Source organism: Zootoca vivipara, chromosome 2 (assembly GCF_963506605.1).
Source record: "Zootoca vivipara chromosome 2, rZooViv1.1, whole genome shotgun sequence".
Classification (NCBI taxonomy): Eukaryota; Metazoa; Chordata; class Lepidosauria; order Squamata; family Lacertidae; genus Zootoca; species Zootoca vivipara.
The window spans coordinates 111476025-111760865 of record NC_083277.1 but is presented as its reverse complement, the minus strand read 5'-3'; the positions used below and the strand labels follow the sequence as shown (position 1 = coordinate 111760865).

Here is a 284841-nt window from a genome sequence, read left to right as displayed (position 1 = left end):
TCCTTCCTACCTCCCTTACAAATGATTCCCATTTCCCCCCCTAGGATGTTTCTGTGAAAAGACCCACCATTCCTGAGCTTTTATGCTCGAGTAATTATATGAGCAGACGCGGGTGGCGCTGTGGGTTAAACCACAGAGCCTAGGGCTTGCTGATCAGAAGGTCGGTGGTTCGAATCCCCGTGACAGGGTGAGCTCCCGTTGCTCGGTCCCAGCTCCTGCCAACCTAGCAGTTCAGAAGCACGTCAAAGCGCAAGTAGATAAATAGGTACCGGCAGGAATAGGTACCTTCCTCCGGCAGGAAGGTGAACGGCGTTTCCGTGCGCTGCTCTGGTTCGCCAGAAGCGGCTTTGTCATGCTGGCCACATGACCCGGAAGCTGTACGCCAGCTCCCTCGGCCAATAAAACGAGATGAACGCCACAACCCCAGAGTCGGTCACGACTGGACCTAATGGTCAGGGGTCCCTTTACCTTTTAATTATATGGGTAATATTGGTGGGGGTTGATGGTGGCTTATAATTGTGGTTGGGGGTCTTCGGGTTGTTCCCACCTGCTGCTGCCTTTAATGGAAACTCTGTTGAGTGAGCTTGCACAGCTGCTGCTCCCCATTTCTGAAAATGTTTTTCTTCTTCTTTTCAATAGTATGGACATTAGATTACTCATAGCCTAGAAAAAAAATATGCATGCTGTCAGGTTTTGATTTTGACAGCTTGAGATATTATTTTACCTTCCCTCCTGCAGCCCTGGCTTCCCCATTCTTATGGAAGTACAGTGGTGCCTTGCTTAACGAATGCCCTGCTTAACGAAATTTCCGCTTAATAAAAGGATTTTTCGAGTGGAGGTTGCCTCGCTAGACGAATTCGTTTTACGAAAAATTCGTCTAGCGAATCCCGGTTTCCCATAGGAATGCATTGGCAAAAAAAAATCAATGCATTCCTATGGGATTCGCTAGATGAATTTTTCATATAAGAAAAGACCCGTGGAACGAATTAAATTCATCTAGCGAGGCACCACTGTATATGCTTCAAAGGATATTGTCAAAGTTCGGGTTTGTTGCTGTCTGGCATTAATCTAGGGCCAGGCATAAATTATTACTACCAATTGGCATGTGGTTACCATCCCTCACTGCCTGTGTAGAGGTGAATGCATGTAGGGAGAGGGAGAATATAATAATAATAATAATAATAATAATAATAATAATAATAATAATAATAATAATAATGTATTTATACCAGCCCATCTGGCTGGGTTCCCCCAGCCACTTTGGACAGACATTTGTCAAAATGGACTGACAGCTGCATTTTATCTACTGCCTCTCCTGTTCTAGGTTTTGTATGGTTTACTCAGAAGTGCCAAATTTCAGTGAGCCAAACCCTGAATATGTCGCCCAGCAGTCGCAAAACAAAAATGTGAGTATCAGGATTATTAACTAATGCTGGGATGAAATGAGTTTTGAAGGAGGGGCTTCTTCCTGACCCAACCACAAGGGGTGTTTATGCCTCCCTTTACCGCAGGAAAATGCATCAAAGCATCACTCCAAATTCTCGTGACCGCCTACACTCAGTGCAGCTCTCCTCTATACCCCAATGCTTATTTTTATACTGTATTTTGCTATGGGCAGCTGTTGCATTTCCTTGCTTCGAGAAAATGAAAGCTACGGTGGGTGTTAAGGGTTATACACCTTAATCTTTCAGGAAGCAAGCCCGTAAGGCAGGGTCCCCAGACTACGGCCCGGGGGCCGGATGCGGCCCAATTGGCCTGCCAATCCGGCCCGCGACGACCCCCGCCGCCCGCCACCCGCTCTTATGGCGCGCAGCGCGGCAGCGCTCTTCCGGGTCGGGAAAAAACGCTGAAAATCCTTTGTGCGCATGCGTATGGGCCTCTCCCGACCGGGAAGAGGTCATTTCTGGTGCACTTCTGGGTCGGGGGAGGCCCATACACATGCGCACAACGGATTTTTGGCGCTTTTTCCACCCTGGAAGCGCGCCGCTGCACAGGCGCGCGCTCCCCCGTCCTCCGGCCCGCCGCGCGATCGGCGCGGTGGGAACCGGCCCAAACGCCGGTAAGTCTGGGGACCCCTGCCGTAAGGTCTCAGGTCCAGAACCTGGGAGCATTTCTGTATCTTAAGAGCAGCATGGAAAGCACAAATTTTACCCATCACAGTGAGGGGGTGAAGCTGCAAAGAGAAGGGTTTTCCCATTTTGGTGTACACGGAGGTCTTCTCATTACAGGTAGGTAGCCGTGATGGTCTGAGTCGAAGCAAAATAAAAAAATCCTTCAGTAGCACCTTAAAGACCAACTAAGTTTTTATTTTGGTATGAGCTTTCGTGTGCGTGAGCTTTCTTCAGATACATTTGAAACAGAAGTGTCAGACCCATATATATATATATATATATATATATATATATATATATATATATATATATATGGATGGGTGATGGGCTGATGGGAGTGGTAAACCTGTAGATGGCTGTTAACAACTGCTGATGACTGCAATTAGTCCTGGGGGGGGGAGCAAGGGCTGAGGCGCTAAAGAAAGCTTGATCATGCATAATGAGATAAGAATCCGATGTCTTTATTCATCCCAGGTGGCTCCATGGTTTTAAGCTTGGTAATGAGTTCCAATTCAGCAACTTCTCTTTCCAGTCTGTTCCTGAAATTTTTCTGTAATAAAACAGCTGCTTTGAGATCTTGTATAGAATGTCCTGGGAGATTGAAGTGTTCTCCTACTGGTTTCTCTGTCTTATGGATCCTGATGTCAGGTCTTCTCAGTTATGGATTTGGCAATTCTTCTGGATTGCCTTACTGGATCTGACTCGAGAGTGAATTAGGATGACCGAGATGGAGTTGACTTCCTTAGCATGTAGATGTGCTCCCTCTCTCTCTCTCTAGGGTGCAAGATAACATCTTCCAAGATCCACTTTGCCTAGATGAGTGTGGATACATTACAAGTCCTTTGGGAAGACAGTAACCACTCTAGCCCTGCTCCCTCGTCCGAGAACCTCTGTTTTTCTGCACAACTGACCTATAAAACATTTTCCTTTTCCTTCTATATATATTCATCTCAGGCTGTGTACACATCATATGTTTAAAGCACATACACCAACCCTCAAGAATATTGTAGCTTAAGGGTGCTGTGAGAGGTAAACTACAATTCCCAGGATTCTTTGGGGAAAGTCATGTGCTTTAAATATATGGTGTGTACACAGCTGTAGTTAGGTTTGATTTCAGCATACTTCTGTAAACTTTCCCCCCCTCTCCTCTGCCCATGGCTGTTGTATCTGTGGAACTTCTGTATAAAAATTTTTTTTAGTAGACTTTTGCTTTCTTCGACAGACACAGAATGACAGCGCTGCACCCACAGCCTCCCAAACCACACCAGGGCCTTCCACGTCATCAGCAGGTAAGCAGAAAATGATCTTGCACTTCCTAGTACCATTGAGCAAAACTGATCCCTACAGGTGAGAGAAGCACAAGTCGTGCATGTCAGGATTTTGTGCCCCGAGCCTCATGGTGTTATTTAGCCTGGAAATGGCCAACATTTGACTCATGGCCTATCTAAGGGTCAAATTGGACATGGCAATGGATTGTACCCAATGTGATATTACATGGATGTTCTGTCAGCACAAAGATGTATGCTTCTGCAATGGAATGTTATCCCCTTCTCTCCCCTTCCCCCCCATTGTGCCTCCTAAATCTGCCCTAGGGGTTCCTCAAACCCTCTGGGGCAGATTTGACGAGGGTGCAGGGCGCACACAATGGAACGTGGCCGGGGTGAAGAGCCACATTGCATAGACAAAACCCTTGTGCTGACAGGTTTCAGCAGTTGAATACTGCCCATTAAATATATCTTCGTGTTTAATGTACAGTTTGGGGTTTTTTTAAATTCAAATAGTATCAATGGAGTGGGGGAAGTTGCTAATAATTGCTGGAATTACAGCAAGCTGTGGGGGGGGGAATTTAACCCTTTCCTATCGCATCCCTAAGGAAAACCTTTCCTTTGAAGCTAGCACTCTTTTCTTTTTAAATTGGCAACTGGTAATTTTAAATTAAAACCAAAACTAGGTACAGTGGTACCTCGGTTTACAAACAGTCCCATTTACGAACGCCTCCGTTTATGAACATCGCAGACCCGGAAGTGTTTACATCTGGGTTCCGCGGCGTCGGATGCGCAGACACAATCTGCGCAGCTCGCGCATGTGCAGAAGCATGCCTTTGGGGAGCGAATGCCTCCGTTTACAAACGCCTTCGTGGAATGGATCGCGTTCATAAACCGAGGTTCCACTGTATTTATTTATTGAATCAGTTACTTATTTATTGGATCAGTCCTATAGCTTCTAAAAGCAGCATCTATCAGCAGAAATGTTCTGACCGTATATTATACCACAGCGTTGCACAAAGGCTTCCCTTCTCTAAAATGAAATACTGTAAATACTTTGCTCTTTCTCTCCCTCCTGCAAACCTAGCAGTGAGAGCTGATCTATATAGCATTGTGTATTCCACACACTTGAATGCATCTAGCATTCAACTGAAAATGCCACATTTCCCATCTACCAGCTACTTTATTCCGAAAACTACAAGTATAAGACTCTTTTCACTTAATTCCCAGCAGGAATACTAATGGATTTGCTGGCTCCATCTCTGTGGGTCCCAGTAAGATTTTTCTGTTCTCCTTTCCCCTCCCCTCCCCTCCTTTTAGTCACTGACAACCAGAATGGCAACGGGTTGATCACCACTGGATCTGGCAGCTCCACCCACACACCTAGTGCCCCCTCTCACCCCACCAGCGGCCGCATCACCCGGAGCCAGCCCAACCACCAGAGTGGAAGCTCATCAGGGTCATCCTCTAACCCAGTCAGCAATGGCAAAGAGACACGGCGAAGCAGCAAGAGATAACAAGCACAGGATTTGGGGTTGCTTTTCTGTCCCTTCTCTCCACGGCCTGCTGTGTTAACCTTTGCCTCCTTCTGATCAGCTCTGAGGCAGAGCAGCTGACACTGAGAAGAGACGGGTGGCCGGGCTATGGATGCAGAGACTCTGAATTCTACGAAACCCAATTTGTATTTTAGCCACTTAAATGTTCTTTTTAACATGCGATGCCAAGTACCGGGTGAGGGTCTCCGGTGCGTTTATGCTGATAATCCCAGGTCAAACTTGTTTTTTTTTCAGGATTGCTGGATAATCTCACTCTTCGCAGGAAATTAACATGTCTGCCTGACCATCTTTTAACCTGATTGCGTTTCATTGCTCCATTTTAACTTCACAGATGACATGTTCCTGTGCTACAGGTGCATGTGTCCTTGAGTTTAACTCCCTTCTAAGAAAACGAAGTCTAGAACCCTTAAAGGAGGGGGTTGAAAGCTGTGACCCTTCAAGGGCTGTTGGACTCCAATTCCCATCAGTCCCAGCCAATATGGCCAATGGTTGGGATGGTGGGAGTTGTCCATCAACCTCTGAAAGTCCACAGGTTCCCAATCTCTGGTTTCAAACTATTTATTGTGGACTTGTGACAAAATCTATGAAACTACTCTTGACCGAGTGGCTTGTTAAATTATTATTATTGTGGGCTAAATGACAGGTTGTGTTTCAATTTCCATAAGGCTCTTGGGTTTTATGGGATGTTTTGTAAGGACCCAGACAAACAAACAGAATTTATGCCACTTTTTCTGAGCCAAACCGAGTGACTATCCAGACAGGCCAATGAAATGGCACTGTTGCTGTATCCCCCCAACATATTCTTGATTGATATTATAACTTACAGCATCCTGTAGCTAGGTTTCTGTAGATGTAATGATGTTGTTAGATTTAGACGTGTGGCTAAATTGAGAAGAAGCTTTTAAACAACAAAAAATAAACCTCAAAAATAATAATAAACCATGCCCAAATCTAAATTATGAAAAATGAGGATTCTGTTATATTTTAATTTCTGTTATTGTGCAGAAAACTTTAAATAGATATATGGTTTTTATTCCAGCATATCTCAGCATGGTTGGCATCAAAGGCTGGCAGTGCTGGGCATATTTTCTGGGGCCTGTCAGGCTGGTTCTCATTTGGTGGAAGGCCCAGCCAGGGTCAGAGATGTACGGTGTGGTTGCCTCTAAACTGGCCCAGACCCTGTGTGAAGTAAGAAAGCTACTCAGACTACCCCCTGTCACCTCTTTTGGGGTTAATCATTGCTGTGCTCCATGTCCTAGTTCCTCTCTCCTAACATTTAAGGGGCCTATTAGGTTCAAGGGCTCCCGGGAAGCTGTTGATTGCCCTGGTTTCAGTTAGCTAAAGGAATCTGCAGAATAGTCTGCATTGTAAATGGAATACTAAAAGTTTTGAAAGGAAGATAAGATGGCATTTAAACACTAAGAAAATCATTTTGCCAAACTTAAAACAATTTCTCGAAAGCCAATAAAATGTTCAGAAGAAACAGTTTCTCTCTCTTTTTTGAAGTGCTATTTTATCTAGCCGTTTGGGTCATTGTCTCCTTTTCTGTTCTGTACTCTAGACTAGAGTACTTGCTTGAATTTCTCAACTTTTTTTTTTTTAAAGCTACGTCACTGTTGTCTAAAATCTGATGTGACAGTTTGAATGTACTATTCATGAATGTTTGGGGAATAAATATTTTAATCCTCTTTACAATGTGAACGTCTCTGGTCGGAGAAAATGGGCCATTCCATGGGACAATGGATGTGAGTGCAAAACTGGAAGTAACTTTTTTCTTGTTTGCTTACAAACGTAGGACAAAATGACATAACTGTAGAAAACAATACCTCAGTAATTCTAGTCAACTGACCTTTGCCAGCTTTGTTGAGATTGTGATTACACAAAGTAAGGTAATATGAATTACCCTTTTCTATACAGTACTCCCTGCCTACTACCCAGTTTGTGAATAAGGCTGCAGTCCTAATCAGTTTCCTGAGAATAAGTACCATTGAACACAATGAAACCTATTTCTTTTATATCTGATCTCTGGTTATATTTGAAGCATGGTCACACTTACAACATGGAAATCCTGGACTTTGTCATCGCAGTGACAGATGTGGACCTGAGAGACCATCTAAGAATATAGGAAACACCTTTTACACCAAGTCAGACCATTGGTGTATCAATCTTTGTATTGCCTAAGTACTCAAACTAGCCAGCAGCAATCCAGGGTTTCATTTTTTAAAAAATAAACTTTATTGATTTACACATTAAAAAATACACTCACAATCACACCAAGAAATAAACAAAAATATCCAAAACATATCATACAACAACAAAACTTCAAACAGAACAAAAATAGAAAAACAAACATGTCATAAACATAATCATAATCATAAATTAAATCATAAATTGTAATTATAAATTAAATCATAAAGAACATAAACATAACCATAAATTAAATCATAAAAAAATATTTAACTAATTCTCTCATTCATTCTCTCTTTCATACCCAAAAAATTCCCATCTTGTCCTTTTCTTAAGATTAAAGTCCTCTATCCCCTCCCCCCCACCCTCCCCTACTTCCAGCCATTCCTATATATTGAGTTATTCCGTTCTTGATTGATGCATAGTTATGTTCAATTTCTCTTTTTCTTTAATTTCCTCACCCTTCATAAATCTGCCACAAGATTCGCTTTTTCTACCTTATTTTTCAGATATATCTCAAAGGACTTCCAGTCTTTCCCTGCTTTCTCCTTCCCTATTCCTTTTGAAATACCATATTTTATAGCCAAATTTTTATATCCCATTAATTTCAATCGCCAATCTTCTATCTTTGGAATCTTTTCGCTTTTCCAATTTTGCGCAATTAGGATTCTAGCGGCTACTGTTGTGTACAATAACACACATCTATTTTTTCCCTTAATTTCTTCATTTAGCAATCCAGGGTTTCAGATAGGGAGACATTCCCAGTCTTAGCTGCAGATGCTATGGGAATGTTAGGGATGTGGATTAGGATATATTATTAGATAGATCCTATCCAAGCTTGTGTTAGCAAGCTTCCAATATTAGCAGAGTGACATTCCCCTTTTGTGCGCAGCAAAGCATGTGCGTTAGATTCGCTAGAATCTCTATAACAATATTACACTTTATAGTTCAATATTACACTTCCTGGCAAAGGTCCCCTTTGTCCCTCTTAAAAGAAATACACAACACAGTGTTTATAAAATAAGATAGAGTTTACTTACAGTTTCATCCTGAGTTACAGCATAATCTCAGAAAGGCAGGCTTGCTTAGAAAAGTTACAAGTATATATACATCTAGAGACTACTTAGTAAAGTAAGACTCCATTTGGTCTCACTCTTGGCTGCAGGCCTAGAGTGAGAACCATGCTAACTAGAGATTCTCTTGAGATGTGTTCCCATCGAAGGAGGAAGTAGCTAAGAGAGAGAGAGTGATTGCAGGCTAGGGCTTTTGTCTAATCCAACTCATTTGCATGTCTGAGGGAACAGGAACTGACCTGTAGTCAGGTGTCCCTCCAGGTGAGTTCCTGTTAGTGGACACTCTAGGAACTGTTGTGACTTGTCTGCCCCAGTGTTCCATCCCACAAACCCCTTCTCAGGCAATTCACAACATTCATTACATACAAAACAAAACATAAGCAACTTTATTCAACCACCCAAGAGTCCCAGCTTGACACGCAGGTTCTGGAAACTCTGTCTTGGCAGGGGTTTTGTTAGGATGTCTGCTGTCATCTCTGAAGTGCAGCAGTATGACAGTTCGACAAGTCCATCTTGTATCATCTGGCGAACGTAGTGGTACCTGACCCCAATGTGTTTTGAGCGTGCTAGGAACTTCTCATTCTGCGCCAGCTTTAGACAGCTTTGGTTGTCCTCCAGCAGGCTTATAGGTTCCTTTCTCTCCACGCCAAAGTCTGTTAGGAGTTGGTCCAGCCAGGAAATCTCTCTGCACGCTTCTGTAGCCGCAACATATTCCGATTCTGTAGACGATAAAGCTATACATTTCTGTTTATAACTGCCCCATGTGATAGCTCCGCCCCCATACATAAAGACATGCCCGCTTGTGGATTTATAATCAGAATTATCACCCGCCCAGTCAGCATCAGTGTACCCAATGAGCTTAGGGTCACTGACAGCTGGTAACTTTAATTTACAATCCATTGTACCCTTAAGATATCGAACCACCCTCTTCACACCAACCCAATCATGCTCAGTGGGACTACTCACTTTCCTGCTGAGAATCCCTACTGCATTGGCTAAATCAGGTCTGCACGTGGTAACTAAATACAAAAGTTTACCAATCGCTGAACGATACTCGGTGTTGTTTGGCAGCAGCTTCGAATCCTCTTGGTTCTTTAAGAAGTCTGTAGCCATCGGGGTGTCGACGGGTTTTGCATCCTGCAATTGCATACTCTCCAACAGTTCAATTATCTTTTGCTTCTGATTAAGTAGAAATGAACCATCCTGTTCTCTTTCCACTTGAATCCCGAGGTAATACTCAACTGGTCCTAATTCCTTCACTTGCACTTCCTTGTTGAGGTGCTGGACTACATTTCTATAATCCCTGTCATTTGACGTTGCGATTAAAAGGTCGTCAACGAAGGCAAGAATATAAGAAAATTGTCCATTACTCTGCTTAGTGTACAAACACTTGTCAGCTTCACCTTGCTTGTACCCAAGTTTCACCAACATTCCATGCAATTTCAAGTTCCAGGCTCTGGCTGCTTGTTTTAAACCATACAGTCCCTTTTGAAGCTTGCAAACCAAATGTGCCTCATTTGGCTTTATAAAACCTTTAGGCTGCTTCATGTAAATTTCTTCAGAAATTTCCCCATGCAAAAACGCAGTAGCTATATCGATGTGTTTCACCTCCATCCCTTTAGATGCTGCGATGCTTAAAAGTAATCTTACGCTACTGTATCTTACTGTCGGTGCAAAGACTTGGTCATAGTCGTGGCCATATTGCTGTGAAAAACCTTGTGCCACTAGTCTTGCTTTGTAACGTTGCACCTCCCCTTCTGAACCCCTTTTAACCTTGAACACCCATTTGCTCCCAATTGCTTTCTTACCAGCAGGTAATTCTGTGAGTGTCCAGGTCTTGTTCTTGTGCAGTGCGTCAATCTCCTCCTGCGCGGCTTTCCTCCAGAGACTGGCTTCGGTGGCTGGCATCTGCTCTACCTCTTCCCAAGTGGAAGGTTCTGGTGGAGACGCCGACCCTGCAAAGTAGGACAGTCGTAGTGGCGGAACGCCCTTGTTGGTTCTGGATGAGCATCTGACCTCTGGTTGTGCAACCGCATCAGCATCCTCATCCTCCTCCAACGCTGGCATGTCCACGTACAGCTCCTCCTCTTCGTCTCTGGTGCCGCCAGGGGTCTGGACCTCTGCGTCTTCTGGGGTGTCGCCTGTAGGGGGTGTTGTGACACTAGGAGGTATATTAGTTCCTTGTGCTAAAGGAAAACTTATAAACTCTTCATCTGGTGACTCTCTAGAACAGTCAATAACAGTGTTCTTTGTATCAAACTTTCCTAGTTCATCAAAATGAACCACATGGTATGGGTCTACTCTGCCACTCTTTGGATCTAGAACTCTATATCCCTTTCCTCCAGGAGCATATCCAACCAGGATACCTGCTTTTGCTCTGGAGTCAAGCTTGTGTCTGCGCTCTTTGGGCACGTGGTAATAACAGACACTTCCAAACACACGTATGTGCTGCAGACTTGGGACTCTCCCGTGCCAAAGTTCAAATGGTGTGCGTTCTGCACCCTTTGTAGGCAATCTGTTTTGCAAATAAATCGCCGTATTCGCCGCTTCACCCCATAGCTTCTGTGACAAGTTGGCCTCTTTTAACATGCACCTTGTCATCTCCATAATAGACCTAAACTTTCTCTCAGCAATGGAGTTCTGTTGAGGCGTGTAAGCAACTGTAGTTACATGTGCTATGCCTTCTTGTGCCATGATGGCCTTCATCTGCCGTGAGCAAAACTCTCCACCATTATCCGAAATTAAGGTGGAAGGAGCTCTCTGGAATTTGTTCTTCACCATGTTTAAGTACAGTTTGAACAATTCCGGTGTCTGACTCTTTTCTTCTAGAAAATATCCAACACAATATCTTGAGAAGTCATCTATAAATATCAGAATGTACTTATTGTTTCCTAGGGAAGGTACATTCAGCGGACCACATAGGTCAGTATGAACAGTGTCCATGACTTTTGTGCTTCTCTTCTCTGTACAACGTGGGAAGGAAGGCTTGACTGCCTTTTCAGTTATGCAAGTTGTACAGTTTGGCATTGGTGTACTGCAATTCTTTACCTGTAGACCTTTTACCAGATTTTCCTTCTGCATTTTCAGGATAAGGTTGGTATCCCTGTGTCCAAGCCTTTTGTGCCAGAGTTCCAGATCTGGTTGATCCTTTCTGCTGGGTTGTGCAACCCTTGCAGACTCATTCTCTGAAATATCAATCTCATACACATCATTGATTAGTTTGGCTTGAATAAACACTTCACCATCTTTTATCACATTGCATTGTCCATTTTTAAATATAATTTCAAAACCTTTCTTGTCCAAGCTAGACACACTTATTAGGTTACAGTTCAGCTTTGGTGCATACTTAACATTACTCACTGTAGTATCAAAAGACTCATTGTTCACTTTGAAATTCAAGTTCAAAGATCCTGCACCTATTGACTTTATAACATTTCCATCAGCAATTTCAATCTCAGACTGTTTATTATTGTCTATTTCATTGAAATATTCCCTTTTATAACAGAAATGGCTGCTTGCTGCACTGTCCAGAAGCCACTTATTGCGCTTTCCTTCACAGCTCTGGAAAGCTACATTTCTTTCTTGCAATATCATTGCACGCCCATGACCCCCCTTCTTTTCGCCTTTTGGTGGAAAGGGGCGGGATTCATTCTTTGTAGATGCTCCATACTTGCGCTCAATATCCTTTAAGATTTGCGCTGCATCATCTCTGCTATTAATTGACGTTAGATGCTTATTGCGAAGTCCACTCAAAATTATGTGTCTGGCCTCGCTGTTCATGCGTTTCCAAGTTGCTATCTTTGCTAAATCCTCTTCTGTTTCACCAGTAGGCATAGGATTTTCAATGGCATCCAAAACATTCCTTGCATCTAAAAATGCTATCAGGCGTTGTTTCCAAAATACGTAATTGTGGTCATCTAAAGCCATTAATCCTAGGTTAACTCCACTATCAAAATCTGCAAAAGCCATCTTGGAATCTCAAAATTCTAAAAAATTTCTCAAAATTCAAAAATTTGCCAAAAATTCCAAAATCAAAATCTCTAAAAATATCTCAAAATGCAAAATAATCTTCACTGCCTCTGAGTTCTCAGTGCTGTAAACTCTGAGGGAGGGGAGGGGTAGCTAATCCCCTAGGCACACTGGAGAACAATAGACCATGTGCTTACCAGGAAGTTCTAACTGAAAAAATCCTACTCAGTTCAAAATCACAATCCAAAGCAATCCTTCAAAAATACACAAAAATACGCAGTCCTGGGCCGTAATAACCCTTTATGGGAATGTTAGGGATGTGGATTAGGATATATTATTAGATAGATCCTATCCAAGCTTGTGTTAGCAAGCTTCCAATATTAGCAGAGTGACATTCCCCTTTTGTGCGCAGCAAAGCATGTGCGTTAGATTCGCTAGAATCTCTATAACAATATTACACTTTATAGTTCAATATTACACTTCCTGGCAAAGGTCCCCTTTGTCCCTCTTAAAAGAAATACACAACACAGTGTTTATAAAATAAGATAGAGTTTACTTACAGTTTCATCCTGAGTTACAGCATAATCTCAGAAAGGCAGGCTTGCTTAGAAAAGTTACAAGTATATATACATCTAGAGACTACTTAGTAAAGTAAGACTCCATTTGGTCTCACTCTTGGCTGCAGGCCTAGAGTGAGAACCATGCTAACTAGAGATTCTCTTGAGATGTGTTCCCATCGAAGGAGGAAGTAGCTAAGAGAGAGAGAGTGATTGCAGGCTAGGGCTTTTGTCTAATCCAACTCATTTGCATGTCTGAGGGAACAGGAACTGACCTGTAGTCAGGTGTCCCTCCAGGTGAGTTCCTGTTAGTGGACACTCTAGGAACTGTTGTGACTTGTCTGCCCCAGTGTTCCATCCCACAGATGCCAGGGACTGAACCTGGTACTTTCTACATGCAAAGAAGATGATGCTCTACTATTGAGCTATGGCACTTTCCAGGGGCAGACTTTGGCGCCCAGAGCAAGGACAAAATTTACCGCCATAAATATTTATTTGGCACTCTCCCCCCTCGCTTTCCGTTCTGCGCATGCTCTCAAGTGCGCTATGCCATCTGACCGTGGACTAACTATGAGTAGGTACCTTTATAAATAAAGGCTTTAGTAAAACAACAACTATTTTTATTATTATTATACACCCTCTCTGCTTGGTGCCTTGTGTGGGGGAACTGTCCGCACCACCCTAAATCTGATGCTGGCACTCCCCTATTCTTCTGTTTTAAAAATAATAATATTTATTTGTTTTTAAAAGTATATTATTGTCCTTTGAGGTGAAGATCCTTTTATTGCCTCATTCCCATCCTCTGGAGTAAAAAAAAAAAAAAGGAATATGACCTTAGGAAATAAATGAGAAATCCAAGCCTTTGCATAGCTGTGACTGGACAAGAGTAAAATCATGAGTTAATCAGTTTGCCTTGTGTTGGGGGGGGGGGAGTAATCTGTATGTTTATTAGTTTCTTTAAAATTGCTCTTGAATGCATATAAACTCTTATTGTTTATCAGCATGTTACTGATGGGTGTGGGTAAACCCTCCAAGTGTCCGTTTTCCAGGGACAGTCTCCCAGATTAACAAAGGCTGTCCCCTTTTCTGATTTGATCCTGAGATGTCCTGCTTATCCCTAGGATACCCCTATTTTCATCTGAGAAATGTTGGAGGGTATGGTAAAGGGACCCCTGACCATTAGGTCCAGTTGGAGGGTATGGTAGGGTGTCTCTATGTGCATCAGAGAAATGTTGGAGGGTGTGGAATTGTGTGACCCCTGAGCCAAGGAGATTAGTAACTACACAACCATTGGGAACTTTAAAAAAATGTTTTATTGTTTAATTCTGTTTTTCTATTTGTTGGAAGTCTCCCAGAGTGGCTGGGGCAAACCCAGTCTGATGGGTGGGGTACAACAGCAGCAGGAGCAGCAACAACAACAACAACAACAACAACATTCGGAATAGGACACCTCTATTTCCATCGGGAAAATGTTGGAAGGTACGGGTTTGTGAGGCTGAGCCCTGCGCAGTGAGTTCACGACAATCTTGCTCTAGCCAGTTGAAGGCAGACACGTTGGACTTTTAAACTTACCCACGCTGGGTAGGCTCCCAGGCGTCGTATATCACTCTACACTTTTTCGCAACTCTATGGGACGGGGCTTCAGAAGGCGTTCCTAGCTCCACGCTTCCCGGGGAGCGAAATAGCCACGCCCACTCTCGCCCCTCGGACTGCTGGGGGACGTGACGTTTACAAGACAGTCCCGCCCACCTCGCCCGGCAGCCTGCCGCGCTGTTCGCCACGCGAGCCCAAAGCAGGCAGGCGGGCGGCCCTCGCCGAAGGGTCCTTACGGGAGCCTGAGGTGTCCGTGACAAGCGCCTCCTCCGAAAAGCAGGGCCAGGGTTTCCAGGGAGCCCTTCATGAAAGGCTGCTGATACGGGAGAGAGGTATCAGCCGAGCCGGCATTTTTTAGCGTCGTCTTTCTTTTTTTTGTGGCGCGGCCGATGGAGTGGGATTCAGGGCAGGCGGACGATGGCCACCCCCAGAGGAAGATTCGGAGGCGCTTGCGGCTGCAGCCGGCGTCGAGTGGTGGGGTTCGGGCGGACTCGGGTGGCGGGGTAGGAGGAGGCGGCGAGAGCGAAGCCGGGCAAGGCGAGGCGGGGAAGTACCTATGGCGGGTACCAATTCCACGCTGGTGTAGTTGGCAGGAGTCGGGAAGGCGACGGGTCAGAGCTCATCCCTGCCACGCACCACACACTGGGAGGCTTCAGGGAAGCCGGCCACCGTCCCCTCGTCTCCGGTCCCCCGCCTACAGAACGCGGGAAGGAGCGACCTACCTTGCAAGGTCGTCGTTCGCGTGTCCAAGGTGACGTACCAGTAGGCGAAGTTCCCACGAAACCCGACGCCTTGTATAGATAGATATCATCTTCTGCCCCTGCAGCTGAGTTATTTGCAGGAGCAGCGTGGAGAACTCGCGCGGTGGCAATCTATACTTTGTGCTTGAGCTTTTGGAGCCCGAGATAAAGGAGTGTGGAAGGCCGGCGGGGCGGGGGGGGGGGTAGAGTCCCGGCTTCCAAGCAAACCATGGCGGGCGGGTGGTTGGAGTAAATGGTTTGTCGCTTCAGGTAGGTCCTTGTCTTTCAGCAGGAGAGCATCTCCTTGCAGATTGGACTTGGAGATCTGCCACTTGCATTGACTCTGCAGGATTGGAAGCACTTCTAGAAGGCCTTGGCAAGGACCTGAACTTGTCACCATTGTTGCTTATACAGGTCCTTAGTGACAAAGTTCCCTGGAGGGGCTGGCCACTCTCCAGTTTTTAGAGACACCAAGGTCAGAACCATTGGATTCTCAGGAAACTGAGAAACTGGAACTAAGGGTCTGGCGATGATCATATTGGTGACCTTTGCCATGAGGGTGACCAGGGTCTCATGGGTAAGAGGTGCAGCTCTTGTCAACACTGAATCCAAAATTCTACGTGCCATACCAATCATGTGTTCCCAAGCACCTCACATTTGAGAGGTGTGGAGAGGGTTAAAGATCCTTGCACAATTCCGAGGCACTGAGGTAGTCATGGAGAGTGGGGTCAGTGTCATTTTTTTCTCTTTAGTCCCAGCTCCCACAGTGATCTCAATGTGGAATGCACGGATATTCAAACACTAGCCAGAGCTTACTGTTAGCTTGACCTCCCGTTGTCTTGCACATAGCCACACTCCAAGGTCCAAAGACACTCAGACCCACATCAGTGAAAGGTGGTTCGACTGCATGCAAAGCATCCCAATATGTTCATTGGCTTTGCTCCTCTAGTAGTGTGTTTAGGGCTGCAACTGTAGGCTGCAACGCTAAACGCTCTTAAGAGGGTTTAGAAACGACTCAGTGGGACTTCATTCTGCACCTTGTGGCTGTGAGGCGTCAATGCCTTGCTTTTTGAATCTGCCCATACGAATGTTTTGATCCATGATTAAAAAGAACTTGGAAAGAACTTCAGTCCAGGTGGCTTGATTAGATAGAAGACCTCTGTACCAGTAATGGGGGGGAAATCAATAAATACAATTTAAGAAAAGAAGATCTCTATGAAGACTTTGACACAGTAGAGTTGCCACTCCTGTCCTATGGAGTATGAGGGACTGACAGTCGGCACCTTTTTCCAATTTGATGTAAGATTAATTCAGTCTCCACAACCAAACCAATACTTGAAATTGGAGAATTAGTGCACTTCCTCCAAGATGCTTGCAGTACGCACAAACTATATGCATTTCCAACATCATTTTTTGTACTAAAGGCCATATATTTTTGTAGGTGTGGTATTGCTTACCATAAGGTTTGTGGGTGCAGGTGGAGCAAAGGGCTTACCTGCAGTTATTTTGAGTAACACATGTCCATGAAAAGCACCTGGCAGGGCTTTTGGCTTGAGTGATACATCATGTTGAGCTGTGACCAGAAATCAGTGCAATTTTTGGACATGTATATGTGCAGTGGGGGACAATCGTGCATATGAAACAGTCTTCAGTGCTTAAAAGGCATATGTGATCCCATCCAGAGACCACTGTATGCAACATTTCTTGAAATAGGTGCTTCATTCTTTCCCTGTTATCGTTTCCATACATCTTGTGTTATGGTGTGGTTCTGTTTTTAAAGGTTGAGATGCTTATATGTAAGTGGATATGAACATTGGTATCCTTACATGTGTTATTGGATAAAAATACCCTAGTACTGACAGGTTTTTTTTCTGCTTGAGCTTGGAGCGCAACTCTCATTTCAATTGGATGTGTAATTGGGGAACTCTGGATTCCACAGATTGCAAGCTACTGAATATGTATTTTTCACGAGGCTCTTGAAAACCCAAGTTCCACGTACAGCAAAATAGCAGAGTCCTCCTTGGACTATACCACTTTTAATTGCAGATGAGTGAGTGTGCTTTTTAAGTTCTCCCCACCAATGGGGGGGGAACGTATAAGAACCTCCCTACATTAAAAAAAACCCTAAACAGTGGGTGGTCTTCAACGAAGTTTAACTTAGAGTAGACTTTGGGACAGCAAGATTTTGGCTTGCCAGACAAAAGGGGGGCCCCTTCCTTCCACTTGTGTGTTGTGTGAGTGTTCTCCTGATGCACCCCCCCCCCCGGAGCCAATTTTGGGGAGTGCAGGGCTGGGAGAGGGGGAAAACATTTGTTGCAAAAGCAGAATTGCTGGTTAATTCCTGCCCATTGAAATTAATGAACATGGCTAAGTTGTTGTTGTTGTTGTTGTTGTTTAGTCGTTTAGTCGTGTCCGACTCTTCGTGACCCCATGGACCGGAGCACGCCAGACACTCCTGTCTTCCACTGCCTCCCGCAGTTTGGTCAGACTCATGTTCGTAGCTTCGAGAACACTGTCCAACCATCTCGTCCTCTGTCGTCCCCTTCTCCTAGTGCCCTCAATCTTTCCCAACATCAGGGTCTTTTCCAAGGATTCTTCTCTTCTCATGAGGTGGCCAAAGTATTGGAGCCTCAGCTTCACGATCTGTCCTTCCAGTGAGCACTCAGGGCTAAGTTAGGTCCCTTAATTTCAGTGAGTCTATTCTGAGTAAAACTTAGTTGAATACCACCAAATGTCCTCTCCCTCATATGCCTGCTACTTCTGGGGTGCAATAAAAACACCTCTCCCTCATAGGCCTGCTTCTAATTCAATGGAATAAAACCCCTATCTCTAAGTCAGAAGCGGTGTGGCCCTAGAAAGTTTCTGCTGCATAACTCTGCCGGGTATACCGGTATTAGGGTCTCATAACTTTGTTGGGTATATTAGGTTCTCATGGGATTTAGCTTAGAAGTGCAGGAAGTGGGATCTGCAAAGGTACAAGGATATGGAGGTAAAACGAGAGTCCATTTAGGAGTGAGGAGTGTTTTGAAATCCAGGAATGTAGCACTACAGTATTTACAAATATTAGCTGGCAGTGAGATCTCTGCCTAGCCTTTGTTAGCTCTTGATTGATCGGCTACATTGCCTCTTCTTTTTTTCCATATCTTTTTCGGTTCACCCATTCCCCCTCCCCCTTTTGTGTGTTGAATTTGGTTTCACAGAGGGAATATTTTTCTTCCTCTATTGAAAGCATAGCAAGCTAGCAAACATTTAAAACAGCCTCAGAATAACTGCTGCCGTTGGCCTGTCACACAGAAGGTACTTTGTATTCTAAACCTGAGCTTGGGATGGGGGGGGGGATAAATGCTAGCTTTGAGAGTGTTGCTTAACATAGTAAGTTGTACTACGGGGCCCTGACTGAGCACAGCCATTGGATTGCTTGCTTGCATGTGGCTCATGAACACATCTCCATGGCTGTGGGAGGTTAGGGTGAGATTCCTGGTAACGGAAGCAGTTTGCTTTTTTTTGGGTTTGCGAGCTAGCTAGGTAATTGGTTCCATGCAGCCCTGGGATAACTTCTGACTTTCTGTGCAGCTTGCGACGCTTGCCCGCACCCTTGAAGATGAATGGCTGGATTTCAAGCACGGTTTGCCTGTCCGCTGCTCTCTTGCTGCTGTTGAGTGGTGCTTTTGCCCGGAGGAGCCAAGATCTCCGCTGTGGAGGTAAAGCAGACTCTCTCATAGCAATCTCATTAGGAAAATGGGTGGTGGAGCTTGAGAAATACAGAGCAGGAAAATAACATTGCTTACACCCAGTGCTTTTTTTTTTCCTTTCCAAAAAAATTGTTTAGGAGTACAATGCTCTCATTTTCCTACTCATTTTGAAATACTGCCCCTCAATGAGGCCAAACTTAGCTTCACAAAATGTTTAGGGGTATGCGTACCCCTGCGTACCCCTGCAAACTTTTTCAGGGTAGCCTACCGTATCTCAGATCAGATCAGTTCTCATTGAGTGACCCCCCACAATAGTAGTCTGAGGGCACTTAGATACATAGTTTGAAATACACATAATGATGCCATACCTGTGTATGTAGGGATAAGCCACATCAATTTGTTCTCTAATTGTTTTAGTCATTACAGTCATACTTTGGGTTACAGACACTTCAGGTTGTGCGGCACCGCGCCGAACCCGGAAGTACCGGAACGGGTTACTTCCGGGTTTTGGCGCATGCGCAGAAGCGCCAAATTGTGACCCGCGCGTGCGCAGACATGGCGCTGCGGGTTGCGAACGTGCCTCCCGCACGGATCATGTTCACAACCCGAGCATCCACTGTACTTGGAGATGAAAGTTTGGCCACAGCAAGGTCTTACCCTAGGGATGGGCAGCTGGTGCCATGGGCTCAAACAGGCTCCAGTGGGTTTTTCATCTGGCCCCTCTGATCTGGTCAGATAACTGGTTAGCCTGGACAGCTCAGTTGGTTAAAGTGTGGTGTTGATAACACCAAGGTTTCAGTTCAATCCCTGTGTATGGGACAGCTGCAGATTCCTGAATTGCAGGGGGTTGGACTAGATGATCATCATGGTCCCACCCAACTCTACAATTCTATGGTCTCAAGGGCCTTCCCTTTATTAGGCACCTCAGCAGCTTTTTGCAGCAAAAGTGACCTCTACACGCTTCAGCTTTGTGCACAGGACTCAGAAACTGAGATGCATAAGGAGGGTGTTTGACTCTTTAATAAATCATTTGCCTGAGTCTTAGGAGCAAGTAGCTGCCATGCATATTAAGGGGACGACTTTGCCACAGTTTGCTATTTGCTGAGGAGGAGGAGGCTATTATATTCCTTGCCTATGTCTCCCCTTACGTAGAGTGACTCAGTTGGGTAGAGCCCAGCGTTCCTGGGCCTTCAGTCCTCAGTTCAAAACAGGGTTTCCCAAACTTGGGTCTCCAGCTGTTTTTGAACTACAGTTCCCATCATCCCTGACCACTGATTCCGCTAGCTTAGGATGATGGGAGTTGTAGTCCAACAGCAGCTGGAGACCCATGTTTGGGAAACCCTGGTTCAAAACTCCTGTTAAATTAGTTATTGACTGAGGTGAGGAGCCTGTGGCCCTCCAGATGTTGTTGCGGGACAATTTCCATAATCCCTGACGAACGGCCACACAGGCTGGGGCAGATAGAAGCCAAACAGCACTTGGAAGGCTACAGGCGACCTGTTGCTGCCTTCCCTGCACGCCAGAAGCAACATCCTTATGCTCCCAATAACAGAGTTGTCTGGCCTACGTAGAGGCTGCTGAAAAGTGACATTGAAATGGCATAACCCTTGGTGAGACGTTACGTGTCCCTGCAAGTCAGCCCAAATGTATGAGATTCGCCGGTTCCAACACCACACATCTCTGATACAAACATTACGCCTCACCATGTGGAACACTGTCGCACAGAAGCATTGGTTGGCAGTGTCCACATGGGAGAGGAGATCACTGGACCTGTGTCTTCATGAAAGCCTTACGGGAATGTTAGCATAACTACCCATCCCCTGCTATTGTATTTTCCCTTTTTTCTTGGGTTGCAAGCTCAAGTCCCAGAAGCAGCAACTGTTGTTTTAGTAGCCTTGCTTGCTGATGCTACGCCACAGGAGAAAGAAGAATAGGGGAACAAAGAGTGCAGTCGTTTTGTTGCCCTCAAGGCCGCTGAACCAACTGATGTGTCGAGGTCAGGAGCTGTCAATTTTACCTCTTTCCTGGTACTTGTTTTCACTCCCCTGCATGGACGACTTGCCTAACATAAATTTTAAATTCTCCTATCAAGTGCTGCAAATAAATTGTTGCTACGAGACACAGGCAAGGCATATTTTCGTTTGCGGTATGCTGGGTTCTGAAGAATGCATTTGTTCAGTTGCCAAATCTTGAGAACGTTCCTGGCATCGAGCAGCCGATCATGAAGTTAATGTATCTGTCTTCCTGAGTGCTATGACCAGTCCTGCTTCTAAGAGCTGGTTTCTCTTTGGTTTTAGCATGCCGGGCACTGGTGGATGAGCTGGAGTGGGAAATATCTCAGGTAGATCCCAAGAAAATGATCCAGATAGGTTCCTTCCGCATCAACCCAGATGGAAGCCAGTCCATCGTGGAGGTAACATGTTTCATCCTTGCCCTTGATTGGCTGAAACTCTGGAGACTTTTGTGGTGATCTGAGAAATAGGAAGTCAGGGGGGTGGTTAGCACCCTGAAGAAATGTGTGAGGGAAACCCTTGTGCTGAGATTTTAAACTTCTGGTGAAAGGGAAATTATTTATTATGGGTGGCATCCAATTCTGCAGCTTTACTGGCACATTTCTGTGTGCAAAATGCAGGCTTCCTCTCCCTCTCGTGTCCCCTCCAGCGCACTGTGCACCCTCAAAAACTGCTCTGGAGGGTTGACGGATCCTCTGGAGCAAATTTTGGGGATGTGCAAGGGAAGAAGGAGAAACATGAATCTGGTTGTGCCAACAGAATTCAGCTCATGAAGCACTGGCTACATCCCTGCATTTTTATCCTTTCACACCTCTCAAAGCAGCCCCCAACAATAAATTGAAATTAGTAATTATTATTTATATTAGGTGTGGGGAACTTCTAGACCAGGCATCCCCAAACTGCGGCCCTCCAGATGTTTTGGCCTACAACTCCCATGATCCCTAGCTCAGAGGACCAGTGGTGAGGGATGATGGGAATTGTAGTCCAAAACATCTGGAGGGCCGAAGTTTGGGGATGCCTGGTCTAGACCTTCAGATGTTGCTGAACTACAGCTCCCATCATCCCTTGCCATTGGCCATGCTTTCTGGGGCTCATGGGAGTTGTAGTTCACGGAGGGCCAAAGGTTCTCCACACCTAATACAGAAATTTCAAATTCTAGAGGTGCAGCTAAGGAGGGACTGGTGAGGAACATGGAGCCCGTGAGTGGGGGAATATAGAGTTTTCAACAATAGCTCCACGTAATTTCTTTATCCCTAGTTCCAGTAATGGAGCCAAATCTTAGTGGCTGCCGTTGGTCCTAAGGCAAGGCAATCATTACAGTGTCCTCCTTTTGGCAAAATGGCAAAATGATTGACCACTCCTCAGTAATAGGTTGTAAGACATGAATGGTGCCCGAGGAAAATTATGTTACAACAGGATCTGATAAAGGTAAAGGTTGGGGAGGCTTTCCCCACCTTCATAGCAAGCTGCCATTCCTCCACAGGTGCCCTATGCCAGGTCTGAAGCTCACCTGACGGAATTGTTGGAGCGCATCTGTGACAACATGAAAGAATACGGCGAAAGGGAAGACCCTTCCACCCACCGGAAAAGCTATGTGAGAGTGATGTCCCGCGATGGGACCAAGATGGACCTTTCTCAAACCAAATTTGATACCGATATGACATCGAGCCTGAAGTTTGCGGTGAGTGATGCAGAGAGTGAAGCTGGGTGTGGGACTACTTGGCTGCTGGAGAAAAGGAGACTCCAGTGGAACAACATGGCTGCAACCTGTAGCCTCTTTTCCTTCTGAATTCTATCTTAATACTTGCAGCTGGTTATGGTGACAGACAGCCGATGCTGCAGTTGCAATGGTATAATTACAGCCACAACTCTGGACCAGCTCCACGCTTTGCAATACGCATTAGGGAAGTGGAACAGGTAGCTGGTGCCTACATCAAAGAACATATGTTGCAGGCACGATGTATAGCACGGCTGACTTCCTTGGTTCCCCTTTGCAGTGTGAGAGTATAGCTGAAGAATATGAAGATGAGTTCATAGAGTTCTTCTCCCATGAGGCAGAAAATGTCAAGGACCGACTATGCAGCAAACGAACAGGTAAGCAAAGGACTAGGACTGTTTGCAGATCAAGTAATTCACTCAGTCGAAAGCTGGAGTCAACTCTTTATTAGCGAAACATGATCTTTGCAGATTTGGCTGAGTTTCAGGCCTTAGGAGCACAGCAGCTCTTGCGCCGTAGGCCCTACTCCATAAAATCTGTTGCTGAGATTAAAAGTCCCCACCTCCCTTCTATGTCTCCTCCTCTCCAGAGGTTCTTGCAAGCAATCAGAGACTGCACCTGCGGGCAGCCTGCCTTTGCTTCTCCTGTTTCATACCTCTCCTGATTCTGGGAGTCATGGGGGGAGCTTGTCACAGTGGGGGGGGATGGGACACCAGTGACTCTTTACTAACCTGACTCTGCCTTTTGACCTCCCTCCTCCAACTTGCCAGCTTCAACTTCAGCCTCCGATACCCGACTTCTCTCTGCCACAGACTCTTCTCAACTCACTGAGCCCTGTTACTCCTTCAGCTTCTGATGCCTCCTCTTCCCAGTCTTCTCCCTCTGAGCACTCATTGTTGTCCCACCACCGCTACTTCCTGGGGCTCTGAGCCTTCTCCCCTTGGTGGTTCCCCAGCTTCTTCCTTCCCCTATTCCTCAGTGTCCAACCAGCCCGCGGCATAGGCCATTCTTCTGACAAGGAGGCACAACTCTGCATTCCAGACAAGAAGCACCCTCCTTTTAGCTTGCAGTGCAGCCAGTTTTCCAACATGGAGAAAATGCCAGTGTAGCCACTAGCTTCCATTTTGGGGCAGTAGACAATCGGTCACAAGCACAAAATGGCAGATATTGTTAAGCAGGAGTCATCCCGGCTTTCTTTCAGGCATTTTTTTAAAGCTGCATTGTTCAGACAGTTTTGGGACATGTTTTTTTTAATAAAAAAAACCCTATTATTTATTGAAAACTTGAAATAGCGACAGGTGTTTTTACTGCTGCGCCTGTGTTTTTATGTTTTACACTGTTATATTTTCTGTAACAGTGCCATATATAAGTATTTCAGTGTAGAAAATAATCAGGACCATCTTGCCTTCCTACGAACCTGCCTTTGATTTCTGCTCTTGTTGACTGGTGTTAAGTTATTTCATCCAAATTTCTTTCAGCTGGATAAAATTGGTGCTCAGCAGGGGTTTGGAGAACTGAATAAATTTTCCAGTTGGCGAATACCATTCAAATTGGTTGAAGGACCCTGATATCACTAAAATTAAAAGGGACTTCTCTCCCTCAAACTTCAGAGAACAGGCATCTCATTCCATCAAGTTTCAGTTTGTCCCAGAAGGGGAGAAGGCTTAGTTCAGTTCCCTGCTAAACGCTGCCTGATTAACAAACCTCTGACTTTGCCCTCTTCTGAACAGTTGCTGTACTAAGTTTCTAGGAAGAGAGGTAGCACTTCAGGTAGGATTGTGGCCGCGCTTTGACCTTGGAGAAAGTTCCTAAGAGATAGATGACCTTCTTCTCTTGGCACAGCCTCCTGTGCTTGGCTTCCTCTCTCCACGCTTAGAAACAGTAAAGGCAGCTGAACAGAAACAGGCTGGTGCTGTTGAACAGAACATCCTGGCAACGAGGCAAAGTAGCTGCTCTCCCACCATGTCCTGTCCTTGGCATTGCTTGCCAACACCCCATAGCGTTCTGCAGTGCCTCACAACACCCATATAATGGCGTCCTGCAGTAACTGGAGCTCACAGATGCCGAGAGAACAGTGCGGGTGCTATAAATAGTAAACCTAAAGGGTTCTTTGTGGCCTCGCCTCGTATTCCTGCCTTTTTTTTTTTGCTTCAGGGAGAATATAGGAGAAGGGAGGCTGCTCTGCCTTTAGTCACCTGGATGTAACCGGTAACACGTAATGATGTAACACGTAACCGGCTGTACTCTTGCATAAATAAAGTATATCAGGCACGTCCAACAGGTAGATCATGATCTACTGGTAGGTCAATGGACGTCTGTGGTAGATCACTGGCTTTCCTCTTTCCTAAAAAAGCTACACAATTTAGACCTGAACCCCTAAAATATGGGCCTTCCTCTTCCCTAAAAAAAGCTCAACAAATTTGACCTGAAGCCCCCCCAAAGGGGGTAGATCACTGCCAGTTTTTAACACTGAGAGTAGATCGCAGTCTCTTGGGAGTTGGCCACCCCTGAAGTATATTATTCACTGTATCATATTATAGATTTCAACAGTAATGTCATAAAATTCAACAGAAAAAGCAGAAGAGCCTGTAGGTCAGTTCACACTCTAATCAGTTCATGGATCAGGTCCAAACTTATGTGCTAGTGTCTATTCCACCTGCGTCTGTTCATCGGGTCCACGCAATCCACATGAAGAGTTGTTATAGTTCCAGAGAATCCTTTCACAAAGTCTAAGACAAGGATTTCCGGAATATTAACCTTGTTTCGCTGTCCTGGCACTGAGCTATTTTTGGACTACGAACCTGACTGTGCTGTTTTCATCTGACCTTTACCCTCCAGTGTTTGAGGGTTGGAGGCATGCCACGGTGGCACAGCCAAAAATGCAGCACCTATTTCTGACCACCAGGTCGTAACAAGCTATTTGTAGTACCCAGCCAAAGAATTAACACACAAATCCACCTGATTTTAGGCTCAAAGCTGAGTTAAACAAGGAAGTCTAGCCAAAGTTGATTCTTTATGATCACCTATTACTTTTACAGATCAGCAAGGTTAGGATCACAGTTGCTGTAGGCCTGTAGAAGTGGCTTACTAATTGGCTGTCACCCAAATCAATTGCATATTCACCTGATCTGTTCATACTATCACTTTGCCAGAGTCCTTGGGATTGCGTGGCTAGTATCATGATGCTCATGATGATTAGGAAGATAAGCTAACCCTGTTTGATCCTGTGGCCCGAAAGCAATTGCTGAGTCATTATTGATTTAATCTTCCCTACGGAAGAGAAAAGGATGAATCGAACTGTGAATTTTGTTTGTGGTGAAAAGTTTCTTGGGCAAGACCTGGCTGTGAGAAAAAGAGCAGAGACTGAGATATTTCAGTAAATGACACAACCCTTTTTATCAAAAGCTCAGAACTGCTGGGAACTTCAGAAATGTATTTGTGTATGTGGAACAACTCACAGGTGGATAATATGGCTGGCAGGCAGCATTTGAATTGATGACCCATGTGCTGTGCAGGTGTGGGGTTGGGGAACAAATTTTTAACTCTTGGATGAGGAGTCCATACTTTTTTGTCCATTCACTAGCAATTCTGTTAGAACAAACTCTGCAGTAACATCTGCATAGTGGAATAACTTCTTACAAGGGGAGTGTTTTAAAATGGACTTTTTTATTAGGAGGTGCAGTATGCATGCCAGAAATGAAAGCGGGCAGGGTTGGAGCAGTGAAAAAGAGCAGGCTAGAGTGCAGAAGACCTCACCCAATAAAATGTTGCCCCGTGATCACCACATCTCATTAAAACGAGTTCCACTTTGTCCACACATCCTCAGTCAAATATCAGCAACAAATCTCGAGTTCAGCTTCAGAAAATAAAACTGAAAACAATTGCTGAGAGGTGTTATGAAAATTCTATTTTTTTTTTACATTACAACATTTAGATTTACTATACTTTTGGATAAACCCTCATTTTGTAGGGGAGTAATTCAGACTGGTTTGTGTGTAGAGTGAAGAAGTACAGCCATTACACCTTCTTGTGGGGACTGCTGCTATGATATATTATTGGGCAAGTTTGAATCAGCTGTGTTGTCTGTCTGGAAGTTCCAGTTCTTGTAATGAACTGAATTGTTTGTGCTTCTGTTGTAGATCTGTGTGACCACGCCTTGCATCTCCCACATGATGAACTATGAAGCACAAAGGCCTGCCTGGTTTGGTGAATGAGTTGGCAAAGTCCTTGTAGACCACCTCCCTCTTCCTAGCTCTAATAATTATTGTCCCAGCAGCCTTTTGGGAGGAGGGTTTGGGGGGAACACCTTACAATCTGTAAACAACATTGTATCTCTAAAAGAAAACACCAAGAAAGCTTCTTTATCAATTTTTTAAGTGAATAGGTGATGCAGTGTCTTGCACTTACCTGACTTTTTACAAACCTGCTGTTATCAGGCCTTTTGTTTGCTGTTTTTAAAGGGAACAAGAGACACTCCCATATGTGGATCCAAGTCTTGTTTTTTTCTACTGCGTAGCCCATTCCTCTCTCTGTGTGTGTTTTAATACTTAGTGGCTATGTGCAGGTGCATTGATCTGTAGGTCGGAGTCAAGAGACCAAAAACACAGCTTCTAGGTTCATTTCCAGCTCTCAGAGGCAGAGTTCATCAGAACTTGAATAGAAGAACTTGTTGTGTTCCGTTGTGCTCTGCTACCACCTTATCATGACACCGGGCAAGTCACTTAATTTGTCTATGCAATCTGTGCTTTGAGTGCAACGAGTGAGGGAGGATGAACATACAGTACATCCTTCTAACCAAAGAGGGAGGAGCAAGCCAATTTATATATTATGCCTCTGGAGCCATTGTCTTTGCCTCACAGCTGTTTTACCAGCCTTCATGTGTATAGACTGGCTCTTGGTGAAGGCCAGTATCTGGCTTGTAAAATCCACAAGGGTGCTGATATTGAGCACTTGGAATTGGGGGAAGGGTTGTACTCTTCAAAGGGCTTTTAATACCTGTTTAAAAACAAATGGGCCAGTGATGGCAAGTAAATAAATCATGCTGCGACGCGGATGATCAACAAAGAACTCCTTACAATTTGTTTCCTTTAGTTGTGCGTGGCGGCATGTATGTATTGATAATTTAAAATGCTGGTTGAAATATCCTTTTTATTTAGCAGATAATTAACCTAGACTAGTTGGCTCTTTCCACTGGGCATAGGGGTTAGAGCAGGCATAAGCAACCTTGGCTCTCCAGATGTTCTGGAACTACAACTCCCATGATCCCTAGCTAACAGGGCCAGTAGTCAGGGATCATGGGAGTTGTAGTTCCAAAACATCTGGAGAGCCAAGGTTGTCTATGTCTGGGTTAGAGGATCAAAACTAAAGGGAAAAATACAGTCATACCTCGGTTTAAGTACACTTCGGTTTGAGTACTTTCAGTTTAAGTATTCCGCGGACGCGTCTGGAACGGATTAATCCACTTTGCATTACTTTCAATGGGAAAGTTCGCTTCAGGTTAAGTACAGACTTCCGGAACCAGTTGTGTACTGTAATGGATTTTAGGCACCCAGAGTGATTTAAAGATAATGAGGAAGGATGGAAGCAATTATCCTACTGTATTGTCAATCAGCACAAGAAGGAGAGGCAAGTTTGCCATTCTACATTGTTGAAAGGGCAACAGTGGAACTGTGCTCAGTCAAGACATAAAGAAAAATCGGGCTGTGGGAAAAATTGAGGGAGAAGTTTCTGTTTCTTCTGACAGCTGCTAGCAACTATTTGGAAATCATAGAACTTGAGCCAGTATTGCCTCCAAGCTTGGGAGTGAACTTATTCTCTGGTCTAAATCTTAACCTCTGACACAAATTCGCTCAGATGCAATTATTACTACCATGTAATGCCAGTGATCCCTGAGAGGTTATGGACTGGTTTGGACCCTGGGCACCGAGAAGAGTGATTATGTTTGTAGAAACTAGTCAAGAGTCCTAGGACTTCCAGTGTTAAGAAATGGGCAGATGAATGTGATGGAAATTTTGGTCTGCCATGCCAGAGGCTCTGGGTGAATATGATTGGATTAGTTAAGTGCATTCTGCCCTATAATTTTACCCATGGGATAGTGAAATGCAAACAGATGCTACTTAGTCAAGGAAGTGAAGCTGTAGTAGTAAGAAAGTTAAGCCTCGATCTTTATACATTAAGCTCAATATTATTCTATTAGTGTTATGCTATTTTTTTTGCTGCAAAGTCTGTATTACTATAAAATGCTTGTTTCACTTCCGTACAATTCCAATTCACGCAGGGAAGTTGCTCAGAGGTACAGCAGGTCACAGCTGAAAAGGAACCAATTCATTAACAGGTTTATGCCCAACCTTCCCAACAATGTAGAAAGGTGCACAAAGAAGCCCAAAATTACAAGTGGTGAAACTGTACAAAAAGAAAAGCAGTATACAACAGTGTAAGGTGTAAGAGTCAAAGCAGCCAATACCCAAAGCTTTATTTAAATGCCAGGTTTTCACCTAAAAATCCCCCTTTTTCCTTCAAATTTTTATTCTTGACCCTGTTTTCCAATTTTCTCTTGAAAGCCAATTCTCAATTAACTTAAATCTCTTTCCTTCCAAATCTGCTCCCGTTTATTCCTCAGACTAGGGTTTTACTCCAAAAACAATTGAGTAGTACTTCAAACAAAATTATCAGTATAAATTTCATTACCTATTATTTTATGGCAACAAGAGAACTAAATAGGTTGTTTGTTTGTTTGTTATGCTTCTGTTTGTGTGTTGCATCCATGCATAACATGGTGAAGTAGAAAAACAAACTTGTAGAAGCAAAATGTTTTTTATTTAAGATTAAAACTGAAATAGGGTGTCTTCTTCTACCCCTTCCCTTCCTAAGGGAATTTTAAAAAAATGAAATGTAGGGATTATTCATCTACATAGACAAATGGACGTAACTCATATCATGAATGACTGGAAGTCCTTGCAGGACTAATCGAAATAAATAGCCTCTGCTGCAGTCTGGAAAGAGAATACTACTGTGACCTTTTTGCCCTGGTTCAGCATGAGGACTCTGCACTCTGATCACACCTGTTGCATGAGGGGGCAGCCTGGCCATGATAATAGCAGGATGTGTGCTTTGGGCTTTGCAGGTTCTGGGAGTGTGGTGTTTGAGGCAAACAGAGCAAGTGGCCTAGACAGAGTTCACTGGTCTGATGTCGCTTGCCTTGCCCAATGCAGTGTCACTCTTTCCCACCTGCTCTGGTTCTGCTATGTGATAGAATCCAAAGTTGTGTCAGAACTAAGATGATGATGATTGAGCGATGTCCCTATGCTATTAGTCTATGGGCCAGGGGTCAAAAATGGGGTGATCATTACTACCTGGGGTGAATAAATGAAGTAACTTAGCCTAGGACCCTAGTAAAATTATCAACCATATTAACCATTTGCAGCAAGTCACCATAAAAATCCCTTAATTATGTGGGAAATCAGCCAAAAGAACATAATGCAAATTTGGGCTGTAAGTTTCACAACTTTTGACCAGTTTACGTTAAGAGGGCTCAGCCTGACTAAGAAACATCTCTCTCTCTCTCTCTCTCTCTCTCTCTCTCTCTCTCTCTCTCTCTGTGTGTGTGTGTGTGTGTGTGTGTTTGCAAGGGGAGCATCACTGAATACTCAAATAAATAAATAATCTTCAAGTAGGGTTAGATACGTGAGCAGCAGCAACAACTATTAGGTTATTGTATAGATTTAAAATGGTTGATGTAAAAGGTTATGCAACATAAAAAGGAACAAATTGGAAGCCATGGAGGCATAGGCAGGGAAGTCTCGAGATAGGAGATAACCAAGAAGTTGTATACAGTGGTACCTCTGGTTAAGAACTTAATTCGTTCCGGAGGTCCGTTCTTAACCTGAAACTGTTCTTAACCTGAGGTACCACTTTAGCTAATGGGGCCTCCTGCTGCTGCTGCGCCGCCGGCATGCAATTTCTGTTCTCATCCTGAGGTAAAGTTCTTAACCCAAGTTATTACTTCCAGGTTAGCGGAGTCTGTAACCCAAAGTGTTTGTAACCCGAGGTATCACTGTATATTAAATTCTGGAAAAGGCATTAAAAAAGACATCAACCCAATTCCTTTCCCTGCATTCCCAACTATGACTTCTATGTCATCCAAATGAATCCTGCCATCAGTAATGACTTTCCTATCCTGTAGACCCCATGGGGTCACAAACGACTAAACAACAACAACAATCCTGTAGAATACTACAGGGACAAGAATATGCAACAGATGACTGGAAACCCAAAATTAACTAATTTGTTTACAGCTATTCACGGGTGTGTTGTGCCAAACGCTTTTGGCAGAAATCGTGTGTATTTTTACCTGGGAGCATAATCCCAAAGGGACTCGATGCAACAGGAAATCTTCCCCTGTTTAATGTCTGCTGCCAAGATGATTCTGGAGGAGCAGGGCTTTAAAAAACAAAACAGTAAAACATTCTCATTCTAATCCTACTTGCCCCTCATTTTGTCTCGATTTTATGGGCCCACAAGGAACCAGATAAAAGCTTGGGTCGGAGAAATAAAACCACCATGCTTTCCTCTGGCACGGTGACGTGGGGCTGCTGCTCAGGGTTTTCCTATGAATCCCTATACCGCCTTGGGATCTTCTGATGAAAGGCGGTATACAAAATTGCCTGGCGCAGGGCGAGCCTTACAGCTCATTTCTACTCTGAATCAAGTCCCAATGAGTTATACGGGATTTTGCTCTCAGGTTTTACATGGAGGTCGTCTTCTTCTTCAGCGATCACTCATAGACGAGTAAGATTGTCTTCCATAAACACTGTTTTAACAGTGGGTCCGTAAGTGACTGTGGAGGCCAATTCTGGATCCACATGTCATTCCACAGTGGGGATATTGGTTTCCAGGCGGGAGTTGATCACGGTGTGGATTTGCCAAGAGTGCCTTCCTCTTAGCACCTTTCTCCCTTGCGTCCTGAGTTCGAGTTTCTTCAAAGCCCATGACACCTTTGGTAAAGGCTGTTCTCCAACTGGAGCACTCGCAGGCCAGTGTTTCCCAGTTGTCAGTGTTTATACTACATTTTTAAAAGATTTGCCTTGAGACAGTCTTTAAACCTCTTGTTGACCACCAGCATTATGCTTTCCATTTTTAAGTTCGGAATAGAGTAGTTGCTTTGGAAGACGATCATCAGGCATCTGTACAACATGACCAGACCAACAAAGTTGATGTTGAAGAATAATTGCTTCAACACTGGTGATCTTTGCTTCTTCCAGTACACTGATATTAGTTCACCTGTCTTCCCAAGTGATGTGTATAATTTTTCGGAAACACTCTTGATGGAATCTTTCAAGGAGTTGGAGATGGTGTTTATAAGTGGTCCATGTTTCACAAGCATATAGTAAGGTTGGTAGTACAATAGCTTTGTAAACAAGTATTTTGGTTTCCCTACGAATGTCCCGGTCCTCAAACATTCTGCACTTCAATCAGGAGAAAGCCTCACTCGCAGAGCTCAGGCAATGCTGGATTTCGGCATCAGTGTTGGCCCTTGTGGAAAGGTAACTGCCTAGGTAGGAAAAGTGATCAACATTTTCCAACATTACACCACTGAGTTGGATTTGTGGCGCTGCAGAGGGGTTATTTTGTACTTGTTGGTGCAGCACTTTGGTTTTTTGGATGTTGAGTGATAGGTCAAGCTTTTCGTAAGCTACTGCAAAGATATTTAGGATGGTTTGGAGGTCATCCTCTGAGTGTGCGCACACTACGTTGTCATCAGCAGCAGCGTAGGAAGATGGGGTGGTGGGGGCGCCATCGTGGCTGCCTGCCCCGCCACCAGAACGCGTGCCACGTCCCTGAGGGCAGCGTGCCTGCTCCATGTGGCTGAGCATGAAGCTCTGCCACTGGTCATCAGCATACTGAAGCTCTATGACAGAAGTTACCGTAACCTTACTTTTTGCTTTCAGCCTGCTCATATTGAAGAGCTTTCCATCTGTTCGATATATGATTTCTACTCCGGTGGGGAGTTTCCCGTCGACAAAGTGTAGGATCATGGCAATGAAAATAATGAATAGAGTTGGGGCAATAACACAACCCTGTTTAACACCTGATGCCACTGTGAATGGTTCATTTTGAGACATTGTTAAGCGATGCGCGGCGGGTGGGGGGAGAGCTAGGAATAAAGTTAGCCTAAAGGAAGAGCCTTCCAGGATCAAAGGCGTATCTAGCCCAGCCAAGACGCCTACGGAAAGCCCACAAGACTGGCAACACTAAGTACTCCCAGCCCCTCAGCTGCGCCCGCATTAATTTATATACTGTACAGTATGTGTCTGCAGAAGAGGCTACTTCAGACGCTGTCGCCATGCAGATCCATCAGGCGCCTGACTCGGACGCCTCACTCCCAGGCAGGACCACGCCCTTGCCCGCCCGCTCGCGCGCGGGCAAGCCCCGCCCCTCCCTCCGCGCCGCCCAATGGCGCCTCGGCGAACCTTGACGGCGTTTATGTTAATAGCCTCGAGGTCCTCCGCCGGGGCAAGGCCCCGCCTCTTCGCTGCTGACGCTACCGCGTTGTGAGGACCTTGCCGGGCGCAGCCGCTGCCGCTTCTTTCCTCAGACGTCTGCTGCCGCTCTTCAACCTTGGTCTTGTCTGCTTCCCTTCTCTCCCCCCCCGCCCACCCCCGGACTTCCCTCTTCTCCTCGAGGCGGCCGCTGGTTTTCGCTCCTTCGCCGCCGCCGCCGCCGCGTCAGGTTCTCGCCGCTCCTCGCCATGACCTTGTTGACTGCCAGCAGCAGGGCGGCCGCGCGCCTCTTGGGTGCCAAGGTGAGGTGAAAATCTCTTTCCCTCTCTCGCCTCGTCCGCCTCCCCCCCCCGCCGGCCATTTCGCCCTTCCCGGGGCCTGTGACAGGCCGCCCTTAAAGGGGCCGCGCCCTCCACGCGGCTTGCCCTGAGGCCTCGCGAGGGGTGGGAGGCTGTGTAGCGCGCGGGGGCGTGTTTGGGTGGTGGGGGTTGCGTCCCAACTATTGCTAAGGATCTTCTCGGGATCTTCCGGATCCCTTGGGATCTGCCGTTGCAAGGGGGGTTCGCCTTGCCCTGGTTCTGTGCAGCTTGGGTGATCCCGCGTCGGATCCTTCGGGGGAGCGGGAGGGCTCTTAAATCTCAGGGTCGTGGGCAAAAAGATTCCTGCATTGGGCTAGGGGGTTGGGCTAGATGACCCTGGGGACCCCCTTCCAGCTCTAAGATTATGGGAACTCGTAGGGCGCTGGGTTTCGTAACGCGATTGTAGCCAAGCCAGTGGGGAGTGGGGCCTGTGTTGGGTACATCTGTGTCCTTGAGGTGGGACTGCCTTATATACCCTCCCCCATCGCCCCACTTCCACGTTTCTCTTTCAGAGCCTTTGCGTTAGGTCTAGGCTTGTTGAAAGATGTTCTCTACTTTATTACCCCGTTAGATTGATTCTCGTTCCCCTCCCGTATGAAATCTTAAAGGGAGAGGGATCCTTATTATTATTTTTGCCCCCCCACCCCGGGGGGGGGTGTCGGGTGGAGAAAGAGAGAAAGACAACGAAATGGTGCACGTTGGTGGGTAAGATGTAAAAGAAGAAACTGTTGTTGTGTAATATATCCCTTTCTCTTCCCGTTAAGAGGGTTGACTTCGTTTTGAGATCTCCATGATTGTATGTTGTGGGAATATCAGGGATTGGCAATTGCAGACTTGACTTTTTCCTGTTCACCTGACCTCTGGATGGGAAACAGCTCATTCCCTCTGACAGGGCGGTTGTATGCCCCCCCTCCCCCAGCCTTAAGTTTGGTATCTAGGGGAAAGGTGCAGCAGGCATATTCTGGTTCCTTTTTATAGCAGGTGGATCGAAGCAGCTAAACTGGTGCTTGTTGGTGAAAATATATCTAGGAAACTGTCCCTCCTTTCCCACCTCTTTCGTGATCCCCAGCCCTTATTAAACAACTTGATCACCTTTAAGTTTCTCCTAGGATGCTTAGAGGGCAAAAGGGTCAGCTGTCAAAAGGTTCGAAGTTGGGATGGAGTATCCCTTAACATGAGTAATCAGCATCATGTTGCTGGTTGCTAGTATTTCTTAAAGTGGAAGAAATACCAGCAATTGTTTCATAGAAGGGAAACAATGCATGAATCTATAAATTAATGTTTGCTGACTGGCTCACACCCCAGCATGGTGGTACGTTGGAAGGGCAAAGTAGGCCTCTAGTCTAATGTATTTGGAAAGTAGTACAGCTTCCTAGTAAGCATTTTCTTTTCTTTTGCTGCAAGATTGCAGTGATAGTTGTGGGATGTATTAGAGGCATCAAATGCACCATGCACACACATCCTGTAACAAGTGACATTTCCTGAAAGCAGTCTCTTTCTATTGGGCTGTTTCCCAAGTGCCCATTTTTTCTTCGTGATTTGTGTTCTCCTTTGCTACAGTCTAATTTTCTGCCTTCTACTGAAAGGTCAATATGCTGTTTGCTGGGTTTTTTGCTGAAAAGTCTGGCTGTGGCAATTTTTCCTAGGATAAAGGGCCACTTGACAATTTTATTTGAACTCCAGACTCACTAAATTCCCTAACCAATCGATTGCAAATGGCTAATCCCAGAGCATTTATTTTGGGCTTATTTACCTTTTTCCTATTCCTGCCTTCTCTGTTACTGTACTTTGACTAAATTTTGATGACTGAGGAAATCTGTTCTGTTTCTGCCTAGTACAGATATGCAGCAGGCCAAGTAGATAGTGAAGTTAAAATTAGGACATGCTTAACTTGGGTCTGAAACAAAAGCCAGATGAGCCAGACTTGCAGTGACCTGAGTAAGCTCTTCATCTCTCTGCTTCTAATCTTCTCCCAAATACCTTCCCCTTTTTCCTTATTTGATTGCTGGTTTTTTATTTCTCTCTTAAATTTTGCTTGTTGGTGTGTTGCCTGTTCTTTCTCTTCAGGGAGTAATTGCATTTCTAGCACTCTTAATTGTATTATGTGGGTGTCTGGAGATTTCAGCTTTCACTGTGATACTTACAATGCTGGGCTAAAATTGTAGGTGCTTGAGCAGGGGTGAGGGGGAGGCAAATTGTGGGTCCTACATGTGGAGCATTTGTCTTGCTTACAGTGTAATTATTGGGATGTAGTATTTGGATCTGCTCAAATCTGGTGTGGTTGAGAACTACCCTGGATATGCAAGGTATCCAGGGATGTGTCTGGTTGCAGTTTCAACCATATACAGTATGTGAATGTTTTTCATAAGTGTTGATAACTACAAAGGAGCAATTAATGATTTGTTTATTTATTATTTGTTACATTCATTTCCTCCCAAAGGAGCCCAGAGCAAGCATACAAATAACCTAATAAAATGCTCATATAAAAAAACTTCAGTAAAACAAAACTTGTGCCTTCTGCTGGTAAAGGTAACAAAAGCTTGGCCCCAATCACTGTTCTCTGAAAGTTCAAACAGGTGCTTTTTAATGGTGGGGAAACATGTGTTGGGGGCAACTGCACAGTACATTGTAGAAAAGTGTGTTGCCCTTCCCTTGGTAACTTTCCTTTATATATCTCTGGTCCTTTTCATACCTTTGGGAAATCAGGTATGCACAAAATGTGTGGTGGGATTGAGGTGGGCACTTGCCTGCATTGGCAATATAAGCTCTTCATCTTTATGCTCCCAAGCCATCATTTCTTCTCCCAGCCATGTTCCCCTCTTCCTTTTTAATTGCTGTTCTCTTTTTCTGCCTCTGCTTCAAACAATAATTGCCAGTAGCAGGAGAAGGGCTGCCTCATCTTAGTTTTCCATCTGCAATCCCTGTTGCAGCTACTTGACATCAGTTGCTAGCTGCAAAGAGGGGAGGCTGGTCTTTTGTACAGTATTTTCTGCTCTTTGTATTGCTTTATCTGAGTTGTGTAAAGGAAGTGCCAAATTCTTGAGTGTGCTCTTTGGCCGGATATACTTAATATAATGTCAAGTCACAGCATATATGCTGATAGTGTTAGTCCCAGTGATACGTATTCCATGGCCTCAAAAACATTGGGTGGGATACAACTACCATAACTTGTTGGGGGAACCCCATAAGAGGTTTAGAAGTGCATGGGGGGGGGAGTCCCATTGCATGAACAGACCTAATTCCTCAAACACATATCCCACTTGGTGGTACATTGAACGAATTCCACCCACTGTGTGGTTTTTAAAGAGCATGTGTTTCTTGCTTACGCATGTTAGACTGTACTTGCCAATAAGATGTTACATTCAGGTTTGAATAGGTACTCTGACCTGGGATTCTGTAATAGGGATGGCGGAACCTGTTTTCCCCCAAGGATTCTTCTGGTTTACAGGTGAAGAAAGCAAGAGCTTTAGCGGGGTGTAAGCGTGTATTCCCTGAAGCATTAATGGAGGAAGTAAGCTCTTGTTTGCATAAGGTTTACCTAAGAGTGGTTTCCTTATCTTGTCCTGATTTGTATTTTAAGAGTGTGGGAGAAACTTTGGGTGTGCTTGGGTACAGCCAAGAGCTGTTCTTGTGCAATTAGAAGTACTGTATACTGTGTAAGATTCAGAGATCCACCCAGCCTCAATCAGCGCCATATAGAAGTGCACCTTTCTGGTTTTGGAAAGAGATGGTGTGTTGGTTACAATCTCAGCTCTGCTACTGTTTCTGTAAGCTGTTCACCAAATACTCTGCCCATCAGCAACTCAGTCCGCTGCTCTTCTCTTAAAGAATGGGATTTTGAGTTGACAGTATGTAGTCTGTTCAGGTATTTGTAAATGACTAACCAAAATACGCAAGGATGCGAAAGTGTACAAACACAATAGCTCTGCATTCCCAATTCTCCCTTGTGTGTTCTAGGGCAGCAGCCTGCACTTGGGAAACCACTAGCACCTGTTGAGTTCCCATGCATTTTGGAAAACTGGAAAAGCAGGGTTCCAGAACAAAGGGAAGCTTCAATGAGTACAGGAGCCTTCCCTGCAGGCAGATGCATTGGAACACATGGAGAATGATAGACCTAGAGGATGCAGAGCTAGGGTGTTTGTGCATGCACTTTCATTTTAGTTAGACCATATTACAAATGCCTGAATAAGCATAATGTGGATCTGCAACTCTTGGCAGCCTTGACTGTTTGATAGAACCGCCATTCTTTGTTCCTAACTTTGTTCCTAAGTGTTGTGCAGCATTTTCTCTTTTTGGGTGTTCCTTGGAACTCTATATGTGGATATTCAGAAGGACAAATAGGTTAAGGTGCAGCATAAAGTTCTTCAGGCAGGGCAATGGACAGTGAGTGATCAAATAAATTTGGGAGTCACTACAAGGAGCAATGTTTGAGTGGTCTCTTTGATTGCTCAAACTCTGCAGTAGGGACAGTAAGCCTAAAAACAAAACCAGTTCCAATGCTGCAACTTAGCTTTTGCAGTCTAGCTGCAGTGGCATCAGGACTGATAACCAGGACAGATATAACCTTGGTTGGAGACTAAGAATATATCCGCACTGGGTCTAAGAAGGAGCCCTCAAAGATGAAGAAGCCTGCATTGTTGTCACTGGAACTAATTGAGCCCTGATTTCCAGAGCCTTCCACATTAGTTTTAGTGGTGGTTTTTGTCTTATGTTTAATTCTGTAAGCTACTTTGTGTGTCCAAACACAGAAAAACAGGGTAAAAATAATAAAAGCAAACAACCCCATATCAGTAATTGATACAATCTCTTTCAGAAAGTATGTGCATGAAAATCCATTGAGTGGGCAGAAAGACAGTATATAAATATAATTAGTTAGTAAATGAATTCACAACCATGTTGTGTTAACTTTAAACAAGTTAAGGTGTGTAAAAAGCACAAGACAATGCCAAAACAAACAGGTGCTTGTTGGGGTTTTATATCTTGTAGGAAACTCTCTCTACTGATTGGCAGTGGGTCTGCTACATGCAACAGGTCCCTCTCATATCTCCTATTCCATAGTCACAGTTTCGTCCCATGTCCCTTATGTTATAATTTGGGTCCCCTGAAGGGGCCATTATTCCTGCTTTTGTCAAATGGACTTGAGTGATGGCAGAAGGAGAATGTGTATCTCAATTTAATTTAGCACACCTGTAAGAGCAAATAACGTTTTCTAGTGCTGTAGGCAAGTGCTGCTTTGATAAACATTTGCACGGTTTGGACCTCCCAAGTCAGATGGCATGATTCACGTTTCTTCCATGGTGAGTTATCATCCTGCTGAGTTTTGCTGGCAAGCTGGCCGTTGCCTGGATTGCATCACCCAGATCCTGATAACCAGGTTAAAATGACATGGAGGTGCTTGGCTGGCCTTGCCACCTTAATTGCCCTTATTGTTGGGTGCATGCAGTCAAGCTAAACATCAAGATCTGTTTAAAGTAGGTTGCATTCGCTGAGCCATCTGACAGTGCCTCCAAATAGTGCAAGTCTGAAATCGGGAACATTATTAGGATATTCTTTATATGTAGCTTAAGTATCCACACAAGAGAACAAGCTAAATCCAGGCCAGCAGTATAGCTGTCCTCCCTAGCTTAGAGAAGAAAGCACAGAAAACGTGATTGCAGAGGTTGGATGCGGCTCTCTCTGGGTCACAGCTTGTTCACTAGTCTGTGCCTGAACAGATTTACGGTATATAGGAATCCCTTAATTGGCTCGGACTCCTGCTGGCAGATATAAACTGCCCTCTGCAGAAAGACAGCATTATCCTAGGTGAGGTCTTCTGACCTGCTGTCTGTATTCCTGTTGCAAGGGTGGGGTGTGCTAGCTTAGCTTCTGAACTTTTCCATTACCTTCCTAGTAGGGATGCATCTAAGCTGTGAGAACTCCTCCCCTTCCAGAACAAAGAACAGACCTTCCAAAGACCCTTCTGCCTTAGCGGCTGTCTTCTGTCTGTGCATGCAGATGTATGTGCATGTCCACTCCACTCAACATACCACTGCTAAAATGCTTTTGAGGAGCCAAACCAGTGCCTGGGGAACCTTTCCTTCTCAGTTATAGGAGGGAAATTGCTTTTATATAACAGCAAAAGCACATAACACACTTTAGGCCATGCAGCTGTGGTATGTCCATAGGTTGTGGAATCTATATGTAATTTGGTTTCTTGGTTTTAAATAACATGTATGCCAAAGCTCCCTCATTCTCCTTGCTTCATGGGGACTGTTTTCAAAACTTTAGAAAGCTCAGCCTAAAACAAGACACAGGAAAAGGACAGTTTCCAGGATCTATTTGGGGGGGGGGGGGGACCGTGTTTTTTTTTTTTTTTGTCTAGGATGAGTTCTAGTTCTATCTTGCCGTTTCTACTGCATTCCCATTCTGTTCTTTTAAGCGTTCTTCCTTTTATTGCTTTAGCATACCAGTCAATGGCAACTGATGGTCTCTCTAAAGGTATAACAAACATTTAAATCAAATTACACCAGCCTTCCTCAACAAGTACCCTATAGATGTTTTGGAGTACAAATTCTGATCAACTCCAGCCAACGTGGCAGATGGCCAAGAGATTATGGGAGTTGTAGTCCAAAGCATCTGGAGGGAACTAGGTAGGGGAAAGCTGAACTAGACCATTATAATAAAACAGGTTATTTCATTTATAATATTTATGTCTTCCTTGTCCATTAATAATCCTGAAATGGTTAGGTTCAGTATTGTCATTATTATGTAATAACACAGTTGAGTGCAAGGTTTCTGTTTCCTTGGTGTAAAAATATGTCCCAAGAAAAAAGGCTGCTCTCCTGGCAGTAGTAAAGCATAACCACTTGCCAGTAGTAACCTTATTAAACCCTAGTGTCTTCCACCTAACTGGGGTAGCTCAGTCGGTAGAGCATGAGAATCTTAATCTCTGGGTTGTGGATTTAAGCCCCATGTTGGGCAAATGATTCCTGCATTGCATAGGGTTGGACTAGATGACCCTCTTGGTCCCTTCCAACTCCATAATTCTATGATTCTACGTGAGTAGTTCATTAGTAAATCCTCTGACCAGCAACTCCATATGCTTCCAGTGACCTGTTTCCTGAAGCTCTAGAAGACAGCCTGTGAAAGCACATAGGGCTCATTATATTTGCTTCTCTACCCTCTTGCTCATTCTTTTCTTAGGATGCTTTAAAAAGTAAAATAAACCCCTGTTTCATATATTACATCTGGTAAGCGACTGCAGTTGAGCAGGTTTTGTCCATGACTTTGCAAAATTCTCTCACAACTGCAGTAAATATTCCACAGTACTTGTAAAGAGGTAGTGAAGGCATTCAAAATTGGAATAAGAAAGATTTCAATTTTCTGAAAACATATCGTTCTCTTATGAAGGCAGAGATTATTTAGGACCTAAGGCTCTTCCTTTGCTTTCTGTTTACGTACTTCCCTTCTTCTGAGTCAGAGCTTTCATGATTCTTATTTCTAAAGCTTTAGATATTTAGGAAAGAATAGGTCTATTTATTTATTTTTAATACAATGCAATCTTGCTTGAGGCTTTCTTGTTTTCTTTCATTTGTAGAACAAAAAATAAATAAAAATGGCTGCAGTCTTGCTTTTAAGAATACTCTAGATTTCCCTAGGCATAATTTCCTGCTCTGGAAGCTGTAATGGCCATTTGTTCTTAAATTGACTTACCAAGACACTGTGAATAACACTGGTTTCTTAGTTCTCTTTTATATTGTTTATGGTCATCCTTAAGAAGGCACATGAGTTTGACCAAACTGCGGGAGGCAGTGCAAGACAGGAGTGCCTGGCGTGCTCTGGTCCATGGGGTCACGAAGAGTCGGACACGACTAAACGACTAAACAACAACAAAAAAGAAGGCACAGGTGGCTGCCGAGAAGAAGGCAGATCATTTATCTTCTGCTACCACTTAAGCAGAGATTCACTGGTGTCAAACTTCAGAAGCTCAACACACTTCCACAGTAATCAATCCATAAATTAAATAGTAATATCCAGCACTATAAATAAATCATATCCTGCACTATAAACACATTGAGCATTTAACCACTTGGAAGACTCCCAGAAATTGGAGTCTCTTATCTGCCACCTTCCCTACCAATTCTTGAGTCTGTGGTGGTTTTCATTATGCATAGTATTTGTTTTCATTTTTGAGAGCTATATCACATTGAGAAAGGAACTTGCCTGTGGAGGAGTTTCATGACTGTGTAGGGGGTGGGGAATGGGATCTTGGACTTCTGCATCAATCAAAATGCAACATTCTGAGTACTGTATATTCCTGGGTACGGTACTTTGTTCTACTGAAAGTCTGATATACTGGCTGTTGGGGGCAATGAAGCTTTCCCATGCTTTGAAGGAAGAATGCTCTTCCCCAGCAGACCTGAGTCAGCTTTATGCCTTCTCTTTCAACTTAAATTTAGGGTTCTTCAGTCAAGGAAAAGGGGGATAAATGGGGGAGAGCAAAATAAGATAGGGTTTTTGAGGGTTGCTGTTGTTTTTTGCATACTTTATCCGTGAATTCAGCAATGTCAGCTCCTGCTGGTATACTAAAAGAGAGAGTGAACATGCACTGGAAGAGCTGGAAACCACACAACGGGGGAAAACAAAAACAAAGACCAGTCTTATTAAAATAATAATAATCAGATGGCAACTGTAGTACCTTACTCACATAATACAGTTGGCTTGCACAATGGCTTTCAGATGATTCACGAAAATTAATCCCTAGCCCAAAGACTGCAGCCCCAAGTTGGACAAAGGAAAATAGAGCCACAGAAGAGGCGGAGAGCTAGCAAAGAAATATCATAATGCAGTTAAGATGACATCTTGTGGTACAAACAGTTCTCCTTTTGGTGGACTTCTTGTAATATACGCAGTCCTTCCACGTAGTGATATCAGACTTGACTGTGTAATGCTGTCAGGTGGATACTAACATGGGCACATCACTATATTGCGTGGTTTTCCTGAACCCCAGAAATGTCTTACTCTGCTGATAGCGGGAGTGTCTGCTCTTTCACCATCACCCCTTTCAAATCTGTAAATACCAGAGTTCTCATGGATTTATAAGTTTTCCAGAGACTTGAGTACTTTTCCAGCTCTCCATTAGCATTTTGACTAGATGTTTCTTTCCTAGTCAAACAATACCTTGTGAAAGAAACTCATTCCTTATTCTCGGATTGCTTATCCTCAGAATTCAGCAGTGTTTACTAGAGCATTTCTGACTGAGTGTGTACAGCAATGTCTAGCATCCCCTGCGGCAACTCAACACAGACTATAACTCTAAGTTAGTGGCTGGGACAATCCAATCAGATGGGTGTGGTACAAATGATAAATTATTATTAATTTTGGGAGAGAGGTTACAAATATGGCAGGCTTCTTGACTCACTATAAAGTCTGGCAGGATCATGTCACATTTATTAGTAATAGTTTTGTATTCTGTATTTTGTTAACTGGTGACTGACAGGCAAGTGCACTCATGATTTCGATAGAACCATGATCTAGCTGTGGTCCTGCAAACAGTGTTAGAAGCTGGGATAGAAAAGCTAGGAGCCGAATGGCTTTGGGGACCTGGGTTGTGGGTGGCAAAACAGAATGTATAGTCGCCACCTGGGAAAAGTCACCAACACTTTTAATTTCTTACTTTTATAAGCATGAATTAATATGTAATTCACATAAGTGACACATTGTTAATATCACATTTTTAGCAGAAATTATTAATACATGTTTAATTCGGTGTTGACAATACAATAAACATACTGGTACAGTGGTACTATGAATTTAATGCATTCCGAACGCACATTTGTAAGTCGAAAAAAATTGTAAGTCGAAAAAAATTGTAAGTCGAATCCCTTAGGAATGCATTGGGAGAAAAAATTCGTAAGTCAAAGCAACCCTATCTAAAAATTCGTAAGTAGAAAAAATCCTATCTAAACCGCATCCAAGATGGCGGGCGGAGCTCCATTCGTAAGTAGAAACATTCGTAAGTAGAGTTATTCGTAAGTAGGGGTACCAGTGTACCATACTTGTTTTCAAAACGCTCTACTCTTTATTTTTAAACCCCTTAACATATACTTCAAGTATTCAAAGCACATACATTTCAGTAATCCTTGAGTGTCAGCCAGGTGCAAAAAATGGCACCCAGACTTTTTGAGGTGCTCGCAAACGGAGAATCTTTAGGCACAAAATGTGCCCGGCGCCCTGCTAATTTCAAACCCTGCCTGCAGATGTTGGATTCCAGCTCTTATCAGCCCCATCTAGCATGGCCAGTGGTCAAAGCAACATCTGGAGGGACAGTGATCCCTGATCTACTGCAGGCATGTACTATAAAATATTTACACCTATCAAATTTTGTAATGGGCAGTTCTGCCGTTCTCTGAAGAGCTTATTGTGCAATGGATCTGTATAGTTCTCTTAGAAACAACTTGTTGCAAAATCCGAATCTTAGTCATTGGAGACACTGTATATGTTGTGGCAGAAAAGCAGTGGCAATTATTATGTGCCATGTTGTCAGCTATTGGTATTTAAATACCTGGTGGGTTTGGTTTTTTAAATCCCAAATGCCTATAGTTTTAGACTCATACAGATGTGCATTACACTACGTTAACCACACTGGTTTCAAAATATGAGACACAGCTTTTACAAATAACCAAGTTAGTGGTTATTTGCAAGCCTGCTCCTGTTAAGGGGAGCGGGTGTAGCTCAAGTTAAAAACTTCACAAAGCAATTTGAAACATTATAGACAACAATCTAGAGAATCCAAGTACAGTGGTACCTCTACTTACGAATTTAATGCGTTCCGAACACACATTTGTAAGTCGAATCCCATAGGAATGCATTGGGAGAAAAAAATTGTAAGTAGAAGCAACCCTATCTAAAAATTCGTAAGTAGAAAAAATCCTATCTAAACCGCATCCAAGATGGCGGGCGGAGCTCCATTCGTAAGTAGAGTTATTCGTAAGTAGAGGTACCACTGTATATGAGTTGTATAGCAAAATACAGTGGACCCTCTAGTTACATACTGCTCTGGATACGTAACTTTCGGGTTATGAACGCAGCAAAACCAGAAGTATATACTTCCGGGTTTCGCCGTGCACACATGCGCAGAAGCAGCACCTCTGCCTATGAACTTTTCAGGTTGCGGACGACCCCCAGAACGAATTATTTTATTTTTGTAACTTTTATTGATAAATACAATACTTACAAGCACAAAACAAAACACAAAGCAAACTTATTATACATACATACATACACCTCTCAACTTTAAAACAAACAAACGAAACATGCAAACATAAATCTTGACTTCCCTCCACCTATGTGTGGCTTCCTTTATTTCTTTCCTTCTTTTCACTGTGTATATCAATATTATTTTTTACTATATTATCTTATACACATTTATTCTTAATTTTTTGCTCTATAAATTTCATTCATTGCATATTGATATATTAATGCCCCCAGAACAAATTTAATTCATATCCAGAGGGTCCACTGTACAGGTTTATAAGATTCCCATTGCGAACTCCCATTACTCTTGCATTCTTCACAGGACATGAATTTCTCTCTTGTTGAGGAACAACTGTGACTGTATGCAGTCCTCTTAATCCCTGAAATATCAGGGTTCAGCCTCCTCCCTGTAAATGTTGCAGGAAATTACCATCTTCAGTTTGTCTTCAGTGAATGTTTTCCCCCCTCCTTCTCAGCCGCCTCCTAATCAAGAGTTGTCCCAAGATAGTTCTCTAGGTCCAGAGTGGAGAAGGGATGTTTGTTGCTTAGATACGGCTCTGGGAACCACACCATTCGCCCCAAAGCATCCTGCTGTTTACTTTCAATAGTGACCAAGCTTTTGCTGATTTGCTGTGGAGGGTTGAGCTGTTGCAAGTTAAAGCTTTCAGTGTACTGATTTTTGGCAGTAGCCTGGATCCTGAATGTCGCTCCAAAGGAACATAGTGTTGCCGGAAGCTGCTGCCTTTGTTTATCCTGGATTATGTGTAGAGTGACTTTGGAAGAACTGTGGTGACACTGCTTGGTGGAGCTGTGATAGCACTCCTTCTGTTCCACGAGGCTTTATGTGCCAGGACTGTGTTCAATGGGCCTGGCCAGCAGCAGCCTCTGCGGTGGAGTACCTGTCATCAGTCGCAGAGGAGCACATGTTGAGCCAGGGAACTCGGTTGCTCCATGGCCTGTCCTGGAAGAGAGGCAGGCAGGTATGCGCTGCTCAGAAGGTATTAAAAGCATAGAAGAGGTAAGCCGGGAGCCAAAAAAGGAGTTCAAAGGATGCTCAGAGGACACTTTCACAAGTGAAGAGCAAGTCAGCTGGGGGTTGGGAAAGTCTTGTCAGTAGTGCCCAGGGGACCATTCATTGGAAACTGGCAGCTTGCAACTTGTCTAAACTCCTAGACTATATTGCTTTATTTTTCCTACTCAGTAGCGGGCTCTGAACATATGAAGCTTCCTTATATGGAGTCACACCATTGATATGTCTAGTTCAGTATTGTCCACACTGACTGTCAATGGCTCTCCAGGGTTTTGGGAAATAGCAGGGATTGAAACTGAGACCTTCTGTTTGCAGAACATGTGCTCTGCCGTTGAGCTATAGTCCTTTCCCATAGAGTCCTATGCCATAGTGCCATAGAGTCCTGACCTCTCTCAGAAGTCAGGAGGTGCCATCAGTTTTATAGATGTAGGATGTGTGTGTGGACTTTTGGTTTTCTGTGTTGCCCCAAAAGCAAATCCAGAAATACACATACACACAAAAAGCACTTAATGCAATATTCTCTAGGCCAAAGGCTTTCTATCAAATTGGCAGTGCTGCCAGTTATTAAATGTACTTTCAGTATTGCTGCGGCTCTGGTTCCATGCGTATGTGCATTGAACTGATGCCACCGGACCTGATTGATAAGATAATTGGTTTTAAGAAACCTCCATCTTGATGTAGTCTCAGAGTCTTGCTGATGTCTCTCTGAAAGCACTTTCGCTGTCAGCAGAATGTGCTCAGCTGAGGCATAGGTTGCCCAAGTATAGAAAGCGCGCTCAGAAATCCCTTTGGCTTGTGTCCTGTCAGTGTCTCTCATAGGACCTATCCCTTGGCTTTTGGCTGCCTCTCAAATTTGCTTATTCCAAATACTTTATGACAGAGGGACAAAAGAACCATCAGTGGTCTGGACTGTTTGTTTTACTATACAGTAGAAAGCTTCCTGTCTGGCTGTAATCGTATGAGGATGGCGGGATTAGGTTTGTTTTTAGCATAAGGCTTCTGTGAGAAGTGGGGGGAGGAAGCCCAAGGTCTCCTCCTTTGCCCAGCTCTCTTGCTTCTGCTTCCTGTCTGCCATATTCCATGAACCCCACCCCTCCTTCCTCTCTGCTACGGGGACTGGTTTGCAATGAAGACAAGAGACCCCAACCTAGAGCGTCAGATCTGATCCATTGAGCAGGTTCACTCCAGATGTTGTTGGGAGTACAACTTTCATCATCCTTGACCATTGGTCATGCTGTCTGGGGCTGATGGGAGTTGTAGTCCAGCATCATAGCTTTCCCTGCATTAGGTCGAATGGGTGTTTGCATAATTTACCTAATTCTACTCCCCACCCTCTAAAGAGGGTTTTGTGGTTTTTTTGTGCCAAATTCAAGCTTTTGGCTTGCAGTAAACCTAGCCCCAGCCCTTTAAAGTGGGCCTGTCAATGCACATGTGGAAATTTGCTTCCCAGGCTTTGTCCATAGTAGCATGCACCTTGCCCTTAGGTGCCCCATCAGGTAGGTTGGTGTTCTGTGTATTGGAACACTTTATCCCAAGTTTTACAGGCCACCTGGGGGGAAGCTGAGCGCATTTGAGTGCAAGAAAGCAAAGCATGCCTTCTTGCAAAGGCAAACTGTACTGAGACAGCTCCTGTGTGTGTTCTGTCACTTGAGATGTGTTAAGCCAGCTGTTAGCTATATCATATGCTTACCTTGCAATTAGTTTCTCTGGCTGCTCCGCTGCTGAGTGCTACTTGCAGCCATTGCTTCCTATACCATTGTCTGTTTCTCTGCATCTTCTGTTATTGCTTGTGACTGGCTTTGCTCATCTAAAGCTTTTCTCCTAAGATTAGATGTACACGGCAAGCAAAAGTTTTGATATTTGGGACTTCTTTTCAAGTTACATACAAAATATGTAACTTTTCAAGTTACATACAAAATATTACATACAAAATATTCTAAAGCACTTTAAAAGAGAGAGACCTAAAGTTACTGTGAACATGACAAAAGCAATGCAACAGCAATACAACAGAAAAGCAAACATGTTCCTCAAGCACCTTGGAGAATGTTTTCAAAAGCAGGCATTGCATGCTGGCGTAAAGAACATCAACTCAAGGGAGGGAGTTCCACGGGGTGGTTGCCACAACAGAAACAGACCTGCTTTGAGAAAAGATCTTACTCTGCATGCTCTTCATGCTTTCCAAAGGAAAAGGTTTGCAGAGCAATGCTTTCTCAGATGATCTCAACCCGTGGGAAGGCGCAGTATGGTACTCATTGTGCAGGGAACTGGTTCTTGAATTCCTACCCCCCACCCCCATCCCCCCAGCATGCAGTTTCCTTGTCTTCAATTATCAACCCTTCTTTTTGTTTGGTAGCTTTTGAGAAGCTGAGATTGGAAGGTGCTCCCCTTGGGTGATGCATACCTGGGATGTATCCAAGTGCCTATGAAGTTTAAGTGTGTTGGGCCAAAAAACGTGGGCTATATGGTTTGGGGGGGTGTCCTTGTTTATGTTGCTCATATATGCAACCTTCTGCAGTACTGCTTGTAACTGGGGCTGTTTGCAAGGGAAGCTTAATCTTAAAATTTGAAAGATTATGATTGGGGCTGTGCCAAAAAATCTGAATACGGTACTATAATGACCAAAATTATGCAAGCGATGGGAAGCTGAATTTGGTTGCCTGTATAACAGATACAGACTCAACCAACTTGCACCCATCTCTTTTGTATGCGTAATTTTGTTTCTGTGCCTGCATAGTTCCACAGAACACAACTTTGGATATGGCATGTGACCTGTGAGCAATTTTGGGGTAAGGGTGTTGGTGAACATTTCCAAGGGTTAATATTTAACTTTTTTAGTCGAAGTTCTGCTGTTGAATGATGAAATTAGTGAAGAATCTATCAGTGTTACCGGTAGTCCTTTTGGGCAATATTATTATAACCCACGTGGTGGTCTGTTAAATGCAGACAATGCTTGTGTCTAACACTGTCTGTCTCAACCCTTTGGCTCTGTAATTCTAATGTTAGCGCATATTAACAGGTTGGAAACTCAGCAAGATGCAGGTATCCAATGCTGCTAAACCAGCAAGATTGCCGGACTGTGAAACTGTAGCACACTTTTGCTTACCCTCCCTGGTGTACATGACTCATGATGAGCACATGCTGAGTGGAGTCCTGACCAAAACTCTTAGGCTGCTGATGCCAGGCGTCCTATGGTTGCAGGATACAAAAAAACAGTAGAAATTGCACAAAGTGGAAGCTGTAGGAATGGGGACATATTGTGTGTGGGAGGGAAGGGGGCGGGGAGAATACAATTAAAACAACAAAGAAAGTAGCGCCTAGTGTTGAAATTTCAATATTGCTTCACCATAAGACCCCTGCCTTGGTTTGAGCATAATCATTCAGCAGAAGTATAAAAAACTTGGTTCCTGAACCTAACAAAAACAAAATCTAAAACACATTTGTTTGATTCTCTGCAAAGAATGCACTTCTGTATTGGCGGTAGGAGCTATAAGGAAACTCCCGAGTATTTCAAAATGTTCTTCCCTAGTGCTGTAGTGAAAATACTGATCTATGACGGCAGACTTCACTTGTGTGACATTGTCAAGCAGAGGCGCCAAGTTGAGCAGAAGATTGGAGGGGAGCCGATGACATACACATGACATGGGTGATGCAGGGACTCCAGGAGGAACCAGGGGGTGGAGCCGAACGTGGTGGCAGCATGGCTTCAATGACTGACGGCTCCTCCTCTCTGGCACTCAGCATCCTCCTCCTCCTGCTGCTGCCATCCTTCCCGTCCATGGCAGCAGCAGGAGGAGGAGCTACCGTATCAGCCACTGAAGCCACTCCACTCTCAGCCTCCTTCACCTCCTGATTGTTCTCATATATTTTATTGGGGGACCTGAAGGGACCTGGGCCCCTTAGAGTTAGCGCCTATGTTGTCAAGAGAGTCTCTATAATCCAGGGACTGAGGTGTATTTGCAAGTCAGGTGTTAAATGAGAGTGAAAGGCCATGGGATGCATGTGAGGTTATTGGTGGTCTGCCCACTTGTAAAGAAAGTGTTTTCAGTTGCCATCTCTTTCTCCCTTGCAGAACTCATCGTGTATCATTTTTGCTGCTAGACATGCCAGTGCTTCTACGGTAAGCAGTTCTTTTTCATTGCTTGTGGGTTGATCGGGGGATATGGGTTTGGGTGCTCTGGCCCCCGGCTACACCCTGGACTGCTGGGAACCTCAGGTGAGGAGTGTGCTGCTGTGCCCAGGTCCCGCTTACAAATTTCCCATTGGTATCTTGGCCATTCCATTGTGAGAACAGGATTCTGGTCTACTTGGACCTTTGACCTGATCCAGCAGGACTTTCCCTATGTTCTAGTGTTTGCCCCAGGAAAATGTCCATAAAGCATACTGCCTGGCTAGTGACTCACTTTGTCATTTGTACTTGAGAGAATGCAATCCGTGCTGGATTTGTTAATTCTCACCCACTCTTTATTCTACCCCATGTCTCTTGCATTACTAGGTTACTGGCATTTTCTTAACTTTGTGTGTAAGATCTGGCTGCACTTTTTTTTGTTTCCAGAACCTGAAAGATGTTCTTGCAAACATGATACCTAAGGAGCAATCGAGACTTAAAAGCTTCAGGCAACAATATGGCAGCACAGTCATTGGTCAGATCACTGTGGATATGGTAAGTTCTTCTGGTGTCATCATTGTAGTAGAATACCCGAGTCATTGTATCCTGCGGGAAATTCTATCTCTACCAGCAGGCTGCTACCAGTCTAAAGGAGTGAGTTGCAAAGAAGCCCCTGTGCTACTTTTAGGCATTTTGTCCCCTGGTAAAATGACTGGAGTAGGGGCTGGGCAATATCTGGTTTTCAGCATCACAATATATCACCAACTAAACATTGTGATATAAGGATGGAGCTATGTAGAGGCATTGGCTGGCTTCACGGTTTTCCCCGCATCATGATTTTTGCATAGTGTGTGTACACACACCATGATTCACGATATATTGCCAGGTCAGAAATTATGAAACTGATCACGATATGGACTTCAAACCAGTGTTGGATGATATATCAATATATTGCCCAGTCCTAACGTGGAGAGTGGTGGTGAAGCATGGCCTGAAAAGTTTCACAGATTATGTCATGTGACTTCTTTAGTTAAGTCAATAACATGGGGTAGGATTCAACTACGTTGCTGTGTGCACAGAGCAGAGGTCCGCTTGTGCAACAGGATTTCAACCCCATCTTCTTTCTCTGCCCTCTAAATCTGCTCTGGATGGTTAGGGGAACCCCTCAGTACAGCTTTAGGGGGTGCACAGGGAAGGGGGAGAGTCAAGTTGCATGAGTGGGCCCCACTGTGTGCACGCATACCTCACTTAGCACTACGTTGAATTCCACTCATGAGACTTAGGGCATGGCAAAGCATCAGCAGGGTTTGAGGATATTAGTGACACTAGAGCACTTTTTAACGGAGGAGGAGGAGAGAAGGAAGAAGAACAGTTGGTGAATAAAGGGATATGGGTCAAAGACAAGGTGCATGTTCTGGTGACAACTCCAGAATAAGCTCTTGGCATCTCAAGCTAAAGGCTGTCAAGAAGCAGAACTAGAAATGACCTCTACCTGGGACCTTGAAGAACTGCTGTCAGTTTGAGTAGATAGTACGTGGTTTAAATAAACGAATGGCCTACTTCATTTCTCAAGTAGCCATGTTTTTTATTATGGAAGCAACTGAATATTTGTTGTTGAGCTCCTGTGTTAGCCTTCTGAGTTTGAAGTGAGGCATAGTGAGCATGGAGCCTCCTAGTGCAGTGGTCCAAATTGTGAATATACGTACTGTACTCACTGCAAAAAAGGGTGGTACTTACTGTAACAACTTAATGGTGAGTAGCAGCACCTATTCTAGAAAACAATCACTGGACACAAGGGTTGACAGCTCTGCCTCAAAGCTGTGGTATCTCCTGGATCAGAGCTTTTCAAACTTTGCATGTTGGTGACACACTTTTTAGACGTGCATCATTTCGTGACAGTTATTCAGTTTTACTAGCAAACTGGAGGTTAAACAAACGTCTTATAAGAGATAACGGACACCTATTGTGCGACACACCTACACACTGCAGTTAACACATTAACGTGTTGCGACACACAGTTTGGAAAGCTGTGGCCTAGATGATGCAGCCCTTGTGAGCAAGTCTAGAGGGCTTCATTTCTAGCCCCTTGCATGGTAGCTGACAGAAAAGTAACATTTCATTAAGAGAAGTGCTAATGCCAAAGGGAGCCCAACTGCTGTTAAAGCAATGAGGTCAAATTACTAGTTTATTGTATTCGGTACCAAGGCTTTCTCTAGTGTTTAGGTGCCAAATCGGCTTCCTGATTATACTAGTCTCTAAGCAGTGGTGATGAGTATCTCCTGCTTTGTTTATGAATCTGAAGTTCATTTAGTTAATTGTTTGCGAAGTGGTGCCGCCTCCAGCTTTGGTGGACAGTAGCAAGGTTTTCTGGGTGCCAGCTGGAAAGCTGAGCCTTGACGGTTGTTGAAAAGGACTCTGTTCTTCAGTCTGGTTTTTGAGGCCATTGACAAAAGGGGAAGAAGTATTTAAGCCAGAGCCAAGGTTATAGGAGAGTTGCCACTGGGCTTCCTGGTCTCTCGAGAGCTTACAGAGGTGACAAGGAGTGGGGAATAAAGCTATCGTTTTGGCAAAACAGGGCATTGTAAACAATTCTGCACCAGAATCCTCACGTGGTACACCTGAGACTATTATGCAGACTTTGTGCAATGTATCAATTTATTCTGGCTGCAAACTTTGGGCTGTGCTGAAATTTTGGGTTATCTTAAACCAGGGGTGGTGAACCACTAGCCCATAAGCCTTCCCTGGTGGCCTATCAGCGCCCTCCAACTCAATTACCACCACCAAAGGGAGAAAGTGTGAAAAGCACCAGTGGGGACAGAGGGATAGTATTTAGCATTTATAATAATAATAATAATAATAATAATAATTTATTATTTATACCCCGCCCATCTGGCCGGGTTCCCCCAGCCACTCTGGGCGGCTTCCAAAAAACAGAAATTCTAAAATACAGAAATCCATCAAACATTAAAAGCTTCCCTAAACAGGGCTGCCTTGAGATGCCTTCTAAAGGTCTGGTAATTGTTCTCTTTGACCTCTAGTGGGAGGGCATTCCACAGGGTGGGTGCCACTACCGAGAAGGCCCTCTGCCTGGTTCCCTGTAACTTGACTTCTCGTAATGAGGGAACCGCCAGAAGGCCCTCGGAGCTGGACCTCAGTGTCCGGGCAGAACGATGGGGGTGGAGACGCTCCTTCAGGTATACCGGACCGAGGCCGTTTAGGGCTTTAAAGGTCAACACCAACACTTTGAATTGTGCTCGGAAACGTACTGGGAGCCAATGTAGGTCTTTTAGGACCGGTGTTATGTGATCTCGGCGGCCGCTCCCAGTCACCAGTCTAGCTGCCGCATTCTGGATTAGTTGTAGTTTCCGGGTCACCTTCAAAGGTAGCCCCACGTAGAGCGCATTGCAGTAGTCCAAGCGAGAGATAACTAGAGCATGCACCACTCTGGAGAGACAGTCACTGGGCAGGTAGGGACTCAGCCTGCGTACTAGATGGAGCTGATAAACAGCTGCCCTGGACACGGAGTTGACCTGTGCCTCCATGGACAGCTGTGAGTCTAAAATGACTCCCAGGCTGCGCACCTGGTCTTTCAGGGGCACAGTTACCCCATTCAGGACCAGGGAGTCCTCCACACCCGCCCGCCTCCTGTCCCCCACAAACAGTACTTCTGTCTTGTCAGGATTCAATCTCAATCTGTTAGCCGCCATCCATCCTCCAACCGCCTCCAAGCACTCACACAGGACCTTCACCGCCTTCACTGGTTCTGATTTAAAAGAGAGGTAGAGCTGGGTATCATCAGCATACTGATGGACACCCAGCCCAAACCCCCTGATGATCTCTCCCAGCGGCTGCATATAGATGTTAAAAAGCATGGGGGAGAGGACAGAACCCTGAGGCACCCCACAAGTGAGCGCCCAGGGGTCTGAACACTCATCCCCCACCACCACTTTCTGAACACGGCCCAGGAGGAAGGAGCGGAACCACTGCATGACAGTGCCCCCAGCTCCCAAGCCCTCTAGACGGTCCAGAAGGATGTTATGGTCGATGGTGTCAAAAGCCGCTGAGAGATCCAGCAGAACAAGGAAACAGCTCTTACCTTTGTCCCTAGCCCGCCGGAGATCATCGACCAGTGCGACCAAGGCAGTTTCAGTCCCATGATGAGGCCTGAATCCTGACTGGAAGGGATCCAAATGGTCCGCTTCTTCCAGGCGTGCCTGGAGTTGTTCCGCAACCACTCGCTCAATCACCTTGCCCAAGAATGGAAGATTTGAGACTGGGCGATAGTTGGCCATATTGGCCGGATCTAAAGATGGTTTTTTAAGAAGCGGTTTAATAACCGCCTCTTTCAGCGGGTCTGGGAAGGCTCCCTCATGGAGAGACGCATTTACCAACCCGCGAAGCCCATCGCCCAGCCCTTCCTGGCTAGCTTTTATAAGCCAGGATGGACAAGGATCAAGGAGACAGGTGGTTGGTTTCATTCGTCTAAGCAGCCTGTCCACATCCTCGGAGGTAACAGATTGAAATTGATCCCACAAAACTTGACTAGACAGGACTCTAGCACTCCCCCGCCCCGGCCCTGCTCCCACGGTGGAGTCTACCTCTTCCCGAATCTGAGCGACTTTATCTGCAAAAAACTTTGCAAAATCATTGCAGGAGATCATGTGGCCCGTACTGGGCCCGGATGGAGCAGGTGGTTCCGCTAAATTGCGAACCACCTGGAAGAGTCTCCTGCTGCTGTTTTCTGCGGATGCGATGGAGACGGTGAAGAAGGTCCTCTTCGCCGTCGCCATTGCCACTTGGTAGGCTCGAAGTTGAGCTCTAGCCCGTGTCCGGTCTGATTCAAAATGAGTTTTCCGCCACCGGCGCTCTAGCCGTCTCAACGACTGTTTCATTGCCCTCAGCGCCGGGGAAAACCACGGGGCTGTCCGGGCTCCATGCAATCTGAGAGGGCGCTTCGGAGCCAGACAGTCAATAGCGCTGGTTAACTCCGCATTCCAGCGGGCCACCAGGGAATCAGCTGAAAGGCCATCGACATGGGATAAAACATCCCCTACCACTCTTTGGAAGCCAATTGGATCCATTAAGTAGCGGGGGCGGACCATCCGAATCGGTCCCACCTCCCTGCAGAGGGGAAGGGTTGCGGAGAAGTCCAGTTGCACCAGAAAGTGATCTGACCATGGCACTTCTTTTGTTTCGCTTTTACTTAATGTCAGATCACCAACATCCATAGAGGTAAACACCAAGTCCAAGGCATGTCCGCGGCTATGAGTTGGGCCAGACTTATTCAGGGACAGCCCCATGGTGGCCATGCTTTCCACGAAGTCCCGAGCGGCTCCTTGTAAGGTCGTGTCGGCATGGATGTTAAAATCCCCTAAGACAACCAAGCTAGGTGTCTCCAGGAGCACATCCGACACGACCTGAAGCAGCTCGGGCAGGGAATCCTTGGTGCAGCGGGGAGGTCGGTACACCAAAAGGAATCCTGTACTGCCTCTATTGCCCAACTTCCAGAACATGCACTCAGAGAACTGGGTCTTCCCAATAGGACGCCTGGTGCAAACTAATGACTTCCTAAAAATCACTGCAACCCCCCCTCCCCGCCCAGATGGCCTGGGTTGCTGTGCATAAGAGAAACCTGGTGGGCAAGCAGCGCCAAGAACGGGCCCATCGGCTTCCTCCAACCAGGTCTCTGTCACACATGCCAGGTCAAATCCTCCATCCACAATCAGGTCGTGAATGGCGGTGGTCTTATTCATCATCGACCTGGCATTGCACAGCAGCACCTTCAGGTCATGTGGGTATCCCTTGCTGATTCCAATATCCGTCCGGTCAGGACCAGACCTGGAGGCAGGGATAGTCCTCAGACAACGACTAAGTCTGCCTCCTCGGTAATGACATGGTCTGGTCTTAGCGTAACTCCTCCTCCTACCCGTGACCACTGAGATCGGTTGTTCCAGTGCACACCCCCCTGTGGAATCTGCCCCAGCCATTTTGCTTGCTGGGACCCCCTCCCGGGCAGCCCTGACCCCTCCCCTTAAAAACAACCTTGATACCTCCTGTATGAAATGTGAAATTACTTAAGGGAAAGAAAAAGTTACCCAAGTTATCACACCTTGCAGCAGCAAATTCCATAGTTCATGCACTTAGCAAAGAAGTATTTCCTTTTGTCTGTCCTAACTTTTTACCGCTTGCATCTTTTGTCCCTAGATCTACGGGGGCATGAGAGGCATGAAAGGGCTAATATACGAGACCTCAGTCCTGGACCCAGATGAGGTAAGTGAGGCCTGAGGTTGTAGTCGCTACTGTCCATGGAGATGTAGGAATACCTCTTAATCTGCCTTTGCCACATCTGCAGGGCATCCGTTTCCGCGGCTACAGCATCCCCGATTGCCAGAAGCTGCTGCCCAAAGCCCCCGGAGGTGCAGAGCCCCTGCCCGAAGGGCTGTTCTGGTTGCTGGTGACAGGAGAGATCCCCTCGCAAGAACAGGTAACGAGGCAGGAGTGGCTGAAGTAGAGTCTCTGAATGGGAGGCTGCAGCTGATACCTTCAGCCCTTGCTTGAATGCCATTATGCAGCCTGGGGATATTTGTGAGTGTCTGTGAGCAGGCAGGGAAAGCACTGAGGTGTCTACATGGCAGAAGGAGATAGCAAAGGGCAGAGGGAGGCTGCCCTTCATTTTTACCGAGGCAGAGCCTTGTGTTTTCTCCGTTCAGGTGAGCTGGCTGTCCCGGGAGTGGGCCAAAAGAGCTGCCCTGCCTTCTCATGTGGTGACCATGCTGGACAACTTCCCCACCAACCTTCACCCCATGTCACAACTGAGTGCCGCTGTCACCGCCCTCAACAGCGAGAGCACTTTTGCCCGTGCCTACTCAGAGGGAATCAGCCGGACCAAGTACTGGGAAGTAAGCATGGGGACGGGCAACATTTTGCGTGTGCAGAAGAGGTGTGAGCCGTTTGCGGGCTTGGCAAGCAAATAATGGGGGAGGCGGGTGGGCAAGCTGTAAGTATTTTCTTCTGTAGCATCTGATCAATGGCATCTGGAGGTGAAGTCCTGAAGCTACATACCAGAAATGCAGGTGGTTTATTATAATCGCCTACAGAAAAATGGGCTTTGTTGTTTATATGCACAAAATATAGACACTTAACGTAGTCAGGGTTAGGACTGGGTAAAGAAATTTGCATTGTCTGAGCCTCTCCCTTCTTTGCGTGTGCTGAAAACTGAAAATTGTGCACTCAGTGTTGCAAGAATAAGGTCTTGAATGTCAGGATGATTCTTGCTAAATGTTAAAAAGGCTAGGGGAAATGTATCTGAAGCTTTCATTGTCAGAAGGTGGTGATGATTCATGCTCTGCAGCTTAATCCCCCAAAATGGTATGGCAAGCACCAAGAACTCCAGTGGTGGGGAACTTTGGGGCTTCCAGACGCCATTGAATTCCCATCAGCCCCAGCCAGCATGGCCAGTGATCAGGGATGATGGGAATTGCAGTCCAACGGCATCTGGAGGGCTGCAGCTTCCCCATCCCTGCATTGGTTTGTCTCGGGTCCTCGTATTGGAGAGTTGGGCTTACTGACTGGAAAGCTGCTGCCAGGATTGCTGAACACCCTTTGTCCTAGGATTGATTTGCTAATGCCAGGTGCTGATAAAATTGTGGAGGTTGGGGCTGTGGGCATGGTCCTTCCTGCTTCTGCACCTCGAGGTGGAAGTTGCTCCGGAAAGAAGAGACACCTAATGTGTCAAGCCTGACCAGGCCCTGCTGAATGCTACCATATTTTGGCCTTGTGACTTGGAAATGCGCCAGCCCAGTTCAGCTTTTGTTTCGTGCTGATCCTCAAGCGCATGGTAAAGGACAGAAGACAGGTGTTTGTGAGACACACACACACACACACACACACACACACAGAGAGAGAGAGAGAGAGAGAGAGAGAGAGAGAGAGAGAGAGAGAGAGAGAGAGAGAGAGAGAGAGAGACCTTGGTCCTCACCATGCAGAATCCCAGTTGCTGCCTTTTTAACAAGACCTTGAACAAGATGACATGTGCCTCTGGCCTGACCTAAAATGTGTGTGCACACCCTTGGCACTGAGGCAAAAGAGACTTTGGTCTCTGGCCCGTTCCAATTCTGCCGGCCTGTATCTGCCATGAGGCATTGCTGCCTGGAGTTAAGGGTAAAGTATTGGGATGCGGGGAGGCTATTAGTAGTTCTGCTGTTCATTAACCTTTACCTGCTCATCCCCTGCCCAGCCAATGCACTGCAGTAAGACAAGAGAACAGGCCCTTTCCCGTGGAATACTCACAGGGTGCCATTGGCATCATTTCGGTCCCAGACATTTGAGTGTTAATTCCTCCATCAGTTGATTATATATTTTATCTGGATGATTTTGGAGAGGAAACTCATCTCTATATTGGGGGACGGAGGGATTTATTTCTAGGGTGTTCTAGTATTAATACCACTTTTATATTTGTTTATTGTTCTACTGGTAATTGCCAACAAATTGCTTTGTACATTGCAGTTGCCAGCAGATTGCTTTGAGACTCATTGTGGAAAGTGACTCATAAGAAATAATAGTTGTTATTATAAAAGAGTAGAAGTGTGTGGCAGGAGTGTGATTCAGATGCCGGTCCCCTGCCTATGAGCTCATGAAGGAAGTCCTGCCCATGTGGCTCTTGGGAGAATAGGCAGCAGTGCTTTTCAGCATTCCTAGGTCTGTTTATACATTCAGGACAAACAGTAGCAGAGTCTTGTGGCACCTTTCTGATGAGTCTATTTTATGTTTCAGCCGCAGCTGCTTTTGTGCTCTAAGAGTTCATCTCATGAGATGCATGCATGAAGGCAGAATACAAAGACCCTTGTTGCAGTCTGTACACAAGCCTCTCTAGCCTTCGTGTTAACTGTTGTAGCTGTAGCCAGCGAACAGATCACATGCTCCTGCTCTGGCGGGATTGGAGGGGGGAGCCCCCTACGAGTGGTTCCTGACTTCTACCTCCCCCTCCCCTTCCGTACCTTGCAGTTTATCTATGAGGACTCCATGGACTTGATTGCCAAGCTGCCATGTATAGCTGCAAAGATTTACCGCAATCTGTACCGTGAAGGCAGCAGCATCGGCGCCATCGATCCCGCCTTAGACTGGTCGCACAACTTCACCAACATGCTGGGCTATAATGACCCCGAGTTCATTGAACTCATGCGCCTCTACCTCACCATTCACAGGTAAGTCTTGCCTGTCTGTGTACAAGAGAGGCTTGCAAGAGCTGTGAGCTGATGGAGCAACGGAAAGAACTGAGGCCTGAGCTTTTGTGCGTTTAGCACTTGTGTCCTTCCCCCGCACATCCATTACTGCCAGCACACTAAGCATTGGTGCAGTTTCCCCCATATGCTTTCTGTGCTTGAGCATAATGAAGGTGCTAGGCAAGCCTTCCTGGGGGGAGCATTCCACAAACTAGAAGCCACTGCAGAAAAGGCCCACTCTTGTGTTGCCACCCTCCGGACCTCTTGTGGAGGAGGCACACAATCACAGCATCCATTCATATGAGGAGAGGCAGTCCCTGGGGTCCTTTAAGGCTTTATAGGTCAAAGTCAGGAGGTTGTTACTTACAGCCGTGGTGTGCTGGAGCTGTAGAATCGTAGAGTTGGAAGGGACCCCGTGGGTCATCTAGTCCAACACCCGGCAATGCAGGAATCTTTTTGCCTGGTGTGGGGCTCAAACACACAACCCTGATGTTAAGAGTCTCATGCTCTATTGACAGAGCTATCTGTGAGTGGGCTGAGAATGCCGCTTTCATGAACATCTTTCATGCTTGCATATGTTGACCAAAGACAGTGAATATATTTAAATGTCGAAAGCCTGTTAATTTCTGTGAGAGGTTTTGGAAGCAGTATTGCTAATAATAACAATAATTTAAAAGCATCAAACAGAGCTGGCTTAGCATAGTGATTGAAGAGCAAAGAGCTATGAGCCCAGAGTCCATAGATTTGTATCTCACTTGGCCATGAGCTCACTGAAGCTCCTCTGCCTCAGTGCCTTGGTCTCCTCCCACCCTGCCCAATCTGTTCTATGGGAATATAGGCCTGTTTTAGAGTGGCTGCTAGCATTCTGTACGTGTGACAGTAAGCCTGAGTGTTCCCTGACAGTGACTTCCTCTCACATACTGAGCCTATGATAAGCCTGTATGGCCTGTTGCATTTCCAATCGTGTGTGTGTCTGGCTGTCTCTCTGTCATTTTTATGTTTCACGTTTTTAGACGTACACCTAAAAACAAATAGTGGTCCAGGATTATTCAGAAGTGGGGGGGGGGCGTTCAGGACCACTGTAGGAAAACACTAAATGCTGTTTAGTATTAATATTTCCAAGTAATCCGTATTGCATGGGGTGTTTAATGTTACCATAAAATGAATTCATTGTAACTGCTATTGTACTTCTGGAATATTATGTGTGTCATCTTTTCTGTTCAGGAAGAAAAGATCTTAATTTATTAACCATTGGCCAAAGGCATAAAAAACTTCCTTTCAGTCTGCTTGCCGTGCACTCTAAGCTTCCTTGTTCCCTGCTGATTTCCCCCCTCCCCTTTTGTTTCCTGCAGTGACCACGAGGGTGGTAATGTCAGTGCCCATACCAGTCACCTCGTGGGCAGTGCCCTCTCCGACCCTTACCTGGCTTTTGCTGCAGCCATGAATGGTCTGGCTGGCCCACTCCACGGTCTTGCAAATCAGGTAGGGGGCTGCATTGCCGAGCAGTGCTAGCAAATCTTGAATTTGGCGGAGAGCATTTAGGGAGCCCTCCCTGTTCTTGCATATTATCAGCAAATCTCACTTCTTGCAGGAAGTTCTGGTATGGTTGACGAACTTGCAGAAGGAGCTGGGTGAGGATGTGTCCGACACGAAACTGAGGGATTTCATCTGGAATACTTTGAACTCTGGCCGGGTGAGTGTTGGCGGCATCAAAACCTTAATGGGGTAACAGAGGGAGGGATTGCGGCTGGGAGGAAACTATAGAGATTTAGGTTGCAGTGAGGTCTGTTATAGAATGGGGTGGTGGGGTCACAGAGAGATCACACTGGCTTATGGGATTTCAATCTGTAAACTCCACAAAAGCATATATGCACAGCCATGTTTTGGTTTTGGTTTTGCTTTTTAAGCTGAGCTCAGGAAGAGGAATTCTGTCTAAAATATTCGTTCTTCTTTTTCCTGCACTTCCCGCTGATGCCTTTCCCCGTCCTATTTTATTCAGTCTGTAATAAATGCAATGTGGGGACTCTTAGAATAGCAACTCATGTCCTGTTCTGTGTTAGAAAGGAATATCTTCCCCCTCCACCACATTGATTACATGACCACAAGGAGTGGCCTAAATGTATTTTAAGGATGCATAATTATCCCCCAGTTCTTCTTCAGCAGCTGCTGGGAAGTGAAGCAGGTGAATTAGCTGCAGAAGAAAGGCATTGATGTACCAGCTAGTGGATTCCCTGTGCCGTCATAGTCTCACTTGGCATAGAAATGGGGAGCAAAAACGGAAAGTCAGGTGCTGGGAGTTATCAACAATGGGAGAAGACATTCAGCTTCTTCCGGGTCACACTAAGGCCTGCCTGGCTTGGGGGTTGTGCGGTTGCCGACCTTGCGGACTGAAGCGGAGCAAGCGAGCCAGTCACGGTCCATCCGCTGGGCAGACATGGTGTCCTACTGGAGGCAAGCCAGGCTCAGCTACATCCAGTATTCCCAGATCTGCGCCCAGGCTGTGAGAGCAGCGCTGAAACCACAGTTTAAAGCGGAGGCAGAGAAAACGGCAGAAGCAAACGTGAAAATAGTGAGAATCAAAAAGGAATGACGTGCAAGACTTGATTTATAAGAGGCAAAATGAAGACTCATGAGTGTGCTTGTACGCAACATAACTGCTTCCTGCTCTGTGAAGGCTCGCGGTATATGTGTAAAATCACTATGCCAATAAACAGAATATGTTGGGGGGGGGGGAACACAATGGAAGAAGACAAACAAGGACTTCAAGTCAGTCCATGCTATGGGCCAATAGGGCACTCCTTCTAGAAACCAGCCAGGAGACAGTTGCCAGGATGAAGCTATACAGAAAATGGATATGGTAGCCTAGATTTTATCTTGCTGTCTGTGTGCAAATATATATTTCACACACACACAATTTCCAATCATGATCTCATTCCACAAGCTTTAAACTGCTGTAGGGCTAGGGGAAGAGGAGGAAGCTCCCAGATGAGAGTTGGGAAGGGTTTCCTCTTCTGTACATGCAATAAAGTTAAGATATAGTGAAGGAGGACCTTTTATTTACTTTCTCTTTTCTTCTTTATTTTCTTCCTTTTCTCATTCTTCCTTTTTTTCTTATCTCTCCTCCCTAGATTAGTTTGGCTCTTTTTGTGTCTTATGTTGAAAACTTTTAATAAAAAATGATTAAAAACGTAGCCAGCTCTAGGGCTTGTTAAAACAGGTCAGTGTTAAAAACGATTGCGAGCTGGTGGGAGAGTCCCGCAGGCAGGATGGTGGGGGCAGGTGAGAAATCAAGGGTAGTGGTGGCACACTCTGAAAACCCATCGTGCAAGGTGTGGATGCTGGCAACGATGAAGGGGGCTGAGTACCTTGCCTGTTAACCCCTTTGCACACCCTATCGGGTACCACCCACAAGATTCTGTCAACGTCTCTTGTTGCAGGTGGTTCCTGGCTATGGCCACGCAGTGCTGAGGAAGACGGACCCTCGCTACACCTGCCAGAGAGAATTTGCGCTCAAGCACCTTCCCAAAGATCCCCTCTTCAAGCTGGTGGCGCAGCTATACAAGATTGTCCCCAATGTGCTGCTGGAACAGGGCAAGGCCAAGAATCCCTGGCCCAATGTGGATGCACATAGCGGGGTCCTCCTGCAGGTGAGCTAACTACCTTTGGCAATCCTCTTGAGGGCGGAGGCAGAAGCCCTGGACTTTCTCAGTTAAAGGTGGATGGTAGAATCTGGACCCTACAAGCACATTTCTTAGGACTGGGAACTTGCCTTGCAGGCTTGGATGGAGGGTGCTCTCAGCTCGGATTAAAATCACCCTTTGCCTTGGGTCTGAGACAGAGGATCCATCTCACCTTGCTTTCCAAAGCATGGGGGAAGATTTAGCACTGCCTAAAACTTACACTTTTGGACAGAAATGGATAAGTATCTTTAAAGGATGAGGATTTTCAAAAATGGTTTTGAAGCTGTCGTGGTTTTGAGAATTTGTTGCACTGGCTCCTGCTAGTGCAACTGTTTAGTTGCATCCAGCCCATAATATAAGGGAAGGATGAAAGCAGGGTTGGAAAAACACACTTGAGGCTTAGATGGTGTACCTAAATCACCAAATGCCAAGCTGATTAGGACAGAGGTGGGTGTGTCACTCCCAAAAGCACTGCAACGGAGAAGTAAAAGGAGAGTCCTGATAAAGGCGTTTCTGATAAAGGCCACCTTGCAATCTGAGGGTCAGGTGCCTCACCTCATCAAAATGACACCAGGTGACTTATTTTCACTTGTGGGGGTGGATTTTTGAGGACTCGCAAATCCCCTTCTACAGTCCTATATGATGGCAGGTGGGTGCAGCTGTGTTGTGGGCCAAATGGGGAAGGCCTGGTGGACCTGATGGTTCCCAACTGCTGCTTTAGAAATACAGGTTGTCTGGACGCTATTGGTGCACCTGTGTTCAGTTCAGTTATGGGATTCCCTGGCAGTGCTGAATCTGGTTTTTTGGGGGGAGTGGTACAGGCCCCAAGTTGACTAGTGTACCACACTCGCTCTGATGTCAGAGGGATCGGTCTGCATCTTATATGTTTAGGCCACTTTGCTGCTCTGGGTAGCGTTGAAGCAAGCTTGAGTCCCTTCCCTGGGGCAAAGCCTTTATTTCCAGGCACTACATTAAATGTTTCCGCTTGCACCCCACCAGTACACAGAGCTGCTCCCATCCTTGTCCGCAAGCCCAGTTTATTTCCCAACAGTAGGGCGCTGAACCAGCTCTGCAGGATTTACCGCAGTGTGATACCAATTTCTATCCTTCGGGGAGGATATTGGTAAATCTGCAGTGCAACCTGAAGCACCTTTGTTGCACTCAATTTGTGGGTGCTAAGTGAAGGAGGCCGACATTCCCATGTAGCTCTGCATTGTAGGGGAATGGCAATAATTGCCTGGGGCCACTTGTTTTGCCATAGCCAACATGCCGGTTGTGGAACCCTTGGTAATTGTATGCCAATCACCATTTGAACTCTTACACTTGCAGAAGCCAGGCAGAGTGGTGGTGTGCCTCCCTCTAGCGGTGGCTTAGGAGGCCTTGCAGATGCTATTACATCCAACCATAGTACAGTATAGGAATAGCATGAGGCAGAATTCCTAAACGGCTGGGATTTGGGGTGGGCAAACCTGAAATGTTTCGGCTGGTATGAGACAAAGAATCAGTGCTTTGCCCTATCCCCCACCCTTTTAATTTCTGCAACTTTTTAAAGGAAAAACCCTACAGGAAGTGACTGAAAACAAACTTTCCTCTTCTGCCCTCTTGGAACCAAAAAAAAAAAGTTGTTTTGCAAGGGTTTGTAGTATTCATGTCACTTCCAGGAATTATTTCTGGTATGTAAGAACTTTTGTTTTGCTGGATCAGATTTTTCAGCATTCAGTTTGTTTGTTTTCGTAATCTCTTCCTGTGAGGCCCCTCGGAGCAATTTACAGTATAGATTAGGAGAGTGACCAGTCAGGTTTGTATGTGTCCCCCAGTACCTCCCAGGAACCTCCCAGGTGGGTCTTGAAGGTGATGCCCTTCTGGTTTTCCTGAACACCTAGTGTATGAGGTATACTGTATCTGTAGGTGGAGGTTCTATTTTAGCTCTCTCAGCCATCGTGGCCAATACAGTGGAACCTTGGTTCTCGAACGCCTTGGTACTCGAACAGTTCGGCTCCCGAACGCCAAAAAACCAGAAGTAAGTGTTCCAGTTTTTAAATGTTTTTCGGAAGCTGAACATCCGATGCAGCTGCCGGCACCAATCGGAAGCTGCACCTTGGTTTTCAAATGTTTCAGAAGTCGAACGGATTTCTGGAACGGATTGCGTTCGAGAACCAAGGTACACCTAGAGGACTAAAGGGTTCCCTATATTTGTCATGGCCAGCAGCTAGTACAATAGTTATTTACTTACTTAAGGGTTCTCCATGCCTGGTAAGTGGTCTTTTGATTCCCCGGGGCCGTCCTCCTAACCACCACCTTTTTCTTTCTGCAGTACTATGGCATGAAGGAGATGAACTACTACACCGTGCTGTTTGGTGTGTCTAGAGCTCTTGGCGTTCTGTCGCAGCTCATCTGGAGCCGGGCGCTTGGCTTCCCTCTGGAGAGACCCAAATCCATGAGCACAGATGGGCTGATGGTCCTTGTGGGTGCAAAGTCAGGTTAAAGCAAGGGATAATGTGGCGGGGGTTAGCTGTCAAGGGAACGGTAGAGACAATATGACTTTTTTGTGTTTTGTTCAAAGGGCCTTGAAAAGATCCTTCCTTAGAGGCACTGACCATCGCATATTTTTTCAGGTTATTTATGGGATAAATTCAGATAAAACTTATAGATACTTATCCTCCTCCCCCTCCCCCTCTATCACACCTGCTACCTTAAAAAGACCACCTTAAAGTTAGTTTAGATTTCTAAGCGCAGGGCCCGGGGCAGCTCTTCCCAACTTGAGCTGATCCCCCCCGGCTAGAGAGAATGTTGCTTCTTTCCAGCTCAGACCCCCTCCTCTTTCATCCCCTCTTATCGCCCCAGGTTGCAGGCCAGGAGCAGAGAATACTTCCCCTTTAACAATCATGTCATATCACATGCTGCTTTTTACCACCTTTCACAGATGGGGTGTTCTGCATTTTAAACAATGCCCTCCCTTTTTGGCAGGAGGGGGGGTTTGGAAAGGAAAGCAGTTATTTCCCGTCAGCTGAGCCCCGCCCCCTTTTGTATACCCGTCTCCCGCCACTGTCAAAAACAGCAGAATTGTGCTCTTAAAAGACAGAGCAGGCAGGGCTGTGACTTGAGTCACTCTCCGGTGAGCAAGGAAGGAATACAGCTCACTTCCTTGCCTACCAAAGAGGGGCAACACAGACCTTTCCCTTGCCCCATCCCAAAGCTACCGCAGCACTTGGTTGTCCTCACCTGCATCAATGCAGGCAACCCCCCCCCCCCAAAAAAACCCTGATCTTCTGTGAGATGGTGCTTTGTTCCCAAAGAGAAGACTCTCAAGAAACTTAATTTGCCAGGAACAAATACCTCCTTGCCTCCCTCCCTCCTCTTTGGCCAGAGGAGATGAGAGCAGCGTGTTTGAAGCAAGTGACCTCCCCCTCCCATTTTTAATTTTGACTTGACTGTTGGTGCTGTGGTACCAAAAAGGTGGGTTGAGGGTGTCTCAATAGCAAAGAAGGTATTGGTAACATTTCCAAAACGGCAGCTGTAATATAGCACTGCCGTGTGGCACTAAATTGGCTGTCCACACCTTGAGAGCAGCGATAGGTGAAAAGAATGGAGCCTGTCTCCTGGCCTCCTTTCCTCTCTAGAAAGGACTTCATACACTCCTACCAATGTTTGTTTTTTCTCTGTGTGTTTGTGTGAAACCCATTTTGTCCTATAACCACACACAAAAAAGGAAAGAAAAACCCCAATCTTAAGTTGAAGGCACAGTGTCGACAGCTGTGTAAGCATCAGCGTTCCGTTGCAAACTTCGGGTGGTTCTGTACAAACTGCAAAATAAATGTTTTTATTAACAAGTTACAGTATTGTAGTCTGTCCCTGTGTATCAGTGAGGCCTGCAGCCCTTTGAACCATTGCTCCCAGTGACTGTTTGCGCCCACTCCCACAAACCATCATAGTTTGCTTAGGATACTGGAAGCCCATAATCCTAAAGGAACAGGACAACCAGAGCTTCTATACAGGTAGACCTTGCCAACTCCAAAAGTCCCAGTGACAGCAAACACAAGCCACGTGTGGCTGTTGGTTTGGGGTGGTCACCCCACTTAACTTTTTACTTGCACTGTTTCATATCCTAATTTGAAGTTGCTGCTTCCTCCGCAGCAGGGGTGAGATGTACAGCTACTTGTCACAAACCCAAAGGAATAACCCCAAGGTTCCTTCTATTCGTCTCTGTCCCTTTTGTATATGCTCATCCAATAAACTCTGTTGTACAATCACTACTTCAGGGCATCATCTGGAATAGGGCATTTTGAATTGTTGGTATTCCGGTTTTGTATGGCAGTGGCGAGGCAAACCACTCAGCAGGTATGTATTCTTCTTGTACCGGGCAATTGCAGAGGCAATAGCTCCAAGGTGGAAATGACTTCCTTGATGCCAAGCATGGACATGGAATATTGTGTGTGTGCGTGCACACAGTGGCAACCTGCAAACCATACTTTTACCCCCCCAAAATGTACGTTGTGATGCGCGTGCTTGATTTGTTTCTAGATTCCTCAGCATTGTGCAGTGATAGTGAGGAAAACCCTAGTGTTGGTCCTTAGCATTTTTTGATAGCAGCTGGCTGTGTTTTTAATTAGGTAACCAAAACCTTTCATTGGAAAGTAGGTGGCACACTGGGGAAACTGTAGCAGTTACTTCTCCTTTGACTTAACGGTTCAAGCAGCAGAAAGTAACTTTGGTTGCTTGCTTGTATGCCTGTGTATAGGGTAGGGACCTTAGCCCTCTTCACAAGCCCCTATGTGTTCAGTAGGATTGCTGTTATTTTTGTTGAGCTTTTTATTCTACCAAAACACTGAGCGGGCAGCCATTCAGTCCTTGCTTTCAAAAGACAAGGTAGAAGCCCTAGTAGACGGGGGGAATGCTGAAAGAAAGGTGTGTGTTGTGACAGTGTCTTGGGCAAAGAAGTTCCTTAGGCCTTGCTGGAGAGGCTAGAGATTGAACCTGTGACCTTTTACATGCAGAGCACATGCTCTGTTACGAAGCCATGACCCTTCCCCATATGGCTTGTGGTAATCCGCAAGCACAAATGTAGTCGGCACTGAACTGGGTATAACCACTTTATGAGTGGCCACAAATCCACACCTGCCAGTAATTTAACTTGGGAGTGCATGGAATAAAAGCGGCTTCCAGATTCTCCTGCTGCAGACCTGTATTTAGAGTGCAGAGGTTTAAAATCGAGGATCAAGTCCCAGCCATGCCCCCAGCTTACCTTGGGCAAGCCAAGCCTTTCCTTGCCCTTGAAGGACACAGTGCACACGTTGGTAAGAAGCCAACAGCTGTTGCCTGTAGAGAAGGGCGATGGTTCTGAGCCCATCTGGAATGACGTTCCCAGAAGGCATCTATAAATAGCTCAGTTCCCTCGTGGTTGTGCCAGGATATAGAGACTGTGGTATGAGAACACAGCCCTGTTTCAGCAAAGAAATGTGCTGTAGTCCTAACCTAGGATTAGCACATTTCATAAAGTCACACAATGCAGTCCTCCTTTGCGAAGAAGGGGGGGTCTTGTCGGTATGCCCTCGTGTCAACACCTATTCCCACTTTCACAGAGGGAAGTATTCAGCTGCAGTTTGAAGTGGTAGGTCTCAGAAAGATTATAGCACATGTATCACCTGAAGGTGAAGCTTTGCTCCAAGCCCTACTGGAAACTTAACTGTACATCCAAATTATGGTCCGGGTGTCAGAGGCTTTGTGGTCAGATGGATAATGGCCTTGTACAACTGCTGTAGGGACGCAGGTGGCACAGAGGTTTAAACTACTGAGCCTCTTGGGCTTGCTGATCGTAAGGTTGGCAGTTCGAATCCATGTGACAGGGTGAGCTCCTATTGCTTTGTCCCAGCTCCTGCCAAGCTAGCAGTTCGAAAGCATACCAGTGCAAGTAGATAAATAGGTACCAGTGTGGCGGGAAGGTAAATGATGTTTCTGTGTGCTCTGGCTTTCGTCACAGTGTCCCATTGCACCAGAAGCAGTTTAGTCATGCTGGCCACATGACCTGGAAAGCTGTCTGTGGACAAACGCCGGCTCCCTTGGCCTGAAAGTGGAGATGAGCGTCACACCCCATGGTCGAATTTGACTGCACTTAACTGTCCAGGGGTCCTTTACCTTTACAACTGCTGTAAAAGCAAACTGGTTGTCTGTAATGCAGAAACTACCATATATGTCCATGTATAACCCCCCCCCCATGTATAAGACAAACCCTAAAAAATTTTTTGAGGGGGAAATTGCCGAAAGCTGCTGAGCTTCTTTTAGGGAGAGATTGCCTAGAGTTATGGAGCTATTGGGGAGGGGCATCACCGCCACCAATAGCTCTACAGACTGCCCAGCACTGCAAATCGCATGCATCGTCGTGGCCACCAATCGTCTGCACACACTCTGCCAAAAGCCCACCTGCCCACTCGACACAACCACAGCTGATTGCACACACGCCTCGCCGCTGCCGTAAATCAACGTCCAATTGCCACAGCCAATCGTCAGCAGGCCTTGCTGCAGCAACCAATCACACGCCCAATCACCGCTGCCAATCTCCTGCTACCTGCTGACACCAATCGTCCGTCCCCCCCCTCTGCTATCCGTATATAAAACGACCCACATTTTTTGGCTATTAATTCTAAGGAAAAAATATCGTCTTATACATGGAAAAATACGGTAGTCAGCTGTTGTGATTTGCCATCTGCTGCAGCGGCAGAATAGTCACCAGATTTTTCAAATGTAAAACCCACGTTGTATCTTGCCATGCCTGACAGTTCTGGGTCCTGACGTAGTTGAGGACTCAGAGAGGGGTGGGGATGGGGATGCTGTACTCCATAGTTTTGCAATTGCACCATTGTCTGCCTTGCCATGTTCAGAGTTTGTTTTGCCCTTGTTCTATAGGTATTGCCAGTTGTCACCACCCCTGTTGTAAAGCACAGCCCTATGTATATAAGCCAAACTAGGTTTATACCAGGCATCCCCAAACTTCGGCCCTCCAGATGTTTTGGACTACAATTCCCATCTTCCCCGATCACTGGTCCTGTTAGCTAGGGATCATAACCCCTCTCCAGCCCTGGGAGGAGCATGGGGAGTGTTCGCACAACACACCTACACATTGCAGCCGACACACTTAACACGTTGTGAAGCAGAGTTTGGAAAGCTCTGGCTTCGGCACCAATGATGAAGCATAACATTTCCAATGCTTTCAAAGAATATTGATGCAATAGGTACCAAATATATACTTATCAGGCAAATCCAGCTGTGGAAAGTATATGCATTCTACCTGAAGAACTATGCAAAGTTAAAATCGACAATGTAGCTAAAATCTTAAATAGTCAAGTCCCACATGTGTCTTTTTGCAAACATTTTTTATTGGTCTATAAAAATGCTCTTGGGATTGGTTCAGTCTTTGAACATTCTCGGACAGGTTTTGCAGCTATCAAATAAGATTCACAGTTAAAGGGTAGAACACAATGATGATTTCCTCTTACTGTGCATAATCTCATTTTCTATTCCCTTTTCCTTCTGGAAACACCCCCCCCCCTTCTTACAAGCTGAGGTAGCATATACCAGGCTAAGTAGCATGAGGGAGCTGCGGCCCTGATGATGATACAGGTAGGAGCAGAAGGCACTGCAATGTTTAGGACACAATCGCTTTACCGACTGGAGGGGAGCAGGTACAAGGTTTAAACATGAGGTGCCCAGAGGCTTAAAGTCCAGGTTCATGGGGGGGAAGCAGGTGGGGGCAGCAAAAGAAAAGATAGAGAACCATCTGATCTCTCTAAAGGAAGATGCTAACACAATCAAACAACAAAATGCATTGCTGATTTTTCTGCAGTAGATATAGTTTTAAGGGCCAAAATGACTCCAATGAAGGCAAAGCTCTTGTTAAGAATGTAAAAACTGAGGAAGTAATGACAAGAAACCTGGAACATTAAACAAGCACCAACCCAGGACACATCATTTGCTTGTACATTTGGTGTCAATAAAGAGTTATGTGCTCCACTGCAAATGAAGTTAGCAGGGCCTTAACATTCCTGTCCTCTGCACGGGACTTGAACACTACAACCTTCAGCAGAATCTGCCCCATGAACTATCTTGGTTCTTGCATTTTAAAGGGAGTGTGGTTCATAGACTGGAGCAAACGCAATTCATTAAATCGCAGATCAAGGTCACAATGATTCAAAGTAACAGAACCACTAGTTCATTCTCCTTGGTGCCTTATAATGTCTTGGTGAACTGGGCTTCATCCCTGCTTGGCAAATGCCTAAATGCAAGGCTGCCCGTTTTCAATTTAAAGTGATTTTTTAAGAATCACTAGCCACGTTGAGCACCTTTCTTTCAGAGTTTCTATTTATAGCTGCAGAAGAGAACTGCAGTGAGCATGAGGCTCAGGAAGGGAGAGGAGCATTACTGTTTTGTTTGGCAATGGCAGAATTGCTTTGAAGCAGCAAAACTTTTGGGACAGAAGTCCATGCCAAAGGAACCCACTTTAAAGCCTCTGTCCTGGCAGCATTGTTCTGAAGGTTAAGAGTCCAAATTCAAGGGAGGTATGCAGGCAGCACTGTCTCTGCATTAGAAGCAAAGGAGGCAATACATTTTGGGCTCTGAAGCTGCTACCATGTCAAAATCCCCTCTCCCCCTTCCCAGCAGAAAAGAATTTTGTGGTTTGAATAAATTGTGCAAATGGAGACAATGGGATTCTCTCTCATTTCCCTTGTGAATGCACCTTCCACCCCCCACCCCCCTTGCAGTGGAAAGTAGGCTTACTTATGATAACTACAAGTTGCTTGCGCTACTCAAAGCCTCTTACATCCCCCCAGCCTCTGGCACAGTGGCCTAACCATATTTACACAGAAGTAAGTCCCACCAAGTTCAATACTAATTACTTCCAGGTAAGCATGAATAAGATTGCTCATCTTATTGGCAAAGGCTGTAAACAACAGCAACTGTAGCGAGACTGCCAGACAGTCTAGGTGCCAATATCACAGAAGTATTTCTGAAATACACTTTAGTTTGCTTTAAAAATCCTTCCCTGTATCCGCAAATCCATATTTTACAGTAGGTATATACAGCCAACTTGACCCCAGTTCACTTTCAAACAGAGCAAGCCTGAAACTGATGTGAAGCCAAGGCTCTCCCAGCTGAAATCACAGTCCCTCTTCTATGCAACTGATCCTCGTGTAAACGTGAGAGTTCAGGCTGGTTCTTCTTGAACGTGTGTGGACATGAGAGAAGTTTGTGTGCTAGCCCTTGTGCCCCGCTGGTCACTTTGCTAGACTTGAAGGGCAGGTTCCCAAACACATGGTTAGAAGCATAAAACATTCCTGCCAGCCCACTCCATTTAATTCAAGGGCAGCCAAGTAGGAAGGTGGAGTTCTAAAGTGACTGTTTTTCATGAATACAGCGCAGGACATGCTTAGCAGAGCAGGTCAGAAGCGTGCTATTGTTAATGACTTCCTCTCGGAGTGGCTTCCTCACTAGCACTTACTGCCTTTTATTATTACTAAAGGAGCTATTTGCTCAGAGAAGCATTCTGGAAATACAGGTCTTAGAAATGCAAGCCTTTCCTCCCTGAGGACTCTGAAGAGATCACTGCCCTGTGTGTGCGTTCCATAGAGCAAGCCTGTTTGTTCTTGCAGGATAACAGCAGAAACTGGGATAAAGAGCAAGTAAATAGTTTCAGCGGCTCAGAAAGGCAGAAGGAGGTTGTTCTTGGAAACAAGCCCCCTTCGGTCGGTAAAGCTGGCAATTTTGGGAGATGGGAAGGAAAGATTTGGGAAGAGTTGCCGGGGGAACATCTCGGCAAAGGACACCAACTGTACAGTCAAATCTATACAGTTCGCAGCATAACTGCATGGAGCCAATTGGTATGCAAAACCAATGGCGAACAAGAAGCCTTTGGAATGACTTGCGGGGTCTGCCTCCCAAACCCGAGTTGCAAGCTCAGCACAGGAAGTGGGCGGTTGTTTCCAGAGCCATTACAATGATAGCAACGCAGTAAATTTGGGATAGAAGCCCAAACTAGCACATATTCTTGCATTCTTTGGAGGAAAAGTGAAGCAATGAAACCTGTGGCCAGACAAAAGGAAGCCATCCATTGTACAATGGGCAACACCCAGCAGCCTCAACAGGAGATTGCTCAGGTATCTATGCCACAGCACTGCCCCCCCCACTTTATGAAGAAAGAGGGGGTCATGTTCCCAATGGTCCATATGCCTCCCGCTACCCAAACATGGCAGACTTCTAGCCATGACCCCATCACTGGTCCTGGGATCCTGGTTCTGAAGAGGAAAGCTCAGAGAGCAAGGACTTGTAACCCATGTAAGGCAAGCCTCTGTTAAGCCAACTTCAAGCCCCTCCCCTCCAAGGGCAGGTATAGCAGATCTACACCTCACATTGGAGCAAGTGGGGTGGCCTGGCTGCTCAATGGGCACAAACAAAACGAGGCCCACGGTTCATCCATCTACTTTATTTCGCTCAACCTGCCGTTTTAACCTATCTTCCTCCTTCCGCTGAGCAGAGAGCCATAGGAATCTGAAAAACATAGTGATCACTCTCACCCCATGTTATGCAATGGCAGGCACACAAACACCCTAGTACCTGAAGCTTGGAAGCACTAGGGCCTGGAATACCCCAGGCCCACATCGCAGGGCTTAACCCCAGCAGTCGTATGTGTGTGTCCACACCGCTTGTGCAAAATGTGCGTCTAAACATAGATAAACTCCTTTTCCAGCTCAAAACAGGGTACCGAGTTTACAGCAAAATAGGCAACACAAATGGATGCCTGCACTGGGGGAAAGTGCAGGGTGGGATTTGGGGAGACCCACAATGGTGGCCATGGGAACAGGAGGCAATTTCAGGAACAGCTGCCGGGCAGGCATGGTTGGTCTCAACCTGCAGCTTTCAATGGAGCCAAGACTCTGCAAGACTCAGAATACACACCCAAACTAAGCAGCTTCCCACAAGCCAGCTGGAGACGGTGGCATGCTAATCACTCCCCACGGGTGGCGCTTCATCTCAAGTGGGCTGCACAAGGCATAGTCACTCTCCCCGTGTGGAAATATTTGGTGGAAGGGGGACCATGCTTCCGCGCAGGTGGAAGTCCTGTCCTCAAAGCAGCAGCCCCCAGCCTGATAATGCTATATTCCATTCCCATAATGCAAAGCAGCTACTGTGAGCGCTGGCAGGCTCATGCAACCCACTGTCTCAATAATCCCAAAGATGCCATAGGCACGGCACTTCAAAAGGCTGCAACCAAGACACCCACCTCTGGGTTTTAGGTGGCGTTTCAAGAAGGTTGGACATAGGTTTTAATGAAACAGGAGGGCAGAGGAATCTGAACTTCTGCAGAAAGCTCTGGTTGCACTCCTAACAAGCAAGTAATTCTGCTTCCTTTCTCCCCCCCCCCCCCCCGCAAATGTGCACCCATTTGGAGTGTGTCTTCTAACATTTCTAAAACTATTCCGGCTCCAAGAGGGCCATATCTTCCCCTTGGCCCTTTATTTGGCACACATCTTTTGCTACTCTGCACTCTGCTATCAACCAAAAGGAAGACACGGGGCAGCTGGCTGGATGCTAATCTCCCTTAGATAACCAAGTGATGATACGGTACTGTTTGGGCAAGGAAGAATAATCCCAGCCTGATGTTTCAGCACAAGTACGACGTTAGCTTCGCACAGCCTCAAAGAAAGCAGCAGCTGCAGAGCACCCTCTATCTACCAGCACCCTCAGTAACAGACACCAGCCACCCTGCACTGCTTGCCTGCTCCCCTCCGCCACGCCTGCATTTCCGCTACTGCACTCCAAACCAACGTTCAACCAGCAGAGTCTTGCAAATCCAACTGCTAACAGCTACGGAGACTGCCAGACAAAAAAGTACAGCCTCTCCATGCTTATTCTCTATTGTCGAGAGGCAGTCCAGGTCAGGGCTTTCTTCCTTTTTTAAAAAAACAAGTGATTTACGAAGCACAATTTCCAATGGGCCCTTCACTAGGCACAGAAAGAGAGCACATGACCACATGCTGTGAGCTTCCGCAACCCCTTGTTCCCCAGAGAAACAGGGTTCGGCACTGTCCTCAGCCTAAGACAGGTCATGCTGGCACATACAAAATAGGTGGAGAATGGGATGGGAGACGATCTGCAGACTGGGGATTAAGGGGTGGGGAGAAGGGCTTCAAAGAAAGCCCTACAAAACAAAATGTGTATGTATGACCCAGCATAAGAGCATGACTAGGCAAAACAGACAGTTAAGAGGTTACTCCGGAGGTTAACATGGCCACCTGGCCCTTTCCTTAGGAAAAAGACTCTCTTCATCACACCAGGCCCAGTGGATAAATTAAGACAGGGTACCAGGAGAAGCCAAATAAATAGATAAAAACAGAGGGGCTGGGGAAGCCATGAGTGCACACCCCAGCGCAGTGTCCGCGTGGCCACCAAAGCAGCAGGGAGCCCTTCACGTCTGGTGGATCTCGTGGAACATGAGCTCTCGGGGAATGCGGGTCTCGGGACCGTAGTTCTTTGCCGCCCGGCGTTCAAAAGCAGCAACCATCTGCTTGACCACCTCGTCGAAGAAAACGGTAGCCAGCTGCGAGTGCAGCAGGGAGCGGAACTCGAAGGAAATCTGGGGAGAGAGGAAGAGTATTAGCCTGCCATCTCGCAGCTCTTTCAAAGCTGGGAGGGTGGGGGTGCAGGGATGGGCAGCCGAGGCTCTCTTCAACAAGCAGGAAATGCTGCGTTCTAGTACTGGGGGTGTATGAGGAATATATCCTGTGACAGGTACGAAAAACCCTGCTCTGTAAAGTGCTCTGCAGCTGATATTCCCAAAGGGTTTGCGACTCCCCAAGCGCAACGGGCATGGTTGGCACAGATCATTTTGTTCCTGGGCACATCAGCAGATAATGCCGAGAGCAAGGTACGAGAAACCTGCAGCTCCGCAGACCCAGCCGGCACGGCCAATGGTCAAGGATGACAAATGAGCTGCAATGCAGCAGCGGCATCTTGAAGGCCACAGGCTTCCCACCCCTCGTTTACATTAAGCCACCTGTTAAAAACAGTATTCCCAGGATGGTGAAAGTACCCTCCAACATGTGCAGCCATCATCTTATTGCTGGCAAGAGATGGGAGTTCACACCTGGACTTCTGCCCAGCCCACCTTTTCCACTCATAGATGAGGAAAAAATCAACTGCAATCCTAGTGGGACTTGTAAGGTGGTTCAAGGACAGCACTATCTTGTGCAACAAGGCATCACCCCAGAGAAACGTTGCCAGTCTCTCGTAAGATGCCAGTGCCATCTTGTAGACCCTGTCTCAGGCAGGAGGGGAGGGGAGGGGAGGAAGGCAGATTGGGGGGGGGATGACAGAGGAGTAGAATTCCTCATCTGCCCCCATTTCTCTCCTCTTCTGATAACCTAAGAAGCTTCTCTGAGATGAAGCTGTCCTCCAGAATCTATCCCAGCTATTCTAAGACAATAGCACCATTTTAGAGACGCAACGGAAAAAGAAACAAGCCAATGGTGGATTGCAAGGTTGGAGGAAGAGAATGAGATTTGTGCAATCCCACGTTTGACCCTTAAGGAAGGCACTTTGTCCTGCCTCATATCAGTATTCAAAAATAGGATGGTGTGAGCTTAAGTCACACCAGCTGGGATTATGTAGAGGCAGCAGCGATGGTGGTGGTGCTGAGGAACAGACCCATCTCTGTCTTGTGGAATGCACAAGAAGATTGAGAGGAGAAGAGGTGGTTAAGTATCCCATAGCAAGCGTTCACACCTCCACAGAAGGTCACACTTTAGGATCAAAAACTTCCCCAAAGTCACACTCATTAAGAAGTCAGGAGTTTTGGCTCTCACCTGCTCTCTAAGAGACAAAAAAGTGAACCCAAGAGACACAACACTCGAGGCCTGGCCCTTCTGTACACGCCGTTTCTGCTCATGAAAAAAACATTTGCTTCCTTGGCTGACTAATGCTTGGGCTTCATCACAGGCAAGCACCTTTCTTTCCTGTTTCAAAAGAATAAGCCTACCCCTTGCTGGGACAGACCGACGAATCCTTTGTGGAACAGGAGCAGAGCTGCCTGAGAACACTTATATAGCCACGTGTGCTTACCGAGAAGTCCACTGTACACGTGCGGGGGTAGCCAGGAATGCCAGGGCTGAAACGCCAGCTAGTCTCCAGGTGGTTGAAGAGCTTCCCGTCAGTGCAGACCGCCTGGGATATAGGACAGAGGTGAGATCAGAGAATGATTTTGCTAGCAACGTCCATGCCCACCCAGATAAGCTAGAACAAGCGTATCCATCCCTGGTTCCGAATGCAGCTCTGGGGCTGCAAGTCTCACCCACGACCCATCAGGGGTGCCATCAGTCAGTGTTAGGATAAGGCCTCTTTCCTAAGCACTAACCATTTGAAATTTCTACATGGCAAGTTGTTGAAATCAGTGCTCCTGATTATACAATGTACTGTATAATGGAAGATATTTCAGCCAATGGAAGAGATTTCAGTCTGGATAGCACAGAAATGTGCAGCTACATTGGCTCCCAGTACGTTTCCGAGCACAATTCAAAGTGTGGTTGTTGACCTTTAAAGCCCTAAACGGCCTCAGCCCAGTATACTTGAAGGAGCGTCTCCACCCCCATCTCTCAGCCCGGACACTGAGGTCCAGCTCCGAGAGCCTTCTGACAATTCCCTCTCTGCGAGAAGTGATGTTACAGGGAACCAGGCAGAGGGCCTTCTTGGTGGTGGCGCCCGCCCTGTGGAACACCCTCCCATCAGATGTCAAGGAAATAAACAACTATCTGACTTTTAGAAGACATCTGAAGGCAGCCCTGTTTAGGGAAGTTTTGAATGTTTGGTGTTTTATCATGTTTTTAATATTCTGTTGGGAGCCACCCAGAGTGGCTGGGGAAACCCAGCCAGATGGGTGGGGTATAAATAATGAATGATGACGATTGTGGTGGTGGTGATAACTCACCTTTACTAAGTGAGGCCGCACCAGTGTCACAATGGATGTGTAACGTTCCACGACAGGAGGAAACCCGACTTCCAGCTGGGCCTTCACATGGCCTGTCCGCTTAGAGACCACAACTGATTTCTTGCACCAGGGAACAAATTCCTTATATTCATCCACATTGGACACAACTTCATAGATCTCCTGCATGGAGTAACTGCAAGAGACGAGAGAGATAATTCAGGATCCCCTATTATAAATAACACTGACAACCTGGTGGTGACAGTACACAAGGTACATCACAAGGAACAGGTAAGGCATTATATAACTGAACTGTCCAATGAGTTTATTGTGAAGAGGCTAGGCAAGTGGGAGATGTCTGAAATCACAACTGGGTTTGCACATATGCAGAATATTGGAACCTGGCTCTGAGTTCAGAGCTTGACAGTCATGCTCAGAGCTTGTCAAAGGTAAGAGAACTTCCAAGGCAGCACTGCCTCCCTCTTCCTCAAGCCCAGGACTTTTGGGTGATGGGACATATAATGCATTTTATCTGCTGCAGTCACAAGGTGAGGGAGTTTGGTACATAATTTCTTCTTATTTATCCAAGGCACCTCTATGCCCTACACTTTATTATCAGAACAAATACTTCATTCTTGGGGTGTATTTGTCCAATACATAGCAAAGCAGAAAAGTCCTCAAACATAAGTTAAGGGTTAGACCAGGCATCCCCAAACGTCGGCCCTCCAGATGTTTTGGACCACAATTCCCACCATCCCTGACCACTGGTCCTGTTAGCTAGGGATCATGGGAGTTGTAGGCCAAAACATCTGGAGGGCCGCAGTTTGGGGATGCCTGGGTTAGACCCAGCACACAATTGACACCTTGATTCTAAACAGACTGACTGAGAGCTACTTCTAGGCAAGTGTGGCTATGGGCACAGTTTGAGTGGCTTCCTCGGATTCACACACAAAACTAGGAATGGACCCTTTGCCTTTGCAGTCCTATGCCACTGCCTACGCTTCTGGACAATCTTTAAGTCCAATATTTGGGGCTTCTTCGTTTTAGAAAAAGCAGCACGTGGGGCGTGAGATGTTTATAAAATTTTGAACGGTGTCGAGGAAGCAAGTTTCCTCCCTCTTTCATACTGTTAGAACGCGATACCATCCAATGAAGATGAATGGCAGGAGAATCGGGATGGACAAAAGGAAGGACTTCACAACGCTCACAAATTGTAGGGCGGGTCCCCAACTTGGACAGCTTCAAAAGGCATTTAGACAAATTCACAGACAATCAGGCTATTCAAGGCCACCAATCATGATGGCTGGCTATGCTACTGTCTAGATCAGAGGCATCATACCTATGAATACCAGTTGCTTGGAAACAACTAGAGGAGAGGCTATTGCCTCCCAATGCCCTGTGGGCTTCCCAGAAGCATCTGGTTGGCCAATGTGAGAAGCAGATGCTGGACTAGAAGGCAAGGTGCAGTTTTGTTCTAATCACAAATACAGCTCATTCACCCTCCTGTGAAGCAAGTCCACTCACCCAAGGATCCTCCTTTCCGAATATTCCTTCCGTTTGTTGGTGAAAGGCCCTGTAAAGTTGATAAACGTCCGGCTGTGCTGAGCACTAAGATCCCAATCGGCACTGCTGACAGCTGGGGGGGCACGGATCATCAGAATCCCACAGGATGGCATGTACCTGGAACTGAAAAATCCTCAGGATTAGCTGGACTCAACGGTCAGGAGATTCGCTGCACCTTCATGAAGATTAATTCCAAAGGGACACTCTTCAATGCCCAGCAGAAAGCAAAACAGGAGTATTAATCTGAGAGTTTCCTCATAGATAAGTTACATGAAGCATGACCAAGCACCACCTTTTGAAGTTGTGTTCTTAGGGAAGTTTTTAACGTTTGATGCTTTATTGCATTTTTAGTATTTTGTTGGAAGCCGTCCAGGGTGGCTGGGGAAACCCAGCCAGATGGGTGGGGTATAAATTATTTATTATTTTTATTATTATTAAATTTGAAAAATATCACCATGTCTGGAAATAATGAGCACAGTACACAAGCCTGATTCTAAAACCATTTAATTTTCAAAGATAAAGGCCCCTGCTAATCTATATTAATGCTATCCCCCCAAAAAATCCTTGAGCATTCTCTACATTTGTGAGACTGAGTCCTCAGAGCCGAGACCATGCACATCCAATCTGCCAAGCAGCATGTACGGGCTTAAGCTACCACCCACCATCATATTTGAAGCAGCAACTTGCAAACCTGCACCATGATGAATTTGAGAAATATGCAAGGAAATAAAGGAACGTAACTTACTATATGGCTTATCACCCACGCTGACAAACTGAGGTAAGGTCCAAGGGGAAGCCTGCTTCCTCCCCAACATCAAAGTAATAAACAGGGTCTTTTCTGTGTTCCCCAAGACCTTCTCCAATGTTGGACAGAAGGACAGCACATACGGTAGTTGTGTATGCCATAAAGAAAAAAAATACCTCCTTTTGCCTGTTTCTGCTTTCAAACGGGCTTCAAGCAGGCATTTTACATAGACAGCTGGGAGTATGACAGCAGTTGGCGTGCTCTTATGTTTGATCTACAGCAGAGATGTTCAACCTTTTGGGGTGCATGGCTCCCTTGACCAACTACATTCTTTGAGGTACCCCTGTGGGGCTCAGAAGACCTAACAGCCCCTCACCCCTTTTTCCAAACACCCTCCCTTGTGGAGTGTTCCTTCAGCCTCCTCTCTTCTCCCCACTCCTTGGGACTCCTCTGGGCAGCCGCAGCTGCCACCCCTGGTCTCTGAGCTGTCCTCCCTGCCCCAAAGAGAGATGCCTCCTCACACTGGCCCCCAGGGGCCTGGGAAGCACCCCCTGGCCAGCCCCCAGGGGCACCTCTCACCTGGAGAGCTTGTAGCCAGGGCTGCTGCAACAAACAGCTGTACAGGGTCTTTGGGAGGCAGAGATGTTAGAAGACATCAGAGGAGGGAGGGAAGGAAAGAGGGACAGAGGCCAGTGTTGCCCGTGGCATCCCTGGCCATTATTCAAGGCACCCCTGGGTGCTATGGCACCCTGGTTGAAAATCACTGATCTACAGTGTTAAGAGATGAGTGGGGGGTTCTCACCAGTTCATCCCACAGACGGCCCTACAATGGGGAAAGGTGAGGTTGCTGCCTCAGGTGAAATATTTTGGATACTATTAAGGGCAGCAGAGTTGAAAACGGACAGATCAGACTCATGTGGCAAGGCTCACAGACATGAACAGGAGCTGTCAGGAGCACTTCTGTAACCTTGCACAGCTCCTGTTCATTTCAATGGGGCTTCTGCAGCAACATCTCCCATTGGATTGTGCCTTACATTAGTTAGCAATCTTAGGCTGGCCCTGTCTGATCTCTCATCTTGCTTTTGGGTCACAAACCCTTTGTTCCAGAGAAAGTGAAATGCTTGAACCCTGACTGGGACTGCCAGACATGCCCACAGATACTGGTGGACGATTTCCTCCTTCACTTCCCACAAGTATTGCTCAAAATTACATGAAGGAAACACCAGACAGGGTTACACAAGCCCTCTGTGCTACCTTGTGCTCTGGCCAGCTTCCATCTCTCACACTGGCACTGGCTGGCTGGCTTATCTTATGCAATATTGACTCTAAGCCCTCCCACTGGATCAGCTGAACTGCCTTGTCAACCAATAAATGCTCAGAGTGCCAAGCGGAAAGTCTATTCAGGGAAGGAGGAATTTCCATACCAGAGGGGAAAGAAACTAGTACACTTTGCATGAACGGAATGGACAAAGCTACAGGCTGCTCGCAATCGTGACCTCAGGGGACTGAAGAAATGGACCTGTATGGTTTCTGGAGCACCCCATTACTGGCTAAGGGGATCGGTGTCATGACTAGGGCTAGGCACACACATCATGATTCGCAATACATTGCCAGGTCAAAAACTATGAAACCGTTATTATGATATGGACTTCAAACCAGGTTTTGGACGATATATTAGTATATCACCCAGCCCTATGCTTGACCCAATTTCATCATGCTCTGTGTCTTTTTGGCATGAGTCAGCAGGAGTTTAGCTTCCTTAAAGTCTTTTCCGGAAATGAGAAGAAAGTAAATACAGTAGGTAATTGGTGTGCTAGTCCTTTGCTGTACCAGCAATAACTCTTTACAAGGGCAAGTTCTTTCAGGGGACTTGCAGCATGCATTGTGAAGGTGGGAAAAGGTCTGAGAAGCAGGAAATGGATCCAGCAACATGTTGCAAGATCAAGAATCTATGCTCCATAGGCAACTCAGCCCCAAAGGATCGCACATTTGACATCGAACATTGCAGCATACTCAGGGACAAAGGGACTCTAGAAAAACAACAACGACCGGTTACAGTAATAGCTGCCCAGCAGGTTAGCTGGGACATTTATTTTGGAGTGCTGCCAGACAAGTGCTTATGAATAGGACTGTTACGTAAGAAAGTTAAAGCACAGGAAATCCAACATGCCACTGGTGAAACCAGGTGCTTTTAATCTGGGATGACAGAGCACACAGTAGGTTAACCCTCACAAAGCCCTTCAAAGCCCATCAACTTACTCCCCATAAAGAAACTGAGGAACGACAACTCACATACCACCACCACTTGTGGGTGCACAAACTTGTATGTTGTCTGGTCCCAAGCCATGCCTCCCCTCCTTATTCTCATTCACACAAAGTACAAACAAAATCTTGTACCAAAAGGCATTACCATTAGCAACCTGGTAGCAGCCAGTTCCATAGGCTCCAACATCCCCATGCTGGGCCAAAGGGCTCAATGGTAGAGCCATCCGCCTTGCGGGCAGAAGGTCCTATGTTCAATCTCCAGACAGAGCTGTTGCCAGTCAGTTTAGGTGATACTGAGCTAGACAGGCCATTGCAAGGCATCTTCCTATCTTTCTTGCTGTGTTCTATGAAGTCAAACACTGCACATTATGCCAAGACATTATTCTGGCACTCTCCACAGTCAGTGGTTGCTAACACAGCAATAGAAAAGCACGGTTGTGTACATCTACCTGCAATCTAGACATTGTATGCTTCTGAACAAAAATAGGGCTAATGCAGAAGCCAAGAAAAGCAGTCCTACTGAAGGATGTTCAAAAGCCAGGTGCATCTTGAAATGTGGTCCAAGGGAGCCCAAAGACTCTAGTGGCACCAGCTCTTAACTCTGGATCTTCACCTGTTTGCTAAAGAAACAAGCACCACCAACCTTTTCCAGCTTGAAGGGCAAAGATGTGCCATTGTCCTGCCAACTCTATGTTCTAGGATCTTATTTGTTTCACTGGTGCTCAAGCCAACACAGTCCTAACAAGCTTTAGCAAGCCAACAAGTAGCAAACCTCAGCCTAAAGACGATGGATAGCTTTACCAGAAGCCATGGGTCTGTAGAGAGTCAACTATTCACAAGGCAAGTTCTCTCTTTGTTCTCATCTCCAATAAGTGATGCTTACATAAGCTAAAGAGAAAGTATCCATTAAGCTGCCCTTTTCATGTACCTCTTTGGAGATTACACAGTTGTAAATGCCACCAGCTACCAATATGAAACACACTGTTCTCCACCAATACATGGACACAAGATGAGTGTCTTATTTCGGAGAAACGGATCCAGGAAACCACCAGTCCCTGTGCACTGAGTCACAACTCTGCAAACAAACATGGATTGAAAAGGGCGAGGGGGAGGACAGAGAAACTCATTTGCTCACCTTAATTGTGAGTACAAAAAGATACGTAGGGGGGTACCGTACTTTACACATAAGTGACCAAAAGCATAATTGCCACTGGTGGCAGTGTTTAATTCTGGTGACCCTCAGGTGTGTTCTGCTAAAGGAACAAGACATTTCTTTTGGGGGGGGGGATGCTACCAGAAACAGAGGGAGGCAAACTAGCACCAGGCTGTGTTATTTATTGGGAGACAGCATTAGGGTCATGAGCTGGAGGAATGGGGTTCCTACTAACAGCCCTCCCCCATAATCACCTGCTGCTTCATCCCTGAAATAAAACCTCTCAATGTACCACAGTGTGTATGCAACTTTTCCCATGCTCCCTACAGGGATGCAGCCATTAACCAAACCCCCTCTAACCATTTGGTGGATCAGTTCACACAGACCTGTTACCCTTCTTCATCTCCCTCTGAGCATGCCCTTGCTACTGACACAACCTCCTCCCTGACCTCTTTGTCCTCCACCCTCTCACTATCCTTGGCCTTCCTCCTAACTCACAATAACTTTATCATTTATTATTCATTGAATTTATATATTGCTGAGGTCTCAGGGCTTGCAACCCTGCAAGCTCCTGCTCACAATATAACCTCCTCCCTTAATATGCCAGCATAGGTACCTATTTAACCTCCATTTCCCCTTCCAACCCCTCTCCTTTTGGCATTAGCTCCTCTGATGACCTTCCAAGGGCTGTGCATCTTATTCTCCCCTAAATTCCTCAGTGCTACCCCACTGAATTGAGAGCCAAAGCACGGGGGGCATATACAGCATGGTGGATGCCCCCCCTTATTACTCCCCCCATAGGCACCAGCACCTGCCTAAGCCCCCCCCCCCAACGCTGGGCTCTTGTTTAAAAGGGGCCTGTCCATTTCCGACGCGTTGCCTTTGAACTCCGACGGGAATGTTTGGGTTTGCCAACTTTCCCTCTTCCTCCTGGCTCCTCTTCCAAGCTGCCCCGGGAAGGCAGGAAAGTCGAGAAGCGAGTATTTTTCCCAGCATGGAGAATGAGGCGCTAGAGGGGTTTTTTTTTTTTGGGGGGGTCCAGCTTCCCCTTTCGAGTTTGCCTGCCATGCAGCTGTGTGAGGCAGAGGAGCGCCTGCCGGGGGGAATGTGGCAACCCTAAAGCTGTACCCAGCCCAGGCTCCTCCTCCTCCCCCCACCCCGGTCCTCCTCTCCCTTTTCTTTGCCCCGCTCACCAGCCGGTCGGGATCAGCCCTCCCCGAGCTCCCAGTCGCCAGACTTCCCGGAGCCGGCGGGCCGCCATGAAGGGGGGAACCTGAAGTGGAAGCGCGTCCGATTCCCCGCCGCCTCAGTTCTGCCACCTACGAGAGACAGACGCCGGCTCCGGCCTCCGTGAACCCTCACCCCCCCCTCGCCGCTTACGTCAACGCGTCGTCAACGCGTTGCCATACCTCACACTGGCTGGGGGGGGGAGGAGAAGCGAAGCGGGCGCGATGCATGGCGGGAGGCGAAGGCATCATGGGAACCGTAGTTCGCTGCTGCTGCTCCCGGAAGGGCCGAGCCGAGAGCCTCGCAAGGGTGCTGGGGTGTAGTGACGAATTTACATATACTGTAATCTAAACAAGCTATAGCTTAGGGCCATACTCTCTTGGGCCCCCCCAAAAATATACTACTTCTTAATTGTATTTCACTATTAATATACTACTTCTTCATTGTATTTCAGTCCAACAATTACTTTGATAAAATACATATTTTGTTATGTGCAAATGGCTTTAGATACCTATTAGGTCCATAAATTACCATATAGCATATATTCAACACAAAAACAGCGACAATTTGTTTTTGACAAAGGACAGCTGCACATATAAAGGGCCCCATTACCTTCAGTAGGCCTCATCAAACCTAAATCCGGCCCTGTTCGCAAGGGTGCTGGGATGATACCTATTAGGGAGGGAATGGAGGCGCCGGGAAAGATCGTAGCTTTCAGAGCAGTCATAGTCTCACTTTGCAATGTCAAGTCGTCTTTTTTTTTAGGTAACAAGGCACCTTATTGTGGCACAAGCTCAACCTGCTTCACATAAAAAGCTGAGGAAACCCTGGTGACTCTCATGAAAAAGCACAAAAGCCTGCGACAACAGGAACAAGGATGCTATTAGCCCAGAGATGGAAAGAAAATAAAGTCCCTACCAGAGAAGAATGGCATATTAAACTGTTGGACTGTGCCGAAATTGCAAAATTGACCAGAAAGCTCAGGAACCAAGAAGACCAAAACTGCAATAGAGAATGGGGAAATTTTATAATTTATCTTGGAGACCACTGTAAGCAGATGAAAACACTAGCAGGATTGCAATAACACTTGTAATGTAGCAAGTACTATTGAGATAATGGAGTTATATAAAACATTGGCTACTGAAAAAGATGAGTAGAAAAGGTTTAACAATAGGACCCACCTCCCCCTCCAAGGTGGGAAGTCCAAAGATTTGAAGGAATCTTCTGTTGATGTGTGTGGCTGTATTGTTATAATTTAATATTTGTAAAACGAAATAAAATTATTTCCAAAAAAAAGCACGAAAGCCGCATCAAGGCATGTTAATAAGTAGGGTGCCAGCTTTTGAATTCTCCATAAAGTGTTCATCAGGCCAGGTGGTGAGCAGGTGGAAGGTGAATTAGGTGGAGGGGGAAAGTTTGCTGCTGCATCCAAGCCAGTCCATGACAGCATGGGATGCCGGAAACGAAAGGAGCGGCAGTCTAGTGTACTTCCTGGATACCTGCTCAGGTTCTCCTTTCCCTACAGGAGTGGCTGAGCTTATCTCTGCGCCCTTCTCATTATCTCTTTACCTATGCATGACAGCTGGGGTTGTAATCTGCTTGCCTGTGGCCCATGGTTGTTCATTACACAGGATGGGAAGGGCTAAAGCTCAGTGACAGGTCACATGAGTTGCATGCAGAAGATCATGAGTTCAGTCACCGGCAACTTTGGCTGGGGGAAAGGCACATTTACCTATGAGAATGTCATGGAGAGCAGCCGCCAGCTGCTGTCCAGGCAATGCTGAGCTAGGTGGGGCAATAAATAGCCTGACGTAGTTAGGCAACTTTCTATGTTCCTATGAAACTGCTTCATTTATTTGTACCAACTATCATTCAGATTTGATAAAATAATCAGTTTAACAGATGTTATGCATTGCCTTTAGAAGTTAAAGCCTTCCTTGTCCCGCACTCAGCTGCTTGCCCTAAGGTACCAAGCTCTTCTGTGATATCACAGCAAGTAAGTTTGCCAATGAGCCTTTTGTTTATCCAGCCTCAGTGTAACATTGATGTATTAGTTGCCTGTGGGCTGTGAACATGCTAGTTTACAAATAAACCAATATAGATAAGGATACTACAAGATACCGCCTTTCTCTTCTCCAGAAGGCATTGTTCCTGCTCTGATGCTTAGAGACGTTGAGCTGCTGTAGTGTTAGGATCCTTACATTTTCTTCCACTAACAACAGGCTGGACCAAGAGTAAAGATACAATCCTAACCCAATTTACCTGAATCCACTGAATTCAATAGGAATTGCTTCTGCTAAGTGTCCCTATTTTCCAGTAACAGCTCCCGATTTACAGAAGCTGTCCCAGTTTCTGATCTACTCCCAGAATGTCCCACTTTTCCTTAGGACGTCCCTATTTTCATTGGATAAATGTTGGAGGGTCTGGTAGAATGTCCCTATTTCCATCAAATAAATGCTGGAGGATATGGAGTTATGTGATCCCCGAACCAAGGAGATACATATACAACCATTAGAAGACACCTGCAGCCCTGTATAGGGAAGGTTTTTATGTTTAATTTTTTTAATGCTTTTAAATGTGCTGGAAGCCACCCAGTGTGGCTGGGGCAACCCAGTCAGTTAGAAGGGATATAATTATAAATATTAAATAAGACATCCCTATTTTCATCTGAGAAATATTGGAGGGTATGTAAGGTTCAACGACAACTATAAAGTGCTATCAGTTTTATGCCAGTTGCAACTGTTATGACCACAACGCCCCCTCCCGCCCCCGGCAAAGAATCCTGAGATGTATACAGTACATCAATGACTTATTGGGGAGAGAAAATTATTACTATAAAAGAGCATTTGGAAATTTTAACAGAATAGACTTTCCAGCAGTGCAGTCAGAAATAGTGTATAATTTTCATGGCTTATGAGCAGAAGAATGGGTTGGGTGATCTTTTCAAAAACATGTCCAGCTTTGCACTTTGGTGACTTTGTGAAAATAAACGTAAAGTGTATATGCACTTTCCCTGTTCTCCTTCCCTAGTAGATCCAGAGAAAGTGTTCAGTGGTGAATGAAAATGTCAGCAGCTGATCTTTAGGCCTATGTCATTTCACCTTGATTTCACTGTTAGGTAACACGGCTAATTACAGGTCCAATAACATAATTATAAATAGCCTTGGCAGCGCAATCTCCGATCCCTTCCCCATGAACTCATTTGAACCAATGTTTAAAGTTAACACCCAGGCGGGCTGTCTGAGGCCAAGTCACACAGAGAAGTAGCCAAAATCATAATTCCTTCCTGTGCCTCTGCCCTGTAGCATTCAACATAATGATGCTTCAGGATTTTATAGCATCATAGAAAAGAAACCATTTCCTTCCGTCCCTTTAATTCCATTTTTTTTTCTATCTAACAAAATCTATATACCACTTCATTGTAATAAAACCTTTAAGCAGTTTACAATATAGAAATTATCAATAAAAACAGTTAAAAGGAAGTAAATTTAAAAACATTTTAAGGAAATTAAAATTAACAGCAGACTAAAGAGATTAAAACATATCAACATCTATGTGTCTGGATAGACTTGCCTAAACAAAAATGTTTTAAGCAAATGCTGAAAAGAATACAGTAAAGACACCAGCCTGATGTCAATGGGCAGGGAGTTCCAAAGTGTAGACGCTGCCACACTAAAAGACTGATTGCTTTACATTAGTGCAGAATATCATGTGACACCTGTAACAACATCAGTTCTGCAGATCAAAAGTGATTGGGCAATCCTGCGAATAAGCAGCTATTCAACTCTCTTAGGACTGGAGAGGGCAGACTTCAGGCTTGTTAGATCTCCTTGTTTTTATACTCAATCCCCCAGAACTATGAATAGAACTGGGTGCTTCTAAGCACATTCTGAACCTAGGAATTTCTTTTCAGGGCCAGATCTGAACTGCACTCACAGTCCTGTCAGCCAAAAGTCTGCTCCTGGTTAGCTCTCTTCCTTTTGGCTGCCTAATTTAGATGTGGAAAGTTGTTTTGTCAGAAGAGTCAGAATTCCTTGCTGATCTACTGCAAACCACTAAGAGGTCTACTAGTAGATTCAGATCTACCTTCAATCTACCCATTTCAGGAAGTGTGCTAACAGACAGCATGGCTTTTCTGGGACCCAATTCAGGAAAGGACACTGAAGCAGAGCTCGCTTCTTTAGACATTTTTGCACTTGAAGTACAAAGTCAAAATAATCATCCCACTCCTTTGGACTGGAGCTCACATATATATATTAATTACACACAGATACAAGAGAATAGAGAGATGAAAGCAACACCCTTTCTGGAAATGAATGTTCGAAGAAACTGCTTCAAGTAAGGCTGATCCTGCATGCAGCGAATCTCTCATGGTATACTCCCAGTTGCACAGCCCAGTCTTAAGCAAGTTTATTTGAAATATGTTTCGACGGCAGACCAACACGGCTACCTACCTGTAACTAGAAGTTTGGAGCTATCTAGTTTGGAGCTATTGAGTAAGATTAGAAGAGATACTGTATTAGGTTCTCTATAATATATGCTGCTCTGACTACTAGGAAAATATCTGAAATGCAGATTGGATGAATCATGGTTCATTTCATTTTTTTAATCACACTGAGTGCTGTGCAGGACTCAGCTATCAGAGCACGCCCCAATACAATTAATGCAAAGCACATATATTACAAATTCTTTTGCAACCGTTAGAAAGATTAATTGATTACTTTAAGGTAGGAATCACACAGGGAGTGGCAACGGTCCCAGCAGCATTGCAAATTTCACTCGGTGCACTTTGGCAACCAAATAGGTTGGAGGCAATGGGAGAGAATTATCTGTTTACATGCCCTCTTTCTTCTAGCTTATGGGGGCCTACTGAGGATGCTTTGTCTGAAGTCCCTCCAAATCCTGCCACTGATTTGACATCTCATAATTTAAAAAATAAAAGCAAGGTTAGACACCTAGAGAAGTAAAATGCATTTGGAATTATAAATAGAGCTTTGTATTTCTTCTTTGGGGCCAAACCTGAATGCAGTATTTGATCTCCATCTCTTAACTGTCAGGAGTCCTTTAAGTCCAGTCGCGAACAACTCTGGGGTTGCTGAGCTCATCTCACTTTACTGGCCGAGGGAGCCGGCATTTGTCCGCAGACAGTTTTTCCAGGTCATGTGGCCAGCATGACTAAACTGCTTATAGTGAAACCAGAGCAGCGCATGGAAACACCGTTTACCTTCCCACCAGAGCAGTACCTACGGTATTTATCTACTTGCACTTTGACATGCTTTCGAACTGCTAGGTTGGCAGGAGCTGGGACCGAGCAACGAGAGCTCACTCCGTCGTGGGGATTCGAACCACCGACCTTCCAATCGGCAAGCCCTAGGCTCAGTGGTTTAGACCACAGCGCCACCAGCATCCCTAATTGATCTCCATCTCTAAAGGACCCCCTCTTATTATTGCCATATTCCATGCATATTTAGGATATTAGGTTGATGGAGTATAGGTTAAACTTTTTCCCTCTGAGGCTCTTACCCAGGCATCCCCAAACTGCGGCCCTCCAGATATTTTGGCCTACAACTCCCATGATCCCTAGCTAAGAGGACCAGTGTCAGGGGTGATGGGAATTGTAGTCCAAAACATCTGGAGGGCTGAAGTTTGGGGGTGCCTGCTCTTACCTCTCAGAAACTCTCCTCTAGCTTCCCAAAATTTTGGGAAACAACATGCAGGATGAGTAATATGGAAATAAAACAAAATGGTAATATGAGGGAAGTCCAGGGGGGGGAGGAGGGGAAATATGGAAAATTGTTAGCGAAATATTGTTAGAGGATGTATACACGGAAAAACCAATTAAAAATATATTTTTTAAAGAAACTCTCCTCTAGCTGAGGTCCCTTGAATCACTGCTTGATTTTAGCCACATGCATGCCCATCTGACAGTGATATCATGAAACGGCGCAGGCAACTGAGTAATATGTAATAACCAGTGCTGCAGTTTAGGCACTTCTCTGGTCTAATCCAGTGGCAGGTTAAAACTTGCCTTCCCCTTGTGCCTTTAACAGTGACTTGCAGAAATCAGGCAAAGCTTTCCACAGCATGGAGAGAAACATAACCTTCTGCTAATGTTCTGCATATTCAGCCACTGTTAGAAGCAGAATTACAGGGGCAGATTAAGAAGTTGGCAACTGTAAATTCATTGGTTGCTGCATAGTGCAATTTTTAACCATGGCACCAGAAAGTACAGTGGATACTGCCCTCTACTGGACCTGAGAAATTCTGTGCCATAGCCTCACCACAAATTCAGCCTTCCCCATGCAATCCTGTAAAAGCAACACATATATTTGACACAGTATCTTCAGATATACAGAAAGGAAACCACATTTAAGGCTTGAGATTGGGCTAGTGGTAGGAGCCGATCTCAATTCTGTTAATATGCAATGAGTATGAAGAAATAATGAAAAAGAAAGACAGCAATTCTTCTCCAATATGCTAAATAAATGGAACTGACAGGAAATCTAATTATCTGACATTCTGCTTTGATTTTAACAAATGTGACAAGGTGAAATAGTCTGATCCTAGCCATATGAAGAATGAGCATGGGTTGTAATGACAGGACAGGATCAAATGCACACTCTTGAGACATCTTGGTTGGAAATCTGTTCTTAGGAGACCTGTGAGAGGTCTGCCATTCTATATTTAGGGAAGAGTCATAAACATTTTCCTGCCAGTGGCTACTGTTCAACTCAGCTGTAATTGCATGCTTATGCCAGATTAAATTGGCGCTATTATAAGTCATTATTTCTCTACTCTCTGGATAGTTATGAAACTAACTTCCACAAGTTATGCACACAGCCTGAACCAACAGAGGATATCAATCTGGATGTTTATTTGACAGTGCAAATCCTATGGCTCTAATCTTACATGCCAATGTTTCCCAAATTCTCCCGCCCCCATAGACAAGTTCAAATTTGCTGAGGGTCTTGGACCACTTAATAATTATTCTGCCTTGTGTAGCAATTGTAACATACCATGCTAGATGCTATGATTTTAATTGCATTTTTACAGAAATGCTGCAGTCCCCCTGAATGAAGCTTAAAGACCACTGGTGGTCCACATCACAGACCACCTTTTGGGAACCCCTGTTACCATCATCTTCCTAGAAGCAATACATGCAACACCTTTTTAATTGAGGAATGAATATTGTGGGCACTGAGAAACATGGAAGCTGTTTATTTAAACGGCACATACCGTACACAGCTAATTCACAATTTACACACATTTAACTTGTGTGCATTCAGTTTATGCACTTGGTGAAATTTTAAAGAATAAAATAAAAGTGGGTGGGTATGCAGGGAAAAAAGACTTTGGCAATCCCACCTGCCAGACCCCAACATTTTTTGACTATGCGCAATTTTGGCTGTACGCGTTATCCCCTGGAACGTAACCCCCTGTGTAAGTTGAGAGTCGCCTGTACTTTTCATGAGTTTTGCACCTGTAGCTTTTATTAATCAGTTAACATACCCTCCAACATTTCTCTGATGAAAATAGGGATGTCCTATTCCATACTACTACTGCTACTACTAATATTATTTATGCCCCACCCATCTAACAGCATCGCCCCAGTCACTCTGGGTGGCTTCCAACATACTGTATATAAAAACATAATAGACATTAAAAAGCTTCCCTATACAGGGCTGCCTTCAGATGTCTTCTAAAGGTTGTATAATTATTTGTCTCTTTGGCTTGGGAGTCGCATAACCCGCTCCAACTAATGCCAGTGTACTGGAAGAAGCAAAATCACCAGTGTCGAAGCAATGATTCTTCAACATCAACTTTGTTGGAATGGTTATGTTGTTCAGATGCCTGATTACTGTCTTTCAAAGCAACTACTCTATTCCGAACTTAAAAATGGAAAGTGTAATGGTGGTGGTCAACAAAAAAGGCAAATATTTATAAGGCAAATATTTATAAATGTAGTATAAACATAAACAATTGGGAAACACTGGCCTGCAAGCGCTCCCATTGGAGAACAGTCTTTACCAAAGTGTCATGGGTTTTGAAGACACTTGAACTCAGGACAAAAGGGAGAAACATGCTAAGAGGAAGGCACATTTGGCAAACCCTCACTCTGATCAATTCCTGCCTGGAAACCTATGTGCCCACTGTGGAAGGACATGTGGCTCCAGACTTGGCCTTCACAGTCACTTACGTACTCACTGTTAAGACTGTGTTCATGGAAGGCTATTTTACTCAAGTGATCGCCAAAGAAGAAGACCCTCCAACATTTCTCCGATGAAAAAAGGAACGTCCCAAGGAAAAGCAGTACATTCTCGGATCAAATCAGAAATTGGTGCGGCTTCTGTAAATCCAGAAAATAGGGACACTTGCAGGGTCTGCGGTATTTTTAGGCCTGCCACCTTAAAGCACTCTCACCTGCTTCTAGGGGCAGAGGGGTCTTTGGCCTGTCCAATAAAATATTTGAGGGGGTCGCCCCCTCAAAAAAAGTTGATGGACATTGGCATTCAAATGGTGTGCATGTGCTGCATCATGTGATCAAATGCAGGGCTGGGTTTACCTGGCTCCTTCCAATATTTTGTTCAAGTTGGCTCACCTAGGAAAAAGCAAGCCCTCTTGAACTGAAGCTAGGGCTTCTTCTGAGTCAAACCCTCTGGCTGAGTCTGTTTACTAATAATAATAATTTTATTATTTATACCCCACCCATCTGGTTGGGTTTCCCCAGCCACTGAGCAGCTCATATATAAGAGCATAATAAAACATCAAGCATTAGAATCTTCCCGTACAGGGCTGCCTTCAGATGTATTCTAAAAGTTGCGTATTTATCTCCTTGACATCTGAAGAGAGCGTGTTCTACAGAGAGGGCTCCACTACCGAGCAGGCCCTAGTGCCGACTCTGAGCCTTGGGGGAATCACTCACTTTGATAGTGGCTTGCATATGCCCGCCTTCTCCACATTAATCAATATGGAGCAAACACCACCACAGTCCCAAATCAGAACGGCTAAATCGAATCAAAAACCCTCCCTCAATGTTGCTTTTTCCTGCTCACTCCTGCATCAAGCACCTACACACATATTTAAAAAATGCTGTGAAAATCCTTTTTTAATTAAAAAAAAGTTTTGAAAAAAATAATCTAATCTTACATAGCTCGCTTTCGCCACCTAGTGCCACATTTTGTATACTGCACTTCACAACACATTTTAAATGGTTCACACAGTATTTGCAGCCCAGTCCCTTGGGTCTCACAACATAATGGGTGATGAAATTTAGAAGGGAGGATCCCCTAAGAAACACCAAATCGCAGCAGGGAAAGAAAACAAAATGTGATGGGGCCTGGGATGTTTCAGTAGTAGACATCTGGGGACAGGAGTATTAGTATTAGTATTAGTAGTAGTAATACCTAATAATTTATTATCTGCCCAAATGGCTGAGTATGGATTTGACATGGCTAGTGCCACATGCTTGGGAATAATTCCGAGGCGCCAGAGGTGCACTGTATCCGGGAATTAAGTGAAGCAACAAAAATAATATTTGCAGGAAAGGGAAACCAGAATAAATTTAAAGGCGTTGGAACCGCCTGAGGTAAAAAGAAAGAAGCCTCCTCCCGCCTCCCAGGATGCTGCCTGAGCGCCTCAGGCCTGGGCCATTTCTCCCCTCATGAGGGAAGGCCTGGAACGAGGGTCCCCTCAGCCCTCGCTCGGGATGCGCTGGGCGGGCTGGCGGCCTCGCCGCCCCCTGGGACAGGGCGGGCCTCGGCGGCTGGGCCTCCCCGGCAGGGGTCGCTGCTTCGGCGAAGACCTGCCTCCTCCTCCTCCTCCTCCCGCTGCCTTCCTCCCTCCGGTGGGCGGGCTCAGTTTGCTCTCGCCGCCCGCCCCACCACCAGCAGCCGGAGGGCGCCGCGGCAGCCGAAGCGCGATCGATGCCGGGAGCTCGGAGGAGGCGGCGGCGCTGCTGAGCGAAGCGCGGGGGGCGGCCCCGCCCGGAGATGGGGATTCTCAGCATCACGGACCAGGTAACGGGGTGGGGGTGGGGGGTGCGTGTGTGTGTGTGAGAGAGAGAGAGAGAGAGAGAGAGAGAGAAAAGGAGCTTTCGCCGCCCTCCTTCCCTCCCTCACCATCCTGCACAACAAACATAGGCACCAGACCCGGCCTCGGCTCCTGCCTTCGCGCGCTCGGCCGCGCCAGCTACGCCAGCTCGGGGATGCGCGGCCTATTGTGGAGCCGCCCACCCTCGCGCGCCGGGAGCGGCCCTTGCGTCTCGTCTGAGGCGCTCCGGCGGCGGCGCCTCCGTGGAACCCCGGCCTCGAGAGACTGGAGAACGAGGGGAGGCAGGAGAAAAGGAGCCGGGCGGACCTGGGCCCGAGCCAGATGCTGCCGCCGCCGCCGCCATCCCGAGAAGGCCGTGGGCGCCCTGGTTCCGCGCAGAAGCCTCTTTTCTTTCCCGCCTAAGGCGAAGGAGCTTCTTGTTTCCCAGGCTCTCGGCTCTCTTCCTTGCTTCTACTAGAAAATCCCTTCGCTTTCCCCTCCATATCTAGCTGTTTATCTAATCATTGGAACCAGCTTTTTGACTCGCATTTGCACCTGCGAATTCACCCCCCCCCCCACACACATACACACGTTTCTCTTCTCCCCATTGCTAACACTTTGTGCTAGCTTCTCTCTCTTTCCTCCTTTCTGAGATTCAAACACACACACACCCAACATAAACGATACCCTCTGTTGCCAGAAAGGTGAATTTCTCTCTCTCTCACACACACATCATAGTATTGGGGCGAAAGAAGAACTTGCACCTGGCAGGACTTCTCTTCCTGTGCAAGTTCTAAAAGGTGCAGGAGCCTTCCCCAGGTATAGACAGATTTTTCTAGCAAGCCTGTTTCTTGTCCATAGTCTGCTTCCCCATCCATCACTGGCCAGGTCTTTGGATTGCCTCTGTTATTTCCTCTTCCTACATACCAGAGTATCTGCCTATGGTTCAAGCCTCCTGTTACTTCTTAAATATCTCTCCATTTCAGAGCTTTGGAAGTTGAACCACTGGTCCAAGGCAAATGACAATTCCTTCTGGGCCAAAGTCAGGCTTGCTGCTCAGCTGTGTTGTGATGGGCAAGAAATTTTTCATGGACTTTGTTTCTGTTCACATGCATATAAACACACTTGCAAAAGGTGACTTGCCCCTTTTCTACCAACCTCCCCTTTTGCAGCTTGTAAATCTCAAATCCTTCCAGTGCTATTGTGCTTTTGGCCTTTGTGTTGTTTTCTTGCATAGCCTGTGCATTTTCTCCATTCTTGTTACTTGCATGAGGTTAATCTTGCTTATCTGTTCCATAAAATGATAGCTTGCCATTACGGTTGCCCTATGTTTCCCAGTAGATTGGCATCTGATCCTCATTCTGTGAATATAGCAGGAAACATATGTTGAATTTCTCTTACACCCGTTGCTTCTTAGACAATGGTAAACTTATGACATTTGACCATTCGATATTCTGTTACAGGATCTAATGAAACCCCGAGGGTTCTGCATTAAGTATTCCTGTAACAGGGGCTTCACTTACTTAATGTAGAAAATAATTACTGAGTGCATGAGTAAACTTAGGAATAGTAACCAAAACTATCTTACTCATTTTTCTGCTTCTCCAGACATCCCAGAAACATTTATTCTTTTAATACCACCCACTTTGAGGAATTTTGCCATTTTACTTAAGTGTGCAGTGTTTACAGTACTTGGCCAATGCAGATTCACTGCAGTGCCTGAGATCACATCCACAACACATATTTAAAGCACTCTTATGGCTCCCCACAAATAATCCTGGGAACTGTACTTAAAGGGTACTTGGGAGGCTCTTCACAGAGCTGCACTTCCCAGCACCCTTTAAAAAACCCACAGTTTCCAGTGTTGTTTGGGGGGTGGGGTTGGCCATGACTGTTAAAAGTGGTGTAAGCGTGCTTTAAGTGTATGGTCTAGATGTTATTTGAGTTATAAGCTCCATTAACCGATCTACCTAGTGGTAGTAATTATCATCATCATCATTATTGGTGAAGTGCCTTTCAGGAGTTTGGGTAGTGTGAGTGGAGGGCCTTCCCTGCTAGCCATCTGTTGTCATTGGGCAAAGAAGGAACAGAGCTGGTTCTCCATGACTGTCTCTGGGTCTCACTTGCCTGAATGATAGACAATGGGTCATCCCCACCGCCTGTCTTGTATTGTACTTGTCAGGGACTTACTTGTATGTGCAAACAGATGCACTGCCTCCTCCATTTCTTGGAGGTGGAAGCCAGAATCTGGCATATATGATCATTGCTTCCAAAGCATATTCAATCACAAAGTGCTTGGCAATAATTCTCATTTATCTTCATGCCAATCCTATGAGGTAAATCATTTATATTTAGGCCAGCAAAATCCCAAGTTTCCGATAGCTTGAGCTAGAATTTTTTTATTAGTGGGTTTTACCTCTGGACCCTTTCTGGCTGGCACTAAAAATCTGAAACAGGTTCTTGAAAATTCTAAACAAATTCCAGCCCCATTAATATTCCCATTATGTTGATAGATAGGTGTCATTAGGTTTTCCAGGTCCAGCACTTCAACCACACAAATTTAACTTGGATTTTTGAAGCTAAAGCAGGCACCCCCAAACTGCGGCCCTCCAGATGTTTTGGCCTACAACTCCCATGATCCCTAGCTAACAGGACCAGTGGTCAGGGATGATGGGAATTGTAGTCCAAAACATCTGGAGGGCCGAAGTTTGGGGATGCCTGAGCTAAAGCATTCACCTTATTGGGTGTGTCATTCCAGCTGCTCAAGGAGGTGCCCAACTCTAAATTGTGGAGGCATGATGATCATTCTAGGAATTGGTCTTCTCCCTAAAGGAGGGATGCAGAGTCCCCTGCATTCCATGTGGATGACTCATCTCTCCCCCTTTATGCCTTCATCCTTTTGCTGCTATATCCAAGCACTTTGGTGGAGGGAAGTAAACCTGGGGTTAGCTAGACAAAAACGCTGCATCTGGAAAGATTTGCAGAGGCTGGAGTTTTTCTTTTGGAAGATGAGATGAGCAGATGGGACTGGCAACCACTCTGCCTTTCTACTAGGCTGCACTGTGTGTAGGAGGGCCATGGGGGCATTTGGTACAGCTCTACTGTATTTTCCCTCTTCTCATAGGATTGCTGTTTAAAGCTGTGCCAAGTAGATAAGGGGTCCATCTTGCTTGTGTACTTTGATTGCATGCCTATTCAGTGTATGCCTTGCAAGCCAGAGCTATAAATGATAAATAATTGAGTCTTACAAGCCTTGTGTGTTAAGCATTGTGTGTGCACAAGGAAAGGCTTGGTAGAGTTATGCAGTCATTATGAATTTACATTCTGATCAGTGTACATAGAAATATGCAGGATGTTTTGTGTGTGTGTGTGTGTGTGGATTGGGTGGTATTGAAAGGTATAGCTGCTGACAGTATAGCTGAATAGGCGTTGTGCCTTTAGATCTGTCTGCTTTATTTCCCCTTAATGGAATATCTTTAGGTCAAACTCCAGGACATCTCTGTAAGTTTTATAGGTATAGGTTGCAATCCTAACCATGTGTATTCAGAAGAAAGTCCTGTTGAATTCAGTGGGGTGACTCCTGGGTAAGTGTGGTTGGGACTGGAGCCTTAAATGTTCAGAAGGAAGTACAAATTGCAGAGAACTCAGAGGAGGTCTCCTGTGTTGTTGCACTGAGGCTTGGAACAGGCAGAAGTGCCAACATTCAGCATGACGTAAGACCTCTATTTCCTTTCTTTTGAGTCCTCTGGAATGAACAGAAATGTTGGAAGCGGGGGAGGTTCTTGCATTTTACACTGAGCTTTGGGGCATACAGAAGCACCAAGAGTTGTGTTGATTCTGCCTTTTGTAGAGGTGTGCATACCACAGGAATCTGGGATAGGGGGAAATGGCAACCCAAAATAGTCACTTGTCTACTGAGCTGAGCCAAAATTTGTGGATACTTGCCTTTGGAACTACAGATAGCCAGAAGATTCAACATACAGTAATTTTCTCTTTATTATCTATCATTGGTAAAAGACAAGCTCAGAAGTATTTGCGTGCGCCAACCCTGTGAATTTAGGTAAATGTTTTCCTTCATTGACTTGGTAAATTGCAGTTACATTGTCAGTAGTCTAGAGAATTCTGGTGCATCTGCCCTGACTTGTTAAATTAAGCATTTGCTTTATGGGTATTTAGATTAATTGGCTCATTATTTATATAGCTATTTCCGTCTCATATTTCTAGTGTCCGTGCACCACTTAGGGTGTTCTACAGCAATTTAAAACAATGCAACATACAACAAAAATTCAATGAAACATGTACGATGAAAATAAAGATGCAGAATAAAATGTGAAGGAAGATATGACAGGCATAGGTTTTAAACATAGGTTTAAATAAAACAGCAGCACTTTGAAGGCAAAGGCCTGTTGGAATATGAATGTCTTCCCCAGCTGGTGAAGAAAGCCAGAGGGGGGCATCCAGAGGTTAATGTGTTTCATAATATTGGTGTAGCCACTGAGGAGGCCCTATTGCTTGTCACCATCAATTATGCTTCCACCTTAGATGCTTCCACCCTGCTTGTGATCTTAGGAAGCAGGTAGGTTGCTATGGGAAGAGGTGATCTCTCAGGAATCCTGGACCCTAGCCATTTAAGGCTTTAAAGATAATCGCCAACACGTATTGTTTCTGTTCTATGGTAATTGACTTAACGCAATTGCTTTTTTAAAAAAAGCAAGAAGAAATACATTCACAGAAGTCAGATATAAAAGCCTGCTAGAGGCTTTCTACTGAATTTAGCCCTTTGCATCCTGTGCTTGGAAATCTCTTTATTTGTAGTAGCAGGTATAATTTAGTCTGTATCTCTAAGGAGGGGGCATACTTTAGTTGAAGTATGCATATTTCTGTATTAGACCCCAGATTTGATCAGTGGCTTTGTACATATGAAACTCCCAACTTGGGTCTCTCACTGGTGTTAGGAAAGATGTCTTGATACCTTTGAAAAATGAGTTTGATGTGTTGTGCTATTTAGGTGAATTGTCAATCCAGCCTATTTAAACTTAAAGAGAGATGGCTTTTTATACCTTGTTCTGATTTTTGTGGCATGCTTTATTTGTTTATCTAGAACAGGCATCCCCAAACTGCGGCCCTCCAGATGTTTTGGCCTACAACTCCCATGATCCCTAGCTAACAGGACCAGTTGTCAGGGATGATGGGAATTGTAGTCAAAAACATCTGGAGGGCCGAAGTTTGGGGATGCCTGATCTAGAATAAGAGAATCTCAGAATTGTAGAGTTGGAAGGGACCCCTGAGGGTCATCTAGTCCAACCCCCAGCAATGTAGGAATCTCGACTAAAGCTTGAAATCAACATACTGTACACTACATCCACAGAATTCCCCTGATCCAACAAGTTTGTAACTTTTATCAAAAAATGAAATGAGATTCCTCTGGCTGCAGAAATCGGTGGCGAGATGATTCCCTGATCCTCTCCTGACTGCACTGGCTGCCGATTAGTTTCTGGGCCCAATTCAAAAGTGCTGGCTTTGTCCTATGACTCAGGGCCGCAATACCTCAAGTAATGCCTTTCCTCACATGAACCTACTGTACCTGGACCCTGAGATATCATTGCATGAAAGAAGGCAGCAATACGAGGCCTTTTCTGCAGTGGCTCCCCATTTGTGGAATGCTCTCCCCAGGGTGGTTCGATTGGTGCCTTCAACCAGGTCTTTGGCTGGTATAACATCTTGTACCTCTTTTAAGTGCAAGACAGGAGTGCCTGGCGTGCTATGGTCCATGGGGTCACGAAGAGTCGGACACGACTAAACGACTAAACAAACAACAACAACCTCTTTTAAATGTGTTTGGGGGGAGGGAAGTTTATTGGTTTGTTGTTTTTGTTCTTATCAAGCATTTAATGTTTTTGTCTTGTATTTTACTCTGTGTACCACCCTGAGATCTACTGATGAAGGATGGTACACAAATTTGATATAAATAAATAAAAGATATGGGGACAACATTTACCTGTCTCCAGTCTGCAGGGACCTCACTTGTTTTCCAAGAATTCTCACAGATTATAGAAAGAGGCAAAGTACCTAAGTGTTCCCTTTCCACCTCTTTTTTGTACCTTGGTCTTCAGCCACCTTCTTGCATTGTTTATTCTGTTATCACCAGGTTGGGCACTGCTTTCCTTTTGGTTGAAGACAGAGGCAAAGCAGGCACCAGGCAATTCCGCCTTCTGTCTGTCAGAATAGCAATTCCCTGTCTTCTTCACACAAAGGACCTATTACTTGCTTCAAACACAGCTGAAGAAACCTTTAAAATTTGTTTTTCACCACTCTTGCAAGCCTCTAGCCCAAAATCTGTGTCTTGGGTGAGGGCATGGAATTGATTTTGAAGCTCTAGTGACCCAGCATGGCTCCTGGCAGTCCTGCTTCTGTGTGTCATGTTCCTCCAGGGGTTTGTCTCCTGCTATGGGCAGTCTTCCTCCTCCCTAGGGGCACCCCACCTTTGTCGCTGTTCCAGGATAGTCCGCTCTGCTCTAGCGAGAAGTTTTTCATCTTGCCCAATAGCTCAAAGTGTGAAAAGGCAGGCCTCGAGTTGCTGTACCTTCTCTTCCAGCAAGGCAGCCAGCTTGCACATGCTGCTTTTGTAGTTTTGCACATTCTCAGGTAGGAAGACAAACATGGTACAGGTGTTGCAAGTCACTGCAGCAGTTCCCTCACCATCCATGTGTCTTGGTCCTGTGTATACCATGAGACAGCACTCCAGGCCTCTGCTTCGAAATACCCTCAGAAGTCCTGGTCATGAGCTCCCAGAGGCTGCTTTTCAAGGCCTCGTTTTTCACAAAGGGGCTCACAATATAACAAGTACAGGGGGCAACCATTTTGCACATGTTTGATTGGCACAATACCACTGATGCATGTGCTGTTTTCAGCCCCGAAGGGGTGGGTTTGGGCTTATGCACACTCCGCCGATGCATGTAATGACCCAGGGTGCAACCTCTGCGCAAACGGGGAGTTGCCTGTATGTAAAAATAACAAAGATCCAGATGGAAAGAAATGAAATAATAAGCTAGCACATAACTATTCCCTTTCTCCTCCTGCTTATTTTACAGTCGCTCTTTTCTCCTCCTTTATAGCCTCCTCTGGTCCAAGCCATCTTTAATCGTGATATAGAGGAAGTACGGTCATTGCTGAGCCAGAAGGAGAATATCAATGTACTGGTAAGTTTTGGAGCACCAGTTTTTCCTTGTAATACTGAACCTGCTTCTTTCAACTTTGCACGAAGCTTACATTTTCCTTTTGGCTAAACTCCCCTCATCACCACCACCACACACACATTGTGGGTAGAGCAGGGGAGTACGAATTGATCCATGCACTATGTGTCCCTTTTAGAATTTGTGTTTAAGAACTAGGAAGTGCTAAAGCAGGGGTTGGAAGCATCTTTCATCCCATGGACACATTTGCAAACCACCAAAGCTGTTGTGGACACCATACACACACAAACTATGTATACGTGTGCACACTGCAGTCTCAAATATGCAATCACTCTCCCCTTCTGCTAGCAGTTAGGCTTTAAAAACCACTGCTGGTTTATTTCAAGCCTAATTGTAATTTTACGTTGTGAACTGCCCTGATTTAATAAATAATAATAAAATAATTTCAGCAGGTTGAGGGGCAGAGTAGTTGAAATTTGTGGCTCCGGGGAAGGCTTCTGCAGGTGCTGGTGTGCCCGCAGGTGCAACGTTGGCAACCCTTCTACTAAAGTTTCCCAGCTTAGCAAGCTTAAATGCTTGTTTTAACTATTTGATGTTTTGCCATTGTGGTGCAGTGACTGGATCAGGGGTCAGTAAACTTTTTCAGCAGGGGGCCGGTCCACTGTCCCTCAAACCTTGTGGGGGACAGACTATATTTTGGGGGGGGGGATGAACAAATTCCTATGCCCCACAAATAACCCAGAGATGCATTTTAAATAAAAGGACACATTCTACTCATGTAAAAACATGCTGATTCCCGGACTGTCCGTGGGCTGGATTTAGAAGGCGATTGGGCCGCATCCGGCCCCCAGGCCTTAGTTTGGGGACCCCTGGACTGGATATTGGTCTCTGACAGACCTGGGTTTGGAATCCAGTTTAGTCACACTCTTTGTGGGTTTATTGCCTAGTTTTCATCTCTGGACCTCAGTTTCCCATTTGTAAAATGGGAATGATGGTGAGCACAGGGTTGTTGCAGTGACAGATACAGACTGTGAAGTACTGTGCAGACACAGAATTGGTATACAGGGCTGAAAGGCCCACACGTCACCAGTAAATGTTGACTTTGTTGGGAATCGGCTGTACCAGATGTATTGGTCTAGCTGTACAGAGCGGTGGGTGGCACTGGGATCAGCTGTTCTCTTTGGCACCAAGTGTGTTCTGGATTAGTCTTGTGGCCTCTGAGTGAGAACAGCCTGTGTTACAGTGGTGTTCATCTTGTTCTTGTCTAGCCCACGAAACAGTAATTGGCTCTTCATTTCATCTTAGCTCATTCAGCTGAGGCGCATTTAATATAGGCCCATTATAGCCCGTTTTGTGTGAGAAGTAGAAACTCTTAGGGTTTGGAGCAAACCAGGGGGTGTGACAATTAAATACATCTTAGGCTGTCTCCAGAACATATCAGTAGTAGCCCAGACTCAGGAATGTGAGAAATCCAGAATCTTGGGTGTTTGAGCACATGAGCAACAAGTTTGATGAACTGGCAAAGAATACTCATCAAAGCAGATTATACATATTTGGGCCATATTTCCAGTAGAATAATAAGATGGTTTAAGCAATTAGTAGGATCTCTTTTGGATTGCATATGTTCTGTTCTGGACACCCAAGTTTCAGAGTGTTCTAACAATTGGATTTAAGGAGCATCCCTTAGGAAACCTGCTTAAAAATCTTGCTTGCTGCAAGGGGGCAAACCAAACTTTCTCCTAACTGTGAGCAATTCTACAACACAGTATTACAGAAGGACTTGATGCATTGACACATGTTGATAGCCAAGGGCTGCTGGTTTCTTGGGAATGCAGAGGGATTTCTCCCTCTTTATTCCACCTTTGGCACAAGTGGAAGAAACAAACCAGGAAGCTGCAATTAAGCATGACTTTTTGCAATATCTGAACTTGGGATCGTGGTTTGTATTTTCCTACCAAGCCAGGATTGTCAGCCAGCCATAAAATGAAGTTCCTCCCACCCCCGGTTGGCCTATGAAGCCTGGCTCTTTAGGTGAAAAACAAACCACAATACAAGATTCAAACGTCATGGAAAACCAAGCTTAATTATGGCTTCCTGGTTTGTTTCTGCCACTCATGCCGGAGAGGAATAAAGGAGGAGTATTTGGATAGCATGCTGCATTCCAGTAAATCAGGATAGCCAGCAGCTCTGGTTTATTGTAACATGCGAACATTCATGTTTCCCACTTAACTAAGAAAAGGCTGATGCGGCTGCAAGATTGCCTTTTATTTAGGGGCAAAGATGTCAGTAGATGACTTGGGTGTGTGTGGAGGGGGGAGATTGAAGTGAAAAGTGGTGCTTTATGGGGTTAAACTAGCAACATGCAATCTACAAAATGAAAATGAGAATATTGGCAACTGTTTACCATGTTAATGGGAACAACCTATTATTAGGCAGATCCCTGATGGGCAGGATATAGTCTGCTGCCTCTTGAAATAGGCGACAAACAAACTCTCCCAATACTTCACATGGACTCACCCCCCCCTTCAATCCAAGTCACAGTGTGCCACATAGATAGCAGATACACTGCCAGCAAAGCACATACAGTACAGTGGTACCTCGGTTTATGAACACAATTGGTTCCAGAAGTCTGTTCATAAACTGAAGCGTTCATAAACTGAAGCGAACTTTCCCATTGAAAGTAATGGAAAGTGGATTAATCCGTTCCAGACGGTCTGCGGAGTAACCGTTCATAACCTGAAGCGAACTTTCCCATTGAAAGTAATGGAAAGTGGATTAATCCGTTCCAGACGGGTCCGCGGAGTACTTAAACTGAAGCGTTCATAAACTGAAACATGGGTGTAATTAGTTCCGGAAGTCTGTTCATAAACTGAAGCGTTCATAAACTGAAGCGAACTTTCCCATTAAAAGTAATGGAAAGTGAATTAATCCGTTCCAGATGGGTCCGCGGCGTTCATAAACCGAAAATTCATAAACCGAGGTGTTCATAAACCGAGGTTCCACTGTAATTCCAGGTGACCAAATGAGTGCACTGAGCTAAATGAATCCTTGTTGCACTTTGAGTAAGATGATACTTTTTATTGGACTTGGCTCTCAGGCTGAAAATGAAACCACACTGTTGAGCTTTACAGTACTGTACTCATCTCCATTGTCTCTTGAGACGGACAGATGCCAACAACACATTCATTCTAGTTTGTAATAATAAAATATTAGATATTCGGGTGTATGTTTCTTTTCTTTCATTTTTTGTATGGTCACCCTGCTTTGGGTCCATTGATTAAAAACTTGGGAGGAAATTACTTGAAAAGCAAGTCATGTGATATTTTCCTATCCATGCACCTTGGATTAAAAAAGATTTACAACTTGGTCCCATTTGCTTGGAAGTTCCACTAAATTGTATAGAACTAGTGTTCTTGTGCTTAAGATTGCAGAATGAGGGTTAAATGCTTTCCTCTGATCTTGGTTGTGCACTTTGTGTATGTTAGAGGGGATCTAAGTAGCTAAGAATTAAAGAAAAAGAGAGTTGCTTGGAATGGTTCAGCTCATTTCTAAATCAGTTGTTCTGCAGCTGAGAAATGAAATTTAAGTTTGGCTTGATTGCCAGACTTTCTTGCTCTTTTTTATTTTTTCGCTTACTCTTTTTTCTTTCTTTTTACCAATGAGAGAGATGCCTATGGAACCATAGGGGTGAAGAGCAGGTTAATAATCATAATAATAATGTAATAATAATAGTTGTTCAGGACTCAAGAATCCATGTTTCAAATTGGCTTTGACTTTTAAGTATGGGGCTGTGTCCCATTTGATCATTTGGCCTTAGAGCACTGATATCCCTCTGAGCAGTTAATGCCAAGCACTTGGCACCAAACCCAAAGGCCAAATGCTGGTTGATTTGATACAGAATCTAAGTGGTGCTTCCTGCCTTTTGATAGCCTTGATTTTATGCCTTATCAGAGCTGTTTGCCTTGCTCTTAGGATTTGCTTGTTTGGAGCATGACGATTAGAAGCAAATGAAGTAGCAAGGTCTACATCCAGAACAACCTTGATTTGTCTTTGAGGGAGCCGTTCATCCAAGAGTTCTGAATAGATTGAAGATGTTTGTTGGAAATTTCAGCCTCACTTTTAGTGCTCAGCTCAGCTCAGCTGCTATACTCTAACCCGGGGCGGGGGACATTTTCTAAGAATAGATTAAACTTTTATTAAAAGAAGAAAGAAGAATGTTTTATTAATAAAATAATAAAAATATTAGATTGAAATTTTGAAATTCTCTGAGGGAGGGAGGACCTGATGGGTCAGAAATGCACTGGATTATAAACTTTTGAACATTAAATATTAAATGGTTTGTTCTACCCCTTTACTCTCCCCCCCGCCCCCCATTTGCCTGGGGTTTCCCTCTTTCTCTACTCTTACATTATACAAAGGCCTTGCCATGTTCCCATGTTACTGGGGAAAAGCAGTGGGGCAGAACAGGCATATGGATTTTCTTCTTACAGGGTGAACACTTGCTCCTGGCTGAAGGTGATCCACTCTTTAAGCAAACTTTCATGGCTTGTGGGAGACATGTTTTGAGGGTTGCAGTCAGTAACGCCATGGGTTAACAACCAGGTTTAAAATTTCAGCTACATTGTCTTTGCAAAACTTTTGCTATACTGTATAAAGTCTTAAGCTTCAATTTGTCACTGGGTAGATAAGCTCAGAGATATTGCTACATATCTCAGCACATCGAGGTAATTGGTCTATAGACTGGCAACAGCAGCATGGAACAGTATTCTAGTAGCTGGTCCCATTGCACAATGGGACTTCCCCATGTGCCCTTGAATCTGTTCTAGGGGTTCCCCCTGTTAAGATTCCTGCTCCGTGATTGCAGGCAAGGATTGCTGTCTATCACATGATGGTGTATGTTTTCATTCCACAGAGTGGGAAGTGACGGAGGCAGGATGTTTGTGTTACTGTGTTCCGTGAAGTGGGACCATTGTCCTTTGTTTTTTCTCTTTTTGCTGTCTGATGAGAAGGTGGCAGGAGCTAAGTCAGAATGCTCCGAGTGTATTATACGTAAATAAAAATAGATTAGCCAAAATGCTGTGCTATTGGTTCTGTTACGCAAACTGTGAATACTCTGCGGATCCCTGAGTGTGCTAATGCCTTTTGGCATCAGTCACTGTGATGTTTGGGCAGAAGAAAGCTTTTGAAGCTCCCAAACGATCGACCAGGCAGGAGAGAACATGCCAACACCCCCAACCCTCTAGATTAGGGGAAGGAGAGGAGGCAAACGTTCTGTTGCACAAGCACAAACCATTGCACTGATGAAACAATTGCCTTAGTGCTGTGTTGGATTCCTCCCATGGCTTTTTGATTCCACTTTAACATCTTCCATTTATCTCTATTGTGTTTCCCCAAATCAGGACCAAGAGAGACGAACCCCTCTGCATGCAGCTGCATATTTGGGAGACGCCGCTATTCTTGAACTCCTAATACTATCAGGTAAGAAGTGATGGTGCATGTTCTGGTTGATAAGAGATGAAAGTGTTGTGCAGCGGTTCACCCAGGTCAGGTCTAGCAGTTTCAGGGCATTTGCTGAATAGAAAAAGAAAGCCTTCCCTTCCTATCTTGAGGGAACTGGTGGCAGTTTGGTACAGGCTTGCCTATATCACTGCCCAAACCAGGCATTCCCAAACTTCGGCCCTCCAGATGTTTTGGACTACAATTCCCATCATCCTTGACCACTGATCCTGTTAGCTAGGGATCATGGGAGTTGTAGGCCAAAACATCTGGAGGGCTGCAGTTTGGGGATGCCTGGCCCAAACTGTCAGAAGTGGCAGAGTCACAGAGAGGATCAAGTACCGTAACACTGATAGATTCTGTGCAGTCCTGCAGTTGAGAGCACTGACTTTAAACTGGGGTGGTGAGGGGCAGCTTTATATTCCATGTTCAGCTCCGGCTTCAGGCAAATTGCTATTGCTCATCTTCTGTTAACAAGCCTTTAAGGCAGGAATTATAATGATCTACAATTTAAACAGTCACAAGAATGAATGAGAGGATCGTAAAGTGCTTTTATATTAAAAGTGCTAAAGTTAGCAGATTGCTGCTAGTAATATTATTGGAGTCATGATTCTGCAGCAGCAAAGATTTATGGAAACGTTCTAATTCAGTGAAGCTATTTTGAAACAGACAGCTCTATCCACTGTAACTCTTCCTGTATGGGTTGCAGGGCAGAGTTGGCTTTCTGGACAGTGAAGCCAACACAGATGGTTCTCAACGCATATGCTAAATGTCTCCAAGTTAATGGTAATGGAAGAAGTTGGCTATTGATGGTATATAATTTTAAAACAAGCGTAAGTTTTTGAAAGCTGCCGGTTTTCAGCTATTTCTCTTTTGATGAGGATCGGGACACTAAATAGTGTGATCCTACTTGTACAAACTAATTATTCTTCCTTTTCAAGCATGCTTAAGCATGGCTTCTGAACATGGTATCTTTCGTTAAGAAGAATTTTGCATCTCTGTCCTTGTGAGAAAGTTCTGTGAGTCAGAGGTTCTTTTCATTTAAACAACTGGACTGCCTTTATCAGTTGCATAGTTAAAGTTAGTGGAAGTGAGACTGGATTTTGTACATTTCAGGAGGCCAACATAACATTAACCTTGAGATGCGTGTGATATTGATACACCATGCTCTTGAGTCTAAGGAATAGCACAATCAATATGTGCACAACTTATTTGCAGCTTAGTTTTTTGAATGGTGGGCATTTTCTGCAAATACATAGTGAGATAATGGCTACAATCCTAGCTCCACTTACCAGGAAGCAAGCCCCATTGAATCCAGTTATACTTCTGAGTAAACATGGTTAGGATTTCATTTTAAGGGGATAAATGGATTCTGATACTGGGTGCAGGGACAAAGGATGCTTTTCATCAGTATAAGATCTTGCTTTATCTCTCCTATCTGCCTTGGGCAGGTGCTAACGTTAATGCAAAGGACACCCTTTGGCTAACCCCGTTACACCGTGCTGCAGCTGCTCGCAATGAGGTAGGTCCTAGTTCCTTTGACCTGTTTTCATTCATCCTGTTAAAGTGGCAAAGGAGATCCTCTTTCTCATAGGGCCCTCCTACAGCCACCCTTTGAGCAACTTCATTTCCCCCTTCATATGCCAGTGCTTACCCTGGGTCATGATGAAAACCAGTAGCTATCTTGAATGTTTGCAAACAAGAGTTATCTTAACCGTGAAAGGTGGAGCGAGACCTGTTGCCTTCCTTGAAGTTCATCTTTGTTGGCCTTATTGTGACTTAATGTAGCTGGGTAAGTTTCAAGTGAGGAGGGGTCCTGCTACATCTTGTGTACCTCAAATTTCTGATTGCTGTAGCCTGTATCTTCCCCCTCCCCTTTAATTAAAATGGATGGACAAATTAGTTGTGTACATGAAAAGAGTATGAAGTCAGAATTACCTGTCCTTGAAGTTTGCTGGAATGAGGGAAATTACAGAATAGTGTGTTATGTTCCATAACCCCCCATTCCACGGTCAGCATTTCTACTGAATGCCAATTTTGTCTGAATTAAGCTTCAATTTGTTGCCCTTACTCTTGTCTATTACCAATTCAAACATGGACCGGCTTCCCTGGAATTTGATGGAAAGGAGAGAGAGTTGGGTATCATTGGTACACTGGTGACACCAAACCCTAAAAATGAGTGGTTTAACATGGATGCTAAATAGAACTGGGTACAAGATGGAACTAGGACATTGGCCAAGGAGTCTAACAGGAATCCCCCAGCAGCACTTTCTAGAACCACCCCTGGAACTCCACAAAATGAAGCCTGCAAGTCCTGTCCCAGTCAGATGATTATGAGAGTTGATGGTATTGAAAGCTGCATAGATGGTCTTGCAGAACCAACAAAGAATTATCCCCCCCTGCCAATTCCTGGTGTATATAGCTCACTAAGGTGACTAAATCTGCCTCAGTCCCATAATCAGACATGAAGTAAGATTGAAATGGATCTAAATAATCCACCTCGCCTACCTGGAGTGTGATGTCACGCACAAACTCTGGCGTCTTGCCCAGAAATGGAGTATTGGGGACAGGCAAGAGAAATTATCCCATGTGACGAGGTTCAAGGAAGCTTCTTAAAATACATTAGTGCCCTTGCTCGGCCAGTTCCCTTGGCAGCTATTATAAGCCAAGAAGGGCAAGCGTGGAGCACACAAATAATAGGCCTCACCCTTCCATGGATCCTGTCCATATGCCTGAGCTGTACAAATTGAAACTGTCCCCTATAACTGGACAAGTTAGTCTAGGTTTGTCACCTGGTGCCGAGTAAGGATCAGGTGACCAGGCAGGAAAGCTCAATAAAAGCTCCCCCTCTCCCCACTCCTAACTTTTTGTCCAAAAACAGCTAATTTAGGACTGTGTAGAAAAGAAGGTTAGTAACTTTTGTACACTTGTTTGCAATAATAATAATAATAATAATAATAATAATAATAATAATAATATGACTGGGTTTCCAACCAAACATTAAAAACAGTACAGCATCAAACATTAAAAACTTCCCTAAACAGGGCCGCCTTTAGTTGTCTTCTGAAAGTAGAATAGTTACTTATTGCTCGGGGGTCACATAACCACTGGTTTGCTTTAAAGTCATAAATCAATATTCTGTATCCCAGGGTGCCAAGATCTGCAATTTCTGCACAAGCTGAATACATTATGAATCTAATCTGGCCCTGTGACACAAGGACAAGTGAGCATTTTTAGCAGGATTAGGAATGGAGGTTTGCACAGAATGCATGGATGTGGAAGCTCCCTTTTGCCCACAGACGCATGCACACTCAGTGATCTAAATAGTGCGCTAAACTAAAGTTGCCTTAATTTTCTCACAGACTGTTCTTTTTTAAAAAAAGTGTTGGTGTTAATATTTTATTGAAAAGGTTTTAATTATAAAGAAATAAAGTGATACAAAGAAAAATAAAAGGCACAAAAATGTGTAGCAAAATATATATATGCAAATATCCGAAAAATACCGTAACCCATCCATTCTTTTATAAATTTGATATTATCACAGTCTGTTCTTGACACAGAGTTGTAGAAAATGCCACCCCTTTCCTGATTGATGTATTCTCTTACACGCTGCTACATTAATTCAGAGATAGAGAAGTTTGCATTTCCGTGAGTAGGATAACATCCATAACTTGATAATAGAGCAGCTTTTCATCCTAAGGGTGCTGTTGTAATATGTTGGTATATTTCTCTGTAAAAGCAGAAAGTTGCTTTTTTTTTGTACAGATGATTGTGGAGTAAGTTTTATGCCCTTAATTGCACAAAGACTGGGCTCCCAAGAGACGGTCCTCCTCGAAAAGCTTCCGCTGTTCCTCAGCAGAGTCTGTTAACTTGTGTAATTGCCTTTTCCTGCTGACCTCACAGCTTCAGGCCATTTCCAGCAGCCGAGAAGCACCACTTAAGCTGGCTCAATTAATTCACCTCTTTGCTGCAGAAAAGCGTCAGCATTTTTATTGATGCTTGACTTCCAGGGGCAGGGTGGGTGGTTCCTACTCCTGAGTTTGTAAGGCAGCGAGGAGAGACTCTGGTATATTTCCTTACACAAATGAAGAAAAACGTATGCCCCTGGGCTGCTTTTGCCTCCTGCCAAGCTTCTTACACCTCATGGGCCACTAAAGAGCATTTGTTAGCTACAGGATCACAATTACTCAGTGGCAGCATCACTCTAGAAGTCCCCAGAGAGAGAACTAGGGACTCCTATGGTGGCTTCAGCAAACTGTATGGGTTGAATCCGACAAAGTCATTATGCAAGCAAAATGACATACTTGCGCAATAGTATTATTATTGCTGCTACTGTTATTACATTTATTGTTCAACATTGACTAGCAGGTCCCAGGATTTAAAATTCTGTACAGTGGTACCTTGGTTCTCGAACTTAATCCATTCTGGGAGTCCGTTCTACTCCTGAAACTGTTCGAAAACCAAGATGCGGCTTCCGATTGGCTGCAGGAGCTTCCCGCACTCAAGCAGAAGCTGCGTCAGACATTCGGCTTCCGAAAAATGTTCACAAACCGAAACAGTTCCGGGTTTGCAGCGTTCGGGAGCCAATTTGTTCGACAACTAAGCTGTTCAAGAACCAAGCCCTTCTGTATTAAAAGCAGTTAAAACAAATTACAGTCACGGAAATAGGGTGGGTCTTAAAATCACAGGTCTCAGGTGTTAAAGAGGTGATCTTCAACATTTGCTGAAAGCTATATAGTGAAGGTGCCAGATGCATCTCTGTGGAGAGGGAATTCCACAACTTTAAGGAGCTGAGGTTTCCAAGTTGTTTTTCAAGGGCAGCCCCACGTAGAGCACATTGCAGTAATCCGTTCTGAGAACTACCAGAGCATGGAGTGCCATGAACAAGTCCTCTCTGTCCAAAAGGGGTTGTAGCTGAAAACAGGCACCCCCCAAGTCCTCAAGCGACAATGTTGGATCCAGGAGTTACCCCCAAGCTACAAACCTGCTCCTTCCAGGGGAGTTCAACCTCAACCAAAGAACGCTGTCTTACTCTCCCTCTCTTCCTGACGCTCCCCAAATCTGCTCTGGAGAGTTAGAGGAAACCCCAGAGCTGATGTGGCAGAAGTCGCATTACATGAGCAGATGTCATTCTTCTTGCACAGTTACTTTGTTGGCTGCAATCCTATACCAGGCAGCGTGGGCATACTATTGAAACCAAGCCAGCTGCCATGTTTGGGAGGCCTTGGATCTAAAGCCCTTCTTGGCTGGGTTCTCATCTCCTGCCCCCACCTGAGGCTCACATGAACCCTTGCTGCTGCCTCCCCACCCTCTTCTCTGGTAGTCTCTAACACTCTCACCCTAGCTGTCTATATCTTGAAGCTTTGACCTGACAGTAAGCTGCTCTTAGACAGAAGACTTCCTTGGAATTCAGACTAATCTCATTTGAGCTCAGAGGCTTGACACACTGAAAGTATGAATCCAAACATTCTTGGCACCTTGGGAATTTGGGCAAAAGGAGACCGTTTCACATTATTGCCCTTTTAGTTGTTGTATCAATTCAGGTGCTTTATTTAATATTCTGCGTATAGCAGGTGCCTGTAATATTTAAAACTCTTTGCCACCAGCGGACCGGCCAATAATTGACACCAAGACCTGATTTCTTAACTTCCCAGGTGTTCTACCCTGGTTTGGGGCTTTTTGAGCCTCACAGGGTTAAGAAGCTGAAGGAATGCGTAATAGGATGAGGGATATATTGAGTTGTGCCTTACAGTGTTGGCTTCTCTTTTGGCCATCAGCTTCGGTGGGGTTCCTCATTGTGCCCCCCACTTAGCTCTGCTAGATCACTGCAACTTGTAGTGCCTTTTGCAAGGATGCTCTTGGTCCTTCTGATATTTCCCAGCAGCAGATTCTGCAGTGTTTTAGGTTAGCTTTGTTTTAAAATTCCAATTGTGCCACGCAGCATAGTACTATCAGCTTGTTCCACAGCTCCTTAATTATTCCTCTAGCGATCCTTTGCCTTGCTCAAGCACTTTTTAAAAAGACCCCTCTGTCTGTGTTCTGTCCCTGGCAGAAGGCACTTAACCTCCTCCTAAAGCACTCTGCGGACGTCAACGCTCGCGACAAGTATTGGCAAACACCACTGCACGTTGCCGCTGCCAACAGAGCCACCAAGTGTGCTGAGACCATCATCGCCCTGCTAAGTAGTGTTAATGTGGCAGACCGCACCGGCCGGACAGCACTGCACCATGCTGTACACAGTGGACACATTGAGGTAAGGGTTGAGTGGGGAAATGGTTCAGAATTCATATCTGTATTTATTCGTTAATGTGGCTTTATTTGTTATTTCTGTGACATTCGTTGTTGCTTTTGTTTTATTTTCCTGTACACCAGGGAAAAAAAACATATTTTCGTATGTTAAGCAGTACAGAGATTGCCTTAAAAAGCCCTAAATAATAAAGCCCAAGGAGACAGGTGGTGATTCCACAGCACTGCACCGGCAGGAAGTTCTAAGTAAATGGACGTGCTTTCGTTAAAAAAATTAATACATCTGTTTGTGTCTCTTTCTTCTCCACCTTTTCTTAGATGGTTAACCTGCTCTTAAATAAAGGGGCCAATCTGAGCACATGCGACAAGAAGGAGAGACAGCCAATACATTGGGCAGCCTTCCTTGGTATGTTTTTCTCTCTCTTCCTTTTGCAGGCCCTCTGATCTCTCTCTCTCTCTCTCTCGTTTGTATGACACACACACACACAAGCGAGAGTGTGTGTTGTAATCATATACAGTGGTGCCTCGCTAGACGAATTTAATTCGTTCCACGGGTCTTTTCTTATAACGAAAAAATTCGTCTAGCGAATCCCATAGGAATGCATTGGATTTTTTTGGGATTTTTTTTTTGCCCATAGGAACGCATTAATTGAATTTCAATGCATTCCTATGGGAAACCGCGATTCGCTAGACTAATTTTTCGTAAAACGCATTCGTCTAGCGAGGCAAGCTCCGCTCGAAAAATCCTTTCGTTAAGCGGAAATTTCGTTAATCAGGGCATTCGTTAAGCGAGGCACCACTGTACATGGATCTTTGAGGGGGAGTCTATATGTAAAGGGATAGAATATTCTTAATACATATCCAGCAAAGAATGTACGATATTGGAGTTCTGGTGATCTGTGAGCCAGGAAGTTGTTGGTTCAAAGCTCGCCTCTGCTCAGGCATCAAACATAGACTTTTGCATCTAATGCAAGAGGTGACTGGGCAGCAGTGGGTCATTCCACCTATTCTTTCTCTAGTCCACTCCCTCTGCTCATCTCATCTCGTCTGATGTGGTGAGCAGGGTTCTAGCTGGTGAGGGCTGAGTTACCTCCTAGTGTTTTGGTCATTAAAGGTATGCGCAATCTATTCAGGTTGCAAGGTGGCACCAGCATTTCTGCCATGAATTTACCTGGTGTTATTAGGTAAACCTCTTGGACTGCTCTTCCCCCCACCCCCACCTTGCAGTCAACAGTATTGGAATAACGGTGCCAACTTGTCTCATGTCACATATTAATGAGAGACGCGGGTGGCACTGTGAACTAAACCACTGAGGCTCTTGGCTTGCTGATTAGAAGGTCGGCGGTTCAAATCTGCGTGATGGATTCCTGTTTCTCTGTCCCAGCTTCTGCCAACCTAGCAGTTCGAAAACACACCAGTGCCAGTAGATAAATAGGTACTGCTGCGGCGGGAACGTAAACGGCGTTTCCGTACACTCTGGCTTCCGTCACGGTGTTCCGTTGCACCAGAAAGTTTAGTCATGCTGGCCACGTGACTCGGAAAGCTGTCTGTGGACAACCACCAGCTCCCTCGGCCTGAAAAGTGAGATGAGTGCCACACCCCATAGTCGCCGTTGACTGCTCTTAACTGTCCAGGAGTCCTTTACCTTTTAATGAGAGATACGAGATGTGCACTGAATGCTTAGAAAACGTTACATAAAATGCCTTGGGGGGTTGCACCACTCCCAGCTTCCCAGTCCCTCCACAATATGGTGGGCCTGAGTCAAACAAAGTAACAGGGTGGCCATTTGCACATAGAGGGAGCACTCATGTTTATGGCCAGAAGCAGGAATCCAGTGAAGAGCCAAGGTGGAGGGAAATGGCACATGGCATTTGTACTCATTGTGCTTGCTACATTCGCCACAAGAGTTAGGCCATCACAACATGCTGTGATGATGATGATGATTGATTGTTGAATCTGCTGCTTAAAGACTGCCTTCTTCTTTTTCTCCTAATGGAAGGAGTTCGCTTTAGGGGAAGGCTTCTTTTCCTTCAAAGATACCTCCATCCAGAGGGAACCCAATCACACAAACAGTCATTAAGATACACCAGCAGCTATTAACATACTATCTAGAGCTATTAACACTTCATTAGTCTTTTTTTGCACTTCAGCTGAGAAAAGGGGGGGGGGAGAGCTGCTTTTTTTCTACATTAAAGAAGAAAGCTGCATGTTTAATCATCCCTTTTGTACTCTTCCTAATTTCTCATGATCTTAACCAGGCATCCCCAAACTGTGGCCCTCCAGATGTTTTGGCCTACAACTCCCATGATCCCTAGCTAACTGGAACAGTGGTCAGGGAAGATGGGAATTTTAGTCCAAAACATCTGGAGGGCCAAAGTTTGGTCCTGATCTTAACGTAAATGACACATCTGAAGCAGTTTTGTACAAATTCAAAGGTAGGCCTAGAAGTAGGTAAAGAAGATTTCCTTAAATATGTGCAGGTGTCTCTTAACATACGCAGGGGTTTCATTCCAGGGTTAGGGTGTAGAGCCAAAATTAGGCATGATTGCCAAAATCTTTTTCCCCAGACTCCCCCCCTTTTCAATTTTTACACTCTTTTTTTGCCAAGCGTGTAAAGCTGAATGCTCACAAGTTAAATGCAACACAGGTTGCAATTTACCGTTTTAGGGCCATAGGTTTGGTTTATGAAATTATGTAAGGTACAATTGTACTCAAATTAAACTGCCATTATCTTTTTTTAAAAAAACAAACAAACCCAAAACAAAAGGTGTCAAATCAAAGAAATGGACCGCCAAAGCATAGAAACCTGAAGTATGTCTAGACGTTGAGCAGGTAAACATATATGGAAGTGGCAAGTAGGGAAAACATAGGGAAAGCCATAGCAGGATTTTTAAGCATTCAAGGAATATAAGCATTCAAGGAATATAAGCCATACCCTGAAAATAAGACATAGTGATAGGCACAGCAGCAATGCCGGCCGTAGCAGGAGGAGGAGGAGCAAAAAAATATGACATCCCCTGAAAATAAGCCACAGTGTGTTTTTTGAGGGAAAATAAATATAAGATGGTGTCTTATTTTCGGAGAAACACGGTATGTGTGCAGCCATGTCCCTGTGTCAGATGCCCTCTGTATCTGCCCATAAGCTGTTAAGCACGGAACAACGGAGAAGAAAAGTTTGAAATCTTTCATTGTATGGTAGGCGCTAAATCTAAAATTCGAATATCCTTGTTTGGGGTGCTTTTTCTATCACCCAGTCTATGGAAGGAGGAGGGAGGAAGATACCTGACCTAGTGAAATTCCTGGCAGGACAAAGAAATGAAATCTTGCAGAAATCACCACATATGGCTGTCTATAACGTAGTAAATTGGCTCAGACAACCTTTTAAGGTGACAAAATCCACAGCTCGGCAAGAACTATTAGCACCAGCCAAAATATCGCAAAAAGCATGGCAATTTTTGATTCTGTCGATTCAGGAGTGGTTTATCCCTCCTTATCCAATGCTACCTTTATTGGCTTCCAACATGAGGAGCAGATCTGTATGGGAGTGTGAAGCCTTGTTCAAATTGCTGTATCTCTCTGTGTTTGCCTGTGTTGCCTCTCTTGTGTTTGTTATACCTCTCTGTGTTTGTACATTGCCTCCTCCCAGGGCATCTGGAAGTCTTGAAGCTGCTTGTGGCCCGAGGAGCTGACGTTACGTGCAAGGACAAGAAGGGTTACACACTGCTGCACACGGCAGCAGCCAGCGGCCAGATCGAGGTTGTGAAACACCTGCTGAGGCTTGGAGTAGAGGCAAGTGCTGTGAATGTACCAAATCAGTGAGCGCTGCTCCTTGCCTAGTCTGACTGTACTCTTACAGTGTGTACCTGGACTTTGAAACGTGTGCAGGCATAATTCCAGACGGGTTAGGTACTGCAGGGGAGGGGATTTTTGCAACAATATGAAAAAACCTGGAAGGAGCTTTGTCACATGGATCCTCATAATGAAATGCATGTGGGTAGCCCCAGTGTTAACGATGCTTCCCCCTTGCGATACGAGTTTTCAAGATGCAAGTGTTTAACAATAAGTGCTGGAAGTAAATGAAAAAATAAAAAGTTAATGTGAGCAAGAAAGCACAGTAGGTTGGGCTAAGAAGCAAGTGTATTTGAAGGAGCTTCTGTGGCCTTCGGCAGCCCAATAATGCAATTGCTGCTGCTCTTTCTGACGAAGCGCTCTCTGGGCAGCACGCTCACACGCTTGTCTTTTTACACTTGTCCTTGTAGATTGATGAACCAAATTTCTTTGGCAACACTGCACTTCACATTGCCTGTTACATGGGCCAGGATGCTGTGGCCAATGAACTGGTCAACTATGGCGCCAATGTCAATCAGCCCAATGAGAAGGGCTTCACCCCCCTGCACTTTGCTGCCGTCTCCACCAACGGAGCCCTGTGCCTGGAACTTCTCGTCAACAACGGAGCTGACGTGAACTTTCAGGTATGAGCACTCGAGTCAGGATTCGCTCAGGCTTTGAGTGAAGGAGGAGGGAGTCTCGGTGAGGATGGGAGAACTCGAGGCATATTTATATTGTAGTTAGCAGAACATGTCCACTTGCTAACTTGCTGTGGTGTTTTCAGAGTAAAGAAGGGAAGAGTCCTTTGCACATGGCTGCCATTCACGGACGGTTTACACGCTCTCAAATTCTCATACAAAATGGTAAGCTCTCAGTCACCCGTCAGTATTTATACTTAATATTTAACAGTCTTCCTTTCTAATTAGAGTTATTCACTATTTCTTGTGGTCCTTCCCAGTTCTTCCTTATAATTCACAGAATAATGTTGTGCCTGTAGACATTTCAGATGTAGCTGTTGTACTTTGTTTCACTTGCAATGGTTTACCTCAGGCATCCCCAAACTTCGGCCCTCCAGATGTTTTGGACTACAATGCCCATCTTCCCCGACCACTGGTCCTGCTAACTAGGAATCATGGGAGTTGTAGGCCAAAACATCTGGACGGTCGCAGTTTGGGGATGCCTGGTTTACCTTGTGTATAATTTAAGCAAATTCTTTTCTTACACTGAGGTCAGCAGTCAAAACCAAAGTCCAGTTTACTGTGAGGAGGTTTAATACAATGAAACTTACATTATTCCATAAAAAATCAGATTTAACCTATTGGTTTTCAAAATATTCATTGAATTACAGAAGCATCAGTTGGTCCACTCCACTCTTAATGCATGTCCTTACTGTTTTGAAGTCTTGCCCCAAATATTGAGTTATTTAAAGTAAAAAGAGGCATTAGCAGTAGAGCCAAAAGGACTGAAAATCAGTCCTTGTCAGATCTAGTACAGGAGTTGCCAGCTGGAATTTTGAAGAAGTGCTGTGAGCTTTAGTCACAAAATGGCCGCCATTGGAGTGAAACATGACACAAAATGGCTGTCTTGGCGTTGTGGCATAACACAAAATGGCTGCCGTATCTAAAAGATTATCTTTAGTTTTTTCTTTTCCCTTTCTCCTGTTTTCTTTTTCTTAGGGTTTCTCCTCGTATTTTCTTCCATCTGATGACTTTGTTCTCTTTTAGTAGGTTAGAATATATAAAAAGAAACTTTTAGTAGGTTTCTTCTAAACCTCTTTTAGTAGGCTAGAATATATAAAAAGAAACTTTGTAATGGGCATGTATTTTCATATATTTGAATAAGTATATATATGTTGAAGGAGGCATGTTTAGGAAAGGCTGAGCCAGTGCAAACAGGAACTGAGCAAAGAGACCAAGTGGTCTCATGTGCGTTGGGGATTTTTGAGGGGATATTTACCGATACCCTTTTGCAGAGGTATTGATGGGCACACTGATCTAGTATATTTCCCTTCCCTTCCTGCCAAGCCAGAGTTGTCCCTTGCTTCCGGTCAGTTTGAAGAACAAAGGAAATAATGAATCCTGCTTGCTTTTCTAGGCAGTGAGATTGACTGCGCTGACAAATATGGCAATACCCCCCTCCATGTTGCTGCTAGATACGGCCACGAGCTGCTAATTAGTACTTTGATGACGAATGGTGCTGATACTGCAAGGCAAGGACTTTTTCTTCTTAATGTGGCATCAGTCAAGAGGAAGATACAATGGGTCACATTTCAGATCACTTGTAATGAATTACGAGTTCACATGTACCAGACCACCCTCTTTTGCACATACATTTTGGATAAAGAGTGGTGGATGGTTGAGTGCTGCTTTCAAACTTTTTTTGTGCATGTGTGTATGGAGTAACACCTGCCCTACATTAGTGATTGCAAAGTCACCAATTACCTGCTTCATGGCAGAGTGAAAATTTTGTACATTTTATATACAGTACTTGCCCAGAAATGGGGTTAGTGTTCTAGTTACACGGAAACTCAGTTCTGTGTTGCTGCTGGCCGTGTTTTCCACCTTGATGTCGGGTTTTGTGTGTGTTTTTCTCTCTCTCTCTCTTTCTCTCACACACAATAATTCTTTCTTTTGGTTTGCCAGGCGTGGGATCCATGACATGTTCCCCTTGCACTTAGCTGTTCTCTTTGGATTCTCAGACTGTTGTCGTAAGCTACTTTCCTCAGGTATGTGGATAGCACACCCTTTGCTTGTCCTCTCACTTCAGGTTTTGGAGTAGGGTTGTGTTCATAGGAAGCCACAGTCCATTCTCCATATGTGCCTGAATTCAGAGTAAGCCAGCCAGCTGGGGCTGATGGGAGTTGTAGTTCAACAACATCTGGAGTGCCAAACGTTCCCCAAACCTGATCCAAGGGAGGTTGCTGGGAGACCGTATTTTTCCATCGTTCAGGGCAAGGGACAATCCAGAGCTTGTTGAGAAAAATAAGGTTTTGCTTATCTTGCTCTGAGGTAGACAGTGGAGTGAAATTTTCTGTCTGATTCCTTCATCTGTGCCAAAATGAACCGCTCCCCACAATTTTTTGCAAACACATTCTAAGCTCAAATAATACACGAGCTTGCTTACTTTGTGTTAGGTTGTCTGTTGCACATGCTTTCTTCTTAGCTTAATTAACCTTATTTTTCCGTTTATAAGACTAGGTTTTTTCCCTTAAAAAAATAATGTCAAAAATTAGTGGGTGTAGTATACACAGATAGTGCCAAGGGTGGACTGGCGACTGGTTGTTGCTGCAAAAACAGGGGGCATCTTATACATAGGGGCATCTTATAGACAGAAAAATATGATATTTGGGCGTTGAAATCCTACCTGACTTCCTAGATTTAGGTTTATAGAGCTGGTATATTGCTGGTACGGAACAGTGTGGTAGGAGAAATATAAATAAATGAGGACCAGAAGGTGCTTTTCACTGTCTGAGAAGTAACAAGGCACAGAAGGCCCACCAACTGAACAATTGAGCTCTGCACTTTGAAGGATTATTGAGACATTTTAGAAATCTGAACTCCAGATAATAAACTTCCCATGGAATCGCTGGCCAGAATCATGGACTTGACCGTGAACCTTGATCAATTCCTTGCTGTTTTCTGATTCACAGGTCAGTTGTACAGCATCGTCTCTTCACTTAGCAATGAGCATGTGCTGTCTGCAGGCTTTGATATCAATACGCCAGATAACCTCGGGAGGACCTGCCTCCATGCTGCTGCTTCCGGAGGGTGAGTAGTTAATCAATTTGTTACTTAGGCAAGATATTCTTCAGAACTGATCTGCATGATTTCATTGCCCTGTTGCTTACTCCTATATCACTGGCTACCTTCGGTTAAGTAAAGAGGAGAGAAAGACTGTCTGGCTTCGTTTATTTCTGTTTAACTAGAAAAGAACAGATTCAGGTTTCCATTGCCTTGAAGTACTGTACAGCTGTGGTGGTGTAATCAAATTGGAGCTCTCTTCTAATCCCCAGTGTTCAGAGCTAATATAGGGAGATTCCTTGTTTGTGTGAAGTGGAATTTCCAATTGCACTTCAGAACAAATATGAGTGAGTTTGCTTTGATCCAGCAAACATAGTATAAGGGAGAAGAATCTGTTCTTCAAGGGCTCCATGCAACCTTCAGCCTAATTACCTATGGGAGGGGAAGAAGCCATAAGGAAGGAAGGGTGGAAAAAGCATGGTGGAGGGAGCAAAATTTAGCAGAAAGTGATGGTAAGCGGCTGGGGGACCTTTTGCAAGCAAGCAATTCAGACCTCTGGCAAGAGTGATCTGTGTCCTTTTCTCAGCATCCCACTGAACAGGGTGGAAGTGGGGAGAGAAAAAAAGATGCCCCATCCACTTTTGGTTCATTTCCCCCCTTGCTGCCAGCATGTGGCTCCTGGCAAATCTCCCTCCTGCCCTGGAAATGTCCCTTGACAGGAGAAAAAAGTGTTTCTCATCACTGGAATAATAAAATCCCCTGTCTGCATTGTTATCTTTCCCAGTTGCTCTCGACCAGGCATCCCCAGACTCCGGCCCTCCAGATGTTTTGGACTACAATTCCCATCATCCCTGACCACTGGTCCTCTTAGCTAGGGATCATGGGAGTTGTAGGCCAAAACATCTGGAGGGCTGCAGTTTGGGTGTGCCTGCTCTAGACAGAGATCTCCATCCCAGCTAGATGATAAGCCACACCCATAAAGATATAGTGCTCTTGGGAACTGTGCTCTCAGGACAGCATTTTCCACGGATGTGGAACAGCCACAGTTAAAATGTGTGCCAGCAAAATTGAAGCTGTTACACTTCCAAAGTGTACAAAAGCCTGGATTCAGGTTGACCCTGCATGTGAATACAAAGAAAACCAGAGGGTATTTGTGTGCTTGTTGTCTAGCTGCTACCATTTTGAATATCCAATCTATACAAACAATTCACTGTGCATTTAAAAGAGTGCAATCACATTGTTCAAATGTATTCTATTTTTTTATTTGACTTCTCAAGTGGGCACTAGGACACCACCTGGTGGGTGTTGTCTTGGTCCATTTGCTTGAAGAGGCAGAAACAACAACATCCTTGACTTGGAGGGCAGTTTTTGTTTTCTGCTCTGCTTAAAAATAGGACATACTTTGCTACCACTCTTCTAGCCTCTACTGTAATATTCAATCAGTTGATAAAAAGCAAGCTTGAGTGAATTGTGTGCATTTTCTGTTTTAGCAAGCCTACATCCTTGACTGGAAATCGTCCTTGATCTTTTGTGCTATCTCCTTCCTAAGAGATTGCCCCCCCCCTTGTGCTTTTAAATCCTACTGAGGCTTCCCACCTTGCGAAATCTTTCTACTTTCTCATTCTAACAGCCCCTTTTGTTTCAATCACATTGTTCATGTGGATTCTATATTTGTTTTTGGCTTCTCTGTAGGAATGTTGAATGTCTTAACTTGCTGTTGAGCAGCGGAGCTGACTTGAGGAGGAGAGATAAGTTTGGAAGGTAAATTAAGAGCACCATGCAGTTTTGCCTTTGGGCAAGGAAAGGCTGTAGGTCAGTGGCATTGAAAGCTGTCCAAAGGCTGTGAAGGCCTTGCACTGTGTAAACAGGAGGCTGCTTTTATAAGTGTGACTCAATGCTTATTGCACCAAGGATGAGCTTAAGGTGCTCACTTGCAGAAATGTTTTTGCTCTGCCAAAGCTCAGTGTTGCTCTGTTGGGAGCTGCTGAATTGGAAGGAGAGGGATTATACATTGCTTTTCTGTTTGTTAATGCAGCACAGCATTAGCAAGAGCCATTGATGCACTGGAGGACGTGTCTGCTTTGAAGGTCGTGAGATCACGGTTAACATCCCTCTTTGGTCAGGGACTCATAATCTCAGTCTTTGTTCTCTATCTGTAAAATGGCATTTGCAGAGGAACCCTTAGAAAGTGTCTGTGAGGATGAACACTCAACGCCACCCGAAGAACTTTTTGTTAATGAGTGATATGAAGTGGGTCTAAATAAAAGACATAGTAGATTAGCTGGGATGCAAAGGACACATTGGCTGAGCACTAGCTCAAGACAACACAGCAAACTAACCCAGGTTGGATCCGTGCAGGACCAAAAGTTGACATATTAACCCAAAGGAGCCTACTCTGTTAACAGATTGAGGAAATGGAAACTCTGAACCACATTCATTGCTTATAATGCTAATGTATTAAAAGGTGCTTTGTGTTTGGTAAGTGCCTCAAGTCTCGTTTTCCCCCCATCCAGGACTCCTTTGCACTATGCAGCCGCTAATGGCAGCTATCAGTGTACGGTGACATTGGTCACTGCCGGAGCCAGTATTAATGAAGCTGACTGTAAAGGCTGCACCCCCTTACATTATGCTGCTGCTTCGGACACTTACAGGAGGTAGGAGAAAGGGCTTGCGGGGGCTGGGGGGCATTTGCCTAACATGGCAGCAGTCAAGTGCAATTCTTTCACCAGAAAGATCTGCAGTAGATACAGTATATTTTTCTTCTCCCTTTCTAGCATTTTTGTGGATAGAAAGTGTAGCGTTAAAGCCCTCATTGGAAATATTGTGAAAAATAAAGAATGAACTGGTGCATTATGGTTTTTTGGGTGTTTTTTTAAAACGATGGTTTAAAATGGCAAGGCTCATTTTGAGGCTTTTATCTAGCTGAAGTGATAAGGATCATTGTGCTACCTGCCCAAATGTTTAGACATTAGAAACCAAATTCTAAAATGGCGATAGAGAATTTATACTTCAGATCTTAAAGTCATAATCGCTTTGGGGTGTGCATGACTTTGCATTCTGCTGCTGCAGATGTTTCAGACTTTTCCCTGAACATTTCTTTAAAAAAAAAGTTAAAGTTGAAATTCAACTTGCACTATACCTTCTTGGGCCAATGAAGTTACTTAATGTCTACAATCCTTTCCCTACTCTCCTGTGTGATGCCAGGCTGATGAATGATGACTTCTGAAAGGTAGCTCAGGCTTATGGCACGTCTTTTTTCCAGATCATATTTTGCTTCTATGAATTTGCTAGATAAATTCAGGTCGGAGCCACTGAGGTCATCAAGCTTGATCCATCCTGGCTCTTTGTAACCTGTCCTGATTTAACAGTATCATGCACGTTCCTCCCCACAAATTTATTCTTGCAATGGATTTCCACGTGGGATTCCTTTGAAAACTGTATACAGTACTTTGTTACGTGGTCTTGCACAGTCCCTCTTCTACTATGTCTCAGCAAAACTGATCTAGGTTTTCACTCTTGCAGAGCTGAGACTCATTCAGGAAACAGCCATGACACTGACGAGGAGCCACTGAAGGAGTCGCGACTGAAGGAGGCAATCTTGTGAGTAGCCCATCTTAACTTGCCTTAGCATACAGCTTTAGGAGCTGCTTCCGCACATGTATTTTACCAACTAGAGTGACAGTTTGAATTTAACACAGCACTACCGGTTTTTATTAGATTGTCCAATTGTCTAATTGGCAATTATCAATAACACAGCTTTGTGAGGCAATAGATAGCAGAGAAATCTATCTGCCTACGAAACAATTCTAGCTGCGTAGCAGACAATGTCCGGCCCGCTTTCGCTCGAGCCTCTGTTCAAAAGTCCAGAAACTTTTCCTCCCAAATGCAGATAACAGCTCGTAGCAGCAGTTAGCGTTATCCGACTTTTCCGCCTGTGAAATAAATCATGTTGACTTCTTAGCTCATTAAAAAAGAAGATTTATTGTTTAAGGCAGCTCTCAGCCGGGAGAGTTCATCTCAGCTGTGGACTGCGAGAGAACAGACAGAATAATAACATAAGTCTCATATAACAGAAAGTTACAACAGCAACAGGTACTACTTCCTGTTTATATGAGAACAAGCCCCGTGACACAAGGACGATATGCTGAGCTATTAACCCTCTCAGCTCACAGTTTTTAAGTGACTGATTGGGCTTGGGCAGTGGCCATTGTTAGGGGATTCTGTCCTATTATTGTGACTTAAATCAACCAGCAGTTGGGCTTTTACCAAATCAGTGTGGGACACGGTCTCTCCAGGTTTTCTTTGCTCCTCCAGCCTCATCTTTAAAATGCACCCCAAACCTTTTCAAAATAAAAGATGCTTTGACCTTTGTTCATCCCCCCCCCCCCCGGCCACCTTTTCATTATTGAAACTGAACTTGAGTGGATTTTTATAAAGTGCACAGACATCAGTTTAGTATGGGGAGGGGAGTTCAGTAACTGCTCCTAAAGTTTACATGTGTCATACTTGTACTGGGAAGTGGTAGTGATGCAGGGAAAAACAGTGGAGTTTCTTTCTACCAACTAGGGTTGCCATATTTCAAAAAGTGAAAATCCAGACACAAAAGTTGCTTCTTGTTGTTGTTTTGCAAAGTTGGGTGTTGGGTTTTTTGATGTTTTTAAGCTGCCAACATACGTGCCATACAAGTTGGGTTGGAAGCAATGTTTTACACAGGGCTGCAGCTGTTCTTATCCTGCAGTACAGTTGCAGACATTTTAATAAGAATACCATGGCAAAGGCTGTTTGCGCAGCAACTTTTAGGTCCTTCACATGCATCTGATTCAAGGCACCTGACCTAATCTACTCACATATGCTCCAGTTGTTTAGAGTTCTTGTTGGATAATGGTGCTGACCCCTCTCTCCGGGACAAGCAGGGATACACCGCTGTCCATTACGCGGCTGCCTATGGCAACAGACAGAACCTTGAGTTGGTAAGCTCGAATTGGGATTGGAGGGTCATGATTTTGGAGGGGAGACTGAGGAATGAATGTTTCTTTTGGAAGTTTGGAAGAGCCATACTCTTAGCAACCATATGCTCTCTTGTTGAGTACCTTGCTATTGTGCCCCTGGTCACTTTGATGGAATTGAGAGCTGTTCTGAATAGAAACTCCCACTAAGCCCACTAACCATGATGTGCATGAGCAGGGTACTGGCGCATGCAGCTCAAGTGCCCAGATTTCATTCCTCCCTTTGTTCAGGTAGGTGCAACAAACCAGAAGTCTTGGCTTAGCCTGACAACCTGCCCTTTTGGTTTCTTTTCCGCCTAAAACAAGCCATGATACAAAACCAAGGTTTGGTTTTGGCTTTCCAATTGTGGTTAGTTTGGAGAGAAACAAACCACGAATGGTTGGTTCTGATATCAAAGTAAGCCAAGGTTCATGGTTTGTTGCTCCCAGTTGGACAAAAGGAGCAGCGAAATAGGAGAGCTTGAGTTGCAGGCATTAGCATTTACCTCATTAACATTATGGGTTAAACATGCAACATACCTTGACTTAGTGTCAAAGCAGCCGTTGTGTGTATATGTTGTGATAGAACAGGCATCCCCAAACTTCGGCCTTCCAGATGTTTTGGACTACAATTCCCATCTTCCCTGACCACTGGTCCTGTTAGCTAGGGTTCATGGGAGTTGTAGGCCAAAACATCTGGCGGGCAGCAGTTTGGGGATGCCTGTGATAGAACATCAGAAGTTTAGATGCTACATAAGCTTTGAGGATCTAATCAATCCTCTCCAGTAGCACAAACAGGCTGTTTACATGGAAACCAGTTTTAGCAGAGAGCTGCATATGTTTAGGTCCAGGGTGGAGGGCATGGCAGGAGTTTCGGCAGCTCAGCTGTTGCCACCTTAAAACATCTCTTGAATGGTTGGATGAATATCAGTTTTGCTTAGGATTTGAGTAACAGCTTTGCACAATCAGTGTATGAAAACAGTATGATATTTCTCGCTGACTCGTGTGTGTAGAAAATGTTAATGCCCCAAATGGCTTTTATGAAATAGACAGAGTAATAAAACAGTTCCTATGAAAATAAAGGCAGCAGCAACATAATAATTTGAGCAGCAAAGAAATAAAGTAAACACAGTCAAGAGCCCACCAGAGAACCAACAAATCAGCACACATCTTGCTCTATAAAATGCACAGAGATAAAAATGGACTTAGGTCACATCAATAAAAATAGTGTTTTCCAACGGATATTAATCTGGTATTACAATGACTACCCATTATATGTACTTAAAGTGGGGAAAACTACTTAACTGCATTTCATATATTAAAATGTGTGAAATACTTTTTTTAGACAGAGTTTAGTCTCTGCATAAAAATTCTTAATGCCTCAAGGTGCCTTAACAAAGATATCAAAGTAATACTATTACCATTGTGCTACTGAGATATGCTTGGAAAGTGTATTGGCATTCCACATTTGAGTTTTAAGCATTTGAGCATATGATTGCAGTCTAGATTGTACTTCTAGACTCAACAGCTTTTTTTTTGCTTGGGAGTCCTGTGAATGCAATTGGGGGTTGGTGGAATGCTAATTTCCTGCCCGGGAAAGCTAAAGACTGCTGGCATCATTGCTGCTGCGGATTCTGGAGGCTAGAGGAGTTAAAGCATTTGCATGGACGGGAATGGACATTGTGCCCTTTTTTTATTGTAGCTCCTGGAAATGTCTTTTAACTGCCTGGACGATGTGGAAAGCACCATTCCAGTCAGCCCTTTGCACTTAGCTGTAAGTATATCTATCATAAATCTGGCTTTGCAAAGTTGTGGACTATTTATTGCACTGTAAAAAGAAAGTAGCTTGTACAATCAAAGTGAATGCTAAAATCTAGGCAAACGCCAGCAAGTTGACTCTTTCTTGGTTCGTTTTAGGCTCAGTCACACTTAACTAGGGAGTGAGTCCCATTGAAGTAATGTATTTATTTACTGCTGTTTGGTGGGGTTTTTAAAAAAATTATTTTTAAAAAGCAATCATGCTTGGGATTGCACTGCGTGTACCGTAGGCAAAAAGAGGCAAGCCGTGCAAAATGAACTAAATACTGATGTTGCTTCCAGGCCTATAATGGTCACTGTGAAGCCCTGAAGACACTTGCCGAAACCCTGGTGAACCTGGATGTGCGGGACCACAAAGGGCGGACGGCTTTGTATCTTGCCACGGAGAGGGGCTCCACGGAGTGCGTGGAGGTGCTCACCAGCCATGGTGCTTCTGCTCTTGTGAAGGAGAAAAAGAAGAAGTGGACTCCCCTACATGCTGCAGGTGAGCGCATATGGCATTTCCTTTTCTCGGATGCTTGCTTTAGTTCTCCTGACTGCAAACAAACTAGGTCTTTGCGGAAATGGCAGTTTGAGAAACTCTTAGAAAAAGGGAAGTTGTGTACATAGTACTACTTTTTCCCCCAGTTCTTCCTCTTACATTTCTTTCAGCTGCCTATGGGAACACCGATTCCCTACATCTTCTCATTGACAGTGGGGAGAGAGTCGACATCACAGATGTCATGGACCTCCATGGACAGTGAGTTTTGCCATTGGCTTATATGTTAACCGTTTTGTGTGTTTGGGCTGGAAGTCCTTGCTTCTGTTCCTGATAAGTTATTTTTGCTCCTCAGGGGTCCCAAACGGCTATACAAATAAATTCTAATTACAGTTATACCTTGGAAGTTGAACGGAATCCATTCCAGAAGTCCCTCCAACTTTCAAAACGTTCCAAAACCAAAGCGTGGCTTCTGATTGGCTGCAGGAAGCTCCTGCAGCCAATCAGAAGCCGTGGAAGTCCCGTCGGATGTTCAGCTTCCAAAAATAGTTCGCAAACCGGAACAGTCGCTTCTGGGTTTGCGGTGTTCGGGAGCCAAAACGTTTGGGAACTAAGCTGTTCGACTTCCAAGGTACCACTGTATGGGAGCTTCTCCTTTATGCAAAGACATTAAATAGAAGCTTTCTCGTAATAAACTACCCACCAAGGCCTCTCCTCTGCCACTTTTATGTTCCTCCTTCTCCAATAGCTGAGAATAGCACTATGGATCCCGATGGATCCTTCTCCTTTATTTGCAACAAAAGTCCTACACGACACCTAGGGCCGGGTCACTAACCCCACTCCTGACTTTGCAGCAGCCCTTGCTCTGACTGTTTCTTCTTTTTAGAACCCTACTTGGAATTGAAGGCAGCCCTGATTCTGATTTTTCTCATTCTAATTGTTGGGATGCTGCCTCTGCACCTTTCCTTATTGGCGGAAGACCCTTAGGTTTCTAAAACGGGGCCGAGCCAGATTTTGTTATGCCTGAGCCATTCTTTCTTGCCTCTCAGAACCCCGTTGATGTTGGCGATCATGAACGGCCATGTGGATTGTGTCCACCTCTTACTTGAGAAGGGATCCACAGTGGACGCAGCAGACAGGAGAGGCAGGACTGCACTGCACCGGGGGGTGAGTAAAAAAGCTGCTTCTGCATTCACAGGCTAGTAACATAGCCTTGCAGTGGGCACTACATGTGCTGGCTGAGCAAGGGATGGAGAACTAGTGGCCTTTCAGGTGTTTCTGGAATCCAGCTCCCATCATCCGCAAGCCAGCCTGAACCGTGACTGGGGATGATGGGAGATGTAACCCAACAACCTCCATAGGGCAGCAGTCTCTCCATTCCTGCCCTAAGTTGTCCTTCAGTAACTTGTGTTGAAAACCGAAGTAGAGACTTCATCACGGAACATCCCAAAACTTCAGCCTGTCAGAACGCTGTGTCTCATCACAGCGGCCGGATGATACTAAAAGGAATATCCTAGACTGCTGATGAAGAACTTCATGTGCCAGACAGGAGCATTTCAAGGCACTTTGGTTTGGGAAGTGAGGTTAGAACAGGATGAGAGAGGAAAATGAGAAATACTTTTCAGATTTTCTTGGCTCAGGGTTTGCTCTAGTAAATAATGGGTTATTGGCAATTTACAATGTCTTTAAAAACCTTATAAGTAACAATTGACTGCTGTGTCTGTCTTTGCCATGTTGGAAGCAGATGTCCTGCTGGTTTCGACGTGCTACCAAAGAGAAGCACCCCATTGCTATCCCAGCACTGCCAAGATTCCTTTATAGTAACCCAGTGTTATCAGTATTTGGCTTGGGCACATTCTTTCATCATTCACTGTTCTTTGCTCACTCCCAGGCTGTGACTGGCTGTGAAGACTGCCTTGCAGCACTGCTGGACCATGATGCCTTTGTATTGTGTCGGGATTTCAAGGGCCGGACCCCGATCCATTTTGCCTCGGTGTGTGGGCATTCCGAAATCCTGAGGACCTTGCTGCAGGCAGCGCTCTCTACTGACCCTCTGGACTCTGTGGTGGACTATAGTGGCTACTCACCAATGCACTGGGCTTCTTACAGCGGTATGAATTCTTAGAGTTTTGCATGATTGTTCTTTTCCCGTGCCAAGTTAGAGAACCAGTCCAACCGGGGTTCTGTTCAGTAGGGCCACTAGTGGGATACTCGGCATGTAGCGAGTACACAGCTCTACGTATTCTGGGTGCAGAACTTGGTGCTGCAGAGAACACCACTCTTGAGAGATGCATTCCCCTGCTGGAAGTGTATGTCAGTCTGTTGCAGCCTGGCTCATTAAAGCAAGCTGCAGAAACTCGCTTTCCCAGTTTATGGCTGTTTTGTTGATATGGGAGACCACCCAAAGGGTCTTTTCAAGTCCTTGGGCAAAGGCGCCTCTTGATTCTGCTTATAATAATTTCTTGGCTGTTAAAGGTCATTTGATAATGCCTTCTGCATCTTTTCTCCCTTTGCCAGGGCATGAAGATTGTCTTGAATTGTTACTTGAACACAATCCATTTGCATACCTAGAAGGAAACCCCTTTACTCCATTGCACTGTGCGGTGTAAGTCTCAATTGGTCCTTTGGAGGGTGGGACGGGGTGTGGAAGCAAAGACCAAAGTAGATGTTTGCTTTGGTGATGAGTGGCTGGACTTCTGTTTTTCTAAAGAAACTGTATCTCAAAAGATGTACCTTAGGCCTGGAGCATTTTAAATGATAAGCGATTAGTGAAAGAGACCCTGTTGTTACCATATAAAAAGGTAAAGGTACCCCTGACCGTTAGGTCCAGTCGTGGACGATTCTGGGGTTGCGCGCTCATCTCGCTCTATAGGCCAAGGGAGCCAGCGTTTGTCCGCACACAGCTTCCAGGTCATGTGGCCAGCATGACTAAGCCGCTTCTGGCGAACCAGAGTAGCGCACGAAAACGCTGTTTACCTTCCCGCCGGATGCATTTTGACATCCTTTCGAACTGCTAGGTGGGCAGGAGCTGGGACCAAGCAACGGGAGCTCACCCTGTTGCAGGGATTCGAACCGCCAACCTTCTGATTGGCAAGCCCTAGTCCAAACCACAGAGCCATCCGTGTCCCATTGTTACCATATAGTGCAGGGGTAGGCAACCTAAGGCCCGTGGGCCAGATGTGGCCCAGTTGCCTTCTCAATCCGGCCCATGGGATTGGGAATCAGCGTGTTTTTACATGAGTAGAATGTGTGCTTTTATTTAAAATGCATCTCTGGGTTATTTGTGGGACATAGGAATTAGTTCATTCCCCCCCCCCCTCAAAATATAGTCCGGCCCACCACATGGTCTGAGGGGCGGTGGACCGGCCCGCAGCTGAAAAAGGTTGCTGACCCCTGATATAGTGCATTCTTAATGAGCCTCCATCATAGATAAACATCTAGCCCTGCAGTTTGCCGTGACTTCTCCCAGACTGCTGAGTATCTAGTCTCATGAAGTGCTGATTGTTTTTTGCTAGAGATCCTTAGCCCCCTCCTATAACTATAGTTTCCCTGCCTGGGTGCCATCACAGGCAAGCCAGTTTCAAACCTGTTTAAATTTGGAGCATATTCACACCCTAAATTTTATATTCTAGTTGTTAGGGCAATCTTGACTGGCTGTGTTTTTCTGTGGATGCAATCTTCATGGGAACCTCTAGAGGGCACGTCCGACCTGCAGAGCTCTTACCTCACCACAAGCAAAATGATGAGTCAGTTTCAGCAATGTTAGACTTTCTCCCAGAATGTGCAAGCTTTACAGGGAGTGGGTAGCAGGACTGAATAGCAGACTGCTCTGCTGACCTAGTTCTTAGCTCTTACTTAATTTGTTCTACCAGAGAAGAGAGTTGAGTTCAGAATACTAAAGTTGTACCCCTAGTTTTGATAGTGTGAATACCTACAAGGGGTCATTGCCCCCAAGAACTGTGGTCTTTCTGGATTGATTGATTGATTGATTGATTTACTGATTTACTGTTCTAGCCCACCCTAACCTAACAGCTCAGAAATGTGATGCAACCACATTAAAATACTATCAAGTCTCCATCACATCTAGCTTAGCCTTGACGTCTGAAAGCCAACCCAAACCGGAAGGTCTTGAAGTGGTTTTGAACAATGTTCAGGTTTGCATTGGAAAAGTTTCCAGGGACAGGTAGTTCCATAGCTGGCAGAAGTCACTGAGAATGCTTTATTTGTGTTTTAATGTTTTTTAAGGAAGGAAGATTGGCAAAAACATTTTTTTTGCTTGTACATTTTAAGTTATAAACAGCATTGGAAAAGAAAAGATCAGCAAAGATTACAATCCCAGAGCAGTTTCTTCCTTTGTTTTTCAGTGGCTATCTCCAAGACTACCTTCATAAAACTGCCTTATACCAATTCATATGGTTAATCTGTCACAGTCTGTTCTGACTGCCAGTTGCTTTCTAGGGCTGGGGAACCTGTGGGCCCTCTGGATTTTGCTGGACTGCAAGTCCCATCATCCCTCCCCATAGACCATGCTGCCTGGGGTTGCTGGGAGCTAGAGTCCTACAGCACTTGGAGGGCCGTAGATTCCCCATCCCTGCTCTAGTGTCTCAAGGAGAGGCCTTTCCCAGCCTTTCTGCCTGAAGTTCTTTTTAAGCAGAGATGCCACAGATTGAAGCTAGGATCTCCTACACGGGAAGCATGTAATTTACCACTGAGCAATAGATGTCCCCATACACGCATGTATATTACATGCCACATTCTGAGCTCTCTTCCCTTTTGACGAACTGCAGAAGAAGATAAATCCAAGCCACATTAGCTCATGTGCTTCTCCCATTTTCTTCCTTCTGCAGAATTAACAACCAGGATGGCACTTCTGAGATGCTTGTGGAAGCATTGGGTGCCAAGATTGTTAATAGCAGAGATGCCAAAGGAAGGTGAGTGAGTGTGCAGCCTTGTTGATTGTCGTTGGTGGACGTTCTAGGTACACGGTCCCCTCCGAAACACATCAGTCATCAACGCCTAGGCCATTGTTAGGATAGGAAACTTTGACATAGCATCATTGACATAGATGCTGGAGGAGTTGTTAACAGGGTGGAGACGAGGAGTCCCTCACATTAGCAGTGACAGGTGACACGGAACTGAAGCCTAGTTACTACTAATCTGGTGTGCAAGGATGCCGGTTCAGTTCCCTGCATTGCTACCAGTTTCTTATGGTGGAAACAGACATTATGGTGGTCATTAAAAAAAATCTGTGGCCTTGCATTTCCTCCTCTGCCGTTTCACCAGAAAAGTGGTGTTATTTAGCCAACAGCCAGTTAAGCGGAATGAGGGCGGGAAAACATGAGTTTGATGGTTTCACATAATAACACCTGCAGCATGTTATTGATGCTTACTTAGCAATGTTCACAAAACGGCACATGCTGGGAAAAGTTGCATTGTTGCTTACTTGACGATGTGACAGGCACTGCTCAAGCTATCCCTGTGAGATTTGGACAGCTACATTTCACGCAGCACTAGAAACTGCAATGCACGTGTTAGTTGGGGTGGGGGGTTTGCTTTCCTAGTGGCAAAATGCTGCTGTGTTAGTGCTGGGAAAATCGGACATCCCTGTGGTAGAAAAGCTACCCTGGGGAAATATTAATTTAATAAGTTAAATCAATAATGATGATAGCAGGGTCTTTAAAATGAGTATTAGCTGCACTCTTGATTGAGTGAAGAAACAATATTCTGAAGAGGTATTAATTCAGCAGGAATAAAGGTGGAATTTGGAAACATGCCAGGGTCTATGCTTGTTAAAGGCATTTGTTTTTTGGTTTTTTCCCCATTCCAGGACCCCCCTTCACGCTGCTGCCTTTGCAGACAACATCCATGGTTTACAACTGCTTTTGCGCCACCAGGCTGAGGTAGACGTGACTGACCAACTGGGAAGGACCGCTCTTATGATGGCTGCTGAGAATGGCCAGACCGCAGCAGTTGGTGAGTAGAAAATCCATTACATTTATGCCTTTTTTTCCTTTTTACTGAAGTATGTCACAGTTTGTACCAACTCTCACTTGGCATCTCCACCTATTTTCAGAGTTTCTGCTGTACAGAGCAAAAGCGGATTTAACTGTGCTGGATGTCAACAAGAACACAGCTCTTCACCTGGCCTGCAGTAAGGTAAATATCCAGGGAGGACCTGCAAGCAGTATTCCCCCACTCCTTGCACCACCCACCTGTCAATGGAATAATGAGTGCATGCATACTTGAAAGGAAAAACCAGGAGCATATCCTAAGGGCATTTCAGATTCCTCCTTAATTAAGCAATTTTGGAATTTATTGCCTTTCTCTCTTGCTGCAGGGCAATTGAAAAAAAAAAGACATTTAATTGTACCAGTGGCTGGAAAGGAAGAACCAGAAGCACTTGCTACGTGCTCAGAATTCTTCCTTTCCGATTTGGCCTCATGGGTTTATGTGTCCTGCACTTTTTTATTTGTTATATTTCTATGCTGCTTTTCATGCAAATGACATAATGGAACATAACAGAACATCGCAAATGCAGCGTAAATCATATAGAATAATTAACAAATCATCAGTAAAACAATTACAAGCTATAAAACATTATTTAAAAAAGTAACTAAAATAAAAAACGGAACAGCACAATTACAACAAAAGTTACTCCTTCCCATTTACAAGCTTGCTCTAATTATAACAACCATAATTTGGTCGATTTGCACAACATAGCAAGCCATACTTAGATGGAATTTGTGCACAGCACCTGCCTTCCAAACGAATCATTCCTTTAAATAAATTATCTTTTCTCTCCAGGGTCATGAAAAGTGTGCCTTGTTGATTCTGGGGGAAACCCAAGACCTTGGCCTTATCAATGCAACTAACAGTGCTCTGCAGATGTGAGTATTTGTGCAGCTGGTGGAAATGAGAGGCTGTTTGGTTCCCCCTGCCTTTCCTTGTTTTGCTTTTTACCAAGTACATTTCTAGCAATGAGACTAGGGTAGGCATCTTGTTAGGTAAAGGTAAAGGGACCCCTGACCATTAGGTCCAGTCATGACCAACTCTGGGGTTGCGCGCTCATCTCGCATTATTGGCCGAGGGAGCCGGCGTATAGCTTCCAGGTCATGTGGCCAGCATGACAAAGGGCATCTTGTTAGTCGGCCCTTAAAAAAAAAAAAGTCTTCTGCATCTGTGAGTAGACCTGGAAATAGAAATGCATTGATTTTGACATTCCTGGTCTTAAAGGTTTTCACAGCCAGGAATGTGAGTGGTGTGATCTCATGCTTCACCCATCTTCTTTGGAGATACTCAGTGTATGAGCTTTCTTGTACGAAAAGGGGAAGCTAGGCTAGCTGACAAATCAAAACTCTTGTTAAGTAACTCCTCAGTGTTGGGGAACTAAGAGATCTTCTGATGGGAGTTTGTCACAGAGCCATATTCTCCAGGTCCGAATAACCTCAGCTCACTAAGCCTTGGAAGTCTTGTGCTCGGTTGTATTTATTTCTTTAAAAAATTCTTTACTACCTTTGCAATCATTAGCAGCTCAAGCCAATTAATAGTAATACAAAAATCAGGTGTGTGTGTTGGTGTGCTTGTTGCTTAAGATAGAAAGTTACATATACAAAAGTAATACTAATATCCTGTGTCATGGTGTCTAGTATAAAAAATCTGAAAGGCTTGATGAGAATTTTGTTAACTTTGAGTCTAAAACAGTGATGAATTGCGGCCTGGTGGACCTCCCTTGGAGAGAAGGTCTCTCGGCTGCATCACCACCAATACTGTGAAAAAGATTCTGTTTACAAATTCCCAGAGCAAAATTTCCCGCAGAAGTGTAATCCAGAATCGTATTTTCCCTAAAGAACTGAAAGGTGGGTAGGGGGCTCTTAATGCCGTATGCTTTTGAAAACTATTGGAATGAACACATTGCAAAAAGCAATCTGGAAAGCCTTTCCAACTTGCACAGAATGTATTGCAGGATGGACTACAGATCTATTTGACCCACAGAATTAAATGTTTACGCCAGGCATAGGCGAACTCCAGCCCTTCAGTTATTTGGGACAATTCCCATCATCCCTGAACACTGGTCCTATTAGCTAGGGATGATGGGAATTGTAGTCCCAAACAACTGGAGGGCCGGAGTTTGCCTATGCCTGGTTTACGTGAAAATCCTCTGGTACATTCCTCTCTTGGAATACGAGTCAGATAAACTTTGTGAATGCCTCATTTCCCACTTCCTCTCCCAAGGTTCATCCAGTAATGCCTTTCCTTCTTTCTTCCTGCCATTCACAGGCCGCTCCACATTGCAGCCCGGAATGGACTGGCCTCTGTTGTTCAGGCTCTGCTAAGCAGAGGTGCCACTGTGCTTGCTGTGGATGAAGAAGGTGCGTATTTTCACACCTGGAAGCCCTTCCGGATGAGCGGGGTCAGATGCTCATGTATATCTGTTGGCAAAATCTGTTGAGTCTAGCTAGAACATGGGCAGGCTGGTTTGGGGGGGGGGGCGTGTTCATGTTTACACACGTTCTGTATTTTTATTTGAAATGGTGTGAGACCATCTCCTTCCTGTTCCCTTTCCATTCACTCCAGATGTCATGCTCTTAATCTGTTGGCTGGTGGGTTGGTGGTGTTTGTGTGACACAACACAGTGCAGCTGAACCAGGAATGTATGGCTTTTCAATTATTTTTTTAAACACTTTCATTGCTGGAGGAAGGTAGCCCTTTAGAATTTGAGCAACCACCGAGTTCTATAGGATTAAACTGATGGTGCTCTAAAAATGGTTATCAAAGCAGGATGATGAAATGTCAGAGGTTTGCTGTACAGTGGTACCTTGGTTCTCAAACTTAATCCGTTCCAGAAGTCCGTTCCAGAACCAAGGCGCGCTTTCCCTTTGAAAGTAATGCAAAACGGATTAATCCATTCCAGACTTTTTAAAACAACCCCTTTAAATGTGAATTTTGCTATCTAAGGAGACCATTGATCCATAAAATTAAAGCAATAATCATTATACTGTGCTACAAAATAAATAAGACAGTATTGTAGATGATTAAAAAATTAAATAATTTTTTCCCCTTACCTGCACTTATGATAGTCGTTGTTTGGATTATCCATTTCCGCAGTCAGTCAGTCAATCAATCAATCAGTAGCTGAAGTGGGTTCCACACAGTCACAAAAACAAATTAACCGCAAAAAGCCTCAAAAACAAAGACGCAAAATAAATAGCAAAAACAAAAGCGCCAAACCTAATCCGTTCCGGAAGTCTGTTTGACTTCTGAAATGTTTGAAAACCAAGGTGCAGGTTCTTATTGGTGCAGGCGCCACAGAAACAATAGCTGGCAGCCGTATTGGACGTTTGGCTTCTGAAAAACGTTCGAAAACCAGAACACACACTTCCGGGCTTTCGGCGTTTGGGGGAACCAAGGCGTTTGAGAACCAAGCTCCCACTGTATTCCATTGGTCCAAAGAATCCCTTGACACTCATGCTCTATTGCAAGTGGTTGGTGGGGTAGGAAAAGTGAGCTTCAATGACTGAGGATGCACAACAACCAGAATGTAACATTTCCTCTCAGGATCTTAGAGAAATGGTGCCCATCTGTAGGGAGTGCCTGTGCTCTGTCTGAATGTATCTCTTAAGTTATGTATACAGAGGGGGCATGGAAATGTATCCACAGAGTATTGAGTGGGTCAGGTCACGGACTGAGTTTTACCACTCCTTTTTACATACACAGAGAGAGAAGTACAGTGGTACCTCGCAAGACGAATGCCTCGCGCAACGGAAAAACTCGCAAGACGAAAGCGTTTTGTGATGTTTTTGGTGACTCGCAAGACAAGGTTTTCTATGGCCGTGCTTCGCAAGACGATTTTTTTGGGCGGTTTTTTGCCGTGGCAAACCGTGCTTCGCAAGACGAAATTATCGCAAAATGAAGCGACTCGCGGAACGAATCAATTTCGTCTTGCGAGGCATCACTGTACAGAGAGTTGCTGTGCGGGTGGGGTTTGGATAGCACAATGTGTAGTTTGCAAGGAGCTTTCACATAGTCTATGTCCAGCAGATCACCAGAGTGGCGATAACACGGCTTGCCTGTAGCACTAGTGCAATTATGCCACTCATTTTATGCTGAGGGGCGGGGAGGAGAAGAGCCAGCTTTTATAAAAGGAAACAGCAGCCAGTTCATGATAAAACAACTGATGTTGCGTGCTGAACAGCTTGTCCAACCCTTCTTGGAAAAGATGCCGGGGGGAGGGTTGCCCAAGAGTGGGGGGTTTTTACTTTTTTTTTTTTTAGGGGACTGAGTTTGTGCTTCTGTTTTTCAGGCCATACCCCAGCCTTGGCTTGCGCCCCCAACAAGGACGTAGCCGACTGCCTGGCACTTATCCTTTCCACCATGAAGCCTTTTCCACCAAAAGACGCCATCAGCCCTTTCAGCTTCAACCTCCTCAAGAACTGCGGCATTGCTGCCAAGACAGCAGCCTGTAGTGCCCTTCCCAATGGCAACAGCTGCCCCTACACCAAGGATAGGCACAATGCCATCGGCTTAGATGGCTGTTACTCGGAGTAGCTTAAAAAAAAAAACCATGATGGGTGATCTAATATCTTCTATTTATTTAGGAATTCTATAAATATAGGACACTTTAAAGGAGAACAAGACTGGAATGGGCCTTCCAAAATGGCCTAGGTACCAAAAAAAATAAAAATAAAGAGAGGGGCTCTTGACTTCTGCTTCCTATCTAGACCTTTGCTTTCACCACTAGTATATCTTACCATCAAAGTTAACAAAAAGCAATGTGGCTCTCAAAACAAATGCACAGTGGTCCATTTGCAATACCTTAAACAGTTCTGTTTGAGTCTAAATTAGCACAGAAACCTGGCCAAATGCTGTTGCCCTTCGCTTCTGAGGCCACAGCCTTGGTAAGATTTGAGGAACGGCCAGCTGCTTAAATTCCAGTTCCTCTGGCTTGATGCTTCTGGGAACTGAAGGAAGGGCCAAACTAAATTAATTTCCTGCAGGGAGGCTTGCCGATTAATGAGCACATCACACAACTGGAGGGGCCTGAATTTGAAAAAAAAAACAACCCAGGCTCTTAAAACAGGGTGTCCTAGCCTTCCCATCTGCCCGGCTCCCTCGCGCTTTGTGATAACTTTCTGCGTGCTCCCTGTCTTGATAACGTTAATCTTGTGGGTCGTGCCGTTCTAGGCAGGGAGCAGAAGCCCTGAACCTCTTGGGTTTTTATTTGGCATTAGGCATTTGACAAATGAGGGACCGCCAAGAAGGGCAGCAGCTCCTGGCGAAGTGCCACTATAACTGCTCCTTTCTCTTTTTGTTCGTTTGGTTATTTTTGTTTGTCTGTTGTGCTTGCGCGCACCCCCCCCTTTTGATTCCAGTGAAAACACTTGAATTGAGAACTACTGTACCTGGGACACTATGATACCTTAGGCAGCTCGTACTCCCTCGTATGCAAAATGGGTGCTGTTGCCCAGCTGACGCGGTCCTCTCCGACGAAACTTGCGTATGCGCTGCCAGAATTAATCCCTACCATATCAGGCACTTTAGGGAATTTTCTCTTTTTTGGAGACTGGTTTCTGTTTGAGGCAGGCAGCGGGTGGGAAGGGTTACAAAACGTCGGATCCCCAAAGAGAATTTCCTTCACGGTTCTCTTCCCCACGGACCCCCACCCTCTGTGTTGCGCAGTGTTTTCCCCATTTAGACAAGCCAGTGTTGCTTTAAAGAAAAGAGATTATTTATAAAGAAACAAGCATTTATCATTTTAAAAACAGCAAAAAGAGAGAGAGAGAGCTTTCTGCAAGTTTCACCTTTTTTAAGGAAAACCACGCACTTCAGAACCGTACAATCCTGCAGTTGTATTTATACCCCCATCTATCCCCGAATGCCATCCAGCAGGCTTCATTAGGACAATGTGCACGAGTGTGTGTAGGGATGCCTGTGGGGTTGGTGTATGTGTGTGTATGCGCGTGGGTTTTTTTATTTTTTAAAAAATATATTTATAAAATGCAGGTTTTATGCATTTTGAGTGTATGCACTGTTTTTTTCCCTTTTTTGTACTGTAAATTGTATCATGTGTAGAAACTAACAACAAAATATATATATATACACCATATCACAAGTACGTTCAAAGCCAAAGATCGGGATGTAGCAATCGGCTGAAGGCTGCCAGGGCACACTCCCCACCCCCCTTTTTTAAATCCAACAATCTTCTTTCCACCTCCTTCCCAGTCCTGCAGTGCTGTGCTGGTGCCTATGGAGTTACTCCCAAAACATTGCATGTTTGGACCAGTGAGCTTGTTAGGGCTGGTAACCCTGTGAACCAACTAGTTGCGAGATATATATATATTCCCCAACAAGCTTCTCCTTAGGGAATCAGCTAGACTGGTAAGGACAGGCATCCCCAAACTGTGGCCCTCCAGATGTTTTGGCCTACAACTCCCATGATTCCTAGCTAACAGGACCAGTGGTCGGGGAAGATGGGAATTGTAGTCCGAAACATCTGGAAGGCCGAAGTTTGGGGATGCCTGGGTAAGGAGAAAATATGAGCCAGGTATGTGCTTGAACCATCCTGCTTCATGGTTTAAAATGAATTACTGTTTCTTTAACCAAAAACCTAAAACTGAAAGCAGTCTCTTCGTTTCTTTCTTCTTTTTCATTTGACGCTAACGTTAGAATAGGCACCAGTGCCATTTCCATGGCCTCACTCACTTACTGTACTTACTTACTTTTTTTTTCTTTTAAAAAAAGTGGAGCTTAATCCTGATGCAAGAAAGGCAAAAACTGAAATCTAAAATGAGAAATCCCACCCACCCCCTTTTCCCTTTTGGCACTGTTTTTAATATACCAAAGCCAAACTCCTAGAGCCAAATACTGAAGCTGCAACGTTGTCCTTTGGTGAACAGTGCATTTTTAAAAGAGAGGTTCTACTTTTCCTTTTTTGTTTAATCCCCGCCAAATGGACTTTTGTCTTCCCCACAGACCACTTGCATATCATCTTGAGTCAGCTCTTCAAGCACCAGCTGTGTGTCTCGTTGGTTTGCTGCATACGGATAGGTTGCAAAAATTGGGGGCCTTAAGGTAGCGAGTTCTAGTCTTCTAACGAATCCAGCCATTTCCTTCAATAAAGCCTTCCACAAAGACTAGGGCGCTACTAGCTTAGCTTTTTTCTTTCTTTGATGCCCAAGGAGTCGTGAGAGATCTTTTCACTGCAGCTGCTAGATATGAGCGTATTAAGGTTTTAATGCACTTGCCAAAAAGCACAGCAACCGCCTGTTGCAAATTGGCCATTAATTATTATTATTATTTTATTTTAGCTGCACTACGGTCGGGTTAGTTTTCTCTGCCCTCAGTTGCTCCAAGTTCTCTACCTTGAAAGAAAGTGTTAACCTTTCTACACCAAATACCTCACGTTGGAATAGAAATGAACAAAACTTGACTGAAAGTTTTCCCCCTTTCCTCCCCGTCCCCTACTTTTTAAATACAGGAAAGTCCTTTTCACTACTTTTGTAGAGAGGGAGAGCTGAAAATAACTTTAAACACCTTGTTTACATTGTTTGTTTGTTTGTTTTAGGTACTAGCAACTTGTAACTTCTTCTAAAGGCCTAATTTTGAACTGCCATGCCATGCCATGGCAGGGGTAGGGGTAGGGGAGGGAAGTTGTAGGGAATTAAGTCTGAAGCCACACTTTCTTTCTTTCTTTTAAAAAAGGGCTAAATTTAATCCTCCTTTACGGACCAGAAACATTTCTGGAGGGCCTTGGAGACTTGAGGTATTTACAAGAAACTGGGGCAGTAGGCAGAAAACCTAATGGTTGTGCTGCAATTTGGAAAGACCTAAATACTCTTCCCTCATCCCTTGGATGTGACAGACTCTACACTCACAGATTTGTACCAGGCAACAGATACCATTTTCCTGTTCACCCAGGGGAATGTGTATTCCTATTGAGAAAGCACAGCAAAAGTATAGTTTACCCCAGAACGGGGGGGGGGGGGAGAGATGCTTTTTACACTTGCCTGTTAAATTGCGGCTGTGGCTGTTGCTGTTTCCACAGAAAGCCCTGGTGGAATTGGTTGTGGGGTGTTACAGAAGTATAGGGCCCAGGAAATCAGGCTCCTTAAGGAGTAGCATAGTTGCTTGAACCTCAGGTGTGCCCATCTCTAGTTTTAGCTGTGTTTTGAAATGGCAGTGTGGGATGTGGAGAGGCAGAGGAGCAGAAATGAGCATAGGTTTTCAAGGAGCCTTTCAAAATGAGGGAATCTTCTAGCCCTAGTAATACATGGATTGTGCTTGCATTTTATTTTATATTTTATTTTTATTAGGATTGTAGAGGGTTGTTAGGCATGTTTTCTTTAATTAACTGAGGAAAAATGATGAACTGACACTTGATCTTTTTTAAAAAAAAATAATAATAATAATAGTACATAACATGCTGATAATGTGTTCTTTTCCTCACATGTCAACATAAAAATTCAATATATGACAATCAACGTGATCTCTTTAAGGGCTTCAGTGTTCTTAGTTCTGTAGCATCATGCATTAATAATTTTTTTTACGTTCAACTTTGCCCCTGTTCTTTTTTTCCTTTTCCTTTTTTTTTTAAAAAAAAAGATGAAGAAAATGGAGTGGAAAAATTCCAGCAGCGCATACGTGAATTAAGAAAAAAATTGTGGGGTTTTAGTTTGGTTTTTTGTAAGAAAGGGAAGGTAGGCATCGGGTGGGGTCAGTGAAATGTGGCCAGTTTTGTTGCAGAGTTGCCAGTCTTGTTCTCCTTTAATACTGTAACGTGTACATTTTGACAGCACAGCTTGACAATTTTAAGTAATAATCGAAGTGGCTGGTGGTAATAACTTGCATTATTGTGCTAAGATGAGAGTCGGTTTCCCTAGTGCATTGTAAAAGAGGGCTGGAGGCAAACTTCCTTTTTTTCCCTTCCTGTCTCCTCTCCTCTTCTCTTCTCTCCTCTCTCCCCCTACTCTCCTGCCCAGTGTTTTGCAAACACATTTGGCTTAAAGATGTGCAGTATTTTACATGGGGTTGGGGGAGAGGGGAAAGCGGAATGTTGTTTTCCTGTGCAGAAGGTTCTTGCTCGCTGTTTATTCCCCGGTTGCCTCCCTCCTTAGGAATGGCCTAGGTCTTGACCATGCATATTTCTCTGAACCTCAGAAGACACCACCTTTTTTCATTTTCCTTCATTGGCCTCGAAAGCAATCATTGGGCTTCCCTCCTTAAACCCAGCCAAATAAGGAAGTTTCTCTCCAACCACCTTTCTCCAAAGCACTTGCTTTACAAGTAAAATAAGCACTTTTGTTTAAAAACAACAACAACCATGAGGGTCTCGTTCCCCCTCTTTATAGCAACCCATAGGAGAAAGGCCAGCAAACAAGAAAGGGGGGACCAGGAGGCGTCTGGTTTCTGTTTTGTTTTGCATGGGGTGGGAGGGCAGTTTTGTTTTGTTTTTTAATTAACTTCATGTCTCTGGAAAATTAATGAACAAAGGGAAGTTGTGTTTTAAAAAAAAACAGCACAAATACATTTCAGTTTGACAAGTGTATTTGCACTGCCATTGTTAGATAAATGGGCCACCCGCAGGGAGCCCAGCTGAGCCATATAACTATTGACAAACACTGAATGTAAATGTCCTTGTAGAGGGCAAGTACTGGGAAACGATAAATTGATCTTCTACTCCTAAACGGGCACTTCGTTGAATTTGAAATAACTAATCCTGATGAAATGATGCTGTTCTCTTTTGCTTATTTTTGGTTGTTTGTTCCCAAATTGCTGGAGATTAGGAGACCTTTCCTTAGTTTAATTCTTAATCGTTTGTAAGCTTCCTTTGCCCCCAAAAGGTGAGTGAAATCATGGAATATAGGCGCCACACCCCAAGAGCGCACATTCAGCTCTAAGGTAAGACATGAACTCTGAGTAGTGGACTGGTTACATACGTCCCAGAACATCATATCTCAGTTTGCATCCAAAATCCCTGCATGCAGTCAGTTTTTTAGTCTTTGTGGTTTTCAAACTGTGTTCCACGGAGCCATGAGAAGGTCTATAAGAGCAAAGTGTCTGAAAGGCAGCTTGCTCACCACAACCGAGCTTCTCCCACATTATTCGGCTACAGGGAAGACTTGAGCACCTTTTAGGGCTAACTCCATTTGTGCAGGCCCAGCAGGGTCAGCTGATGCAGAGTGTGAATTGAGAGTAGACCCAAACCCCAGAATCCCTTGCAATGTGCAGTGGCTTCCTTGGCCAGGTGCATTAATGTGAATGGGTCAGCATTTTAAACTGCAACTTAAATGTACCATCTTGTACAATCCGTTCAGACTATAAGCCCAACTCACCTTTGCCTTGAGGTTTCCCCCCCCCCCCTTCCAAGTCCAGGAAAAGAAAAGGGGTGGCCAGGTGGGTGAGAATCTGTGCTGGGAACACAGTTGTGAAAACATTGGATTGTTCAGTTATTTAAAGCATCTTCACTTGACTTGAGTTTTTCTGGATGCTCAATATTGAGCATGCAGCATTTTAAAAATCAAACATAGCTTCTGCTCAATTTAATTTCTTGGAAACTGTCCATATTAGCTGGGAGAAGAAAAAGTGACAGTGGGGATGTGCTTTAAACAAACAAACAAAAATGTTTACCAGCTTAAGCCAGAAGGACATTAATGTTTATTAGGGATTCCTGTGAACCTTGGAGTGATGATTACATTTGAATCATGAATATTGGGTCAAAAATGAGTCCTTTGTGTTGTTACAAGAGAAAAAAAGTAATCAGGGGGGGAGGGTGGGAAATGAATTTTTAAGGACTCTTCAAGGCATCTGTAGCAAGTTCTTGGTGTCTTTTTTCAGTATCCTCTGTGTAAATGCTGCACCTATGTATATTATGCACATAAACATTTCTTTTGAATAAGATAGGACAGACCTCATCACCAGTCAGGTATAAACTACTCTTCCTCTTCTGTGTGTCAGAGTTCCAGTTTGTGTGTGTGTGTGTGTGTGTGTGTCAGCGTGTGTGCATCTGTGTGTGACGAGCATCTTTTCAAATTCACTTTTGGTGCAAAGACAGAAGGATTTTAAAAAGAGAGAGAGCAAAATAGCCTTACTTTTAACTCCAATCCTATTAGTTTGACAACTTGAATATAATAAAGCAAAATTGCATGAAAGTCTTTGAAACTAGCTGAGCCTTGTGTGTACGATGGGTGGCAGTAAACCTTTTTCTAAACAAAAAAAAAAATACATTGTATGCAATTTCAGCCACGCGTGGCTCTTTCTAAAAGTCCAGCTTTCTTGTTTTCTGTAAAGGATGGCACAGGGGGGGTTTGATAATGCCAACTTGTGCCTGCTTTGCTTTCTCAAAACCTTTGGGAGTTGTGGGGTTTCTCCCCTGAATTGATTGGAAGAAAGACCTTTCTAGCACTGCATGAATAACCTCGAATTGTATTTTCCTTTTTTCATGAGACCAGCATTTCCAGAAGGTGACGAGACTTTGAAATCCTCTTTAGACATCAACCCAGACAGGCAGTGCGTAGACACGGACTGCCTCTCTGTGAATTGGAGGTGCTCTTGCTTGTCGCTTCACCACTCCTTTTTAGGGCTCCGTAAGGGCTTGAGGGTAAAAGTTAAAGGCTTTCCTTTCATGCTAATGACACTGGAAGTAGCAAAGACAAGCCATTGACATCTGTGCTCATACGTTAGTGTTTAATTAGGAGGACCAGCAAACATCACTGCTTTTGATGGCAATAAACTGGAAAAAAGGATGACCTTTGCCCAAAGTGCAGATTAAGCCCCCAAGACCAAACATTTTGCAAAGCATCAGGAGATAGCCTTTTAATTTGGGTTACTACTTCTGTTGCATTTTGATATACTGCCTCAGTTGTGTGTGTGTGTGTGTGTTTTGTTTGTTTTTAAGTTGTCTGACTTCCATAGGTGATTGCTGCATTTTGTATAGAGCAGAGCTGCGGATCATACCTCCAAACGGAGGCTTTCCATCAGCAAAGTTAGAGAAAGCATGAATTGACCTCTGGAAGCGACTCCTGCACCGTCTCTTGGCTTGGGGTTGTAGATCTGTATGTGTGTTGAGTGTGTTTCTTCATCCACTCCGTGGGGAATAATATTTTTTTGCCCAGATCGTCCTGGCTGCAGTGTGGTAAAAAACCAACATTGGATCAGTCAGCGTGATCATGCGGGCCATGAAACACAAGTCTGGCTACTTGGTATATTAGGATTCTGCCAGAGCCCATGTACAGTAGCTATGACATCCTTCAAAACACACCTGCTCCTGTTAAATGAATGAACCCCCTCCAATAGTCCTTCCTTTGATGTAGATAATAGTCATATCTCAACCAGGGCAGGGAGGCAGCACTCCCCAAAGTCCATGTTGCAGCCTATAGAGAACAAGCCTGTGATACTTGCATTGGGAAGGAAGTCTAGGCTCTCACTTTCTGGGCATTGCCTTAATTCCTGTATTTTGCACTAATGTGTTGTCTGGCCAGTTGGTGGATGTCTTAGGCAAAAGTGGAGGGGCGGGGGAGGGGGGAGAATACAAAAGAATGAACAGTGCACAATCTGGGTGGGAGGAAGAGAGACAAAGCGCTGCAAAGTGACCAAAAGGAGAGAGAAAGCCAGCCTTTTCCGATATTTGCATGCAGCAGAGCGCAGGGAGCCCGTTGCCCAAACTCAGGTGGCAGGTGGAGTGGAGGTCCCTGTGGCTGTATGCGCTTGTGTACTGAAGACACACTGCTTGTGGTCACGGCACACCTTTGAGCTGCCACGGATAGGCTAGGGGGTATGAAATGGAAAGCCTTTTTGCACTGACAGCTGCCGATGGTATCGATGATCAAAGAACTAGCTTTCCAAAAGGAGGAAACCAGAAAACGCCACCCTTCCTGGTGATAACTGGAAAGGAGAGGAAACCTTTGCAGACCGAGAAGCGAATAGGGCATTATTACAACCGGAGTATTTTTGAAAGGCATTTTTCATTGGTCCACTTGAAGGTACGAACCCAAAATGGCTGCTTGTGGTTGCATTTGTGTCTTGAACATGGTTAACTGCCAAAAGGTTCCTGTTTTGGACTGGATGAGCTTCAGTTGGTCTAGGCTGTACATACCTACTGCTTGTTGACCCTTGTGCAGATGCCTGAGGAAACGCAGCCCAATGTGTTCTCCTGGCATGCCCCCTGGTTGCTTTCTTTCCCCCTTCCCCTTCTTCCGGGTGTTACCCTTTTGACACCCCCGCTGGCTTCTGATTCTTTAGCTCTTTGGGGATGTTGCCCGGAAGGTAGTTTTAAATAAGAAACGGACATTGTGTCGAAATGTTAATAATTTTTAAATAAATAAATCATTCCAGAAGCTTTAGACCTCTAGCATGTAACTTGTGTTTACATCCAAGAAGCATGTTGCAAGATGATAAAACAAATTAGACCAATTGCTCTTCCATCTTCCTGTAGTGGAAAGGCTAACTAACAATCCACTAGGGGCCCTTTCCTAAGGATCAATGGGCACCTGCATTCTTATTGGAAGGCCTTATGCTCAGAAATTGGGCACATATTACCCAGCATTCCCTCACCCATCCTGCCTCACACCTGGAACCAGGTGCATCTCTTTCTCTAGCACTGGGCCTCAAGAAGTTTGGCCTTTCTCTTTCTCCTTGATTGGTGATCTCTTGCTTTTTTATTTTCTTCTTCCCTCTCATAAAGGAATATTTAACGGGGTGGGGGATTAGGGTTTATCTTGAAGACACAGAGTTCTGCATCTTGTATGCAAGCTCGCTTCCTAAACTGAGCTCCCCTTAGATGTAAAGCCTTATGAAGTACATATGATTTAAGTCAACATAACAATCTTGAGTATATTGCATCTCGGGTGTAGTGAAGAAATACAAATTATCTGGTCTCTTCTGTCCTAATTAGCCATCTCTGTCTCCACAACTTGTATAACTGTTCCTTCCTCTTTAGTTTGAAGCACCTTCCTCCTCAATGTTGTTGAATAGCAAGGCTTGATCCCACCATTTCTGGACACTGTCCTAGTGCTTGACTTGCCTGGTCACGACAGAAATGTTCAGTTCCTTGTCATGCTTAGGGGACTATGACTAATAGATGCAGCAGTTTTTGCATGTGGATTTAAATAATATTGCAATCTTGAGTGCCTGCAGGGTACAGATTTTCCTTTCTGCAGTTTTGATGGAAACCAAAGGTTCAGTCAGTCTTTGCGCAGCCAGCAGAAAGAGTATGCTGTATGCTTTGTCCTGGTGCTGGTTTATTTGTGTCTGGGAGTTCCTATCCCAAGGCAGCCCACTTCCTTTCTTTAGTACCTGGGAAACCACCTTGCCTTGCAGATTCCAATTTCTGACATTTCAGAAATAAAAAAAAAGGAACTTTACACACAAAGTGATTCTGCTTCTGCATTTGCTAAGGTTCTGTGCATCTGTTTAATGTGTTTGTGCATTAATTGTTTAATTCCTCCCCATCCACCTGTTCCCCTCAGTGACTTGATGTCATGAGTGTGTGTTGTATAGATTGAGAATTTTAAAAAATTGCACTAAATATAGCTTTGTGCCAGTTTCTGACCTTTCCTTTGTTTAGTCTTTAGCCTCCTTTTTTCAAACCAAAAACTCTTTTGTTCCTGGAGGATGATACTAGTGGATCTGTTATTTCTTTGTCCTTAGTTTAACAGCCTCCTTCCTCTCTTCTCACTCAGCTAAGGGGTACCATGCTGGATTATTTTGGTTGCAGAACATTTAATTCCTTTCATAGTTTTCTCCATTGCAAATGGATCTGTTTGCAATTAATTAATACTTTGCTAAACTAGTATCTCAGTCTTAGTGGCTTCTGTTTGCAGGTGACTTAAAATATAGGTGTAAAACTTGAGAGCCACAGTGTAATTGGACAGACTCTCCTCGTTTCCACTTGGAGGGTAGGAGCTAACACTGGGCAAATAATGGGTAGGGTAGAGCTTCTCCGCATATGTGCGTTGTGGTCCTTCTGTTCAAATGGTGGCTTTTCAAATGGGAACAGGAAATGATCACTGTTTCCTGAGCTCTTTAATTGAGAAGCAAAGGCCAGCTTCTTTCACAAACAATTCCCAGCTTAACTGGGTTCAGCCTTGTTGTGAAGGACTGGTAGGATTTTGAGATTGTAACGGTTGCTTCTGGGCCATGATGTTCCATTCTGAAGTATTTTTTTTTTTGATGCCATGGGAGGCCCAGTGGACTCTTGCTGTTCTGCCGGTGCCCGTTGTATTTGGTTACTTGCTCAAGGCTGGTTGTGAGGGAGAGGTTTCCGTTTTCAGAGTGCACACTGCGCATCTTTGGCACAATTCCCCTGGCCATGGTAACTAAGCACAAACAGAGAAATTTTCCACAGCAGGGTGGCTAGCATAAGAACCTGGCAGTAACTCCAGGTCAGAGCCCAACTGGCTAACTTGCAGCCAAGTTGCCTTCTTGCCCATCTCCACACACACATTCCTTCTCACATACCATCAGCAAGAATTCATTAGGAAAGGAATGTATGCTGTGATGATCTGGTGGGAGTGTGTTGATGAAGCCTACATCGGGGAGCAGCCTATACGACTTTTCACTGTTCCCTAAGTTAGTAGAGCCCAGCAAAAGATACCATTTGGGGAGAACCGGGTTGCCTTGGCTCACACCGTTACTTGTCTTCCAGACTGGGGAAAGACTGTCCCAGGTTTTATAAAATCTGCAAAATGTGAACTAGAGAATTTCCAAACCTCTTTTTTTTGGGGGGGGGGCGCAAAAACTGTCAAAATCAGGGTGATCCGGAAAACAGGATGAATGAGTTTCTGCACTGTATGTTGCATGGAAATAATATGTTGCACCAACGAGACGCTGCTGTAGTTTAATTGTCTTTGGACATGTGATCCAGTGCCCTTCATATTTCTATTGTTGATAGTCTTGCTTTGCAACTGGGATTGGGGCTTCATTTTGACAATCTAGACACAGAGCTTAACAGGTAAACAATATCTGTTCGCCTTGGTTCCATAAACTCCTCTGATGAAGTGCATTTGTTGCTTAGGTTTCTTGAGGTGGAGCTGTGGTCTTTTAAATTTTTTGGGGGGGGTGCGTGTGCGTGTTAATAGCGTTCCTGTTGCATGTTGTGTTTTGAATTGCTTGGCCATGATGTGTCTGCAACTGAAGCCACAAATTGTTGAGCTGGAGTGTGTGGACAGTGATTCTTTTGAAGAACAGCAGGAGCCTGTTTTTGTTACGTTCTGTTCATTACAGGCACGCTCGGAGAGCGTCCATGCTGTTGTTTTGCTGGGTGTGTGCTTGTCTTATAGCAATACTCGTTGGCTCTGATCTTGCAGGCACTTCAAAAACTACCTGTGCTTCAAAACAAATTTCTTCCTTGGGAGCAGCAATAAAGGGGCGGGATAGGGTTGGGTGAGGGAAATCAGTTACTGTGTTGAGGGTTTGTAGCCTGTTGTATAGCTTGCACTCTTGAATGTGTTTAGTGGGGGGGGGGGTTAGCTGTAAACGGAAAGATTTTTGAAGTATGGTGGTCAGACCAACATGAGCACTAATTTCTCTCCCAGTGAGGGTTATTCTCTTATTCTTTGCATCTTTGACCTTGTTCATTCTTCCAGTTGTGTTCCCCCTCTTAACAGTTGCATCCCCCCCACAAAAAAAAACATTACTTTGCACTTGGACACACAGATGGTGTGTGTCACTCAAGGGGCACTCTAATTGTGTGTTTGTATTTGTGTGAGGTAGGTACAGCCAGTACGTTGTGGTGGTCTTCGTAGTGATGGGTGACTTAAATGGAGTATGTTTGCATGAGCCTCTTAATTGTGCTTCTGGTCCTTACTCTGCCTTTTCTCCCCAGTGGCGAGGCACGCACCTGAGTGGGGGAAAGGGTTAGGGGGTATAGAACACTGTTACCCTTTGGCTGCAGCATCCAAGGGCCCATAACGTCCCAAAGGGAAATTCTGTATAATTTTCACCTACAGTGGAGGGAGGCAGTACAGTATTCTTTCTGCTTGACCTGACCTGTAACTGCTGCTTGTCAGAGGAAGCCTTTTGTGGAGTGGGATGGATTTTCTAATGCTTGTCGTTCCTGTCAAATTCTAAAGGTGTTCTGAGAAGAGTGTGTGTGTGTGTGTGTAGGTGATGCCAATTCAGCATTCTGTTAGTTTAATCTATGTATTTGGGGTGAGGCTTTAATTCCCTATCGGCACCCTCCACAAACTTGTCTTTAACCGCATTCAGGGCCAGTTACCTTTTCCTTTATTTAAAAGACTTGAGCATTGCTTTTGCTGCTGTGCCTGGGAGCTTGCCATTGGGGGGGGGGGTACCACTTCAGAAGTCTTCTGCAGGCTTCCTTTCAGTTTCCTTTTCCTTTATAGTATTCAGCTGACATCTGAACACACCCTGGCCCCCCCAAGCTTGCAAATGCTGCTTGGGTGAGCACTACAGTAAAACTGACATTGGACTGTGATATTCCACATTTGCCCTCTTGCTTCCTTTCCGTGCCCCCCCCCCTATTAAAGTGCTCCCCATTCCAGGCCACAGCCATATGGATTTTAAGATGCAAGGGGACCAGCAATTTAGGAGAACCTGTGTGAAAGAGTGGACTTGGGAAAGGGGCATGGAACTCGCCAGATCCCCTCCTTATGTTGTCTGCCCTAGGTGTGAGCACTTTACACTGTGTGTGTGTGTGTGTGTGTGTGTGTTCTGTAAAATGAGTTGCAGGTGTTCTAGGACCAGAGGCAGATTACAGTTAGCAGTCTTTTCAGTTCTGCCCCCCTCACAGACACACACAAGCCCAGTGGTCAGTTTGCCACCACCTCTGAGATATGTCACTTAGAAGGGAGCAATCCCTATGGCAAGTACAATGTCTGCACTGCCTCTCAAAAGAATCCCAGGAAGTAGAACGGTGTGCTCTCCCTCCCTCTTGGGTTAGAGCCTTGCTGGCCAGCTGACCTTGTTGTGACTCTACCACCTCAAATAGCTGCCCAGGCTCGCCTTTAGTTCTTTGGCCACTGGCCCGGTAAAATCAAATCAAACCTGTATTTATATTTAGGATTGCCCCACCAAGCACAGAGGAGCTGTGTAGTAAACTAGCATATTTAGAATGCCTGCTTCGGAAGGGGAATGTCTTGATGTGAGATTCTGTCACTTTTTCAGGCATTAATTTAGAGGGGGCAAGGGGGAGAGCAGGTGGTCTTACCTACCTCTTGCAATAATAATAAGAAAAATAATTTTAAAAAGGAGCAGGCTTGGGCACTGTAAAAGCCTTCCTCGCTCTTCATCTTAAAGCATTAAGGGCAGACATGGGAGTCCATGCAAGGAAAAAGCTATATAGGGCAAGAGAGCTGCACTGGAAACACATTCCTTGCTCTGTATTTGGTCTGATTCCTCCTGTGATAACTTCAGCAAGCATAAATTTGGGTGGGGGGGGTGGGGGATCGAAGAAGCTAGGTCATAAATCAACATATCTCACACTTAAAAGACCTCTTTCGTTTCCTGTTCAGTAGTAGTTTGGGGTCGGGTCAGGAAGAAGAGTACTTGTGATTTCTCTCCTTCAGAGCACTTAACCTCCAACCCTGCTGATCAAAACCAGCATGCAGCCATGTTTACCTCCTTTGAGGCAGGGGCCTTAATTGGGAGTTATTTGGCTAAGGAGGACTCTTTAGGTATGCCTTTGTTTATATATATATATAGGCAAGCTTGAAAGGGTGGACGGGGGAGCATTGCTTTTTGCAGAATGGCCACGGGAAGCGCAAATGGAAGTGCCACGTACAAAACACTCCTCCCCCCAAAAAAACCTATTGGCATATCGATCCACAGTTGTTAACAGGGAGGCTTAACTTTGCACCGTGGTCTTGTTAGTACTGGAGAATTTGGACCAATGTTTAGAAGAGACTAAAAAGGGGTGGGGGTGGGGTAGAAAAGACACGTTCAGATCAGCTCACAGGCCTACCTTCCTGCTTGCAGATAACATGATCTTCCTTCCAACTGGTTTAAAGCACAAAGAGATAAACTCAAAACAAAATGCTCACTCAGCTTGTGGCGTGGGCGCTTCCAAGGCAAATACCACAAACACAAACACCAGTGGCCAGTTCCAACCTCCATGCAGCAGAAGGTCCGCCCCCCCATGTGTTCCGATGCGCAATCAAAGTGTGAATCTTTTTCTACATCCCACCTTATATATAGCTCAGAGGCTGCAGCTGCTTCTGTTTGGCCGCTCACCTTTTTCAGTGGTTTCCTTACCTCCCCTTCCTCCTCTCCCCCCCCCCCCCCGGTCACTCCTCAGTTAGGGAGGTTTCTTGACAAAATGAAGCACTTGCCTGTGTGTCAAAAAAAAAAAAAAGGATAAACCTACGTTCGGTTCCTAGACGGAAATGCAGACTTGTCAAACCCGCCACCAACAATTTTCTCCCGCCTGGTTGTTCCATGAAATAAATAAAATTATATTTGAACTTCTATATAAATATATATTGGAGACCAATAAAAGAAAACAGAGAGCTACCACAAGCCATCCACCCCCACCCCCCTTGTCCACACACACACACACACCCCTGCGCAGTGTGAAAGCCACCTTTGTATAAGCCTCCCTGATGTGAACCCAAGTGACTGGTTACCTTTTTTTTGTCTCTGATGTTACAATATGCATTTTCAGAATTTCTGCATCACCTTTTTGGGGTTAGGGCAAAGGAGGGAGGGGGTCGACCAGGAACTTTAAAAGTAAATTAAAATAAATAAATAAAAAACAAAAGCATTCAGACTTGATCTATTTTCTACAATGTATGCTGCGACCAGGTCCTGTTATTCATATTGTGGCTTTGAATCAATTATGTTTATTAAAATGCTGTTGCTTCTATCTGCCTCTGCCTTTGTTTCCCCCCCCCCACCTTGTCTCCAGATATTTGCCAGGGGTGGTGGTGATGGTAAGGATAATGGAAATACTGGGGGGAAAAGGGGTGAAAATTTGATACCACATCTGCATTTTATATCCTAGTTCTATAATGCGGCTCAAGTGGCTGCTTTCAAATCATTTAGCTGTCTTTATTGCCCATGAAACACTCCAGCCAGGGAAGGCACTCTTGGTCTTGGTTTGCTTAGGCAAAGAAGGTGTTGCCGTTGGCCATTTCTGTTTTATAAAACACTGGGCCCTTGGAGGTCCAGAAAGATACTTCAAGTAACTCCTTTTTAAGGATGGGAGCCTGAGGTATCTGGATCATTGCATGAATAGAAGGACATAAGAAGACGAGAAGAACCCCAACGGATCAGGGGTTCCCCCATCTAGTCCCCCCCATCTAGTCCAGCATCCTGTTTTTACAGCAGCCAGCTAGATGCCTATGAGAAACATGGGTGGAAATTAGAGACCAGTGCCCAGGCCACTGTTGGCGGCATATATGGCCTTGATTCTCAGTGGTGGGTGAGATAGAAGGCACAGTGCTGAGATTTCCTACCAGTCCTGTAATTCTGTAGAGGACAACTAATGAAGGTGTTCTGTTATTTAGGAGTTTTTAGGCTTCCTTCTGGGATGCGGGTGGCGCTGTGGGTTAAACCACTGAGCCTAGGGCTTGCCGATCAGAAGGTCGGCAGTTCAAATCCCTGCGAAGGGGTGAGCTCCCATTGCTCGGTCCCTGCTCCTGCCCACCTAGCAGTTCAAAAGCACGTCAACGGGCAAGTAGATAAATAGGTACCGCTACAGCGGGAAGGTAAGCAGCGTTTCCGTGTGCTGCTCTGGTTTGCCAGAAGCAGCTTTGTCATGCTGGCCACATGACCCGGAAGCTGTACGCTGTACGCCGGCTCCCTCAGCCAGTAAAGCAAGATGAGCCCCGCAACCCCAGAGTTGTTCACAACTGGACCTAATGGTCAGGGGTCCCTTTACCTGTAGGCTTCCTTCTAGGTAGGGGGTCCATGAGGAGTTGTGCAAAGGATACAACTTGGCTTGTTTGCACTTCAAGCCCTTGCAGCCAGACCAGATGGGGTTTTCACTGGGGAACTTTAAAAGCAGGCCTCTGAATCTTCTAATACAAGGGTGAGTTTTGTCCTTAAGAACTTTGTCATGTGCTACACAAACACACCCATCCCACAACTAAAGAGGTCCAGGCTTCCTTGCATTAAGACACACAGAGAGAGAGAGAGACAGACAAACCACTGTTCCATCAAACCTGAAATTTTGGTGTGGAGGCTTTTGGTAGCCAGTTGCCTTTTTTAATGCCAACTTAAATACTAATGGATGCCGCAGGACACCAATAGCTTACATCAGGGATGAGGAGCACATGGCCACCAGTTGATGCTGGACATCCCAACTGCCATTAGACCCAGCCAGCAAGGCTGATGGTCAGGAATGATGGGAGTTGTAGTCCAGCAACATCTGCTGGTTCTCTATCCTTGGATTACAGGAAATAGCTTGCTGGGGAAACTCTCAGCTCCAAAACATGAAAGACCCCCATTGCATATCACCGGTCTCTTAAGTTGCAGTCCTTCAAATAATTCTCTTGCATTGCATTCCAAGGTGGCAATAGGTCCAGTCTCTCTCTCGAGCAAACTAGGGCTCTTTAGAAAGCACAAGGCATTTTCAACATGTTGATTGCAGCGACTAAGCACAACTTGCTTCCTTTAATCCAAGCCACAAAGCCTAGGCAGGGCACTGTCGCCCTTAGTTTGGCACCCTGTTTTGCTGCCACACAAAAACACAGGGACAATAAGCTGTTCCTTCTGTTCTCTCCTACTGAGTTCTTTCTCCAACTCCTGCGGACAGGAAGATGGAGCAAATCTGTATCCCCTCTTACAGAGTTAAGAAGAAAGGTACAGTTGTACTTGAAGTGGGGGGGGGGGGAGATCCATCTTCCGTTCTGGAGTTTCCTGCTGAAGAGTGCTACCCATCCAAATGGAAACTGATATGCCCTTCAAAGAGAGCGATGCAGAGCATAAGGACTCCTCCACTGAGGAAGCCCAGGTTATGGAGGAGGAAGTGGGCAAGGGAGCCCTTCTTGCCCCTACTAGAGCTCCTCTGCAGCATTTCAGGCAGCTAGAGAGAGGGGGAGAAAAAACAACAAAAGGCCATTATGTCCTTGGCAGCTGCTGTTACAGCAGCTTGCAGTTAAGCCAGAAAGGCTGTTCTCCTTGAAGAGACAAGAACAGCCATGTCTACTGTGACGTCAACTCTCAATCGCATTGCAACCTTTCTGCTTCTTGGGTCCTTGAGCAAATCGGGAGAAGGGAGCCCCAAGCTCTTGCCCCTGGGTCATTTTCACCCACAGTGGTGGTGCTTTAAAGCCGTTTGTTTCTTCATGCAAAATGGTATTGGAGCTACGTTGCCTAAAATGTTCATCGATAGTTATTGTGGCAGGGATGCTTTGCCCCAACCAAAACATGCATGGTTTTTTTTTGTCATGCATCCCCCCCCTCCCCCACCATTGGTTTCCGGAAGGAGGGAAACTAAACTGGCCTGTCTACACTGCAACCCCAAGCCGGCAGTCTTCATTTAGATTTACAGGGTCTGCTTTGGCCCTCAGTGGAAGACAAGAAGCCAAAACAAATTGCAGGTTGTAGGAATGTCTCTGAAGCAAAAGCCCTGCCCTATCCCCTGTCATCTGTCCAGGGAAGCCAGATACTCCTTTTCACACACAGCCACTTCTAGCCCAATCTTAGACACACTTTCTACTCCAAATAAATTTCCAATGAGTGCAAGGAAGTGTTCCTAGGATTTTAGCCTCCATTGTCATTGCCTTCATAGGGACCCAGGTGGCGCTGTGGGTTAAACCACAGAGTCTAGGGCTTGCTGATCAGAAGGTCGGCGGTTCGAATCCCTGCAACGGGGTGAGCTCCCGTTGCTCGGTCCCTGCTCCTGCCCACCCAGCAGTTCGAAAGCACATCAAAGTGCAAGTAGATAAATAGGGACCGCTTCGGCGGGAAGGTAACCGGCGTTTCCATGCGCTGCTCTGGTTTGCCAGAAGCAGCTTTGTCATGCTGGCCACATGACCCGGAAGCTGTCTGCGGACAAATGCCGCCTCCCTCGGCCTATAGAGTCGGACACGACTGGACCTGATGGTCAGGGGCCCCTTTACCTTTGTCATTGCCTTTACTTTCTTAGCATGCAATTCTTCCATTGAGGTCAGAGCAACAGTACAGACACCACCACCATCATCATTAAAATTAGTAGAACTCAGGGCGGTTCACAACATGAAATTACAAAGCTAAGTTGGCTGAGCCCACCTGGTCCAATCCCAATGTAGACTATGGAATAGTTTATAGAGCCTTACCAAAGTAGAACAGATAGTTTAAAAAAAAATACTGCTTGGAGTCAAACAATTGTGGCACACACATACACACATGAGCTGCTGAGGGTGGTGGAACAACCAAGAGGCCCAGTTCGGGAATAACTAAGCCCTGGATCCCCCAAAGACTAATGTCATGCTTACAGGATAAGTTTGCAAAGAGGTGGCTGCCCTTACCATGTCCACTAGTGCCACGTACAGGAAAATACCAGCCGTGATGGCAAAAATCCAGGGCGTGACTTGCGTGGTGCTCCGACTAATGAGCGTCCCTACTACTGCGCCCAAGTAAGCCAGGAAAGCAGACAGCAGGTTGAAGAGGAACACCCGTCGGACTGGCATGCCAGCCTGCAGCAGGACAGCACAATCCCCTGCCAAAGAAAGGAGGAGTTAAGAGTGCAATGGTCACATCTTCACAGAGGCACCATAACCAACTCAAAGCCAAGCAACGTCTCCAAACCTCTAAAACCAGTGATTCCCAAATCCACCCTCCCCCCACCCCAACGGACCACTTGCAAATTGTGGACGACTTGAAGGTTTTTCTGCCTCTTTGGGTAATTGTAATGTGCCATACATATGCTGTTTGGTTTTTAGTTGTATTTTAATTGCCTCTTTCATTTCTTGTCTGTTGTATTTCACCGTATTGCAATGAAAGAAATAACATAAATATGTAATTGGGAATCAACATCACCACCACCGTCAAATTAAATTTGCATACTGCCCTGTATCAGCGGGTCTCAGGGCGGTTCACAAGATAGACAATTGATCTGCCATTTCCCATCTTCAAGCACAAATCCAGAGACATGCCACAAACCACCTGAATGAAACTTGTGGACCACTTGCTGGTGCGCAGATCACACACTGGCGAACCCTTGCTCTAGACATGGACCTGTCATGGCAGTATTTGCTGCTCCTGGCGACAGTACTTGTCAGGCTTCAGGGAATCTGATCCCCCCCATGGTGGCAGCCAAGAAGCAGATAAGCAAGAAGAGTTCTTACCAAGTAGAATCATAGAATCATAGAATCATAGAGTTGGAAGAGACCACAAGGGCCATCCAGTCCAACCCCCTGCCAAGCAGGAAACACCATCAAAGCATTCCTGACAGATGGCTGTCAAGCCTCTACTTAAAGACCTCCAAAGAAGGAGACTCCACCACACTCCTTGGCAGCAAATTCCACTGCCGAACAGCTCTTGCTGTCAGGAAGTTCTTCCTAATGTTTAGGTGGAATTTTCTTTCTTGTAGTTTGAATCCATTGCTCCGTGTCCGCTATTAATCAATATTCACAGAGAGAAGCGAAGGAATGCAGTCTCTCTTAGATAATGGCGTCGCGCCGAGTAAAGTCCCACCCCCTCCGTCTTTCCTATTCTACGTCTGCTGATCTGAGATTTCTGCCTCTGAGCACTCTGTTCTACTACTCTCAATGCCCGCCTAGTCCTGGGAGAGGGGGGTTCAGGAATGCTTTTTAAAGACACTGAGTCCGCCAGCTGTCTCTCCCCTGGTGCTGCTTCCTCCTGCTGCTCCCTCTCCCGATATTTCCCAGCTTCTCCCCTCTGCAGCCTCTGAACTATGACCACCTGCAAATCACTGTTGTAAATCTATACTGCCCTCCTGTTCTTGGGAAGGTTCAAGAGGAGGGGAGGCATCCCCCACCATTCCTCCTCAGCCCAGCCTGAGAGTACTTGCTGTTTCTACCATACTGGTGGTGCCTTTACCTAACAAGACAGAAGAAGAAGAAGAAGCCTAACCTCTTGCGAAGTGTGCTGCATCACCTGCCGGATTTACGTGTAAGCTAAAGAAGCTATAGCTTAGGGCCCCACTTTCTTGGGGGCCCAAAAAAAAAAATTTAAAGGGGAAAAAACCTGGATGTGCAAATACAAGATAAAAACAAATAAAATAAAACCTACATACAGCAACAGTGTTTTGTGTTGTGTAGGCTCCTATGATGTAAGCAATGGGCCCCACCTGCTAGCCTGCTCCCTAAAATATCACTGGTTTGCTCATTTCTCTATACAGTGGTCCCTCGACTTACAAATTTAATCCATTCAGAATGCACATTCGCAGGTCAGAAAGTTTGTAAGTCGAAAAAGCGGTTTCCCATAGGAATGCATTCGAAACGGAAAAATTTGTAAGTCGAGAAAACCCCATCTAAAATTCGTAAGTCGAGAAAACCCCATCTAAACCGCAACGGTTTTCCTTTCAGATGTCGAAAAAATCGTAAGCGTGCGGCCATTTTTTTTCATTCGTAACTCGAAATTTCGTAAGTCGAGTACTTCGTAAGTCGAGGGACCACTGTATAGGCTGCCTACATTCTGCATGGACTTTTCAACAATTACTTTGATAAAATACATATTTTGTTACGTGCAAATGGCTTTAGATACCTATTAAAGGTAAAGGGACCCCTGACCATTAGGTCCAGTCGTGACCGACTCTGGGGTTGCGCGCTCATCTCGCATTATTGGCCGAGGGAGCCAGCGTACAGCTTCCAGGTCATGTGGCCAGCATGACAAAGCCACTTCTGGCAAACCAGAGCAGCACACGGAAACGCCGTTTACCTTCCCGCTGTAGCGGTTCCTATTTATCTACTTGCATTTTCGAAACCATACAGCATATATTCAACACACACACACACACACACACACACACACACAAACACAGTGGCAATTTGTTGTTGACAAAGGACAGGTGGACATATAAAGGGCCCCATTACCTTCAGTAGCTTAGGACCTCATCAAACCTAAATCCGGCCCTGGCTGTAACCACAGCATCAGGTAAGGTCACATGGGTGAGACCCACAAACCCAGAATGGCATGGAGTCAACAGAAAGGCAGGAGGAAACCACCACACAAGCAGATCCAAGTAAAGGGGTGGGGTCTTCCTTGGACACCGGACAGGAGGATATGGTAGGATTAACTGATATCATCAACATTATCTTCGGTCATCAGAAGTGCAGGACCATAGGGAAAGGTTTGCTGGACCTGAGTTTATATCAAATCCACCAATGGCTCTTAGGAAGCCTACAGCCACGACACGAGAGTGGAGATTTGCACCCAAGGGGTGTGAATGACATTTAAAAATACACACACGCACCAACTGAGCCCCAAATCTTTAAAATATTAAATAGTAAAATAAAGCAGATTTAAAAATAAGAGAGGTCAGGAAAGCCTGAAGAATAAAGCTGGGAATCTTCCTCACCAAGTTCATGGGGCAGTTCGTGGCAAAATACAGCCACCGTAGTGCTTAAACCGCTGGAGATTCCATCAGAGAAAGCAGCTCCTAAGAGAAAAGAACTCCGTGGGTTACAAAGGTTAGTGAACCTAAGAGAGGCGTTTCCTCTCCCCTCTTCTCCAGGTGGATTGGCTGAAGTCATCTGAACTAGTTTGTCTTCACTCAAGTGGGAAGACAGGCAAACTAATGCCAGTGTACTGGAAGAAGCAAAGATTGCCAGTGTTCTTCAACATCAACTTTGTTGGACTGGTCATGTTGTTCGGATGCCTGATTATCATCTTCCAAAGCAACTGCTCTATTACGAACTTAAAAACGGAAAGCGTAATGCTGGTGGTCAGCAAAAGAGGTTTAAAGACCCTCTCAAGGCAAATCTTTAAAAATGTAGTATAAGCACTGACAACTGGGAAACACTGGCCTGCGAGTGCTCCAATTGGAGAACAGCCTTTACCAAAGGTGCCATGGGCTTTGAAGAGGCTCGAACTCAGGACGAAAGGGAGAAATGCGCTAAAAGGAAGTCATGTTTGGCAAACCCTCACCGTGATCAATTCCCGCCCAGAAACCTATGTGGAAGGACGTATGGATCCAGAATTGGCCTCCACAGTCACTTACGGACTCACTGTTAAAACCATGTTCATGGAAGACAGTTGGCTTTGAGTGATCGCCAAAGAAGAAAGAAGGTATTTACGATTACTTCCAATCATCTGGAATTTAAGCAGGAAGCTTCCGTGATTCTGTGACAGAGGTCTAACACAGGCATCCCCAAACTTCGGCCCTCCAGATGTTTTGGCCTACAACTCCCATGATCCCTAGCTAACAGGACCAGTGGTCGGGGAAGATGGGAATTGTAGTCCAAAACATCTGGAGGGCCGAAGTTTGGGGATGCCTGGTCTAACACAAGCCTTTCTGGAACTCAAGGCTGGAGAGAGCCATTGGTGGTAGCCAGTACCCACTGGGACAGGGTCCAGGGTGGGGGTGGGGGGTGCTGAGAGGCCAACAGTAGTTGGAGACAGAGCCAGCTAATTATAGTTTTACGCCCTCCTCCCTGCCAAGTAGTAAAAGGGCTGTACTTGAAAGTACAGAAGAGGAAGACTACACGTGACGCTCGCTACTCTCATTGTGCCATTTCAGATCCTTTTAAAAGCTTCCTTCGGTTCAGCAAGCATATCTAGAAATGTAAATGAAATTATGTACACCCCTTTTGTTGATTCTATCCGCACATTGATGATTGTTTTAAATTGTTCTTTGCATGCTGCTTAAGGATATCTTTATTAAGTGGTTTATAAACTCAAATAAATAAATGGGAATAATTTCTCTCAACCTCTTAAAAATAATTTTCTGGTTCCAGCCTAACTTTTGTAGGATTGCGCCCTGCCACCATCATCATCAACAGCAGCAGCAGCTGCTTCCGGCACAAGGAGAGACCTAGCCCTGGCTCAAAGCCACTTACCGATGGCCAGTCCATCTGTGAAATTGTGTATCCCATCCCCTAGAATAACCATCCAAGCGATGTCTGCTATCCCAGCCTTGAGGACTCCACCTGGACTGTGGGAATGCCCGTGAGCATGGTGACGATGGAGCTCTTCTTCCTGCCTCTCTGAGCTTCCTCCACACTTTTCTGAGCTGCGAATTTGGACCGAGCAGTCCTGGACTTCCCCGTAGAGGCTGCCAGCTCCTCCTTCTGCCACCGTCAGGCTCTGGGATTCAGCACCTGACACCCAAAACCAAGCAGGGAAATATCAGGTCCACTTGAACCGCCCCCCCCCCCCTTCACCCTGGCACAGATCGGTGGCATTTGTGACTAAGCAAGCAGTACTCTGGGTGCACTCTTGGAACTCACAGGTAATTTGTTAAACACAAGAGACAGCATGATTGCACAGCGGACCTCGGCCTAGTGAGCTACTGCTGCTCAGCTTGACCCACGGCAGACCCACAAGGCACTATATGAAGCAGGTGCTGTTCCCCCAAACAGCTACAGCCCCAATTGTGGGGTGCATTCCAAAGCAATTTATGGTCCGTCCGGATGGACTTGTGAAAACTTAGTGGGTCTCTAAGGTGCTACTGGAAGGATTTTATTATTATTATTTTGTTGTGAAAACATGTTTTCTGCCATCACCTGCTCTGCTCTGTGTTTAGCTAGATTTCTTTTCCCACCCGTTCCAAAGACGGATTGCAAAGGCGTTCCATAGTTGTCCTTGCAACAAGTCTATGAAGCAGCAGATTAGCTAAGACAGCAACTTGGAAAAAACCCATCTGCACATTGAGGTTTTTTAATACATGAAGCTTAAAGGAACTTTAAAGGCCTTCTACAGTGAATAGTCTTTCTTTCTTTCTTTCTTTCTTTCTTTCTTTCTTTCTTTCTTTCTTTCTTTCTTTCTTTCTTTCTTTCTTTCTTTCTTTCTTTCTTTCTTTCTTTCTTGCCCATCTGGCTAGGTTTCCCCAGCCACTCTTGGCGACTCCCGACAGAATATTAAAAACACAATAAAACATCAAACATTAAAAACTCCCCTAAACAGGGCTGCCTTCAGATGTCTTCTAAAAGTCAGATAGTTGTTCATTTCCTCGACATCTAACAGGAGTGCTTTTCACAGGGCGGGCACCACTACTGAGAAGGCCCTCTGCCTGGTTCCCTGTAACCTCACTTCTAGCAGTGAGGGAACCACCAGAAGGCCCTCGGAGCTGGACCTCAGTGTCCAAGCTGAACAATGGGGGTGGAGAAGCTCCTTTAGGTATACTGGGCCCGAGGTCTTTTAAGCAACGTGTTCCCTATACCGCCTGGGCTGGGTTAAGGGCTAAAGTATAGTATGTTGCTGGGGAAAACAGTAACAGTAGTGAGGCTGGACAACGGTCACCGGGACAACTGCACCACCTGTCCAACAGATGGGCAGGTAACAAGTTCCTTCCAACCTAATGCCTAGCTGTGTTTTAATTCCACAAAGTGTGCATGGACTGCAGCCTTCTGTAGGGGGACAACAAAACTTTCCATAGTTAAAAGAGCACAGCAGAAAGCCATGATACTAATAAAAACCTAAAGCAATCCAGACTGCGTGACTCACCATGAGATATCCTCAAACCAGCAGCGCTGTTATCACCCACCTCAGCTGGAGATGGTTCAAGTGGCTTTCTGGTGGTGCCCTTCTACAGAAAGAAAGCAAAACTGATGACTAAGCAGCACTAAGCTGAGGTTGACACGAGAAGCGCAGCCTAGGGATGCTGCAAAACTTTGTCTCCCCCCAGAGGTGTTGGGTAGTATAGCAGTGGTGCCTCCCTCTAGTGGTGGACACAAAACATGACATTATCCGGAGCAGAAGTTCCCAAGGGGCTTCTCCAGTAAACGTGTGTATGGTTGTTGCTTTAAAACGGCCACCTCCACAGAGATTTAGCACACCTGGTGCCAACAAGCCAGGTGGTGACCTTGCTCATTATGGATTGGTTGCTACTCATCCAAAGAGCAGAAGTGAGGCTCACAGGCTCAGCATGGGTGGTTGAGTCCAAAACACAGACCGTAACATAAACCACACAGTATTAGCTTTTTCTTATAACAGCATACAGGGGTACCTCGGGTTAAGAACTTAATTCGTTCCAGAGGTCTGTTCTTAACCTGAAACTGTTCTTAACCTGAAGCACCACTTTCGCTAATAGGGCTTCCCGCTGCCGCCGCACCACCAACACACAATTTCTGTTCTTAAGCAAAGTTCTTAACCCAAGGTACTATTTCTGGGTTAGCAGAGTCTGTAACCTGAAGCGTCTGTAACCTGAAGCGTCTGTAACCCAAGGTACCACTGTACAGGGCTCCTTTCACAGACCCACATAGAAATAGGATTTTTGCCTGGGACCTTAAGGAAGATGGTGGGGAGAACTAAGTCGACTGGCAGGGGCAGGGCGGGGGGGGGAGCTTTTTCCCCTTTAGTGAAATCTCCTGGTCAGCCCATCAGGTTGCCCAGGCCACTGGCATGCCATTCCATCTCTTTTTACCTTTTTGACTTGAATCCTCTTGAATGTTCCCATGAGATTCTCAATGAGGAACAGCAGGTAAATACCAGCCAGAACGCAGAGGCCCTTCAGGACAGCGTCTTCAGCCAAGGTCATTGGTTCTTCTTTTGGTGACAGAAGTCCATGGGGCCTTGCCTGTGTCTGAATGAAAACAATTCCTTTGAATGGAGAAAGGGAGAATTCAGAAAATAAACGGTCAAGTACCGTATTTTTCCATATATAAGGCGACCCTTATATATATATATATTTAACCAAAAATTAAGAAATCACTCCATCAGTATCAAAAAGATGTCCAGTTTTGTATTGCTGGAAAACTCTTTAAGGAAGTTAAGGAAGAAGAGGCAGATTCCATCGTCCTGGAAACAAACCAGAACCATCGTGTTATCTCCTGCTGCCATGCTCCGAGGTGGGGGCCTTGCTCTCTCTTGCCCGCCTTGTCCATGGGCTTTGGGCTCCTCACCTCGGCTCCTCTTTCCAGACCACCCCAAGCTAGTGAGAGAGCCAGGCAAGCAAGCGGCAGACCGACTCTACCTCCTCAAAACAAAGTGTGTTGATATTTTTGTAGGGAGATCGGATCACCAAAAGTTGCTAAGCTTTTTGTGGGAGATGTCCCCCACTTTGGGACTAAACGTATTAAGCAAAGAACATCGTCTTAGACATGGAAAAATACAATTATTATTATTATTATTATTATTATTATTATTATTATTATTAAAAAAGAAAAGGTTAAGAGATCCAGCGAATCAGACCACATAACACCGGTCCTGAAAGACCTACATTGGCTCCCAGTACGTTTCCGAGCACAGTTCAAAGTGTTGGTGCTGACCTTTAAAGCCCTAAACGGCCTCGGTCCAGTATACCTGAAGGAGCGTCTCCACCCCCATCGTTCTGCCCGGACACTGATGTCCAGCGCCGAGGCCTTCCGGCAGTTCCCTCACTATGAGAAGCCAAGTTACAGGGAACCAGGCAGAGGGCCTTCTCGGTAGTGGCACCCACCCTGTGGAATGCCCTCCCACCAGAGGTCAAAGAGAATAACAATTACCAGACCTTTAGATGGCATCTTAAGGCAGCCCTGTTTAGGGAAGCTTTTAATGTTTGATGGATTTCTGTATTTTAATATTTTGTTGGAAGCCGCCCAGAGTGGCTGGGGGAACCCGGCCAGATGGGCGGGGTATAAATAATAAATTATTATTATTATTATTATTATTATTATTATTACCGGGAAATGGGGGCAAAGCAACTGCTTATATACATTTCTGAAAACCTTGGCCACTCCCGCTCCCAACGCGATTGGCTGTCTAAACTTCAAAGCTGCAAATCACGACTCAAAGTTCAAGGGCCAATGGCAGAGGCCCAAATCCTGAAATATTCTGTGATTGGACATCATGTATCGAATCAGAACACAGGAGCTCAGAATCCTTAATCCAGACTCAAGCTGAGGGAAACGCAGACCACTGAATACATAACAGTTGATACATACGTGTGGCCAGAGATGCAGCAGTGCGTCCCCACACAGCGTCCCCACAGCCAAGGCCACCAGGAAAGCGAGAAGGAAATGGAAGAGCTTGCGGTTGAAGAGAGGAACGAGAACAATGGCCAGGGCAGAAGGCAAGCTAGTCAGGGTGATAGCCAAACATCCCCAGCCCAGACCTGTGGAGAACAAAGAGGATGAGCAAGATTGGACGAGGAACAAGAAAACTAAAACCAACAACCTGCTGGATCATACTGTAGGGGCCGAAGTCATGTCCTCATTTGCCCCACCTCTCCACATGTTCCAAAGGACTTTCATGCCACCTTCTCCTGGAACCTGACAACTACTTCTCTGCTGCCTAAAACCATTAAGGGCCCCAGTTCTCTAAACACTATTGGCAATGTCAGCAGCCTAGAAATTAGCTCTTCAGAAGGGTAGCCAGCCTAGTGTCTTTAAGATGTTGATGGACAAGAGCATGACCAATGTTCAGGGATGACTGATAGTCCAAAAACATCTGAAAGGCGCCATGGTGATTACTTCCCAGGTTGCAGGAATGGGCGTGGGGGATAGGAAGCGCAGAAAATCTAGTTACTGTACTTGGAAGGTGAGAATCTAATTTCCTAGTGTTTAAGAAACACTGAATAAGAGGCTCCCCCAAACTGGAGCTTGAACATTAACTTGAAGCACCCTGAGAGCCAATACACTTGAATTTGTCCTCAGCATCCACTGTGTAGCCAGTTAGTCTTACGTCGCTTCCAGACTCTTGCTATTATCAGGTAGGATTCAATCACATACTGCCAAATGGAGGTCACACAATGGCAGTGGATTAGAAGGTCTTGCACATGAAACCCGCTTCCTCAGAAGGTCAGAGTTGGGGTTTTTTTTTACAATAACATAAGTAATGGGGAAATCAACTGGGAAGTGCAGGATCACACTTGCTTTGACGCAATGTCATCTTTGCAAACCTATCAGGATGAATGCTCAGTAACGACCTGTTTCTGAGGTCCCGAAGGGCCCTTGATGAAGATTCTGAGCTGTTCTTGAGAGGACAGCATAGTGCACAAATTTTTTTGGGGGAGGGGTATTTTGGATCAGACTCGTATATATTTATATATATATATATGTTGGATCAGATCCAAGATGTGGGTTTGCAAACCGGGAACTCCTTGGAAAGCCAATGGAAATAGGAGACAAAAATGGGAGAGGTGGTAACTGAAGGGCAGGTAGGGGTGAGGGTCGAAGGACTGCAGTCACCAGGGGAAGAATGAATGAATGAATGAATGAATGAATGAATGAATGAATGAATGAAAATTAAGGGCACAAAACCAGCACTGGGGCTGATGCAGAAGGGTAAGGCTGGAGCTGGGATTCAAGGCCCCTCCTGGGTCAGGGTACGAGGAAGGCAGCTTGTGTTACTCACCACTCCAGAGAGAACTTCCTGCCATGCCAAAAGCTACCTCATCATAGTGCTGGATGCAAACGCGGCTGTCAATCTGGTAGAGCAAAGCAGGGCACAGCAGCGTGAACTGCTCTGGCGTGATCTTGGAGACAGAGTTCAGACCAAAATTGACTAGCAGCTGTGATACGTTGAGACACTGAAGACGACGAAGAAGAAGAAAAACGAGTTTATTGCAAGAATAATTGTACGGGGCTGGAGTACTGGACCCCCAACCAACGTTTAATTGACTGCCAGCACGGTTCTTGGTCACTAATTTGATTAAAGTTTTCATTTGCAGCACTGGATCAAGTGGAACTTAGAAATCACGGCTGGGGTGGGGGATGTCGCCAGTTTTGGAAGGGGAATGAGTTGAAAAGTGACAGCGTGAAGAATTGGGGGAAAGGGGGCAATAGACAACAGCACGGCCCAGTGTTCTCCTTTTAGCCTGGGAGATCTGGGTTAAAAATGCAGAACAAGAACGAATACTCACCTGTCTCACACAACATGCCTAAAAAGGCAGAGGTACAGTATCATACTCAGACATTTATCATTATAAATATATAATTATTTCTACAACTGCTTCCGGGAAATGTGCTATGTGTGGGGCAATAATGGCCTAGGTTCACATTTAATCTCTCTCTTCTGTGATCCTTGCTGCTGATTTATACCAAACCCACACTTTCCCCCCTTGGTCCTATGCATCTTGCTTGTTGCAATCAAACTGTTGCCACCAGTCACCAAAGAGTCTGCCTTTGTTCCTCACCATCCCTCGGGTGGGACAAGGTGCTACTTGAGGGTCCTTCAGACACCAGCTTAAAACGTGACTCCTCGAGCAAAGTGTTTGGTCCTGGAGTGAATTTGCTCATCTGACAGCAAACACGGCTTTATGTATTGCATTACTTCTATTGTTTTACATTCTGTTCTGCAGAACATTATTGCGTGTCTTTACCTGCCCTGGGATCTCTGGATTAAGGACGGGATATAAGCAGCTTATATCCAGGTGGATCCAGGACCCAGGTGGTGCTGTGGGGACCCAGGTGGCGCTGTGGTTAAACCACTGAGCCTAGGGCTTGCTGATCAGAAGGTTGGCGGTTCGAATCCCTGTGACGGGGTAAGCTCCCGTTGCTTGGTCCCAGCTCCTGCCAACCTAGCAGTTCGAAAGCACGTCAAAATGCAAGTAGATAAATAGGAACCGCTACAGCGGGAAGGTAAACGGCGTTTCCATGTGTTGCTCTGGTTTGCCAGAAGCAGCTTTGTCATGCTGGCCACATGGCCTGGAAGCTATACGCCGGCTCCCTCGGCCAATAATGCGAGATGAGGGCGCAACCTCAGAGTCGGTCACGACTGGACCTAATGGTCAGGGGTCCCTTTACCTTTACCTATAAGCAGCTTAAAGAAAACGATAAACAAAATGCCCAAGATGACTGCATGGTCATGTGATTGCTTCGGCAGATGCTCTTCCCACTGTGTTGCTCATATCTACCACCATCATCACAAGGCTGAAGAAGGCTGGTTTGAGCAAGGAATGGCAATGGCACACTAAACCTAAGCTGGGTATACAGGAAAGCCAGAATGCTGTCAATTAACTAGTCCTCTCCCCACCTTCCACTAAACTTAGGGATGAGAGTTAATAGTAATGGAGCAATTTTGTGAAGTTGTTCAGGACCACAGGCCACGACTATTTCCTACAACTTTAGGATTAAAGAGGGCAGGGTTTCTGGGCACCTCCTACTGGCACAGAAACCAACCACTCCTCTCCCTGTCCTCCAATACAGTGGTACCTCTGGTTAAGAACTTAATTAGTTCCAGAGGTACGTTCTTAACCTGAAACCGTTCTTAACCTGAGACATCACTTTAGCTAATGGGGCCTTCCGCTGCCGCCACGCCACCGCAGCACAATTTCTGTTCTCATCCTGAGGTAAAGTTCTTAACCCAAGGGACTACTTCTGGGTTAGCAGAGTCTGTAACCCGAAGTGTTTGTAACCTGAAGTGTTTGTAACCTGAGGTACCACTGTATAGCCAATGTGCCTCCCTGCAGTAAGGGAATTCAGGGCAATGAACCCCTAGGTCACCCCACACTTACATCTTCATGCAGGTGATTGTAGACAGAGTGATCCAAGGCAATAACTCTCTCTAGAAGATTTAGGCCAGAGTGTCCTTGGGAAGGTTTGGAAAGGTCTTCCTTGGGACCCCCAGGCTGCTCTGGGGTTTGCCAAAAGGTAGGCTTGGTGACAGGTCTGATGTCACGGAGTGCAGGATGAACAGGTGTCTGGGTGGCATGGCCCGACTGAGGGATTCCAGGCCTGCAGAAAATGCAAAAGTCATCATCAGAGAAGAATAACATTTATGCTTTAGGTTACAATTGTGATTCAATTAGACCAGCTAAACTCCACTGACTTCTTTAAAGTGCTACAATTTAGGAGGCATGCCTTGTTTGCTGGGCAAAATACGCACCAACCGAGTGGCAACAGCGGCAGGGTCGACGAAATAACAAAGTCGTCTTCAGTATCTTTGCTTGCTTTTATTTACAATTATATATACACCACACTCCTCTACTCCATTCCTCTCATTTCACAATCCATCACCCCCCCCCCCATGAACATAGCTGCCAAGTTTTCCCTTTTCTCACGAGGAAGCCTATTCAGCATAAGGGGAAATCCCTTAAAATAAGGGATAACTTGGCAGCTATGCCCATGAACCATTTGGGTAGCTTAAATACAGAATTCAAAATAGTCAATTACCCAATCACATTACAGTGAGCAAACTCTACCTTCAATTATTCAAATTAGCAAAAGCTCACAGGTGTGTTAACATTCAGAACAAGGTTACAAACACACATCTCTGTGTAGCACCATTGACCACATCAGTCTTAAAGGAAAAACCTAACATTGTTAACCATCAGTTTTAAAGTCTAATCTACCACCTTTCCTCTTCCGAACGTTATCTACCTCCTTCAGATTTAATGAGCAATTCTGACTATTTCGACTGACAACGCTAAAATATTTTGAGATTTAATTAAGCATGGCCAATTGAGCCAAATTAATATTTTGCAATAGCTAAGCCAGCCAGCAAGATCGCAGCATCCTGGCAAAACAAGCCTGCGAAATCTGTTTGAACAGCATGCACGCTGCCGTTGCCAAGTGAAAAACAAAGGGATCAGATCTTCCGGCAAGATTTCAGCTTTGTTGCAAGCAAATGAGATAAGCAAGGCAAGTATTGCAAGACGTTTACTGCCCATAAAGATCTTACCTTTAATCTCCTCTGCAGTCGTGATGGAAGCACGTAACACTGACTTGTGCCGGGCAAGTGTACTTAACAAAGAGTGCTCTGCTCAGTAATTAAGAAGTAAGCTTTTCCGCAAGGCGGGTGTGGGGAACCTGTGGGATGTAGCCCTCTGCTTCCGAGTCATAGTCTAGTGACCTCAGGAGGAACGCAGGTTCCCTGCCAGAAAGCCAAATGAAATATTTCCAAGGTCAAAGCAGATTACCTGGTGGGGGTGGCGCTTTCTGCTTGGGTCTTGCCAAGGTGCTCCAGCGCCGAGTGCGAATGCAAGTGCTTGTTGTCTTGGACTTCCAGAATGTCCAGGTGGGACACATGGTCGTGGCCTAGTTCCTCGTGCTCTATCTCCACCACCTGCACCTTTCCAAGCCCCAGGCTCAGCAGCAGGCGAGTGAGGCCTTCGAAGGACAAGGTGCCATTCTCGCCATACTGCCCAAAGAGCTGCTGCAGGTAGTAGCCCTGCTCTTGGGCGGCGTCCTCAGGCAGGGCCCACGCAGCTCCATCCAACAGCAGGTCAGGAGGATCGGCCAGCACCAAGCTACAGGTGCCCTGCAGGCAGAGCACGACCAACCATGCTCTGGCCAGACGGAGCCTCAATGTCCTCTGATCCATCAACGGGGAGCTGCAATGCAAAGGACACTGCGCTGAGCCACAGGTAGCACAGTGGAGACATTCCCTCACGGTGCTGCGGTTCTCAGAGAGACAGCCAGGCCTCTTGTCACCGAAGAGGTGCAGGCCCAGACCCTCTCCAAGTGTCCTTATTTCCCAGGGACAGTCCCAGATTTACAGAAGGGTATAGCAGGACGTCCCTATTTTCATCGGAGAAATGTTGGCAGGTATGGAGTTATGTGACCCACTGAGCCAAGGAGATGTTATAAGAAATAACTGCTCCTTTCCCCTTATGGGGTATCCAAGAGTCCTTAAGTGGGTTACCTATCGGTAGGAGAAAATAACAGAGGCCAACCAGAGAATATTGAGAAGCAAAGCAGCTAGTATAATAATTATAATAATATAATAATAATTTATTATTTATACCCCGCCCATCTGGCTGGGTTTCCCCAGCCACTCTCGGCGGCTTCCAACAGAAAAATAAAACACAGTAATCTATTAAACGTTAAAAGCCTCCCTAAACAGGGCTGCCTTCAGATATCTTCTAAAAGTCTGGTAGTTGTTTTTCTCTTTGACATCTGATGGGAGGGCGTTCCACAGGGCGGGCGCCACTACCGAGAAGGCCCTCTGCCTAGTTCCCTGCAACTTGGCTTCTCGCAACGAGGGAACCACCAGAAGGCCCTCGGTGCTGGACCTCAGTGTCCGGGCAAAACTATGGAGGTGGAGACGCTCCTTCAGGTATAGTGGACCGAGGCCTGATCTTTATTAAGCTGTTGCCACAGGGTCCTCACTCATCACACGCAGGAAGGAGAACCCTGAACAATGATGTGCAAGTCCTTATATAAACTTTTGAAATTGCCCACCCTGTAGCCCAAGACCACCCCCTAAAAACATCCTACATACATCACAGAAGAAGCAGAAATCCTGCCTGCCAGGATATCTGTTGATGGTCACTGATTGCATTACCTGGGCAGCCTGGCCATTCTTTTGTGATGGTTAATGCTTTAATTCCTGAATCCAGGTCACAGGCTCACCCTATTAATACACAAATACGCCCTTAAGGCAGGATTTGTTAAGCAAAAAGACAATGGGAAGGCTTTCCCCATTTGCCTCCCTTACTGCAGAGGAATATTTGAGGTCATTGGGAGAGTCAGAATGTCTTCAGGATTGCTCTCCTGTACTATTTCAAACACATGGTTTATATACTTAGGTATGTGTTTGCCTTGTTTATGAACATTTAATTTATATTTGGGACCTTAGAATTCAAGTTCAGCATCAGGGATAAGTAACTATACAATCTTTAGAAGACATATGAAGGCAACCCTGTATAAGGAAGGATTTTTTTAAAAAAATGTTTAATGTTTTATTATGGTTTTTATATACAGTATGTTGCCCAAAGTGGCTGGGGCAACCCAGTCACATTAGTGGAGTATATATAGTTTTATATTGGCCCTCCAGATGTTTTGGACTACAATTCCCATCTTCCCCAACCACTGGTCCTGTTAGCTAGGGATCATGGGAGTTGTAGGCCAAAACATCTGGAGGGCCACAGTTTGGGGATGCCTGGTATAGGCAAACTCTGGCCCTCCACATGTTTGGGACTACAATTCCCATTATCCCTGACCACTGGTCCTGCTATCTAGGGGTGATGGGAGTTGTAGTCCCAAACATCTGGAGGGCCGGAGTTTGCCTATGCCTGCTAGCACAACACTGAATCCCTCCTATAATAATTCAGTTTTGTCCCTGTGGGAATGTTCCAAGGATGCAACGTCTGAAAACAACCACTAGGGTTTTTCTGCAATTGTCAGCCCTAGTTTGTTCCTGTGGAGTCCGTAAAGGCTTGCTGTGTCGATTAGCAAATACCCACAAGACTGTTGCATCTGTAACTGGAGAATGAAAGCTGTTCCTAGCTGCTGGAATCCTGTGTTTCCATGCTGTTACACATCCCCCAGCCCTGATTCTTGTGTTAATTTTTAAAATTAAGCCTCATTAGAACTTTTATCCAGCTGTTCTTAGGCGGAGAATCTTTCTTCTGTTGGTTTCCCGCACATGCTGAGATCCAGTACTTACCAGAGGAAGAACTCGATTTCAGCAGGGAGCTAAAGTACATGCGCCAATCTGAGACAAAGCAGTATGCCTGCCCAGAAACATTTGTGGACACGAACAGAACAGATGGCTGCAATGCCATTATGAGCACAAACCATCATGAACAGACAACTTTTTTAAAAATTAAATACCAGGATTGTTCTGGTAGAGGGCAAGTTGACCACATCCAAACATCTTCCTTCCTTACAATGAGAAGCACTGTCTTAAGAGATGCACAAGGCTGTTAAAAGCAGGAAGCTTCCCCTAAACTTGACTCTGTCTCTGTGTGTCCTAACTGTGCCTGAAGGAGGTAGGAGTTTTATCTGCCTCCTCTCAAGCTGCGAGGTCGGTCATCACTCTTCCCATAACAATCTGTTGTGATGCTCACTGGGGTGTGTGTACGCTAGAGCCAAAAATAGATTAACTTGGCAAAATTCTCTCCTGCGAATTCTGATAACAAATATTCTCTGGGTGTGTAAATATTTGACAGTCAGTATCGCCATTTGACTTCTGACGGTTTCGCTGCAGTAAAAAAAAAAAGGTAAAGGACCTCTGGACGGTTATGTCCAGTCATGGGAGACTATGGGGTGCAGCGCTCATCTTGCTATTCAGGCTGAAGGAGCCGGCGTTTGTCCACAGACAGCTTTCCGAGTTATGTGGCCAGCATGACTCAACCGCTTCTGCCGCAACGGGACACCGTGACAGAAATCAGAGCGCATGGAAACGCTGTTTACCTTCCCACCGGAGCGGTACCCATTTATCTACTTGCACTGGCATGCTTTTGAACTGCTAGGTTGGCAGGAGCTGGGACAGAGCAACGGGAGCTCACCCCGTTGCGGGGATTCGAACCGCCAACCTTCTGGTCGGTAAACCGAAGAGGCTCAGACCACAGCGCCACCCACATCCCCTTTGCTGCAGTAGCAGTCAATGACATCTGAGTACAGTCATACCTCGACTTACGAAGGCTTCGACTTCCGAAGAATTCGACTTCCGAAGTCAAAGCCTCCAGAAGTCTTTTAGCCGCGCACACCGAGTCAGCGCATGCGCAGAAGCGCGAAATCACTCTTCGTGCATGCGCCGTAGTGGCGCTTCGACATACGAAGACTTCGACTTACGAAGACGACCACGGAACGGATCGTCTTCATAAGTCGAGGTACCACTGTATCTAACATGAGGTCTTGGCCAGTATTTGCAGCATGACAAAAGGTCCACAACACCATTAATTAGATGTATTAAAATATATATATATAAATTTAAAAAATTGTCCAGTAGCAACTTAGAGACCAACTAAGTTTGTTCTTGGTATGAGCTTTCGTGCGCACACACACTTCTTCAGATACACTTCTTCAGTGTGTATCTGAAGAAGTGTGCATGCTTCTAAGGTGCTACTGGACAATTTTTAAATTTCTTTCATATATTTCTACTGCCTCAGACCAACACGGCTACCTACCTGAATCTAGACGTATTAAGTCATTCATTCCTTTAATCACTCAGCAAATGTATCCCTCAAATAGGTGAAAAGCTTTTACAAATAACAGCATAACCATCCAATTTTGCCATCGAATTTATGAAATTTTGGACATCAAAAACTTAAAATCCATTTAGTTCCACTTTTATCCAATATTCCATTCTACTGATATTGTTTTGAATGCAATGGATCATCAGCCCTCTTAACAGCAAAAGTTTCTGTCACTTTTAACCGGACCGCTTTCTCCATCTTCCTTGGATTCTTTTAATCCCATTGCAACTGTGAAAGGCGCCGTTATTTCCATTTTGCGAATGAGTGCCAAGGAGGCAGGGAGGGGCTTACTAAATCTCTGTGCGCAAGGTGCTCAAAATGGGATTGAAACCAGTCACACAGGCAAGCTGTTCTATTGCTTCTCAAGTGGGGAGTTAGCAGGAAACATAGGTGAATGAGAGAGAACATGTTACATTGCCTTTCAAATTTCCAGTCTAGTTAAACAAAGTTAAATTTCCAGTCAAGTTAAACAAAGTGGAAGAGGGGTTTCTATTTCCTCTCATGAGTTATAAGACCGTAAAGGTAAAGGTAAAGAGACCCCTGACCATTAGGTCCAGTCGTGACCGACTCTGGGGTTGCGCGCTCATCTCGCATTATTGGCCGAGGGAGCCGGCGTATAGCTTCCAGGTCATGTGGCCAGCATGACAAAGCCGCTTCTGGCAAACCAGAGCAGCACATGGAAACGCCGTTTACCTTCCCGCTACAGCGGTTCCTATTTATCTACTTGCATTTTGATGTGCTTTCGAACTGCTAGGTTGGCTGGAGCTGGGACCAAGCAACGGGAGCTCATCCCGTCACAGGGATTCGAACCGCCGACCTTCTGATTGGCAAGCCCTAGGCTCAGTGGTTTAGCCCACAACGCCACCTGGGTCCCTCAGGGTCCCATCATATATAGTACCTCAGTAATCCTCACAACATTCCTGGTCACCACCAACATAGCAGATTAGAGGCTGAGAGGCAGGAACCTGCTTTAGGCTACCAGTGAAAAGTTCGTGGCAGAGAGACAAGATTTTTAACCGGAAACTTCCTACTTATGTAGAGCAGCTTAAGTCATTTGCAGAGCACATGCTGTACAAGCAAAAGGAACGGTGCCTGGGAAAGACTTGTGCAGAAATCTGGAGAGAAATTCACTGAAGACAATAGTGCACTAAGTAGTCTGCTTCCTATATGGGGTTTTCCCTTTTTCTTTCAATCACTCAGCTTCCAAAGAGGCACTAACCTTGTTCGCCTTTGCAATAGTTCCAATCCAGAGATTTCACAAATCCCCTGGGAAGTTGCTGTGGAGTTCGGCAAGCAAATATCAAAGCAATAACTTTAAATAAAATTATATATGTACCTGCTCCCGTCACCGTGCGCCTTCCTGTCCAGAACACACTCTCAAAGCACCTTCCAGCCCTCAAATCTTCTGAGTTTCTGGGCAATGCAGCTTTAGGGCTGGTGTTATCCGCTTATTATTCCAAGTCGGGGCCAGTTTTCCACAGCCACACCGAGCACTAATTGAGAACGGCACAGCTTCCAGCCCAAACAACCATCTCTGCAGCATTCAGGCTTTTTAAGAGGCGCTGTTTTGATCTCATCAAGCTTTTGATCAGCCTCGGTGGTGGGTAGGCATGTTGCATTCGAGTAGGTGGGGCCTGCATAGGCCCCTCCTCTTATCAAACAGCATGTGGAGAATGGGGGCACGACAGGATTTTTTGAGACTGTTCCCGGAAATGTGGGTTGAGGGAGTGGGCTTGTGGGGAGTGGACAGCCTGTTCCCACATCGCTGGCCAAGGTGGGAAAAGGAGTTGCGTAACAGAAATGTGACTGTACATATGCACACATAAACACAAATACTCTGGGGTAAAGGCCCATTCAGAGGCATGCCAAATCACGTGATGATAACCATGTGCCCCGCAACCCTGCAAAGTAGGTCAGGATAGTTATCTCCCATACTGCAAACTGGGGCCGCCTAGAGGCCACCCAGTTAGCCAGTGATAGAGGAACAGTCTCTTTGGTTGCATGCACACCATAGATTTAAAGCACACAGCTTTCCCCAAAGAATCTTGGGAACTGTAGTTTGCCCCCCTCACATAGCTACAATTTGCAGCACCCTTAAACTACAGTTCCCGGGATTATGGGGGGGGAGAGCAGCTATGTGCTTCAAATGTGTGGCGTGTGCACTGCTACACTTGTTGTTGTTTAGTCGTTTAGTCATGTCCGACTCTTCGTGACCCCATGGACCATAGCACGCCAGGCACTCCTGTCTTCCACTGCCTCCCACAGTTTGGTCAAACTCATGTTTGTAGCTTCAAGAACACTGTCCAACCATCTTGTACTCTGTCGTCCCCTTCTCCTTGTGCCCTCCATCTTTCCCAACATCAGGGTCTTTTCCAGGGAGTCTTCTGTTCTCATGAGGTGGCCAAAGTATTGGAGCCTCAGCTTCACAATCTGTCCTTCCAGTGAGCACTCAGGGCTGATTTCCTTCTGAATTGATAGGTTTGATCTTCTTGCAGTCCATGGGACTCTCAAGAGTCTCCTCCGGCACCATAATTCAAAAGCATCCATTCTTCGGCGATCAGCCTTCTTTATGGTCCAGCTCTCACTTCCATACATCACTACTGGGAAAAGCATAGCTTTAACTATACGAACCTTTGTTGGCAAGGTGATGTCTCTGCTTTTTAAGATGCTGTCTAGGTTTGTCATTGCTTTTATCCCAAGAAGCAGGCGTCTTTTAATTTCGTGACTGCTGTTACCATCTGCAGTGATCAAGGAGCCCAAGAAAGTAAAATCTCTCACTGCCTCCATTTCTTCCCCTTCTATTTGCCAGGAGGTGATGGGACCAGTGGCCATGATCTTGGTTTTTTTTTATGTTGAGCTTCAGACCATATTTTGCGCTCTCCTCTTTCACCCTCATTAAAAGGTTCTTTAATTCCTCCTCACTTTCTGCCATCAAGGCTGCTACACTACACTACCCCAAACCAGCTCTTCCCATCTAATACAACATATATTAGCACCCACCTGACCAGCCAATTTGAAGAATCCTAGAATGGCAGATTTGAAAGGTACCCTAGAAGTTGCCTAGTGTAATCCATCTGTGCTCAGAGCGATTACAGCATCCCTGACCATAGGCAACCCGCCCTCTGCTTAAATACCACCAAGCAAAGGAGAGTCTACCACCTCCTGAGGCAATCTGCCCCACTGTTAAATAGCTTCCAGCGTGAGGGTGTTTCTTCTGAGGCTTAGCCAAAATCTGTCTGCCACAATTCCCAGGCATTCTTTCCAGTCCTGCCTCTTGAAGCAACTGAGCAAGTCTGCACTTTCTTCTGAATAGAAAAAAGCCCCTTTTTCACCGAAGGGAAGGGGTGATATTAATAATAATAATGATAATGATAATAATACCCAGCCCATCTTTCTGGGTAGTCCCAGCTGCTCTGGGAGGCTCCCAACAGAATATAAAAACAATAACAAAACATCAGGCATTTAAAACTTCCCGCTATAAGGCTGCTTTCAGGTGTCTTCAGAAAGCCGTATAATTAACCTTCTTGAATTCTGATGGGAGGGTGTTCCCCAGAGTGGGCGCCTCTGCTGAGAAGGCCCTCTGAGAAGCCCTCAACTTAGGGCTGCCATATTTCAAAAGGTGAAAATCAAATTTTCGAGCTATTTAAGAAAATTCAGAACAAAACTAGACTTCCAACATGTGTTTCCATTCGTCCAGATTTTCCCCAGACACTTCAACGATTTCTGTCCGAACACTGCTTCCGACTGCCGTATTTCGGCTATGCCTGGGAAATTCCCGACGTATGGCAACCCTGCTGTAACTTCACTTTTCACAGTGAGGGAACCTCCGGAAAGCCCTCAGAACCGGACTTCCGATGGGCATGTCATACCATTTCGAGGGTCTGCCTGCCTCTTCCTGCTCTTTTAGATGCAGTACCCATTTTGTTTCACACCACACTCCCTGTGACAGAAGCTTTGCGACCGACCGGTGGCTATGGCACTTCCTTAAAATTCCAAATGTGCCCTCTGGCTACTGTAAGCCTTAAAAGCATAGTAAGAGCCCTGAGGGATTAGGCCAAGGGCCTGTCTGGTTCAGCTTTCTATTCCCACAATGGCCAATCAGATGCCTATAGGAAGCACATGAGCATATAAGGAGCACATGAGCACAATGTCCCTCTCCTACACACAACCCCTAGCAAGGCTACACTGCCTCTCATACTGACAGCAACATGTAGCCATAATGACTGCAGCCTTGCCTTATCTTCCACAAATCTACATCCATTCCTTGCTTGTGCTTCCTAGATGCAGAGCCGGCCCACCCATGATGCGGGGTGAAGCGCCTGCCTCAGGCGGCAGAAGAGGAAGAGACGGCACTCTGCCCACCCACCCAACTGCTTCCACCTCCCTTCTGGCCCAAAGGGTTGCCACTCGTCTCCCCCACCTCCAGGCGGAGAAGCAACATTTTGAGGAGCTGCCGCCAAATTCGGCGAGAGCCAGGGCATGGGATGGCAGGGGTCAGGAAGCAACCGTCTCTGTTTCACCTTAGGTGGCGAAACAGGACAGGTTGCCCCTGCCTGGGAACACCCGATTTCCCAATTTGCAAACAGAATCCTGGACTAGATCAATCTCTGTTCGGATGCTTCTCGTCTGTTTCTTATGCCCTCCAGGGTGTTTTGTGTGGAATCAGGGGGATTCCCTGCTCTTTGAGAGAAAGATAACAACTGTTAGAGAGGGCCAGGAGTACAACTTGTTCTTGATAGACAATTTTGCAAGCCAGGTTGTTTTATTTGGGGAAGTTAATAGTTGACCCAGCCGGGCAGAAACTCAGAAATGGCGAGCTCCTTTCCTTGCCAAGCAGGATGTATTAAAGGTCAATTTCTGGATACAGCAGTATGTGAACACATAGTACCAAGAGAAAAGAGAAGGTCTGGGGAACCGGGGAACAAGTGAGTCCATTTCCCAGAGCTGTTGCAGATTTGTTTGGCAATATATGCCCCCACTCTCAGATTATTCGTACCCATTCAACAATGCAGTTAAAGGATCACCAGCTGACAAGTAGCTAACTGGAAATCTCATTGTGCCCATGCTGAGGGGAATTATTTTACACAACGTCGGAAGCAAAATGCCCAGTCTTGTTAACAGAAAAGCCAAGAGTAAATAAGGTGTCGGGGAGATGTGGGGATTTGCCCGAATAAGAGCTTTGCAGCTGGAACTAAATATTGCAGGACTAGTGCTATAATGAGCCACGTTGTATGCATGTAATACATTTAAATCACATGACTTCTCCCAAAGAATCCTGGGAACTGTAGTTTGCTAAGGGTCCTGGGTGTGTGTGTGTGTCATACCATATATGCCACCATCTCTTTCAAGGCAACGGGCATTACCTCATCCTTCGACACTGCATTCTGACAACACAGTCAATGCCCTCTGGCAAGATTGTAGGAGTTAGGACGGGCAAGGTCTAAATAGCATGTGGTTGGCCGTACCATTGCAAGCATCCTGCCTCCATCCTCGGGTCTCAAAAGTGGAAACTGATCTCATAAAAACAGACCAGGCTGTGCACCATAGCTGCCAAGTTTTCCCTTTTCTCGCGAGGAAGCCTATTCAGCATAAGGGAAAATCCCTTTAAAAAAGGGATAACTTGGCAGCTATGCTGTGCACTGGATAGCTCCTCTGAATTTGGATCAAATACGGCAGGGATGTCCAACAGGTCGATCGTGATCTACTGGTAGATCCACTGGGTCCCTTTCCTTAGCGTTGCTAAAATCAATTCCAGCCCTGCCCCCTCACCCCGCCCTCCATTGTTGCACAATCTGCAGAACAGAAGACGGAGTTTACTGAGTGAGGCTGTTTGTTTCCCCAGCAATTTGTTGGTGAGTGGTTGTTCCTCATTTACCCACCAAACCCTTAAAATCGGGGCTTTCCTCCTCCCTAAAAAAAAGCTCAAGAACATTGACCTGAACCCCAAAAAAACGGGGGTAGATCACTGCCAGTTTTTAATTCTGTAAGTAGATTGCAGTCTCTTGGGAGTTGGCCACCCCTGAAATATGGCATCTGACTTAGCAGAGAGTTGAAGGACATTCTCCTCAAAGAACCTTGCACACTTATCACTGCAGCTGTTCAAGCACTCCAGCTTCTCAGCCAAAGACTGCAGGTCCTTAACAATTTTGCTCTGCTGGGTGGTTACTGTAAAAGTTAAACTTCTCTGCTGCCTTCGCCACCATGTGGGAGGCACAAATATGCACTCTTAATCTTTGCGATGAGTTTTCCACCATTCATGCTCTAACCATCATCCAGCTTGCTCCAATGTCTGAAGCTCTCTGGAAAATTGGGGGGGGGGCATTGCAGGCTATGCAACTTCAGAGAAATCAGGAGCAACTGTGCTACTCGCCCTTCTACTCTCACCATTTCACAGTGAGGCCAGGGCTTCTTTCGCAGTTTCCACCAGAAAACGAACCCCTATCCCTCCAGAGAGACAAAGCCACCACCAGTACTCAGAACATCACCATAAAATGGCCTGGCTGTGGCCATTGTCCCAGGGTTCTCCAAAATGACCCCTGAGATGGCCTCCATACAATATTTCAGCATGGAAAGTATTAACTACCGGTGTTTGGGTTAAGTGAAGGTGGTGGCACACCAGAAAAAAACAAGTCCACGTTGGGAATTTTGTCTGACTATCGCTGCCATGTGGAGACTAAGAGATGGACAACAAAGATGGACCTGAAGTTCTCTCTGCCCTTTCTCTGTTTGATGTTGCGACTGTAATCGTCAATCTCAGTTGTTACTTATGTAATTCCATACAATTTATACGCCTCTTGATTGTTGTTGTTGTTTAGTCGTCTTAGTCGTGTTCGACTCTCCATGACCCCATGAACCAGAGCATGCCTTGGAAACTCTCGCTTTCTTCTCAAAGCTTCTCCTGTTTTATGTCCATGGAGTTTTCTTGGCAAAATACTGAAGTGGATTGCCAGTTCCTTCTCCAGGTGGATCACATTTGGTCTAAACTCTTGGGTGGCCCTGCACGGCATAGCTTCTTGGAGTTATTCAAGTCCCTTCGCCAAACAAGACAGTGATCCATAAAGGGGCTCTTGATTGAAGGAAACCTCAAACTGGTTTGATTTGAATTGAAGTTTTGTTGATTATGATAATTTTAAACCGATAAATTAAACGTGGGGGCGTAAAAAGAATTCAAGTTTCAGGCCATAATAAATGACATGGAGTTTGGAAACGAAAGCTTTCCTCTTTAGAGGCATTGTAAAATCAGCAATTCCTCCTGTCTTTCATAAGATCAAAAACCAAATCACAGTCCTGGGTCTTTGTTCCCTAAGAAAAACAACTGTTCAGCCAGCACAACAGGAGTTCGAATCCAAAAAGTACCCCAAACTGCCAATACCAAGGTTTGACCTCTGCCTTTATATTAGTACTTCCACATAAGAAGAAGAAGAAGTGTGCATGCACACGAAAGCTCATACCAAAATAAAAACTTAGTTGGTCTTTAAGGTGCTACTGAAGGAATTTTTAAATTTTGTTTCGACTCAGACCAACACGGCTACCTACCTGTAATTAGGAAATACTGTATGACTGTAGAGGAGAACTAGTAGAATTTGAGAATTCTGGTAGCAATGGGGCGATAGAAATACTATAATTAACTGCCTAACTCCTGTAACGAAATGATGCTCACCGAGTAAAAATGACAAAGGAGACTTGCACAAGTTGTGACCGTTAGCCAGGTCTGATGGTCCACATAGGGGTCAGGAAGCCTCCTATTTTTGCTGACCATGTGGCACCGACCAAAAAAGGGAGCGAGTTGTTAAGCCCAGGATAGGGTGTAATGTATAGCTAAAGGGCTGCATTTAATAGGGGGGGGCACAAGCTGTGCATGCCAGTTCTAAATATCATGGCTATGTATATTGGAGGCAATACACCTCTTCTATGCCAGTTGCTGAGAATCTCAGGTGAAGAGAGTTTTGTTGTGATCATGTCCTGCTTACAGGCTTCCCATAGGCATCTTGCTGGCCACTATGAGGAAAGCATGCTTGACTAGACAGATGTTTGATCCAGTAGGGTTCCTTTTAACAATTTAAATCAGGGTGCCTCCAGACTGTCTCTGTTTTGCTTTTATCCATGGTTGCGTTTTTTTGGGGGGGGGGTGTCACATTAGTCATACATTAGATCTCAAATGCCTTGGCTCCCGAACAAATCAGCTCCTGAACGGTCGAAACCCGGAAGTGAAGGTTCCGGTTTTCGAATGTTCTTTTGGGAGCCGAACGTCCAACACGGGTTCCGTGGCTTCCGACTGGCTGCAGGAGCTTCCTGCGCAGCCAATCGGAAGCTGTGCTTTGGTTTCTGAACGTTTTGGAAGTCGGGCGGATTCTGTTCGACTTCCAAGGTACGACTGTATTTCAAAAGGACAGTATTCTCCCTTGGTCACCCTCCTCACTTCCCTCCCTCCCTCCCTCCAGCCTCATGCACTGTTTTGCAAGACAAATTCAAGCACAGACCAGAACTTTAGGTTTTCGCAGTAAATGTGGATTAAAGGGCTCTGTTGGCTGGGTGCAACAAATCCACTTCCAAATAGAAATGAATCCTTTTTTTCTTTTTGCAGTTAAGAAAGTGACTGGGAAACACATTGAAAAGTGTGGAACTGCTCGTTTTCATACAACCACCTAGCAAACAAATCAGAACGGAAACTCAGTTAAGACCAGATACAAGGCCTCTCCATTGAGCATTCATCCTGACTTGCACAGTGATTGCATACTTTATATCTGGTCTTTATTCAGCATTTGTTCCGATTTGTTTACAGGATAGTTACACGACAATGAGCACGCGGCTCATGCAGGCCTCAGACGTATCACTTGGACCCACCAAGCCATAACAGCATTTGGGAAGCTTAAAAAAAAATATTATTGAGCAGATGGCTGGTTGGCTAATACCAGCTGATCCATGTATGATTGTGAGTCACTTGGAAAACGTTGCTGAAGCTTTTGATACAGAAATGTCGACAAACTTACTTCACCGCTACAAAAATCAATGCTTTATTTTATAGGAGAAGAGCTCCTCCCCCCCCCCTCATTGCATGATTTTGTAGGATTTGTAGGAAAGTAACTGAGTATGGGGCAAACGACATGTGAATGCAGCACACTCCATTGAATTTGTATAAAGTGGTGGTGGGGAGCAACATAGCAAATGGGAGTGTTGAAACCTTCCCCTGCTCACCCTTTTTGCAGAACGCCCACTCTAACTGCCACTTCAAATCACCATGCTGTATATACACATTTATTTTATTTTTTCCCTCATAATCATATATATTTCCTCTAAGGAGCTCAAGGCGGCATACATGGCGGTGCCCCCCAAATTTGATCCTCACAACAGCCCTGTGAGGTAGGTCATGCAGAGAGTTGGCAATTGGACTCAAGGTCACCAAAAACCAAGCAACAACAACCTGCATTATAAGACATGCATCAGCAGCGGAGAGAAGGCGGCTGCCCCCAGGGATGTGGCGCGGCACTGGCGCACGTTCTGGGGGCGTGGCGCGCCATGCACAGGGGCGTGGCGTGCGTTTTGGGGGCAGGGCGTGCATTTTGGGGCAGGGCGTGTGTTCTGGGGGCGGGGTGGGCAGCCGCAGTGGCGCCCCTGGGATCGCCCCGCCCCCACTGCCCCTATCTTCCTATGCCCCTGACATGCATCATGTTAACACCCGTCTTTATGGCCTAGTTTACACATACAAGTTTGCACACACCTGAATGGGCCATCACAGCTCAAACCCAACGCTTTCCCAGCAGAGTTTAGTTGCCGTAATCAGCAGCCAGGTCTCATGCAGAAAAACCAGCTGTTCTGCACTTGATAACTGGTAGCTGAATGGGTGAAATAACTCCTTTGAATAGCATTGGCGGAGACGATATGAATGTTGAGAAAGTAAGAAGAGAGCAACAAAAAGAAAATCAGAGATACTGGGTTTGTGGTTCAATACATGCACAGTGGCAAAGAGGCAGAGGCAGGAGGATGAGAGCAACACAGAAAAGAGTTTAACGCAGGTGACCATTTTATTAGCTACTGCTTCCATGACCTGGGGAAGAAGCACTGGTTTTCAAATCAGTGAGGGTGTATATGATTTCGTAGCTTCAACAAATATAGCCAAGATCAGCCAGAAAACCGCAAACCACTTGGCGGGGTGGGTGGGAGGTATCAGCCCCTAGCACTCCCCCACTGCAAAAACAAACCCCAAACCCTTAGCCAAAAATGATTACACCAGGAGAGACCTGAGAAAAGTAATATGCGCAAACCTAAGGCTGAAACTGCACTAATTCAAAAAATGGTATATAAAGCCCCCTGCCCACCTCACCATACAAGTTCTTTATGTCTTCCAAGCTGGAAAGTTCATGCAATTGATTAGTTTCCCTAGCATCTTTCTTTCCCTCATACGTGGGGGATCAAAAGCTTGAGGGCTGCTTTTTATTTTATTCTTAAGGAACTTAAAACCCACATCCCCCAAATCCGGTGCGGCTTTCAGGAAGAAACGTCAAAGGAGAGCAAGAGTTTCTTTTTGCAATGGGTCTCCCTCGGATCTGAATGCAATAAAAGGAAATCAAAGAGGGTAAAATGGAGCACAGGGGCTCCCAGACCTTTCTAGGGTAGGGAAAGCCGGAAGGTGCTGCTTTCCTCACCTCTGCCAATTAGGATATGAGAAATTGTACTCGCTGGAAATCTATTTTCTACCCAACAATTGGAAGTTACAACCCCCACCTTTGTTTGCAGAGATAGGATCCACTGCAAGGCTTGCCAAATCTAAGGAGTGCCATGAATGTGCAATGGGTGAGGTTATCTGTTTGGGGCAGCTGTCCCACAAAGGGTTCTGAGAGTAATAACAATTTATTATTTATACCTCGCCCATCTGGCTGGGTGACCCCGGGGAAACCTAATGGGGCATTCATTTGACAGAATGGTTCCTCTTCTGACATCTTTATCATGATAAGCCACAGCTGCATGGATTGAATGGCGCTACGGTTTGGGATTCCTCCTAAAAGAAATAGCATTTCTTTCTAAAATGCCAGCTTGAAGGGATGACTTTTAAGAAATCTCCTTTGGGTTTCCCCAAAGAAAAGTCGAGTATCCTGAGCAAATTTTGGGGTGGTTGCACATGTGTGTTTGGAGGGCGGGCGAGTGGAGCCTGCAGCTTGCGAAATATTTAAACTCTACAAGTTACCTTGTTTTGTCAGCTTCTCAGGTGGTTGGGAAGGCCAGGTGTTGTTGCTCCTGGTGCTCGAAGGTCTGGCTGCCTGAATAGCTGCAAGGGTCAAGGGTCGCTGGGGCTCTATCCAACTGCTGCTCGATGGACCTGGGAGTGGCAAATAGGAGGCAGGCAGCCCGGGGACCAAGGAGGAGTTTGGAAAGTCAAGGGGCTGTCTGGGAATTGATGGCTACAGCTCAAGGGTGCAGGAAAAATAAAAGGCTGAATGCAAAATGTCAGGTTGCCACCCCCCTGGACCCGCAACCTTTGTGCCTTTCCTTTGAACAGCAGCCTGCCGTAGGGTAAAGATGGTGTGTGCACCATACATTTAAAATACAAAAAAAATCCCAATTTGCTGAGGGTGGTGGGAATTATAGCTGTGTGCGAGGGGGAAACTACAGTCCCCATGATTATTATTTTTTCAGGAAACCATGTGCTTTAATTGATTTTAATTTGAAAGTATGGTTGTGCACACAGCCAAAGTGTCAGGAAAAACTTTGCAAAAACCATGCAAAAGTTCATGGGGAAGCAGGGTTTCAATTGAGAACATTCCTGGCTTACGGTTGTCTTTTTGCAACAACTACACAATATAGCTCGGATGGTTAGAGCAGGGTGCTGATAATGGGGTGGCTGCATATTTCTGCATTGCAAGGGTTGGACTAGGTGATTCTCAGGGTGCCTTCCAGCCGTACAATTCCTTGATTCTATTATTCTACTGCTTCTCCACATTCGTGGAAACTTTGGGGGAAAGAACGGTGAAGGATCTTTAACAAAACTGCTGGTCCTTGCAGGGCTGTATGTACAAAAGACTGGGCGGGAGGGGGGGGGAGAATTCTGCAGCAAACGAGCCCAAACTTTACTCTGTTGCAATAAAAGCTCACACGACAGGAGTGACTTCGAATAGGTTTGCTCACATTTCATAGCTCATTATGCTTCTCTGCTACTCTTTTGCATGGGCAAAGGAATACGTAAGGCATATGGAATAAATAGCCACCATCCCTTGACCACTAGAAGTCCCTCTCCTGGCTCTGGGATTCGCATGCACACGCATACATTTTAAAAAAACTGTCCTCACAGTCCCAAGGGGTGGAAACTTGTTGGGATTTTTTTAAAGTGAAAGCAGGGGTTCTTAGGAGGACGTGATCAGCAGCACCAAACAATGTGCTCAATGCAGAACACACACACACAAAGTGCAGGTCCGTGGGATGTGCAAAAGTGCTGCCATGAGTTGCCAGCACAGCAAAGAAAACATCAAGTGAAATCAGCAGCGGCTGGTGATCCTCACTGGAAAAAAAACACTACGGGTCCTCATCTTCCTCAGATAACAGATGTGAATGCTTTGTGTCCTCAAAGCAGCCCCGAAAGAAGGAGAAGAGGCTCTGGCTGAGGTGGTGCTGGGTGGACTTGAATGTGTGGCCTTCATCTGGGTAGATCTAGGGAACAGACACCAGAAGGTTAGGGATGTCTTCTTTTTTTATTCTATAGCACCATCAGTTTGGCACAGCGCTTTAACGCAATACAAGGGGGACCTTACAATCGACAATGTTTTCTTGCACTCCTGGGTAGGCACACATGGAAAACAACCAAAGTCAGGATACCTCCATGCATCTTTTTCATTACGGCAAGGGCGTACCCACCATGCGGCAAGTTAGGGCAGCTGCCCTACTCTAGAAGCAGGGCTGGTGGGCAGAGGCGGAGCACAGCCCGGCGGAGTGCGAGTTCGCCATTCCCGCCGCACCGCGCCGCACCCTCCCTCCAGCTCCCCGGCGCGCCCTCAGGCAAGGCCAAGCGCAGCGGGGAACCAGGGAGCGCGGCGCGGTGGGCGGGAACGCCGAACTCGCGCTCCGCTGGGCTGGGCTCTGCCTCCGCCCACCAGCCCTGCTGCTAGGGAGGGGCACAGCCCGGCGGAGCGCGAGTTCGCCGTTCCCGCCCGCCGCGCTGCGCCCTCCCTCCAGCTCCCCGTCGCGCCCTCTGGCAAGGCCAAGCGCGGCGGGGAACCAGAGAGCGCGGCGCGGCGGGCGGGAACGCTGAACTCGCGCTCCGCTGGGCTGGGCTCCGCCTCCGCCCACCAGCCCTGCTTCTAGGGAGGGGCACAGCCCGGCGGAGCGTGAGTTCGCTGTTCCCGCCCACTTTGTGGCCCCTCCCCTTCCGTGCCTTGGCCCCTCCCCTTGCCCCCCCTAGTTTTGATCCTGGGTACGCCCATGCATTACGGATTCGCAATTTGTGCTCATCACGGCATCCAAGTGTTTGTATGTTGTTGTCTTTGTTGCTTCTTGTCCTTACTAGTCACTTTTCTTATTAGTATTGTTCGGCTTCCAAAACGTTCGGAAACCAAGGCGCGGCTTCCGATTGGCTGCAGGAATCTCCTGCAGCCAATTGGAACCCGCAGAGGACATTCGGGTTCCAAAGAACATTTGCAAACCGGAACACTCACTTCTGGGTTTGCAGTGTTCGGGAGCCGAAACTCGCAAGGCGTTTGACTTCTGAGGTACGACTGTACCAAAATAAAAAAATAAAATAAAGGTACGACTGTACCAAAATAAAATAAAAATAAAATAAAATAAAAATAAAAATAAAATAAAATATAAAAATAAAATAAAATCCATTTACCGGTAAATCTGAAATAAAAGCAAAAAACGTTCATATACATAAAAGTACAACCACCCTCTGGGGGGAAAAACCCAAATTGGATCAGAACCACTGCACAGTGCTGCCAAACCCAGCTTCCCAACAGCTGCTCCAGAAGGGTGCCCTAAACAACGGTATTGAATGCCGCCTGGAGATCAAGGAGAATTAACAGGGACACAAAGGTAATCAGACAGTGCGACTAATACCATTTGCACCTGAAACGGTTTTGGGTTGGTCATATTGCTTCATTTCCAATCAGTTTTTCCTGAAATCCCGTAACTTTTTATTATCACTAATGTTTAAGGGTGAGGGCAGGTGGTTGCCCTGCTTTTGTTGCATTATAGTGCAGGAGTACCCCTCCGCAAAGCAATAATGCAGCAATGTTGTGGAAACATCACAAAACATCTAACAAGGCAGAATGATGCATGGACGGTCCAGTGTAAGACCACCTCCACTTCAACATAATTGCAGAATACACTTGCAAAGAGCAGTTCCTCACTGCCAGAAACCTGGTCCCTCTTTCCTAATCCATCCTACCTGGGTAGTGTAGTTAGACTCCGCAGCCAGAAGCCGGATAAGAAGTTCAGCTGTATGCTGGAAGTGCACTGTGGCTGCCAGAGGAAAGAGGGAGAATGTGAGACAATGGGGCAAATTTGGAGTAAGAGGAAACTGGCGACAAGAAGGTGTGTGGCTTTGGCATATGGAATAACCAGTTCTAGGGTGGATAGAGCCATTTGTCATGGATGTGTTAGAAGCATTTTAAGGTCTCAAATATAAATTAAATTTACATAAATGTACAAGGCAAACACATACATAAGTATATAAACCACGTGTCTTTGTCATGCTGGCTTTTATAAGTATATAAACCACGTGTCTTTGTCATGCTGGCCACATGACCTGGAAGCTATATGCCAGCTCCCTCGGCCAATAATACGAGATGAGCGCGCAACCCCAGAGTCGGTCACGACTGGACCTAATGGTCAGGGGTCCCTTTACCTTTACCTTACAAGGCAAACACATACATAAGTATATAAACCACGTGTCTGAAATAGTACAGGAGAACAATCTTGAAGCCCTTTTGACTCTCCCAGTGACATCAAATATTCCTCTGCAGTAAGTGTGCATGCACACAAAAGCTCATACCTATGACAAACTTGGTTGGTCTCTAAGGTGCTACTGGAAGGATTTTTTTTTATTTTTTGTTTGGAGGGAAATGGAGAAAGCCTTCCCATTGCTTTTTCAGTTGCAAATCCTGTCTTAAGGGCGTGTATGAATAGGGTGAGTCTTTGACCTGGATTCAAGAATTAAAGTATTTACCATCACAAAAGAATGGCCAGGCTGCCCAGGCAAAGCAATCAGTGACCATTATCCTGGCAGACAGGATTTCTGCAGCAGGAGTCCCTTCCAACTCTATGATTCCATGATCATTTCGGAGAGAAAAACCAGTTAACTAGGGGTGGGAAACCTGGGCCTGAGTCTAATTTCATGCATAAAGGTAAAGGGACCCCTGACCATTAGGTCCAGTCGCGGATGACTCTGGGGTTGCAGCGCTCAGCTTGCTTTACTGGCCGAGGGAGCCGACGTGCAGCTTCTGGGTCATGTGGCTAGCATGACTAAGCCGCTTCTGGCGAACCAGAACAGCGCACGTCTCCCTTCTCCCCGGCTGGCTGTGGGGCGGGCGGAGGGAAAGCCCCAGAGCCGCGCAAAGCGTTTGGCTGGCTTTCCCTCCACCTGCCCCACAACCAGCCAGGGAGAAGGGAGACGTCCCTTCTAGCCGGCGATCGCAGAGGGGGAGGAGGGAGGGGGAGCGATTTCGGGCTGATCCTGGCGCCCCCTCGCCCCTGAACGACCATGGCTTTCCTTGCCCCACTGTGGCCCCTCCCCTCCCGTGTCTTGGCCCCGCCCCTTGCCCCTTGCCCCCCCTAATTTTGATCCTGGATACGCCCCTGCCCCCACCCCCCAAAACCCCCCTGGAGTCAACCTGGAAACCATTGTTAGGGGATGGGAAGGGCGAGTGAGTGACTCAACAGAGGTCAAACCTTACCATCTCCAGTTCCGTGGGCAAGGAGGACATTTTTGTCCTTGAGGCGGGGAGCTTCCTCCAACACAGAGGCCATCTGGAGGGAGGAAAAGGAAAAGGGTGGAAGAGGCAGGAACGAATGGCACCAAAACATCGGTCTCCCTCCCCACTCTGCTCCTTTACAGCAGCGACAGGAAAAGCATTTTCCTGCACCATGAGGTTATAAATCAGGAGTGCACTTGTGCAAGCAGGAATTGGCAGGCAAGCACCAGAAGCCAAACCTCTCTCTGCATGGACATGTTGTAGGTTCTGGCAAATCACACATGGATGCACAGCTGACAACAAAAAAATTGGTGATTTCGTGGGGCAGGTGGGATGGGGAAGCTGGCGGCCACGGAGGAGGTAGCACCAGAGAAACGGGTTCAAAATGTAACAGCTCTTTTTCTTTGCATTTCCTTTCTTCTCTCTTCTTTGGGGTCCCAGCAAAAGAAGAATGGATACAAAAACTTAGGGAATATGCAGAAACTTACTGGAAAAATAAAAAATCAAGACAACAAGCTTTTTATATACCGTATATGCCAGCGTATAAGACGACTGGGCGTATAAGACGACCCCCAAATTTTCCAGTTAAAATATAGAGTTTGGGATATACTCGCCGTATAAGAAATATGACCCGGTGTATAAGACGACCCCCGACTTTTGAGAAGATTTCCATGAGTTAAAAAGTAGTCTTATACGCAGGAATATACAGTATATAAAAAAATGGAAATGGTTTAGGGAATGTTTACAAACAAACTGGAAACAGAAAATAACATTGGCAGGATTTATTGTAATCACCTGCAGTTTTATAAGAGTATATATTTAAAGTAGATGAATAAATGAACAAATTAAGTTAACTTGGATGTGCAGAAAATATTAAAAATAAATTTAAGGAACCGCAGAAAGAGGGGGAAGGAAGTCAAGTTTTGAAATGTTAAAATGATTGTAAGATTATTGAAATGTATAAAACTGAAAATCATAAAAAACAAGGAAATGTAACAGCTCAGGATTCTGTGTTTGCCAGCTCAACTGTGGGCCTGCCCAGCATCAGCAATATGTTAGGCCTTCTTTTTACAATGGAGTCGTTTACTTTTTTTCATGCACAGTGATGTTTTATTGTTTTGTTTTGTGTGCGAATTTTACTGCAAACTTCTGCAAGCACTCTTTGACCAATACAGTGGGGGGCGGGGGTAAGGATTTTCAGAAATTAATACAGTACAGCTAAATAAAGCAAGTCTTCCTCCTAAAGGATCCTGGGAAATGTTGACTACCCCTCAACAGAGCTACAATTCGCAGCACCCTTAGTAAACTACAGTATGGTTACCAGATTTTTTCAATGAATCCGGGGACCCATTTTCTTTTCTTTTCTTTTTTTTGAAGCTGAGTAGCAACAGGGGGTGGTGAGGCAAAAGACCCTGGGCCCAAGCACACATGCATATTGTATAAAGGTGCAAAGCCCTTCTTTCGCACCCTGTGAAAGATAAATGCGCAGAGTTTTAAAAAAAACGGGCAACGGCCACCCGCAACTCCTGAGCCTCCCCTGATCAGTCAAAACAAAGGGGGGAAGGGGGCAGGAGATCTGTACTGCCGGTCGTCCCTGGTTCCCCTTCGGCAGTGGCAGCAGCAGCCAGCAGCTCGGAGCCAGGCTGGTAGCACATAAGACACATTATATGGGGACTTCCAGAGAGGGGAAATGGTGGGCGCCACGGCAGTGAGCAGCTCCTGAAGCCAGCCAGAGCCAACTGCGCTACCAGGCTGGCTCCCGGCTGCTGAGACTGCTGCCGCCACATTTCCCGGGGACAGATTTGCAAATCTGGGGACATTCTGGGGATGGAGTTTGTCCGGGGACAGATTTGCAAATCCAGGGACTGCCCCCGGCAACCGGGAACGCCTGGTAACCCTAAAACTACAGTCCCCAAGAGTCTTCGGGGGACGAAGAGTCATTTAAATGTATGGTGAAGATGTGAGAGCGTGGGAGAAATCTCTCCACCTGAAAAGGCGGTAGGGCAACTGACACTCGCACTCCTCGGGAAAGAAAAAGGGTGGACTTGGTTGACACAACCTGAGCATGCCAGTGTTGCTTGCAGATTCGGGGGGGCTTCTCTGCGAAAGGGGCAGTCAAGTAATGCTTGAGAAATAAGACCTGCCAGACCAGTGCCGGATTTACATATAAGCTAAACAAGCTATAGCTTTGGACCCTACTCTCTTGGGGCCCCCCCAAAAAAATGAAAGGGGAAAAAAACCTGGCTGTACATTTCCAAAATATAAGATAAAAAACAAATAAAATAAACCTACACACAGCAATAGCCTGGAAACGATGCCTTATGAAGAACGGCTTAGGGAGCTGGGTATGTTTAGCCTGGAGAAGAGAAGGTTAAGGGGTGATATGATATCCATGTTCAAATATATGAAAGGATGTCATATGGAGGAGGGAGAAAGATTGTTTTCTGCTGCTCCAGAGAAGACGGAGCAATGGATTCAAACTTCAAGAAAGAAGATTCCACCTAAACATTAGGAAGAACTTCCTGACAGTCAGAGCTGTTTGGCAGTGGAATTTGCTACCAAGGAGTGTGGTGGAGTCTCCTTCTTTGGAGGTCTTTAAGCAGAGGCTTGACAGGCATATGTGAAGAATGCTTTGATGGTGTTTCCTGCTTGGCAGGGGGTTGGACTGGATGGCCCTTGTGGTCTCTTCCAACTCTATGATTCTATGATTCTAATAGTGTTTTGTGTTGTGTAGGTTCCAGTGATGTAAGTTATGGGCCCCGCCTGCTAGCCTGCTCCCTAAAATATCACTGGTTTGCTCTTTTCTATATATAGGGTGCCTACATTCTGCATGGACTGGTTGCATGGCCACATGTGCAAATGGCTTTAGACACCTATTAGGTCCATAAATTACCATACATAGCATATATTCAACACAAAAAACAGCAACAATTTGTTGTTGACAAAGAACAGCTGGATATATAAAGGGCCCCATTACCTTCCGTAGCTTAGGGCCTCATCAAACCTAAATCCGGCCCTGTGCCAGACCCTACCTCATTCAGTACGCAAGAAGGGGTGGGAGGGGGGGGGAGAAGGCATAAGTAACAGAGAGACCCTCTTTCTTGCCCCTTTCTCCGTACCGTGTAGGCGGCATCCTCCTGGGCTGGCATCCCCAGGTAGCGTTCGGAGAAGGTGGCGGCTGTGGCAAGAGACAGAGTTAAGGGATCTTTGGAGTCATGTCTTCCAATAAGCACCTCCTCAGTACAGCTACAGAACCCCCCAAAGCAGTGAAATAGACAATGAGACTTGGCTGGAGGTCCGTCCCCCACCCCATAATATAAAAATATAACAATAATTTTATTATTTATACCCCACCCATCTGGCTGTGTTTCCCCAGCCACTCTGCGCCGCTCCCAACAGAATTAAAAGCACAATAAAACATCAAACATTAAAAACTTTCCTAAACAGAGCTGCCTTCAGCTGTCTTTTAGAAAAGTCAGATAGTTTTTTTATTAGGGTGTTCCACAGGGTGGGTGCCACTACCGAGAAGGCCCTCTGCCTGGTTCCCTGTAACCTCACTTCTCGCAGTGAGGGAACCGCCAGAAGGCCCTCAACGCTGGACCTTAGTGTCTGGGCAGAACAATGGGGGTGGAAGCACTCCTTCAGGTATACTGGGCCGAGGCCATAGCAGATCCAAGGTTTTGTTGCTTCACTGTTCTTGCATTTTCCAGTGAAACTGCATGATTTATACATGCAGCAGGATTCATCCCTTTTCACAGAGTATATCGTGGTGCAAAATTTAGATTCCTTTTTTGAAAAAGAAAGAAAACCAGACCGTCTTTACTGCTACTCACCGTGGAAACGGAAGCTAGTAATGGGTGCCACACCAGTTCCGCATTTAAAGAGGTCTTCCGCTGTCGCCATGAGCTTCAGTGCTAAAAAGCCTCCATAGGCCTAGACAGTGCGTGAGAGCAAAGCAAACATACATTTTATTATTCATTTATTCAAAACGTTTTATTCCATGTTTCAATTCCCCCCCCCCCCAGCGGCATGCTGTATAACACCTTGAACTTTTTAAAAGCACTATCACAACTTGAAAACAACAACAAAACTGCAAATGAAATTTCAATCAGCAGCGGATCATTTAAATCAGGGATGATGAACTTTTAGTTCCATTGTTGTTAAGACTACAAAACCCATCACTGCTGCCCATGCAAGCTGGGGCTGATGGGAGATGGAGTGCAACAACTGTTCTTTAACCTGTGTCAACACCCTGACACAAGGTATGAACTGTGCGATTGTGGGTTGCAGGCAGAGAGCAGCATCATGTTCTCAGGAGGAGGAGGACCACGCGGTTTACCTTCCCGTAGACGGCTGTGCGCCTGCGATCCACGTAGGGAAGCTGCAGCAGCCACCTGCAACACAAGGAGGGGGAAACATGTTTGTGCAACCCGCTGCTCCTGGCATTATCTGCCAGCCACCACCACGGCCCTTCTCCCTGGCTGTGCATTTCCTATTTTTGTGTGTATAATTTTTATTAAGTTGTCTATTTTACAATTTAAAATATTCATTAAACAATCTGAAAATGTCGATGGCTTCCCTTCTTCTCTTTCCATGGTTCAATTTGCATATCATAAATCCCTGCATATTTTACATAAACTAAACCATTCAGTAAAGAGCGAGGAACATTCTCAGGGATGACTCGGGCAGGAGCATAGCTGCCAAGTCTCCCATTTTCATGGGAAACACCCGTATTTTAAACCGTTTCCCGCTGGCAGCCCAGATTGGAAAAAAATACCGTAAATCCCCCGGATTTCCTACCTGCCAGGGAGGCTCCATTTTGGGTGCCGGCGCCACCCGATTTCTGGTGCCAGGCATGGGTAGCGCGGCAACGGAAGTCGCTTCTACGCATGTCTATGCGTAGAAGCGACTTCCAGTGCCGCTCATAGCTGCCAAGTCTCCCGTTTTCCCCGGGAAATCCCCGTTTTCCAGCTGTTCCTAGCTGAAAAAATGGATTTTTTGTTTTTCCCCAGTTTATTCTGGAAATTGGGCAGAGCGGCACCGGAAGTTGCTTCTACGCATTTCCGGACATGCGTAGAAGCAACTTCCGGTGCCGCGCCACTGCTGATCCCGCATTTTTCAGTGTGAGACTTGGCAGCTATGGATAGGAGATATAGAAGCATGATAAGCCGCACCAACAGGTTAAAGAACAGTTTCTACCCATGGGCCGTGAGGCTGCTGAATGGAAGACAGCAACATTGCAGCTGACGTTCGGGGTTGGTGGTCATACGACAGCACCCAGAGTGTAACAAGGACTGAGAGATTGTGGGGGGAGGGGGGCTCATTTAACCTCACTGTAAACAAGTGGTACAGTGACAATAAAGTATTATTATGATTATTAAATCCCACAACAGATTTCATCAAACATCTCAAAAATCCATAATGCAATGAGAGACTGTTTGCTCTTCCTGCTCAGTTCCTGGTTGAATTGGCTTGGTCTTTCCTACCCTGAGAACACCCCCCCCCTTTAAACATACCTACATTTCACTGGATGACAAGATAGGACACCCACCCTCTCTCCCATTCTGATCAGGAGAAGGATGCAAAAATCTTCTCTCTGTGAGAGTGCACAGTGATGGCTGATGGAGGTGCATGTTCCCCACTGAAGGGGGCTGACTGGGGGCATCCCTGTACAGTTTTGTGGCCCTGTCTTCCCCTGCTCTTTTAGATGTGGCAGCCATTTTGTTTTACACTACACCCGCCCCCCCATTTTGTGACTGGCACCCCATGGCACACTCTCGAAATTCCAAATGTGCCCACTGCCCCCCCCAACCTCAGTGAAGCCTGCTGTAGACCCAAGACATTTTGCCGCTTGAGGCAGAGCTTCTGTCTCCTTTCCAACCCTAGGTTCATCGTCCCCCAAGACTGGCTAAGTTACTTGGCATCTGAGACAGAAAAGCCCACAACTGCCTCTCCCCCTGCTGGCAAAAATAGAACGATGACAAATCAACTAGCAAAGAATTTGCCGTCCCTTTCAGAGCACACCCAAAAGCAGCTTCCTCACTCTACCAAATAGCAGGGCCGGTCCTGTGTTAAACAACAGTGTTAAAATGTGAGGCTCAGGCGTACTTACCGCATGAGAGTTACATGGTCCTTGACATCCAAGGAGCCCAGCTGGCGGCTGACCTCATGCAGCAGCTTGAGTCCTTGGTTCCTAGATCCCCGGGCATCAAACTGGACCACCACAGCACCCAAAGAGCTAGACAGGACGGTGTCCCAATCAAGGTGGAATTCCTCAGTGGCCAGCTGGCCTCCTGGGGATTCTGGACTGGGGGGGAAAAAAGCAATCAGAGGTTAGAACATGGATTAATGTTACACCTACCAGCTAGTGGCCAAGGATACGTTTGCACCTGACCTGAAGTGGAACCCAAACCAACAGCTCTGGGACGGAGCTATTATTATTATTATTATTATTATTATTATTATTATTATTATTATTATTATTTTCAAATTTCCACAGGGATAGCAGGGGGGGAAAGGTACTTCTGCTATAATTCCCTGTCAAAATGCCAGGTCCCTTCCTCCCTCCCAGTCCACAGTCCCTAGCTGTACCGGGTGCAGCAACTTAGCCATCCTCTAGCTCAGTGTTTCCCAACCTTGTGCCTCCAGATGTTTTGGGATTACAACTCCCATCATCCCTAGCTAGCAAGACCAGTGGTCAGGAATGATGGGAGTTGAAAATGCTATATAGGTGGCACCTCTCCCCACAGAAGCTAGCAAAGATGTATAAAGGAAGGAATCCTGAATGTTGGAGGTGCGGGAAAGAACCTGGATCGTACTTCCACATGTGGTGGACGTGCGATCTAATTAAAGATTATTGGGACAAAATCTATAATGAAATCAAAAAACTATTCAAGATAACCTTTAAGAAACAACCCGTAATATTCCTCCTGGGCATTTTACCCGATAATTTTAAAAGGGAAAATAGAACGCTCATGATGTACAGCTTGGCCGCCGCTAGAATCCTGATCGCAAGGAAATGGAAAGACAAATAACAGAGTGGCAAGCCCTGCTGATCGAATACCTACAGTTAGCAAAACTAACGGGCTGGGTGCGGGATATAGACCATCAAAAGGTATCAAAAGAATGGAAATTTTTTAGAGAGTATCTAAAAACATATAGCAACAACAACATTCTACTGGCAGAACTTGAACGGTATCTGTAAAATATAAAAAATAAAATCAAGAATAGAGAGGAAAAACTCTAGTGTAAAGCCAACATAAACTAACCTGTGGGAAACAACAACAAAGAAAACCAGATATGATGGAGAATGGTTGGAAGTATTGTTTATTTGTGGAAATGGAATACATCTTGAGACATGATTTTGGTATGTATTGATTTCAGTTTTAAGAATTTAGTTTGATATATTTTGTTGCATATTTTATTTGTTTACATTTGTGAAGACTTGATGTAAATAATTTCTAAATTTTTATTTGAAATAAAGGTATTTTTTTAAAAAAGGAATGATGGGAGTTGTAGTCCCAAAACATCTGGAGGCACAAGGTTGGGAAACGCTGCTCCTCTCCCTGCTGATTCATTAATGAATTCACAGCTGTGAGGACAAAAAACGGCATGGAGGCAAGGCTAAGCTGGGATGCTACTCACAGCTAGCGATGGAAGGATCCGTCAGTTACAGTTCTCTGTTTCCGATTTCCCCAGTCTCAAATTTGGCTCTCCGCATTCCTGCAGCAGTTTACGGATTTTCTCTTTTGAAATCCACTCAAAAATGATTCAGCTTCTTAGTATAATTCCACCCACCCACCCAATAAACACATTTCTGTATGCAGTTTTGCTTAATGGACACACTTCTGCAAGAAGGCATTTTTTGCTTGCCATTCCCACTAACATTTAAATCAGGGGTCAGCAAACTTTTTCAGCAGGGGGCCAGTCCACTGTCCCTCAGACCTTGTGGGGGGCCGGACTATATATTTTTTTTGGGGGGGATGAACGAATTCCTATGCCCGACAAATAACCCAGTGATGCATTTTAAATAAAATCACACATTCTACTCATGTAAAAACACGCTGATTCCCAGACCATCCGCGGGCCGGATTTAGAAGGCGATTGGGCCGGATCCGGCCCCCGGGCCTTAGTTTGCCTACCCATGATTTAAATCTTTGTGCACGCTTTCTCCTAACGTATACATTTTTATAAGCACTGATTGGTTGGACAGCTGCATTGCCAAAACAGTGCAAAATTCAGAGGGGGGGGTTATTTTCGGTTTAGTTTCAGAATGTGCAGATTGGATAACTTCGCCTTTGAAAGCAATCTGAATCTTATTTCTCTCTCCTCCCCCACTACTCACAGCAGCAGCAGCAATGGACAGAAGGCACACTGGTGCGGCGGCGGCAGGGTAACACGCACAGACAGGTCTGAGTTGTAAGGGAAACAAGAAAAAAATGTGACTGTATATAGGAGAGGCCTTTGGTCTCGATCCAGAAGCATTCTTCTTATGATCCCAGCCATGCAATGAACTTCCTGTGAGGGGCTTTGTATCCTCACCGTAGCTAGCAAGTCGATACAACCTGAATTCCACCAACGGCATCTCTTTATGCATAAGGGCATCTTGCAAAGGGCGGTTCTCTTCCAGGAGAAGGAAGTCTGGGATCCAGGAAATGAGACAGATACAAACACTGTTAGTAGCACTTAGGCAACTCCCTACACAAGTCAGTTGTGGATGCCAGTCTTTTAGAACCAATAAAGGTAAAGGGACCCCTGACCATGAGGTCCAGTCGTGACCGACTTTGGGGTTGCGACGCTCATCTCACGTTATTGGCCGAGGGAGCCGGCGTACAGCTTCCAGGTCATGAGGCCAGCAGGACTAAGCCGCTTCTGGCGAACCAGAGCAGCGCACGGAAACGCCGTTTACCTTCCCGCTGTAGCGGTACCTATTTATCACCTTGCACTTTGACGTGCTTTCGAACTGCTAGGTTGGCAGGAGCAGGGACCGAGCAACGGGAGCTCACCCTGTCGCGGGGATTCAAACCGCCGACCTTCTGATCGGCAAGCCCTAGGCTCAGTGGTTTAACCCACAGCGCCACAAATTTAACAAATCTCTGGAACTCGCTGCCACAGGATGTTGCGAAAACGAGGGGCAAAGCTGCTTTTAAAAAGACGACCTTGAATTCAAGGGGATAGAGCTTAAATGCAGCTATTAGGCCTGAGGCTAGAAGTGTTTCCTCCTTCTTATGTAACTCACGTGGGCAGCAAACTACAACCATTATTGAGACTGAGGTGAACAACGTAGCATACAGTATATGTTTTCAGATAACACAGAACTCTCCTTTAGGTTGGGGCAGAAAAGCAGGTGGACAACTTCCCTTTGGACACAGAAAAAAATCAGCCATGATCAGCTCAAAGCTGATCAGACACACAGAAAGAGAACACGGCCCACACTGTCTCCCCAAACTGGTTTCACCAGCTCCTGTGATCTGTTGAGAGATCGGTGCAAAGAAAAGCACTAGAGACATGAAGACAGATGAGTTTGGATATGCCAAACCAATGCACACTCAAGCACCAAATCAGAACTTTGTGGATTTGCCCACAACACAAAATATACTGTGTCTCAGAAAGTATCCAGATCATCTTTACCACCACCCATCAGACTAACACTGTTTGTTTTTAAAGCAAGTCCCCCCCCCCGCCTTCAAATCTGATACTCACCACGGGGGTTAGCTGTGCGGTGAACAGAGATTTGAGGGACCCCAGGCCCTGTGGGGTGGAGAAAACTCAAGTGAGTAGTAATCAAACCATAGGCCATGCTGGGCAGTTCACAAGATAAGAACTGGACACTGTTACATGCATACAGGACTTGCTTAAGTGAATGCGTTGTTTTGCTTTGAGACCACCTGTCCTTTTCTTTCCTTCATTGGACTTTGAACCCCTTTGTCACAGGGATGCCGGTGGTGACTACTCTAGAGTAACGACTCTCCACATTCTTGCCTTTTAAGGTTTTATTATGTGCAGTCTATTTACAGTGATCCAGCTGTACAAGATACATCCTTCTAGTCCGAACCAGAACCCGAGAATGGCGCGCTCCATGTTCTCTTCCAGCATAAGAGTCTGGGCACACCAAAACGTCCTCCCCGCCTTCTCCTGCGTAATTCCGGAACCGGAGGGGAAAAGGGTCTCCTTTCCCTGTTTTCCTTCTCCCCCTTCCCCCCCCTCTCTTCCTCCCCTCTGTGTAGCAAGGGCTCTCCTATGCTGCCAGAGCCCTGTATCCTCCTTTCTCTTTCCTCACTCGACTCCTCCTCCCCCTCCCCGCTGGCTTCGCTGCTGGTGGAGGAACTGCTTCTCAGGATGGGAGGGGGCTGTCTGTACTCCCTGCCCCTTACACCCTTGAAACAGGGATCCATCATTTCCCCCTTTTCTTTTTGCTCATAGAATTGGCAACATCTTCATAGCCAGCCCTGAGTAGCATCTGACTCTAGATAAAATGTGTATATGTGTGTGTATCTAAATGCACGCACATGGTTTAATTCCTGTGCGCCCTATGGAAAATTGCACCCTTCCCAAATCTGAAGACTGTTTAAGTAAGTAAAAAGGGGACTCCTATTTGTCTGCAATTTTTTTGGACTTTACAAGCAGTCAACATTTCAGCTTTCTACCCATTGTGGAAGGTACCTTAACCATTTTGATCCTTCTATCAGTCAGGCCCAAATGTCATAATAAAAACAATTAAAAATAAATGTATGTATTTGAGTAAATCCACAAGTTTGTCTTGCACCTGCCTTCCCTTGCCGAAACCCACCTTTGCAGAACAATATAAAATTCCCCATCCTGGGGCTGAAACGGACATCTACAAAGGAGCAGCTGGAGCGCAGGCCGCAGGTCACACAGGTGCGGTTGAAGGAGCTGTCGAGTTCAACGCTGGCCAGGAAGAGGAGGAGAATCACATATTGAGAAGCCTTTCCCTTTCACCCCCAAAACAGAGGGAGGTACCATGACTTCCTCTCAGCCCCTGTGATGCCCTCATTACCCACAGTGAGCCAAAGCGCTGCAGTGTTGAAAACTAGAGTTGGACGCTGGGAAATCAAGTTCAAAGGATACAACTCACAGAAGCATATGAAAACCTGGACTGGAACAGTGAGCTATATATGGATATACTGGACTATAATAATTGCGATATCCTGATAATCCTCCTTTGATTCTCCTATTGTTGTTCTGCTCTTGTTTTATATGACAAAATTATTAAAATAATAATAATAATTAAGGAAAGAAAATTGGGTCCAAATGAAGTAGGGCATCTGCATGATGCCACCTCTCTTATGTCATTCAAATAATTTGTTCCTCAAATCCAACCTTTTCCATGAAGCCCTTGGTTCAAGTCTCTGTTCGCAATGTCCTATTCCAGCTAAGTCTATAGAACCCAGCCCTCCCCAGTCGGATGCCCTCCATGGGATTTTTGGATGACAGCTGCAACCAGCCTGGTTACAAACATCACTGAGATTGAATGGATAGGTACCTACAGATATGAAAAAGTGCCATGCAATACAAGCAATGGTATATTATCACATACCCCCCCCCAAAAGCACTTAATGGCAGAGATGGAACCTGCTACATCCCCCATCCTATAGATCAGGGTTTCCCAAACTAGGGTCTCCAGCTGCTTTAGGACTACAACTCCCATGATCCCTAACTAGCAGGACCAGTGGTCAGGGATGATGGGAATTGTAGTCCAAAACCGGCTGGAGACCCAAGTTTGGAAAATGCTGCTATAGATGCATTAATTGAAATAGACAGAGGAGCAGCACCTTAACACATGAAAAATGCTTTTTTTTATTTTCAACTCAGTGGAATTTTTCTATTTCGGGCCAAATATTTCATTTGCCCTGAATAGTCTGACTAGGGAGGATGGGTGAGATTCAGGATGTATTTTCACCTGAATGCCACTAGGTGGCAGCAATTTCACAAAAACAGTCCTCTTTAACCAGGCCTTTGGTTGATCTGATTTACATCCTATGCCTGTTTAAAACGTGTGTGATTCTTTTTTGGGGGGGGTATTGAGTTGTTTATGTTTTTATTAGTTATTTTGTGGTTTAATATCTTGATTTTATTTTGTGAACCGCCCTGAGACCCCAGGGAATAAAACAAATAAAATAAAATAAAATAAAATAAAATAAAATAAAAAATTTACTATTCGCCTGGCTCATAAACATCAGAACAGGCAGTCTTTTAAAGCAAGGCTCTAGACCAGATTCAGACCTTTATATACCTCTAGTGTGGAAGGGATACTTCTGTTCCTTGATGGGGCCAGTGAGAGGTAGAGGAGAATTAACAGGAACACATTTCCTCTGTCTCTCTCCAGACACAAGCCCTTCATACAGGGTGACCAAAGCCGTTTCTTTGTCAAAACCAGGACCCTGATTGAAATGGATCTAGATCAGGCATCCCCAAACTGCGGCCCTCCAGATGTTTTGGCCTACAACTCCCATGATCCCTAGTTAACAGGACCAGTGGTCGGGGAAGAGGGCATAGGATGTAAATCAGGTCAACCAAAGGCCTGGTTAAAAAGGAACACCTAAAGGTGTATAATGAAGGAGGCAGGCGAACTTCCCTGGGGAGAGCATTCCACAGACGGGGAGCTACTGCAGAAAAGGCCCGTTCTCGTCCACCCTCCGGACCTCTCAAGGAGGAGGCACACAAAGGAGGCCCCTAGAAGATGATCTCAGGTTCCGGGGAGGTTCATATGAAAAGAGGTGGTCCTTGAAGTATTGCTGTCGTGAGCCTTTTAAGGCTTTATAGGTGAAAACCAGCACTTTGAACGGGAACCGGAAACTAATTGGTAGCCAGTGCAGTCAGACCAGGATTGGTATAATATGCTCAAATGGTCTTGCTCCAGTGAGCAAGCTGGCCGCTGGATTCTGCACTAGCTGAAGTTTCTGAACCGTCTTCAGAGACAGCCCTACGTGTAACGCATTGCAGTAATCTAACCTCGAGGTTACCAGAGCCTAGACAACAGTAGTTAGGCTATCGCTGTCCAGATAGGGACGTAGCAGGGTCCCCAGCCGAAGCTGATGGAAGGCACTCCGGGCCACTGAGGCCACCTTACGCTCGAGCGACAGCAAAGGATCCAGGAGTACCCCCAAGCTATGAACCTGCTCCTTCAGTGGAAGAGTAACCCCATCAAGAGCAAGTGACCTCCCACCCATCTGGTCTCAGGAACCACCCACTGATAGTGCCTCTGTCTTATCTGGATTGAGTTTCAGTTTGTTGGCTCTCATCCAGTTGATTACTGAGGCCAATACACTGGGATTTGTCACATCCTTAATGGGCACAAAATACTGACGGTAGTGGGAAGACAGAGAAAGCTGGAATAATAATAATAATAATAATAATAATAATAATAATAATAATATTTTATGTATACCCCGCCCTCCCCAGTCGAAACCGGGCTCAGGGCGGCTCACACCAACAGAATTACAATAAAACATAAAAACAATTAATTAAAATGCAGATTAAAATACAGTATTAAAATTTAAAGTGCAGCCTCATTTCAAGTAGTCCATAAATCCAAGCCATGAGGGAGGAAAACACAGGGGTCAAGCTGAGTCTAACCCAAAGGCCAGGCGGAACAGCTCTGTCTTGCAGGCCCTGCGAAAAGATGACAAATCCCGTAGGGCCCTGGTCTCCTGGGAAAGAGCGTTCCACCAAGTTGGGGCCAGTACTGAAAAGGCCCTGGCTCTAGTAGAGGCCAATCTAGCCATCTTATGGCTCGGGATCTCCAGAATATTGTTGTTTGTGGACCTTAAGGTCCTCCGCGGGGCATACCAGGAGAGGCGGTCCCGTAGGTACGAGGGTCCCATGCCGCATAGGGCTTTAAAGGTCAAAACCAGCACCTTAAACCTGATCCTGTACTCCACCGGGAGCCAGCGCAGCTGGTAAAGCACTGGATGAATGTGATCCCGCGGCCTGGACCCTGTAAGGAGCCTCGCCGCGGCATTCTGCACCCGCTGGAGTTTCTGGGTCAGCTTTAAGGGCAGCCCCGCATAGAGCGAGTTACAATAGTCAAGCCTGGAGGTGACCGTCGCATGGATCACACAAGGGACCAATGGTGGACTAGAGTTTCCTGGGATATGGCATGGCTGGTTAAGCTGGAACCCTGAACAGAAGGTCCTATTTGTGCTCTGTATAAATCCCAAGCATGATTAGCAGGGCACGGGCCAGAATACTCACCTATACAAATGTTTAGAGCTGAGCCTGTCTTCAGAACTCAGGAAATATCTAAGGAAAAGGACAGTGTCAGCAAAGACCTCATTTTCCCCACCTACTTCCATCGGGAGGAGCTGTTCTGGGGCAAGGAGAGGACCATGGCTTCTGCGTACTCACAGCCGTTTGCTGTTCTCATCATAGGCCAGGATCCTGGTGACGTCCCAAGTCCCAGAGGTCAGGAGGCGTACGCTGCTCTCCTTGCGACTGGGCTGGAAGGAGAAAAAAAAAGAGGGGTATCGTAAGACTCACATGTGTCATCACAATCCAGGTGTTCTCGCTATCTTCCCACCACTATTCCCCTCTGTTCCTGCAGTCGGACATGGAAAACTCAAGCAAACTCAAGACATTCACCTGCTGAACTTCTTGGGTTGCTATTCCATGTCTAGTTAAAGGGGGAGGGTAGGAATCCCAGATGGAAATGATTATTGTTCATGGTATATTGAATATTTTCTTTCAGACTGAGCTGAGGATCACAATAAGGGACACACACTTCTCCAGTTTCCTGTGCATATTGTCTCTCTCACACCATTCCAGTTTCCTTATTAACCGTTCCCTTTGGTCTTCCTTCTTCCTCCAGTGCCCAGTCTGTGGTTCCTCCTTTTCCCGTTACCACCATGCTGTGAACCACAGACATTTTCCAAGTTTTGCTTTCGGTTTTCTTGACAGGGCTACTGTGCCTTTAATGCCAGGCACCTGCCAGAGATGTTTTTGTTGTGCTCTCAACTCCCAGCAGTCCCAGCTGGCATGGTCTATGGCCAGGGATTCTGGGAGCTGTAGTCCAACATCACCTGGAAGTCACCAAGTTAGGTACCCCTGAAAGATGCCTTATGAAATTCAGCCAACATCCGCACACCGTCCTAGAGGCACAAGCTGCCCAACCCTGCTTTAAAACGTCTCATGGGACACGGCATGAGATGGGAGGCCTGCAGGCATATGGAGAAGCAAACAGCAACTTCTGTAGGAAGCCGTTCCTCGTCTGAAAAGGGTTGGGTTTTTTTAAAAGTTGGCAGTCACATACAGCAGGTGGATATTGGGTAGCTAAATTTACCTGCGTGGAAAGCATGGTGACATGGTGGAATTCTCCACGAGGCCCTTGTTTCACAGGCACCGGCAGAAAAAGGGTCTCGGCATCTTCAGAAAAAATAGGCATTCCTTGCTGGGATACACAGGAAGGAAGATGGGGCTGCATTACTGGATACGCAGGTGAGTGTTTGATAGTAGTAGTAGTAGAAGTTGTTGTTGTTGTTGTTGTTATTATTATTATTAGTAGTAGTAGTAGTAGTAGTAGTAGTAGTAGTATACTACCCTATACCCACAGACCTGAGGGTGGTTACAACATAAAACCACAATATAAAAACAGAAAATACAAAACAAAAACAAAAGCAACCCAATAACGCCATCTGCCCATTACATTTTAAAAGGCTATGAATTGAAACCGGAGATGCTATGTGTACCTTTCCTTGCTTGTTTGTTTTGTATCACAAAAAAGCTTCAATAAAAATTATAGGGGAAAGGGGGCACTGGATGTCAATCAGCCAAAGGCCTGGTTAAAGAGGAGAGATGCCAAGGATTAAACCCAGGCACTTCTGCATGTGAAGCCAATGCTCTATCCCTGAGTCACAACCCTTTCTCCCTCTCCACTCGGGTTACCTTATGTCATTTGTTTCTCCTCAAGTCCTCAACCCCCAAGCAAAGAAACGTTTCATAGTTTTTGTGTCATGGGCCAGGCTGTGAATATTCAGTAGGTCCTGGATTTCCCGGTACCTGCAGGGGATGCAGCCTGAGGCAAATATGACTTGTGGCCCTCCAGATGTTGTCTCCCATCACCCCGACCATCAAATCCAACAACATCCGAAAGACCACACATGTTTCCCACCCCTTTGACTATCAAAAGTCAAAACAACCAGCAGAAAAACACAAATAGTGATATTATGTGATGTTATGAAATGGATGAATAATTTGGAGAAGACATTTTTAAGTTCTCGTCCACCATCTCTATGGCTGTGCACTTATTGGCCAGAATATCAGAAGTTGGGAATAGGTTTGCTTCCGCACACAAAAGCCTCTCCAAGCCACTATTGCTTTTCTGCCATCAGCCAGGAGCAGAACTAGCTTATTCTGGACAGCAAACATTTACAACTTGGGTCCTTTTAGGTTACCTGACATCCTTTGCTAAATGAATGATCATTTATTGTTTGCGATGACGATTGACATAGACATTTTGAAGAAAACTCTCCCTCCGTCTCTCTGTCTGTCTGTCTGTCTGTCAGTTGATTGACAGATAGCAATTTCCTGATGAGATGTGGGAATGTAGCTAGCCTGGCAGAGGGAATAATAAAGGAGCAAAATGATCTCAAGCCTCTTACCTTCATGTCCACCCAGAAATCTGATGTCACTTTGTATCTCTAAGGAAATGCAAAATGTGGTTAGCAAAGCCTTTGGGAGGGAGAAAATAGGACAAAACTTCACCCCGGCATGTCATACTACACCCCCAACCACAACCCCACCCCTGTATTCTTTAGTACCTGAGGTACTAACCCTCTAACACCCCTTTCATGAAAAGATGCATTTAAAAGGTGGATTTTGAAAAAGCTTTCTAAAGATGGGGTCGTTGTCCTCCTCCTGCTCCATATATAGAAACCCAGTTCTCTCACACACAGAAGTACTGTACATGAGAGACAATTTTGGTATAGTTGTTAAATACCACGACCTGGAAGACCAGGTGTCAAACCCCCAATTCTGCCATCAAGCTCACTGGGGCCAGTTACCAGCTCTTAGCACAGGCACCCCCAAACCCGGCCCTCCAGATGTTTTGGGACTACAGTTCCCATCATCTCTGACCACTGGTCCTGTTAGCTAGGGATGATGGTAGTTGTAGTCCCAAAACATCTGGAGGGCCGAGTTTGGGGATGCCTGTCTTAGCCTAACCTACCTCACAGGGTTGTTGTGAGGTGGGGGAGAATCAGGTGCCCGCCACTTTGGGCACCTTGGAGGAAAAGTGGGATAGAGGAATGTCATAACGAAATAATACGTGTGTATTATAATACTGCAGTAATGGAGCTCACCTCAGTGCAGGCCCCTGTGGCAGCTTCACACAGACTCAGCACAGACATGTTCTGCGGCCTATTTAACCATCGCACAGCCAACCGGGAGTGTCCCACCCATTTTACCATGGTGATGTAATATTCCCTGGAAAGAGAGCAGTAGTGAAACCAGCATGCTGGGGAGGGGGGAGGAAACTAAACAGTCTTGGCTCCCTCGGGGGTCATTTGGCAAAAGGTTCACTGATTCATTAGCCAACCAGCATATCCAGGCCCCTTTCTTTGCATTTTTGCCCTTCTGAACTGACCGGCACAGAGAGATGTCAAAGAATTTGGTTGCAGAGGGAAAACAGCAATGGCTGCACTTTGCATGTTCTGCCATGTTGGACGCTATACATTAAAGCAGGAGTGGGAAACCTGTTGCCCTTGTTGTAAGAATTCTAAGGTCTCAAATATAGAATATTCATAAATGCACACATATCTAAATATATAAACCATGTGCCTGAAATAGTACGGGAGAGCAATCCTGAAGCCATTCTGACTCTCCCAATGACCTCAAATATTCCTCTGCAGTAAGGGAGGCAAATGGGGAAAGCCTTCCCATTGTCTTTTTGCTTACAAATCCTGTCTTAAAGGGCGTATTTGTGTATTAATAGGGTGAGGCTGTGACCTGGATTCAGGAATTAAAGTACCGTATTAACCATCACATAGGGACCCAGGTGGCGCTGTGGTTAAACCACTGAGCCTAGGGCTTGCTGACCAGAAGGTCAGCGGTTCGAATCCCTGTGACGGGGTGAGCTCCCGTTGCTTGGTCCCAGCTCCTGCCAACCTAGCAGTTCGAAAGCATGTCAAAATGCAAGTAGATAAATAGGAACCGCTACAGCGGGAAGGTAAACGGCGTTTCCGTGTGCTGCTCTGGTTTGCCAGAAGCGGCTTTGTCATGCTGGCCACATGACCTGGAAGCTATACGCCGGCTCCCTCGGCCAATAATGCGAGATGAGCGCGCAACCCCAGAGTCGGTCACGACTGGACCTAATGGTCAGGGGTCCCTTTACCTTTACCCTTGGGCTACAGGGTGGGCAATTTCAAAGTTTATATAAGGGCTTGCACACCATTGTTCTGGGTTCTCCTCCTTCCTGCGGGTGATGAGTGAGGGTGTCTTAAGGGTCTTAAGGGTGTGTTTAAGTATGAATAGGGTGAGCCTGTGACCTGGATTCAGGAACTAAAGTACTAACCATCGCAAAAGAGTGGCCAGGCTGCCCAGGGAAAGCAATCAGTGACCATTGTAGGTATCCTGGCAGACAGGATTTCTGCCGTAGACCGCCTCCTGTGATGTATGCCTGATAAATGGGGGTGGTCTTTTGCTAAGGGTAATGTCAAAGTCTTTAAAGGTTCCTGCACACTTTTGTTCAGGGCCTCTCCCTCCTTGGAAGGGGGGCGGGGAACTCTGTTGCAACAGAAATAATAAATATAATAAATATCAGCCTTGTTTTCCACTGGATCCTGCCTCCATTCATTTTTCTCTGACCAGTCATGGACTTAGGGGACTCAGATTCCCTTGGGGAGTTGGGGAGCAAAAGCAAAACCCAAATTTTTACATCACCCTTCAAGGGCAGCCCCATATACAGCATATTACAGTAGTCCAGGTGGGAGGTCAACAGAGCATGGTGATGACACTAGTAATAACAGCAGCAACAATAGCAGCAGCAATTTTTTACAGACATAAGCAGTGCTTTTTTTCTGGGGGTACACATACCCCTAAACATTTTGTGAATCTTTGATACAGTGGTACCTCGGTTTATGAACACAATTGGTTCCTGAAGTCTGTTCATAAACTGAAGCGTTCATAAACTGAAGCGAACTTTCCCATTGAAAGTAATGGAAAGTGAATTAATCCGTTCCAGATGGGTCCGTGGCGTTCGTAAATCGAAAATTCGTAAACCGAGGTGTTCGTAAACCGAGGTTCCACTGTACTTTTGTCCATTTACTATATTTATTTTTCCTGATTTGAACTATAAAATGGTGATTTTCTTGAGTCAAAATGAAAGTACCCCTAATTTTTTCTTTTTTAAAAAGAAAAAAAAGCACTGGGTATAAGGAGAACGAATTTGGATCAGAAGTGTAGCCACACGGCTCAAAGAAAACACTTCCTGAACTTGCAGCTGCTTGGATAAAGGGGAACAAAATTCCACCAGGCAACACCGACCCTCCCTTCCCCTTCACCTGCCCTGGAAGGATTCCGGAGGTAGGAGCTCCAGCAGGTGAAGCACTCCAGATAGGTTCACCACAAAGAGTTGTACTGAAGGGATGGGCTGTCCGGCCTGAGAAGAGAAGAGAAGAGAAGAGGGAGAGGGCAGGGAACAAAACAGGTGAACAAGTCAGGGTGGGAAGAGAACATGCAACAGCAGGGAATGTGAGCTGTCCCCAGTCATAAGCATTCATGCACTAATAGCCAGGCTGGTGGTACGTATAAGCAAACCATATTCCATAGGAATGGGGAACCTGTGGCCCTCCAGATGTTGTTGGACTACAGCTCCCATGAGCACTAGCTAGGATGGCTAATGGCTAGGGATAATGGGAGTTGTAGTTTAGCAACATAATTTGGACCACAGTTTCCTCATTGCTTGCTTTGAGGTGCCTAGAGTCTACACCTGACTCTGCAAACCCTTAACCCCAGACCCTCCAAGTGTCCCCATTTCCCAGAATTTACAGAAGCCATCCTGGTTTCTGATTTGATCCTGGAATGTCCCGCTTTTCCTTAGGATGTCCCTATTTTCATCAGAGAAATGTTGGACAGGTGTGTAAGACAGGTGTGGGGAACCGTTGGCCCTCCAGATTTTACTGAACTACAACCCTCATCATCCCCGGCCACTGGCCAGGTTTGCTGGGGCTGATGGGAGTTGTAGTTCAACAAAATCGGGAGGCCCAAAGGCTACCCTCGCACCCGTGATGAGAGGATAAATGTGCAAAGTTAGACCAGCAAAAAACATGCAGGTTGCTTGGTTCCTCTAAGGCAGGCATCCCCAAACTTTGGCCCTCCAGATGTTTTGGACTATAATTCCCATCTTCCCCGACCACTGGTCCTGTTAGCTAGGGATCATGGGAGTTGTAGGCCAAAACATCTGGAGGGCCGCAGTTTGGGGATGCCTGCTCTAAGGTCACCCAAACACCCTTGTGACTGCTGGCCTCCCTCTGGTCCACCCCTAGCAAGGGAGGATAGAAGTGGGACCCACCTTAGGATAGGGATAGTGTTGGCTGGCAGGGTATTTTCCTCCAAGAAACTGGGGCAGCTCCATCTTTGGCACCAGGGAATTGTTGATGGAAAGATAGGCTAGCCACATGCTATCAGGTGAACACCAGTGAGCGCTGGCAGTCTGCAGGATCTCCTCTTGGAAGCAAGGGGGGGGGATATCAGATATGAGTATCAAGTTGTAAACCATGTTTGCTGTAGCCCACCTGCCTCTCCTCGTGAGATATGCAGAATGCACACAGAATGCACAAAGGGGCACTCTTTGTCTCAGAAAACATCCGCTTCTCTGTTACTTTCACCTAGATTACTTGTTCAGACCCCTCCCCCCCCTCATTCACTCATAATTTTCAGGCCTCAACAGGCAGATCACTCTGAACGGTTCTACCAAATGTCATCCCCGAAAGCAGCATGTTTATTTCTGGAAAGGTTAAATAAAGAAATAGCTCCCCCTGCAGGCCATACAAGACACAACGGGCCAATGCACTTCACTGCACTTCAGAGTGCTTCATTTAACTTTAATTAAACTGAGCTAAGCCTTTATCGATGTTTTGCAAAGTTCTTAAAAGACAGGAGAAAGTGCAGCTTGCTCCTAAACGGCCATTAATCACCACTGCATGAACTCAGAGGGGAATTGTGAGGAACTATTTTTTGTTTATTTCGTAAAATTTGTACACTGCTTGATTGTAAAGAAAACCCTCAAAGGTAAAGGAAAGACTTTTAAAATCACAGGTGTGAAAGCATTCTGCTGGGTTATTTTGGCACCGCAAAGAGGGTGGGGCGCGACGCCACCCCCTAGAAGACTGCTGCCCCAGGACTCCTGACTGTGTTCATAGGGCCTTGACCTACTCAGGCTTCTTCACCTTCATATAGCCAGTCAGCAATCCCATTGAAGACAACTGCTTGGCGTCCAGATGTGGTGATGCGCTTGGCCCGGCTGGAGACCCCAGGCTGATAATAAATGTCGTTATCCAGGATGAACACCTGGGAAGGGAATAAATCAGTAAGATGACCGGATCAGCTCGTCTGAAACTTCTGGTTCTATTATCGCTACCAGGGATGCAATTAGGTGATTTTACCGGCGATACAATTAGGTAATTTTAGATTCTACACTAACAGGAAGTATAGGGTCACAAAGAGTCGGACACGACTAAACAACAAGAAAAGATTCTATACAAATTTGTATAGAATTGGGGGCTTCCCAATTCAGACAGCAAGGCATATTCCCCCCTTTACTTCAAAACATGTTAAGCCAGCCCTGCTGTATTTTCTTTCTTTCTTTTTTTTATAAAAATAATACTTTATTATTTAAAATATTGCATACATAACATATATATGTCATAAACACAACATAAGCTTTCCTCTCATTAAATCATATGCAGAAAATATGTGAATAACAAAATACACAATCCAACATAAATTCTTCTTCGCAATGTGAACAGTATACCATCCTTATATTTCATCCTATTTCTTCCCTCTTAGATACTTCCCGTCCTTCTTATTATACAATAGCAAATTCTTTATGCTCCTTGGGCCTGCATTATGAATTTCTTCCTTTCTTCTCCTGATTCCTCCTGATCTCACTTTTATGTTTTTCAGACGTTATTCTATATCTGCTAATATGGAATTATTAGGATAGTAATTGTTAAGATATTTTTTTGTAAACACTCCATTCTTTAGATACTTTTTGTGTTGATGATCCCCTGATTGAGTCAGTAAGTTTGTATAGAATTGGGGGCTTCCCAGTTCAGACAGCAAGGCATATTCCCTCCTTTACTTCAAAACATGTTAAGCCAGCCCTGCTGTATTTTCAATCTGTCACCTCCCTCCCCAAGTCAGCTGAGTTCTTCCTTCCTAAAGTCAGCTTTCTGGGGAGGCGAACCTTAACTAAATAGGTTGGGGAGCCACAGAGCAACTTCACAGGCAAAATGCTGGCTTATGCTGCCGCGATCCACTAGGAACCCCTTCTCTAAGTCTTACCAACAGGGATCAACTGTTGTTTTTGCTGCTGCTGCTGCTGCAGCCATGCTCACAAAGCTCTAACTCAAACTACTGAGGATGGAAATCAAGTCACAGGCTGCCCTGTGTTGTTCTTGGTTGTCACCTATGCAATCAACAGTGAGAAAACTACCAACGTTGGACAAACCTTGCCAGGGATTGGGGTGGGAAGGAAACGGGAAAACTGAAAAAGTCCTGCTAATCCATTAGTATAAAATAGGGTTGATTTAATCTGTCAGATTAAATCAAATAAACAAGGAATATTCAGTGTTATGTTGGAGGGGATCCCAGGAAACAGGGAATTATGTTCACCTGTGGTGGGGGTGTAAATACGGTATGTACAATTTATTGGGCAAAGGGTGTTTAAGGTGATAACAGAAATCACTGGGCTGAAGCTGACCGAAAGTCCAGAGGTAGCATTATCATCAATTTACGGTGGGGTGGAAGGTTCAGCAGGCTACGAAGGACTTGCTTGCAGATTTATTGGCAGCTGCACGAATTATTATAGCTAGGAAGTGGAAGGGGCAAGCAGAATATAAAATGGAAGGATGGTATAAAGAGGTGTGGGATACAGCTATTAATGATAAATTAACACCTGCCATTAAGGTAAGATGGGGAATATGCAGGAGAAATGATTTTGAGGAGATATGGAGGGTGTTTGTAGAATTTGTACAGTTAAAACAGAAAGGGGTCAAACCATTGCAAGAGGCGTTGAAATTTTGGGAGGCTGAATAGTTGCAATGGAATGGTCTTGGTGGTGGGGTGCACATCTTTATTCTTATTTATTTTTTATTATTACTTTGTCAATAAAAAATTATAAAAAGAAAAATAAAGTGGGGCTGCTGGCTGAATAACACAAATTTGTGGTCAATTTGTGGTACGTTTCTGAGCACAATTCAAAGTGTTGGTGCTGACCTTTAAAGCCCTAAACGGCCTCGGTCCAGTATACCTGAAGGAGCGTCTCTTCCCCCATCGTTCTGCCCGGACACTGAGGTCCAGCGCCGAGGGCCTTCTGGCGGTTCCCTCACTACGAGAAGCCAAGTTACAGGGAACCAGGCAGAGGGCCTTCTCGGTAGTGGCACCCACCCTGTGGAATGCCCTCCCACCAGAGGTCAAAGAGAACAACAACTACCAGACCTTTAGAAGGCATCTCAAGGCAGCCCTGTTTAGGGAAGCTTTTAATGTTTGATGGATTTCTGTATTTTAATATTTTGTTGGAACCCAGCCAGATGGGCGGGGTATAAATAAATTATTATTATTATTATTATTATTATTATTATTATAGCAACTTGCTTTTCAGGTAATGAATTAATTTGGTGGGCAAGACAGCTCTGCATTGTCCATTATCTGTGCCCCATTATCCATACAGAAGCCAACCAGCCTGGCCCTTGGCTCTTCCTGGTACTGAAGGGACAGCACCCTCCATCCACTGAGTGTGGAGCCGACACAGTTCTGCTCTCCAGCGCTTCAACTCCACACGCTCATCTCTGCTTGGTGCAAACTCAGATGCTCTATTGCAGCTGCACCAACACCATGTGAGCACGGCAACAATGCCTGCTGGAGCACAAGGCCTGAACTGGTTGCCTCTCTGCTTGCCGGCACCTCCTCCAATGCTGCTGTCTGTGACACATTGGGAGAAGGCAACTCGGCAAGACAGCCAAGGCCAGCCACCAGGAAGTACCACTGCCTCTGGAGGCACTGGCTCAGGAAAGAATGGGGATGGGTCCCAAAGGACCAGAAAAGACTTTTTATGTATGCAACAACAACCGCACAGATGTTACTAGTGCAGAGAAAGAAAGAAGAAACAATCCCAACCAGGGAAGACTGGCAAAACAAGTTGATGGACTATGCTGAAATGGCAAAACCAGGCACCCCCAAACTTGGCCCTCCAGATGTTTTGGGACTACAACTCTCATCATCCCTAGCTAACAGGACCAGTGGTCAGGGATGATGGGCATTGTAGTCCCAAAACATCTGGAGGGCCAAGTTTGGGGGTGCCTGGGCAAAACAAAATGGAAAGCTCAGGAACCAAGAGGACAAGAACATTAAAAAAAAATGGGAAAAAAATTATAATGTGCTTAGGAGACCATTGCAAGCAGTAGGATTTTAACCTCACTTGTAAGGTAACAAAGACTATGGATAATTCAGATGGACAAAAAATGTGGATAACGGATTGATATGCAGTTGGAAATGTTGACATAAAGACCCATGGAGGGGATGGGGGGAAGTCCGGAAATTCAGAGAAATCTCTTTATATGGTTTTGCAAAAAAAATTGTTATAAATTTGTATTTGTAAAATCAAATAAAAAATTATGCCAAAAAGAGAGAGAGGAAAGAACGGGGATGGTTAGAGTGGGGAAAAGCAATCAGTGCCCCCAGCACCACCCACCTGAGGTGGCAGCCTCACTCAACCTAATGGTAGAGCTGGCCCTGAATTTATGAAAATGTAAATAAATTGAATAGGTACTTACCAGCTGGTTATCCTTGGCTCCCCAGGCTGCATATTGCAGATATGCAGTGTCTGCCTTGGGCACATCGAGGTTGCTGGTCTCCCTGGAAAAGGAAACATGAGACCACTTTCCTGCAGGAGAATTATTTGGGAAGTGCGGCAGGCTGAAAGAGTGCAGTAGGGCCTCTTATGCTAATGCCCGGTCCACTGTTAGCAAGACTATGTGTAATTTGGGGGTGGAGTAAGAGAGACTAAACAAGGGATTAATCTATTAGTTCCTCTCCACGGCTAGAAGGGAATTTTGCAAAAATAACCTAACATATACCGGCATAGATACTTTATAATTGTAACCAACAGCTTCAAATTTTTCATTTTATGGTGTGTGCTTTTAATAAAGTAAAGGTAAAGGGACCCCTGACCATTAGGTCCAGTCGTGACCGACTCTGGGGTTGCGGCGCTCATCGCACGTTATTGGCCGAGGCAGCCGGCGTACAGCTTCCATGTGGCCAGCATGACAAAGCCACTTCTGGTGAACCAGAGCAGCACACGGAAATGCTGTTTACCTTCCCACTGCAGCGGTACCTATTTATCTACTTGCACTCTGATGTGCTTTCAAACTGCTAGGTTGGCAGGAGCTGGGACCGAGCAATGGGAGCTCGCCCTGTCACGGAGATTCGAACCGCCAACCTTCTGATTGGCAAGCCTAGGGTTCAGTGGTATAACCCACAGCGCCACCTGCACCCTGCGTTAATAAAGTAGTGACAAGGAAACTGAGGTTCGACAGCTGTTCTACAACCCCACCCAGCACGGCTAACAGTGAGTGTAATCTAGGGACCCCGCAGCTTCCCTCGTCCTTGAATATATTCATTATTACAAAAAATAATCTAGACTTAAGGACATAAATATGAAGTAAAGTGAAAGTCAACTAACCAGTGCTGAAACCATGGGGTTGGGAACAATGAACCGGAGCAGAAATGTTTGGTGCTGAACAATCAATGACGCAGCCTTTTTTAATTAGAGATCTGGAGGACTAACCCAATGAGGAAAGGCCGGAGGTGTCTGTGTAAATTTAGGAATATATTTCACAAGTTACAAGACTCCAGTGCAGCGAGAACTTCTGGGTAAGAATTAATGTGAAACCCGAGTGTAGGATTACAAGATGTGACAAACCCCTCATGTGGGTTTAGCTTTCCACACACAGTACATGCTGGGAACTCAGCTGTGTGTTCATTGAGTGAAAAATCCTAAGTATGTGATCGCTGAGCACTGTAATCTGCTAATGGATTTCACATTAATCCCTATGCATAGACCGTAATGCCTATTGAGAGATTTCATAATGGCAAACTGGCTCTCAGCCAACAGGAAAGCAGGAAGGGTGTTTTTAAAATAAAAATAAAAAAGATCACTTTATTTAAATGTTCTTTTAACAAGCATAACCAATTACATAATTACTAAGACCACAAAGTATTACAAACAACCGTGTCGTTGTTTTTAAATGTAAAGTGTGTCAGAATGAAGAATATGTGTGTTTATGTTGAAAGCTGCTCTGCCAATCCACAGCAGTAGGATAATAATTGTGACCCAGGGCCCAAAGTTTGTGGACCTCTTTAAGATATAGAAGAGGGGCATATGTGATGGAATAGATCAGGGGTCAGCAAACTTTTTCAGCAGGGGGCCAGTCCACTGTCCCTCAGACCTTGTGGGGGGCCGGACTATATTCAAAAAAAAAAAAAAAATGAACGAATTCCTATGCCCCACAAATAACCCAGAGATGCATTTTAAATAAAAGGACACATTCTACTCATGTAAAAACATGCTGATTCCCAGACTGTCTGCGGGCCGGATTTAGAAGGTGATTGGGCCGCATCCGGCCCCCGGGCCTTAGTTTGGGGACCCCTGGAATAGATGCAAACAACAATACAGCAAATAAAGACCTCGTTCTATTTGAATAAATTTGTCCTATGGTGTGGGTCCAGTTCTTACCTGGTGCCCAGGTTATAGATCAAGTAGCGAGCTGTGAAAGAGTAGCGGAAAACCTACAGACCAGCAGGAAATAAAAGAAAATTGATGTTAGTGTGGAACAGTAGGCACTTCCTGGGACATCAATCCTTCCTTTTTCTACAGCTACTTCTACTAAGGATACCCATGGTGATTGGCTGGACTTGCCTGGCAATCATATGGGAAGAAGTGATGGACAGGTTTTGCCCAAATCTAGATGGCTTTGGAGCTCGAGTGATCCAACAAAATCCAGCACTCTCCAGTCTACCACACCATGTTGGCTCTAAGACCCTTTGGAGCGAAAGGAATCGTTTCCATTTACTCTACCAGGCCTTTTTTTTCTTTTTTGCCTTCACCTAACCAAGCTGATATTGGGTCACATCCACAACATACACTTAAAGCATATTTAGAACTGACGGCTTCCTACAAAGAATTCTGGGAACCTCCGCTTACCCCTTGCGGAGTTACAATTCCTCCCAGCACCCTTAAAGAACTACAACTCTCAGGATTCTTTGAGGCAAGCTGTGTGCATTAAAATGTATGGTGCAGATGTGACCTTGGCTCCACTTCTCGATACCGTGGAAGACCTTGATGCCTTTTAGGTCCGACATCAGCAGGGATATGGGTGGCACTGTGGTCTAAACCACTGAGCCGCTTGGGCTTGCCCATCAGAAGGTCGGCGGTTTGAATCCCCGCGATGGGGTGAACTCCTGTTGCTCTGTCCCCCAGCTTCTGCCAACCTAGCAGTTTGAAAGCACACCAGTGCAAGTACATAAATACGGTAGGTACTGCTGTGGTGGGAAGGTAAACGGCGTTTCCATGCGCTCTGGTTTCCGTTGCGCCAGAAGCGGTTTTGTCATGCTAGCCACATGACTTGGAAAGCTGCCTGTGGACAAATGCTGGCTCCCTCGGCCTGAAAGCAACATGAGCGCCGCAACCACATAGTTGCCTTTGACTGGACTTAACCATCCAGGGGTCCTTTACCTTAGACGTGTGGTCACAGATGCACTCAGATGACACTTGTGGACTGGAAATCCGAGGAGAGGCGTGATTTTCACTTATAATCAAATTGCCATGGGATGGGATGCCTGTTTTCTTTGTCCATGGAGTTTTCTGGGCAGGGATACTGGAGTGGCTAGCAAAGAGTTGAGCTATGGTCTATGCCAGGGGTGGCCAACTCTCAAGAGACTACGATCTACTTACAGAGTTAAAAACTGGCAGTGATCTACCCCTTTTTGGGGGGTTCAGGTCAAAGTTGTTGAGCTTTTGGAGGGAGGAGGGAGGCCCTTTTTTAAGGCATTCAGATCAATGTTGTTCTTAAGCTTTTTTTTTAGGGAGATGGAGAGCGCCATTGGGGGGGTGCAGGGCAAAAAAATTGAGCTTTTCTTAGGGGAGCCAAAGTTGTTGAGCTTCTTTGGGAGGAGCCAGTGATCTACCATTGATCTACCACAGGCATCCAGTGATCTACCGGTAGATCACGATCTACCTGTTGGACGTGCCTGGTCTATGCAAACCCTGAATTTGGGTACCTGCAAGGTGCTTTTGCAAAATATTGATCTAGCACTTCTGCTGCTGCATTAAATTTGGAAGCTCCTGGGTTTTGTAGCTGCCAGTCCTGCTATACTTAGTAGTTCATAGGCTTCTGGCAAGTTCATAGGCTTCTGGCTTTACCCTCCCTTTCTCACAGCTCCCAGAGATGTCGTTCTTGGCTTAGCCCCTCTTACTGGTGCCTTTCCAGGAGTTCATTCTAGCCACCAACAAACTGATGGCTGCTCAAACAGCCCTATAGCCCAGCTGCATCTTTACCAGCCCCACGCTGGGCATCCTATATAATGTCAGGGGTGGGGCATGTAGATGTGGCTTGGCCAACAATGGTCGCACAGTCCACTGGGGAGACCTGGTGGGCCAAATCAAGCCCACAAACCAGAGGTTCCCCACCTATGAGACAGACTACAGCCCCATTAGAAAATTTTGGTGTATTAGCAGGAATGGATAGAGACGCAAGATTAATTTTCCATGGCTGGCATGGAGAACGGTGACTCCGCACTTTTGCACATTTGTATGGTTTATAATTATCCAAGATGGGAACAGGGAAAGGCGGCCAATTTCAACACCAACTGGCCTGTTCAAGATTCTGTTAGTGATAAACCTTGACCGTTTCTGGGGCAGGTGGTGGGTGGATCGATTCCAGCACCTCAGATGTTTGAAGGTTTTGTCATTTTTTTTAATGCATTGGGTGGGGGAATTAACCAGCCTGCAAGCACTTTGGGCCCTTACCTGCTGCACATCGCAAGCCAAAAGCAGGAACTGCAAATCCGGTGACACTTGGAAGCGGGAGGCTTTCAAGAAATGCTGTGGAAGGGCAAGGAAAGAGGGGATGAAAGAAGAATGGGGTTGTTAATGTAATGTAACTGCAGCTATTATTGAGGCCAAGCTTATTTTCTTCTTCATATTGAAGCCTGTCAGGTGCTCAGAGCCCAATAACAGGTGAGCAACCTCAGCTGAGAACAAGCAGGCTAAAGACCAGGAGTCTGGTCTGCTGTGGCAACATAGGAAGCTGCCTTAAACTTAGTCACCTCATTGGTCCATCTAGCTTGGTATTGTCTGCATCTCTTGGTATTGGGTCTCCAGCTGTTTTTGGACTACAATTCCCATCATCCCTGACCACTGGTCCTGCTAGCTAGGGATGATGGGAGTTGTAGTCTAACAACAGCTGGAGACCCAAGTTTGAGAAACCCTGGTCTAACACCAAGAGTGGTGTAGGAGCCCTTCAGATGTTGATGGGGCCCAACTCCCAACAACTCTTCACAGAGGCACAGTCTTAGTTAGTGATTTACTAGAGCCCTGGAGCCACTCTGTCTGCCTTAGCTTTACATAGCAACAACAGCACTATTCCACAGACCACTCCATACACAATCCATACAGCCCTCTCACTAAGCACCATAGAGAGGCTGGCTACTTTTTATAGGGAGAATGTCACAGTGACTTGGCAGTTTGCTGTTAGCAGTTAACAGTTAGCAGGCTTAGGCTTGAATCATTGTGTAGGCCTTGCCTTACTGCTTCTGCTCTTAAGAACCTTTGTCTCATGACACATCCAGCCTTCTCTGTTTGCTAGTACAAGGTCTTTTGTGCGAGTGGATGAGTTGAGCAAAGAGGAACCCAACGCAACAGGGGTACTAGGGGGAACTCACAGTGCAACAGATTGCACAATCTATTGTGCAAGAAAATTACCAGCAACCTGCTTCCACTGACACAAAACATTCCACCGGCAGAAAAAAAGGATTCCGCTAAAAGACTTTAACTTAGTGCTACATTGGATACAACCCATAGTTTGGCTCCAAAGGATCTTAAAGTTTCTCCCAAGCTTCTGTAATCAGCAGTGGATTGCAAGCCACTGTTCTTACCAGATCTCTGTCCTCCACCAAGAGGGTGCTGTTCTTTTGGCCAATGTGCCACTTCATCATGGTCCCTGTGTCGCTTAGCTCCACCAACTCATCATCTGGGCAAAGAAAAAGCAAGCAAGCAGGGTGCCCAAATTAACTTCTCAACCAGCAGTGGGTTTCTGACACTGGCTACTTACACGCCACACTCATTATATACTTTGAGAGGGTTTTTTTGTGTGTGTATAGAACAACTAACAAATGCAAAAATAGTGATAAATGTAATACACAGAAGTTGGCTTCTTCTACAGAAGCACGGGAAAGGGAAGGAAACTGCCTGCGGGTGAGAAAATAAAAGAAACTAGGTGGTTTGCTTTCCAGACCAACTCTAGTCAAACTTCCCCTTCCAAGAAGCCCTCCCATTGCAGAATTCACCTTTGCTTCATCCACTAGGTTTCAACCCCTTTTCCACAGCTAGATGTTGAATCTGTGGGATGGAACACTGGGGCAGACAAGTCACAACAGTTCCTAGAGTGTCCACTAACAGGAACTCACCTGGAGGGACACCTGACTACAGGTCAGTTCCTGTTCCCTCAGACATGCAAATGAGTTGGATTAGACAAAAGCCCTAGCCTGCAATCACTCTCTCTCTTAGCTACTTCCTCCTTCAATGGGAACACATCTCAAGAGAATCTCTAGTTAGCATGGTTCTCACTCTAGGCCTAGAGTGAGACCAAATGGAGTCTTACTTTACTAAGTAGTCTCTAGATGTATATATATTTGTAACTTTTCTAAGCAAGCCTGCCTTTCTGAGATTATGCTGTAACTCAGGATGAAACTGTAAGTAAACTCTATCTTATTTTATAAACACTGTGTTGTGTATTTCTTTTAAGAGGGACAAAGGGGACCTTTGCCAGGAAGTGTAATATTGAACTATAAAGTGTAATATTGTTATAGAGATTCTAGCGAATCTAACGCACATGCTTTGCTGCGCACAAAAGGGGAATGTCACTCTGCTAATATTGGAAGCTTGCTAACACAAGCTTGGATAGGATCTATCTAATAATATATCCTAATCCACATCCCTAACATTCCCATAGAATCCAGACTTTAGAACATTTAAAAAGAAGTGTTGATGTGGTATCTGAGGAGTAAACTACACAGGTTTTTTTTTTGTAAACAGCAGTCAGGTCAGAGCAGCCTCAAAAGTGGCGGGTGGTAAAGAGAAGTTTAATTCTTATTAAATCTCTGAAGGTGTTTTTTGCAGTTGAGGGGAAACTCCCACCGGTGCCAAAGGGCACTTCCCTTGAAATACGAACAGCAGCTTCAGAGAGGATATTTGTTTCGAGACTGCAACAGGGAGAAGGAAACTTCTCCTCCCCACCCAGCTTCCAAGGTCTCCAAGCTACTCAGGTTTCCCTACAGCTGCTATTGCGAACCCCTTTGGGTGCTATGGTGGGGCAAGGCGGGAAAATAAAATAAATACAAATAAATAAAATAATGTCGCATCTAATTTGATCCTGAAACGAGCAAAATACCGTTATAGGTTTCAGGGGGGGATCCCTCTAACCCTAAGAATTTCTAAATGGTAGGATTTTAGTTGTTTGGGATGTGAAGGGAGAAATACAAGCTGTGGAGGAATTCCTGAACTAGCCTATGGGGGGGGGGGGAAATGACCTGGTCAAGCTAGGCCCATTAAGAAACAATACAGGGCCATTGAGGGGCATTGGCAATATAAGAGGACTGTCCTCCACCCTTGCCCTAGGGGTTTGGAAAGTTGCCAGGGTAACTGGGTGTGAGGTGAAGGAAAAGAGAGTTTTTAGCAGGGTGTTCTGGGAACAAGAAGGAAGAAGAAATACTTGGATCCATCTTGGGCAGGCTGGCTGAAGGCTGGCTGCACTGCTGCTATGAGAGACAAACCCCTCTTGAAATGACCATGCTGTAAGATCTGAACTCCCTCCATGCAGACTGAAGGTGTAAATAGGTGAATAAACCACATTTCTTAAAGCTATGACAGTCTCCGTCATGTCTCAATTTCCCAAAGGGGCCACAGACCCTGGGTGAGTGCCTGGAACACCAAGGGCTCTTGCCACCGGGAGGCACCTAACTTTTGTAGAAATGTGTTAAATAATCTAAGGGGCTGCAAGTACTCGGGAACATGGACTGAAGGGCAAGGTTTTCATTGGATCTGGATGTGCCAAATTGATCTTGTAAAATGGTTCAACTTGCGCCTGCGTAGCCAATCAGCATATTTCTCATTCAATACACCTCCATCCCTGGTGACGACGTTTCAGGATGGATTGAGTCATGGAGTCATGATCAGGGCGTTTGTTGACATGTAAAAATATATATGTATCTTGCAATTCTTTAGCAAAACTGTTTTTGAAGACGCTGGACTTCCTGTGAAGTTTGTCAGGGTTTCCCCATGGAGAAGGTCAGAAGAGAACACAAACGTTCATAAGAGCCATTCTTATACTAATCAGGCCATTGATGTGTCTAGCTCAATCTTGTCTATGTCAGACATGGGGAACCTATAGGCTTCCAGTTGTTTCTGGCAGAGGATTTTGGGAGCTGCAGTCCAACAACATTCAGAGGTCCATAGATTCCCCACCAGTGGTGTACATGGACTGGCAGACATTCTCCATGGTTTCGGCAGGGTTTTAAGTTGCCAGGAATTGAACCTGGGATCTTCGACATGCAAAGCGGATGCTCTACAGCCCTGCCCGTGTCCCTAGGTTACCTATATTACCATGCTATTGAATGTCCACTGCCATATGGAACCGTAGAAGAGGTTTTGGGCGTTTCTTAGGCCAAACTGTTGGTTCATAAAAAGACATTGGCTCCTCGTAAAACCACTAGGGTGGAATAAATTCCACCGGGAAGCCTTTAGCCCAAACAAATCGGCTCGAATAAGAACATCTTATTGACATGTCCGCCTTCTAGCACACATCAGAGGAAAACAACTCACCTGTCACCCAATGTAGCTGGGGTTGGTGGAGTTGGAAATCATCACTCTCCAGGTCATCGAGAGTCAGAGGAGTGCGGAAGCCAATTGGGGGTTCTTCTAGATATGGTAAGACAAGGGTGCAGGGTGGATAAAAAGCAATGATTTTTTAAAAAAAATCAAAAAAATCGGATTTTTTTTATTTAAATCGAATTTTTTGATTTAAATTGGATTTTTTTAAATAAAATGCTTTTCGAGGAAAACATATTACCATCCAAAGGTTATTCCATCATGAAATAAAGATTAGTTTTTTAATTTTGTAGTATAAGGTTGTATATGTTTAATTTTGGGGGTAAATAAATTCCATTAATCCATTCACAATGTCATGCTCTTCCAGAGGTTTTTGTAAGATTATTGGGCAGTTTCTCTGCCTACAAGATATTATCACAGGTGCTTGGTTTACTTTTGCAGTTCTCAAAACTGAATTTGACTCAACAGAGATCACATGCCTCTTCTTCACAGCAAAAATGTCATAACATGAACAGAGTTGAGAAAAAGACCTTAATCCTATTGTTCTACAAACCTATGAATACAGAAACAACCCCTTCAGTGCTAAGTTTCAAGAAGTTCAGTGAATAGAAACGAAACAATATTTTTCTGATTGTTTGGAGTGGACAGTATTTAAGTTTTTCATGTGTAGGCTGGGCTGACAGTCTAAGTTTCTTAAAATATATATATTTTGTTTTTGTTTAGCCAAATTAGTTAACAAACATGGATGTTTGTTTAAGCAAATAACATTTGCTGAAATGTTATTGTTTCAGTTGAATAAATCTATTTAAATTGTTATTATTAAGGTAATGATTATTTTTCTCCTTCCTAAGTACAACAGTAAAGTTGTCCAAATATGAATGATTAACCTATTAAACTGGGGATAAAAAAACTAATATGAAAAGTTGTTATTCTAAAAATCTTCATCTACTTGCATATTAAAGTTATACCAGCAAGAATTAGTCTTTATGATTTAAATCAACTATGATTTAAATCAAGCCTTACTGACTAGTGATTTAAATCGTGATTTAAATCGTGATTTAAATCAGTTTGATTTAAATCAAATCCACCCTGCAAGGGTGAACAGCTGGCTAGTAGTGTGCAGTGCCACTCCACTGTGTGCCTGTTCTGGGCAATGTAGAGCACAGACAGGAAACCTGTGGCTCTTCAGGTGTGGTTGGACTACAACTCCCATCATTCCTGACCGCTGGGCTACGCTGGCTGGGGCAGATGGGAACTGGAGGCCAACAACAGCAAGAGCGCCACCAATTCCTCAAGACCTGGAGGCCTTTTATAAGGGCTTCAGCATGCATATTAAACATGCGAGGAAGGCCAAAAGTGGAACGATGCTGCAGAGGCAGGGACAGTCAAATCTGTCCATTTCCGTTTCCAATTTTTCCAGTCTTCCATTGAGTTCTCCACATTTTGCAATTTTGCCTCATATACCCATTTTTCCTAATGTTTGTATTTTCCCTAATATAGTGCACTTCTGTATGGAACATTCACAGATAATTATTATTATTTTATGCCAATCTGACTGGGTTGCCCCAATGGGCCGCACACTTTATCCCCCTAGCCATATGCATTACAGATTTACTGGGCTGGAGAAATGCCTTGCCAACTTCGGAGAAGCGCAGATTTTGAAGGACAGCTGTCTTTCAGTCTGCGTACTATTTCACAACGCACAAATTGGGTAGGCTGGCCTTCAAATGTGAACGGATCTGAATTTCTCTGCGACCTTAGCTACAGGTGCCTAGCAATGTGCTCACTGCCTGCCTGGCTCCCAGACTTTTATAGCCGACACACTTGAGACAGCCAAGCAGAAAAGCAGAGTGAGTGGGTGCAAATCAGCAAAGAGATCGGCATTGCCATGGAGGCAGGGCTGTGCATCTTGGAAGAGTAAAATGAAGGGAAACTGGGCTCACCAGAAAGAGAGCTGCCTCCTGCTTTTATGTACACCTCTGAGTCTCTAGCTACTATCACCAAAGGGTATACTCAATGAAGTATGCACTAATAGCCCATTATGCAAAGGATCGGCAGTGCCTAATTCGACTTGCATTGCACCAGTTTATTCAGATTACATACACAGGTGGCTGGCAGCTGATTTATCTTTTAATGTTTCTCGTTTTTTTTAAAAAAAACAATACCCCGATTATGCTTTTTAACCCCCGGAGGACCAGAAATGCGCCAAAAGTTTCCACTATGCTTAGGGTTGCCATATTTCAAGAAGTAAAAACCTGGACACAAAAAGTTATGCCGTTTTTGCGAAGGTTGCTGAGCTTTTTTTGCAAAAAGTTTGCTGATTTCACCCCAGACACTAATTCCGTGATTGGAATCCCGGACGTGTCCAAGAAAATCTGGGCTTGAGGCAACCCTAACTAAGCTACCGTCCATTAAAGCACCTTGCCCTGCTGGCATCACCTGGAGTGAGCATCAGGATAGCCACAATGATGACCGACGCCAGCATCGCCACTACCAACATTGCGATCCCAATTCCCTTCCAGTTGCGAGGCGGGGAGCTGCTGAACCCCATGTTCTGCGTGAGGAGGGAGAGAAAAGATCCTTGGTTAGTGCAAACCAGCTTGCTTTGTCCCAAGTTAAACGAAGTGGAAGAGGGGTTTCTATTTCCTCTCATGAGTTATGAGTACCTGCTCCAAAAACCATTGATTGTGAAATGGCCAGATAGCATAAACCATGGCACGCTTATGAACCATGGTATGCTTATGAACCATGGTATGCTTATGAACCATGGTACACTTATGAACCATGGTACACTTATGAACAATGGTGCCCAAACCAACAAGGTGGCCTTCAGATGTTTTAAGAGTCCCATCTCCATCACCGTAGACCATTGGGGCTGACATGACGTTAGAGACTTGGAAGTCCAGTAACATATGGAGGGTAGCAGCATGCTGGCCTGGCTTCTTCCAGTGGAGTTAAAAAGACCAGATTCCTAGGTGTAAACTGGATTCATGGAGTAAACTGGCCTTGCTCCCTCCGGTGGAGTCAAAAGGATTCCTAGCTGAAGCCAGGTTGTGGCTAATGTTGCATGCTGAAAGCTTCTAGGCGCCACAGGTGAGAGCTGAGTGCAGGGTAGAGGGGCCAAAGATGGACAAACTACCTCAGAGGGAGCATGACATGTCCCCACCAGAAGTACTGCCCCTCCCCTAACAGACTCCAAAAGACAGCACCACTGATATGCTTATTCGGCAGCAAGACTCCAGGTTTGCAATCATGGCAGGTGTGGCTGTGTGGCCTAATGGAGAAGGCATCTACCGTATATCCATGATGCCTCTTCATAAAAATAAAATAAAATCCCACTGAGTTCTGTGAATACAGGTTGTATGGCCTAAGGCAGTCTGCTCTTCTTCACAAAGATGTTCCTCGGGCTGGGATAGGATTCTAGGCTGGTCATTTATTACTTTTTGCTTCCCCTATAGAAACCAGGAGGTGCTAATTAAAAAAAAAAAGGCTGATAGAGGCTAGCTCTCCTATTGATCTATAAACCCACAGGGCTTTTAAACTAATTGCCTGGCACCATTTCTGTTCTTTTCCTCCCGTTGCTGGTATTTTCAGTCTTAATTAAGAGATCACTTCATTGAGCTGCCAAAGCAGCTTGGATGAGAGCCCGGCAGGATGGGTTCATGGCCCACCCCAAGGCACATCTTTGCTCCTGAAACATTTGGACTCGGAAGCCACAGTTTGGCTCCCCATGCTGCAATGGTGGCGCTACAGCTCTCTTGAGAGCAGTGATTGGTGTTCTCCACAACGGAGACTTTGCAGGCAGCTGTTGCATTTAAAATCCCCCACATTCAAACCTGTCACACCCTGGGCAATTGAGTTTCCAGTCTAAGGCATATCAAGGAATGAACTTTTCCTATAAAGTAGGTGTAGGGAACTAACTTTTGGTCCTCCAGATGTTAAAGGTAAAAGGGCCCCTGACCATCAGGTCCAGTCGTGTCCAACTCTGGGGTTGCGGCGCTCATCTCGCTCTATAGGCCGAGGGAGCCGGCGTTTGTCCGCAAACAGCTTCCGGGTCATGTGGCCAGCATGACAAAGCCGCTTCTGGCCAACCAGAGCAGCACACGGAAACGCCATTTACCTTCCCGCCGGAGCGGTCCCTATTTATCTACTTGCACTTTGATGTGCTTTCGAACTGCTAGGTGGGCAGGAGCTGGGACCAAGCAACGGGAGCTCACCCCGTTGCAGGGATTCGAACCGCCGACCTTCTGATCAACAAGCCTTAGACTCTGTGTTTTAACCCACAGTGCTACCTGGGTCCCTCCAGATGTTACTGAACTACAATTTCCATAACCCCTGGCCATTGGCCATACCTGCTGGGGCTGATAAGAGTTATAGCTCAGCAACATCTGGAGGCAACAGGTTCCCCCACAACTGCTATAAAGGATGTTCCTGACCTCATCCTTGTATTGGAAAATCCGAGAGTTAGCTGGTTTCACTATAAAGCAGGGACCATGAACCCGTTGCCCTCCAGATGTTGTGGTCCTCTAGATGTCATCCAACCCCCCCCATCACCCCTGGCTATTGGCAATGTTGCTTGGGGCTGATGGAAGCTGCAGTCCAGCCACAGCTGGAGGGTACAAAGTTCTCCACCACTGCAGGACAGAATCTAAGTACCGGACGAGGGCAGCTCCAGGTTGTGGGTGCGATTTAACCAAAGCAGCCTGGGCGCCTCTATCACATCTGCCAACTACTGCCAAGAGCAGGATCCCATGGCATATCTGAACTGGTTCATTGCCCCTGCCCTACAGAACCTCGGTAGAGAAACACTCTGCATATGCTCAAGACATCTAATAAGAAGCAGGACTTCAGTTAATACTGGCGGGCAGATACCGCTGGCGAGACAGTCTCCATTTGTGGTAGCGCCACAACGAGTTAGGTGTCAGGGAAATGGTCAATAAATAAGATAAATTCAAGCCAGTGATGTCATGGGTCCACACTGGTCACTTTTAGTCATTGCATGGGCACGATTTAGTGGTGTCTGTGCCATATAACCTGGGCTAATTCTCCTCCTCTTTCACTGTTACTTGTCAGCCTTGTGTGCATGAAATTACTCTTCAGTCACCCTACCTGGGTAAGCTGCCCCTACATGTAGTAAATTCACTCACCATGGAAAGGGTTACGCAAAACCTCTCTCTCTCCGATTTCCTAGTTTATAGCCTGTTGAGAAGTTTGTTGATGATTTAAAGGTGGGAAAGCGTTCAAAAACATAGATACGTCCTGCAGCCTGATGCAGTGTAGTCCAGGATTCTACCATCTTAGTCTTATAACTTCATTCTGCAGACCGTATAATCACCTCAGAGCTGCTCAAGTATTCCTCACTAGAGAGCATCCTAAGTCCGCCCCCCCCTCCCAAAGCAAAGAGAGAGCAGCTGCCCCTTATCTAGAATTCTCAGTGTTAAATGTACCCCTTTAAATGATGCCTTGAATAGAAAAAAAGGAAAGGGGTGGGGAGGGAGATACCTGTATAGATGAGTGAGGAAAACACCAGCAATTCTGCAGAGCACCTAACAGGTCTCATAATACCAAACAGATGAAATATTAGACATCCATTCAGTTTTTAATTTGCTTTGGCTACTGCCTATCCATAGCAGTATCACATATTGCGAACTGCAATATAGAATCACCTCGATACAGCCAGGACAAACGTTTTGGAATGCTTTTAAAAATATAAATATCAAATAAACTCCCCAATAATGGATGTTTTTAGCCAGGCACTTCCCTTCTTTCTCCATCCCACCCCCTGCCAAAGTGCGTAGGAGGTTTTTAGCGCCTGTAAAAGCCTCATATAGAAGGAGAAAGCACGTCTGACCTACTATGCAAAACTAATGTTAACAATTTGGATCTAACCCGCAAAGCGCTATGTGCAAAACAGCACATGAAATGAAATCAGCTTTCAACTAAATTAGGCCCACGGGTTTTGGGGTTTTCTACAAAAAAAATACTTTCCCAAGTTTCAATACTGGGGCCAACAAGAGTGCAAAAGAATCCCCAAGTCTGTCTAACCCAACTCTCTCTCACACACACAAACACACAACACAACACAACACAACACAACACACTGCTTCAGGGCAAACTAGCTGAACCTACAGGCAGAACTCACCAGAGCGGTTGTGATGTTCTGATGGGTAGCAATCATGCCGAGGGTTTTTACTGGAGAGAACTCCAAGACAAGCAATGTATATTCTCCTCTCTTCGTCCCTCAGGAGATCCGTCAGGTCTTCTTGCTCTTCAGAAGTGGCAGCCAGCGTCACTAGGCCATTTCTTGCAGAAACCCCCCTTGGCGAACACTTGATATACTGACCTGAGCTGGAGAAGGAGGGGATCAATCAAGATGACAGACCGCAATCTGGGCTCCCTCAGCAAAAAAAGAAAAAAGGGGGGAAAGGAGGGGGGGGGAATCCTGCCAATGGCTTGGCAGGGAGCATGGCCAATTAAGGAGGATGGAAGGGAGACAAGCAAAGGAAATGTTCAGGCAGGAACCTAGAAGGTACGTTAACTGTTTAGGATACAGAGTTGGGAGGAGCTAAATGATTACGGAAGGATCCAAAGTTGGGCTGCATCAGATCCCCAAATTTTCAAAGGGCTTGAAAGCCCTGCAAAAGCCAACAGATCCAAGAACTTACTCAACACAGGGAAGCTCTATCAAATAGCTAGGCTATTTTAGGCTGCATCAACGGAAGTATAGAGTCCAGATCAAGGGAAGTAATAGTACCAGTCTATTGTGTCCGGGTCAGACGGCTCCTGGAATACTGTGACCAATTCTGGGCACCACAATTTAAGAAGGGAGTTCCATAGATTATATTGCAATCTCACAATTTGCACATAAGTTTGTAATGGAGTTTGAAGTGGGTCACAATATCAAAAGCAATCCTTAACGATGGTACTCGCAGGTCCACTCCTTAACAATTCCTCCATTAAAAAAACTCAATTTATCTCAAATGCAAACCTAGGCATAACCGCAGCCAATAGAATTAAATGGACCCCTTTACTTACCGTAATTTAGCTTCAACTCACCTTCTTCATGCAGATGATCTAAAGGCCATCCATACTGCCATTATATCAGCTCCTTCCACAATTATTACTTGGAAAGTGAAGCTCAGGAGTGATTGATGGGTTCAAGGGCCTTTGGTATGGTTTTGTCCGGTTTATTGGCGATTTCCACTTATATCCCACTCAGGATATAAATGTTGCTCAAGACGCAACAAAGCAGTAAGTACAGTATTCAAAATTATAAGCATCCAAGAGAAGAATGGAGGACAAAGTTTTAAAATCCAAGAGAATAAAACAGCTGAGCACCCAGCAACATACCTTGACCTGAGGTCAGCCCACATAAGTGAGGCCTGGTGTAACAGCTGTCTATGGGACAGGCTCACTGTCCGCTCTCATTTTAAGTACATTCTGAAGCTAAGCGCTCCAAATTCAACAATAGGAAAATAAATTCCGTGATCTATGGAAATCTTTAGATGAAAAATGGCAGGCAGCATTTCCCTTGGATTGGGCACTATCCCTCATGAGAAAAGTCTCCCCCCCCCAAAAAAAGTACTTTCAATGGTTTTTCTTTCCTTTGGGTCTCTTGACCAATCAAACCTGGATATTGGGGTTTGGTGCCACTGACAGATTTGTTACTGGCCAATGGGGTGCTGGCATCCTGACTTTGATCCTGGCATGTTGCTAATCCATAAGAACAAATTAGGCAGGAGAGAAATTGCTGTCCAGACAGATATTCCTTAAGGTTGTCACTTAACTGGGCACTTATCTGTCTGGAAGAAGTGCATTATGATTGAGAGGACAATGGACGTGTGAGCCAGCTCTTAAGGCTCCTGCTGTTTCCTGGAAGGTGACTCATGAGGAGCCTGCTGTCATGGAAAAATGCAGGGTGAATGTTCAATGAACAGGTAAGTGCAGGTCTCGCAATATAACCCCATCCCTTAGAAGCATCAGTCACAGGAGAAAACAAGTCATTTTATTAAAAAGCACCTGGAGGTGGCGATTGTCAGCCTGAGGGCCACATTTCATCAAGAGTAACGTTCACAAAAAGTGGGTGGAACTGAAATTATGTAATATCCCATTCACAGCTATCCATTCCTACTGAGGAGGGAGGTAAAAAGATCCGGCCCACTGGCTAGAAAAAGTTCCCCACCCAAAACTAACACTCTTAACGTCTCTAGCTGCTCTGCTTTCGAAATCTCATTGCTCCTGAGCCCTTCTCTTAGGGGAAAGTGCACACCCTAAATCATGACTGGCTCTCATTCTCCTATGTTTCCTGCTAACTCCCCAACTAAATCATGACTGGCTCCATAGCATCCCATACAGAAGTGTAAGGCCTGCCTTTTTCACAGATGAATCCAACTTTAGCTGCCGTCTACCTTTTCGCCATTTGTTTCCTCTCTACTTCAGTATCCCAATATATTATCCACTTCCTGTTTGATATTATGCCCTTTTAAATCATTCACAATTGTGCCACAAACTAACTAACTCTCTCTCTCTCTCTCTCTCTCACACACACACACACTCCTTGGTCATCAAGACTTGCTTGACCCAAGGTTGGGGCAGAGTTCTGAAGCTGGAAGTGTTGTAAAGCCTAGCTTTGTAGATACACATTAATGACATTATATTTGCAGGGTGGGCCAGGGATGACCGCAATTCAAAATGAAAAAAAAGAAGAAAGCAAACACGACAGGCAAGCAAAGGAAAGGCAGGACTACAAAGGAGTATCCGAAACACTGGCAGTGTTTTTACAGCTTGATTACATTTCGTAGACTCCTTGACCACAATTCACGGACAAAAAATACAAAACAGTTTAAAAGCTACGGAAAGTCCCATGGCAGTGGAATCCAGATCTACATTGTTTCAGGAACAGTTCCGAGCCAGAAGATAAAACAGGTGCAAGCTCATCCCCCTCAGCTCAGCTCTGCTAATGGCATCAATGGACACAGAAAGGATGAATCACAGCAAGTCACAGATCTGGCTTCACTCACCCCTTTTATACAAAATACATGTGAGAATAGTCTGGCATTAAGTGCCCTCGGGGAGTGTGTATGTTCAGCATCCAAACCACGAGAACAGCTCTTTCAGTGTAACCGTGCCCCTATGTGGTTACCAAAGGGTACTGCTGTACACACTCTCTTGTCCCTAGTTACATAGGATTTCTGGGATCTACGAGGACTGGCAAGGAAAATAGGGACAGAGGCACTCTGGCAGAATTCCCTTGGCCCCTGGAAATGTGCAGAGTGCCTGCTAACTACCATGCCTTCCCTTTTCATACACACATATGCATTATAATCCACATTCTAGGAAGTCCAGGTCTTGGGGAGCAGATTCTTTGATAGTCCCCTCCTGAAGAGAGCACAGAAAAGACAGGATGTGGCGAGGTCTTGAGGATCAGAGGGACAGCACTGTTGGGAACACAGCAGCACCTGTCGGAGAAATATGAAAACACAGCACTGTGTGAACCATGGAACAGCAGCCGGCAACCACCTAGCTCTAAACAACTTGTCGATAGGATCCATGTCCCAGCATCATAAAGAAGACTCTGGACATTGGGGAACCAAAGGTGGCAGGGTTTCCTGGAGGAAAGGTCAGGGATTTGAGGGATCCACATCTTGAACCATTTAGCTCAATAAACCTTTCAGGAATGCTGTTTGCTCTCGGTGCCCGTGCAGCACTGAAATCATTCTCCATATACCTAAGATGCTTCCACTTAAGTCTCCACCACACATCCGCATATCCTACTGGCAAAACATAATAGTTTTAAAACACAGGCGTGCTTTTACCTATGCAAGATTGAACATACTGCCCCCGGCCGTACTTGGGGGTTGTTTCCATCACATCCCGCTTGAAAAATGATCACCGTACTTTTCCGTGTATAAGACGAGGTTTTTTTTTTTTACTCTAAAAGCATGTTAAAAAAACTTGGGTCGTCTTATACATGGTTAGTGGATGGGAGGGACAGGTGATTGGTTGCAGCCGCGAGCAGGAGCTTTTAAGCAGCAATTTTGTGGGTGATTGGTGGCTGCGTAAAGTGCTGCTTACGATTGGCTGCTGCTGCTGCGTTTATTCGGTGGGTGACTGGTTGCTGCAGCAAAGGGTTGCTGTGGATTGGCTGCCGCTTCGTCAATTGAGCGTGCAATTGCCGTCTGCTGCTGGTGAGCGGGCAGACGCATGTTTGCCCTGGCGATGTGAGCGATTATCATCGTTTGCCAGTTGGGTTAGTGATTTTTGGCATCCCCCCCAAAAAAGCTCAAAAACTGGGCAATCCTCCCCCCAAATAGGGCAAGACTTATACACGGGGGCATGTTATACATGGAAAAATACGGTATGTATCAAATCTGCAGTGCATGTACTACTAGTTTGTTCTCTTTATAAAGATCTGCGTAATGAGCTTATTGACCCTCTTTTATTACCTATACCAGGTCATTCATCTTCTTGCAGACCAACGTTACCAAGTGACAGCAAACGCGGCAAATTTTTTAACTGGGGCAATAAGAATAAGACCTACCATCTTACTAACCTGTTTAATGCCTAGAGTAAAGAAAGCCCACTCAATCATGTGTTGTATTTCTGGTCAAGGATAGCCATTAACTCTTTCATTTGTACAGATGTAAATTCTTAGAATGCATTTTGTACAGCCAACCAATCTAGCTATATATCTGTATTTTATTGCATTTGATTCCTTTGCTATGGCTTGTGGCTGACGCAAATAAAGATTCGATCGATCGATCGACATAAGATGCTGGGAATTCAAACCTTAACCAAATTCTGCTCATTGCCTATAAAGGTAAAGGTAAAGGGACCCCTGACCATTAGGTCCAGTCGTGACCGACTCTGGGGTTGCGTGCTCATCTCGCATTATTGGCCGAGGGAGCCAGCGTATAGCTTCCAGGTCATGTGGCCAGCATGACAAAGCCGCTTCTGGCAAACCAGAGCAGCACATGGAAACGCCGTTTACCTTCCCGCTGTAGCGGTTCCTATTTATCTACTTGCATTTTGACATGCTTTCGAACTGCTAGGTTGGCAGGAGCTGGGACCAAGCAACGGGAGCTCACCCCATTGCAGGGATTCGAACTGCCGACCTTCTGATCAGCAAGCCCTAGGCTCTGTGGTTTAACCCACAGTGCCACCTGGGTCCTATAGCGGTGCTATAGGACCCAGTCATTGCCTATAGCGGTGTGGAAAAAGGAGGTGAGGCATACAATTCTGAAGGTATTAATATCCAGCATGCATGTGCTGACCATCCGACTTATGTTGTGTGCATGTGTACAAAACGCAATAGGCAAGAGCGGATATGACAGTCGCAAAGACGTAGATGGAAGTGGGCTCACATGTGAGCTCAGTTATCCTCAAGCACAGCCACACAGTGCCTGGTGGGAAATTGGGTCCTGGGATTATAAAAGGTAGAAACCCCAAAGAAAATGTTAAAGTTGTTTATGTGTGTAACAACAGCAGCTAGGATTCTTTGTGCGCAGAAATGGAAGGAAGAAGAAGAAGAAGTCCCCACTAAAGAAGAATGGAGAAGTAAGATAATGGACTACACAAAATTAACAGCAAAATTAAGAGGATCTAATGATGAGTGTTTTATGGAAGAATTGATGCCTTTTTCAGATTACTTAAGAGAAATATGATGAGCTCACGAGCAGAATTCAAGCAATGAGCCAACAGAAGTAATTAGATTACAGTTACCGTATATTCTGGCGTATAAGACGACCCGGCGTATAAGACGACCCCCGACTTTTGAGAAGATTTTCCTGGGTTAAAAAGTAGTCTTATACGCAGGAATATACAGTAAGTACCTAATCTGCACTGTAAATACTTTGCACAATAAAAGTCTTTAAAGACAAACTGGACTCAAACAGAGTTACTCTAGAGTAGCCACGACGATCCTCTGACAGGAAGTAAACAAAAATTAGAGAAAAGACGAAATTGTGATTTGATTGTATGGGTTAAAAATGTTGAAACTTAATAAAATGTAATCGGAAAGAAAGAAAAGTGGGCCCTTACTCTTGGGGCTGCTTTGGCCATCAGGTTCAGGCACCTTCCAGTCCATTTTCCTCCCTTTCTCGTACAGGCCCTTCAGCACTTTGCGGAACTCCTCGGGCTCCAAGCCCCCAGTGCTCAGCTCCACATACTTCCTGTACAGCTGGAGGGCAGTGCGTGCATCTTCAATGCTGTCGTGAGTCTCCCCTTGGATCTTCAGATCTATGGGAAACAGAAAGAATCCAGCCGGTGGCCTGTGTTGCCTTGCCTACTCCCACCGCAGCAGGAAAGGGGAAAGCACTTCTAATGGTTGCTGCTTAGGGTAAAGGATTTGCCCTTCCTCAGTCTATCAAATCTAGGAAACAGCATACCCAACATTCAGGCCCTGGTATCAACCCAATCCCCTCCTCGGAGCTCTGTCTGTTGATGTTCTCCAGTTCAGCTCTGCGGGCTCCAATTCTCAACTCCAAATTCTTAACCCCAGCACTAGGCTGGGGGGAGTCAAGGACATTTCGATCCTCTTGACACAGATGCAAAGGGAATTACTGTGCTCAAGGGAATCCTTGGCTGCGAGGTCAGGCTGGCTGGGAGACGGATAGGGCACCAAATAAGGTCTGTACTGACCCAAAAAATACCAGGCAAGGAAGCGCAGCGAGATCATCCTCTTCCTGGGCATGTGGAACAGGTAGACGGTGTCAATCACCTGGTCCCTGGGAACCTGCAAGAACAGGCGAGGTCCAGTTATGTTCTGGGAGTATATGAGTCCTGAAGACTCTTACAGGCACTCAGCTAAACAGTCCTGGACTTACAAACATTCCAGGCAGAAGCATAACACCTGCTGCTTTTATGGTCCCATAAAAGTTTGCCAGATGAATGGCTTATTTTGGCAGAAGCATTTAGTGGCAACAATCTATTTCTGTGGTTTCTGAATCTTCCTACTGTCAAGAAAGCCTTTACCCACTGATTTGTCTGCTAAGAAATCCCTGCACATTGTCAGCTCCTTCACATGCAGAGGCCCAAACATATATAAATATGGGACATATATATCAAGGTTCAAAACGGAGGCAGTCACCATGATGTTGATGACCCGGAAGTCTTTTTGCAATCCATGACCCACAAACTTGACCCCGACATCAATGAGGAAGCGCAGTTTCAGGTAGGTGGATTTGAGGGTGGTGAGGTGTTTGGAGGAGATTTTGGCATCCAGATCCCCTGGCTTTATTCCCGAGTATTGAGTGAGGTAATCCACCACCTAATAAGGGGCAAAGGAAAGTGGAAAGGAAGAAGAGATTGCATTCAATGCAAAGGCTTCTTTTAGTTCAAAGAGTTCACAGCTCATTCTGTTAGCCTGGAGTAGGGAAACCTTTTAAATCTGATGGCCATGTGCCCTTTCTGAGCAATGTCTGGGGACCACATGTCAGTGGTGGGCGGAGCAATGCGTTGAGGCAAGCAGGAGGCTTTGTCTGGCAAAAGACTCAAAGAGGGCGAGGGGTATGGCCTAGGGAAAGTCCCAAGGGCCAGAGAGAGGCCTAGAGGACCACATTCAGCTCCCAGGACCAAGGTTCCCCTCCCCGTGTTAGCCCATCCCAAACAGCTTTCTGCAAGCCGATCCCTCACCATCCAGGACTGTAAGGACAAGGACTGGGCTTCACAGCACAGCTACTGCCACGTGGAATGGGGACAACACTATCCTATCAAGGAAAAGTTCTTGAGATGAAGAGAGTTGGGGACCGACTTGTCTAAAGTCTCCTTGGTAGGGAGAGCCAACATTAGCTCTGCAGAGAAAGCTGCCTACCTGTTCTTGCGTTGAAATGTAATCATCGATGAAGGGAACGCCCTCGTTGGGACCCTGCCCCCTCACACACGTAATCCTGGCCACCGACATCTGACTGGGCTTGATAGTGGATTTGGTCCCGTCACTGCGAAGCTCAGCCTCCTCCTATTGCGTATTTTTAAGGGGTGAACAAATTATGTTCTGTGTGGCCTCCTCACAAACAAGAGCTCCCATTGGCCCTATGAAGAGGCCGCTGCTCAAAGGCCTACAGGCGAGAGGTTCAGGAGCCTTCCAGTCCTCCCAACCTGACCTCCCCCCCTCTCCCCGCAATGCAATGCCTACCTCGTTGAGGGTGACAAATTCAGCATCCAGCCCCACCAGGTCCCCAACCTGGGGCATCTCATTCAGCATGAGCGGGATGAAAGTGGCGTGACACTTGCGCTGCTTACGGGCGAGCGAGGCCTCGGCGAGCAGCACACTGGCTTCGATAGGGTTTTTAACTGAAAGAGGGAAAGGAAATCCGAGATCAGCTGTCGTGCTCAGTTCCAGGATGCCTTCTGAGATGGCAGTCTGAATGAAGAAAGCAGCCCAGGGGAATCCCACAAGAGGCCTCGTACGTACAAGCTTCTTCTAATATACAGTAATATCCCATTTCTCAAAAACAGTGTAAGCAGCAAGCAAAAAAAAAGGCTGGCTTATTCAAACCTACGTGAGGAAGACAGGGCCCAGAACAGTTTGAAAGAAAACCTGCCGATATCACAGGGCCAATTCAGCTAGAGGATTTGCAGTAATGAACCACAATATTTTACAAGCTCAGGGTTTCCCTAATAAGATCGTATCCAGAGCACAGGTGTCCCAGCACTGAAGCGGATCACACCGATCCCTTGTGACACAGGAAACATGCCAAAATGGATCCAATGGTATGTAAGTGAGCTCTGTCGAGCAGCCCAAATTTACATTACAAATTATTCAAGAAGCATGGACAGTGTACAGCAGAAATGCCAAAAAAAACATTGGTGCCTGTGGAATAATCAGGACGCTTGGGGCTGTGTAGCGAAGTGGTCCGTTTTACACAGCGGCCTGGGAGCTACACCAAGGTGCCAAAGTTTCACCCCAAAGCAGCGGTTTCTGGTCTGCGTCACAAACGCAGGCAATCCTTTTCATGATGTAGTGACGATCCGTCGGTTTCACTTCCTCTTGATTTCAACACATTTCCTTGCAGAACCCACTCAGCTTCGCCCCCTTAATCTCTGTGGCATATGACTACCTCACAACAACCCATCCCTTGTGAAGGGGGGAAGAGCTATTTTGCTTAGTGCTAAAGGGTTGTCTCACTGGAATTTCCTACTTGGTACTAAGTCAGGCATCACTATTAGGCAAAACAGGGAAGGGACAGCTGTGGAGGTCAAGATATGGGGGCACAGGGGTTGTGAGGAAGGCTGACAACACAGGGCCTGTTTCAGCCCCAGAACTATTTATCAACAGGACAGAAACAACACTTTCCTCCTTAGTCAATGAAGATTCAAAAGCAATGGCTAAATTATCATGTGAATGCATCAAATATGTGAATAATGGATCAAAGATTAATAACCAAGTGGCGATGTAAGAAACTGACTGCACCGGGGGGGGGGGGGAGCGGGCGGGAGAGAGAGAGAGAGAGTTAGGTATTTCCTGAGCCACACTGTGATTCCAGGCTTGCTACTGGAAAGCAGGCAGAGCTATATCTAAGGTGCTCGTTTAGGCAACAGCTCTCCACCAATGTTTGAGGCCTGTCTGTGTTGTTTTGACATGGTTATGTTGCTGAGCAATGCAATGCAATACCAGCACTGTCTGTCCATACTCCACCAACCATGGTTGGAAGGTGGAGTCTTGGTTTAAGAAGCCTAGCTGCCCCAGGGAATCTGCAGCAGGCCATGGTTGAACTTGGGTTCTGCTGAGCCCCAGAGTAGTATTCTCAATTTTATTTTATTTTTGTTCCAGAGCCCAGCTCTTTCCATGTAGTCAAAGGCACACATGCAAACACACTCACTGGTTAAATTGTACTTGGAGTGGAGGTTCCTCCGCACATAATAAAGGATGGCAGGCACTTTCCAGCTCATGTCGAATTGCACGGCCTCACACTGCAAATTCAAAAGCAAATAATAAATAATTAAAAAACAACAACAATGGGAGCATCCTGCACATTTGAGTCGCGTTTCCATCAGAAAAATACGCAAATTTTCCACGGCAAAAAAACCAAGATGCATTGGCATTATCTTAATGTACTTCTTAATGTTTCTTACACTATGTAATTTTGCACTAGAATGGGTACCTGACCTAGTTGCCTTGTAAATGGAGACATTTAAGAGGTTTTTAAAACAAGCTTTTAGCTCTCGTAATTGGAGAAATACCGGTAATTTGAAAAAGTACACGGACTATCTCCAAAAAGGCTCTTGGCTTCTGTTAGGAAATCTCTTGTGCTCTGCATTGGGCTGGGGAAGCCGTAAACCTCCATGAATGTTGATTCCTGGGGCTGATGGGAAATGGAGTTCAACATCTGGAAGGCCACAGATTCCTGCCTTTTCCCGACAGACGTTTCCCCCCTTCCCTGCAAAACCTCTAGTGCTGTTGCCTCCGCTCCACACCAAGTAAGTTCTGCAAAATGTGAGGTTCAGAAAAAGTGTGCAAAGTGAACTTGATGCAAAAAAAAGTTTATTTACATACCTGTTATTTATGTATAGAAATTGAGAGCACAGAGTATGCATTGTCTTGATCTCCTTACCTTATCTACAGGCTCGATGAGAAAGTCATTGAAAAGGTACCACTGTTGGTGTGTGACACCCTGTGCAAATGGAAGTTGCAAGATATGTGTCAATGGATTATCATTTTCACTTACAGATAATGAATGAATCAGTCACACAGGTACGACTATAGCCAAGGCAGCTCTTTGACAAATATGACAATAGAAATACAAGGGGATTCTCCTAAGGCAGCCTTCCCCAATCTGATGCCCTCCAGATGTTCTAGTCTATAAATGTCATCAGCCCTGGCCAACATGGCTGATAGTCAGGAATTATGGGAGTTGTATTCCAAAACATCCGGAGGGACCAGACATGGGAAGGCTGTAACACCATAGATAAGATATGAGAATTACAGATTGGTGAATGCAAAGTTCAATGGGCTGTACTCTCTTCTGATTGGCTCACCTCCTTCCTCTGGTGGTAGGTCTCCCCCACTTTTATGTGCCCCACCAGGCTGCCCCCAGTCCGGGAGTCCAGAATGTGCACAATAGTTGCCATAAGATCATAGACATACGTTGACTCCTGATCATCCAACACAGTCAGCTGCAAAGAGGAAGAAGAGTTCATCAACTGGTTAGATTTCTTTTCAGTTATTTTAAGCGGCTAGACAAAACCGTTAAGGAACACCATTCTCCCCCAAAGGAGGGGAAAACTGGCAAACACTGACACACTGTACGCCAGGCCTTTAAATTCTAACTCAAGGGATCCACAGCCTTTCTGAAATCCTGTTTTCTTTTTAGCAATGGCAGCACAAACCAGGATTACATCCCCAGACTAATGGACCACCTGGAGTGTTCATGGACTACCTTAGGCAGACTCTCTCACAGCATTTTAAAAATTAATTTTTTTAAAATTTAAAAATGTAAATTATTTTCAAGGGGGGAGAAAAGGATTATAATCACTTCCATATTAAATATTTTTATCAAACAAGCCTAGCTGAATCTGCTCATACTTCGACAGACAGACACCTACTTGAGATGGGGGGGGGGGATATTTTGGAGAATGCTATGGTGTCTCTTCATTAGATCTGCATAATCCTGCTTTCCTTTCTTCCTGCAGTATGGACCTTTCCCTTCCTATCTTACCCAGAGGGATCATTTCACCTGCTTTACAAAAGTATTCCCAACATATTAAGTCTTACCATGTCTGTCCACTTATCTCTGGGCTAAAACCTAACTCCTTCACTCTTCCCTCATACGACTGAGGAGCTGAATCAAAACTTTTGAAGTCACAAGAGGCAGAACCTCTGAACTGCAAGAGCCACTAGACAGGTTGCAGGAGCGCAATTTACAATCTCTGCTGCTACATCAGCTGTTAGTCGCTGCCTTGAAAGATCGAATGTCAATTGCACAGGAAGGGGCCAAAACTGGCTCTACATTCTTCCATCCAACAATTAAAATAATTCTGCACTGAGGTAGCACACCTGGAGCCTCGACACACCTGGAGAGGCTGCCCTTAATTGTATCAAAGTGAGCACTGCACAGAGTTCCCGAGAAAGCATTTAGAAACCAGGCACTATGGAGCGACTTTCTTGCCAGAAGTGATGACATACTTCTGTGCTTTCATCCCAGTTGTAAACCTCCAGTTCCTTGTTCTTGGAGAGCTTCATCTTGATAGAGTAAGGAATCCAGATGTTCTTCAGCTCTTCAATGGAGGTATAAGAATGCCCTCCCTCTGCCATTCCCAATTCGTTCCTGGAAGGCAAGAAAACACACAAACAGGAGGATTCATACAATACAATGCAGTTTGAGCTTTTGTGCAAGTTGTTTATACAGAATTCTAGATACCCTAAATATGATGTTCCACTGAATTGGAGAGAACAAAAAAAGAAGGCTTTTCTAGACAAAAAAGTAGAGATTTTTTTTCTAGGAACCACACCTAGATGATAAATGCTTACCATTCCCCAACAGGTATTTCTCTGCTTTGGGGGAGTTCCAGGCCACCTTTCTTCATCATCAACTTCTTAAAGGCATACTGAAAATAAAAGGTAAATTAAAAGTAGAAACATTTCTTTTCTATATCATTTTAAATAAGTCTCCAAAAATATTCCACAAAGTTTATCATTGTATCCGATTTCTTTTTCAACAAAATCTTTCTTCTTGACTTCCCACCCCTCCATTCCTGATGTTTGTATTTTACTTCTTTTGATTAGCAGTTTCACAACACATGTTTTATCTAAGCTTCCTCGTCGTTAGTTCTTTCAGTAATCTACTGCTTATATTTCAAAGATCTCAATAAATGTACAGTACAGTCAAATGCCGAGTGATTTCATTTAACACAAAACCCTCATGCCAGTTCCAAGAGCAGGTGAAGATGAGGGGCCAGGTGGAATGTTATACTGTATCAAATAGAAGGTAGGTAAAAGGTAAAGGACCCCTGGACGGTTAAGTCCAGTGAAAGGTGACTATGGGGTGCGGTGCTCATCTCGCTTTCAGGCAGAGGGAGCCACCATTTGCCCACAGACAGCTTTCTGGGTCATGTGGCCAGCATGACTAACCCGCTTCTGGCGCAACGGGACATCTGGGTCATGTGGCCAGCATGACTAACCCGCTTCTGGCGTGACGGAAACCAGAGCGCACGAAAACGCCGTTTACCTTCCCGCCACAGCAGTACCCATTTATCTACTTGCACTGGCAGGCTTTCAAAATGATAGGTTGGCAGGAGCTGGGACAGAGCAATGGGAGCTCACCCCATTGATGGGATTTGAACTGCTTACCTTCTGATTGGCAAGCCCAAAAGGCTCAGTGGTTTTAGACCACAGCACCAACCCACTCACAGGGAACATCTGCCCTGCCTTCAAAGCCTCTTGCCATTCACATGGGGTTTCACATCTGAACAAGGGCCCAAGAGGATATTCTCAGATTGTGAGTTTCATTTCCCAAATTTTATTTTGGAAACAGGCAACCTTGACATGAGCTTGCATGTGCTAGATTGTCTGCACATAGACCTTATTCGAACAACCAGTGAAGTTGGGAGTTGGCACTGCCAGTTGGCGTGTGTGTGTGTGTGTGTGTGTGTACGGTGGCCTCTTGCTCCTGCTCCCCCACAGTGCACAGGGAAGCAATCACAAGTATTGAGTGATCTGGTTTAAGGGTGCCCTCGAAAGGCAACTGAATGGAAACTCTCCTATACCTCCGCTTGCATCTTCCAGAATTCTGCCTCCTTGGAGCTGTTCACTTCACAGTTAATGACCAAAACATCAGGCAGGCAGCGGATGTTGCGGGTCTGGACCTTGAACAGCAGAGAGAAGATGTGCAATGTAAGGACAAGTGACACGGCTTCATGCTTGGTACTACTGTCGTGGCTTTATTTTACAGCAGTGCTTCCCAAATTTGGGCCTCCAGCTGTTGCTGGGACTACAACTCCCACCATCCCTGACCTGCTAGCTAGGGATGATGGGAGTTGTAGTCCAACAACAGCTGGAGACCCATGTTTGAGAAACACAGTTTTTGCAGTCACAAGGAATGCTAATTGATCTAATAATCTCCTGCTTTTTAACAGATGGCACCACCAGAGGTTTCCTAAGATGCTGACGGCTGAAGTGAGCGGAGATGAAATCACATTTACCCCCTGGAACTTCTTGCCCCGTCTGCGGTATCAGCTTAAGAATTTAAACTTCCAAGTGTAAGGACGCTTCATCTGAGACCGTACTAGCTGAAGACCTGGAAACTGATAGAGACTTTGGGGTGGTCAGTTCTCTTACCAAGTGCCCTGCAGTGCTTGCGTTCTCAGACCCATGCTGGCTGATTCAGCCTTGCAAGATACATTAGATCCCCCTGCATCAACGCTGCAGCCCTGGTCCAGGTAGTCCATTCCTACTGGCTTGCTCTGTGCAACTGTTCCCTCCCCGCTTACCGTGGGTTGGTATTTCTCGCAGTTTTCGCACCAGGCTTGGGTGTTCTGTTCCAGACAGATGCTTCGCTTCAAAATCTGAGCAAATTCATAATCCTTGATTTTATCTTAAAAGGAGGGAAGGGAAAAAAAGGAGGGGATTTTAAATTTCCAAAAAGATCCAATCAAGAAGGAAAACCTAACCAGCCAGGGAAGAACGTAGAAGAAAACCCTAACCCTGCACCATTCTACAGATGCTCCTATTTTGAGAACCCTAGCCAGTGCCTTTCCAGGCAAGTTGTTCCAGCCCCGTAAGCTTACAAGAACCAGCTGAAAGGCAACAAGCCCACACCTGCTGCCCCAGGTTTAAAGAATGAAACAATCCCCCCATTCCTTTCAACTCTGCTTTCCCCACCCCTGCTCTCCCAGCCCTTAAAAGTCATACCGTTGCTCTCAGGGTAGGACAATGTAAAGAGGAGCGTGGACGATACGCGGACCGTCTCTTTGCCACAGCGGCACATGCTGCAGTTCTCCACTTCACAGCTGAAAAGCTGCCCAATGACCGAGTCCCCTGAAGATCCGAAGTTGCTAGCAGAGACAAGGAGAGATCAGCAGAGTGCCAGGTTCAGTATTTAGGAGGGCGATGCTGAAGCACCTCTGCCAGGTACTTCACAAGACAACAGCTTCCAAACATAGTTTTAAGTTAGGATTGTTGGGCCCTGACCCTTTTCAGGCAGAAAACACAACCATATAGGGAATGTGGCAGTTGGTAGCAATACCATGTAACTTGAGAAGAACAACGCTGCTGAATCAGACCAAGGGCCTATCTAACCCAGTATCCTGCTTCCAACAGAGGCCAGCCAGAAGCCTCTGGAGAAGCTTGCAAGCAGGACATGTAGTCCGGTTAATATACACACTGACCTGGGCAAAATTGCAACAAAAGCGCTCTAAATGGCATTTTGAAGAGAATTGGGTGCAGAATAACATAAAAAAATTAGACACAATTAGCTGACAGGAACACTGAGAAATCGTGATTTCAAATGGCCGACCAGCTGTATCTATTTTATTGATTGTATGTCGATTAGTTTTCTAAACTTGATTATGTATATCCTATGTTTTTTAATTGTTACCAAACGTCAGGGAAAACTAGGAAAATTAGCAAAAGCGCGCCTCAGGTTTAGAACGGTTTCAGGTTAAGAACAGACCTCCAGAACGAATTAAGTTCGTAACCGGAGGTACCACTGTAACCCAAACATCCTGAACCTTCTGCTCATTTCTTTCATACAGAGAAGCTTCCAGAACCCTCTTGAATTAATTAGAATAGGAAAGAAACACAGCACAGTGGTACCTCGACTTACGAACGACCCGACAACCAAATTTTTCGTCTTACAAATAGGGCTAATGGCCGCGTGCTTACGAATGTCTCGACATCCGAAAGGAAACCACGGCGGTTTTAGATAGGGATTTTTCGACTTACGAATTTTTAGATAGGGTTGCTTCGACTTATGAATTTCCAATGCATTCCTATGGGAAATCACGTTTCCAATGGCATTTTTCGATTTACAAATTTTTCGACCTACAAAGGTGCCTTCAGAACGGATTAAATTCGTAAGTCAAGGCACCACTGTAGTTTAATTCAGCATAACCCAGGTACACCCTCTGCGCATGTGTGCCTTATTTCTGTCACAGGTAGTCATGGCCTTCTCTCTCATGCATGGTTGATGGGAAGGTTGGTTTGGGGAGGAAAATAAGGGAACACCCTTCTTCCTCTCAAACAGAATCGACGGCAAGAGAGCCAACAGGAGGAATGAGAAGGGGAACACAGCTTTAGTGTCTACTAGAAAGGAGATTTCTGCCAGCTGGGGGAGAAGGGGATTGAAAGCAGAGGATGATACATAGGGTAAACCTCATCAGGGTGCTCAACCATAACTTTGGCTGTGCTCACCTGCGTTAGGGCATAGTCTGTATCTGAGGTCAGAACAGGACAGACTGAAACCATTTGGAAATATACTTTAAACCAAGTTAGACCTAGGAGAGGAAGCAGAACAAAGAGGCATGCAGGTTCTCAAAAATTCCCAAGAGGTAAAAAAAAAAGGGACATGACCGTTACCTGCTGCCAATGCCCCGGTAAGCCTGAGGTCCCTCCTGCTCTTGAGTTTCCTGATGGAGCTGGGTCAGAATGAAGCGATTCCAGCTCTGAACCAAACGGCCTAGATTCACTTTCCCTGTAGCCTCGTCAGAGTCTGCCAGGATCAGCCCCAAAGCAGCTGCCTCCGGAATGGTGCGGAAGGCGCGGAGGAAGTTGCTGCCCTGAAATGAAGGAAATGGCCTTGTTTTTTTAAAAAATAAAATAAAATACTGGGTGCGCTCTAGCCCAACCAAAACCCTGAAGAAGTGAGCTCCAAAGTGTTCTTCTATGCCTCCTCACAGGCACAACAGGCTTGGAACGCATTTGCGCATGCGCACTCACTCATGAACGTAAGAACAAAATGCAAGCTGGGCAAAGGAGGTGGGGGACTAGTCGGGTGAGTGTCAAGAGGCATAGTAGCTCACGGATAGTAGTGGCAGGCAGCTGTGCTGTTCTGAAAGCTGCCACAGGGCAGGAGGAGCATGGCATGATGAGCTCAAAGGCCTAACACACTCCCTCAGCCCAGGATAAGTCATTGTAGTCTGTTTGGGGACTAAGGCCTACTCGTTTTTTTCTTTTGTTTCTATTTTTTGGTACGTTGGAAGTCGAACAGAATCCGTTCCGGAAGTCCATTCGACTTCCAAAACGTTCAGAAGCCAAAGAGCGGCTCCTGATTGGCTCAAACACTCGCTTCCGGTTTTCGGGAGCCGAAATGTATGAGTTCCAAGGCGTTCAGCAACCAAGGTGCGACTGTAATCTCTCATTGAAAAGTTTTCAATTATAAAGAAATAAAGTGATGCAAATAAAAAAAATGAAAAGGCACAAAAATGTGAATCTAGGAATACATGCAATATATGAGAAAATACCCTAAACCATACGTTCTTATATAAATTTGATATTATCCTAATACGTATGTAAATATTAATAGCCTACTACATTTTGTATAAACTTGTCCAATACAATGTCATATTTATCCAAAGTCTACATTTGTAAGCATTCCATTCATAAGTTGTGAGAGCCCTCCTCAAGAGAAAGGGTATCGTACTTATGAGTAGGGGCATAGAGCACGGAGCAGAAAATGACTACACAGAGGCACATTTTCTGATCAGCTCATAGAATAAGACTTGGGAGAAGGAGTCGGCAGTGCTTCTCAACTTCCTTCTAAAGCCTGGGGCAACCAGCCAAGGCCAGATGGGAATTTCTGGCAGGGTATGTGAAGCACACTCCTTAGACCAGCCCCATTCAATTCTTTGTGAGAACCGGGGGTGGGATAATTAACACCATGATTGTGCTACAACCCCAAGGAGACCACAGCCCCATTTCTGCCATACAGCTCTGTAGAACAATAGATATGAGCCAGCACGAAGGGAGTTGCTACTTTGGATGGCAGTGCTGCCCTGGGCTGCCCCCACATGCAACTGGCCTGCACTTCAGTACAGCAGAAAGATGGAAGAGTGTGAGTCACATTTCTGCCCCCATCTCTCAACAGTGCTCCACAGCTACACACGTGTCTTGGCTGGGCCTTGGCCCAGCATACCTGAAGGAATGTCTCCACCCCCATTGTTCAGCCCGGACACTGAGGTCCAGCTCCGAGGGCCTTCTGGCGGTTCCCTCACTGTGAGAAGTGAAGCTACAGGGAACCAGGCAGAGGGCCTTCTTGGTAGTGGCGCCCGCCCTGTGGAATGCCCTGCCATGAGATGTCAAGGAAATAAACAACTTTCTGACTTTTAGAAGACATCTGAAGGTAGCCCTGCTTAGGGAAGTTTTTTATGTTTGATGTTTTATCATGTTTTTAATATTCTGTTGGGAGCTGCCTAGAGTGGCTGGGGAAACACAGCCAGATGGGCAGGGTATAAATAATAATTAATAATATCATCATCATCATCATCATCATCAATGGTTCATCCCAGCACAGGCAGCCCCTCCTTCCACCCACCTGTTTGCCCACATCCTTGCCAGGAAAAAAATAATGCTAATCGAGGCAGGTTTTCCTGCCTATGACTCTGAATAGACACCTCTACTCCAAATAGCATCCTATGAAAGATGTTAGGATTCTGCACAGTGCCTTCCATTTGCCTATTTTTACCTGACAAGGGTCTCCCCTGGACAAATCCAACATGTGGAATAGGAAGCCCAGCTCACAGCTCAGGCAGAACTCTTTCTGGCACAAGTGGTTCTGGACCAGGCAGCGCACCGGCTCTAGGAAATACAGGACCTGGAGAAAGGACGATGGGTAGATGAGACCGAGGTTATCACAGGGAGGCGGAGGCAATGCATCACTGAGCGAAAGCAACTTTGCACCCACCTGGATCATGCAGTTGCAGTAGGAATTCGGAATATGGGGCTCTAGGCCAGCAAAGAGAGTCTTGTTGTAATGTTTGAAGTCAAAGTCCTCCAAGCCCAACTTGGAATATTTAATTGTGACCTAAATCAGGTAAGAAAATATAATTGTACAACAAGGATATTGTTTACATAAATACACCGGAACAAACATTTACTTGACATGCCAGCATGAGGACGAGAACCACAGTCCAAGCGAAACTGTTCAAAGGCTCTTTGTTTTTGGCACACCTGCACCTCCGCAAGGAACCTGCACGAGCTCATCCGATTCTCTTGAGATCTTAATCTGCCCAGAAGCCAAGATTGTAATGCAGATTTCGGGGCTGTTCTCATGTGACTCAAACCCACAAATGGAGGTGGCGTAAGTAATATGAAAATCCCCATTCGCTTTTCTTGCTCCACAGATCGCAACATGAGGCAATCTGCCTCACAAAGGAGCAGGCTGTGAGCAAGACTTCTACGCACCCTGGTCTGGCAAGCTTTCATTATGCAAGAGAGAGGACTGTTCTACCATAGTCTAATTTGTGCTGGGATGGAATGGGAATTTATAAGGCTGGCTTCAAAGTGCATGGCCTTTCATGCTGCCTTCTTGTAGATATCTCCCTCTGTAGATATTGGGCAGGCTTTAACTAAGGAGTCCCATCAGCAGAAGACCACCATAAAGACTTCTACTTGTACAATAGGGTTCCCCCCCCCTCACCTCATGTACCCCACAAAATTGGCTCAATGGGATCGGGAGAACCCCTGGAACAGAATGCAGGGAAAGAAGAGGGGGAATTGTTCTGTCTGTAAGCTGAAATGCTTGCCCTGGTGGAAAGATCGACGTAGTACAATGCTGAATTCCTTCCATTATATATCAAATATATATTCGTTCATACCTTCCTCTGCAAAATATCCAACACCCTGGCAAGAGTTTAAACACCAACCTTCCTGTATTTCTTTGCCACCATGTAGATATGCGGTTCCTCTTCCCGTCCAATGGGGGATTCAGGGACCTGGCTGAAATTATCAAACTCATTGTCTAGCTCTTTCAGTCGATAGGGAATCTGAAAAAAGACAGTGGGATGCCAATCCACAGAGATTTTGCACCGTAACCATTCCAATTTTTGACTTTCTAATATCAGAATGAGCTACCCTCAGATATCAGAAGAGAAGTAGGAGCATGTGAAAAACACCACATGTACCCTGTTTGAACCTAAAACACACAAAGGAGCCTGGATAGCTCAGTTGGTTAGAGCGTGGTACCGATAATGCCAAGGTTGCAGGTTCGATCCCTGAATGGGGCAGCTGCATAGTCCTGCATTGCAGGGGGTTGGACTGATCAGGGAGCAGCAAACTTTTTCAGCAGGGGGCCAGTCCACTGTCCCTCAGACCTTGGGAAGGGCGGACTATATTTTTTTTTGGGGGGGGGGACAAATTTCTTATGCCCCACAAATAACCCAGAGATGCATTTTAAATAAAAGAACACATTCTACTCATGTAAAAACACGCTGATTCCTGGACCGTCCGGATTTAGAAGGCAAATGAGGCGGATCTGGCCCCCGGGCCTTAGGTTGCCTACCCATGGGCTAGATCAGGCACCCCCAACTTGCAGCCCTCCAGATGTTTTGGCCTACAACTCCCATGATCCCTAGCTAACAGGACCAGTGGGAACTACAGATGGGAACTGTAGTCCAAAACATCTGGAGGGCCAAAGGTTGGGAATGCCTGGACTAGATGATCCTCAGGGTCACTTCCAACTCTACAATTCTATGATCCTAAGGCTGCTAGCTGGCTTTTTCTCACCATGTTGGCTCCAAAATGCACATCCATGTAAGTGACACAAACAACACAACACATGGAGCTGCCTCTCACCCTATGAGGCAAAAGCAAATTGGCAATCAAGTTGTTAGCTGGCATCTACTTCTAAAGTAGCAGACTTCTAAAGCAGCATTTTAAATTTCAGGTTACGTGAGGTTACAGGATGTGCTGGTTCTTAAGCTAAGCTATAGCCAACAGGATCTACCTGTAAAGGCATCAACCTTCCTTAACAAAAACAAAAAAAACAGCATATTCTGTGGCATTACAAATCTAAAGGAAACATATTCAGAATTCAGATGAAGACATCAGTTCCCCAGCCACACCCTAAACCACAAGCCCTTTTGGAGTAAACAAGATCTTTAACAATACATATTACCATCACCATCACCACAATACCTATACCATCACCCAAGAACTACAACTCTCAAGGTGTTCAACAGGCACAAAAGTGACAGACGGCCAACTAGCTACCTGGTTTCGGAGCTTGTTCCTGGGGTTTGGAGCATATCCAATGAAGCCAACTTTCTTCATGGCACGAAGGATCTCGGGGTCAACTGCTGGGGCTCGTCTACAAAACAAACTGTGGCTCAGACAACGCTTTCTGATCCCGTTTGACAGTGTACTCCCCAGGAGTTGCAGTCATTTATTTGGGGAGCTGTGGGATCCCAGGTATTGTAAGAATTAAAAATCCCCTACCTCTATTACTGGATGCTAATGTTACCAGACTCTGAAAGGAATCTCATGTCCCTCCCAAGAGGGGTAAATACAGAATAAGTGGGATGCGGGTGGCGCTGTGGTCTAAACCACAGAGCCATGAGCACCGCAACCCCAGAGTCGTCCACGACTGAACCTAACGGTCAGGGATCCCTTTACCTTTTTAAATACAGAATAACATGCAATGTCCATTACAGTGGGACCTTGGTTCCCAAATGTCTTAGTTGCCGAACAAATTGGCTCCCGAACGCTGCAAATAAGTGTTCCGGTTTGTGAACGTTTTTCGGAAGCCGAACATCCGGCATGGCTTCTGCTTGAGTGCAGGAAGCTCCTGCAGCCAATCGGAAGCTGAGCCTTGGTTTTCAAATGGTTTCAGGAGTCAAACAGACTCCTGGAACAGATTACGTTTGAGAACCAAGGTACCACTGTAATTTAAAAGAACAAAGTACGGTAATTAAATTACAGTCCGATATCAACAAGGAGCAGGATAGAAGAAAGGAAACCACCAAGAACACTCAAACAACCACCCAAGAAAGCGGGAGTGGGGGACCTTTTGCAGCCTGAGAACTTCCAGGGTCCACATGATGGTGGTGGGAGGGGCAAGTAGTAAAAGTGGGCAGAGAAACAAATGTGAATTTTACCTTTGTACAGAAGGCTAGTTTCTGCACACACTCCTCTCTCTATTGCCCATCCAGGCAACAGGCATTATTAGAGCTCGAGGACACATTACATCCAGACAAAAGAGGACTTAAGGAGAGTACCAAGTTAGAAAGGAGTCTGGCCTGGGGAGAGTACTGAGAGCCAGACAGAGGCTCTCATTTGGCCCCCAGTTCTGCAGTTTCCCACCCCTACACCCTAAAGGTCTGTACTTCTCTTTAGATTTCCTATTCTAAAGAACTACCTGGGAGCAGGGGCAGAGTTAGAAACTGGCCAATCTGACAGCAAGGTCTCGGTGGTCAACGGCACAGGTATAAGTGACAGAGGCATGAGGTCCTGGTTCCAGTCAAGGTGGGGCAAGGTGTCCACAATGCAAGGCAAGGCAAAGTCAGTCTCCCGAGAGTAGGCATTGAAGGTGATCTCGGGCGAGTCAGTCCACAGGTGGACACAGCCCTCGGAGTCTCCAAAAACCATGGCTTGTTTGCTGGCAGACACATCAAAGCTCATGATCAGCTGGCCCACGGTATTGACGTGGAAGATGTCAGCCGGATTGGCCAGTCCGGTGGGTTCGCAGAACTGACACTGACCTAGAAGGGAAGAGCAAATCAGATGCGTGGTTTCTCTGCAAACTGTCCTGAGCATGACTTGATGCTTCACACTGTGGGCATCTCTTGAAGGTGGCTAGATTCAAATGGGACAGGACTCTGAAGTCCAAGCACATCCAAAGCAGAAGGTGAGGCCACAGGGCCTCTGTGGTCTAGCTACCTACCTGTCTGGGAGATGATGGCAAGGCGAGATGTGTATGTAGGAATGAACTTCAGAAACAGGGGGTCAATGTGGACCTGCAGAGGTGTGATGGCTCGCAGCATACGCAGGTCATACACCTTGAGGAAGCGATCGCAGGCTAGGCCATTCATTCGGCTGGAGAAGCCACAGGTCACCAGCAGGTTGCCGTGGACATCAAAATCTGACAGACTACCAGAGTAGGCATCAAACTCATGCTCCACAGCAAAAGTGCGGAGATCACGCAAGGAAACCTGAGGAAGGAACAGAAGACACCCTAATATATCTGATTTAAAAGCACCACGAGAGAAAGGAATAGAATGGCATCGAGTGAATTAACTGGGCATCTTTCTCTCTGTGTTCCTCCTGTAAAGTCAGAGACCTCCTTTGCACATCACTCAGGTTTTGCACATGGCACAATTAAGCCACAGTATGACTTGTCATGTTGTGTGAAGACAGAATGCGGTTTGTCAACTCCAAACACCAGTCAATCTTACTTGGGGAATAAAAGCTGCTCCCCGAGTTCAAATATAACGATCAGACTCTGTGTGAAGCGTAACCCATCCATACAGATTCCTACCCATTTAAAAAATGTTAAAAATACTCCAAGCCCAAATTCATTATGTCAAACCAACATATGTGGAAGGTTTGGCACTGGAATGTCTTGCTTCATTTTTAAAGGGAAAAAGAACTGATTTTCATAAGGCGCAAACTCACTGTGTTACTGGAGTGCCTATAGCTTTCAAACATTTGTGTGTGTGTGTGTGTGTGTGTGTGTGTGTGTGTGTGTGGAGGTGATAAGATGCACAGTGTTACCTTTCCTGATGTGTGGCCACAGAAGAAGAAACGGTTCGACTGTCTCATGATAGTGACCCCAGGCACTTCCACTGTGTACTAAAATAGAGACATAAAAAGTAGGATTAAGATCTGGATAGAGGCAAAGCACAACACTATGAATATACAGCTGCTACATTGTTCAGGGGGAAAGGGTGGAACTGCCAAGTGGTGAATGGCTATTATTTACCACCCAGCACCAAAGGAAGAAGTAAGTTTATGTTTGCTTAAAAAACAAAACAACCTGAATGACAATATAAGGAAAAATAAAAATAATTCAGTGGCAATGCCTTTGTTTTGCAAAAACAAAACATGGCATGCAGCTTTCTTCTATCATAAAGATTAAAGGTAAAGGTAAAGGGACCCCTGACCATTAGGTCCAGTCGTGACCGACTCTGGGGTTGCGCGCTCATCTCGCATTATTGGCCGAGGGAGCCGGCGTATAGCTTCCAGGTCATGTGGCCAGCATGACAAAGCCACTTCTGGCAAACCAGAGCAGCACACGGAAATGCCGTTTACCTTCCCGCTGTAGCGGTTCCTATTTATCTACTTGCATTTTGACGTTCTTTCGAACTGCTAGGTTGGCAGGAGCTGGGACCAAGCAACAGGAGCTCACCCCGTCACAGGGATTTGAACCGCCGACCTTCTGATCAGCAAGCCCTAGGCTCAGTGGTTTAACCCACAGCGCCACCTGGGTCCCTATCATAAAGATTAAGGCTACAATAAAAAACTGAGGTCCAGCTCTAAGGGCCTTCTGGCAGTTCCCTCACTGCAAGCAGTGAAGCTTCAGGGAACCAGGCAGAGGGCCTTCTTGGTAGTGGCGCCCGCCCTGTGGAATGCCCTCTCATCAGATGTCAAAGAAATAAACAATTACACAACTTTCTGAAGACATCTGAAGGCAATCCTGCATCAGGAAGTTTTTAATGTTTGATGGCCAACTGTGCTTTTATATTATTTTGGAAGTTGCTTTGGAGCAACCCAATCGGATGGGTGAGGAATAAGTAACAAAACGTTATTATTATAGCACTACATACAAACAAGATCAAGAAATGTGTCCGTATCTTTATATCCATCTATTGATCCAGTACATCCAGATAAAACTATGGAAAGGTTCTACAATTTTTGTTACATAAAAAACTTACATTAATTTCATACACACTATTATGCTGAGAAGCACCACTTTAAAAAAATGATATTATTAGGGAAACCTATAGAAGTGTTGCAACATTTCCCCCCCTGAAGAATTAAAAAAATGGGAAAGTTAATACATTTTAGAGATTGCTGTTTTCATGAGGTCAGAAATAGGAATGTTGTCATTTCACTTTCTGTTTGAACTTTCAAACTTTTGGCTTCAACCTGTTTCTTTTATGTTAAATCAAAATTCTGGTGACAAAAACATTAATATTATTATTCTATCTCCAAAGCATCTATTTTGGATTGGGTATAACAGGAGCCAAGGCTACTTGGATACATCATCACAACGAGGAACAAGATCTCCTCCTGTCATTCTACTCCAGAGTTACAATTTGTTTAAGATTAAACCAGTCATTTTGTTATCCAGTGGAGATTCCTGCTCATCTTTGTGTAAGCTTAACATGATAAAACCACAACATCTCTGGTTCTGAGTAATCAGAATCAATGCAACGTATTAGGGTCAGATATGGGAGAAGCGCATGTTACCTTCTGGGTTTCTTGGACTGTATTGAGGTCTACCTCTAGCACATGGTTGGTGAGCCCCCCAACAAGCAAAGTGCTGGGATCGGTGAGTAGCAGACTGTGCATGTCCTCACTCTCATCCATGCTAGAGGAGGAGAAAGAGGAACTGTGAGAACCAATGCCGACCTAGTATTTTCCATTCAGTCATTGCTACATGTGAGCTCACGAAGTAAATCAAAGTGACATCAGAATCTTGCATCATGAAACCTTTGGGGACCATTCCAGGAAAAAGTAGGTGGCTAAACTATATTGATGCAAATTTCCCACCTAGAAGTCCTCAAGCAATAATTTTTATAAAGGAAGCAGGAAATACTACACTGAAGCACGTCCACATGCTTCATGAGGAATAACAGGATATGACATCAAAGCCCTCTTCTCAAGCTTGCCCTGGAGTATACCAAATAATTAAAACCTGCGAGTTGTGCACATCTCACACAGCTTCCCACACCAGATGTGTGACTGTAGGTACATAGTTTTCATAATATTCCCAAGGGTATAACTGGCATTCTTCCAAGTAAACTCTACACAGAGACCAAAGACTGGGCAGGGCCCCACAATGGCTATCTCACAGCTTTCCAAAAATGCTCAGACCACCACACACCCAGCAGAAGGCACTTACAGGTAATCGAAGATTATAAGTCCCCCTCTGGACATGTATTTGAGGTTGTTTTTGGTCAAGAAGAGTACCCCATTCTCTAGGCTCTGGATCTGTCGAATGTCATCACTACTATGCACCTGGAAGGAAGAGTAGCGTTCCAGGGCTGGACCGAAGAAAGAAGTGGAATGGCCCTGAAAAAGAGGGAGGCAACTCAAGTCACCCTCACATCTAATTTGACCTGTAACCTACCGTATCCTGTATGTAGCCAGCTCATTTTAATATTTATGAGACCTTCTGGCTCCTTCTTCTACTCCCCCCCCCCAACCACAGTTTACCTTCTCCACTGAACAAGCCCTATTTCTGTTGAATATAACACTGAGCGTTACAAAGGAATCTTTGACTTACCAGAATACAACTACAGTACGACAATAAGCAGCACGAGTAACAAAAGAAAATACATCTGGTTATTACCGAATGTAGAGTCAAACCTTGGTTCCTGAACAGCTCCGTTTTGGAACTTTCGGCTCCCGAACACTGAAAACCTGGAAGTAAATGCTCTGGTTTTGGAACGTTTTTCGGAAGCCAAACATCCAACACTGCTTCCGCTTCAGTTCTCTTGCTGTGGGAAGTGAGGTTACAGGGAACCAGGCAGAGGGCCTTCTTGGTAGTGGCACCCGACCCATAGAACGCCCTCCCATCAGATGTCAAGAAAATAAACAACTATCTGACTTATAGAAGACATCTGAAGGCAGCCCTGTTTAGGGAAGTTTTTAATGTTTGATGTTTATTGTGTTTTTAGTGTTCTGTTGGGAGCCACCCAGAATGGCTGAGGAAACCTGATGGGTGGGGTATAAATAATAAAATTATTATTATTAATTATTATTATTATTATTGAGTGCAGGAAGCTCTTGCAACCAATAGGAAGCCGTGCCTCGGTTGTCAAACGTTCCAGAAGCCGAACAGGCTTCTGGAACGGATTACATTCGACAACCAAGATTTGACTGTACACAATTAAGGGGGTTACAAGTCTTCACAAGGGAATTCTGTTCTATTCTTGAGGTTTGCCTCAGAGAAACTACAGAAGGCAAACCAACCTTTGCCATCATATAGATAACTAACCTGAAACTACTCCTCACAGCAACTTCCTTAAATGTCACTATGGCCTTTTATCAATTCCTTCAGTAGCACCTTAAAGACCAACTAAGTTTTTATTTTGGTATGAGCTTTCGTGTGCATGCACACTTCTTCAGATACCTACACTTCTTCTTTATTTTACTTCGATCCAGACCAACACGGCTACCTACCTGTAACCAGCCTTTTATCAACATACTGTAGAAATGTTTTAAGTAAAGGCAACTCCCTGTTTGTGTGGGGTTTGTTTTCTGGGACAATGTACGCATCAGTGTGTTCTGCTCCCGCCCTCTTCTGAGGCCAAAAGCTTGCATGTGTCGGCAGTCGCCCATGCCTTGGTGCACACAAAATGGACATTCCCTGTAAATAAATTTATCTCACCTCTCCATCATACAAGATAATCCCAGAACAGGTAATAATCCATTGCCAATAAAATACATAGACAACTGCAAAACTCCAAGTAAAATATCAACGGAGTCTAAAATATAAAATAACAAGCATGATAAAAATAATGTTGTGTATGGACCCAATGGTACCTGCCCATTACATACATGACACATTCCCCCAAGTCTACCAATATGGTGTACTTCTATAAAATGATCACCGGCAGTTTACATAAGACAAATAAATTTATTCTTAGGACATAGTCACAAGAGCAAGAAACACTAAGAAACCAGTTGCCAATTATTGTAATCTCCTGCAAAGACGGTGCTATACATCTCGAGAAATGCTTAACAGGGGTTCATATAGAAATTTGATTCTGGCAATTTGGGGCTTAAGAAAGGCCACAATTTCTTTGCACATTATAAAGACTCTGTATAACTACCATCACTTCAAAAACTTTAGAATGGTTTCTCTTGCTCAGCTTTTAAAATGACTTTTCACTTTGACTTTCTCAGTTCGAACTTAGTATCTGAAGAATTATGTTGTTGTCACCTATGAAAGGTCAAACCATTTCATAATAAAAAGCTTATTAATAAGTACTCTCCAGATATCAAACACTTCTTTTTACCACAGATAATTAATATGCATTTCATGTTATTATATATTATAAAGGAATTATTATATATTATAAAGGAATTATTATATATTATAAAGGAATCTGAATGTGCCATATACACTCATTTCATTGTTTCATTCATTATTATTTTTTTAAAACACCACCGTGAGATTAGAACTAGTACACCGAGAGGCATCTTACGCCTCAAAGCAGTGGTTCCCAACCTTTTTTTGGCCATCCAGATCCCACCCACCTGTGACATATCATTCTTATTATTCAAAAAAGTGAACTCCTATTCACATGGAGGAAGCCTAAAAAGCCATTCACTGTTAACTCATTCTTGAATTGCCCCCCTTAAAAATCAAATTGCCCCCCTGAGGGACATGTGCCCCACATTGAGAACCACGGTCTTAAAGACACAGGTGGACAACTTGTGTCTTTCCTGATAGTGCTGATCTCCTTGAGGATAGGATATACACTTAATTAAAAAAAAGAAAGCTAGCTGTGGGTAGCCTTCCTCAGTGGAGCTGAAATCAGCTTGCAGGAGTTAGATCATATCATGAATCCCAACCCTCCTCAATGAATGATCCAGTATATTGTATAACGCTCTTGATCATCACTGACATGTAATGGGAATCCCTTACCCCATGATTCCCAACCCAGAGCATTTCTTCATGTAGGTCAAAGTGTGAGAAGGAGACAGGAACGCCCACTTCAGAGACAACAGTGTGGAGCTCCGAGTACATGCCCTCCATGATATGCACTGAGTCAGGCACAGGGATGCCCTCCAATGGCACCCCCTCTGGATCCAGCTCCACATTCTGTAGTAGGCTAGCATTGAGGTGCGGATCCAGAGCAGGATGCAGGGCAGGTACATACTCTGCGAGGGCTGGGTCAAGACCTTCAAAATTCATGGTGGAGGTTTACCTGTAAGGCAAAGAAAGGAATTCAAGAAGACAGAACTTTCCACTACCTGTGCAATGCAAGCATGCTAGAGAAGTTAACATAATGCCTGCTATAAACACAATCTCTAATACGGACCAAAGCATAGGACAGTAACCGACAAACTGCAGCTTTCAAGATAAACATAAAGGTAAAGGACCCCTGACAGTTAAGCCCAGTCGCGAACGACTCTGGGGTTGCGGCACTCATCTGGCTTTACTGGCCGAGGGAGCCAACGTTTGTCCACAAACAGTTTCTCCGGGTCATGTGGCCAGCATGACTAAGCCGTTTCTGGCGAAAGCAGAGCAGCACACAGAAACGCCGTTTACCTTCCCGCCACAGCAGTACCTATTTATCTACTTGCACTTTGACGTGCTTTTGAACTGCTAGGTTGGCAGGAGCTGGGACCAAACAATGGGAGTTCACCCCGCCGCGGGGATTCGAACCGCCGACCTTCCGATCGGCAAGCCCTAGGCTCAGTGATTTACACCACAGCGCCACATATTCCCCCATAAAAACTGCTCCAATGCAGCAGTTCCTAAACTAGTTGCTGTAATTGCTAGTGTGCTGTGAAAAATACATTAATTTTTTTCATCAATTGGGAACCAAAATATAAAATTAATAATAATAATAATAATAATAATAATAATAATAACAACTATTTATTATTTCTACCCCGCCCATCTGGCTGGGTTTCCCCAGCCATAGCTGCCAAGTTATCCCTTTTTTACAGGGATTTTCCCTTATGCTGAATAGGCTTCCTCGCGAGAAAAGCGAAAACTTGGCAGCTATGTCCCCAGCCACTCTGGGTGGCTTCCAACAGAAGATTAAAAATACATTAAAACATCAGTCATTAAAAACTTCCCTAAACAGGGCTTCAGAGGAGGTTGCCTACTGCACCTCTGCATGACACTCTTCAGGTCCTGCCTCCTTCCAAACAGCCTTTGCAGGAGGTGAGTAATCTTCTGTATCTCTATAGTGAGCGCAATTAAATTGTTCAATCACTCTCAGTGCAGAAATGTGGCAGAATTACTAGTCCTCAGACGCTGCCCACTGCATCTCTCCATGAGTGACTACTCTGAATTTACCTCACAAAGGATGCTCTGGGTGAACTTCTCTGAAGATTGACAATGGTTACTTTTTCATACTACAAAGATAAGACTGTGCATGTAAAACACATGCCCTAATGGCTGTTTACTCTAAACTCTAAACTGCCGCAAGGCAAAGCAAAATTGGACCAGTGGCACCTGTTTCTTTGTCGACAATAACTCCAGTCAGATAGGAAGAAATGTGCTACTGGCACCCAGTTTGGTTGCCAGCTGCTTCTTCTTTTTTTAATAAACCTTGCTCCTGAACCTTCAAGCAGAAGCTTGGCTTGCCCTAATTAAACTGGCTAAGTGTTAATTCCTAACATGGGGAGAAATGAATGAATAAATCATTCCGGAAACGGTGATTTCAGGCTGCAAGTTAAAAGGCATGGGAGCAGGTTCATGTGAATAACTTGGCACCCCTACCCACAGGTTACCCCATGGGAAACCCAGCCAGGTGGACAGGGTATAAATAATAAATTATTATTGATTATCATCATCATCAACATCCTTGATGTACACTAAAACTTCAGCTGGAAAGTCAGCCCACACACATGGGTTGTACCTAGAGCTAGCAAGAGTTGTGCCAGTGGCCTCGTTTCGTTTGGGGCAGTGCTGTTGTTTTTGTTGAGAGAAACAGAAAGGCAGCGAGATGCAAAGGATGATGCAACTTCTCTGTGGTTACACGGAAGCAGCGCTTGCAGCCTGCAGCGCAAGGGAAGGCGGAAGCTGAAGCTGTCCATATCCTCACTTCCAGCCAGAGAACCATAGCAGAGGTCAAAAGTTAAGAGTGCACCCCCAAGATACAGGCTGAGAGCCGGGCTTGAAAAACTTGGACTGAGCCAAAGTCCCAAGGGCCAGGCGGTTACCCGTAACCCCTTGCGTCACAGGGGCCAACCACCCAGAATCCACTGCGGGAGAAAGGGAAGTGAGACAATGGTAAATTACCCAGAACCTCCTAACCCATAACTTGGGGGCTAGGGGACAAATTAGTCACACTTTTCAGCTTCTGAATAACCCCAACTCCACCCTCCGCCCATGCAAATTATCCCAAGCTCGTTTTCTGGAAGGGGGTTACCCACAATCCTTTGCTCTTCCGGGTCCCCTTCCCTCCGCCGCTGCCTTTTCCCCACCGCCCTCTTCGCCGCCGCTATGGCAACGCCAGCCCTTCTCATTTCTCCTTCCGCTTCGGCTTCACCCGCAGCGCCTCAAGCAAGGGAGGCGTGTGTGCCCGTGTTTCCTCAACCAATGGCGAGGCCGCCTTGGGGAGGGAGTACCCAATCAGAGCGAAGTGGCGGCGGCCGCGCCTCCCTCATCATTTACAATGCATGACGCTGCGAGCGAGCGCGCTGGAGGGATGGCGCTGCGGAAGGGACAAAAAGAGTGGGTTGGTGTTTTTTTTTAACGGATGTGAGTCAATGAATTAAAGGGGAAATGTTAACTGTACCTGTGAACTCCGTGCCCCTCAGTTTTGCGTGGGGTGCATTTGGTGGGAGTTGCACCTTTTTGTTTACTCCTGTTAGTCATGAGTAAGGAAAAACCAGGCTTTTGTTGTAAATTATTTCCCCTGACATGCTGTGTCAGGGGGAGGGGAAGCGTGTTACTCCACCTGATTGGGATTTTGCTTGCCTGCAGCCATGCTACTTCATCCTTTAAAAAAAAAAGTTCAAAAAGGAATTTAATCTCATAAATCGAACAGCTGTTCTTTCCTGTCACAATGAATCAGTGTGTTGCCCAGCATGCAAACCATGCAGCTTCCTTTTGCGCAATGCTGCGAGAAACAGCAGCAACTTTCCATGATCCAGTTGGTTTGGCTAGTTGCCCATATTAGGAGGGGCAGGAGACTGGCAGCGTGAGAAGAGCCCTGGGGCATCAGGTCAAATGCTCATCTATTCATCGCCGCCACCACCATCCTCCTCCTCCTCTTCACAGTGGCCAACTCAATCCCTATGGGAAGAGCAGAGACAGGAAAAGGCCCACTGCTGTTGTTGGACTCCTAAGCCTCCTTCCAGCAACTCCTGCAGCCCAGCTGGTGCTCAATGTATTGCTCTGCTTTCCTTTGGAATGAATCAGTGAGGGGGGGGGAGGTCTTGTTGTCTGGGAGGCCCAGGACCCCCGTACCCACTGCCCAGGCTTGCACCCCAGTGAAGTCACTTTGGTGCTATTAATGCAGCAGTTAGACTTCACCCCAGAGGCGCACTCCGTTGTCTCTCGAGACAGATGCCGACAAAAGTATTGCCACTCTCACATTGGCTACGTTGGCTATGGTGGTGACCCAAAATTGAAAAAATATTACACCTACTGCAGAAGCGGGCTTTGGTCTTTCAAATTTCAGTGGCACACTGTGCAAGGCAAAAATTCAGGATGCTTTAAATGTATGGGGTTGTAGCCTATTGTGTTCTACTCAAGAGTCGGCCCGTTGAAATTAATGGACCTAAGTTAGTCATGTGTAAACTTCAGTCTGTCTGCTCGGAGTAGAACTATGCAACGCATAGTGTGGGTGTGACCTGAACTTCTTTAGGGATGATCAGACAAAAAAAGGCTCGCTTCACCTGAAGAGAAAAGTACTGAATGAACTTCAGCATGAGCAATTACGAACTGCTTCCTGATAAGTGCCTTTACGCCCACATTCTCCACTTTCCCATTACACCTGGGGTTAAGGGTACATGTACCAAGATTACAAACTGGGTTAGTAGTCCTGTATGGCAGCATTGCAAAAGCCACATGCCTAGTGCCAGTGGTGATTAAGAATTGCCTCCAGATGTCTATGAAGAGAAGCTTTCAATGGGAATAGATAAGAGGACTATTTCAGATTTTGTTGGTGAGAGGAAGAGATTATAGTGTGGTACAACATCCAGCAACGTCCAGTTTCTACTCTCAAATACATTCAGAAGGGAGCAGTGTATTTTTCAGGGCTTTAATTTTATTGCTGTTTAGTATATTCTACAATATGTACTGTTTGGACTTCTCCACACTTTTTGCCCTCCACTTTTTAGGCACAGGTCCATACCCTCCAACATTTCTCTGATGAAAATAGGGACATTCTAAGGAAAAGCAGGACATTCCAGGATCGTATCAGAAACCGGGACAGCTTTTGTAAATCCAGGACTGTCCCTGAAAAATAGGATACTTACAGGGTCTGCTCTCGGATACGTTCAGAGAAGGAGCAATGTATTTTTCAGATATTTTATTTCATTGTGATTTGTATGTTCCATAATATGTATGCATGATATGCACTTTCTAGGCATATCAGAAAGTGCTTTCCTGGTCCATGCCTGAGCACTTCCCCCACCCCCTGCTTTCCCCAGGAAAACCCGATCTTTAACTCTGAATTGGTGCAAACAGCAATACGGGTTTTCTGCATATGGTCATTTTCTCCGATTCAGCGGTGAAGAGTGGTTTTTCACAGGGAAAATAGAGGAGGGTAGAGGGTGGGGAAGCACTCAGACTAACCGGGGAAACACAGACCTGTGCCTAGAAACATGGAATGGAGGTAAGTGTGGATGAACCCTATGTTTTAGCAACAGGATAGGCAGTGGAAGACAGGAGTGCCTGGCGTGCTATGGTCCATGGGGTCACAAAGAGTCGGACACGACTGAACAACTAAACGACTTTTAAAAAAGAACAAGCTGAGTGAGAGACTGCTGGTGTCCTTCTACCGAGGCTCCGCAGAGAGCATTCTTACATACTGTATCTGTGCTTGGTTTTCCAGCTGCACAGTCATGGATAGGAAAGTGCTCCAGAAGGTCATAACCACAGCCCAAAAGATTATCGGTCATCGTCTCCCATCTCTGGAAGAACTATACAATTCCCGTTGCCTTAAAAAGCAAATAATATTTTACAAGATTCATCTCATCCTGGATATAGTCTTTTTGTACCGTTGCCTTCGGGCAAGAGATACAGAACAATTAAATCAAGAACGAATCGATTAAAAAACAGTTTCTATCCAAGAGCCATAACCATTTTAAATGCTGTAACTAAATAATATGATCTTGGGGAGTTGTGTGTGTGTGTGTGGCTGTAATAGTGTTTTTGTTTTTGTTTTTTGGATGGCATTCAATTTTGTTGTACTACGTACAATGACAATAAAGTATCTATCTATCTAAACAACAACAAAGTCACACATACACAGTGGATACACAGAGGTGTGAGACTTTCCTTTTTCCTTTTTCCAATGAAAGCCTTTGTCATATTTTATGTGGAATAGAGACCCACTCAACGCATGGAATCCAGCGAGCTAGCTGGAGAAATAGGCGTGTCCTCACACACTCAGAGGGAAGTTCCCCTCCAGCCCATCAAATATGACTTAAGACAAGCTAAGAACAGGGTTTTTGGATTTCCCACTCCTATTTAGCCACAAATGACTGATATGGTAATTTATCAAGGATATGTGGTCAGGATGGCTACTAGTAACCTTTGTTTACTAATATCCCTAGTGGTGTAGCTGCAATCAGGGGCGTAGGAAGGGGGGCGGTGGGGGCATTCCGCCCCGGGTGTTGTCCCTAAGGGGGGGTGACAAAATCCCCCCTGGGCGGATTGCTGCTGCGCCGATCCTAGGCGGATCGCCACCTCGCCGATCAGCCCCCGGGGCAGATCGACCAGCCTCCCTGGCAAATTGACCTGCCGCTGGGGGCACGGCATGTCCGCCGCTTCAGGTGCCCGAGTGGCTAGCTCTGCCGCAGGCTGCGATAGCTTGTGTTAGCAACCAAAACAGACTTTTGTGGGACCTTTAAAGATGCGCCCACACAAGGGTGTTCAATGCCTCTGTGGGTTGCACAAACCTGACTTTGTCATGTATGCTTTTGTGCCCTTTTGTCCATACATGAATGTTTTTGGTTTTGTGCCCCCTTCTCCAAAATTTATATTGGTGTTTTCACTGATATTCTGAACTCAGAATCAATAACTCAAAGGCTGTTAAGGGGCAAGTGGCCTGCAGGCAGTACTTGAAATTAGCTGGGCACGTTTTGTGATTGGTGTGTCCCCAACTGCAACCACATGGAGATCTCTAGATGCTAGGTTGGTGACTGGGGGAAAGGAAATTGTCACTCAGAGATGAACTGCCATTCCTGAAACTACCCCAAAACATGCTTCCCTAGCCCAAACCTCAGTTTTTGCAGAAACAACTGTTTCAGTAATAAAAATATATATTTGTGCCACACAACAGAGAGGCTCAGCCTGATGGCTATACTCTCACTGACAGCAAAGCACCCTGCCACAGAGAGAACTAGCAGCCCACTGAGGCACCTCACCACAGGGCAAAGGATGGCCAGGCAGGAGGAGACGTCTCTGATCCAGCCTCTACATAGAAAACCACAGAGCACCTTGGAGATAGTTGTAAATAGGACCATCTGTGCAAAATGTATGAACATTACATTTCACACAGAAGCACACATAGGCATGGCAGAACAGGAAGAACAAGCTATTGGGGCAAGGGAGGGATTTAAAGGGTGAGCAGGTGGATTTCCCCCCTGATTAATAGAAGGAGGAAATAAAGTAGCCGAAATTTGGATACATTCAAATATTTGCAGCATACAGAGTACATTTAAAGCATACACACCCCAATAATTCTGGGAGCTGCAGTTTGTTAAGGGAACTGGGAATAGAAACTTTGTGAGAGGTAAACTACAGTTCCCAGGATTCTCTGGGATTCTCTTTCAACGTATTCTCTTCCAATGTATGATGAGTAAATAGCCTTTGGGTATGCAATGCAGTATCTATAAATGTTACAGTAACATGTTAAAATGGAATCTCCCTCTGACGTAATAATACTACTGGCAGCATCCTGATCATATGGTTTCTGCCACTTTGTCTGGACATATTATACAATGCTTCCACAGGACAAGAATCACAGAAAGTTCAAAAGGAGGAGGAAGTTGTAGTGAAAGACTACTAGAGCACTAAAAAATGGTTTAGTGGAGAACAGAGACAAATGATGAATCTTGGTGATGGTGTGAGAAAACAAATTGCAGGATATGACAACTTCTTTGATCACCAGTCTGACAGCTTGCAGAAATCTTAAATTTCTGGGCTAGGAATACAATAGGGATTATTGCTGCACTGGAAACTCCAGATAATTAGATCACACAAGGACCCCAACTTGACTGAAAGAATGCTCTGTCTAAGAGCTGGCACAATGATTAATCTGGCCCTGCAGGATCGATGCCTCAAAGCCTTCCACATGCGCTGCATCAGGGAAATTTTGGGTGCCATGTGGCAGGACAGAGTTTCAAGCGAGTATGTGCTCTCCTAATTCCCAGCATGTTTGCATTCTTGTCCCAACAATGTCTACCCTGGCTTGGTCATGTCCACAAAAATGGAAAGTGTCAGGATCCCCAAGGAGCTGGCTTCAGGCACCAGGCCCCTTGGCAAACTAACTCCGCATTGCAAAGATGTTGACAGCCTTCATGTCATGTTTGCAAACATGCACTCTGCCATGTGGGAATCCCTGCCAGACAACCACAGTGCTTGGAGACAGGCAGTCAGGTCATGCATCCATAGCAGTGACCAAAGGAGGAATGACAGCAGGGAGGAGTGCAGAGGGAGGAACAGCAGCACAATCAGATTCCTTCATCTGCCCCAGCTGCAACAAAACAAGTCTCGCCTGCATTGGTCTCTACAGCCACAGCAGGCACTGCAACCTTCCAATGGTTTGACATCACTCCTCCATTGTCTTCCAAGACAGACGGATGCCAACCAACAGCAATGAAACTTTTGAGAAGATTTTCCTGGGTTAAAAAGTAGTCTTATACGCAGGAATATACAGTACTTTTAGATTGTGAATCTGTTTGCCTTCCTGGGCTCCTTTGCAAGGAAGGGGGGGGGGAAAAGGAATTTAACAACAACAACAACAACAACAACAACGCCTCTTTACAAGAAAGCCAAAGGCAGGATAATTAAAAATATACAAATGAATGTGACTGCATGAGCTATAAAGCAGCAATGAAGTAGCAACTTTTCATTTAAGTAAATAATAATAATCAAGCAATTCAGAAGTGAACTTGTGATTCCCCTCTTGGTTTCATTCAAAAATTAAACACAGGCTAGTTGCGACTATCAAAAATTAAACACAGGCTAGTTGCGACTATGGAAACTCCAGAAGTGTCCATCATGCATGTCTTAGTGGAACAAATGCACCATGCATCTGAATACATGCCTGTTTTAAAAGTTCTGTGTTGGCTTTCTGTGTTTCCCGGCACAAATTCAAGGTAATGAGATTTCCCCCCCATCCCTCCTCTTCTCCCACGAAGCCACAGCAAGCAGCTTCTTCCTCCTCATACCTCGCCCCCCTCGGCATTCCATTGATAAAAAGCAAAACTGCAGACACAGGGAAGTTGTTGTAGTACCAACCTCAGCTACCGCATTTTACTAAGATTCCTGGAACTGATGTGTCCAGCTACCCAAGGAATGGCGCACAGGGAATGGGACGCAAACAAGGACACGTAGAAGATCCTCAAAGTGACTGACAATTAAAAACAACAACAATAACCAGACATCTATTATTTTGTGGCATAGAACAACTTCCCCCAACCTGCTGCCCTCTAGATGCTTTGGAGCAGAACGCCCTTCATCCTCAGAACTGTGTAGTCCAGGGGTGTCAAACTCAAATTCATCGGGGGCCGCATCAGAAGTTTGGTCACCCTCAAAGGGCCGGTTGTATCTGTAGGACTATGTGTCCACTCTTTATTATCATAAATTATTGTCACTGCATTCAATTATTACTGTTTTTTGTAATAATGTAAGTAATAACTAGCTCTGAAAGCAGAAACAAAGTCAGAATAATGGCAAGTAGATATTCAATTGTACAATTATTGTACAATTTATTGAAAAATGATTTTTGGTAACTGCACTGGGTGGTGGAGGCTCGCTAGGGTTTCATGCAGGACCTTTGCAGAGCTACTAGTACCTGGAGATGCTGGGGTCCTTCTGCATGCAGGACAGATGTTCTGCCAGTGAGCCACCACCCTTCACCAAAGGGACTGGCTGAGGTTGACTCACTGGAGCTGCTCTCCTGGTTCCAGGGTTTAAGGGCCAGAAGTATAAAGCAGCATCCTATGTTTCTGAGGAGAGGGAGAGGGAGGGGAGGGGAGGGGAGGAAGGAAGGAAGAAAAGAGGGAGTGGGAGGGAGAGAGGAAGGAAGGAAGGAAAGAGGGGAGAGAAAGAAGAGTAGGAAATAAGGAAGGGAATAAAGAAGAAAAGAAAAAAGAAAGAAGGAGAGAAGACGGAAAGGGAGAAAGAAGGAAGGAAGTAGAGGGAAAGAAAGAATAAGAATGAGGGAGAGGAAGAAAGATGGGAAGGAAGGAAGGAAGGAAGGAAGGAAGGAAAGAAAGAAAAGAGGGAGCAGGAGGGAGAGAGGAAGGAAAGAGGTGAGAGAAAGAAGAGTAGGAAAGAAGGAATGAAGAAGGAAAGAAAAAGAAAGAGGGAGAGAAGACAGAGATAAAGAAGGAAGGAAGGAGAGGGAAAGAAAGAATAAGAACGAGAGAGAGGAAGAAAGAAAGGGAAGGGGGGGTCGCCGCCTTGATTCAGTGCCAGAAAAGAGTGCGAAGGGACCCAGGGGCAAAAAGCATTTCCCGTGCAGCGTGAGGCAGCGGGTGTCCGTTTTAGGAGAAGTGTGTAAAGCCTCAGAGTTGCACGTTCGTGAGGGTGAGCCGCTGCTGAGCTCACGTTCATGAAGCTAAGCCGCGGCAGGAGGAGGAGGAGGTGAGGCAAGAGGAGGCGGAGGCTTGCCGGGTTGGTGCCCGGCAGCGCCGTGCGGAGAGTCCACACGGCGCTGCTGGGTGCTTTGTCTGTGCTTCAGCAGCAGCAGCAGCAACAGCAGCAGTTTCCAGGTGCTGAGCCGTGGCAGGAGGAGGAGGATTCAAAGTGCTACAGAGCACTGCTGCGTCGCAGAGGCTCGAGATTCTCCGTGCGGCGCTACCGGGCGCTGACCCGGCAAGCTGCCTCCTCCTTCTCCTGCTGTGGCTCGGGGCGCTCCACGCAGCGCTGCTCTGGTTGCCTTTCTACCCCCCCCCCAGCTGTTTGTCGGCGCTTTGTCGGCGCGGCGCTTCAGCAGCAAGGTCCCGCTGCTGGGTCCCGCTGGCTGGGGCGCTCGGCGGGCCACATGACGAGGTTTGGCGGGCCGGATTTGGCCCCCGGGCCTTGTGTTTGACACCCGTGGTGTAGTCCAAAACACCCAGAGGGCACCAGGTTAGCGAACGTCGGCATAGAAAATAAAAATGCTCTATCACAGTGCCTCAGTGTGCCAGCATGTATCTGGGTATACAGAATCAAAAGCAAGTAGTATCCTCACACAGTGTTGTGCATCTTGCCAAGAAATGCAAGGAATAAAAGAGAAAGCAAAAGGAGGAACACATACATCCATACAGTTTGACGACCCCCAGTATGTATTCCCTATTTCCTTGGCCAGTGAGAAATCTGAGGGGCAGCGTGTGACGGAATAATTGGTTCCACAAGTGTTTCTTTTTACTTTTTTCTCCTGCCAGCAAATGGTTAAAGAACGGCAGCCTCTGACTGGCTGTGGTTCCAGGAGGGAGAGTTTAAATTACAGGGGTTAACAAACTTTTTCAGCAGGGGGCCGGTCCACTGTCCCTCAGACCTTGTGGGGGCCAGACTATATTTTTTGGGTGTGTGTGTGTGAATGAATTCCTATGCCCCACAAATAACCCAGAGATGCATCCTATATAATAAAGTGCAAGTGTCTCTGCGTCCAGTCCCTGTGTCCGCACTACTGTGCATGTGCCCCACGGACACAGGGATTGGACGCAGAGACTGGACGCACACACACGCGCTCTCTCCCCACCCACCCCCCACCTACCGTTTCCCTGTGGCCACCAACTGCCGCTCCTGGCCGAACTGAGCGTTGGCGGCGGTGGGAGCGTGTGTGTGTGTGCGTCCAGCAAGGACAGGTCCCGGGGTTCGGAGAAGCGCTGCACAAGCGCTTCTCCAAACCCCAGGATGTCTCCTTCCTGTTGGCAGCTGGGGGAGAGGAAGGAAGGAGGAGAAAGGAAGGACAGGTCCTGGGAGCACCGGATCGAGGAGCTGGTCTGCAGAGTCAGCGCCCAGCAACGCCGTGCTGGATTGAGGAGGCGCTGCTCCATGTGGCGCTGCTGGGCGCTGAGTGCAGACTGGCTCCTCGATCTGGTGCTCCGCGCAGCGCTGATCAGCGCCGACCCGGCAGGCCGCCGGGTCAAGGAAGCAGCCTGCCGGGTCGGCACCCAGCAGCGCTGCACGGAGCACCGGATCGAGGAGCCGGTCTGCAGAGTCAGCGCCCAGCAACGCCGTGCTGGATTGAGCAGGCGCTGCTCCATGCTGCGCTGCTGGGCGCTGACTCTGCAGACCTTGTTTTAAAAATAAATCTTTATTGTTTATTTAAAGGACACCCACTTGAGACTCCAACTTATTGATTATCCCCCTCACAAAGGTCCCCCACTGAATACAGTACTCTGGGATAGTTAGGTTTAGTTTTTAAGCCTTCAGGTAAAAGGTTGTTCAGTGAGGTGGGGGCAATATATTTAAGTTAGAGCGGGCACATCAGTGTGAGTGGTAACTGAGGCGCCGTACCCAGAGACACAGAACAACCAGTTTAATAAAGCAGTGACGTTATTTTATTAAAAGGAGAAAAAATTCCTGTCAGAAAATGACCAGAAAGCGCCAAGCGAAAGAGACTCGGGATGACCCAGTGCAGGGAGCTGCTGCATCTGAGGAGAATCCTAGTACTGAATTAGAGATGATGAAACTAATGTTTCCCTTCCTGGCAAAAACCATCCCCAGTCAGACATGCAATATTAGCACAAAAAAAGGCAGCACCTTTGCTCAGAGCCACTGTCCCAGCTGCACACTTGTTTATTGCTCATTAACACAACTTAGAATTTCCTTTACTTAGAAAACAACCTGCCCCCCTTTTTTTTGGCTCTCTGTTGGTTTTCCAGTTTTCTAAGATGAATGGAATTTCACTAATTGGAGTAGGCTCAGGGAATTCCAAATTTGTCTCATCACATCTCTATCCCTGCAACCAAGAAGACTGGTGTTTTATTGCAACATGCTTCTGGCACACTAATAGTGGATTAGGTGTGGATATATTCTGCTTTATTCGTTGTCCTGCGATTGTTCCCCACTGCTGCCACATTTCTTGCCTTCTGGAGGGACAGCAAAATAGAAGCAAGGCAAGCCCCCCCCCTGGCCAAACCTCTGTCCTGAACCCCTGGCCTACCTGGCAGGAAGTCCGTATGCCAAATCCAGAATTCAAAAGTCCAGGGATCAATCCAAACAAGCAAAGTCCAAAGGTTTGGAAACACAGTCCAGGGTCAATCCATGTAGCCAAGTCTGAAGTTCAGACGGTCCAGAGTCAAATGCAAAACACAACCCCATAGAGGTTCAGGACCATCAAAGTCAAGGCCCATCAACATGGGCAGCTGGGCAGACACAGCACCTCAGCTCTGCTTCCATTTTGTATTTTATGTGCTGATGGCAGCATCTGGGCTTGATGAGCCAGGCGACCCTCACCTGTTCTGAGCCTACTCCAGTCAAGGAAACACACAGGTTAGGCTCTCTTACTCTTGAGTAGGACCCTGATAGAGACACATGCCTGGCTGGCATGTTCTCTCCCTCCTGGTAGATTGTTCAGGAGCTTCAAAAGCTTTCTCCAGACTTGGCATCATAGTGACTGATGCCAACTGACATCAGCACACTTACGGATCCACAGAGTTTGTGCAATTGTGTAACAGAACTCAGTAGCACAGCATTTGGCTAATCTATTTACATATAAGCACACACGGAGCACTGCAACATGGCTCCCTCTCTCTCTAGCATCAGGCAGCAAAGAGAGAATGAACAAAGGACAATAGTCCCACTTCAGGAACCACAGTAACACAAACATCCTGTCTTCGTCACTTCCCACTGTGGAATGAAAACATATATCATCATGTGATAGACAACAATCCCATGAATGCAAACATTGGGAATGAATCTCCAACAACCTCCTCCCAGAGCTAGTGAGACTCACCTGGCCAGACATATTTTCTCGTGTTTAAGTTTTAATGTCTTTCACTTCTCTGCCCTCCACCCTTCTCCCCTTCTTTGTCAATGTTTCCATATCCTCCACTGACAATGGAAATAATAAGGTTCTGGATTGCCTTACTTAGAAGAAGGGTTGGGAACCTCTACCCCACAGGCCAAACTTGGCCTGACAGAGAGCCAAAATTTGGCCCATGAGACCATTTTCCCCAACCTGCTGCGCACCTGACATCATATGGGACATCAGGTGTGGAGCAGGTAGGATAGATGGGCTTTGCAACCAGGTTCCTGGTAGGCAACTTGACTGTGCATTCAATCCCCACAGAAAGCCGCCACTATAGCCGTCAAGCCTGCTGGATTGACTATGCGACTGAGTTCCTCATGGGGATTCCAGCCACAAAGCTCATCCCTGCAGAAACCAGCTTCGCCAGCCCTAGGCTCTGCACTTGAGAACCACTGAGCGCAGGGCTTGCAAAGCGTTTTGCACAGTGCTTCCCAAATTCCTGAAAGCACTTCCCAAGTGTTGAACACGAGGCTGGAAAGCCCCTTATGTTATGTTTCCCAAGCACCCAACCATCAGCTTAGGAAGCACTGCACAGGAGACTCGAACAGATGGGTGGAACAACCCACCTAGCAATCATCTCATGCCCTAATGACATCAGATGATGTCCACCCACCCATCTAGAAGCTTCCCCACCCCTGCCCTAGAACAGAGGGGAACATCCAATGTACCACTAGGCTGCCTTTCTACGCTTCCTTAAAAGGCAGTGGCTCTCTCTCTCTCTTCCCAATATATTTTGAGACAGCAGGTGCCCCTGGAATTTTGACAGCCCAGGCCCAGTGCTTTTTTTTTTTTACACAAAAAATAGTTTAGGGGTACTCTCATTTTGACTCAAGAAAACCATCATTTATAGTTCAAATCAGGAGAAATAAATACAGTAAATGGACAAAAGTACAAAGATTCACAAAATGTTTAGGGGTACGTGTACCCCTGCGCACCCCCAGAAAAAAGCACTGCCCAGGCCTAATTTATTTCTAGGGTGGGTTTGGTCCTCCTGAGAACCACGATGCCACAGCATGGAATCCTTTCACACAGCTCCACTGGTATCAGGAGATTTGGGACAGGTGAGAAGATCCCACAAGGTATGTCTATGCTAGCATTTTTCCAGGTTCTGGAAGAGATGCAATGCTAAACTGAGGAGGATCCGTGAACCCAGGCCATTTTATTTCAGTTGACTGAATATCTTTTGTTAAGGCTCATTGTGTTTTACAAGTTGAAACAGGCACCACTGAGCTCAAGGGCACTTACTTCAGATAAGCATCCATGGAACTTCAATCAAGCCACCTGGCTGATCAGGAATGTGAACCCAGGTCTCTTCAGCCAAAGTACATTTCTGCCTCCAGAATGTCAGTGTTTTTTAGGGGGGATTCAAGCGCATACCATAAATTTAGGTTTGCACAAGTGAAATGGATCAGTATGTGCTCTCCTGCAACAAACCCACTTTTTAAATAAAAAGTTGACTTTTGCAGTTAGGAAAGTGATGGGGAAACCCAATAAAAAGTGGGGAATAAGCAATTGATAGAAGACGTGTTACCTACCGTACATGCAAGCAAATCAGGATAAATGCAGAGAGTTGAACATTCATCCTGGTTTGCTTGCACACAGTTTATGTGGAGGTTTATATATGATGTCCACTCATTATATAGCATTCATTCTGATTTGTTTGCAGGGAAGGAGTTATGAGACAAACAGGTCATGCAAACCATTACATTGCTCGATTCCATTGTTGACAGCTGATCCTAGAAATGAGGGAGAAATTCGACTGAGTTTGTATCTAAACAACAACAAAAAAATCCTTCCAGTAGCACCTTAGAGACCAACTAAGTTTGTTATTGGTATGAGCTTTTGTGTGCATGCACACAATCTAAAGGCGAGCCTACTTAATTTGCACTTTCTGAAACAGCACACAAATGGAAGCACAACCAACAATCAAAATTCACGCTTCTCCAAATTCGGCAAAGGAGTTCCCCAACCAAATAATGTGTACAAAAATGCATATACGAGGGTAAAGTGTGCTTATAAAATGTTCATATTAGAGAAAATACACAAAAATTCATTGTATCAGGGGAAACTGCTTTGCAAAAATGTGTCCATTAGGATAAATACATACTGTACTAAAATGCTGCTTTTGCATTTTCAAGGGGTTATTTTTAAAAATGTGCCAACTGATGCACAAATTGGGTTGTTTTTTTATTTTGATTGTGCATTTCGTGTTTTTTTAGCTTGTGAACCACCCTGAGGTAGGGTGGTGGAATAATAATAATAATAATAATAATAATAATAATAATAATAATAATAATGGTGGTGGAATTTAGACTTAAGATTGGAGAAACTGAAATGGACAGATTCACCCATCAGATATTATGCTATTATGCTCTGCGTTGCTGCAAAGGTGTGCAGTATTTTATACAGTGGGTTAACACAGCTAGTAGCAGACAGTTGCAGTGGACCTGGCCTCCCTCTGCTACACACCCTAATGGAGAGGGGAAGGGGCGAGGCAGTGGCAGTGGCAAGGCTAGCATGGTGCAAATGCCCCTCTCCATCATTGGGTGGAGCAGCAACTTGGCTAGAGGGAGGCCAGGTAAGCAGCACAGCTTCGCCACATTTTCTGCCGCTGCTGCCTGCATTTGGGACTCTTCCTTGTTGGCTTGACCCGGAGGATGTGGTGAAATGGTGGAGTCAGGCAAGAGGATATTCCTGGTGTCAAAAGGGTGCCTGTGGCTGACTGTTACGCCATCACTGTCTTCTCTTCCCCTCCTCGCAGACACACGCTTATGTTGTCAAACAAAGGGAGCACGTGGGGAAAGCAAGAATGTGGCAATTGGCATGTGGCAGTGAAATATGTCATGTGGATTTCAAAGCTGTGTGCTGTACCTTTCTGTGCAATGTGGGATTATCAGGAGGACAGGACATTCCCCTGGATAGTTTAGGTTTCAGTTAGGAATGGTCAGAATCTCCACTAGGTTGGCTGTGTGTTGGGCACACTGGACCTTGCAGTGAATTCCAGAGCAAGAAGAATCTCCAAATTGCCTTGCTCCAACTGGGGAGTCCAAAAGCAGAAATGGGAGCTTACTGGGAAGGTCCTTCACAGATCATTCCACGCTACTCTGGCAAAGGCCTTTTCCCCCCAACACACATGTGGGCAAATGTGCCTTTTTGATTCATCCTCTAGCCAGCAAACCACTACAGCATTCTTTTTTCTTTTTTTCCCCCTTTTTTGCAAATCTTTTTTTTATTGAGTTTCACATTGCATATTTAAATTCAAACATTAAACATCATCTCATCATCATCATCATCATTTAGGATTCCCTGATTCCTTTAACTCCCCTCCGCCCTTCCATGGTTACCATTTTCAATCTTTTTTCAACTGCTTCGCTTATTTCCTCTATTTTTCTTAAATAATCCATTTTTACTTAGTTTTTTTTTCGTACATTACAAGTGTTACTCAAATCCTGCCAGAGTTTTTAGTTGTTTACAGTGTTCTCTCAGGTACATTATAATTTTTTCCCATTCCTTCTTAAAGTTCCTCTCTTCCTGGTTTCTGATTTTCCTGGTCAGTCTTGCCATCTCAGCATAGTCCATCATCTTCATCAGCCATTTCTCTGATATAACCAGATTTTCTGATATAATCTTGCTGGAGTCCAGTGGACTCTGAATATTATTTTCTGTTGAATAAATCTATGGAGGCTTTTTTTGTTGATTTTATACTTGTCTCCCATATATCATTTGTTATCTGTACTCCTAGCTCTTTACTCCATTTTTGTCTTTCATATTCTAAATCGTATTTCTTCCTGTTAAGTAAAGTTTTAATTGTGCAAGTGTAGGATTTTTTGTTTTTGTTGCAGAGATTAACTCTTGTAACAGCATGGGTGTTTCCGATGCTGCTATAGCGTCAGGGCCAAACCGCTTTTCCAACATACCGGGTATGTTTCAATTGGATATACAGTATTGCCAATGTGTTTCACTGGTTAGTCTGTACTTTACTTGCAAATCTTATATTCCACAAATTTGTACTTCTCATCAATTAATTGATTCAGTGTCAAAATTCCTTTTTTCATCCAGTTTTGCCAAATTATTACTTGATTTCCAATTTTTAATTTTGGGTTGGCCCATATTGTTAATTTCTCATGCTGATAAGGGTCATCCTTATTATTATTGGTAATCCTCTAAGAATGTGTAAAAGCTTTGGAATGATATTCATTTTGAGGACATTAACCTTTCCCCAAAGGGAAAGGTTTAGAGGTCCCCACCTTTCAATATCAAATGAAATTTCTTTTATAATTTGATTCAAATTTAATTTTACGATTTGGTTAATATATGATGAAATCATTATGCCCATATATTTAATAAATCTTTGCACATCCGAAATTGACGGTTTTTATACAATGTAGCCCTTGCCCCTACAGTATTGGCAAAATCTCTGATTTTGTCCAATTTATGGGATAACCGATATTCTGCCAAAGGTTTTAATTTTCTCCATACTTTTTGGAATTGTACACTCTCTGCCATTCTTGATACTCATGGGGTATTGTGGCTGCCACTTGGGTAGGTCATCAAGCTATTGCCCCTTTGTTGTTGCCTATCAGTGGGCAGTGTTAAGGTGCTACACCCAATATGCCAGCAAGTATGGAAAACTCAGCAATGGCCAGAGGATTGGAGAAGATCAGTCTACATCCCAATTCCAAAGAAGGGCAGTGCCAAAGAATGCTCCAACTACCGCACAATTGCACTCATTTCACACGCTAGCAAGGTTATGCTTAAAATTCTACAAGGCAGGCTTAGGCAGTATGTGGACGGAGAACTCCCAGAAGTGCAAGCTGGATTTCGAAGGGGCAGAGGAACCAGAGACCAAATAGCAAACATGTGCTGGATTATGGAGAAAGCTAGAGAGTTCCAGAAAAACGTCTACTTCTGCTTCATTGACTATGCAAAAGCCTTTGACTGTGTCGACCACAGCAAACTATGGCAAGTTCTTAAAGAAATGGGAGTGCCTGATCACCTCATCTGTCTCCTGAGAAATCTCTATGTGGGACAAGAAGCTACAGTTAGAACTGGATATGGAACAACTGATTGGTTCAAAATTGGGAAAGGAGTACGACAAGGTTGTATATTGTCTCCCTGCTTATTTAACTTATATGCAGAATTCATCATGCGAAAGGCTGGACTAGATGAATCCCAAGCAGGAATTAAGATTGCCGGAAGAAATATCAACAACTTCAGATATGCAGATGACACAACCTTGATGGCAGAAAGTGAGGAGGAATTAAAGAACCTTTTAATGAGGGTGACAGAGGAGAGCGCAAAATATGGTCTGAAGCTCAACATCAAAAAAACCAAGATCATGGCCACTGGTCCCATCACCTCCTGGCAAATAGAAGGGGAAGAAATGGAGGCAGTGAGAGATTTTACTTTCTTGGGCTCCTTGATCACTGCAGATGGTGACAGCAGTCCCGAAATTAAAAGACGCCTGCTTCTTGGGAGAAAAGCAATGACAAACCTAGACAGCATCTTAAAAAGCAGAGACATCACCTTGCCGACAAAGGTCCGTATAGTTAAAGCTATGGTTTTCCCAGTAGTGATGTATGGAAGTGAGAGCTGGACCATCAAGAAGGCTGATCGCCGAAGAATTGATGCTTTTGAATTATGGTGCTGGAGGAGACTCTTGAGAGTCCCATGGACTGCAAGAAGATCAAACCTATCCATTCTTAAGGAAATCAGCCCTGAGTGCTCCCTGGAAGGACAGATCGTGAAGCTGAGGCTCCAATACTTTGGCCACCTCATGAGAAGAGAAGACTCCCTGGAAATGACCCTGATGTTGGGAAAGATTGAGGGCACTAGGAGAAGGGGACGACAGAGGACAAGATGGTTGGACAGTGTTCTTGAAGGTACGAACATGAGTTTGACCAAACTGCGGGAGGCAGTGGAAGACAGGAGTGCCTGGCGTGCTCTGGTCCATGGGGTCACAAAGAGGCGGACACGACTAAACGACTAAACAACAACAACAACAATCAGTGGGCAGTGCTGAGGATATTTGCCTTGCCCCGGGCCCTGGCAGCTCATGCTATGCCACTGCTGTACAGTGAACTACCGTATTTTCCCGTCTATAAGACGTCCCCATGTATAAGACTATTTTGGGGGACTCAGATTTAAGAAAATACGGGGAGATGTATCCGTGTATAAGACACCCCCTAATTTTTGACATTATTTTTTAGGAAAAAACCTAGTCTTGTAGATGGAAAAATACGGTAATTAACACTCCGTCATTGTGCTTTCAGCATTGCATCCGCTTTAAACTGAATGCACACTCCACCCAAAAAGAATCTATTTGCAACCCTCTCCTTTGAAAATAAGACGTTTTCTAAAGTTTTACGCGAAAGGGCCTTAAGATTGTAACGGGTGGCTATTACGGTTATAATATTTTTCCGCCGGAGCTCACAGACGTTGGCTCAGCTCCAGTGCCTATCAGGTGGGCGCCATTGCCATTCTAAGAGAACAAGGGAGAAGTTTATGGTGAGCTCCAGCACCTCTTTTTAAATAAAAATAGCACTGGTTATAGTGTGACCTGGCTCATCTGGGTTTTGGGCATGGCATCGGGTGTGCAACTTTGAGCTCAATTTCCCGTTGAAATGGACATGCATGGGCTTGTCTTTGGCATCTAGATGACAGTATGAAACTTGTTTTCTAAGAAAACTGAATGCTTTTCAGCTGTAATCAGTTTCCTTGGGCCGTCTTCCCCCTGCTCTTCCCTTTTGTTTTGCTAACATCGATCCCCGGCTGCTCAAAGGGGAAGCCCCTACAGTGACATTCACAGCGATGAAGTAACCTTGTCTGTGGTTTTTTTTTCCACTAGGGTGTGGCAGTAGAAGAAAACACAGAGGGAAAGCAAAAACGGGGTGGGAGGATCCTTTCCTGAGCACTGTAACCTGCTTCATCACCTGCCTCCTTAATACCTGCCCAATCTCCTTATTAAACTCTTGTTAGGAAGCGGATTAGCCACAGGAAGGGCGGTCAGAGAAGCCTGACGAAAATGGAGAAGGAAGCACTAATTGCTGCTTGTCTGTGGTCGGGAATGAAAATGTCAGGAGCCCGAGTCAGGTGTAGGTCAACAATATAAAAAACACCCACAATTGTCAGTGAAGTTAACTCTTTATTCAAAGAAACCCAAACAGTACAGTGGTACCTCTGGTTACGGACACGATCCGTTCTGGGGTGCTGTTTGCACCCCAAAAAGTCCGCAACCAGAGCGGTGCTTCTGCGCATGTGAACACTTCCGGGTTTGCCGCGTTTGCAAGCTGAAAAGACGCAACCTGAAGCAGACGCAACATGAGGTATGACTGTACAGGCTAGTGATCCCAGCAACTCTTCTCAGTAGGTCTTGCCCCAATGAGGCAGTTGTGAGGACTGACGCTCCCTGCTTTTCCCTCCTCTCCACGGTTTTTCCCAAGCAATTGGAAACCTTGTCTGCATGACACCACTCTCTCCTTAATACCTGCTCTTTTCATTTCTCTGCATCCCAGGGTGGGGAGGGGAGCTGGTTACAGCAGGAGGTAGACCCCCGGGATTCTTCAACAGCCTGCCTCATCTGCACCTTCAGATTTCACTCTGAACAGTGGGTGATCTTTGCTGTGTAGGCTAATCAGGAAACTCACACTCATTTTTACAAGCACAAACTTGGGGCAAAGGGCCAAATATTTAAAGGTCCAGTCTTTCAAGTTTGCTTCACGTTATATCTCCCGTTATAAAATCTGGGTGTGTGTTATGTACTGATCCTATTGTTCTAGGATTCAGCTCAGTACATATCAGTGTGATAAGCTTTGGGGATGACTTGCAGCTCTGAGAACATCATAAGAGCTCCGGATTAATATCAGGCCTGTGTCCCATCTTGTCCAGCATCCTGCTCTCACATGAATTCATGAAGCCTGTAAGCAAGACCCGAGCCAAAGAGAGCACTCTTCCATTCAAAGGTTTCTAGCACCCTGTTATTCAGAAGCATGATTGCCTCTGACTCTAGGATCTAGGGGTGCCCTTCCTAATGCCCTAAAGACCTATAACGTCTGCGCTAACCATTTCATCAACACAAGTGCTAAATGCAGTTATTAAGAAATAGGATCCTCGTCATCCGTGCTCACGTAGCACATTTGTGGTGCTTTGAGAACCTTTGCTGTTCTATGCACCCGAACACTAGAGCGAACATCATTTATTTAAAAGAGGTTTTTCATCTGAAACGAGAATTTCCTCCATCATTCTGAATGTCATATCAACGTTGCTGGATCAGTGATAACAGAGAAACTTCCCAGAACCCTTGGAAATTTCAGTGTGTCACACATGAATTCTGAGCTGTAGAACACAAAGCAAAGAGGGAAGAAGGCAAAGGTGATCTGTATTCTACTGTGGGTTTTTTGTTTTGTTTTGGAAGACCTTTCTTTTTCAACCAACTTTTTAAGTGGAATCATAGAATTGAAGACATCAATGGGACCATTGGGATTATTGATTGCAGCCTGTATCTGCACTGGATTTGAATTGTTTTTGTAGATGAAGATGACTTATATCTGTGGGTTGTTGTTTTTTTAAAGTTGATGTTATTATTGTTAATTGTTTTGAGATGTTTCATAGGAAGCAATTCAAAAATGGATTTAATTAGATAAATTAGCATTCAGCAAGAGCAGGTATCTTGCTCGGTCTTTCTGCAGCTGCTTCCTCGAGTCCATTGGTCCCCAGCCGCGGGTAGACTACAACTCCCATAATCCACAGCTAGCCTAATGGTCAAGGATGATGGGAGTTGTAGTCTACCCATTTCTGAGGAAGGTTGAAGACCATGGAGGAATCTCGCCAGAGCACGACGGTGGCTTACAGACTGAATCCCTACCTCTAATGTCACCTGTTCAAGACCCACAGAAGACTCGAGACCTTGAAAGGATAGCACCCCAAAACAATGCAATCCCCAGGCTGCTTCACCCTTCCTGTTGCTTTCTCAGTGGATTGACAAAGGGACTTGAAGGAAGTAGTGCATTCCTACTGCAAAGAGGCATTCTGCCTGGATGCAGTCGATGTCCTTCGTGAGTTCATCATACTCGCTTCAGTGTGTGACTCTCCCCAATCTGCTTAGCCTGCTGTTCCCCTAGCATTTGAGAGGCCAATGGTGCGGGTGGACTAAGAATGGCAGAAATAACAATTAATAATAATAATAATAATAATAATAATAATACCCTGCCCATCTGGCTGGGTTGCCTCAGCCACTCTGGACTGCTTCCAACACATATAAAAAACATAATAAAACATCAAACATTAGAAACTTCCCCAAACAGGGCTGACTTCAGATGTCTTCTAAAAGTTCTGTAGTTCTTTATCTCCTTGACATCTGATGGGAGGGTGTTCCCGCAGGGCGGGTGCCTCTACCAAGAAGGCCCTCTGCTTGGTTCCCTGTAATTTCACTTCTTGCAGTGAGGGAAGTGTCAAAAGGCCCTCAGAGGTGGACCTCAGTGTCCGGGCTGAACGTTGCAGGTGGAGACACAACACAACTTTCACTGGGGTCAGGTGAGCCTACTTCATGGGGGCTCATAGCATATGATTTGCCCAAGCCAAGGCCTGGGAGGGTGGGGGAAATGGAGCCACCCGAAGTGCAAAATTACTTCAAAAAAATAAATACATCGTTCCATTCCCTCTGTCCACCTGTTCCACCCACTCCACAACAGTCATTCCATTGCCACTTCCATATTTATTATTCATTTGAAATATTTGTGGATATTTCCTGCCCTTTGGGTTTTCCCCACTATGCCTTGGGGCTCTCCCAGATATCATATACCTTTCTCTCTTTGTACAGATATAGTCCAGTTTTGGTGACAGAGGGACCTACATTCATCTCTGAACTAGAGGGAATGGTGATGCCACTCTCACCTTGAGTTTCTGACAATCTCCCATCCAGCCTTGACTGCGTAGAGGCTGTTCCATTGCTGCCCCATCAACCTTGGTTTGCCTTCAGCCAGTCCTTGCCTGCCTGCCTTCTTGCTTAGAGAGTGGCCCCAGCTGTTATCTTCCTTCTCCTCCTCTTCCATCTCAGTGTTGCCCTTGTTAAACTCAGCATCGAGGATGGAGACAAAACGAGAATGAGATGGCTCCACTTGTCATTGGCTCTGACTCGAGTTATGGTTTGGGCTCCCTGTCTTCCGCCCTGTCTCCATGAACACCAGCCACCATCAGTTAGGCTGTCTCGTCGTCTTGCTCACACGTCATTCACTGTCCCTTGCCTTTGCTACTGGTATTTTTGTTTTAAGGCTGCTGCCTGTAGGCTGGCTCCCAGCGATTCCCAAACATTGCTCTTCCACTGTAAGCTGAAAGCAGAACAGCAACTGGTTTTCTAGTTTCTACACTATTGGAAGTATTGAGCTTCTTCCATATCCCATTATGTTCCTTGAGCGTGGCAGAGGCAGGAAAGATAAATGCTCAATTCATCTGAGCAGCCATCTGATGACAAGCACACATGCACTATAATCTTTGTGATTAGTGTCATTGGATCACCCCATTTATTTATTTATTTATTCCTATAATCCATTTCTTAATCAGCTCTAAAATGCTTTTCTACCGTGTGTGTGCGTGTGTTAAAAAGCAAACTATAGCCCCTTGAACGAAACGCTAATTTTAAAAGATGGTTTTTTTTAAACAAAACCTTGCCAGTGTTTTTAACCACCTTGCTAAAATGCTGGTGACTGGAAAGGAGTTTTAAAAAATCATTTCAAAGTTAGCATTTCAAAGTTAGCATTTATAGTTTTATAGCATTTGGGTTGCATTTCACTCATACTCAAATAATTATCTATCAACTATCTATCTATCTAGCCATCCACCCAGAAAAGTGTTTAAATTAAAAGATAGATTAAAAACAACAACAGGGTGATAAAATAGCACCTGAAAAAATTATAGCGAAAATGTGCTGCATTGTGATACATATGTTCATCCACCTAATCGCTATCTACCTTAAGGAGGAGGAGATTGTACTACTCTTCCATTCTTCTGAAAAGAATGCCAGACTTTATGTGGACTGAGAAAATATAGAAGAACCACCAGAAAAAGACAGGACGACAATGATTGGATGTTGGCAAAACGTACAGCAATTCCATACTTCGGGGGAATTCAACATACAGTAGTGCTAAGTGGGGTATTTGTGTGTGTGGAACAAGGTCTGCTCATGCAATGAGACTCCCCCCCACCCCCTGCATGTTCCTCATGCACCCCTTAAACCTGCTCTGAGGGTTCCCCCCGATTTAAGGGGCACCCAGGGTCTATGGGGCAGGAGGAGAGGGGAAGTCCTGTTGTATAAGCAGACCTCATTCAACACACGCAACAACTTAGTTAAATCCTGTCCTTTGCTTCCAGATGCCAATGAGTCATTGAGATATCACAAATGGGTTGTTGGCAGCAGGTTGGGTGGTTTTTGTTTTTTTTAAACTTACTGGATTTCCCCTCGGAAAGGGTAAATTTGGATTAAATGGGAATAAAACCCAGGCTGGCATTTTAATACTAAGGTCATTATGTGGCCTGTTGTCTTGGTCCATTGAGTTTTCTTGGCAGGGATACTGGAGTGGCTTGCCAGTTCCTGCTCCAGGTGGATCACGTTTAGTCAAAACTCTCCACTCCATCTTGGGTGGCCCTGAACGGCATAGCTCATAGCTTCTCTGAGTGATTCAAGCCCCTTCGACACGACAAGGCAGTGATCCATGAAGGATCCATGAAGGAAGAACCTAGATAGCATCTTAAAAAGCAGAGACATCACCTTGCTGACAAAGGTCCGTATAGTTAAAGCTATGGTTTTCCCAGTAGTGATGTATGGAAGTGAGAGCTGGACCATAAAGAAGGCTGATCGCCGAAGAACTGATGCTTTTGAATTATGGTGCTGGAGGAAACTCTTGAGAGTCCCATGGACTGCAAGAAGATCAAACCTATCCATTCTTTATTTTTTTAAAAAAAGACAATTTATTAAATTTTCAAATAAACCACATTAAACAATAACAAAACATTAAACAACAAACACAACAACACACAATATACACAAAATTTCCTCCTTTTAACATCTATTCAACTATTTTACTTCACTTTGCTCTGCCGAGCTTTGACTTCCCTCCTTCCCCTCATTCGGTTTTTGTACCCACTCTTATCTCGCAGTTCCTTTGTCCCATCTACTTAAAGTCAATTCGTAGGATTTATTTCAGTCCTGCAAGTGTCTTTAAACTCCTACAGTTCCTCT

The 284841-nt window shown here is 45.4% G+C and overlaps 9 protein-coding genes and 1 non-coding gene across 27 annotated transcripts in view; 6 read left to right on the top strand and 4 right to left on the bottom strand.

Annotated features, from left to right (window-relative positions):
- Nucleotides 1-6854, top strand: part of NABP2 (nucleic acid binding protein 2) — a 13885-nt gene extending 7031 nt beyond the window's left edge. For all 3 annotated transcript variants that reach the window (XM_035103772.2, XM_035103773.2, XM_035103775.2), the window contains exons 6-8: nt 1325-1406; nt 3334-3400; nt 4697-6854. In XM_035103772.2, coding sequence (XP_034959663.1) covers nt 1325-1406; nt 3334-3400; nt 4697-4893 — 346 coding nt within the window. In that variant the 3' untranslated portion in view covers nt 4894-6854. The remainder of the gene's footprint in view (nt 1-1324; nt 1407-3333; nt 3401-4696) is intronic.
- A 7622-nt stretch (nt 6855-14476) lies between these two features.
- Nucleotides 14477-27694, top strand: CNPY2 (canopy FGF signaling regulator 2). Of its 2 annotated transcripts, none has more exons than XM_035103769.2 (6): nt 14477-14643; nt 18625-18752; nt 21041-21156; nt 22239-22436; nt 22753-22849; nt 26612-27692. In XM_035103769.2, exons 2-6 carry the CDS (start codon nt 18653-18655, stop codon nt 26653-26655), a joined length of 555 nt encoding a protein of 184 aa, XP_034959660.1. In that variant the 5' UTR covers nt 14477-14643; nt 18625-18652; the 3' UTR covers nt 26656-27692. The 2 variants fall into 2 exon arrangements, with proteins under 2 accessions (XP_034959660.1, XP_034959661.2); XM_035103770.2 differs by lacking the exon at nt 14477-14643 and adding an exon at nt 14686-15062 and having other exon boundaries at nt 26612-27694.
- A 5326-nt stretch (nt 27695-33020) lies between these two features.
- On the top strand, nt 33021-66435 carry CS (citrate synthase). The gene is made up of 11 exons (XM_035103767.2): nt 33021-33273; nt 49665-49712; nt 50148-50255; nt 55905-55970; nt 56053-56184; nt 56411-56599; nt 58704-58903; nt 60274-60403; nt 60513-60614; nt 62359-62568; nt 64916-66435. Exons 1-11 carry the CDS (start codon nt 33220-33222, stop codon nt 65084-65086), a joined length of 1410 nt encoding a protein of 469 aa, XP_034959658.1. The 5' UTR covers nt 33021-33219; the 3' UTR covers nt 65087-66435.
- LOC118079533 (ATP synthase subunit epsilon, mitochondrial-like) lies at nt 60635-61644 on the top strand. Its single transcript, XM_035103768.2, has one exon. The coding sequence runs from the start codon at nt 61356-61358 to the stop codon at nt 61509-61511; it is 156 nt and encodes a 51-aa protein (XP_034959659.2). The 5' UTR covers nt 60635-61355; the 3' UTR covers nt 61512-61644.
- COQ10A (coenzyme Q10A) lies at nt 65571-84674 on the bottom strand. The gene is made up of 5 exons (XM_035103766.2): nt 84486-84674; nt 79091-79252; nt 77570-77762; nt 76708-76809; nt 65571-75223 (listed from the first exon to the last, which is right to left on the bottom strand). The coding sequence occupies exons 1-5, from the start codon at nt 84551-84553 to the stop codon at nt 75056-75058; spliced, it is 693 nt and encodes a 230-aa protein (XP_034959657.1). The 5' UTR covers nt 84554-84674; the 3' UTR covers nt 65571-75055.
- Nucleotides 84675-94374: 9700 nt separating this feature from the next.
- Nucleotides 94375-138964, top strand: ANKRD52 (ankyrin repeat domain 52). Of its 2 annotated transcripts, XM_035103765.2 has the most exons (29): nt 94375-94535; nt 101664-101747; nt 107141-107219; nt 108689-108759; nt 113290-113490; nt 113802-113889; nt 117130-117272; nt 117743-117955; nt 118096-118174; nt 119406-119520; nt 119954-120036; nt 120961-121078; nt 122744-122812; nt 123565-123705; nt 124574-124651; nt 125910-126021; nt 127739-127810; nt 128137-128338; nt 128506-128593; nt 129382-129499; nt 130224-130443; nt 130850-130937; nt 133180-133263; nt 134160-134305; nt 134406-134488; nt 135137-135219; nt 136610-136701; nt 136907-136983; nt 138633-138767. In XM_035103765.2, exons 1-28 carry the CDS (start codon nt 94509-94511, stop codon nt 136972-136974), a joined length of 3045 nt encoding a protein of 1014 aa, XP_034959656.1. In that variant the 5' UTR covers nt 94375-94508; the 3' UTR covers nt 136975-136983; nt 138633-138767. The 2 variants fall into 2 exon arrangements, with proteins under 2 accessions (XP_034959656.1, XP_034959655.1); XM_035103764.2 differs by lacking the exon at nt 136907-136983 and having other exon boundaries at nt 138633-138964.
- Nucleotides 138965-141066: 2102 nt separating this feature from the next.
- SLC39A5 (solute carrier family 39 member 5) lies at nt 141067-186455 on the bottom strand. 3 transcript variants are annotated; one of them, XM_060272049.1, is made up of 12 exons: nt 176509-177388; nt 172535-172603; nt 171168-171581; nt 169764-169983; nt 167663-167837; nt 166252-166421; nt 164754-164912; nt 163835-163916; nt 162229-162489; nt 160749-160829; nt 157735-157925; nt 141067-156308 (listed from the first exon to the last, which is right to left on the bottom strand). In XM_060272049.1, the coding sequence occupies exons 2-12, from the start codon at nt 172549-172551 to the stop codon at nt 156156-156158; spliced, it is 1923 nt and encodes a 640-aa protein (XP_060128032.1). In that variant the 5' UTR covers nt 172552-172603; nt 176509-177388; the 3' UTR covers nt 141067-156155. The 3 variants fall into 3 exon arrangements, with proteins under 3 accessions (XP_060128032.1, XP_034959654.1, XP_034959653.1); XM_035103763.2 differs by lacking the exons at nt 172535-172603; nt 176509-177388 and adding an exon at nt 186355-186455; XM_035103762.2 differs by lacking the exon at nt 172535-172603 and having other exon boundaries at nt 176509-177385.
- Nucleotides 186456-186629: 174 nt separating this feature from the next.
- LOC118079527 (inactive dipeptidyl peptidase 10-like) lies at nt 186630-232241 on the bottom strand. 10 transcript variants are annotated; one of them, XM_060272045.1, is made up of 26 exons: nt 230548-232241; nt 226845-226959; nt 224400-224495; nt 221456-221550; nt 220329-220403; nt 218037-218089; nt 216076-216157; nt 212470-212590; nt 211593-211747; nt 210583-210680; nt 208384-208507; nt 207478-207723; nt 206367-206474; nt 205436-205527; nt 205283-205330; nt 201858-201976; nt 200771-200818; nt 199610-199708; nt 199413-199479; nt 197181-197375; nt 195408-195462; nt 194902-195001; nt 194188-194246; nt 191051-191123; nt 189544-189617; nt 186630-187811 (listed from the first exon to the last, which is right to left on the bottom strand). In XM_060272045.1, exons 1-26 carry the CDS (start codon nt 230581-230583, stop codon nt 187677-187679), a joined length of 2568 nt encoding a protein of 855 aa, XP_060128028.1. In that variant the 5' UTR covers nt 230584-232241; the 3' UTR covers nt 186630-187676. The 10 variants fall into 10 exon arrangements, 7 of the variants coding, with proteins under 7 accessions (XP_060128028.1, XP_060128025.1, XP_034959647.2 ...); XM_060272042.1 differs by lacking the exon at nt 230548-232241 and having other exon boundaries at nt 226845-227062; XM_035103756.2 differs by lacking the exon at nt 230548-232241 and having other exon boundaries at nt 207685-207723; nt 226845-227062.
- Nucleotides 232242-232390: 149 nt separating this feature from the next.
- On the bottom strand, nt 232391-261732 carry PAN2 (poly(A) specific ribonuclease subunit PAN2). 3 transcript variants are annotated; one of them, XM_035103741.2, is made up of 26 exons: nt 261619-261732; nt 259151-259433; nt 256397-256566; nt 255742-255862; nt 254044-254121; nt 253214-253481; nt 252689-253031; nt 251545-251641; nt 250200-250319; nt 249239-249358; nt 249020-249148; nt 246916-247115; nt 245251-245393; nt 244830-244933; nt 244107-244205; nt 242872-242948; nt 242527-242668; nt 241380-241517; nt 240956-241015; nt 240224-240314; nt 238537-238694; nt 238216-238359; nt 237493-237672; nt 237045-237138; nt 236445-236642; nt 232391-233863 (listed from the first exon to the last, which is right to left on the bottom strand). In XM_035103741.2, exons 2-26 carry the CDS (start codon nt 259418-259420, stop codon nt 233829-233831), a joined length of 3579 nt encoding a protein of 1192 aa, XP_034959632.1. In that variant the 5' UTR covers nt 259421-259433; nt 261619-261732; the 3' UTR covers nt 232391-233828. The 3 variants fall into 3 exon arrangements, with proteins under 3 accessions (XP_034959632.1, XP_034959638.1, XP_034959641.1); XM_035103747.2 differs by having other exon boundaries at nt 261615-261712; XM_035103750.2 differs by lacking the exon at nt 261619-261732 and adding an exon at nt 261102-261601.
- On the top strand, nt 250486-250559 carry TRNAI-GAU (transfer RNA isoleucine (anticodon GAU)). Its single transcript has one exon. It is a non-coding gene; the product is annotated as a tRNA-Ile (tRNA).
- Nucleotides 261733-284841: the final 23109 nt, after the last annotated feature.

Excerpts from the sequence above, each read along its gene's own strand:
- PAN2 (XM_035103741.2), bottom strand. The coding sequence starts at position 259,420 with ATGAATTTTGAAGGTCTTGACCCAGCCCTCGCAGAGTATGTACCTGCC. Across the intron at positions 240,315-240,955 it reads TCATCGAGCCTGTAGATAAG|TGTGAGGCCGTGCAATTCGA; the intron begins GTAAGGAGATCA and ends TTGAATTTGCAG. Across the intron at positions 236,643-237,044 it reads CCTTGCCTGGTATTTTTTGG|ATCTGAAGATCCAAGGGGAG; the intron begins GTCAGTACAGAC and ends TGTTTCCCATAG.
- CNPY2 (XM_035103770.2), top strand. The coding sequence starts at position 14,701 with ATGGAGTGGGATTCAGGGCAGGCGGACGATGGCCACCCCCAGAGGAAG. Across the intron at positions 18,753-21,040 it reads CCAAGATCTCCGCTGTGGAG|CATGCCGGGCACTGGTGGAT; the intron begins GTAAAGCAGACT and ends CTTTGGTTTTAG. Across the intron at positions 22,437-22,752 it reads CATCGAGCCTGAAGTTTGCG|TGTGAGAGTATAGCTGAAGA; the intron begins GTGAGTGATGCA and ends TCCCCTTTGCAG.
- LOC118079533 (XM_035103768.2), top strand. The coding sequence starts at position 61,356 with ATGGTGTCCTACTGGAGGCAAGCCAGGCTCAGCTACATCCAGTATTCC.
- COQ10A (XM_035103766.2), bottom strand. The coding sequence starts at position 84,553 with ATGGCGGCCCGCCGGCTCCGGGAAGTCTGGCGACTGGGAGCTCGGGGA. Across the intron at positions 79,253-84,485 it reads GGGCTGATCCCGACCGGCTG|TTCCAGGTACATGCCATCCT; the intron begins GTGAGCGGGGCA and ends AGGATTTTTCAG. Across the intron at positions 75,224-76,707 it reads CGTGTACAGTGGACTTCTCG|ATTTCCTTCGAGTTCCGCTC; the intron begins GTAAGCACACGT and ends CTCTCTCCCCAG.
- SLC39A5 (XM_060272049.1), bottom strand. Across the intron at positions 163,917-164,753 it reads AGAGGATTCAAGTCAAAAAG|AAGGGCACCACCAGAAAGCC; the intron begins GTAAAAAGAGAT and ends TTCTTTCTGTAG. Across the intron at positions 162,490-163,834 it reads TGGTTTGAGGATATCTCATG|GTGCTGAATCCCAGAGCCTG; the intron begins GTGAGTCACGCA and ends TTTGGGTGTCAG.
- ANKRD52 (XM_035103764.2), top strand. The coding sequence starts at position 94,509 with ATGGGGATTCTCAGCATCACGGACCAG. Across the intron at positions 118,175-119,405 it reads TCAAATTCTCATACAAAATG|GCAGTGAGATTGACTGCGCT; the intron begins GTAAGCTCTCAG and ends TTGCTTTTCTAG. Across the intron at positions 136,702-138,632 it reads GCTTGCTGTGGATGAAGAAG|GCCATACCCCAGCCTTGGCT; the intron begins GTGCGTATTTTC and ends TCTGTTTTTCAG.
- CS (XM_035103767.2), top strand. The coding sequence starts at position 33,220 with ATGACCTTGTTGACTGCCAGCAGCAGGGCGGCCGCGCGCCTCTTGGGT. Across the intron at positions 33,274-49,664 it reads CGCGCCTCTTGGGTGCCAAG|AACTCATCGTGTATCATTTT; the intron begins GTGAGGTGAAAA and ends TCTCCCTTGCAG. Across the intron at positions 55,971-56,052 it reads CAGTCCTGGACCCAGATGAG|GGCATCCGTTTCCGCGGCTA; the intron begins GTAAGTGAGGCC and ends CCACATCTGCAG.
- LOC118079527 (XM_060272042.1), bottom strand. The coding sequence starts at position 227,058 with ATGAGAGGAAATAGAAACCCCTCTTCCACTTCGTTTAACTTGGGACAA. Across the intron at positions 220,404-221,455 it reads TGGTGGAGGACAGAGATCTG|CATTTCTTGAAAGCCTCCCG; the intron begins GTAAGAACAGTG and ends GCCCTTCCACAG. Across the intron at positions 205,331-205,435 it reads GATGAGAACAGCAAACGGCT|ATATTTCCTGAGTTCTGAAG; the intron begins GTGAGTACGCAG and ends CCTTTTCCTTAG.